Source organism: Falco punctatus (genome assembly GCF_963210335.1).
Source record: "Falco punctatus genome assembly, chromosome: 4".
In the NCBI taxonomy this organism is placed as follows: domain Eukaryota; kingdom Metazoa; phylum Chordata; class Aves; order Falconiformes; family Falconidae; genus Falco; species Falco punctatus.
In genome coordinates this window covers 18473239-18757249 of record NC_137583.1, presented here as the reverse complement: position 1 = coordinate 18757249, position 284011 = coordinate 18473239, and the positions used below count along the sequence as shown (strand labels likewise).

General features: G+C 43.3%; 7 protein-coding genes across 26 annotated transcripts in view; 6 read left to right on the top strand and 1 right to left on the bottom strand.

Moving 5' to 3' along the window:
- The window catches only part of FRMD4B (FERM domain containing 4B), a 139889-nt gene extending 46856 nt beyond the window's left edge, over positions 1-93033 (top strand). For 4 of the 6 annotated variants that reach the window (XM_080385326.1, XM_080385325.1, XM_080385323.1 and 1 more), the window contains 22 exons: positions 27263-27328; positions 28082-28176; positions 30401-30493; positions 35050-35134; positions 47688-47744; positions 48734-48756; positions 62672-62755; positions 63965-64030; positions 65086-65143; positions 66077-66163; positions 76622-76698; positions 77742-77880; positions 78391-78532; positions 79360-79493; positions 79584-79703; positions 80955-81183; positions 84399-84455; positions 85811-85958; positions 87183-87308; positions 88438-89243; positions 89806-89938; positions 91397-93033. In XM_080385326.1, coding sequence (XP_080241452.1) covers positions 27263-27328; positions 28082-28176; positions 30401-30493; positions 35050-35134; positions 47688-47744; positions 48734-48756; positions 62672-62755; positions 63965-64030; positions 65086-65143; positions 66077-66163; positions 76622-76698; positions 77742-77880; positions 78391-78532; positions 79360-79493; positions 79584-79703; positions 80955-81183; positions 84399-84455; positions 85811-85958; positions 87183-87308; positions 88438-89243; positions 89806-89938; positions 91397-91517 — 2946 coding nt within the window. In that variant the 3' untranslated portion in view covers positions 91518-93033. Of the gene's footprint in view, positions 5757-12144; positions 16004-27262; positions 27329-28081; positions 28177-30400; positions 30494-35049; positions 35135-47687; positions 47745-48733; positions 48757-62671; positions 62756-63964; positions 64031-65085; positions 65144-66076; positions 66164-76621; positions 76699-77741; positions 77881-78390; positions 78533-79359; positions 79494-79583; positions 79704-80954; positions 81184-84398; positions 84456-85810; positions 85959-87182; positions 87309-88437; positions 89244-89805; positions 89939-91396 lie in introns of those variants that run through there. The other 2 variants (XM_080385322.1, XM_080385327.1) reach the window with 2 other exon arrangements.
- A 207-nt stretch (positions 93034-93240) lies between these two features.
- LMOD3 (leiomodin 3) lies at positions 93241-109984 on the top strand. The gene is made up of 3 exons (XM_080385328.1): positions 93241-103823; positions 105647-107005; positions 109462-109984. The coding sequence occupies exons 1-3, from the start codon at positions 103533-103535 to the stop codon at positions 109486-109488; spliced, it is 1677 nt and encodes a 558-aa protein (XP_080241454.1). The 5' UTR covers positions 93241-103532; the 3' UTR covers positions 109489-109984.
- Positions 109985-111892: 1908 nt separating this feature from the next.
- On the bottom strand, positions 111893-122010 carry ARL6IP5 (ARF like GTPase 6 interacting protein 5). The gene is made up of 3 exons (XM_080385329.1): positions 121782-122010; positions 113974-114191; positions 111893-113635 (listed from the first exon to the last, which is right to left on the bottom strand). Exons 1-3 carry the CDS (start codon positions 121955-121957, stop codon positions 113463-113465), a joined length of 567 nt encoding a protein of 188 aa, XP_080241455.1. The 5' UTR covers positions 121958-122010; the 3' UTR covers positions 111893-113462.
- Positions 122011-123559: 1549 nt separating this feature from the next.
- Positions 123560-139255, top strand: UBA3 (ubiquitin like modifier activating enzyme 3). 4 transcript variants are annotated; one of them, XM_080383087.1, is made up of 18 exons: positions 123560-123623; positions 123760-123801; positions 126708-126828; positions 127823-127903; positions 130897-130979; positions 131558-131638; positions 132274-132317; positions 132606-132670; positions 133517-133672; positions 133796-133898; positions 134397-134510; positions 135972-136025; positions 136453-136489; positions 136569-136650; positions 137560-137660; positions 137791-137854; positions 137974-138028; positions 138469-139255. In XM_080383087.1, exons 1-18 carry the CDS (start codon positions 123604-123606, stop codon positions 138555-138557), a joined length of 1392 nt encoding a protein of 463 aa, XP_080239213.1. In that variant the 5' UTR covers positions 123560-123603; the 3' UTR covers positions 138558-139255. The 4 variants fall into 4 exon arrangements, with proteins under 4 accessions (XP_080239213.1, XP_080239214.1, XP_080239215.1 ...); XM_080383089.1 differs by having other exon boundaries at positions 123575-123634; XM_080383088.1 differs by lacking the exon at positions 123760-123801 and having other exon boundaries at positions 123569-123623.
- A 526-nt stretch (positions 139256-139781) lies between these two features.
- TMF1 (TATA element modulatory factor 1) lies at positions 139782-157100 on the top strand. 2 transcript variants are annotated; one of them, XM_080383085.1, is made up of 17 exons: positions 139782-140059; positions 142686-143758; positions 145436-145539; positions 146406-146532; positions 147478-147583; positions 147860-148002; positions 148594-148760; positions 148973-149129; positions 149623-149715; positions 150351-150507; positions 151220-151412; positions 151753-151822; positions 151903-151995; positions 153052-153162; positions 153802-153948; positions 154405-154530; positions 155380-157100. In XM_080383085.1, the coding sequence occupies exons 1-17, from the start codon at positions 139918-139920 to the stop codon at positions 155521-155523; spliced, it is 3153 nt and encodes a 1050-aa protein (XP_080239211.1). In that variant the 5' UTR covers positions 139782-139917; the 3' UTR covers positions 155524-157100. The 2 variants fall into 2 exon arrangements, with proteins under 2 accessions (XP_080239211.1, XP_080239210.1); XM_080383084.1 differs by having other exon boundaries at positions 142518-143758.
- Positions 157101-158942: 1842 nt separating this feature from the next.
- EOGT (EGF domain specific O-linked N-acetylglucosamine transferase) lies at positions 158943-182079 on the top strand. 2 transcript variants are annotated; one of them, XR_013927488.1, is made up of 18 exons: positions 158943-159668; positions 160132-160178; positions 160974-161198; positions 162033-162133; positions 162704-162812; positions 162904-162998; positions 164157-164261; positions 165406-165512; positions 167095-167198; positions 169743-169835; positions 170594-170665; positions 171204-171290; positions 172443-172511; positions 173814-173875; positions 175619-175738; positions 176714-176816; positions 177197-178600; positions 180702-182079. XR_013927488.1 is itself a non-coding variant. In XM_080383086.1 (17 exons), the coding sequence occupies exons 3-17, from the start codon at positions 160989-160991 to the stop codon at positions 177341-177343; spliced, it is 1584 nt and encodes a 527-aa protein (XP_080239212.1). In that variant the 5' UTR covers positions 158943-159668; positions 160132-160178; positions 160974-160988; the 3' UTR covers positions 177344-180411. The 2 variants fall into 2 exon arrangements, 1 of the variants encoding a protein (XP_080239212.1); XM_080383086.1 differs by lacking the exon at positions 180702-182079 and having other exon boundaries at positions 177197-180411.
- A 7243-nt stretch (positions 182080-189322) lies between these two features.
- TAFA4 (TAFA chemokine like family member 4) lies at positions 189323-282811 on the top strand. Of its 10 annotated transcripts, none has more exons than XM_080383095.1 (7): positions 189323-198630; positions 214356-214465; positions 226815-226950; positions 230045-230160; positions 266798-266953; positions 276352-276435; positions 280910-282811. In XM_080383095.1, the coding sequence occupies exons 3-7, from the start codon at positions 226871-226873 to the stop codon at positions 281029-281031; spliced, it is 558 nt and encodes a 185-aa protein (XP_080239221.1). In that variant the 5' UTR covers positions 189323-198630; positions 214356-214465; positions 226815-226870; the 3' UTR covers positions 281032-282811. The 10 variants fall into 10 exon arrangements, with proteins under 10 accessions (XP_080239221.1, XP_080239223.1, XP_080239225.1 ...); XM_080383096.1 differs by lacking the exon at positions 189323-198630 and adding an exon at positions 199751-200293; XM_080383093.1 differs by lacking the exon at positions 189323-198630 and adding an exon at positions 200310-202076.
- Positions 282812-284011: the final 1200 nt, after the last annotated feature.

Below are 284011 nucleotides of genomic sequence, written 5' to 3'. Positions count from 1 at the left end.
ACTTGTGAAACTGGAGCATATGCTACTTGTTTTGAACCTGACCTGATTTTGGAGTTCTAGGTACAGCAGGTATGAAAATGTGCCATTTGAGGAATCAGACTGCAAGCTGTTTAATCATTTATAGAGTTAAAAGGCAGTGGCACTTGGTTTCTGATGTGACGTGCTAATTAGCTTTACTATGGGATACAGACTGCCAGAAACTCATGTTCTGGCACTGTGGCTCTTGAGCTTTAAAAATGTGTTTACTTGTCACAGTGTTATGTTTATATCATTAGTGTGGAGCAATATATGTACAGCCCAAGCTCTCTTGAGAGGAGGAAAAAAAGTCAGGACCTCATTTAGGAGAATGTAAAGCTGCTGTTAAACAAGCTTATTAGAGGCTGTGCCTCATCCAGAGAGGAGAGCACTAGGTACCAGAGCTTCCCTCTCAGATGCGGATCATCTTGGGTGTAGTTGTGGCTTTCAGCTACATCACTCACTTGCCTTAGGTGCAGTTCAGTGGGCAAAACTGGGAATCGAAATTCCTGGTGTAGCAACTGGGGAGGGGTCCAAATACCTGCGCAGGATGCTGTTATTAGCCTTAAAGGAAAGTGGGATGGCCCTTTCATGCAGATTTAATGTGCTTTCTAAATGAAAGTTTGATAATGCGAATGGTAGTAGATAAATTTTTGTGGAAGTGTAGGCTTTTCTGAGAGGTTCCCCAAATTTGTGCTAATATAAAGGATTAAAGTAGGGTAGTTAAGATTATCTTGTGATTCTGCCCCCTCCAATAATCTCAAAGAACCAAACTGGTTTGCAAATGCCTTTTACTAGAAGTTGAATCTTGCTTCAAAAGCTCTCAATCAGGGCAGGCTGGATTACAGACATCCTATGCACCAGTGCTGCTTTTTAAGCATCTTAGGTACTGAGAGGTTGCAACATCAAAGAGAGGGTGCCTGATGACTGTATTTCATTTTATCTTTAAGTTGGTAATTAAGAGCCAGAATGTAGCAAAAATTATTTTTGAAAAGTCGCTTCATCTTTATTTGGGGTTAATTGCATTAATGTTCACAGCTTCACAGGCTTGTTTCATGACAGGAATTAAAGTGCTGGGGGATATGCAGCTTCAGCATTGTCTGAGAAAGTCCTGATTCCCAAGTAATCCAGTTGTTAATGCTCATGAAAACTCTTACAAATCAGCACCTTTGGGCATTTTTTTAAACGTGTTTTTTTAAAAGCAGTGTAACCATACACTGTTGGCTTGTGGCTGGAGCAAAATCAGAAAATTCTGATGCACAAATCTGTGAGCAGATCTTCAGAAAGGAGAAACACATCTGGGGGTGGCAGGATGAGGTGGGACTGCAGTTGGTTTCTGGTGGGAATTCAGTGGTGCCACAGCTTTTTGGGTCTTAGCAAGGACCTCAACAATTGTTAGCATTGGCCTGAGACCATCGCAGGGTATGGGGGCTTGGGGGTCTGAACCTTTGGAGTTGAGCTAACAGCAGGTTTTAAATGGTGATGTGTGCCAGGAAACAGAACTGTTCCTCAGCCTTGTGAGGGCTGTCACAGTGTTCTTGGTCTGTGCTGAACTTTGCTGCTTGCTCTATGGAATATTATGAATATTGGTTGCAATCATGCATAGTCAATGTATGGGGACAAATTACGGATTGGAGTGTGTTTTAAAGCACTGGTTAAGACAGACATCTGCTAGCCCGTGTAATTAAGGCATTTTGAGCACATGCACCATAACTTACCTTTTACTGTTAAAGGTTCAGAGACCAAAAATGATCAAAGCTTTAATTTCGTTATCTGCCACTGGGGACACTGTGTGTGTGTCTGTCCTTTTTCCTGTATGTCTAATCAAAAGTTGTATCTAGGGGCTAATACTGCTTTGTAGATGTAAGGGAAGATTGATGCTCTTGTCCAATGTCTCACCAGTAGATGAATTCTCTATTCATGTGAACTTCGTATGAGCTACTTTGAAAAGAAAAGCAGCAGTTCAGCTAAGCGTCCTTCCATTCATTTGGGCACAGAAGATAACATGCAAGGAAGCCTGAGAATCCACTTGGGATCATCTTTTCCTGTTACGTTGGTAGCAAACCCTTGTTCTCTTTTTTTTTTAATACTCATTATTCCGGAACCACGATCAGTAATATAAGGAAAAGCGTACATCTGCCACACATCAAGTTTTCTGTCTTCTCTTTTCAAGTGATGTTCTCCTTAGACTCCTGTTGTGTGTAGGCTTATTCCTTACCAGAAATGAATGCCCTGTGGTTCATATGACTGTACATCAAATAGATTTGCAGTAGCTGTCTGCAGTGTTCCCTTGGAAGTGGTACATACCTCTACAGGCTTTTCCAGAGATATCTATCTTCCCTACCCCCCTTCCTTATAGAATAGAATAGAGATCTGGATACTACAGCCTTTGGAAACTGTCTGGATGTCCTACTGACTTTCCCTTGCTGAATGTTGTGACCTCTGTCCTGACTCTTAGGGAGCCCAGGTGTTATTTCAAATGAACCCACTTACAATCAGGTTCTGAAAATGGAAGTCAAGAAAAGTCTAAGATTAATTTGAATGGTTAATTTGTCAGCTGCATATGAAAACACCAAAATCCTTCAAAATTTAATTTAGCTGCTCTTTGCATCATCAGCTTGCTTTGCTCTTTTTTGTTCTGTGGGAGTTCAAGAGGCAGCACACCACGGTGTGACTGTGGCCACATGTACTCAGGTGGGTGAGGAAGGTGAAGTCCAGATGGCACTTGCTTGTTTCTGTTACCTACTTCATCCAGAAGCATGACAAGATGTGTGTGAAGCCCCTACTCATAAGAGTGGACTTCAAATCCCATGTACCCTAAGTAAGGGTGGGGAAAAGGTTCTTGCCTTGCTTTAGCCTACACGTGGAGCTATAATTTTACTATAGGATCATAATGCCTGTATAAGATAATGGAGATATTGATGGGTAAAGCCGTTGGGAGTACTGAGGAGGGAGGGTCTAAGTACATGTGGCTCTACCTTCTGAGACGGGGCCATTGCTCAGGCACATGGTAATTTATGAAGCATAAAGAGTAACTGTGCAGAACATGTAAGTTCAATTTAAAGATACCATGGAACATAGACCAACCTAAAAAAAAAACCACCAAAAAACAACAACAAAAAACCAAACAACTAAATCTCTTGTGCTGTGCTAAAGGAGACAACGCTCATCATCCTTAATTTTTCAGTCTGGTTAGGTAATAGGGAAAACAAAAAAGCACTGAGAACAGCAGGCACAGAGCAGAAGCTTTCCAACTTTTCATAGTGGGTTGGTTGGATTTTCCTGGCGCAGGACAGGGCTGTTGCCTGCACTATTTCTTGAACTACAAAGCTCCTTTTCTTTTAGAAATGGAACTTGAAAATTGGATTTTCTTTTATTTCTGTGTTTAAATTTGGATATGACTTGACCATAATACACAGATGCTATTTGAGTTTTTCCTGCCTCATTCCTCTCCAAAACAGTGTTATCTGAGGGAATGGCAACTACCCGCTGCCAAGCCTAGTGGTGGTTCTGGCTTAGGCTATTGGAATAACTAACTCTGTGGATATTTATCTCTCCCCGTGGACGATGGAAACTTCTCCCATTTTGTATGTTTTTGTTGATGTTAAAGTTCTCTAAACACAAAATGGTGATGGGCAGCACTGGAGGAGGAGGAAGAAGACTTCCTTGCGGCCACAAGCTCTAAGACAGCATTCAAAAGGGTGATAAAACTCTTGGGGTGGGTGTATGGCTGTTGGATTTCGCTGCAGAGCCCAAGTCTTTACTTGCTTCTTGTTGTATCAAGCTGTATCTCTCTCTGCACGAGCTCACTTTGTAATAGCTTCTAATACATTTGCAATATAGTTGTTGTTTTCCCAAATGAAAGCAAGGTTTGGAGAGATGTAAACTCCCTGGCAGTAACATAGCCAATAGGTACCAGCACCAAGAGGAGCCAGGGCTGCTTTTGCTTTGTTATATGTAAAAGGAAAAAGTGTGATGTCTGGAGAAACACAGGTCCAAAGCTTGTCTAAAACAGGCAGTCATCTGTCTACAGAATTACATCATCTCAGCTATGACACGGGGCAGGGGGGTGTGTGTGTCCCTGTGCATGAGCACAGGCTTTTGCAATACAATGAAGGCTGATTTAATATGGAACGAAATTAGTTTTGTGAACACTTGCCCTGTGCTATGGGCATGCAGGGTGTCTTCCATGAAGAGCATTTGGGACAGGGCTGCTGTGTAGAGGCTGTTTGCTGGCAGTGCACTTGGGCAAGCAGTACCAGCAATGCCATGGGATTTAGCTCTCCCATGCAGCCCTTATGCAAGCTGTTCCTGCCCCCCTTTGATTCAGTTCATTACACAAGAGAGATTACTTTTACAGGTCGGTCTTGCTGATGGTTTTAGGAAAAAAATCTGCTCTTTGAGCAGTTTCTCCAGCAAGGTGCTGGTGGTGGCATGTGGTGCTCCCTGCAACTTCCATCCTGAAAAGCTTAGGAATTGTAAAATCTTCTGTGGGGGTCTTAAAAAAAATTAATTACTTTTTGACTTCCACCTTCCCTTAGCTTTTAATAGGAAAGAGCCCACAAATGAGAGGTGTGGCTGGGTGGCATCAGCAGTTTAAGCCCCAGAAGGGCAAGGTGCTGCCTAATTTTAAACCAGCTATCAAGGCAAAGCTGGAGTCTCTTGTGGACTATTATTTCAGTGTTTATTTGCTGTGGGCTGTTTGTGAATTGCTCACCTAGCATGAGCAGCGTTGTTTTTCTCATGCAGCAAGTGTTGCATTCATGGAGTTAGTTTAAGGGTAGAGCAAAATCACCTCTTCAGCAGGTGTTGAGTTTAACCGGGACCGTGCAACAGCCAAGGGGGAGGTGTGGAGCAGAGAGGTGGCTCCATGCTGTGGGCATCTGCTGTGATCTGAGCTGGAAGAGAAGTTAGTGTGTGTATTTTGCAGGAGTATTCTGATCCTTTCCCCTCCCTCCCCTTTCCTCCACTTGCTGGCTCCCGGAGGTGCTCTTTTAAAATAGGATTTCTAGTGTACAATTTGAGCATGGGATCAGCCGGGAGAGAACGATAACAGCTTTGTTCCACGTATGGCAGATAACAAAGCGTCGGAGGCAGATCTCGGCGTTAGGTGGACGTGGTGATGAAGTGCCTGCCCAGCTTACGAGGTGCAGCGGAGATTAACGCTGTCGAGCGGTTCCCTTCTCTTGGAGTGTCTAAATGGGGTTGTCGTCAGGGCATATGGCAAAAGGGTTAAAATTTAATTAGAAAACATAGTGGTAGCTACTGGAGCTTAACAGAGCTTTATATAAGCCGCTAAGAAGGACAAGGCTGCTGTGTGAGCTGCTGGTAGGGCTGAGCTACTGCAGCCGCTGGCTCGGCTTTAGGCACGGCCGGCCAGGGCATGCCTGGGAATCTGCCCAGGAAGCGCCGTGAAAGAAGAGTTTGTTTTAAGGCTTGACCCTGGCTCTGCGCGACACCCCTGCCCTCCGCCCGCCGTATAAAGCCAGGCTGCCGTCATGCCAGGCGTCTGAGCGGGGGAGCGAGAGCCAGCGGCAGCCAGCCGGGACGGGGATTTTGTTTTGCCAAGGGAGCAGGTCATGGCTTCGGTGTTCATGTGCGGGGTGGAGGATCTGCTCTTCAGCGGGAGCCGTTTCGTCTGGACGGTGACGGTGGCAGCGCTGAGGAGGTGGTACGCTGCCCAGCTGCGGGCATGCCGGCAAGCCCTGCGAGCGTGGTGTGGCCTCCGGGATGTCTACCAGGTAAACCTCCCAGCTCCCCCCTGGTAACTACCCTGGGTTTTGGTGTTTGTGTGGTTTTTTTTGTTTGTGTTTTGGTTTGGTTTTTTTTTTTTTTTTTTTTTTTAAAAAGAGCCTCGTGCCACCTGATGGACACGTGCTGGCTCACCTGCCTGACTCCCCAGCACGCAGCTGGTGAGGCTGGGACCGTGCGAGGTGCAGCACATGGAGCCAGAGCTGCAGCTCCCCAGCAGATCTGTCATCGGTGCTGAGCTGGGGTCCGGCACGGCTTCCAAACAGCCAGCACTGTGCGCCTGGTTTGAATTCAGGTTTCGGGGAGGTGTTCTAAATGTTCAATGTGTTTTATCAGCCAGTTTATCCCAAAGCGTTTCAGCAGCTGACAGCCCCTCAGTCTCTTTCGTGCCATCACTATCCTTGCGCTTGGGATCTGGGGGACGGAGTTCAGCTCCCCCCGCCTGCGCTGCTGGCACTCGGAGCGCGATGCTGCCGTAGGAGAGACTGGCTGGAGCTTTTTCTGCTATTTGTGTGGCTGAACAGCAGCAGACTGTAAAATGATAGTGTTTGACATTACAAAGGCATTGCTATTTGGGGGGGGCTGTGATGAGTCCTGCAACAACTGGGGGAGGCTCCCCTTCCCGCCGGCAAAAAACACAGCACGGAGCTGGCATTTACTGTGGCATCCAGTTGCAGTTAGGGTGGTGCCACTCTTTGGGCTCTGTTTTTGCTGGCAGTTATTTATTTTTGTGTGCGTCTCTTTTTGTCTCACGTGTAAACTGGTGATGTGTGCCTGGTCACAGTGTCAGTGTGCGTGTTTGCTAGATTATGTTGAATGTTTCAAAGCTGCTTCTCCCTTCTTCCTGGTGTGTTGCAACACAGAGAATGACACAGCTCATAGCAAACAGCTCTCTAGAACTGTCAGGATGTTATTTCCATGGGAAAGTCATGCTAAAAAGACGTCTGTGTCTGTTTAATCCCAAAGGGATCTGTTGCTATTTAGCTTTCAGGTATGCCCAGGAGTGGTAGAACAGCTTTACAGTGATAGAAGTGCTTCCAAGTACTCTAATGCATCTTGTACAGGTGATGGATGCAAATACTCATGGTATGTGTGACAACGTGTGTCACTTGGGGAATATGGCCCAAGTGCAGTTAGGGATTGCAGGAGTACGGGCATCATTGCTCCCCATCTGCCTGCCTTTACTGACCTGAAGAAATGTGGGATGCAGCCTTGGCTCCCTTCTTTCTCTATACATAAAATCCAGCTACACCTGTACTGTGTGGGTGTTATTTTTGTAGTCCGTTCATGTCGAGAGTGTGGAGCTTGGACTGCCTTTGCTCCCTGCTGCCTCCCCATGGAGGCAAACCCAATCCCTCCAGGGCTGGAATCATGGCTCAGTAAGGACCAGCTCTGACAACAGCTGTATTCAGCCTGTTCAGCTGCCATTCTCCAATGGTTGGCTTGAAGTGAAAAGAGATTTCCCCCCCCCCTCCCCAAAACAAAGCGTGGCTGTATCTCTACTCAAACTTGCTGTGTCCTAGTGGCTGTTGGTGGATTGATCTGTTTTGCCATCTTTGAGGAGCATCTCTGACTCTTGTGCCTGTGTCCTAAAGCGGGGATGTGAAAATGGGTAAAAAAGAGATTGGTCCTTCTGTCATCCTTCCAGGGGGCCCTTGAGCCAAAGGTGGATGGGGAATGCCCCTTTCCCACTCCCCTCTGCCCACACTTTGTCACAACGATAAGGAAAGTGTCGCTGGATTGCTGTGGATGTGCAGTGACATGTTGCTCCAAGGGCCATCCCTCAGAGATGAAACCAGGTAGGAACAAGGTGACTCTCACGTTTTAATGTCAGGAATTTCCTAGTGGTAATTTGGGGTGTATTAAGGACACATGGCTAAGGGACTGCCCTGCAGCTCTTCCTTGTTGGGCTGTGTAACACACAGCTTTTTGTGCTGAAGTCCTGGGCTTTTTGCTCTTAAAACCACTGGTGGTAGTGTGGCTGAGCCCGGTGGGTGCAGGACTGAGCACGCAGCATTAAATGTCAGTGGTCTATTTAGATATCGGAGCCCTAGAAAGAGGTTGAATCAATTATTATTTTTCTTTTCCATTTTCTTTAAACACTTCAAGCTACGGGAATATCTACCGACTTGAGCTGGATGACCCCTGCATGCAGAGACGTGCTCCGAGCCGTGCTGGGCTACACTTGTTCACCTTGGGTGCAGTGGAGCAATACAGGAGCAGAAGTTGCCGTGCAGAATTCTGCATGGCATTGTTTCTCAAGGAGGTGGATGTCCCAGTGGCTATGGGACTAGGCTCTGATCTTGGACATAAGATTGTGTGTCCCATCATTACCATAGATCCTGCATTATCTTGGGCAAATTGTCTTCTTTCTGTATGCCCCTGTTCTTTGTCCGTGAAATGGATATAACAACAGTCTCCTACCTGCCAGGGATGCCATTTGACGCCTTAATTTTTTGCTAGAAGCCCTGTAGTTAGGGGGCTACGTGGTTTTGCCTTGTGTTCTTATTAATATTGGCACCTGGACAGGTGCTTAACAAAGTCCTTTCCCACCTTGACTTCAAGAGTGTTTGTATTTCTGTAACTCCTTCACATTCATAGTCCAGGTGTGAAAAATACCACCGGTTGTCTAGAATAGCTCTTCTGACTAAACTTAAGCTTCTGCCCTCTCTTGAGGACTCCCTGGGCTGTGCATGGTGTAACAAACCAGGAAAAAGTTGGAACTTTGTCCCTGAGCTACACGCAGGGGATGTGCAGGGAAGGGTGAGGTGACAGGCACTTGTGCTGCTGGTCAGCCCTGGAGGCTTCAGTTTGCTCTGATCCGTGTTTGGGATTCACATTGCTTTGTGGGTCAGTGGCTATTTTTGGGTGAGCTGGACATTGCTAAGGCCTCTCTAATCATCAGTACGTTACTGTGGTGAAAAGAAAGCCAGCAGGATTTCTTCTCCCTGGGCTGCTATGTTTTTTATTGTGGTGGTGGTGGGGTTTGGGTCAGTTTTTCTTCAAATATAAAATGCTTGCTAGCCTCATGGGAGACTCGAGCTTGAGTCCCAGAACAGAGAAGCCACTAACACCTTCATGCTTCTACACAGGGCTCTCACTTGTGTCCTTTGAAGCCGGCAGGTGCAGCGGTGGCCACGTGGGCAGAGCCATCAGCCAGGGCAGGCTGAAATCCTCTCTGCTACCATAAAGCCTTTACCTGTCTTAGCAGCTTTATGCACAAACCCCCCAACCCAACAGGAACAAACCAGCCTTTGTCAGTCATCTTCTCTTCAGCCTTCTTGTTTCTAGCACGTGTCTGCAGGAAACACCTTCCAAGGTCTTACCGGCTGTGGTGTCACCAGGACACCGGTGCAAGGATTCCAGCCCAGCAAGCCAAGCTCAGGTGCTTCCCCGAGCTGGTCTCTGCTCCAGGGTGCTTGCCGTCATCTGTCTCATCTGCCAAAAGAGAAGGGATGTCCTATTTGCCCAGAGCCTGTTCATCTGGAGGAGTTTGTGAGCCAAAGTGCTGACGGGGTGTCCCCTTTCAGTCTGAAATAACCTCTGAACCCACGCGAGGGGAGCAGGGCTGTGCAGTGTGTGAATTTAGCTCCTGTGAGCACTTGGGTGGTGTGCCAGGGAACATTGCCTTGTTCGTGGCAGGGAGTATCTGAAAGCCTGTCCTCAAAAAAACAGAGACTTGCAGAGGCAGCTGATGGAAGATCTGGCACAGATCTTCCTTCTGACTGCAGCAAGTCAATATAAGTTATTTGGGCTATTAGGGCTTGGAAAAAATTCTAGGTGAGAATTCAGCATAGAAGCCTTCATGCAAGGGTACCCATTTCCTATGAGGGAGAGGAGCGAGGGCTGTGGTCTGTTGTGGATGTCCGGCACGTAGTGCTCTGGCCTGCCAGCTCTGACCCCCCTGGGCTTTGAGGGGGTCTTCCCAGAGCCCCTCCTAATGCCCACAGCAGGACAGTGCTGTGCTTCTGGGTGTCCGGATACTCTTCCAAAACAAAGCTTTTGGCAGGGCTCTCTGCATACTGGTTTTATAGGCCACCTGTCTCGGATTTAAATATAGAGCAATAAAGCAGAAAGTGAAATTTTTATATAAATTAGGTTAATAAGCAGCGGCAAAGCAAAGTTTTCAGGATCAACATCTATCCTGTGTTTAGCTACTTAGGTTACCACTGGCCTGACTTCCATTGGGATATCGACACTACCATATTCCAGCGCATGTCTTCCCCTGCAGTATGACTGCCAATTTTCACCCGTATGTCCCACGGCACAGTCACTCCTCATTAGCCCCTGTGCTTTAAGCATGAAAGAAACATTGCATCAAAGTCTATTTGGTAATGCAACTAACTTATAAATTAAAATCTGGTCAAGTGAATGCTTTAGTGTCAGGGTTAAAATGCATGTCAGTCAGTCAGTTTGATGCAAAGCAGAGAAGAGAAACCAGGCAAACTGTCCCCAAACTCCTGCTGAATACAGTGACATGCTGTGATCAATATCTGCTGGACAGGAAAGCAGGTATAGGAGCATCTCTGTGATTAAGCTATTTGGTTACACTGGTAATTTGGCTAACAATCTTCAGTGGGAAAGTGTAAATTGAATTAATGTGAGTTTTTTGGACAAATGCTTTTTAACTTCTGAAAGGTCATTTCCTTTGTGTGAAGGGGAAAAAAAGATTTTGCTGATGAAGCACAATGAGTCAGCTTTGTTTGTGCATCTGTCCCATACGTACCTGGGGTGGAGGAGCGAGAGAGGAAGCAGTAGACTTCTGTTTCCTATGGTGCTTATGTAGTTGGTTTGGATAGTGAGGACCATGTTTCCTCTGCTAGCCCACACCTTAACTTTTCATTATAAAATATGCTGACAAATTGGAGATGTTGTCTTTTTCCCCTCCCCCACCCCCTTTTCACAGCAATGGAAAGTGTGGTGCTGGAGCAGTGAGGGTGAGCACGAAGGGGGAGCTCTGTGTTGCCAGGGCAGAGCTTTCCTTCCTCCACACCAGTGGAGATGATGCTCAGAGGAAGCATCACGGGTTTCCTTCTGGGTTAGGCCTTTCCACAAGGGAACTTGAAGACCTTTTTGGAGGACGCTGAATATGTGCCCCTTCAAAGACTTAAGCTTGGGCGCTGGGGATTACTGGCTGCTCTGGAAAAGCTTTGCTGCGATGGCTTTCATCCAGCTGTTTTCTTTGTTCACAAAGATCTGATCTAACGCTGTGACACTGCTCATACATCACCTGCAGAGCTTTGGCTCTACTTGAAACTCCTGTCACATCCAAACACGGCACGTGGAGGCTTCCCTGCGGCTGGGGCTTTGGGGGAGCCTCTTGCAGAGCTCGGAACAGGACTGGCTCTGGGCACTGCCTCCCGAGAGCTTAAACTTGGCTTTACACGCTTCCAACAGCAGCTTTCCAAAGCGCTCTGCCAGACATATTTCCATCGGACCTCATGATATAGCGTTTTCTGTTTGAGAGTTTATTGAAACAAAAATATGATTTTTTTTGTACAGCTCCTCCCTCTTCCCTAGCAGACAAACTTCACAACCAGACTGTGAACTTCATCTCATTTCCTTCAGGGTGTCACAGTGCCAGTTTCAAACAGTGCCTTCTATTCACTAACTGCTTTGGCCCGTATAAATATTTTTTTTTCTTCGATCTGACGCAGTTTGCAAAATAAGTTAGATTTCAAATGTTACTGGCGCCACTTTTCAGAAGCAGACTCCTATACAAAGGTATCACTGTATGAACTTGCCTGGATAAATCTCGTCTTTGGTCTGGTGCAGAGAGGCTGGCCAGCTTGCTCTGACTGGACAAGAGGCTTATGAAAAGGTGAATTAGACGTGTTTCAGGCACGTGCTGATTTTCCATACTTCATTTTTTTGTCTGCGTGCTTAGCTTTCCTTCCTTCTGCTAGTGTTGTCACTGCAGTGCTCTGTAATCTTGGTTGGACTGTCCATGTCCTTAAAATAACACTGTGCTATCTTTGTCTCCTCATTTTCTAAAAATCAGGCCACTCTTGTACAGTCTGCGTTGCTCTTAAAACCTCTGAGTCATAATTAGTGATTGGTAATTCTACTAATCTTCTGTACAGATGGAGGCCAGTTCATTCTAAGAGACTGAAAAGAGGATAAAGCTATCAGCACTGGAATATATTAGCTTAAATACCCTCCCACACACTAATACACTTCTCCCCGCTAGCTGGTCTGTCATTCATATAAACATGCATCTACTCTGCCTGTTGGGGAAGGAGAGCTGGGGTTATCAAAAGGTTGAGAATAGCCTGGTTTTAGCCATTAAAAGCCATCATTGACAGTACAAGCAACATGAGTTTTAAGACTGTACTGTTTCCGTGGTTGCTTTTGCAGCTTATGTAGAACAGGGGGTGTCCCAGTGTTCAGCTTGCTATTGGGCGCAAATGTGCAGTGCCAGCAGAGCTGGGAGGTGGTGATGGAGAAGTTCCTATGCAGAGCACTTGCACCATTAGGCCATTGCGAAGGATGTGTTTTTTTCTGAGTGTCCTGGTTTTACCTTTCGTTGGGCTAGCAGCTTGTAGACAGGGTGATGTGGGCTGGGCAGAGGGTGTATGGTACGGAGAGGGCTGTGCTTGTTCGTATCTCTTGCAGGCAGGCTACTGGCTTGTGCAAGTGCGAGGGAGGCAAAGGACTGAAGGATGGGAGTGAAGAAGCTGGAAGAGCAGGAGAGTAGCACAAGAATTACATAGCACAAAAAGTACAGGCTGTGTAAGCAAGGAAAGGGATGGGAGGGACCAGGGAATAAAAAGAATAATCATTCTGACCCCTTTCAGGTGTATGTCGAACCCCCCAGTACTCCAGACTGAGCACAAATTTGCAAGAAAGTTGTGGGGTGGGGAGAAACAACAAAAACAGGTAGGGGAAAAAAAGGCAGCAGAAGTGCAACAGGAGAGGAAAACTGAGGTTGTAAGAGAGACAAGAAAAAAATAAGAGGGAAACAGTTTCTCCAGGAAGGTGGCTGTCCTAGGCGAAGAGGTCCCTGCCATACTGAGTGTAGAGTTGTTTGGCTCATGCCAGACTGAACGTGTTTGGTAGCCACAGTTGTTTTGGGAGAGCAAATATGCTGGTGTAGATGAAGGCCGTCAGGAATCTGGTTGGGCTGGTGCACTTAGCTGGTGTGCAAGTTGCTGTTTGCTAAGCCATAGCGAAAGTGGGAGAAATTCCTCTCTAATACCAAGCACATGGCATCAGTTTACCTTGTTCAGAGAGGCTGGGGTGCACTGCCTTTGCTGTAGGGTTACGTACCCTTTGGCAAGGAGTTGTGATGCAGCCATCCCCAAAGCCCAGCTTGGGGCTCTTCTGGTGGCCTCAGAGTTACAGAGACTTCACCCTGCCCAACTCTTGCTGCTCCAACAGCTTCCCACTACTAGAACCTCTTACAGGTATGCTACATTTCGTTTAAACTCTAATTTTTCTTGTTTAGAAAAATTACCTGTGGCCTAGAGCACAGCTGAATTATAGCCCAGATCTGTAGTTGTTTGGAAGCCCTGGATCCTCTGAGGAGCTGTGCTCTTCCCTTCCTCCAGCTATTCCTGTCCCTGTGGCTGTCCCAGCAGGGCAGAAGTTGGCACCACCCAGGTAACCTTCACGTCATTTCTTGAAGGAAAAATGAGTCACTGTCTATTTTCCGTCTTATTTTAGGGCTTTGGAGCCTGTGTTTTGGAGACAAATGCAAGTTTGTTTTTCTGAAACGCTCTCCCAAAACTGTCCCAGCTGCCATCCCTTAGGCTGTTGGTGCAGTGTGGACCCAGCTGGCTGGACCTGACCTGGCACCCTCCTGCCTGGTGTGGGACCAGCTTATGTTTTGGTTTTTTTTTTTATGAAACCTGTGATATTGAGCATTGTGTGGAGAGCTTCTGTAGTCTCCTGGCTATGAGAATGTTAGCTTTTACAAAGTAACTTGGGGAAAAAAACCCCACCTCTTGGTCTGCAGCTATTTAAAAGGCGGGTATTTGATCAAAGCTAGTTTCTCTGCATTAAACAAGGAGGGCGAGACACCTCTGGCACCTCCCTGCATCCCAGGTGTCTGGGGTAGCTGGGGTGAGTTGGCCTCTGGAGGTGTCTGGGTTGATGATAACTTACAGAGGCAACCTCAGGCCAGGGGAGCAGGGCTGACTCACGCTGTGGGATCGTGTAGACCAAGCAGCTCTGCTTCCCTTCCCAGCAGCATCAGTAAGGCTCCGGCTTCACACAGGGCTCCGCAGCCTGGTGGAGCCCTGTGTTGGCCTCAGATGCTCAGTACTCAGAGCCTCCTGTTCAGGGGAGTTTAGCTGCACCAAGAGGGCTTGGTGTCTCTGGCACGTGGGAGCCACATCTCCCTGAGGTGTTGCTTTTAAAAGTTTGACAGACCCTGATGATCTTGCTTCCCATCCTGATATAAGCAAGTTAGTTTGTTCCAGGTGTTGAACTTAATTTTTTCCTATTAAAATAGATCCATGGATTATAAAAGTTAGGGTGGAAAGGTCCTTGTAGTTTGGTCCTCTCTGTGCATGGTGACTGCTCGGTTGGGAGCATAAATAACTGAAGAGGAGCATCTAGTTAAAGGGAAGAGGTTGTTCTTGCTCCCAGGTGAAGTGTCTTGGTGTGTGTCCAGAGCTCCTCCCTGCTCTGCTAGCATTTGGTGGTGTTCCCCCAGCCTGTGTCCTCCAGCCCACATTGGATGCTGTGGTCCTGGGCTGTGCTGTTTCCTTGGATTCAGTTTTCCTGCCATAATTTATGTGGCCGGAGGATGTGAATCAGTGTTGTGATTCAAAAACTTGGGGTACCCATACTCACATCACAGAAAAAGAAAATAATAATGCTAAGGCTGTGTTTGTGAAGGAGGAACAAGCTTGTATTGCAGACTTTGAAACTTGTACATTTGAGAACTTGTGTCTTTTGTTTACCTGCCTGGAGGTCAGGCTGCAGCTCTGGAGGTTACAACCTCCTGGATTTGGGTGTGCAGTTCTTCAGTTTTCTGTTTTGTTCACCCACCCACCCCCCACCCACCCCCCTCCCTTTTCAGTAAAAGTGATGCTATACAGGCATTTGGCATTGCTTTTGGAGACCTCGGGTTTTGAGCCTTGGTGTGATACCTGTGCTCTGCCTGATGCTGTTACACAGGCAGTGGGGCTGTGTCAGAGCTCAGCAGTGTGTGAAGCCTCGCAGGTTGATGTACCAGAGGGGAAGACATCAGGAGATGAACTACAAGTTTTGCACATAGAGAACAGTCCTACAAAGGAAGCAGCAGATCAGCAGGTAGGTGGTTTACTCCTGTGCCTCTGCCAGCAGCAAACTGCACTCCTGGAGACCAGCCCTGACCCCAGAACAAATTCAGATTGATGGCCAAGGGTGTGAACTGTGTCTGCATGCCTAGTTCTCTCCCTGGCGTGTGGTAGCCCACATCAGAGGCAGCAGACCTGTGCTTTGGAAAGGAGTTTTGGAAATCCAGCGAAACGCTGTGCCGGGGGGTGTCTGCTGCAGCGAGGGACTATGGAGATGTGTGTACGGAATGAGGGTAGGTGTGCTGAGAAGACCAGGTCTAGTTACCTTCGTTTACCTGTATACCTTCAGGTCAGTAGATGAGCCTCCCTGCTGCCATGGGGCTAAGCCCCCTGCCCCAGGGGTTGGAAGTGGAGGCAGCTTGAAGTTTTAGTGCTGTGCCAGGTTTTGTTGTAAAGGCCCTTTCTGTCCCCTGGATGGGGATGCGTGGGGTGTAAGAGCCAGAGGGGTGATGGCAGCTCCCAACAAGCACAGAGCTGCTGGCGTGGGGTCCTCAGCTGGCTGCTGTGGGGCTGGCAGGGACCCGGGGTCCCACAGCAAGGTGTCTTGCTGCCCCAGGGCTGGCACCTCGTGCTGTGCCTTTGGTCAGTAACTGCTGTTTTTTTATTTAGTTTTGCTTCGTAATAAAGGGGTTAATATTACAAAGGAAAAAAAAATGAAAATAATTGTAATGCTTTCCCAGCTCACCTCCCGTTTTTAACAAGCACATTTCAATCTCTTGTGTCCCCTGACTCACGCTGGAAGGGCTTTTGTTTCTGAATCTGTAATCAAAGCAACAAATGCGAAGGTCACTTCCTTGAGATTATATGGCAACGGAAGAAGTCCGGGATCTGTCTCCCTTCTTCCCCCAGCTCAAATGTACAGAAAACCTGAAGGCTTAGTACATGCACACTGTTGAGTACTTCTTGGGTTTCTCCAGTCCTTTTAAACCAGCAGGGCGCGTGATTTGGAGGTAAGAGGCTATATTTTAATTGCTGATGCTTAGCAGCAACAGATAATGTTACTTAGTGCTGTTACCTGGTGCCCCAACTCAAACACCGTGCGGGAGAGGAGGCAGTCAGAGCGCAGCACACAGCCAAGCAGGATTGCTTTGGGGTGCTTGGGTAGCGCAGGCTGAAAACTTTTTGCTTGCTCTTTTCTTTGCCCTGCGAAAGATCAATCCATAAAAATTTCTTTGTATCTGTTGCACTCCATTGTGGAGATAAGGGGTTGTTTGTTTACTCCCAGTGTTTACAGCTGCTTTTTCCTGCCTTTGTTGTAAGTGCTGCCTTGACTGCTTTAGGAAAGTGCTAAATCCAAGCTTGGTTCTGCTAATTTTGTCGCAGCTGGAGGTCTGTTAACTCCTGATTATAGAGAGAACCCGTTTTCTGAGGTTACCCTTATAGGCTGCTCTGAGATGTGATTTAAACTGAACAAAGCCCAGATTCATAAGTCCTGAGCAACGGCAGTCAGTGCCTGGTACAGTAGCTCCTTTCAGCATGTAACTATTAAATGTCTCATCAATAAGGTCCCCACCCCTCCTGCCCAAAAAAAACCCTCACGAAGAGGCTGGGCGCTGGAGATGCAGCAGTGCACGCGGAGCTCAGTAACGGCTGTTGAGAAAGAGCCTTTGATCCCAAGTGCTTGTTTTGCTTTAAAAGTGGAGTGTGGAGCAGTCCAAACCTGCGAAAGCCTCTGAGTGCCTGGCAAGGCGCTGGCAGCTGGGCAGGCTGGCCCCTCGCCGCCGGCACTGCCAAGGAACACTGCTCAACGCCTGCTGTGGCCAGTATCCACTATTAGATTTCTTCCTGAGAGCTTAAGATTTCAGGCTTTTCTGGGGTTGTTTGCTTGCTCTTTGCTTTTTTTTTTTTTTTTTTTTTTTTGGAAAGTTACAGATTTAAAGGCAATTTGGTGATATAGCCTTTTTCAAAATGAATTATTTTTCATTGCCTGCTTACCTAATGTCTCTTCAAGGCTGGCGTCTGGGTTTCCTGAGGGGCTGCTGTCAAGCATGAGAGCAGCTGGAAAAGTCCAGGGGAAGGATGGGGACAGGATTGGGGGATGAGCTGGGTACAAGACTCTGATGGGGCCGGAGGGGAGGAGGTGCTAGATGCTCTCAGAGGGCATGGTGCTGCCTGGCAAGAATGGCAGATACTTGGTCAAGGCTCGCTCTACCGAAGTCTCCTGCCTCAGGAACCTTCCCACAAAAACCCAACCCAGGGGTGAGCAGGGGGTGGTGGAGAAGCAATGCAGTGGGGAACAGAGCAGCAGCCTGTGAGAAGCCATCAAAGAGACAGGGCAGAGGCAAAGATACATTAAGGGCAGAGTGTGGGTCTCTGGGGATGAAACTTCTCTAAGGGGAATTTTTTAGTCTTCTGTAACTGTGGCTGTTACAGGGAAAGCTGAGTTTCTGTTTCAGGTGGGTCAGGGATGGGTGGGGTGAAACGCAGAAGTTACCAGCTCTGCACAGAATATCTCCGGAGCTTCATGTTGTAGAGACTTAAGCAAAGAAGCACGAGCTTAACTGATTTGCCTGCAACCTCCTGGCTGAGGAGCGAGGGTCGCAGGAAGGCAGGAGACCAGCCGTGCCCCGTGGTGGGTACTGCTCATTCAAGGGCAGAGGATGCTGCTGCCTCCACACAGTGCCCTTTCAGGGCCAACACTGCATTTGCTCCATCGGGTAGTGTCAGGAAAGCTCTTTGATCCCCCAGGATCACCACCAAGTTCCCAGGAGATTGCACTGGAACAAAACATCACCATGGGCTTGTGTGCAGTAATGACCAGACTACAGTGTCTCAGCACTGGCGGTGATAAGCACGTCTCCACCAGACACTAATTTATGGGCTGTGTTCCGCCAAGGAAAGCAGATGTTGGATGAAGTATTTCACTGACTTGATATTTGTGGTAGATTTGCACTGATTGTTTCCTATTAATTTTCCTGATTTTTAGGATTAGCTGTAGAGTTGCCTGCCTACAATTTTCTTGCTGTTATTTTAAATACTCTGCAAAGTAGTAGGAATGGTAACATCAGCACTTGTGGAATGACATGAACTGTTTGAGAAACATTTCAATTGAGAGTATGAGACCTTTATTTAATATAAGGAGAATCCCAATGCAGCAACGAGGCTCTTCCTTCCAGAAGATGGCTAACTAACCTCTCCCTGTCAGAGGGACTCGGCATCTACTGATAACACAGCCTGCCGTATCCTGTGGCCTTTGGCAGTATTGGGAGAGGCAAAATGCTGTCTGAAAGCTGCTTGTCAACTCGAAAGTATGGGGCCAGCAGGGCCAGTGAAGGCTCTTCTGCAGCAGTTTGTCCCTCTGCCTCGTGCAGTGGCTCGTGACGTGCTCATCTGTGTGCTGGTGCACAGGTCGTGGGCGAGCAACCCCTCACCCCTGCATGGGGGGAGCAGCACCCACTACATCATCCGTAGCATCAGGAGAGGCAGCCATGCTGCAAAATTTCCTTGCGGGGAGGAGAGGGGTTAGTTTTTCACATTGCACACTCCTGGTAGAGATCAAGAAGCAGCAGCTCTCCTGTTTAGATTTTGCACTTGGCAAAGGGCTTTATCTCGTGGCTGGGACACCATATTTACCATTTTGAGGAAGACTGAATTCATTTGTTCCCTGGATTTTCATTTGCCACTGTTCTTTGGGGTTTGTGCATGTGTGTTGTTTGTGTTTTTTCATTTTATTAATTGCAGTATGCTCATCATTCTCTCTGAGCACTGCATTTGAGCATTTTGGGAGAGGAGGAGATTTATGAGCCCCCACGACTTGCTCCAAAGAGGGTGATCTTGCTCATGACCACAAGAGGCTGTGCCTGTTGTCCTGTACAAATTGGCAAACTGTCTATAAAGGGAGTGAAAGAGCTCTTAGATTTGCCATCCCCTGCAACGAGAAATAGTAGAATAATAGGGGAGAAGGAGAATTGTATGGAAAGTGTGCTGGCACTTAGCCCTGAAAAGCCATGATGCCTGTGGTGAGCGAGAGCACTTGGGCTGTTACGTTGCCAGATTTTTTTACTGGCTCAGCTGGTGGGACTTACATGAAAGTCAGTTGATGCTCTGCAGGAGCCAGGTTTTTTTCACTGTATCTTCAGTTCACGCGGTTATTTTAGGAAGGTGCCATGCAACCCAGAGAGCTTCTCGGCCCCCTGTGTTTTATCTCTAACTCTTTGCCAAACTTCAGCAGAGCCAACATTTCCATGGAAAGCATCATCAAAGGGGCATTTGTACCAGCTTGCACTTAAGATGAGACATGCTGGAGAAAACTTATTTAAAACATAATTTCTGTGCATGGTGTATTCAGTCAGGTCTTCAAGTGTCTGTCCCTGCCTGGCTGGTCCCGAGACAAGAAGCACAGGGACACCCTGAGGTGGGGAATGACTCTGTAAGGTCCTTGCAGTTGCTGTGGGTGAGCACCCCGTGAGTGTGGGGACGGGAGCGTGCGGCGCCAGTGTGGGCTCTGCAGCCCTTGGGAAGGACAGAGGTGGCACTTGGAGTCACCCTGGTGAGGTGGGATGGGTCTTAAAGAGTGGTTTGCCATAGCACGAAGGGTGAAAGATGTAGCCAGCCACTTCAGTGCATCACTGGCTATTTAATATTAAGCAGATGCTGGCTTCTGTTAAGGTTAATAGCAAGATAACGATTTAAGGCAAAATCCTGGCCCTATTAAAGTTAACGGCAAAATTCATTGACTACATTGGAGTCAGGACTTCAGCCAAAGGTTTCTTTATGACTTGATGATTAGGAAGGAGAGTCAGTATGTCTGGAGACGTGCTCTGCCCCCTGTAATGCTGGTGGAAGCTCTTGCCAGTTGCCTTCAAAGGGATCACATCTGCGTGGGCCAGGCTGCAGTGCCACAGCAGGGAACCCACCAGCTGCCCCGGCTGCTGTGTGCACAGACCGGGGGGAAACTGAGTGTTTTAGACCCAGAGCCAACTCTTTTATAGGGGATATCGGTGAGTCCAAAAGACTTCGAGGGGAGGGCAGCTGTGCAGAGGAGGCATCACTTGGGATCCTCGCGCTGCACTCCTTGCTGGCAAAGGAGGTGATGGAAAGGCTGGAGAGGCACTGAAGTGGGCTGTGATGGGATGGGGTCATGTTTCCCTTCCCTGGATCCTTACCTGTGGGAGGGTGGAGCATTTCTAGCCCCCTCCCTGAGCACTTCCCACCACAGGGCACTGTGCTGGGCACCCACACTGGGTCAAGGAGGCCCCCAGGCTGCTAACAGGCTCACAAGAAGTGTGATCCTATGTGAATCCTTTAAAAAGTTTCCATAGAAATGCTGGTATAAAACTAAAGTCCTGTTTGTTATTTTTCTGCTTATTCCTTAAAGTTTTGAGCGAGACTGAGTGCTAGAACACCACGAGGCTTTGCTCTCCCAACAGACACACCAGGAAACTCTGAGGTCATTTAAACCATTATAACTTTTTCCTTCTTCCCCCCAGCTGCATGCAGGCCCCTTCCTTCCAGAAGGATAGGCAAAGGCTTTTATTTTCCTGAGATGTGCCTTGTTAGGGCAGCTTCATATTGCAATACATTCTTGCATCTTATTTCATATTTTTATCAGGCCGTACATGTTTATGGGCTAGATATAAGCCAGCCAGTTGAATCAAAGTCAATGAAACAATGCTGATCTAAGGCAGCTGAGGATCTGATCCTAAATGTTTTCAGGACCAAAGGAAAAAAAACAAAAAAACACAATACCCAAAAAACCCCTCCTAAATGCTGATGAAAATCCAAGGTCAGCATAGGAGCTTCAGTATTAAGCTTTGAAATCTCGTACAGGCTTATGAGTTATAGGTTTGTGGGGTGGGGGGAAACAAAACCCTCACAGGAAATTACTGGTGATGTTTTATAGCTGGTTAACTGCAGCTCAGGTAAGGATTTTGAGATGAAATTCAAAGGGCAAGGCTGGTTCTCTGGGCTCGTACACCTGCAAAGCAGCACTGCTGCCTCTGAGTCACTGATCAAAAGCAGGACGGCAGGATTTTGGGGCCCCTTTGTGGAGGCTGGATCAGTGTGGCAAATGGATTTCCAAATGCACCACATGCCTCTTGTGAGTGGGAATATTGCTCTTTTGTTTTTTGTTATCTGTATGATTTTCTTCAGTGCTCTGACTGCTTGAGCCACCGTGGAGTTATATGCCTGGTTCAGGAATAAATGAGCCAGTTTTTATTATCCATGTGCTAATGACGCACTGCGGTCCAATTTTTCGCTTTTAAAACTGCAGGTTGAAGGCTTTGTGTGCAGCCATTTAGTGAGAATGGTTCCCCTTTCCTCTCATCACTGGATGCATGAATGCAGGGTTGGTTTTAATTCTGCCTGTAAAATATCTTCTGGAGCTTACTCACCTGCCAGTGAAGTGTAATTTCATGTGGTTACCTTGCAAGGAGCTCATGGAAATAGTATCTGCAGTTCTGTGCAGCTGGGACTGAATCCCCGGAGTCACAAGGGGCTGGGGGTTGTTTGCAGGCAGAGCCCCTGTGGGAGCTCAGTAACACCCATGCCTGAACAAAAGGGTTTCTCTGGAGAGAAGAGTAAGAGAATGGGGGGGCAGAGGTTTGCTACTTGCAAAAGATTTCTCCTGGAGTTTGGGGTATTAAAAATATGAAGCCTTACTGGATGGGCAGGGTTGGTTTTAAAGCTTCCAGCGATGCATATTTATGTGGCTGCAGGAGCCCAGCACAGCCGTCCTGTCCCCGGGCACATCAGTTACCCATCGGTGTGACGCTGGTGTGCCAGAAGCGCGTGCACAGGGGCTGCTGGAGCCCGAGTCGTGGCACATCCCAAATAAGAGCAGCTGGGATGCAGGCGCAGACCTCTGAGTGTTTTGATGGTAGAAACAGTTACTAATTTTGTCTCAATTATGTGCAGTTTATGTATAATCCTCTCCCCTCCGGCCACAGAGTCGTTAGGGTTTGGAGGTTTCTTGGCTTTCCTTAGTAGTGAAGACTCTAGACTTTCTTAAAACAAGGCTTAAAAATAGGAGTCGGTGACACATCTGGCTGGCTACGCTGAGCGGTGCCTCTAATTTGCCCCATTCTGGGAGGTGAAATCTGGTTTGCGGGGAGTGCAACACCTTTGGGTTTGCTTCTGACCTGGATCCTTTAGGTTTTTCCCATTCCTAAGCTATACTTCAGGAGATAAGTTATTCTGTTGGCTTTTTTTGGGGGCTTAAGTTTTTTGAGGTTTCCTGTTTACACTTTGTCCAATTATTTTTTTCGTTTTCTTATTTTTTTCCTAACTGGATGACACACATGAGTGTCTAAAAATATTGCATGTAACAACCAGCTTCGAATAGGGAGGATGTTTCTGCTGAAGAGAAATAGCATAAATATCCTGTATATGTTTTTTCCCCCCCAAATAAACGTTCAGGCTCAGGATATCACAGGGAATTGGTTTAAGTAGCCAAGAAGCAGGTTTGGGTTCTTTTCCTGTTTGTTTTGTTGTTGTTTGGTTTTTTTTCTCCCATTATTTATTTTGGGGGGTGTGGTTTATTTTTTGTGGTTTTTGTGTTGTGTTCTTTTTGGGTTTTGTGTTTTGTGTTTTTTTTTTGTTGTTGTTGTTGTTGCTGCTGTTGTTTTTTGTTTTAAAGGACTGGTGTTTTGGAAAATCTGCCTTGATTTTTAGCTGGAGAATTTGTCTTATTTTTTGTGTTATGAGCGAGATGGAGGAAAAAATTTGGGTTTTTTTCCCCAGCTATATGAAACCTTTCCATGTTCACCAGCTATATGGAATCACAATATCTCTCCTATGCTTTAATTTCCACATATGAATATATTGAGAACTGTGTGTTTCTTCATTATTTGTCTCTCTCACTGAAGCTCTGGGTAAACCAGGTTCTTGCTGAAAGTCGCCTGCCTGTAAGTTAGGAGGGGCTGCAGGGTTTTGATATTACTGCATTTCTGCATCGGACAGTGTTTGTCTCCTTTTTCACTTCTCTCTATTTTTGAGGAGCTCTTGCTTTCTTGCGTGCAGAGCATATGAGTGATTTTGGGAAAAAATAAGAATCCAGCATCCCAGTATCTTGGTTTTGCCAAAAATGGGGCTGTGCGTTATGTTGCTCAGCTTATTTCCTATTGGGAATGAGATGAGATATAGGGATATTTCATGAATTTTATGCTGCTACTTCTTTCACTTTTAATAGCTGAAATATTAGCAGGCTTTTAAAAATAACTGCTCAAAAGACCAACTTGGGGGCATGTTACAAAAATATAACAAAATTGTTCATTTGTACAGACAATGCAAAATCAATGAGAATATGATGAAAACCCAGATGCATGTATATATATCTCAAACTGCTCATGCCACCTCATAACTGAGCCAGACAGCTGTGCTCATCTCATAATGGATGGGTCCAACTACATAGAAAATCAATTATATTGTTCAGATTAGCAAGGCGTACTGAATTAAAGATGAAAGAAGATGTATCTGCAAGGGGCTCCCAGGGTGTTGGGTCTCTGAGGAGCCCTGAGAGCCAGGGAGCCCGGTACAAGTCCCTTCCCTGAGCCCAAGGAAACAGGCCTGTGAGCGGATATACTGTGGGGAAATAAATCACGCCAGTATCCTTGGGGGATTTAAAAATGAGTCCTTTGCTTTGGCTCCAGGAGCTCAGTGCCTCAGCTGAGCTGGAGGCATTCTTCCATGGCCAAAATCCTTTCTGTATCTAGTGAAACTATAGTGGTGAAGTCCTCTTTATGAAGCTCTCCAGCTTTTCTTCAGGCAAGAGAAGACCAGAGCAGACAATTGATACCTGTGACTGTGCTGGAGCGTATGGCAATGTCACACCTCTGCGTCCCTGTGCTGAGACAATGTGGGGCTGCTGGAAGGTGACTGATGCTCCAAACCTGGTGAGATGGGCTGGTGGCTGCAGTAGCCTCTGAAGCTTCTGGTTCTGCCCCCTGTACAAATGAGGCTTGCAAAATGTGAGTATGGTCTCATATATAGGAGCCCTGTCTGCATGGGAGGGCAGCTTCGCGGGGTGAGAATAGTCTACTGGAGATGACCTCTCTGATGGGTGACATTCCTGATGCAGGATGGGCTTGGGTGGTTCTACAGTAGTAACTGGGAATGATTTGCTTCTGATTGTGTTTGTAAGTACAGAGCAAGCCAAGTGAAGTGCTCTCTGCCCCATCAGGAATGGGGTGGGGATACTTGGAGTGAGCTCTTGCACAGCTGCAGGAGCCAGGGTGCTGGTTGCTGCAGCCTTGGCTCTGCAAGAGGAGGATAAAGGCTGGTGTCCGGACTGCCCTGGTTAACACGGCTTTGGTAGGGACTGGAGCCTGCAAATGCAAAGCTGGTGGTCACTCCAGCAGAGCTGTGTTCCTCGACCGGGCTTGGGTACCACACAGTGAGTATCAATGCTGTGCCACTCAAGCCCAGGTGGAGAAGGCATCTTAGTAGGGATGTGGGCGTGTGGGCGGGGGGGCAGAGGGGTGCAAGCAGCAAACTAAGGGCTCCAGAGCCCCCCTTTTCCTTGACCTACAGCCAGCAGCAGGCATTTTCATGGCTGGGGATATTGCTGTTGTGTCCCACCATGCGACAGCTTTCCTGGGGTGACACACGTCCATGGCTGCATAGAACTCCAGGGATACAGGCTGGAGCTGTCAGGTTTGTCACAGGAATGGCATTTCACGGTGCTGTATCACCGAGCACCCCGGCATTTTCTGCAGCTTCTTGACTGAGCTTTCCAGTCCTCTGGGAAGCAGCTGTATGACTTGTTCAGAGATGAGATTCCTGGAGACTCAGATACTGAATATTATCTCTAAATCGGGCTTTTAAGCAGTGTCCAAGGTTTTTCATCAGTGAAGTTGGGGCTAATTGTGTCTTGCCTGTATTCAGGAGTGTCATGAGGCTTAATTGCTTTACTTTTAAGGTGCTTTGTAATTACCTTGGATAGCTGAATAGAAGCACAGATTGTGGTCGGTATTTTTTTTATATTTTAATCTTCCCAGCAACCTTCCTTTCTCCTTAGCACAAGGCTTTGTGGATGTGTTTGCTGTAATAGAAACCTTTTTTACTTAACAACAAACTGAGACAATTACAAGTCAGAAGTGATTAATGTGATTTCACTGGGTGAAAGCAAAAGCAGCTAGGAATTAAATACTGGCAACCCTTGTGCTATCTCAGAGCAACAGACGGGGAATGATTTAAAAACACTATTGGATCAGGTGCTTTGCAACAGGGGCAGATTGGTAACAGTATGTCAGAGCCAGAAATATGCACCGCCTTTGAAGGGTGGGCTGATGAAATGATTAATTGACGGTGACACCTAACTTAGTTATGAGTGTGCGATGGCAGACCTTCAGTTCTGGGGAATAAATGGACCTGTGATCAGATCATGCTGGATTTAAGGGCTCCAGGCAGTGTGTTTGGTGAGCGGATAAATCGCAGGGAGTGCGCTGGAAGCTGGAATTGGGGTGGTGCAGCTTTGCTTCCAAAACCCCAAGTATAAAGCACTGGAAGTGGTATCTTGCTGGGAGTGCAGGGCATGGGGCTGGAGCAGCTCTGGGATGATGCCTTTGCAGGGTGCAGCACCAAGGAGTGCAGCTGTGGTTTGCCTGGAGAACATCACTATCTCCTTGATGGTGCAGCCTTTGCTCTGCACCCCTGCACGCACAACAGGTTGTTCTTCATCTGCCACTTCTGTACAAATTCACATTCGTAGCAGTAGGAGAAATTAAAAGGAAGGGGTTTCTTTCAGCTAGACGTGCTTTGCAAATGGTCCTTTTACCACTATTGCTGTTTCAGTGGGTGGTGCGTTGATCCATGTTTAGCAGCGCCAGAGGTTGTCAGTCCCGGTGCCCCGCAGACGCTGCAGCCCCTTTTCCCGGCCACTAACCAGTTGTGCTTGCAGGCACTCATCTCTGACCTGTTTCCAGAGCTCCTCAGGAGAATCCCTCTCTGCTTTTGGTCAAAATGAGCTCAATTAGTTGAAACAATAAAGCTTTGTTAATTTGGCTTCTTAGGGCTGAAAGGGCTGAGTGGTGATGGAAGAGGCTGTGTCTCTGCAGCCCTGGCGTTGGAGCAGGGCAGTGCTGCTGGGAGGCAGCAGGTCTCTTTACAGTTTTACTGCAATCAGGTTTAAATTGTATTTATTTTTAACTTTTTATAAGGTTTGGATGTACAGCATCCAAGGATGGGAGGTGATGGGGGGATGCTGGTGGCAGTAAGCTGAGCCCTGTCCTTGTCCCCCATCCCTGCAGATCCAGAGGGATGTGAAAGGAGAAACCACTGTGTGTTGCCATTTAATCCCTCTGGGACCCCCTATCTAAGCAAACCACCCTCAGCCTCTGCTCACAGCTCAGAATTTATAGTCCGTGAGAAGCTTGTGCTGTCAGGGAAATGAGTCTTTCTGAGGCTGGGAGAATAAATAAAAAGGCGAGGTTTCCTTCCCCAGCTCCCGCCTGGGGAGTGTTGCGAAGCTGGTCCTTGCTGAGGCTGCTGAGAGGCCCAGAATTAGAGCAGATTTTAAATAATGTAAAAGCTTTCATGGAAATGTATTAAATTTCAAAGGGCAGATATTAAAAGGGCATAATGTGCAGCTATTTCTGTATTGCTTGCCTATTGAAGAGAGGAAGACTCTTTGTTTGCAGAGATAAATGTGATACGAAGTAGGTGGTCCGGATATAACACCAGAGGCTGCAAAGCTCACCCCGTTCTTAATCATCCAATTTGAGCACCTGTCTTGACGTGTGCGAGCACCTGTATAAAGAATCCTATGGAGGCAATGACTTCTCGTACTTGGGAGAAGTTAGCCAAGGGAGACGGCTAATGTGCTGGTGGAGACTCCACCGAGACTGGAGACCAGGTCCTCTGCCAACAGCCCAAACGTAGGCTGACCCATCTGCAGGGAGGGGTGGCTGGACGGGAGGGTTTCATGGGTCCTTGGTCACGAAAGGCCATTCCTGCCGCCTGTGGCTATAGTACTAGCCAGGCTGGTTCATTCTCAGATTAAATTCTTGCATCATTTATGTTGTTATCTGATCCTGAGCGCTGCTAAGCACCCTTAATTCCAGCTCAAAGCTGATGGGAGCTGGGGGAGCTCCCCAGACTGAGTCCTTGGAGAAGGACACTCAGCTCAGTACGGAGTCGATTCACTTATCGGTGCAGATTAGATGCTTGCTGCAGGCTGCCCTTGCCCCTGAGCCACATATGGTTGGGTGCAAGGCAGGAAAGCCGTGGATCCTGCCCTTCCTCAGGGGGCTGTTTTGCTGTCTTTGCAGATGACAGAGGGCCGGCACTGCCAGGTGCATCTCCTCGATGACAGGAACTTGGAGCTGCTGGTTCAGGTGAGGACCCCTCTCTCTTGAGCGCTAGTCACACAGTGCCAGATTGCTGCTTTTCTTCAGAAGTGCTGCCTGGGGGCTGATGCATAAGTGGTGGTTGAAGAAAAGTTGTATCTTTTATTGGAGCAACTCACAGAAGCGGAGTGAACAGCCGTGCTTTCAGGCATGCGTGCCCTTCCTCAGACTTGAATTAGCAGGAGGGTTTCCCTTGGACACTGGTGCGTGGTGGGCAAAATATCTGCTGTCAGTTCTACATTCAATTTTTCATCTGCTCTGCTTTCACCAAAATTCATGAAGTTTTAAAATACACCTCTTGTGGGTAGTGGTTTATTGTAATTTAGAAGGGAAGAAAAGTTTTTTGAAATATATTTTATTCCCACAACAGAAGCCAAAGCACAAGACCCTCTAGTACACAGTATTTTCTTAATTGACAATTTTCTCCTGCTGTAATTGCAGGAAAGCCCGAGCTGCTGCCTTTCTGCCCCAGAAAGCAGCGGTCAGGCCAGGCACTTCGATGTCTTGGATTAAGTATGCGATTGCCTCCCCGTGCTCCGCATGTCCCACACAGCTCCGTGGTGACACTAAATCCGGCTGCCCGGAGACTGATGGAGCCACTTCTGCACTGAGTTGTACTACAGGGTTTTAACTCAGCCATGCAGCCATGTGTACTTAAAGTCAGTATTTGCAGAAATTTTTTTTACTCTGTATGAAAAGCCTGGACTGAAATGAATTAAATTGTTCTTATTCTTTCAATAGCCCAAACTTTTATCTCGGGAATTACTGGATCTGGTGGCCTCACACTTCAACCTGAAAGAAAAGGAGTATTTTGGGATAACATTTATAGATGATACGTAAGTATGTTAATTTATTTTTAAACAGCTGTGTGATTATTGCAATGTGAAACCTATCCCCGACACTGTGGCAGCTCAGCATGATGGAAAATTGAGTTTTTCTTTTGAAGAAGAAAGATTTTCCTACCTTGCACTTGTGCTGCTTGGCTGGGGAAAGGGGAAGGCACAAACCAGAAAATAATTGGAAAATATCTTCCGGGCACAAACCAGTTGTAAAATACCTTCCTCCTGATGCTTTTACTCTTCGTGTTTGTCTCACAGGGTGAAAAAATAGGTTCAGCGATAATTTCCCATGTGAACACCCATGTGAGCTCTCCTACTCTGCACTTTTAGTAACAACAAAAAGGTTTTCATTTATTTTCAAAAAGAATTGCTCCTACTGCTTTGCATTTTAATCTTAAATGTATTATTGAGTCTTTCAAACCTGAACTTCCCTAGCAGCAGTGGAATATGAGGTTAGTCCTTGCCATAAGCAGCTTTCCTCTAGATTCCCTATTGCTTTCGGGTATCCAAGCTATTCTGCAGACTCCCAAAAAGAGCTGCAAAAGCAAAACACGCTCAAAATGCACAACCCTCCCTCCCCAGCAGCTGGAATATTGCAAGCACGTGGCGATGTTGGGTGCAGTTTGTCATCACCACTGATGCCAGCGGGGCATTCCCTGCCACCCTTCGCCAGCAGCTGCCGTGGGCTGGGTGGGCTGCTACAGCTGGGCTCTGGAGTGTCGTGGGATATCTGCTTCCATGGCATGAACCCGGAGCCAGCTGGGTTAATGGAAATCTCAGCTGGTGTTTAGACTCATCTGTCAGCATTGCACTGAAATGCTTCCCCACGTCTGCTGGGCGCAGGACCGAAACCCTCAGGCAGGACTCTGCTCTCCAGGACCAGGGTCTCCAGAAGTTACCTTCAGCCACCCAAAAAGAGCTGGAGCAGAGCCGCTTAGGGCAGTAGAGAAATGGAGCTGTGCACTAATACAGCCCCTAAATAAACCTCTTCTTGTCTAACGGGAATAGTCCCCGCTGCTCTCTATTGCTGTTTTTTATGGCATCCTGGATTGGAAGCTTTCGCCTACATGCCAAGTCAGAGCAGTGTTTGGGGCCACCCTGCTGAGGCAGTCCCTGTCCCCAGGTGTGGGGCTGGTGTCACCGAGCTGGTTGGAGCCGCTCGCTCTGCAGCCCTGACAGCACCAGGGGGTTATTTTTACCAGCCACTCTCATCTTGGGCCCTCCCTAGAATATTTTTGCCACATTCTTGTCCTTTCAAACATTGGAAAATACTTTCTTCCAGCTCTTCTGTAAATCCCTTGAGGATGCTGTTTGCACTTGGCTTACGTTTTTCCCCCAGAAAAGCTGCCATGAAATTCTTCTTGGAGGTTTTTGATGGCTGGCGCTTCCTCGCAGTGAGCTTTAAAGTGTTGCCAGGGGATTACCCAAAAGCTGTTGTCTTCCCCAGCAGCACCAGTGGGACTCCAGAGGCTGCCTTGGGTGTACAGCACTGGGCTGGGTGCTTGGAAGGGAGCGCGTGGCCTCTGGAGGGCACCCATGCCCCAGCCTTTCGGGCCAGCCGCAGGGTCTGCACTGCCCCTTGGCCCCAGGGTCCTCAGGGAGGTTATTGGGGTCGGGGGGAGTTTTGTTTTCTTTCTGGCTTCCTTCCCATTTCAGCCAGAGAAGCTGCTGCAGAGCACTGTGGTTTAGACACCTGGCTCATGGAAGGAGCGTGCCTGGGTGAGCCCTCTGCTCGGAACGGGGTTTATGTCACGCTGGGGTGGTGCGGAGCGGGGCTGGGGGTACAGCGGCACAGCCGTGCGGCCCCTGTACAGCAAAAGAGATAGACCCATTGCTGCTGCAGGCAAACATCCAGACCCTGCCATGGATCACCCCCCCCCCCCCCGCTAGATATAAGAAGTCAACAGAAGCATCCCCAGCTATAGCAAAGGGGGGTATTTCAATAATATTTAGTTTTTCTGGGTGTCGTGCTATGATTTTGGGGCTGCAGCTGAACATACAACTGCAAAGAGTATTCTCTAATGTCCTCCACCAGTGAATTACATCAAAATCTGAAAGTTTAGGAAAAAAGGAAATAATTTGGTAAGATGAGGATTTGCCTGCCTCAGAACAAAATCACATGCTTTAAAGTGACACTTGGAGCCAACACGAGCCCTGAGAAGACCCAGTTTCCCTGTTTCTCACCCCAGTTTCTAACTGCCTCCCCAACCTGTTTCCACAGAGGTCAGAGCGTCTGGCTGCAGCTGGATCACAGAGTCCTGGACCATGACTTGCCCAAGAAACCAGGCCCAGCAACTTTGTACTTTGCTGTTAGGTGAGTAATTGTTTCCACAAAGAAAACATTACCACTTGGGTTTATTATTTATCACCAGGGTTTTTTGTTTAAAAGAACTGATTACGGATTTGATAAAGGAAATAAATGTCAAAGTGATATACTATTTTTAGAGGGAGATTATGTCCTGGACAAGTCCTGTTCTCTTTTGTATTTAAGTACAAAATAAAGTGCTTTGGAACCTACTTCTTTTTAAACTGTTACTAGGACATTGTTCCTAGGTTTGTGTTTGGTTTTCTTTGTTTAAAACCCCGTATGTTAAATATCTTCTTTGCCTGGCTTATCTTTAGTAGTGCTAAATTTTAATACAGTTTGTTTAAACTTTTTTCTTTTCGTGTTTACTTAAGGGTTGTCTGTACTTGAAAGGGATTGCTGATGGCTTCTTTGCTCGTGCAGCTTAAGCCAGTCCCCAGGAGAGAATAAAATCCCTGGCAAAGTGATGATTTTGGCCAATGTAATTGCATTACTCTAGGGCTTTTGCTGGCAAAGCTCTGCTGGTTAAGGGCCTGAAAAAAACACTCATGTCCTACGAGACAGAGCTGTGCTGGCAGAAAAGACCAAGCATCATATTCTTAATATTGTTGGAGTTTTTGTTTTCCTTGCAGTCTGAGGAAAATGAGAGCAGACTGACCTCATTTGCTTTTCATATCTCAGTAAATTTATGCCTTGTGTGCTTAATTATTTGAAGCACTTCCAAGGCAGAGCCTCTTGTGTAGTTGGGTCGCCTCGCCATGTCCTCTGCTCCCTGGTCATTGAGGGAACGGTTCAAACAAGTGGCACTTTGTTTCGGCTGAATATGTGCTTATTTGTGATGGAGTTCAGAGCTTCTCTTCCCTTCCCCACTTTTAAAAGAAATCTAAAAATCCATTTTAAAAGGGATGATAGGTTCTTCAGCATATTAGCTGTGTTTGAGGACCTGGGAGACTAAAACCTCTAGCTGCCTGAGAAAGCTGTGATGGCAATCATAAAACTTGAGCGTTTCTTTGGTTGGGGTTAATGCTGGTGGCTTGTGATGTTCGGTTTGGCCCTCTCTGTTGCAAGGTGGTCATCTCCAGGGTGGGGTGTGCGGAAACATGGGCAAGAGTTAATGTGTGAGGGGTGGGCTTGGAAAAGATCGATTTCTAGAAGCTAGTTTTAAAGCCTGACTACTGTGGGGTTGTGAGATCCAAAACAAGCACTTAGGAGCCAAGGAGGTGGGCAGTGAATGGGGAGCAGAGCAGGAGGAGGATGATGATGATGCAGAAATAATTGGCAATATAAAAACTGTCTGATCTGTAGAAAATAGATATTCCAGCAGAAAAGCCACTTAAACCTGCAGCTCTCTACTTCGTTACAACTTTCTGGATAAGTAAGCGATTCTAGGCCTTTGCTCCATGGTGTATGCCTTGGGTGGTTAGTTCACTTACCTCATGTGAACTCCTCTGCCTTGTGACAGCCTATTCCTTAATCAAACCCCCAGGAGAGCAGCACAAATACACGGCTGTGGCTGTGCGTGCCCATGGCTGGAATGGAAAAGCATAGCTGGGAATGGGGCGAGTGGCACGGCGGGGACGGGCAGAGAGCCCCAGCGCCTGGCTCTCAATCCCCTGGGCTGGATCGTCTCCAGCCGCACGTGGTGTGACAGCGGTGGCCCTGCTGCAGGGATAGGGGGTCCCTGGGGCTAGGCGAGCCCTCTGAGTGTTTGCAGCGGGTTCAGCCACAAATGCCATAACTACTGCTTCAGTGTGACTTTGGTTTGAGATACAATTAGAACGAGGCAGGGCACTGAGCTGCTCTTGTCATAACAAGTGGCAAATGTGCAACAGCATCAGTTCTTAGTGTCTTTCAGTGCTGCACTGGACAGTTTCCAGTAGTCATACTGGAAATGGGCTGGGATCACCAGATATCTAGTTGTGACCTCCTTTTCTTGATAACTCCTTGGCCCTGAGCTTTTGCTGTTCAGTAATGAAAAAGATGATAATCCTTTCAGATTTTAATTATTCTTCTTCAGATGGCCTAAACTCAATCCAGTCACATAAGTTTTCATATGGTACACACAGCTGGTGAAGGGCTCTTTAATGCAGATTTAGGACTTGATAAAAGCGTCATTCTAGTTTCAAGGATGCCGACAACATCAGAAATAAAAGCAGAACATACACTTTATGGTGTTCCCAAATATGCCTGGTGTTCCCTGTGCATCTTTGTCGCCGGGACTCCACCCTGGAGAGGACCACCTTGCAACAGAGAGGGCCAAACCGAACATCACAAGCCACCAGCATTAACCCCAACCAAAGAAACACTCAAGTTTTATGATTGCCATCACAGCTTTCTCAGGCAGCTAGAGGTTTTAGCCTCCCAGGTCCTCAAACACAGCTAATATGCTGAAGAATATGCCATTTGTAGTGCGGCAATAAGAGCATACAGCTTGTTGCGTGGAAGGAACAGAGCGCACGAACCTGGCTGGGGCAGGGGTAACGCTCCCCAGTGCTCTGCCTAACTCCATGGACCCTGCAGTCTCCTGTTCTGTGCCAGCAGTGACTGGGAGCTCCCTCTGTTCAGAGCCAGGGGTACTCTCCTGCTTCTGAAGGATGTCAGCCAGGTCTGGCTCTTAGTTGAAAGGAATTGCAAATGAGGTCATTAGTTGAGGACAGTTGCCTTTGTGGTGCGGAGGAGGAGGAAGGCCTTAGCAGGCTGAGGAAGGAGCATGGCTGCGAAGGGCTGGTCTGGCAGCAGGTAGGGGAAGGATGAAGAGTGAGGCTCCTGCCCTCTGATGCTCTGCCTTTCTGGAGAGAAACACACAAGCGCATGTAAACTGAAGTTTAGTAAAGCTGCTGGGAGAGGAAAAAAAAAATATCCAGTGTGATCAAGAAAGGGTGGAAGTACCTGTGGCTCCTACAGTTCTCAGTGGAGGGTGAGTCATGGAAATATCAAATAGCCTTTCAAATGTCTGGGGCAGCCTGCTGAGCTTGCGTCTGCCCCTTGGGCGGGCTGCATGCCTGTAAAATGGGTAAATTACCTCCTTATCCTGCAGAGGCTTTCTGAGGAGTGCTTTAAAATTAATTTGATGGAACATGCTGCAGGAATGCGAAATATTAAAACAATTACTGTTTAATGTATTGCCTCCACTTACAGCATAAATACTGCATATGTTCCTAACAAGTGCAGCAGGTGCTAGATTTACTGCTTCCTAATATGTGCTCCGTGCTTCTGCTGTGGACTTAGTCCAGTATCTTGCAAATCACCTACACCAAGAAATCAGTGGCCGGAGCTTGAGACTGTGAGGAGCCTTAGGAGCACCATGGGGGCTGCAGGAGGCATCGGTCTAGCTCCGATAAACATCGTGGGCTGCGTGCCCTGTGTTGGCCATTCAGCCCTCCTGCTATTAAAAGAAAGACACTGAGAAGCCCTGGTGTGGTTTGCTGGGACAGTGGTGTTGGTGGTCCAAGTCTTTGCTTGGCTGGAAAAAATGCACTTTCTGTCTAGTATTGGATGGGAGAGTCTGGACCCAATTCATTTATCCTCCATAAGGAGCTGAAGAACAAGTATCCTGCTTTCAGATCCAGCTAAAGGAGGATTGACAGGACCATGTTCGCACAAATTTGTCTCTCTTTAAACTGACTTGGCAGTTCCACACTCCTCAAATTATAGACGTGTTTTCTCCACAACATTTAATGCATCTCAGAGCTGTTTGGTTTGATGCCCCGAGTGACTCAGAGAAGCGCACAGACAGGTTGCGTGTGATTTTCTGCAGGGTGCCCGTGGCATACGTGATGTTTGGTGTAGCTCTGTAACATACTGGGACCCATCTGCCAACCTTGACCAGGTCAGAGTAACCAGTGATGGGATTGCTTCAGTTTGTGCGTGCCTCTGATGCACCCGTGACCCTGGGAAGCAGAAGCCAGGGAAGGGGAGGAAGGCGACGAGCACTGTACAGAGTGGTGTCTGTAAGGCTGAGCCAGTTTGCAGCCCTTCCATGTAAAAAGCTGGGTTTGGGGCTCCCGTTGCTACTAGGATGTGCCTGATGGGATGGAGCTGATCCCAAAGTGTTCCTCACGTAGTCTTTTTTTGCTTGTCCCTGTTTGCTAGGAGCAAAGTTAATGGGTCTCAGCGTGTGGCTGCTCTTTTCTCCTGGGGAAGAGGAGGTCATGCAGGGCTGCTGCCAGCTTCTCTCCTCCAGCAAAGTGTCAGGCCAGCTTCCCAATCTGCGTTGGCATTAATTACTTTTTCCACTTTAGCTTTTCCACTGCGCTTTAGGCTTTATTTGCATAGGCAGGATGGGCTTTGCGCCTTTGGTGTTTGACAGGGTTTTCAAATGAGATGAAGTGTCATCAGATATCTACGATCTATTGAACAAGGAATGTGTTGTTCCCCATGTGCTGCTGGCCGGTGATTTGCTACTTGTTCTCTCCTAATAGGCAGGAAATTAAGTGCAGTAGCTCATAGTTCCTCCGTGCCATTTTATTGCTAGAGAACAAAACGTTGAGGAAATAAAATTATTTGGGAGGAAGATGAAACCTATTCAAGAAAGTAACAATTCTTTTTTTTATTATTATTTTCAGGTTCTACATCGAAAGTATTTCCTTTCTCAAGGACAAAACCACAGTAGAGCTGTTCTTTCTGAATGCTAAGTCCTGTGTACACCAGGTAAGGCTCTGTCCTTCGGAGCTCCTTGATGTCCATCCCCCTTTTATTGCTCCTCCACCACCTACATAGTCCTGCAAAATTGCTAAGAGTTGCATCTGATTTCTAGATCTTATTGAAGTGTTAAGATCTCAGCGTGCTTATTCTACTCTTTCACTTAAATGATGATACCACTGGCAAATGGGTAAGGATGATGATGGTTTCCTGGTGCTGTTTCTGCAGCCCCGCTGTGTGTTCACCACGCTAGGATAAGCCTTAAGTACTCAAAAGCTTTTAAGTTGTTTGAAATCTGGGTTGTAACTTTGCAGGCAGGCTCTGTCTCAGTGGTGTACCCTTCTATACACTGCTTAGTGAACACTCAAGGCGAGTATCTCTTTACTAATCTCGAGTCAAATTTGTCTCAAGACAAATTTTCTCCATGAGGAAGGTCCTGTGCTGTGAACTTGCTTCTTGTTTCCCTGATTTCCTGCCTTCATTCAGTGTAGTAGTAAAGTAATAAATTCTATAAAATAGCATTAAAAGCTAGATATTAAAATACTTTCTGCATTTACTCTCTGCTTAAGAAGATTCCACTGTTTTCTTAAAAAATGTCTAGATTGGTAAAAATATATATTTTACCAATTTACTTCATGATATGGTGGCCAAAATCTCAAAAAAAAATAAGGTTGATCTGCTGCAGATACATCTTGGTCTGAAAAAAGTGGTGTGGCAGCTGCTTGTGCCATGCCCCTAATAACGGGTGGTACGGTAGCAGCTGCAGTTCAGTGAACTCCACTCTAGCAATGCTGATGTTTCTGGGATTTTCCAGTTAATATCAAACTTGGGCATCTGGGGGGGGTTGGGGTTTTGGTTTTTTGTTTGTTTGTTTTTTTCACTCATGATTCAGTTGGTCTAAGAGGGTCATGCAGTTCTTACAACCTTTTCTTGGAAAACAGTGCTGTATCATGAGCTGCTGGTGGAGCTTGGTATAGCCGGCCAAAGTTTTCACCTTTAATATGCTTCATATTTTACAGGATTCTCATTCAGTATTTGTTATTTTATGGTGGGATTAGAAACCTGACGTGAAAGTGGTTAATGGCAAAGTTGTGACTGTGCTTTGTACAGGAATTGCTTTCTGGAGGAGTGGAGGAAATTGGTGCATTTTTACAACATGCTAAAGTTTTAAAGATGCTTGAGGAACTTGGGGCCTCACTAGTTAAGATGAATAAAAAGCTGATCTCCATTTGACATGTCTGCCACTGTAAGTGAAAGGTCTTGGCAATGCACAGTCATCCTTTTGGGGAAAACTGGAGCAGTTTAGCTAGACAGACAGAACAAATAATTTTGGAACTGGAAAATGGATCTGGTTTTAGGATGGAATGTGGAAATGCCACTGCTATCGAAACAAATGCTGATCAACATAAACACCCAAATGTTTTAATTTGTAGAATCATAGAATCATTTAGGTTGGAAAAGACCTTTGAGATCATTGAGTCTAACCGTTAACCCAGTGCTGCCAAGCTCACTGCTAACCCATGTTCCCAGCTGCCACATCTATATTTCTTTTAAACACCCCCCGGGTGGTGACTCACCACCTCCCCGGGCAGCCTGTTCCAGTGCTTGACCACCCTTTCCATGAAGAATTTTTTCCTGATACCCAACTTAAGCCTCCCCTGGCACCACCTGAGGCCATTTTCCCTTGTCCTGTGGCTTGTCTGGGCGAAGACGCAACCCCCACCCGCACCCCCCAGCCTACCCCCCTTTCAGGCATCTGCAGAGAGCGATCAGCCCCCCCAGCCCCTCCTCTCCAGGCTGACCCCCCCCCAGCTCCCCCCACCCCCCCTCAGCCTTGTGCCCCAGCCCCTGCCCGGCTCTGGACACGCTCCAGCCCCTCAGGGTCTGGCTGGGGCTGAGGGGCCCAAACCTGAGCCCCGGCTCCGAGGGGCGGCCGCACCAGCGCCCAGCGCAGGGGGACGGGCGCTGCCCTCTCCTGCTGGCCACGCTGCTTCGGACACCAGCCAGGTGCCGCTGGCCGCCTTGGCCACCCGGGCACACTGCCGGCTCACGGTCAGCCGGCCGCCCACCAGCTCCCCCAGGCCCTTTTCCACCAGACAGGTCTGCGTCTGCACAAAGCAAAGAAGAGAAGCATAAAGCTGCCCTGACTGATCATAGACATGCATGTCATCAAACCAATAAGGAATCATCTCTGGCTGGATAAATATTATTATTCAAGCAACATAACTTCATATTACCGGACTGAAGTGCTGATAGCATGTGAAGTGTTGATGATGCACAGAGTGCCACAATAAGCAGACTGTGCATCACCCGTTTGAGTTCAGGGCTTCAGGACCCGGGGGAGGCTTGAAGGAAGGCTGGCTCGGATTTTCCTCCCATGGCTTTGCGAGGTCTGTGCTCTAAATGGTAGCAACCCAATGTGCCGGCTTCCCTGTTCCTGCAAGCAAAACTGCCAGAAGTGGAGAAGGTTTCCTGTCGCGTCCAGTTTCTGTGGGCAGTGGAGGGATGAGGAGCATCGCTTCCTCCTGAGAGAAGGATCTCTGCGAGCAGCACCGGGTGATACAGCACGTAACAAAATCAAGAGGCCCTGCTCTGCCTGCAGCACTCTGTGCTGGGCAGCTTTGCAGCCCTGCTTCGGCAGAAGCCACTTCATTTACTTTCAAGATACATTTGGCTTTTAACATTCAATTGAAGTATTTAAAAAATATTTTATCCTGCTTGGTAAACTAATTGTTGGTCTCTAGGTTTCAAGTAGTGCATGAAGGGCATGCAAGACCAGTTCTCATACTTAAGCTCACGGGATGTGGACAAGAGGATGCACAAAGGCACCTGGTATGTGCTCACACAGCATGTCCGCTCCCGCCGTGCTGCCAGGCTCTGTTGTGCTGCGGGGAAGGAGGCACAGGCTGCAGGATGAGTGCGGTCAGCTTCTGCATATGAGCAGTTCCCCAGTTCTGGTGAAGCAAGTGAAGGCTGATGCTCATTGATGACAGCCAGGAATGTTCCCTGGCATTTCTCAGTCATTAATCCAGCTCTGGGAGATCAGACCTGTCTCAGTTTAGCTTTTCTTTTTCTTTTTTCTTTTTTTAAATGCCTTTCTACTTTCTTTTTCTTGCTGTGTTCATGGAGCAAGGAAACCCCAGCATCTTAAAGCAGCAGCCTGCCCCCAGCCCACACCCCTCAATGCACAGGGTGTGCCAGAGAGTGCCTTGCTGGGGCAGTATCCTAACCTGGATCTTTTCATGAAGCTTCTTCTCTGTGTGGGCCAGGAATGTGGCTCAGAGGACAAATGCTGCAATACCTGGCGTGTGGGAAGACTTGCATGGATAAGATTGCTTAAAAGCCAGCCATGTTTTTTTGCTTTCATAAAGCTGTTTCCAAGGTTTTCACAGCACCTTGTTCCCCAGAGAGCACAGTGTGTGAAAAGCCCATACCCAGGGTGGTGCAAAGGCCTGATGCTTGGAGGAGTTTGTGTGTGTGCTCTTTTGACATTCCTAAGCACTGACACGTGTTGACAGCCCAGCAGTTTGTAGGTACTCGTGCTTATATGGCTTGTGTGCTTTAAATGAGAATGATGCTTCCCTGAGCAGAGGGTGAGACAGTGATCTTGCTCTGCATGCGAGATGGTGCATGTCGGGGCTCCCGCCAGCACGTAGGATGCATCACGAGAGCCAACTGAAGGCTTGGGTGAATACAGCCAGTGCGTTGGCAAAGAGTCATGCCATTCCCTCCTCTGGAGGGGATTTATTTGTTACTTAAGAGGTTCAGAGGCTGCATCAGGAATGGTTTTTACAGTATTCTCCGAGGGATCTGTGGGCTATCTTATGTGTGAAATCCTGGAAGTGGCTCTATCTAATCAAAGAGAAAGGTGTATCTCTGATGGAGTTTGCTATCTCTGAGTTTAGGCTGGAGCTGCTGGGCAGTGTGTGTTGGCTGTCTTGCCCCAGATGACTCGAGAGAGGCTTTGCTCCCAGCCGAATAAAAGTTCAGAATAAATAATATAGCATATTAAATACTTTTATTAATTATAATCTTTCTTTTGTAATATATTATATGAACAGTATATAGTGGAATAAACACCTGCATAACCGTTCTGAAAATGGTTCACCTCACCCTGAAAAGGGTGAGGGCTGGCTTGGTGCTCTGTAGTGCATAGCCCTGCTGGTTTTGCTCACCTTTCAACTGCATGTTCCTTCCTGCAAATCTCTCTGCTCCTTTCTGTAAATCACCACTTTTTGCTGCTAGGGGTTGGAGGAATCTGGGGCTTGTGCATTTTTCAATTTCTGTAGACATTTTGGCAAGGCAGGGACACAAGAGAGATAGTAAAATCACTGCTGCCAAAAATGCATTTCTTTCTACTTCCCACCCACTCCCCTATCTCCATGCACTTCTATACAGCCAAAGCTCCTTTGTGCCTCTGCGGCCTTTACTGCCTCTCACCACAGTTGTGCATCCCCTATGACCTGTGCTGTTCTCTGCACAGCCCCCTCTCTACCTTGCCCTCAATCCCTACAAGCAGCTAGGGAGCTGGGAGAGACCTCTTTATCCAAAGCACAACAGGACTGAGACCTCATTTTTACTTTTGTGAATCGTGTTTTAGCAGTGTTGCAATTCTGCATCGGAAGCAAAGGGTCACTGAGCACTGAGTGCAGGGCATCCATGGCTGCTCCTTTCTACCTCACCCCTATCTTAACCCACTACCCCATCAGCACCACCATCTTCCTTCTGCACAGTGCACCTTGACCAGTGCTTTATATGCCTGAAGAATAAACTTCCTCTGCTGGATGTGCCAACATGACCCACGCAGCATTTCCTGGCCTTGCCCTCCCCACACCTCCTTGCATGTGAACTGAACGCAACATTTGCTGCCGCGCTTGTAAAAGCACCCGGTGTTTCCTCACCGCTGGTGTGTTTATAAACCTTGACTGCCAGCCAATATAACAAATGCTGCCAGTCCTCTTGCCCTACCCTCCTTTCATGTCAAGCTGCCTATTTTTTTATTCCTGGTCTGATGCTGCTGTCCCCAGGCCCTCTCAGCCCTATGTGGTCCAGCCAGCTGCCTGGCTGCTGCTCTCCAACATCCCTGCTCTTTGGGTTGGAGCTTGGAGAAGCCGTATCTGCTGCCAGGAACAGCCTGGGCCACCAAGCAGGAGGTGGGAGCTGGCAAAACTTAGATCTCCAGGTCTGTGGAAGGGCCTCCCAGTGACTTAGTTAAAAGCTCGTTTATCCATGTGTGTTTTGGGAGGATGCAAAGGCTAGAAGGATGCTTTGTGTATGGCTGGGCTCTGTTTCCTTATGTACCTCTCTTTCAAGGTTTTGAGAACTGCTGCATGAAAACCCTCAGTGGTGACAACTTCAGTTTAAAAGCTTTTTCTCCTGTCATTGAGTTCTAAGAAGCCGGCTTTAGATTTATAGCTATCTCTGAAATCTACTGTACAGCTGGAATTTAAACTAGTGAAAGCCTAGCACTTGGTTTCAGGTGAAATGGGCATCTCTGAGCTGGTGTGTTTGCACAGCGATAGGGGAGCTGTGTAACATGTTCAGCGTGCTACCGCACAGCCCGTGACCGTAGCTGGGATACTTTTAAGGCAGTGGGTCGGAACTGGTCACGCATATGTTGATGATAAATTTGGAAAGATAAATTACTCTTTTTTCTTCTTTCAAAACAGCCAAGTTTGGAAAAATAACACCCTACATGGCTAGCAAAGCACTGTCAAGTTTATTATGCATTAGAGCTAACCTCCATATAGTTCTGCAGCCATACAGTTGACTCTTTGCCAGTTCTTAAAATATGTTCTGTAAACTCAGATCTTGGTCAAGTTGGCTGTGTTCCCCTTTTCCCCTCTCTATTTGAGCGTTGGGGGGTTGGTTTATTTAATTTCCCGTTTGTTTCAAGGGCTTATAAGAGTTGCTTTTAAAAAAGCAAAAGAAAAAAGTTAAAGGAAGTAGAAGTTTTCAGAGGAGTCTGTACCACGATAGCTTCGTGAACAGCGATGCTTGTAAGCACTTGGCAGCTTGAAGACCAGTGCTCACCAAGAAGAGCTGTTGAAACAGACCCCTGGTGCGAGCATAAAGTCTGGCTGGCTTCCAGCTTGTGGAGAGCAAAGTAGTCATATATCAGAGAGCTCTCGAAAGTTTTATAACAGATATTTCCTAATTCTCCCCCATCTCAAGGGAGAGGGGAGCGTTCCCATGCAGCCTTGTAACACAGTGTAATGTGCTCCTAGCCAAGGCTGTTAAAATGTGCTGTGTCCATTGCCTGTGTTAGCTGTTCTGCTCACAAAGATGAAAGATGGTCCACGTAAAGCCCTGGAGGAGGATCAGCGAGACCCGTTGGCCTTTTGCACCTTCAGGGCTGTTATCTTCCATGAGTGTTGGCAGTCACCTCCATGAACCAAACCCCCTAGCAGCATGTCAACAGATGAGAAGGATGGAGCACGGTTGTGCCTGTGACCAAAATGTGAGAGGAGGAGGCAGGATGCCCATGCTGATGTAAGCCGGCAGGTCTCCTTGAGGCCCTCCTACTTTTTACCCCATGAACGTCCCACGGGGCTGCACTGGTGGCTTGAGGGGGACTTGGCCATGCTGTGGGCATAGTCAAGGAGCTCCACTAAGCGCCTCCAAGAGTGGTTGAGGTTGGTCCAAGGCTGCCTGCTGTAAAGGGAGGGGGTGCCCTGGGGACCTCTTGGGCTCTTGTTAGGGGAGGTGTATGTTGTCCTAGCTGGGCTTGGCCCATTACATATGAAGATTCAGTTGGTTTGCAGCCAGAGTTTCATGCCTTGCATCTCCTGATGTAGTTATCTCCTCGGTCTAACTACCAGTGTTAATTGTGAGGGAGTTTTGCACTCTGATCTCCTAGCCATAGGGTAAAAATGCTGCAACAGCTCAGCCTGGTCTGTTGTTGGTGTGTGTTGGGTATCTCACCATGGTGCTGGGGTAGGAAAGCAAAAGGCTGTGATTACAAGCCTAATGATGCTTGTCATATAGCCTGGCTTGCAAACAGGGAAGTCTTTATGTCCTTCCTCCATTCTCTGCTTTTACTCTTGTATTAATGTAACAACAACAACAACAAAAAGGCAGCACCTTGTGCTCCTGTTGCACTGAACTGTGTAGGCAAGTCTCAGAGTAGCTGCTGCTGTCCCTGGAGTTTCATCGAAGTGTTGGCTGAGGCACAAAATGCAAACAAGGGAGATGGATGAGAGTGGCTGGCAGAGGCAGCAAAATAAAGGGTGTGACAGAGAAACCTGAAGCTGTTGCTCACCACGAGGCACTACCAGCTTTTTTTTGGCTGGGTGGCCCTGAGCTGCTGAGGTGGGAAGCAGCAGGTCCTGCCAGGAGGGAGCTATGGTGGCCGCTGCCCACGCACTGAGCTGCGTTCAGTCTCAGGCTGCACTCCCATGTTGGGTAGGAAGGGCTCGGTGGATGAAATTAAAGACATCTTGGGCCATCTCAACGCTGTGAAGCAGCTGTGAGGCCACCTGAGCCATCCAGGCTGCGGTCCCCCATGGGGTATATGCAGCACGAGTAGAAAATTGAAGTGCTTTTTTGACGAGGGTCAGAAGGACCAGCCTTTAATTCGCTTCTGTATTCTGCATCTCCTGTTGGCTTAGTGCTTTGCTTTACCTCCCTAGTGTGTTGGAGGCAGATGCTTGCTTTGCTGTGCTTTTTCTCAGCTCAGAGTTTCTGCCCTTAGGAAACTGGCCTTAGCTGAGATGCTCAGCCAAGTCTGGATCTTCCGATGCAGAAGGGAATGGGATGGGGTGCCTGGTGTATTGCAGGGCAGCGTGAACAGCACCAGGATTGAGATATAGAAGCAAATGCCCGCAATCAGGACGGGTGCTTTAAAGTTGGAGGGTTACTTGTTTGCTGCCGTTGTTTGTCTCCTCGGTGTAATTACCCGGCAGAGCCACACCGACAGAGCCAATTGCTGAATTTGTCTGACCTAGTTCCTCCTGCGCTGCTCAACTTGTGCCGGGTCTGTGGCCAACAGCCCCTCCCGAGCTCAGCCCGCCTTGCTGCAGCCTCTGCTGCCAAAGGCGACTTAAATGCTGCAAAGCTGTGAAGCTTTGTGCTGCAGGGTCCTGCCTTCACATCCCCTGGCCATCAGGACGCATCGCAGGGGTACGGGATCCCTTGTGGAAAATTGCAGCGGTGCTGGGTAAGGGCACAGGCGCTGGCATCGCTTTGTTCACTTGTGCTGGGCTCACACCCAGCTAATTGCCTCCCTCGGCTTCAACAGCTTGTTGTAGGCATTTGGGTCCTTTCTTTCCCTCTGATTGCATCCTTCTTTCTCTCAGCTTTTTGTAATCACAGGTAATTATTCAATATTGTGGCTGTCTTGAGGCTATTTGATCGTAGTGTGTGTATTTGGGGGTGTCTTTGTTTAATACAAATTCTTGAAGGGGTTGGTTTGAGGGAAGAGATGTGTTGGTATCTCAAGTCTCAAATCTTCAGGTGAAACATTGCTCAGTCTTTAACCTCTGGAGGTTACATGTGGTTTGAACAAACCATATCCACTTTCATTTCTTGCTCTGGCTCTAAAAAATTAAAGGTGACAGTTCCTGGCTGTTGCTTTTTTTTTTTTTTTGGATCTGCTTTAATCTGAGTTTACAGTCTAAAGATTTGCTTAGCACAGTTAACGCTCATCTGACTATCGTCATTCTTGATCTGTGTTTTCATCAGATTCCAGACTTGTATCTCTATGACAGTAAATTCTAGTGTTGTTGCTGTGTCTGATGAGGGTTCACTGCTCTGTTCATGACTGGGCTTGTGATTTTTATCACAGAAGTCCATGTTTGTGCAGCAAAAGACTTGAGCTCTTATCTGAATCGGGGGCAAAGTCTGTGTCCATGGGCACTGAAGGCAGGAGTTGGTCTTCACTAGCTGCTGAGATAGCAACCTATTCCTGCTCTGCAGTAATTGCCACCCCATTTGGACATCTGCTACAAGCTTTTATTTTTCTGATGTTTGTCAGTGTGACAAAAGCCACCATTTGAATCTGCTGGACCAAATGCAGTGTTTTGATAAACCAGTGGCCTGTCAGAGAGCTGCAGAAGGGGCTGAATCTGTCTTGCTGGTTAAAATGACTGGTCCGTGCACAAACTCTAATTGAAAAATATCAGTTTCATCCCCTCCCTGGAGCTGCAGCCACTAGTCTTTTAAACTTATTTACATCTAAAATGTAGAAGACTCAAATTCCATTATCTGAATTACATCCATCTACTTAACCTCGCGCTAGTGACCTTGCTCCCACTTGGGATAGGTCTAGGAAAACCTTCCATCTTCAGCTATGAGAGCGCTCACTGCCCTGGTTCCCAGAACCCCCCCGCCTGCTCGCTGAAGTCTCTGCTTAAATTACGCTGGCAACTGCAGGCATTGCAAATTAATCTTCTTGCAGCCATTTTCCCCCTCTATTTTTGAAATTTGACCTTGCTGTTAAAGCAGTGCTAAAACAGACATCCCTGTCCGCCAGCCTTAGGGCTGAAGGATGGTCATAAAATCCAAAGTATTGCCTGAGTAGGGAGAGCCATGGCTCGGCACTCCGGAGTGATGTGTATTGCTGCATGGATCTGTGTCAAGCCAAGGGCTGCCCAAACTCCTTGACAGCCCAGGGCAGGGCTGGATTGCATTATAGCAATGGCCAACTGGGGAACCAGGTGGCAAATAATTTTATACTATGATGGAAAATAATTCCAGGCTCAGGCTCCAAGAGACTTGTCACTTGTATAGCATTAGTCTGTTAGGCAAAGGCTGAGCTGGGCTTTAGGATCCCTTTCTTCAAATCCTTGCTCTGCTACTCAGCTACTGCATGACCTCAGGGCAGTCCTTTGGTCTCCCTGCATCTCATTTCTTTGCTTTTGGGCCCCTTTAAAGGGTAGGCAGTTCTTTCTCTGATGGCTCTTTGGGGGGGTGTTTTTTGGTGCAGAGCCTCCCTCAGAATGGCCCCAGTCTCCTGCCACTGTTATTGTATAATGTGTATAAATAATATTATCACGGTATGTGATAGTAATTAGGGCTGGTCCACCCTGACCTGAGGCTTGCAACAGCTGGAGAGCTGTGATGGCAGCCCTGCACCTGCGGTGTCCTGTTTGTCCCCTTTGCTCCGGTCAAGACGCCTTCAGCACCTTGTTTGAGAGAAGTCAGGTCAGGGAGAATCTCCTTACCCGTTTGCTCCTCAATACAGCTTCGAAGCGAATGCATTTGAAATGGAAGACATTGGCACAGCAAAACCCTTGCTGTGAAAGCAAAGACTGAAACTTTGTTGCCTGAGGAAGGCAGTCCCCTTTCAGCATGTTTGGTTTCCAAAAACCCTCCATGCAGTGGTGTGTGCGATCACTTTTAATGTTTGTGGCAATGCCATAGCAGCCTAGTAAAGTAACCGGAGTTTCTTAACACTCATTTTTTAGCAACAAGTAAATAAACACAGAAGGGCAGCCTTGTAATTGCTATTGCTAATTAGTTAATGGTTGTGAGGTGCTTTGAAGATGAAAAGTGAAGAGGTACTTGGTTATTAAGTTCCAAACATCCCTGTAATGCCAACAGCAGCTATTGCTATGGGTCAGCAGAGACTTGCTGGCTGCAGTAGCTCACAGAGTGCTGCAAAGTTTTTCTTGGGGCCAGCAGCAAAGAGACGAGGGCCTTTGGACAGTTAAATCTTGATAACTTTTCTGGTACTGGTTCTGCCTTGGGGTGGGGAATGGTCTTGATGAGCTTTAAGGTCCCTTCTGCCCCTGTTTTCCCTGATTTTGTGGTCCAAGGACAGCTTTGCTGACTAGAGCCTGTCTTTCCTGCTGAGCAGGGGTTCCTTGCAGTGGCACTTTCTCACGCTTGGGTTCCCCGCCTGCCTGTGCAGGAGAGCATGGTGCTGGGATGACCTGATCTCCCGTAATCCTGCTGTCACAGTTGGACTCAGAGGCTGTTTGAGCAGATGCAATTTAGGCTTAAAAAAAGGCAGCTCAGATGCATGACAAAGACTAACCTGATACAGACCTGGAAGTAACAAAGTGCCTTAAAGTTGCACCTATGTGAAGAGTTTCTGGGCTGCAATCCTTGCCCTTTTTCTTAAGCATCAACATGAAAGAGATCTGAAGGAAGGATGAACTCAAAGCTTTTTTTGTTTTTCCCCTCCTAACTTGTGATGTGCCTCTCCTCTTCTAATAAAATATGTCTGGGAATGCTTTGGAGGCTACTTCTGCATAGCTGTTGCCACACCTGTTGGGAAGGGGAAATTCCTCTTGGTCTGCCGCTGCAGAGCAGCCTGGGGGAGTGCTGCTGCTGCCGGAACGTTTTATTGACAAAGCTGGCAAAAAACCTTCCTTTCCAAGAAAATTGAATTATTTGTTTGTTCACTTTTGAATTTAGTCTCTGTGGGCCAGACCTGCAGCTGTGGTAAATTAGCTCAGCTCCAGATGTGCTCTATATATTTTGAGATGTCATTTCCCTGTATCTGTATGTAATTCTGTAGATCTTCCTGCTGCCCTGGTTTTGGCACTATTTCAGCCAAAGTTTCCAAACTTTGTCTGCTTTGTCCCCTCATTCAGCTGACAGGTCTTGGGGACAGAGGATGTGTTGGGATCTTAGAGGCAGGAGACAGGCATCATGTCCACCACCTTCACTTGCAAAAGGTCAATAAGAGAAAAAATAATCTCTGTATTCATGTGCTGGCTCATGGGCTCGGTTTTGTCCTTTATACACAGTTTGCAAGATGCAGTAGGTATAAGGGGTAGCTTTGATAACCCAAGAGCCCAAGTGTAACTGCATCTTCTACTCTTCCAGTGTTACTGCTGGTCCCAGTATAGAACCAATACCAGGTTTTTTTTGCTGGTAAGAAGCTAACTTTGAAAGATTGCGCTTAAGCTCGCAAGCAGGGGAAAAAAAAAGGATTTTTGTGTAGTTTCAATGTTTTGACGTTTATCAGCTGGACACCTCTGAGGCCAGCGTGGGCATAGCGCTGCTGGGACAGGACAGGTTTTGCAGTGGTGTCAAGGCGTGGGGCTCCATGTGGTTTTTCTGGGTGCAGCACCACAGCTCTGAGGTACTTGCGAGCCCTGGAGCCTGCAAGATCCGGACTGCACGGGCGAAGGGAGCTGAGTTATGCTATCCTTGTGACTGATAAGCACTACTTATCTAGCATCAGGGGTGTGCGTACCACCTCGCAGCAAAGAACCCAGATCCCTGCCCTGAGGAGCTGGTGCGCTTCAAGCCGTAAAAATACCCTTCTCCCACCCAGCCCTGCCTCCCTGCCCCACGGCAAGTGCGTCGTGTGTTTGCGGGGTGCAGGATCAGGCCCCGAGGAGGCACGCACAGCCAGATGCGGTACCGTCCAGTGCAGTGCAATAACCAGCAGCTTTGCAAAGCAAACAGCGAGGGCGAGAGAGGCGCTGGGGGGAGGAGGAGAGGCGCTGCCATGCTGACAGCGGGTGGGGGGGGGCAGCCCAGGGGCCGCGGGGAGGGGCTCCAGCCCTGCGGGGGCGGGACGCACCGTGTCTGAGCGGTGCGGAACGCCGCGGGGCGGTGCGGAGCGCTGCGGGCACGGCTCATGCTCTGCTCTTTCCCTGCACAGGGGCAGATCGAGGTGGACAGCGAGACCGTCTTCAAGTTGGCAGCCCTGGTTCTGCAGGTAAGTGCCTGGTCCGGCTGCCGGGGACCCGCTGGGTGCTGCGCCCCCCGCACAACCAGCCCGCTGCAGCATCCCTCGGGCGGGGGGGATGGAAAGCTGGGAAACCTGGGGAGGGGGCTCGCCTTATAGGTGAGAGGGGGAAAAAGTTACGTGCAAAGCTTGAAATTGAAAAAGGGAGGGAAAGAGGAAGAACTCATCAAGGGAAGGCATTTATTTGGGTAGGCTTCCATCCACTTGTCACCTGTTCTAATTTAAATACTTTCGGGAGATCTGGGAAGAAACAAGTACAATATTGTAGCTAAATTTACTGTTATGCCTGTGAGTCTTAGAGCATACGTTTTTGATATGTCTGTTATGTTGAAATATGCCATGTCAGTTTTTCCTTTATCAAGTTTTGTTGTACTCAAGAGTTAAACGCTTATTTTAATTTTTTTAAACAAAAATACAGATTTTGATATTAACGTTAAAACAAGGGGGTTATTTACTGCTTTTTAAGAAATAAAATTTGACCTTTAAACCACCAGGATTTTTCCTTGTTGCACTGTTGGTGACAAAATGTCACCAACACTGACACTACAGCAAAGCTGCAGTGGCTCAAGCTGCCCCAACTGTTTTCATCTCAAGCGAGCGGCATTCGCTCAGCTACCGACCCCCCTGCAAAGCCAGCCTGTCCCTGGCCACGGCCAGCTGGAGAGAGCGCTGTATTTTGCTGCTTGTACAGTAAAAGTGATAACGGATTTGCAATATGAATTTCATCCCTGTTTTGGTTGCTGTTTTACTTTACGGTGTAGTTGGATTATCTGTAGCTGGAAGTGTAAAGGGCCAAGTTCTGTGCCTGCTTGCAGGCAGCCTCCGTGCTCTGCGCCGAGTGTAACTGGGGTCAGGATGCGGCTGCAGAGCTGTGGGAGTGGGGAAGTGAACAATGCTGGGAAAAGCGAGGACTTTTGAAGAGATCATGTTTTAATTCTGTCACTGTTTTTCAATTGTAGGAAGCTAAAGGGGACTATTCCAGGTAATAACATTTTTCCTTTCTAATACTGGTGTGCTTGATGGATGTGTTTTTCTGTGTTGGCATTGTATTGCAAACAATCAAAAATGGGGGTAAAGTCCAGCGGCCAGCAGTGGCTGAAGAAAGTGAAATGCGCTGCTGGGCTGGATAACATCTGAGTCTGCAGGGTGAGTAATCCCTTTTGTGAGCAGGCTCTGAGTCAAAACGCTTTTTCAGGCTGTCCTGCTTTGCTCCCCTCCCCGAACGCGGGTGCCGAAGCGGAATGGCGAGGAAGTTCCCCCTCTTTCCTACCCCAGAAAGGCTGTGCTTTGCACTGTGGCTTGTGCCCGTGCGGGCAGCCCTGCCCGTAGCGCCGCAGCACGTGCAGGGACGTGGAGCCCGTCAGCTGCCGGTGCCGGAGGTCAATGAGCCGCTTGCTTCGGCAGCTGCCCCTCGGAGCCTCTCCCTGCCCGTGCCTGACCCCACAGTTGTGTTGTAGCTGGTGTGCAACCCGGTTGCTGAGCTTTAGCTGTCCAAAGCTGTATCATCAGCTTGGGCTTGCCCTTGGAGATGGCTTTCTACCACACACTGGTTATGCTAACTGACTGCGGGGAGGGGGTGGGGTCGCACCCCGACCTGTTAGAGCCAGGGGAAAAGACCTTCTATTAGGAACAGCTCACTAAGCAAATAAAAAATCAGAGGGTTGGCTCTGGTCAGGTTAATGTTTGACTACTTGCTGAGTTTCCATATGGGAAGAGAGGTGTGTTTTGTGCTTTAGCTACAATGGCTTTCAAGAACCATGCTTTGAAACGGCTCGGTGAAGAGCTATCTGCCCAAACACGGGGAGCAAGTCACATCTGACTGCCAAAGTGACGTGACTCTCTTTTCCTTCAGTGTGCAGTTGTCAAGTGAGTGCCAGTCCTCCTGCCTGAGACCCTTTCTTCTCTAGGTGCCAGTCCTTCTCCGCTGATGGACATGCTCTGTGAAGTCCATCACAACCTCCTCCTTTTTGTTGGCATGCTGTCATGCCTGCAGGGAGGAAAAGATGTCCTTGTGAATGAGATCAACCGGATGGGCTGGCTACAGAGACAATTTCTGTTTGTGTTCACATGTAGACCTGCTTTGTGACCCACAGTATATTGCTTATAGCTGCAGCATGCTGTATTTTTCTCCAGAAAAACTGCTCATCTTGCCTGATCTCACAGGGACACCCTATGATGCCCCAAGCTTAACTCAGTTTAGGCACAGATCACCAGACAACTGCTGTTCACTTACAACAACAAACTTGTTAAGCTGTAGCAGCTGGTGGCACATGCTGTCAATTCTCAAGAAAAGGGGTTAAGGTTAAAAACTCTCTTTGTGGTGAAAACCTCCCTTACGCGGCTTAAACTTAACACTGACTCCTTATCATTTGCCATAAATAGGTTTGTAAGCATTGCTTCACATGCCCAAGATCTGGGTCTGTGGTTATTTTCCGTGCCTTTGCGGACACATTGCAAGGAGTGGATTGCCCATGGTTACCTTCAGAAGTATTTAAAGAAAACTGGAGGCAGGAATACTCTGCCCACAAGTGTGATTTTCAAGCGTAGCTCTTCCCCTAACAGTTGCATGAAAATAGCCGCAGCAATTGTTTCCTCTGTTAAACAAAACATATGTTATGCCTCCGTAGCAAATGAGCACAGCCAGCTGTCCCAGGGCTAGCGAGCACACCAGGAGTGAAGGAATTTCATTTTATGCATCACAAGTGGTCCTTTGGGCTACTGCTGATAAAGCACTAGCTTAATTACCAGCATATCTTAACAAAGATACTGCAGGACTGGCCTCCCCTGCCACGCTTGCTGTGATAGAAGGCACAGGTTCTTGCAGCAGTGCCACTTGTGCGCGTGGTCGCCTCCGTTTGCTGTGGCCGGGGTTGGTGCATGCGTTGTTCGCTGTTGTCTGGCCATTCCGCCTTGAATCACTTTTCGGAATGTGGCTCTTGCACCATTTCTGCTTACGTGAGTTCCTTTTTTGTTTTATATCGGATTAGTGCGGAGTGAATGCAGGTAAATACAGGAATTGCCTGAAGTCCTAGAGATTAGCTTTCTGGAAGTGAAAAAATGGGCCAGTCCGGACAACGCTGGTGATCTCTGCTTGGCTGATTTTTCACACATCCCACAGGGAGCTTTTCCATGGGGACACGTCCAGTAGTGGGGTCACAGTGTGGCATGCCCACTGGCTTTAACTGGGAACAGGCAGGTCGGTATCAGGGTCCAAACACTTCAAACTCCTGCGGCTCTGCAGTAACCCCTTTCCCAATCCGCTGCTCAAATTCTCAGATAAAGTCTTGATGGCAGAGAGCAGCAATCTCCTGAGAAACACCCTCCCCTGTGCCATGCTGAGTGGGTGAGCACATTCTTTTGAAATCTGTTTATTTTCAGTGAGCAAACCTCATGCATGGGCAATCGGAGAAAGTAAAACCTTTTGATTTCTGCACCACAAAGGTCACTCTGGAGGGACTTCACACCAGCAGCACGAAAATATCAGGGTCTTTGGGGTTTGGCTCTTGCAGGTGGTTTACAGTAGGACCCTGGGGTCCTGAGCTGGGCTGTTAAGAGAAGAGTATGCACCTTATCGTTTGGAGAGAGGCTTTATGCAAGGTAAACCACCCAAGTCCTGCTTTGAGAGGACCCTGGCTTTTAAGACATCTTGATAAAACTGAAGTATGTGCTTCAGAATTGTACCCACAGCATATCCATTGCACATGTGCCTGGTCTGGACAGCTCTGGTTTCCCAAAGGCAGTCTGAAATGACTGTGGACTGCAGGAGGAATGATTAATGAAGGTGGTGGTGGATCATGGTTGGTATAGCTCACCGCACGCCCGGTTTCTTTTCCTGTTTACTGAACTGGCAATCCCAGGCAAAGTAATTACCCCCTGTATGTGATGAAGAACACGTTGCAGGGGCACTTGGGGCAGCATTCCTTTGCCCCTTGCATGGGACAGTGTTGGGGCTGCCATGGGCAGAGCAGTTCCTCCCGAGAGTCTTGCAGCTCTGGTGTTCCTGGCAAGCCTGGGATGCTCCAAGTCTGTGGCTCTCGTGCCCAGTGCTTGCACAGGAAGGCAGTTTTGCTCGAGAGGAGGGATGTAACGCTTTGCTCATGTTTGTTTTTCACAACTCGTGTATGGCTTCTAGCTGGCTGCTTCTCTGTTTAAATGAATTCCCATCAGTTCTTCTCTAGCTCCTGTAATAAGATCCTCAAGCAAAGTATTAGTCATTAAAAGCAGTTTTGAAACTCTGCATTAGTTAATTGTGCTCCTCTGCTTGTATTTGCAAATGAAACAGAAAAAGCTGCAAGCCTGGTTTTACAAAATCATGATTTTTAAACTATGCAAGAGTTCTAGAAGGAGAAATTGATTCAAGTTGCAGCTTCTGGCATGGCTCAATTTTTTTGGGAAAAAGGTCCATATTCTATCAATTTTTGAAATTTTATTTAAATTTTAAAGAAAGCTAATCTCTTGGCAGGCAAGCGAAACAATAGATCAGTCTGGTAATTATTCATTGTGTAAATATGCAACATAGAGTTCCTGCCTCCTTGGGAAACAAATGATTTAGCTGTATTTAGTTTACAGACGAAGTATCTGCCCTCGAATATGCTGTACAATAACAGTATATAGTATCATTTTTCTTTGTGGTTTGATGAAAGAGACAGTTTATAACTGAGACTTCCTAAATACTGTCCTTCTAGCATTAGAAAAATGTTTATTAAAGTCAGAGTAGCTACAGGGACTGTGTAAGGGAAGTAACTTTTTAAAAGTTTTTCTGACTGATAATCCTGGATCGTATTTTCTCCAGTAACATTTCCAGGACTGAAACCTAGCCGTGCTCCCTGAAAGTTAATTAAATTGCTGGAGGAGGGCTTCCATTTTCTTTAAATAGCTGACACATTCAATTTTGATTCTGGCCTGTGGGCTGCAAAGATAACTCCCGACTGGTATAACATAACACAGACTAAATAATGAATTCCTGATAGCTGACATGTGCGAGGCACCGGGTTTATCATTATGTGGGTGATAAATGCCATTTGTAAAAGGAAAAGGTTTGTGTGAAAGATACCTCTGCAAACTGCAGCTATGGAGCAATTGGTTCAGAGACTCCTGAATTTAAAAACTTTACTGAGGAAAAAATGAAGTGCCTGGTCTTGGTGCAGAAAACTGGTATTAACAGCTTGCTCCTAATTAAGAGTGTATCTCACTATTAGATTTTTGAGTAGCATTTACTGGGGAAGATGACTGTTTTGCCAAACAATTTGGAAAACCTTTTGGTAGGAAAGAATGTGTAAATGGTAACGCGGGCAGTGCTGGCAAATAGCTGCTTGAAAGAAGTTAATAATTCTCTGATAACAAAGCACCTGTTCGCTATACTGCTTACCCCAAGATTAAGGTAGCTTCAGATGCAGGAGACACCTGAGATTTTCTAGCGGTGGCTTGTCCAGCCTGTTTTTGGAAATCTCACCAGGTCCATATGACCAGAACTCCATGTGTGGCCATGTCCAGGGCTGGGGTCGGAGCAGAAAGACAAATTTGGACCAAAGCTCCCAGTTGTTCCTACTCCCCTCTCTCCGGTTTGCATCCTGGAGAGGTCTCAGAGGGCTCAAGGTGGGTCCGTGTGGCATGGATGGAGCCCACCTAGTGTGTCCAAGCACTAAGAGGTGCTCAGGTGATGGGGCCAGGCTAGAGCTGACCTAAAGAAAGCCCTGAAATGGGTACAGTGTGGGTGTCTGGTCCCCTTTTGCTCCACAGACCTGCTCCCCTTCGGCTGCCCTGTTGGGGAAGGAGACCAGTTGTGAGCCGTTCACTGGAAGCTCTTTTCCAGAGCCACTGCGTTTGGGGATGACTTACAAGGAGATGCCTGTGCTGGCCTGACGCAGGGAGGCTGAAGACCTGAGCATGGTCTAGGTGCCTCTCTCAGCTGCCAAGGATTTCCTTCCACATGTAACAGTGGGTGATAGAAAAGAGGTGTTGGCTCACCATAGGGTTCGCTCTTAGGGCATCCATCTGGTGCCTGTTATAAGTAGCACTGTGGTTTAGGTTTTGATTTTCTTTTCCATGCACTGATATTTACAGAGGCTTTCTCTAGTGTAAGCCACAGCTCCCCGTGGGCTGTGTCTGCCTTGCTGTAAATCAGTGCTCGGCACTGGTGCTGGGGTTGTGCTCCTGGTGCGCCACGGCTGCTTGTTTGCCAAGTGAGTCATGGTGTGTTTTGCCTTTCAGCTTTGACTCTGCACGCTTTTTCTTTAAAAATCTTTGCCAGGTGCTTGCTCCATGAACCATTAACTCTGTCTCCGTCAAACCCAGCTGCGCGCTTTCCTGAGCTCACACTTTTGCAATAAACAACTAATTTGAAAGAAGATGAGCGAAGATTTATTAACTTGGGGCCTGTTTGCTGAGGGGGGTGATTATTTATTTCACTTCATTTGGGAAGGTCTAATGAACCAAGGTAGTAAATTAGCAAGTTTAAGGAAAGTTATGTTTGCTATTTATTTCATACAATGATGACAAATCCGCTACTTGACAGATATCAGATACCCACTTCCCCAAAGAGCGCTCTGCTTAACTGAATTTTATATCCTCTTCAAAGAAAGCTGCCTGAAACTAGTAATTTTTCTCTAGCAGTGTGCAAATCTTGCTTTTCTTCTCAAGTCACTGCAGTTTGGTTTTTGGGTACCATGAGGAATGGGTGGCTGAGGCAAGGCAGCGGGCAAAGGGCAGGGTGGGAAGGAGCTGCTGAACATCATCCCTGAGCATTTAGGCAGCAGTTATGAGGTGAAAATGTTCTCTCGTGGTGTGTTACTTTTCAATAAAAAGTGGAAGTTCACTGTGTAAACTAGGTGTAATTGTGAAAAAAAATATGGAGTTAAGACCCTAATTTTCTGCTAGATTTTTTAACAGCAAGAGGTGTTTTTTTCTACTGGTGCGACTTGTAGATTCAGTTCAGGACAGACCAAAGCATATATAGTCATTGCAATTATGTTATTTTAATGGGATTTTTTACCATTTCCTATTTTACAGCAGTTCTGTAAGGACTGTCGAGGAATTGCTTCTCATATAGCAGATGAATTAGGTGGAAGCACTGTGGGTGAAATGAGCAAAAAGAATTAGATGAAGCAGGGAAAAAAGGATGTTTTCAGTAACTTAATAATCTGATCTCATGGGATTTACTGCTTGTGTATGGCAGTGTAACTTTTAATATCAATACATAATGATGGTGATTTGGTAAGGTACATGCACTTACAGATTTCATATGTGTGACATTCATACAGTTTCTTGAGGGGCAGCAAAGAGGTGGTTGTGTTTTGTCCTCTTTAATTGTCCCTCCACAGTCTTTTCTTTATTTTCTGTTAAGGCACTTTTAACTCAGAGAGGCAGTGCTGTAGTGGGTACAACCCAGCCACCTAGAGAGGGCTTCTGCGTGTGCTCTGCATCCCAAGCAGGTAGGAGACAAGGCAAGCACGGTGCCAGAAAAATTCATTATCCCCTAAGCTGCGTCCTGTGCAGGGGACAATGTTGCTGTCGTAGTTGTTAGCCTTGGAGTAGCGTCATGGCATCCGCAGCCTTAGGTGAAACATGCTGTCCTCCTTGTCCCTAAACATTCCCTCAAACACAGGTTCAGCATTAAAACACATTGCTTTTTCCTGTTGTAAAATTAAATTTCATGGCTTTTGCATTATAAGGTATTCAACTCCTTTCTGTTGAAAATCAGGAAAACTTTGGTCTACTGAGAGCTTTTCCAGTCTTGCACCATCAGCTGCGAGCAGGAGTTTGGGCTCTGGTCTGACTCCAAACAACATCCTTGCTTTAAAAACGCAAAAATAAATATCTCTTGCTTTTCCTTCCCATGGTGGTTGGGATGTATCACGTGGGGTGTAATTTGTGCTTTGAGGAAATGGAACGACAACTTTTCAGTCTCAGCTTTTTTGCTTTTGCAGATTTGTGAGGCCTTTATCATTATTTGGATACGTTATTTTTCTTGTGGTTCCATGTATCTCTGTATCAGCATGCAGGGCTGTGATAACAAGCTTTACACTGTGCTGCTGTAGTCAGACATGCGAAAACCCCACCGCTAATATGGCTAAGCTGACTTTTGTGTGAACAGGAAGAAAGCCTGAACATTAGAAATAACAGTCTGTTGTTGTGAGGAAGGGTTTGGGATCCTTCAAGCGTTGTATCAACCGGGAATAGTCATCTTTGGCTCTGCAGTAAATCCCCAGGTAAAGCAGAGCTGTTCTGCTTCCCGTCTGGTCTGAGAGCAGCACTGCCAGCACGTGCCGTTGGTACGGCTGAGCAGCTCTGGGAACGTGGATGTACTGCGCCAGATCCATGGGACTGCGGGCCATCACTGGTGGGAGCTGTGGTGTGCAAGGACCAGAGGGTTTTATCCTCAGAATATTCATATTTCACAGCAAGAGCTGTAAAAGAAGACTTGAGAATTTAGGGCAGATTCAGGTCACAGGTTTTCTGTAGCTTCTTTCTTGAACCTTCTTCTAGTTCAAGGAGAACTGCTTCCTTGGAACCCCATTCCTCAACTGCAAAGTGTATATATGAATTTCCCAGAGCCACGGTGGCTCTGGGAGCAGGTCATGTTCGCATTTGTCCAGTCCCCATGACCCAGGCAGAGAGGTGCATGCATACAGCTGATCTGAGAAATGTTGCTTTTTCCTTGGTGCTTTTGATCCATCTTCCAAAAGCCAATGAGCAGGGTCACCAGACCCCCGTGAGAACAGTAGGCACTGCTGCTGCCTTCTGAGTTGGACAGGGCTCAGGAAGCAGAAAAATTATCCTAAAGGAGCAGGGCTGGAGCTGGAGGTCAGGTCCGGAGGTCCAAGGCTATGGTCCAGCCTGTGCCGAGTGTGGGAGAGGGATGCCCAGCCCCAGCCACGCTGTGTGTTTGTTGCGCGTCCCTCTGGAGCTGTGAAAGTAAAGCTGTTGGTGCAGCACAGCATGGGAACCCACAGCATGGCTGCGGCATAGATGCATGACAAACCTGGCATTGAAAAAGCCATCTGCACTGCTTATCGTGTTCCTTTTCACATATGGGGTTTGGAAGGCTCTTAAAAATGCTCCTTCAAATACCTCTGTGAGCAGGCAGTCCCTATCTGGTGTTCAAGTGGCAGACTTTGCAGCCCTGCCCCAGCAAAGCTCCCCACTGGCTGGGGGGGCAACGTTTGGCTCCGGCTGTCCCATGCCAATGGGAGCCCCTTGTTCGTGGTCTTTCTAGATCCTGGTCTTCCTTCAATAGAAAAATAACTTTCTTGAGTGTGCCAGCAGACCATAAACTGAAAGGTTGGGAAATGATGGGAAACGTCTGGCATTTGTCACAAAAGAGGATTTGTCAGAGAGCCTGTTTTCAAAATCCTGCTGCCAAGTTCCTGCTGCTCCAACATACTCAAAAGCTGCTAAATCCATCGGCTCTCCTCATACCCTCCCTGCTCTCTCTTCCACCCCCAGTCTTTTTTTCTCTTGCATTTTTAACCCTGTGCATTTTTCCCCCCACTCCACTGCCTTGCTGCTTCCTCCTCCCACCTGTTCCTCTTGGTACCCTGAAAGGCAGTCCAGCCTCCATGGGAGTGTGAGGTTGCCACGCTCTGCCCTTCCATTTATTTTAAAACAAAACAACAGCCTACAGGGAAGTCACCTGTTGCTGGAGCAGTCCAGCTGCAGAGTGATGGCCCGTGTTGCCCTCTCTCATCTGTAAACATATGGAATGGGAGCACCTTGGAGGCTTTGGTGATGCTATCCTAAGCCTGGTCGCTTTAGAAAGTCACTTTAGGACCGGGCTGGGGTATGGGCAGCAACATGGGATGTTCTTGTACCGTTACAGCATTGCTTGTAATCAGATAGCAGAGGAATTCAGTGGTTATCCTGGAGAAATAGGGCCATTACTAACATCATCTGAGTAACCTGACCAGCCCTCTGAAAACTTAAGATTGTCAAGCTTTCAAGTGTCTAGTCTAATTGTGTGCTGTTTCTGTGTATTTATTTCGCTAGCTCTAAATATAACAAAAAGATTTTGAAGCATCTTGATGATGCAGGGTAATATTGTATTGTCCTTTAGCTGTGAAGCTCCACATTTCCTTGTATCTCTCATGCAATTCTCAGAAGCATTTGCTGATTTGTAGGTGTCCATGAAATAACTTTCAGGTTAACTTAGGAGGTTGGTCGATAACTTTTAAAAACAAGGCTACTCTAAGTTCTGTCTATGGTGTGCTTAAAATTAATTTTAAGAATTAAACGAACATAAAATTGTGACATTTAGAAAGACTCAGGAGTGAGTTATTCTAACGATCACATAGCAACACAAGAGTAAGTATTTGTGTGAGGTCAGGAGGCTTCGAGAGTAGAGCACAATCACTATGCAGTGAGTGCACTTTCCCCAGTGATAAATTCCTACCTTATAAAGTGTTATGACCTCGATTTAGCAGAGGCAGACACACCTGTCATCACTTCAGTCAGTTAAAAGTTGTCTGAAGTCCTATCCTTATCAAGTTGTTAATATTTATAAAGATGATATGGGCTGATAAGCTTTTATGTTGTAGTCCAGTATATTGCTTTTGCTGCTCTGGGTGTGTCTGTTGCTCTTCACGTTTTAAGCTAATCTCATTAACCACAGTTTATTACATCGAAGCTCTTCCCTGCGTTAGCAACAGGCATAAGCTGGTTTTGACAGTGGGCGCAGGGGGGAGAGCCTGGGCAACCACTGAGGAGTGGTCCCAGTTGGCACAGTTCTGTGAATCATTGCCTGGCAGGGAGTGTGGAATTGCTTGATTATAAGCTGTGAACGTGCACTTTCGCGAACCATAAATATATACGTCTTTTTTGATTCTCAGTAACGTGTTTTAGGCAGAGTGTGCCACGATAGTCTGGCTTGGTTCCTTCCCATATTTCTGGTGGAGTTTTAGCAAAATGCCTAAAATTTCACTGTGAAGCCAGTGGGTTGTAGGAAGCATGTGGGTTTGGTCTTGGTTTGCTGCTAGAGATAGTAGTTTGAATGTGAGAACTCCTATTAGAAGTACGGTATGTGGTTAAATATTGCTGTGGGTTATTTTGGAGACAAGCTGCCCTCCCGTCTCCAGAGAGCTGGCACTGCTGAGCAGGGCGTGCTGCTGGGGATAGTGTCCTGCCCAGCGTTCGTTCCTGTTGGGACAGAAAATGAAATGTGGTCAGCACCAAGAAGAATGCAAGCTGAGGTTTGGCGCGAGGAGGATCTGATGTCATTTTTCATTTACATCACCCAGGTCAATTCAAGTTCTGCTCGATATCTGTTGGAGGGAAAACTTCCCTTTAGAGGGTGGAATAGGAAGGAAAGGGTCTGTCTGCTGGTTTTCTTTAGTTCTTCTCCATAATGGAAAAATACTTGAGATGAGTTTCCTATATTCTCCTCCTGGGGAATAAACAAACCTTTTGCCAAAAAAATGTTAGTCCTCTTGACTCTGGGCAGTTTATGTATTGAAACCATGCCAAGAACCACCAGTCAAGAAGCCCCCTCCGTAGCAGAGGTCAGATGAAATACAAGTGAGCCTCTCCATCCTGCCGGCCGAGTCGTCCCACCCTGATGCGAGCGTCCCGTGGACATGCCAGATACAACATTGGTGTGTTGGGCTGGTAGATAGCACAGACGGTTGGATATCTGGAGCTGGGGCTGTCTGCCCTGTGATTTCTGCATCGTCTTGTGGCCGCTGTGAAACCAAACAGGAACAGGTAATAATTCAAACCGTCGCTCCTGCTATCTGGAGTCGTCACCTCTGGGGAACGGCTGGGTCTCGGAGGGCTTGGGAAAGTGATCCTGAAGGTCAAGGGGAGACGTGCTTGGGCTTCTCAGTGCAGATGAAGTGATAATGAACTCTGTGGAAGGAGGGGGAGGACCTTTTGAGGCTTTTATTATCCCTGAAGCCGTGAATCATCCCAAATGCTAATCCTCAGGCGCGCAGTCAGCAGATCGGGGTTGCTGCGTGCCAGCCTGCGCTGTCTGAAGGCGTCCAGCATGCAAGGAGCTCTGCCCTGTTTCTCCCAGGTCTTTTACATTTTTCTAGGATGGTTTCATCCTTTATCTTACAATTACGCAGGGGAAAAAAAATCTTCATATAGCCTCTCGGAGACTTTCAGGCCTCATAAGTCCATTTTGATGGACTGCCTCCAGCTGCAGATGGATGGGACAGTGCGTCTGAACCTCAGGGTATGAGGATGAGTTCCTTCAGGAAGGCAGGTCCCAAGGGCCAACCTTGCCCTGTAAAAGAAGTGTTTTCTCTGCTATTGCAAGAAGTTGGATGGGTTTGTAGTTTGGCAGAAGAACAGAGAAGGTCCAGCTCTGCTGTGAGTTGTCACAGCTCTGTGGCCTCTGCCTGCTGACAGAGCCTGTGGTTCTGGGTCAGCGCTGGAGGGATGTGCCCCATGTCGTTGCAGCCCTTTAGTCACATAAGTCCCAGCTCAGAGCCCACAAACCTTGTCAGGGAGGTGGGTGTGCTGGCTGGCGCTTGGCTGAAATTCAGTGGTAGACATCTCCATATTGATGAGCTGCTGCTCATTACTCAAGCTTAAATAGTGCCCTTGCTTTGGTGTTTGAGGATCAAGTAAATTGCTACTCAACCAGGTCTAGAGGCAAGGGACCTGAAAACCAACTGGGAAGGCGAGTAGCCCTGCTGGAGGCCACCAATTGTGCAAAAGGTGGCACCTCAGCGTGTGGTAGGGTGCACCTGCCAGGATTCGTGATGTTTCTGCAGAGTCTTGGTGCCTGCGGGGTAGCTGGCCCTGTAATGGCTGGCGAAGGAGAGCTTGGCACGTTTTCCCCTCAGCTGTAGTGGTGACAGCTGGGGAGTCACCTGTCCCCCCTGCCCAGCTGCCTCTGCCAAAGCTCAGCTCCTGCCTCCAGCATCAGCTGTGGTGCTTCAGCCCTTGCTTGGGCGGTTTGTTGTTCGTTGGCAAGGAAGTTTCTAACTAGGGGTTTAGAGACCAACCATTAAACCTCTGATTATGAATATTGTGGATTAAGAATCTATATTTAGAGGAACAGCCCTTTTGTTTGGTAAAAATGAGCTATTTCATTATTGCTTCCTTCCAGAGTCTCTCCTGCTTCACTGTATTTCCCTGCCAGCCCTGACTGCTGCAGCAGCCATTGCAGTTACAAGTCGGGCTTAAAAATAGGAGGAAATTTTTATTTCAGTAATCAGTTAGTTTGTGAGTCTGATGGAAGTTGGAAGTGACCTCAGGAGGTCATCTGGCCAAACCTCCTGCTCGAGAGGAGTCAGCTGTGAGATCAGGCCAGGTTGCTTAGGGCTTGGGTTTTGGGATGAGGGGTTTTTTTTAATTTTTTTTCTCTCTCTGGTATCTGGAGGCCTCAGGATAGTGTGCTCTGTCTGCATCTTCATGTGTCCCTACAAAACCCTGGTAATCTACCTTCTCAGCAGCAAGCTGAGATGTCCAGCAGCCTTTTGAGCCACTCAAAATGGGCTTTTAAAGGGTGAATAAAATGCTCTCAGCTTTTGTGAGCATTGGCTGTGTTTGAAGGGTTGGGAGGAGAGATCCCGATTTTCCACCCAGCTGTCCCCGTTTGTGGCATTTGGGTGCTGGCCAGCTTGCAAAGAAAAGTGCATATTCCTGGCAGAAGAGTGCCGGCCCGGCAAAGCTCGGCAACAACAGCTTCTCAGCGCTAATTGACCCCCTTCTTGGCAACTTCATCAAAGACGTTGAAGAATAAATAGGCTGTTGATTGAACTGTTTCCTTGTCCCCAGAGGTGGTCCCTCCTAGTCAGGGTTGAGGCACATTGTCAGGGCTGGGGAAGAAGCTTGCAGAGCGATTAGCCCCTGCTCGCCAAGGAACAAAAAGCTTTAATTTACTGCGTCTTCCATGTGACATCTGCTGTGTGAGAGGGAATGTGGTAGGGGTTTGCTGCAGAGGTCGAGCTGCGGTGCCCGTGGAACAGATTTCTGTGCTCTGGTCCATTCTACTGATGCGCAGTGTGCTGGTTTTGAGGGAAGAGGGAGAACATAGCTCAGATGAAATCTCTTCATAGCGCAATCTGATGAAAACAGAGGTTGGGAGCAGGAAAGCACCTTCAAGGAAAGCCTGGGTGCAGGAGTCGAGGTGGATGCTGATGGACATGACTGATGCATTCTTTACATAGAAAAGTCATGTTCGTGCTTGTTGGCACTGCTGGGAAGGCACGCAGAAATCCTGCAGAAATGAGGCGTGCAGCTTTCAGCTGATTAATTAAGGGAGCACACAAGAAGAAAATATTAACCATTTTACTGATGACTGTAAAGAGATATTTAAATACTTTGCTGGGGTTTTTTTGTGACAAATTGCATTCAAATACTTCAACACAATTTATTTTGTTCCATGTTAAGCCTGGAGTCCAAACTATTTGAACTTTTTATGGAATAAGCAGTCCAAGAATGCTGTTTTCAGTGAAAATATTTTAAAGTATATGAACTGAAACCTTCTGTTTTGAATGAGATCAGTGTTAAATTCTGAGATTTGACAAATACCAGGCTGCTTCATAAAATATATTGGCTAGAGGTAGGATTTTAGTGAAAAGCAGAGCAAAAATTGGCACTACCACCTTTGCTTTGGGGCAGAGGCTTTCCTCCTGCAGCTGTTTGAGTGCTCTTTCTGCACTCAGCAGGTAGAGTGAGTGTGTGCAAAATAAATATTGATAGGGTGCTCCCGCCGCAGTGGCCCCAGCGTCACGTGTCTGTGTAATGAGTTACAGCATGAGTCTGCATGACACCATATACATCACTGTCATGTGAGAGGGCCTATAGAGTTATGTTGCTATGACAGCCTGATATGGGGCAACGCGATGTTCTTGGGCAGCAAATACAGCCCTTTCCTTCTGCTGAAACGAATGATTGCATTGATGATTCACTAGCAGTGACTCTGTGCCATTTTTGTGGGGTTTTTTTAGTGATGAAAACACTAGAAAAGACTTGAAGACGCTGCCTGTCTTTCCTACCAAGACACTGCAGGAGCATCCATCACTCGCTTACTGGTGAGCTATTTAATTTAAAATGTAAATCATTGCTATGAATGGTAATGACAAGATGACTATTAAACAGTTTTGCAAACTCCTTTAAAAGTTTTCAGCCTGTATGATATAGGACTCGGAGTTAATTGCTCATGTTCAAGCATTTCCAGTTTCTAGAAGTTTATAAATTATGCAAGATCAGATGCAAATCCCTCATTGAAAGTTTGCTCAAATGAAATTCCTGGATCAGACTATGTGGGGACCATGCAGTAGAATGAGCTGACATCTGAACTCCAGCCAAGCCTGGGTTTGCAAAGAGCACCTTGCTCTTCAACTGTCGCACAGTAGAGCCTCTGTGGTGGGCTGACCTTGGCTGGCTGCCAGATGCCCACCCAGCTGCTCTCCTTAAGAGGATGGGGAGAAAATAAGCTAGAAAAGCTGGAGACAGAAAGGCAGGTCCAATTATGTGGCTTGAATCTGCTCTAAAGGATTTGGAATGAATCAATAATATTGTTTCCTTGCAATTGATTCCCTTTGTGCAAGTTTGACTCCCTCATTTGTTTCATTTTTTTCAGGCTTGATGCCTATCTGATGGATTTTCAAGTATACCAGGACATGCTTATGATTTTTTTTTTTTTTTTTTCAGAATGAATGGTGCTGGGTTTTCCTTTGCTTCCAAGTGTCTGACACTTAAACGCTTATTTTATTAAGCATTCCACTAAAACAAAATGTTCAAGTACATAACAGGAAAAATGCAAAAAGGTCATTGCTGACAAATCTTTTTCTTTTTTTTTTTTTTTTTTTTTTTTAACCTATGAAAGTTCAGGGGGAAAAATACACCGGAATGAAAAAGTTTCTGGTTTAACTTCTTCTGTCTTACATATGGAGCAGTAACCATCCTTTGAAGTTTTGGTCCTTTGGAATGTGAAAATGAATTTATACAATTAGCACCATTATTCTGCAGCAGCATCTGCAGCAGAACAGGCTGATCCGAAACGATTCGTTAATTAGTCTGGAACGCGGTATGCGATGGCGGGGATCAGGCAGGCAGCTCCATGCTGCCTAATGAAGGGTGGGAAAGAAATCAGTAAGAAACAGAATGTAAACCAGAGTGAGAAATGTACAGAAGGACGCTTCTCTGCATGCTGAGCAGGCGTCTGAATTTCGACAGATGCTGTCACACATGAACAAAGTCACTGAGCCTCTAAATTGGGTTTTGTGCTTGGTTTGCAGTGAGGACAGAGTAATTGAGCATTATACACAAATTAAAGGTCTGACCAGAGGACAAGCCATTGTTCAGTGAGTATGACACTTGTTAATTTGTGAAGATGATATTTTTACTTTTCTTCTGTTCTTCTTTGTTGAGAAGTGGTAATGCAGGCTGTTTTGGTCATTCGCTTCCAAACTTTACAATTATTATCTGTCAGAGTCTTTTTTTTTAATTGAGTTATATTTTAAAGTTAAATTATTTGAAGTTTCAGATTTCACAGGCTTGCAGTTAAGGTTGTGTGTCTTCGTTCATATGCCCCAAATATAAAATTTTTTTTGGACTTTATTGAAAGACTCTTCTCCATACCCTGCTTGCTGTCAATTAGTTTTCAAACCAAACTTTTAAGGGCAAGTATTACCTGAGGTCGTATAAAAAACCCAAATGCGTGTTTGTTGAAATTTTCAGAATTTGGCTTTCAAACGAACAAGGTCTTCCAAGATGCATACAGAGCTTGTGGAATTTTATTTTTAATTTACTGTTAATATTACTGAATGTACTTACATATAAATGCAGCGGGATGTGTTACGAGCCAAGAAGTTGGACTGCTACAGTTGCATGATGTAGACAACTTGCAGTTTTTCTCACGTACCTCGATGCCTGTAACTGTCTCAATAATTCAGGAGCTCCTTTCAATAGGAACAAGGGAGAAAATTGTCTGTTCAGTGCTTGTCTGAATTGCCTCATGAAACAGTCGTACAACTGCCTGAACACTTCTGGAGCCTATCCATTGTAACCAGAGCACCACAATGGAATCATTATAGACAGGTCTTTACCACCAGCATTTCCCAAAAGGCACACGTGTTCAGCTCAGAATTTTTACTTTCAGTTCTTCAGCCTTCTGATAAAAGATGGAATGTTCTGTTGTATGAGAGATTTTCCATTTTCCATAGCTGGGCTGAAGTATCACATCCTTCCCAAGCCAGGATGCTAAGTTTTTTTTGGAAAATGTGGGCCTTCAATTATTAAGACCTGCAAAATATGCAAATGGTAAATGACATGTCCCAAATGTACGTGTGAAAAAAATGTTAATAGATATTATTCCCTCCAGAGAAAAACATCTGATATGCTATAAATCTGTCTACAGGTACATGAAAGTGGTAGAAGCTTTGCCAACATATGGAGTTCATTACTATGGAGTAAAGGTTAGTAAATGCCCGTGGATAATGTGATTGCTTAGCTTATTACATGTGATTACATTCCTATAGGAGTAGTTTGATGATTCAGTACACTTCTATCAGTATTAGACCCTGCATTTTTCAACCTCTTTAATTTTTCCCACTTCAGTATTCTTAAAAAATTGTTTCCAGACAGGAGCAAAGCATTACGTGCTACAGAAGACAGAAAGAAATCTTTGTAAAACCTTCTGTAATCCTATCAGGAGCTAAATTCATATCATCTTAATTAAACTGGTTATCACTTCTAGATCCAAAGCAGTTAATAGTTTCCCCAGAGATGTTTCTAATTAGGAAAAAAATGCAATGTAAGAAAGACTACTTTTAAGTGGCAGGTGATTAGTGGGTGCGTACCTGGAGCAGAGAAATGCTAAGAAATATTTTTGGTGATGGCAATACAGCATTTATTCCCATTGTAGAGCAGAGCCTGGGCCAAAAGCATTTTGTGCAGAAGAGCTCAGCAGAGATGATGTCTCCTTACTTAGTCATGGCCATGGCACTGGTACCTGAGGAGCTGATGCTTTGCTCTCTTCTCTCCTCCTGTGGCTGTCTGTGCCTGAATTTCCTGGATGCACTCACTCACCACAATTTTTCTGTCCCATATCCTTCCCCCCTCACAGCCGCTCCTGCAACAAGTGACACCCCATCATTTCAGCAGCACCGTTGCTTTTTTTGCCCACTTTGCACAACCACCACCCAGTTTCTTGCCTCTGTCTGGAAAAGCAGGGGAAGAAAATTTCAACACTCACTTCAGCAATCCACTTCACATCAATGTCTTTGCAAAAAAAAAAAATATCTTTGTTCAGTACCTACTCATACTTGTCACAGAATTAAATGGGCTCTAGTCTTGGAATTGTGTATTTCTTAAGTAGCTCTCGGTTCATGTAGGTGTCCATTTTTCAGGATAAACAAGGAATCCCGTGGTGGCTTGGCATAAGTTACAAAGGAATAGGCCAGTACGACTTACAAGACAAAGTTAAACCCAGAAAAGTAAGTTTTTTGTGTCTGAACTTTTTTTTTTTTTTTTTTTTTGGGCGGGGGGAGGTGGAATATTGCATGTTAGAGTATACTTTATCAAGTTGTTGCTTGTTAAACTACTGAGCAAAAGACAAAGGGTTGGAGGCAGAAGGCGAATTCTGCTGGCACTCAGGCAGTCGAACTCTCCCTCACACAGATCATAGACATTCCCTTTGGGAACTTTGGCTCCTGTGTTGTCCAGAGTTTGGTGGTCTCGGGACAGGAATTTTGGCAGCCTCCAGGGATAACTACAGAACTATGAAGCAAATGGGTTTCTGCAAGTCCCGGACTAAAGGCCTTGTACTCGAGCAATGTATCCACTTGGCTTTCGTAGGTGTGTGTTGTGTGTGAATGGATAAAAGGCTCCACTGATACCTGCGAAATACAAGGGAACTGCATGGAACTGCAGGCCTGTTTGGGCAGCCCTATGTTTCCATGATGCAATGAATTGTAAGAGGAGGCTGAGAGTAAATGCCAAATGCTGGAGGTCGTCCTTCTGTTTTTCCACCCCTCTGCTCCCCCGTGTGTCTCCTGCAGAGCGAACTCTGCCAGCAAACCTCCCACGTTGTTTGAACAGGGCAGAGGGTCCCGTGTGGTGCTGGTGGCCCCCCCGGACCCCCCGCCGGCTAGCCCCAACAGGCTCCGCTGCCGGCAGCCTTGGAAAGCCCATTGTGAGCCCAGCACACTGGGAGCTCACCCGGTCCTGTAGCCACAGGCATCTCCCCACGACAGCGCTGAGCCCTGGAAGCCTTTGAAGGGTGATTTAACCCGCCTGGCTGTTAAAACCGCTGGGGCTGCACGTGCAGGAGCCGTGTGGTTGGGCTGGGGGTGTGTGGTTTCTTTCTGGTTGTGTCTTCGTTGAAGTATCTGAGCCGTGAGGAGATAGGGACCTGGAGTTTTGCTGTTCTTCTTCCCCGGGAATGATCTGGGCAGGAGTTCACATGAAGCGTGTGCTTCCTGCCAGGGAATTTTATATTTGCAAAATGATATTGTTTAGTGTATCTGTGCCAAAAAACGCAGATTAACAAAACTTCCTTGTTAAGAGTAATTGCCCTTCAAGCTCCCAACTTGATCTTCTCTTTTTCCAGAGCAGGCTATGACTTGGTTTCTTTTGGTGTATTTATATACCTGTGTGTCCAAGGCTGATCTTGTATCTCCTTCCTTTGTTTAGTAAAGCACATAGTTTCATCCCAGGTCTCTCTTACCGTACCTCTTCTAAATGACAGTGACACAAGAGGAACCCTAGAAAGTCAAGTCAGTGTTAGTGCAGCTGTCAATTGTCAAAGGAGAGCATCAAGGAGCTCCTCTTGCTCATGAACACTTCCCTGGTTTTAGGCAACATCTACAAGATTTTTTCCGGTCAGGTCAAACACGGATCACTCTCTAGCCCAGATGTCCAGCTGTGACCAGCAATGCTTTCCAAGAAAATGCAGCCTGCCTGGCTAGAAACATTGCTTCGCCAAGCAGTTTTTATGCTTGTGGGATTTCAGTTTGCAACATCAACCAGGCAGATTAAGAAAAATTTTTAAGGTCAGCAGGGCCCAGATACCAAGTCACACCCTGCTACAGTTCGTTACAAGGCGTTGCCTCTGAATGCACCGGGAGCTGTGTTTAAGAAAAATAAAATAAAAACCAAAGTTCACCTCTGCAGTGGAAGTGTTACAATGGAAATGATACTAGTTGTCTGCTTTACTGTAGTTGTAATTATACAACAGAAGATAGAGATGAAAAGGGAAGGTGGGAAAGAGGAGTCTAAATGCAGAGGGGAGGTATAACGCTAATAAGCTGATTGAAAAAGTGGGGATGGATATGGCTGTAGTATCCTTATGGATTTGTGTCTGGTGTTAATAGGAAGGGACACAAATGACTGAAGCCACAGCTTGTCCTGACACATGACTGCTTTTAACCAATGTGGCTAAATATGCAAATGGTTTCTTTATACAAAAAGTGTCTGAGGGTTTGAAATATAAAGTGCACTTCTGATGTGATCCATGGAAGCACTTGGAATCAGATCACTTTTGGTGGGGGGAAGCAAACGCTGGATCCAGAGAGGCACCCGCTTCCAGACTTGGTTTTGGAGTTAAAATGTTGAGGTACTGCCGTTTATTTCAGCGTAGCAATAGCCTTGCTGCCTGTGGTGCAGCAGGCAGAAGTCTCCTTTTAACCAGTATTGTTGTTTGTTCATATTTATGAATGTATCAGAATATATTTCAGAGAGAAAAGAGTCTGTATAGCTTGCCTGAATCCCCAAGGAATCAGCAAGCACAGTCCTTTCAGAAGCAGCAGGCAGGAGGGGAGTAGGCATGGTTTACATGCCTGTCTTTTGGAGCAGAGGTGTTGGTTTTGCTGGATTTAGCAGAATTTTCTTGCTTTCCTTTGCGGGATGGAGCCAAAGTCAAGTGCCATGTGCTGGTGTTATCCTGCTGTTTATACTGTGGATCAAAAGTGCTGTTGTGTTTATCCCTAGCCATCTGGGAAAGAGCATCCTTATTGTGTTCCACTTGTCCAGTTAGCAATGTTTAAATATACATGAAGCTGATTATCTCAATAAAAGGGAGGGGCTGAGTCCAAGTCTTACAAAGACCAAGCTGATCTTTGCTAATTTTACAGATACAAGTGATCTATGGGTGTGCAAACCTCTCTGACCCTGGCTGCCGTGGGAAAGCTGCTGGGTTTCAGGTGGGAGGCTTTGGGCAGGAATTGGTGCCTGTGCTCCAGCTGAGTTTACACCAGGGGGTTTTATTCTGCTCCCCCATGTCTTTTCTGCAGTGCTAGTGGCTGCTGTCAGATATAGCTGCATTTGCTTAATGTGTTCATCATAGGCATCTGGTAAGAGTCCACATTCAGAATATAATTTTAAATAATAATTATGATAAAAAATATGTATGTAACTAACTGCACCCATTAATGAAGCATCAATCAAATCCCAGCAAATATAACCGTACTCCTCAAAAAGTGAAATCTTTTGGCTTTATCAAAGCAGGTCTCTAGGCAAAGAGACATAAATATGAGCCTTGAAGCACAGTGGTTATCCCAAGACTTCGCTGTTGGCTCAACACTGTTGTGTGAATTCAAAGGCTGAGAACTCTGCACAGGAGACAACTTGCACGATGGACCTGGATGAAGCAACCTCCAGATCCTTATCTTGATCCAGCCTTGCCAAGGCCTGTGCACGTACTGTCAATCATCTGTGAGGGAAGCATGTGTTGCGGGAGAGGATGGTGCGTGACTCAGGGCTGGACCAGGAGAACCTGCTGTGTGTGTCTGGGTGTAAAGCTGGCTGGGGAGGTTGGAGTCCGGCTATTAATATTCTGCTGCTTGACCTGAGATGGTTTGGAGAAAGGAGTTTTGTTGCTGTAAGTTACTCCTGAAAGCTTGTATTGCTTTGGAACTGGTTTCCGGCAAAGTGAGCCCCTGTTTTACCCCTCACTGACAGCTGCAAACTGATGGGCACGGAGGAGAGTGCTGTGCTCCAGCTCTGTAATAGACTGAAAATGGAGAGTTATTTTTGCGTCACTTAGGAAAATTGTCCTTTTCTTTGTATAGTGGCTCCACACTGGCTGGAGGTTACGCTGAGCTCTGTTGATTATAATCCTGAAGTCTCACAGGGCATAAAAAAAGACTGGCTTTTGCAACCCTTGTTCCGATTTCAGCTCAGACCTGGGATTAACTCTGCAGTCCTGCTGCTTTGCAAACATATTCTCCCTTTGGCTGCAGTTAATACCAAGAGATGCCTCCTGCCTGGAGAGATGCCTCCTGCTTGCTATGGGGTGGCATGCCAAGATCCTGCCCCAGTCTCCTCTGAATCAATTAGGGAAAGCATAAAACGGGTCCCAGGAATTTGTTTGCTGTTTCAAAACAGAATAGATCTCCCTTGTGTGTCTACCCCTATCCTCCCTGATGAGATAAACAGTGCGTCCTCTTGTTTATGGAATGTGTGTTAGGGTATGAGTTGAGTTTATTCTGCCTTCAGCCAGTATGTGGTGAGCCTCTGAGGGATGGGAATTTGGGAAGGCAGCTTGCTGGCTTTTTGACTTGTTGTCCCACTTCGTTGTGTTTCTGTGGTGACTCCCTGGTGATAAAATGAACTATAGTGTCTGAAGAGAAGAACTAATCTTGCTATGGTATTGTTTCAAATCTACAAGAATTTCAACTCTACTGCAGATTGTTGTGAATGCATTATGTTCTTAGAAGTGGTTTTGTTAGAGTTTACTCATTTTGAAATGGGTAATATTTATCACAGAATCCTAGAATGGTTTGGGTTGGAAGGGACTTTTAAAGACCATCTGGTTCCAAAGGGACAGCTCCTACTAGCCCAGGTAAATGACATCAGTTGCTCTTCCCTTATCCACCAACACTGTAACCCTGTTGTAGAAGGCCACCAGGTCTCTCAGGTGCAGTTTGCCCTTTAGTGGATCTGTTCTGGCTGTCACCAGTGATCTCCTTATTTCGCATGTGCCCTAACATCATTTCCAGGAGGATCTGCTCCATGATCTTGCTGGGTACAGTGGTGAGACCAACTGGCCTGGGTCTTCCTTTTTCCATTTTTAAAAATGGGGGTTATGTTTCTCCTTTTTCAATCGGTGGACTGCTACGACTTCTCAAGTACAATTGATAGTGGCTTAGCCACTTGATCTGCCAGTACCCCAAGGACCTGTGGATGCACCTCATCAGGTCCCATGGACTTGTGCCCCTTCAGGTTCCTTAGATGGTCTTGAACGTGATCCCCTACAGTGGGAAGTTCTTCATTCTCCTGGTCCTTGCCTTTGCCTTCTGTGAGCTGGGCGGTGTGGCTGGAGCACATGCCCGTGAAGACTGAGGAAAAAAAGTTGTCTGCCTCAGGCTTCTCCATGTTCTGGATAACCAGGTCTCTGTTTAATTCCAGTGAGGGCCCACATTTTCCCTAGTCTTCCTTTTATCACCAACCTATAGAAGAAGCTTTTCTTGTTGCCGTTGACACCCCTGGCCAGGCTTAATCCTGTCAGGGCTTTACCTTTTCTGACCTGATCCCTGGCTGCTTGGACAGTTTCTCTGTATTTCTTCCCAGGCTCCCTGTCCTTGCTTCCTTTCTGTGTGTGTTTTTGTCCACAAGCTGCATGTTCATCCATGCAGCCTCCTGGTGGTTTTGCCTGACTCCCTCTTTGTTGGGGTGCATCACTCCTGAGCTTGGAGGAGGGACATGTTTTGATATTTTTCTTTTAACTCAACATACACTGAGAGCTGATGCTGAAAGTTTTCCCTTGTGGAACATTTACTTAATGTAAATTTGCTGTCCTGCTTTGCGGAGTGGTTCAGAAGACAATGGCATTTGTACGGGCTTCTCAGCAGGCGGATCTAATTAGGGAGAGATTTCTTTTACGGTGTTTATTTCTCACTGAGTAGAAGCCATTGATTTAGGCGTAAGAGGCTAAGCTCGCATGATGATTTAAAATAAACACAGAGCTGTGATGAGACCACTCTGAAATTCAGTTCCTTCCAGATGTGCAGAAAGTTGCTTGAGCATCGCCTGCCCCAAAACACACGCATTTGGTGTTGAGGCATCTCTCATTCTTACTAATGCCAATGCTAGTGAGAGCTGGGAAAGGTCAGATCATCACGTGTTAGAAAAAATGTGACTGAAGAGGTTTTTATAGGACTGGCTTAATATGTACGAGATGAAGGATGCCTTCACGTGAGCTCTGCCAATTTATGCTGGCACAGGTGGGAGCAGTCTGCTGCCTCCTCTCAGAAGCTGCTGCAGGTGGAGTAGCTTGGCTCTCCTGCCATCTCCTCAAATGCTTCCCTCCCTGGCCAGGAAAAGCAATTTAAAACAAAAAGATTTCAGTTGAGGGTAGTATGCCAGACAGCAAACTGCAACAGAGGGGCTGAAACGCAGCCCTTCTTCCAGCACTGCCGGCAGGGTGGTAATTTCCTTCACCGGGGTGGGGTGCATTCCTGTGGGCAGAAATCTTTTTATGTTTCCATGGTCTGAATTGCCAGATTTGTCTGGAGATTGCTGTTCCCAGCCAGTTCCTGGGATGCTGGTTGCTGAACCTCCTTACAGGCTCTGCACGTACCACCAGTTGCTTTGAAAGCGCTTCCCGAGGGAAAGGCTGCTGCTAACACTGTAGTGTGGTTTGCACTTCCATGCTCGATGATCCCTTGGGTGGAAATTCAGAAATTCAGAGGTCTGGATAATTTAGCTTGTGGTCAGGATTTGCCATCAAATTCAGTCGGAAACATCCTGGCTGCAAAGCCAGCATATGCTGTGCCCAGGGCTGGCGCAGCAGCGCTTGGCTGCACTACCCCTGCAGCCAGCTTCTCTCCTGGTTTTCACCCCCTTGCAAAAAAAAAAAAAAAAAAAAAAAAAGTAAACAAAATGCATCAGGCTATAGGAATATTAAGCAAAGGGCCCCTGAGCAGCTCTCTGGTGGGTCTCAAGGTGGGGGCCCTGCCAGTTCCTGCTTGTGATCCTGATGGGGCCGTTTTTCTGAGCCAGTGAGCTCCTGCTGTCAGGCCCAGACAAACTTGCATTTTATTCAAAACTGGATGTAAAATCAGCCAGGTAGGGGGGGTGGGGGGTGGGGAAAAAGTTGCTTCTTTTATTAAGATGTCTCCCTACTTAAGCAGTCTGTGTCTGCTCTGTGTCTTGTTAGACTACAATTACAGCTCCTTTTGCATGGAAAGGAAGGTTAGAAAGGTGACACCTTTTTGTTGGATGTTCTGCAGTATCGGGAAGAGGATCGCAGCAGAAATGCAGGAAGCTTAAACTCATGGGCTGGCAAAAGCAGCAGCTGGGTGGCAGGAACCTGGCTGGTGCATGGAGGGGACTGAGTAAGGAGGTGCAATCAGGGAGCTTCGCCCCTCCACCTTCTCCAGAAAGACCCAGAAAACCAACCTCAGCCAGGCTACATTCAGCCCGTAGTCGGATAGGGCTGTATGGTCAGGCAGCCCTTGCCATACTCCCTGCAATTTTCAGGAGCCTTTAAGGATCAGGCAATCTAAATGGATGGGAAGGCTATTAGGAAAACATTCATTAGCTCAGGTGGACCTAATCGTCTGGTTAAAGAGAACATGCATTGCAAAACTTCCACAAAAACATTTTAATTATTCCTAATTGTTCTTCCAGCCCTCAAAAACCAGTTTGATTTCCAGATTATTATTATTTTTTTTACAACTCTTTTGTCTTTTAATATGCATGTTGTTTAGGTAGGATTGAAATTAGGAATGATTTAGAAACATGTCTCTACAGAGTTAGGGAGTATTTGAAGAGCAGGAAAACTCTAGTGCAGTGACGGTTTCCTGAGTATTGCCTTTTGACCACAATTTAGAAAAGTTTTATTTGAAGTTTATAGAATTTCATTCGGTGTACTATAGTTTATTTTTATTCCTTTTTTTCCCCCCCTTCGTTGTATTGAGACCTTTTTTCCTTCTTTTTGTCCTCATGAATCCAGCCATGATTATTTTTAAGTGCACCTATATAAATATTATTAGTCTACAACTTATTCTGGAGCTACTCATACAATCACTGGCCTTTTGTTTAAGGACCTGACTGCAGGAGGGTTTGTTGGAGGAGCTGATTGCTAAGGAGCTCATGTTGTTCTGAAGTGAGATGGCTGAACAGGGCGCTTCTCAGTCCAGAGGAGCACAAATGCACCCTGCGTGCGGAATTTTGAACCCGGCTTGCCCCGGTGGAGCAGCAGAGGGACAGCCGTGGGTGCCACAGCCCCGTGGAGGCGAGTGTCTGCGCTGAATGTGCCGGCGCATCGGGCGCCCAGCAGCTCCCGCTTGGGCTGGGATGGATCGCACAGGGTGGGGAGGAAGTGGAGCACAGCTCTACCCACACCCTGAGGCAATACCACGCAGGTTTTTTTAAAAAGGCAAAGACTTTTTTTTTTCTTTTTTTTTCTTTTTTTTGTGTTTCTTCTTTTTCCCTGCTCTCCTGCCTCAGCACCAAAGGTGATCAGGGGTACATCTCACCCAAGGTTGGTGTTGGATTTGCACTTGACAGATTTGCTCCTCACAGAGGGTCCCCCCAGCCCCTCGGAGTGCTGGTGTCCCTCTGCCCGGGCAGGAGCCTGCTCAAGGCCATGAGGCAGCTGCACGCTGTCCCCCTGCCAGACGTGACCCTTGTCACCCCTGCTGCCCCACAGGCAGGCAACCCCTTCTCCCGCAGCCCTCGGGAATGCCGAGTGCGTCCGGTGGTGGAAAACCCAGAGGAAGTGATAAAGGGGACAAGGGGATGGGGAGTCAACACCTGCAACCGATAAGAGGCAGCAAGGCGGTTTTTCCCAGAGGTCAGGGTCAAAGCCCGCCCATCGTTGTTACGAGCGTGGGAGCAGGGCACCACGCTTCTGGTCCAACCTGTTGCCTCTCGGGCATGAGTCAATGCCAGCAGGGCTGGGGCTCAGCCACCATGGGGGCTTGGGGGGCTGCTGCAGCCCCTCACCATGCCAGGTCCCACCACAGCCCCCCGCTGAGAGCTCAGCATGCACTGAAGGGGCACAGCCCCTCGGTGGAAACCTCCTTCTCTTCCCTCCTCGGTTGGGTTTTCCCTTTATCTGGGAGGAAGGGTGGGTCAGGAGGCGTCGCTGCCGCGGGGAGCGGCGGTGATGTCAGGCGTGTGTCAGCAGTGGGAGGCGAAGCCGGTGGAGCACCGGCGGGGAGGGATGGCACCGTGGCCGCCTCTTGCTCCGCACTTCCCATGTCACCCCTGAATATCCCTGATGCTTCCCAGAGTGGCCGGTGGTGCCAGGGAGAAGGGGCCGGTGCTGCAGGGAGGTGAGTGCCGGGGGCGGCTGTGAGGGGAGGTGGGCGGCCGGGGTCCTGCTGGGGATCCCTGCGCGCTGCAGCACCCACAGGTGCTGTTGCTCAACATCCTGACGCACTGCGTGAGCTGTTGGAGCTTTTGAAAAATGTATTTATTTAACAGTTCAATGCCAACTTATAAAGAGGGCTTTTCTGAAAGCACCATGGATTGGACGGGGTGCTTTTAATACAAAGATAAACTTATTTAAGCATCAGGGTAAAACTTCCACAGTCTTCTGGGAAATGACTGATTAGTTTAAGTAAATGACATTTCCCCTTGCTGCATTTTTCACATAGCAGGGTCTAATGATAAATTGTAGTACTAGAAAGGAAAGCTTTAACTAAACAGAGGGAAAGGTCACTGAGAGCGCCAGCGTTTTCCCCGCAAGTGCATGCCCTGGGTTTTGTTTCATTTACGATCCGTGTTAAGAATATCTCAAGTGCAGTGTGGTGTAACTAGTAATTTTTTTCTGTAACTCAAAGTTCTTCCGTAGTCGGAGCATGGCGTGCCGGGTTGTGGCAGAGGCCAGCGGGAACGTCGCGTGTCCAGGGGACTGCCAGTGGGGTGGCTGCACCCTCGGAGGCTTTGGAAATCTCCTGTGGGGAAGGAGGGGGTCGCTGGAATGGCACAGGTGCCTCGGCTGGATCGTGCAGGTTGCCAGCTGATCTCCCTCTGGACGCTGGCCCTGCCTGGGTGGAAGTACCTCGGCTGCCTCCGCCTGGGCTGTAGCTCTGGAAAGCAGCCGGCTGTAAACTACAGCACGTGTGTGCCGCACCTGTGCACCCTGTCATCTTCAGGTGATGTCCCTGGGGACACCTGTGTGGCTTTCCGTGTGCACCCACGCACCCTGGCACTGCTGGGGGGAGCAGAAGTTGGAGCTGCAGAAACCTGCGCTGAGGGGCCAGGGAACAGCTCGGCCAAATGCAGCCCCTGATGGATCCCGCCCGGAGGGTGGCTAATGCTGGTGCAAAGGGAGAGCGGATTCGTATGAAATTCTGATCCCACGGGTGCAGCTGCCAAGCCCTGGTTGACTTTGATCTCTTCTCTCAGCTGGCACTTTGCAGGAAATCTGTGGTTTCCTTACAGGAGTATGTGTTGTGGGGTGCCTTCCTCCTGCAGCTGCTCTTTCTCTGCATGTGTTGTACCCCTGCTCCAAAATGTCATGCTGAACCTCTCACCCAGTGTCTTCAGAGGAGAAAAGTCTTGGTTTGCCCTGAGCTGCTGCCATTCCCTGGGGATGTTCTGAGTGAGGGAAGAGACTGTAGGTGTCTGTGCAATGACTTTGTATAGAGATTTTTGCTTTTAATCAGAGAGAAGGCAGCTTTAGCTGCCCTCCCAAGTTCTTTGTGAACCTCTAGCAGTGAAATTAAATGTGCTGTTAATGGAAACAGATATTGTCACAGGCAAAATCCTCAATCTGCAATGCATTGTCTGTAAGAGTGTGAAATCACTTGAGAGGCATCCTATATGTTTGTATCTATGTACTTATTTTAGTTGATGTTATGAATGTTGTTGTTGTTGAGCCCATGCATAGCTGAGGATACACAGGAATTGTAATTTGCAGAAATTGCATAACCCTGGGGGCAGGAGCCTGGTGATTCTTGTAGTGACGGTGTTCTGCTTCTCTCTTGCAATTCTCCTAGCTATTTCAATGGAAACAGCTGGAAAATCTCTATTTCCGTGAAAAGAAGTTTGCTGTGGAAGTACATGATCCCCGCAGGTAAGGCTGGGGGAAGCGGTTGCAGCAGTGGGATGAGTCGTTACCCAACCTGGGGATTCGTCATCATCTGTTAGCAGATGGGGATGGGAGGGTGCCTCCAAGTTTAACACGGAGCTGAGTTTACTGTGGGCTTTGTGACACTGAGCCTGATCCTGCACTTGGCAGGGTGGCTGGGCTGGATGCAGCCTGTGGGTGATGGACACGCGGTGCTGTGATGTTGAAGAGGTACAGGCACGGTGTGCAACCTGGAGTGACTGTTCCTGTGTTACAGCTCTGGGTGTTCTTCTCTCAGATGTGTCCCCCAGGGGAGCTCCTGGAGCAGAGGGAGGGCTATCTGTCACGGCCACATTTGCTCACTGTATAAAACCCTTCCCCGAAAGGCCACTGTAACGTGCCTGTGCAGCAGGAGACCCGGGAATGCAGCCTGCAGGACCCAGACATGCCTTTCTTGCTCACCTTCTTCCCTCCCCTGCCTTGGCAGCAATACTCCCTCCTTGGAGCTTGAGCCTCCAGCGGCCCAGAGGAGCCCTGCCAGTCTGGGTGGGAGCTCGCCCGCGGGCTCTTTTCCTTGTGCTAAGAAGAAAGAGCCTTTGCCCAGGGTGAATTTCTGACTCCACTTTCCTTCCTGCTTCTCCTGCTGCCATCCTTTCTATTTCTGGTGGAGGACCACTGTGCCTCTCAGTTGGGCCCGGGGGAGTGACGAGATGCTCTGCTGATCCCCCCAGATCCCCTATCCTGCCTGGTCACTCCTTTTGGGATCCTGTGGCAGTATGCTTGCCCTTTCTGCATTTATAGTGTACCCAACTATTGGTCTCATTAGCCACAATTATGCTGCTGAGCTAAAAGGCACAGCAGTTGTTACTGCTGCCCGTTGCAAAGGTTGACCAGGAGGGACTTCAACCTTGTAAAAGTAAGAGAAGGTTAGGAGGGAGGAAAGGCAGCAGTGTCGGGTGGTGGGGAGAAGGAAATCTGGAGAGAGGGGCATGTGGGACTTGAAACCTCAAGGACTTGTCTTGAAATTGCGTTTATCTTTGCCGCTTCAGAATTTCAGTGTCAAGAAGGACCTTTGGTCAGAGTGGATTGGTAGTGCAAACCTGGTATGCAAATACTTCCCTGATCAAGTCCATCTGGGTGATGGCCATCAGTCAACATCAGTTTTACTTGGACAGAAAGCAAAGCAAAGTAAGTTATACTGTGGGCATAAGTTTCAACACCTTTCCGGAATACCCTTCACTGTATGTTTTTTTTAGCTTGAACTACTCTCCAGAGTAAAAGTACACATTGTTTTTGTCAGCTTTTTGAGCAGTCTATTAGCAACAGTATTGTTATTTGATCCATCTTAGCCTGTGTGCAATTAAGGGCTATGGAACTGTAATCACTGAAGAGGGAATTCCCACATCTCAGTGTTTAACCTGCTTTTTCTTTTGTCTCCTTCTCCTGTTCACTTTGAACATGGTGAAAACAGCAAAGAGATTTGGAACTGGGAGATGGTTCAGGCTTTGGGGGCAGAAGGGAGAGGAATGCCAGCACACTGAGCTCCCTGATGCTGTTGCTTTAGCCTTTAATCTTGTGGGAGATGAGATGTGAAACATCATCTTCTGTGACCCCCTGGTTCTGAAGTTAATTAGAGGTAACTTGATGAGGCTGCATTTTCTTTTTTTTTTTTTTTTTTTTTTTTTTTAACTCCTTCAGGCAAAAATTCCTTCAGCCAGAAGTTTGGATGATATCGCCATGGATCTTACGGAGATGGGAACACCAAAAGTTTCAAAACTAGTGACTTTGGAGGCAAAGAACCAACTTATTATGGCCAGCAACGGCAGTTTGATCTCATCAGGTAATACTTCATGTAAATGCAACATAGTGAAGTACAGTGGGGCTTGTGTATGTGAAGAGGGAAAGCAAGGCTAGCTGGCCATAAATACGGTGACACATGTGAAGGCATGTATTAGTTATGTATCTGAAACAGTAGTATCGATGGTATGATCTGCTGTTTCCCCTCCATAACTAAATAGGAAATAAAAATCTGCTAGATGGATAAGCACCCGTGTACTCTTGGTCCATGAATAACTTGATATCAGTTTACCAGTCAGTCCTTGCATGAGTGTAAGTCTCAAAGTCCAGGGGAAATTGAATCCAGGCTGCCCTGAAGCACCTGTTCTGGGAGCTGAATTGCCCTGAACTTCCTCAAACGTGAGCAGAGAAGATAAATGCTTCCCAATAAAGCTCAGCCCTGGAGTGGACTTCAGGTCTCTCCCTTGGCTGTGGAGGAGGGGCAGAAGCGGGAGGTAGAAGCCTGGCTGCTGCACCTCGATGCCTCGAGGTGAAGCCCAAGCAAGGACCCTCGGTGTCTGTCTCAAAAGCAAAGCCAAAGCCAAAATGTCAACTATATTGTAGATCTTGTTAGTGTAATGATTTATATTTTGGGTGGTGGGGTTTTGGGCTGTATACTTGGGACTTGCCATGCAAATATATACGTTGGGGGGTTGAAAAAGCTAATTTCCTGAAAGCCTGCTTGCTGGAGGACAGGAGGGCTGGATGTTGCACTTAAAATAACGTGTCGTTTTGCTGGGCTGGACTGCTTTGGGTAGATCTCAGCTTACTCAACCAGATAGAAAAGGCTTTTAAATGCAAAACCTGTGATATAGAAAGTGTATTTTTCAGGCTCTCAGGATTCAGAGGTCAGTGAAGAACAGAAGAAGGAGAAAATTATGGAACTAAAGAAGAAAGAGAAACTCCTTCAGGAAAAACTGCTGCAGAAAGTTGAGGAGCTGAAGAAAATCTGCCTGCGGGAGGCGGTGAGAACTGCACCTTGTGCTGGGGTCGGGGTGGGTGAGAGCCCTTCTGTCCCTCTGGGACCTTCACGTGGAGCCCCTTCTGTTCCCCAGGAGCTGACGGGTAAGATGCCCAAGGAGTACCCTCTGAGCGCCGGGGAGGATCCTCCCCAGGTCAGGAGACGTGTTGGCACAGCGTTCAAGCTGGATGACAACCTGCTCCCCAGCGAAGAGGTGAGTGCTGCAGTTTGTTTTCACAGCAGAGGTGGGGTGGCCAGACCGGTGGCCAAAGCCACTTGTAAATAATCCAGTTCTTCCCTGATTATTTATGAGGAGGCAGCTGGGACAGCCACTTGCATAGGCTGGGGCATTTAGGAGGGCGCTGCCCCCATTTCAGCCATGCTGCCTTCGAAACGACCAGGAAATTGGGTGTTTCAAGACCTTAAAATTTCCTAACCTGAACCCCTGATTTGGGCATGCTGCTTGAATTCTAATGGGCATTTTGCTGCTAATTAGAGAAGAGTGGGTGCATAACACCATTTGGCAACCCATGGCTATGAGCTTTTCTCGAGCGTTGATTTGTGTCACGTTCAGATTGTGTTCGAACTCCCAACATGGCAGAGGTGTGCGCTGTCCCTCTTGCAAAATCATCTCTCCATGAGCATAGCTGTGTGACAGGTGACAGAGATTTATCTCTTGCTGAATGCAAGTTCCACCTAAATAAAAGCTCTCTCTATTGCTCAAGAAGCTAATACGAACTTTGCTGGCAGAGACTGACTCAGGAGATACGATAATTCAATATCGAGTTTCTAGACATGTATCATTCCCCTCAGCCCTTGTGAGGTTTGTTAACAAGCTGTATCGTCCAACTAGTAAGTAGGCGTTTGGGCACTTTGCATCTGTCTTTCACCAAAAACTCACTGCCTTGGCTCACAGGACTGGTGTAATCCATGTCTGCAGCAAACTGATTTTATGTGGACTGCTCAAATGCTATTAAAACAAAATTCTGCTGACTGGATTTAGTAATGTGTTGCTTAGCGCTTCTGCAGTGCCTTTCGCCTGAGCTTCTCAAAGCTGTTTACAAACAATTCATTAAAGCCTCCAACTCCCTGTTATGTAGGTATGGCGATGTTAATTCCCAGTTTTATTTTCGCCAAAGTAGAGAGAGATTTTGAACAGACATTTTCAGGCTTGAACTCGGGGCAGGAGGTTTAGTGATCTAAACCTGAGTTTAGGTGTCTGTTTTGTCACCCAGGCTGGAGAACTTTGGACCTTTCTTAAGAGATCTCATAATCTTACACTAGTCTTAGAAGTAAGATCTAAGAGTTTCATATACTAGCATTCTTGTGTATAAACTTTGGTATTTCTCTGTTTTGCACCCAAGATTTCACTTCCTTAGCACAAAAATTGATCTTCTGTTCAATAACCTTCATTGATAATTTCTACCCAGAGTACAAGCAAATAACTGATCTCACAAATTTGCAGGATCCTGCTTTGCAGGACTTGGAGAGCAATTTTATCATACAGCAAAAGCTGGTGGAAGCTGCAAAGAAACTTGCTAGTGAGCCTGACCTCTGCAAAAACGTGAAGAAGAAAAGAAAGCAGGAGTATGCTGATGCTGTGAAAAAGCTGCAAGAGATAGAAAATTCCATAAATGAATATAGAATCAAGTGTGGCAAAAAACCAACCCAGAAATCAAGTCTTACTCTACCAGGTAAGCGAGAGAATTCCCTGTGTTCAGATGAACACAGGGCACAAAAAAGTTATTTGGATCACTTACGAGTTTTGTTTACATCTTTTCTATATGGTTTTTATCTTCTCCAAGGTAGCTAACTAAGAAAAATGAGGTGAAATTGCTGCATCTGATACGCTAGATGCAGTGCTTATAGGCTCAGGGCAGAACAGGCTGCAGTTTTAGGAACAAGTGCAGGCAGGTTCCAGCACCAGGCACAGACTGAAGGTGCTGGCAGGAGCATCTCAGCCACAACTGGTGTGAATTCACAGTGCATGGCGTGCAGTTGTCTGTCTAACCTGCCACGTGTGAGATCTCTCTCCCTTCTGCAGTGCTGCTGCTCCAGCAAAAATAGAGCCTGGCAGTTCTTCTACAGGATCAAAGACTTTGTTACCTGATTAAAACCTACTGATCTCCAGGAAGGCATAAGTGAAGTTCAAGAGTTTATGGATGCAAATAGATATTTAACTAAATCCATTTGCCGCCAATGAGCACAGTGAAAGCAGATACCCTTGGCCCCCTCCATTCTGAAAGTGCGATTTTTGCTAAGGGAGGTGAGATCCTTGCTTCTTCTTAGGATAAAGCATGGAAACTTGCTAATATCCGAACCAACTGAAGGCGTTTGGGAGTAGTAAAAGCTCATAGGTATTGCAGGCTCCTCTAGTTTCTACAGTGGTTAACAGTTTCAGGACATGTTTTACCTCTCCCCTCCATGGAAAATATCTATGGATAATTGTTAATGTTTAGCTGATTTCTTTTTTTCCCTCTTTGTCCCAGAGGAAATATTGTTTTGTGAGGTTAGTGGGGTTTTTTCCTGGGAATTACAAGGTGGGAAAGAAAATGCAAAATTTTTCTGTTGTTAATATTGATACACTCTTACTGACCCTTGAGATGAGAGATTTTGCCAACGTTATGTTTTCCCTGAAGGAGACCTTTCTCCCTTGCACTGCCAGGTTTCTGTTGGGGAAAGCTTTGCCATGTCCCATTCCTGTTGAGAGCTTGATTTGGCTCCCTACCCAGCACCAACTGTGGCAGCGCTGGGCTATCCATCATCACAAAGTGCTTACTCTAAAAGGTTGATGATTGCTATATAATGTGGCCCAGCTAGTTCCTGATTGACAGAGATGAGGAAAACATCTGTTTTTCCAGTCTCTTGCTCACCAATCTGGATACTAATCATGGGAGGCCCTGTATTACCTGGGACACGTGGTGTGTAGGAACAACCAGGGAGCTGCTGAAGGCTAGTGAGCAGCGAGAGCCCCATGAGGCAGCATCCATGCACAGTCACTGTTTGTTGTTGCAGGCAGGTTTTTGTCCTGTTGTGCAAACAAGCAACTTAGGAGTCAGTCCTTAAATGTTTAGCCCATCATTTTGCAACATTCGGTACACGGCATCCTTGTTTGCTGCCTGAGAAGGTGGACGTAGCCAGGAGGAACTAGACTCTGTGTCTTGGAGGGTTTCCCTGCAGGTAGGGACTGCAAGACAGTGAGTGCTTAGCCAGCAGTAAGTTAACTGCATTCCCTTCCAGATCCTGACGCTTGCACTGTAGCGTGTATTTGTTTACCTGAAGCAGAACTGTCATCTGCTTCAATAACTGATTTTATGTGTAAGCTTTTCACCATCACTGACGGTACTCTCTGGCTCAGGGTACAGGGTTTCAGAAGGCTAAGCAGTGATGAGTCATTTGTGTCCTGTGAATTTGGGGAATGACTCGTTGGAAATAACATGTTAAATAGCAACATTGATTTATTGAATCAAACTGTAGCTATTTTCATCCCAGCCCCTAAGGGATGGGAGATGAAGGACATACTGGACTGTCTCCTGTTCCCCGTGTTCTGCTCACCCTTTCCTTTGCTTCCTCTCTAGCCCAGAGTTTTGTTCCCTTTTGCAGGGATTTTCACAGACTGGGGATTTAAATTCAGAGCTCGCCCATATGTTGTCAGCATTTGCAGACCCCACAGGCATTCAGCAGTGCAGCTTTTGGCTGGCTTTTTTTCCCCTCTTTTCCTTTTCTTCCCCCCAGGTAATTTTTTTTTGCCTCCTTGCACTGGGCCCAGTTCCTTGTTTCACCACCATATGGTCAAATTCATGTGAATAATCCCCCCCTGCAGCTTTTTCCCAGTGTCCGGTTGCAGGTGGAGCTGTAGCGCATCCTCGGTGGTCTGACAAGTCCCTTCAGGGCAGGGGCCAGCCCTGATGTTTGGCTGCTCTTGAAGAGAACTCAATTCTTGTAACCAGACCTTTTCTCCCAGCAAAGCACAACAGCAAGGGAGCAACGTAGGGTGCATGTGTTCATGATGACTGATGGAAGAAGCAGGTGTCACACAAAAAGTGGCTGCCACTGTGGACTGTTGTTGCTTCCTTTCCCTTGTGCATGGAGGTTCACACAGACCTTTTATCCGCCAGCGCTGTCTTGCCCAAAACAGCCTAGGAACAGATTTTTCTCTGGGTTAATTGTCTCTATTGTTGCTTTTTATCACCAGCCTAATTTCTTTGCTACTGCTGATCCGTTCTTAACCTTAGCAAGGAAAAGATGTTTCTGAGCAAGTGCTAGTATTGAGTAGTATCAAGGTAGGTGCAGTAAAGCACTTAGAATAAATAACAGAATACAAAGGAAACAGAAACAATTTGAACATCCTTACAACAGTTACTGCTCCCTGTGCTGTCGGAATTTGCAATACCTTGATTGAAATCAGTGGAATTATTCTAGATTGACATTAATGTAACTGAAACAGAATTTGTATGCTGATGAAACATTCAAAAGTGAATGCCAAATTTCAAAAGGCATTTTGTACCTACGTGGTAGGATTTCAGGCATACCTGGAGGAGATTAGATGCTAGCAGCCAAGATCTACATGTCTGTAGGCTCCTGACTCCTATTGAAACACCAAAACACCCTGTGAGATCTGTTGGAAGTTGAGGGGAAAACACTTTTGTAAATCTTGGCCTGATTCCAGCAGCAGCTGAACAAAATCTCCTTTGATAATTACCCAGGTAGCTTGCGGAATTGCAGTGAACATAACAAGTCATGCTGTATTCCAAAGCACGGCTGTCTTCAGGCTGTGGAGGGCTAAAGTATACGGATTGCAGCGGTACAAGTAGCATCTGGCTCTGAAGCTGTAGAAAATAAACCATATGTGATAGTTGGAAATGGATGTTGGGTCTCCTATGCTTAAAGTGCTTGTCTTCATCCACAGATGACATAATTCCATCTGAGAGCAGCTCCCTGTCCGATACAACCACCTACGATGATGGTATGTTGCTTATCCTTTTCTTCCTACGAAGTGTGCCCGTTCAGAGACATTCCTTTGGCTTGCCATGTCCCTTAGCGTACTGTCTTGGTGGCTTTCGATGACAAATTACTTTACAGCAGAGGAAAAAAGAGCTTAATGAGGAATGTCTTTCCTCATCATGGGTTAGTTGTTATTCAAAGTTTCTGCCCTGAAAGCTGAACCCAGTTGCCTTTAGAGAAGGTGATTGGTTTGTTGGTTTTGAGGTGACCAGCCTGCAGGCTGAGGGCACTATGGATGTCAAATCCTTCATCCCTTGGAAGTGGCCAGAGATGGATGAGCAGCTGGAGGACTTAATGAGCTGGGAGGATTTGCCCTGCCCTTCTGTCCTCATAGCTACTATAAAACTTACAAAAAAGCAGAATAGTCACAGATATTAACGATCTGTTTACGTTTGTCTGTTACCTAGTAAGCTTGCATCTCACATGGGTACGGTGTTTGTTCAGCTTACTCATTTTACACACACGTCCACAGACACACACATTCACACCCTGTTCCACAAGGTGGAAAGGACTTGGTTTGCCTCTCCCTTAAACCGGGTAATCATTATTTGGGGACAAACATTATCTAAATTATTGCTCACTTTTCACTTAGGGCCTGATTCCCATCCCACTTTGTCCCAGTTTTAGACTGATATAACCCATCTGTTGCTTTAAAATGGAGTTACAACTGATTCCTGCTTCTACAAGTAGAAGTAGAGCCAGGGCTTTGGCTAGTGAGCGCGTTCTCTGTGATGCTCGTCCTGCATTTATATGTGTGTGTTGGAGTTTCCTGTTGGCTCTGATGGGACCTGGGTTGTGCCCTGAGCAAAATGAGAACAAGGATCAAACCAGCGCCTTCCCAATTGCCTTCAGCCAAATGTGTCTCTCCGTTGTCTTTGCTCATTCGGTCGCTTTTGAAGTCAGTCCCTTTTAGTTTGTGTTTCAAAACTAATTCTTAAAACGTCATTTTCAAGTAAAGAGCTGGAAGGTGAAGGAGAGGAACTGGCCTTTGCAGAGGCTGAGCTTGCCTGCTGGGCTCTGGGAAGGATTGTGTGCAAACAGGTGTTTTCCCAAGGAAGTTCCACTCTGTGATCTGGCACAGCCCCAAGCTGGGTGTAATCTCCATGGGAGCCAGGGCTGCTGAGATCTGGAGGAGCCTCTGCAGTGTCCTGTCAGCCTGGAGGAGAGCTGGGTGCAGGCAGGAGAGCCTTTCTACATTCACAGCTTCTCTTGTGGTCTCTGTAGTGCAAAGTTTTTTTGATGTAGGGGCCACAGATTTGCATACAGACCAAAAATATCAAGGATTTTGCTAACGAAAGACTGATTTCTTTCCGACAGTCAGTGAATCGCTTCCTGTGGCAGCACAGAGACCCAGCTCTGCGCAGCTTTCTCCAAGGCTCCCTCCACCAAAGTCCCTCGGGGTGGAGAGAATTCATCTCAGAAAGTCGTCTATCAACGAGCAGCTCTTGGAAACCAGACACTCCAGGTAGGGCATGTCTTGCTGCCGCCGTGCTCACCGCCTTGCTGGCAGGAGCTCCGTCTTGCCCCTGCCACGGTGCCTGTGACTACGGGCACTCTGGTGGAGCCTGGTGCCTCCACTCCTCTGCTGTTACAAGGTTCAGTGATGGGAGCTACATTTCCCCCTTAGTAACCAAAGTGTCTGTAAGTGTGTATAAATAGTTGTCACAGTCTCGGAAATTGTCAGGTGGTGTAGTCTTTGTGAAGAGATTTGAGACGGGTGAGAAATTGAATAGCAAGGGCTGCATTTAAGGAATTGCTCGTGCCCACCAATACTGTCATCCTTTGTTTCTTTCTGTGGTTTGTCTTCAGTATTAGTTAAACAACTTGTAGTTTTCCTGATGACTGTGCTTAGTGGCTTCAGGTAACACCAAACCATACCCATTCCTCCCGATGGTATCAGTATTTCAGCAGGTATGCTGTCAAAGCATACAGAATTCGCATTAAGTCCTGATGAGCAATTCCCTGTGTAAGAACGGAGTTACTGGGATTCAGCCAGCTATCGTCAATAGTGCCAGCTGCAGTGACTGACTGAGGTTCCTGGATGTATCTGTGGAATTTAAGCACTTCTGAGCTAAAACAACAGTTCTGTGGAGCGCGTGGGCAGCAGTAGCTCTGCTGATGGTTGTGTGATCACATTGTATGGGTCTGATCTGGTGCTAGTTGTTCTCAGTGTAAGGTTTCCCACTGATCTTGATACTTCTTGGACTGTGCCTTGCATGAGCAGGCTGTCGAAGGCATGCTTTAAAAATGTGTTAAAGTTTTGGGCAATGTCATGTCTTTGTGTTTTTCTTGCCTGTCGCTCAAGATAAGCAGAATGCTTCTCTGCACGAAGTTCAGAAGCTGAATTACAGCTATACGTAACCATTTAGCTGTGATGTGCTCTAATTTAAAACCTGATTCCTTTGCTTCTCTGTTACCTGCTCTGTCTCTTCTGCTCCGTACTTCTGTCCTTGGGCAGCAGCTTTCCCTGCTGGGCATCCTGTGAAGACCTCTCCTGAACCACAAGAAAGGGTTGGATTTTTCTTCCAGTTTAACAGTTCTGTAGTTATAGGGGGAAGCACATGCAGTTATGCCCTTACCTGGGGTCTGTGCCCTTCGTTTTATGTCTTCAAGGCTTATGGTCCATCTATTCCACATGCTGTGACTTGCATGGGGTTTAACCTAACTGAGATTGTCTCCTTCGTTACAGGGACCTGCTTTCGACTCACAGCAGTCCTTACCGAACCCTGGACCGGCCACCCCAGCCCCATGGGGGGAGAAGCATGCCTACAACCCCCGTGCTCACACGCAATGCTTACAGTAGCAGCCACTTACAGTAAGTAAGGGAGCTTTGTGTTAGGCAGCAGCAGAATAAAAGCAAATGGTGTTAAGAGGGCAAAGGGTCCTTGGCCATACAGCTTTCCCCACAGCAGGGTCAGGTTCTTAAAATGTCATTGCTGGGTATTGGAGGCACAAGGTTAGTATCAGCCACCATCTGCTGGCACGGTCCTGCACCAGCTTTGTGACACACGAGCGAGGATGTTCATGTGAGCACAAACCCTGTCTGGGCAAACAGCAGCATGCACAAATGGGTGTCCACAAAATCAGGAGTGAGATGGAACCTGGCACACAAATATTGCTTATCTGATCATTAAAGACTATAGGAGAAGAAAGGTCATTTCCAGATAGGCCCCATAGGGACTTTTAACAAATAATGAGTGTTCAAAAGGTTTCTGTAAAATACTCATAAGATAGCCAGAATTTTTTTACAAATCCTTTGTGGCCTCGTTTTCTAACAAAGTGAGGCTTATGAAATTGTATTGTGTGTCAGCTAGTGATCTCCCCACAAAAACTTGTTCACAAGCTGACAGTTGTCTGCTGTGGATTATGTTCCTATAAGCTTCCTGAAAAAGCATCCAGATAGAGGAGAGAGCACCCAGTTAGTGCCCTTACTATGGGAAGAGAGCTGCAATGTGAGCTCACCTGTATTATTAGTCACCTGAGAATCCGTGCTGGGGAAGGGGACATGCTATAAGTCTGATAATGTTATGAAGAGCTCATGGTTTATTTGGCTGGGGTGATGCAGCCTGGAGAGACAGAGCCATGGGAAACCCATCTTCCCGTGTTCTGCTCCCAGCTCGGTTATTTGCACACACTTTACCTATGTAAAAATTGAGAACACCTTCCTGTAAGTCATTACAGAATGTGAGTTTGTGAGCTTTGCTGTATGTATGCCTGTCACAGATTAACCTTACTCAGCATGATAGATTTTTATGAGAGATCTCCTACTGATGCAGCAAATCTAAAATTCAGCCAAGCTGAATTTCTTGTGATGCAGATATTCTGTGTGGAACCGTAAGACTGGGTTTGTGGCATGCCTGACTTGCCTGTGCGTGCTCCCTCCAGTTCTGTGTGTACATTTGCGTGTGACTGCCTTTAACCAGCTGACATCTGTGTTGTTTCAGGCCAGATGTTTCCCCGCACCATTGCCGGCAGCGCAGTGGAAGTCTGGAATCCCAAACCCACCTGCTGTCCGAGGCTCCTGCTGAAAAGGCAGCCTTCACCCTCTCAAAGTCCCAGCGGAGCAGCAGCACAGAGATCCTCGATGATGGATCATCCTACACTAGCCAGTCAAGTGCAGAGTATTACTGCGTGACACCTACTCCCAATCCGTATTATACTACTCAGACGCTCGACAACAGGACCAGGGGTCGAAGACGGTCAAAGAAACAAAACATTTCTGCTGCAAATTCAGGAAGTATGCCAAATCTTGCCCAGAAGGATGTCCGCAATGGTGTCTACCACAAAAGTCAGGAACAGCCTTCCTCTAGTTACTATATTTCTGGATATTCCCCATACACCGAATCCGACGTTTATTACAATGGAGGATATGTTTATGAGAGTGATACAGAGGGACAGTACAGCGTCAATCCTTCCTATCGCTCATCAGCACATTACGGATATGACCGTTACAGGGAATTCAGGTCTTACCATGAGGATGAGGTGGACAGAGTACCGCACAACCCATATGCAACCCTAAGGCTTCCACGGAAGCAAGTTGCTAAAACGGAGCACATAACCAAAAACATTCACAAGGCCTTAGTAGCAGAGCATCTCCGTGGCTGGTACCAACGTGCCTCCAGTCAAAAGGAACAGGGTCACAGCCTGCAGGCAGGCTTTGAGTCTGACAGAGGATCTCAAAGGAGTTTGGGCTTTGCTGGTCTGCAGGTGCCGTGCTCTCCTAGCAGTCGGGTGTCATCTTTCTCTTCGGGTAATGTCCTGTTTCTTCTCTGCTGAGTGCTATTTCTAAGCCCCTGCTACACATCAAATTCTGCCCCTCTCCGCTGCCTTGATGAAGTCAGCAGAGTCAAAGCAAGGGTAGAGCTTTGTCCTGAAAGGTAGATGAGGAACCAAACAGGAGCTCAGTGTTCCATGCTTGGGAAGACTCGCTTCTTCTGTGGGTAAACCCACCTTTTGCTCTTTGCAAGTGCAGTAGTCCGAAGGAGCATAAAGAGCTGTACAGGTTTTAAACAAGTGTATTTACCAACTAAAGCTATGTGCAAAACTTCATGCCATCTAAATGCAGTTGCCGTGATGGCTTCCAAAATACCGTACAATGAGCATCGAGTGGGTCATGAAGTTTTTTTGAAGAGATTCCCTAGCTCCAAAATACTACTTGAACAGTGCTTTCCTCCCTTACAGGGCTTGCAAATCATGTTTTGTGTTTGCATTGTCTGCATAGATGCTGCTCATGAGAATTGCCTCACTTGTCTCAGCTGATTTTGCTGGAGAAAGATCTAATGTGCTGTAATTTATTATTTTTTTAATTCCAGCATCTTCTGCAAACACTGCTGGGAACTGGCGAAACCCACTTGCACTGGGACTTTCAGACTATGATACGCTGTCCCATTCCTCTTATGCCAGCTGTTACGCGAATGTTTATGGCAACCTTCCTTTGCAGAGCAGGTAAGTAGAGTATATGGAGATTTCCTGCCCTTCTGTCTGTGTTCCACAGGCTGTTGAAACTTCTGAGAAAATCAGCTTGATTCTAAAGGGCCAGGATGAAGAGTAATTATAAGATTGACTTTGTGGGAGCGAGTTGTCTTTGTGTGGAGTAGATCAGTTGTACCACCACTAACTGTACTGCTGATATTCAAGGGAGGGGGAAACAGTCAAATGAATGAATGAATTCATTGGTTGCACAGCAGTTTCCTCTGGCTGGTGCTGGACCATCGAAGATCTTGCATCCCTGGCAGCTGCAATGCTCGGAGCAGCGCTGTGAACAGAGCACCCGCTAAACCCAGTCCCTCTCACCCCCGGTGGCAGGAGGTCTCTCCTGTGCCCCATCAGCAGTCCAGCAGGACACAGTCCTGTTGTGGTTCTGAAGCTGTAGTGCCTGTGCTGATAAACTTTAGGAAAAAAGCAAGGAAAAGAAGCACCTCTTTTCAACCTCGTGTCTGAGCGCTGGTGTTTAAAGGTGATACCACATTACCAGCGCATCTCGCTTGGCAGAGCTTAACCCGGGCACCAGGCGGATTGTGCAGCTGCTTGCAGAGCCACCCTGCTCGTGGGGGCTCACCCGAAGGCTGCAGGGAGCCCAGGGTCCACACTGGCCTTGCAGAAATTCCTGCAAGTCTCTCGCTACTTCTACTTGATGTTTTAGGTTTCTTCCCCCTGCTATCATTGGCTGGCTGTTAGCAGTGAGGACAGTGACCTCCTGCCCAGGGGAATGGCTCTGCCCCACAAATGCCGTCACGTTTCAGTACGTTTATGCTAATGTAGCCAGCCGTAGTAAGTACCCCACATGTGTGCCTCCTGCTTTGTGGGTTGCAGTTTGCACTTGCTGCCAGGCTGACGTGTGAAATTACTGAATTTTTTATTTTGTTTGTTTTAAAATAAATGGAAGTGTAAGAAAATATATACAAGCTTCTGCTAGATCCTTGTTTCTAAGCTTAACGGCATGGGCTTTTCTATTGCAGTGATTTAAAAGCTCTACAGTAACAGCATTTAAAAATACAGTTTCTACTAATTTCTTAATTTCCTATAATTGAGCTTTGAAACTCTGCTTATTTTGGCAGCTTTATCTAAATTAGGTTTATTAGCTATTAATTTTCCATATTCTGGATCGCTTGTCTGATCATTCATCTCTTTTATTTTCTATTTTAATGTGATTATGGCAAACGAGCAGTCAATATGCCCTACAGTCTTTGACAATTTATAGCAGCTGAGTTCCTGTTGCGCACAATTTTACTAATTACAGCACAAAAAGTGGGTTTGTGTTTGCATCCAGATCGCGCTGGGGTGAACTCACAGTAGCCAGCGTTACTGCAAGCCCGAGGGAGCTGTGTGAGTTGGTGGAGCACTTGGGGGCCTGGGGAAGACCCTCTGCTCCCGCGGAGCCCTGATGCCCTGTCTCTCTTACAGAGTGTACGCGGAGCCAAGCCAACTGGGTGGCGATGAGGAGAGCCGGCTGGAAGATGACTTGCACAACAACGAGCAGAGGTTATTCTGGCACGAGGATTCAAAGCCCGGGACGCTCGTGTAGACCGCCTGCAGCCCCCCATTCGTACCCTTGTGTGCCTTGCACAAAGTGCTGTGAGTCCCAGGCAGGTCTCGGGTGGAACTTCCAAACCAAACAAGAAGAGGAAGCAGGCTGTTTTGCTGGGAAAGATGAAATTCAGCATGAAGAGGGACTGTAGCAAAAAATGACAAAGTCTTACCATGACCGGCATTTCTTTCTGAATCCAGATAGCCTCCACGAGGAAGGGCAAGCCACAGTCGAATCGATGACTAGATGCAGCACTTGGTTGAAGTATTTATATTTAGCAAGCACTTTTTGGGAAGATTGGAAGGTATTGAAGGCAAACCTCAGAGGAAGAAAAAAAAAAAAAAAAGGCAAAAAGGAGACTCTTATGGAAAAACCAGGAATTCTAGGAGCACAATTCTGATGTCTGAAAGAAGAAATGAAAATTTATTCTGCCATGGCTTATGATGACCTGGAAGGACTTTTCGTAAGCTTATGAAGGATAGATACTGTGTGTGTGGGTGAGGCAAAGGATGACTTAATCAGTATTGGAACATTACTTGAAGGAAGGCTGGATTATTATTTTTTTTTTATTATGGAGGTTTGAATGAGTTTATCCTTTTTTTTGGGGTGTTGTTAAGAGTGTTTGTTAGCACCACAAGTTTGTTCTGGAAAGAAAAGAATTTGCTGACACATGTTGTGTAGAGCTAAAAGGTGGTTGTGGAGTTTGGAAACAGAAGCAGTAAACTTTGAACTCTCTTTTCCATGATAAAGTGTAATTAATAACCTCCCATTTAATGACCTTTCCGTGGTACAACTTCATTGTGTGGAGGAGCAGGCAAATGTTCACGGTGGCTGCACGGTGACCCCTGTTCATCGGGTGACGATTCCGTTTTGCTCTGCCATAGTCAACCGAGGGTCCGCAGTGGGGAGCTCCAGTGATCACACAGCAAACAACTCGAGTGTAACGGCCAGTATTTTCAGGTGGATGCAAACACAAACAGCCAAGCGGGTGCCTTAAAATGAGGGGCATTAGGATTGTACCGCAAGTCCATCTGAACTGCCAGGTGCATTGCGAAGTCACTAAGTGACAGAACAGCATTTTCCTGAAACCATTTGTGTAGGGGAAAAAAAAAAAAATGCGACTGCAGTCTTGATCTAAGAGGGATAAACCTACCTCACGTCACCCATCTGTAGGAACACATTGGCATGGGTTATCTTGCGTGATTTCCGACGACTCGTTTGCGTACAGTAAAATCTCTCTTGTTTCTCAGCTGTACTGTGCTTCAGGATTCCATAAATGGTGCTCTTTTTTTTTCTTTTATACAAAGGATTAGTTACTCCTTGTTCATATTGTGAATAGAGAAGTTTCTGAAACTTTTTTGACATTTTTTACCAATATTCGAGAGCATGTAATATATACAGAAGGACACACTTGTTAAGCTGGTACTTAGTCGTTTGTATTATTAGGGTCGCGATTTGGAATTAAACAAACAAAACCAAAATAAAAAATAACTTATTTCCTTGTTTTTGCATATTTGTATAGCCTTCTAGAAATGCGAAAGCTCTTTTTGCTTATTCTTTTACTACTTCTGAATTTTTTAGACCTATTATTTTGTATAGGTCAATAAACTAAAAAGTGTGTTACCAAAACCACTTCAGCATTCCTTCTATTTCTACTCGAGTGCTTGGAAAAGTGCAGTGTGTGTTATTTCAGAGCTTTAAAATGAGAGACTAAATCACCCTGGTGTGGTTGCTTTTGGCCTGGGGTGTTAGGTTGGGTGCTGGGGGTCAGTGGCCTTGGCTGGGGGAAGCTTGGCCCAAGGCAGATCAGACCCTCCCAAAACATATGTCTGTAAGCCTGGATTTCTGATGGTGCAAGCGGAGAGAGAGAGGTGGACTCGGTGCCTTTGAGGGGCCTGTCTGGCACTGCTGTCCTGAGGGAGCCGAGCTGGGCTTATTGAGCATCCCTGGAGGGCCACTGTCCCTGGACCTGCTGCCCAGCCTCAGCCCAGCAGCGATACACAGAGGTGGCCTTGTGTTTCTGGAAATACTTCTTGCTCATCTCTCCTTGCACCTAAAAATTGCTGCAGCCTTTCCGATTTGGAGTGTGGCTGTTGGGGTTTGTGTTGCTCATCTGGTGGGTCCTCTTCTGAGTTTCTGTCCTCTGAGATGCCCACCTTTCTGGAAGAGTGACTTGGCTTCTGGATGTACAACTGCTTTTGTACCCTGGGCACCAAGTAGTGGAGGTAATTCAGTCTCACTCTCCTCTCTGAAGAGCGCTTTGTCATTTCCTACTTTTTGTGGCATCCATAAGCTTCACCACCCCCACTGAATTTCATGCTTCTTTCCAGGTTCCTGGTAAAAATAGGTATTAACACAAAGTTGCAGACATGCCTACTAAAAATACCCCCACGTTGTCATACTTTGCTATCTCTCCAAGTAGTTTTCGAGGTTTGTTTGCAAGTTCTTCATTCATTGAATCACGCTTGCTGCTGTTACAAAACATTGGTGTTTTGAGCAAGAAGCCAATTGGTACAAAGTCCAATACCTTACCCAGGACGAATGGTATCAGCACAGGCTGGTGGTTATTTATCAGCGCTGAAAGCTTTTCATTTAAGAAAGGAAATGAAGTGTGGGGGGTGGGAAAAAAAAAAGTTTGTGCCCCATTTGAAGCGTTGTTTGCATTCCTTTATTTTAATGCTGTAGCCATTGAGTTCTGTATTGGCTTTTCTGTTTGCGTTCAGGATTTAGCTACCACATCCGTGTTGGCACACCGCTGGCACTCAGCCTGGCCTCCTGGCTTGCTTGGACAGGACCAGCACGGGTGATGTTGTTGAGAAGATGAGGATTTGAGATGGGTTTGGGATAATCTATTTGGGGATATTGGGTATGAGATCTCTAGTGCCGGAGTTCAGAGCCTGGCTGCAGCTCCCAGGAGGTCAGAGCTTGGCACGGCTGCAGGTGCAGCGCTCGTCACCCCTCTGGGCATCCTCCGCATGCCTGGCCCTGCAAGAGGGGCACTCTTAGAAATGCCTGTGAAGGGCGGGAGTGCAGAGCCAAGGAAGGAGGCCCAGAAGAGGAGAGAATGAGATCCAGCTTCTCTTCCTCAGCTGTTGCCTGGGGCAGGTAGCAGAGGGCTGGACTCAGCTATGGGTGGCACTAGGGAAGGAGAGGGAGGGCACAGCGTCCCCTGGGACCTCTGCCCATGGCCAGCAAGGGAGTTGGCGATGCTGTGCAGCTTGTGCAAACCTGCTTTTTGCGAGTTGTTCCCCAGGACCCTTAACTTTGCCTTTTGCAGACCTCCAGCTTGCTTTGTTGCACTGTGTTTTCGGAGCGATGCTTTGACACGTATGTACGCCTGCTCAGAGACCGGGCCTGTATAATGCAGCTGAAGAGGTAAAACAGATGTACTTGTAATTGATGCATTTGTTCACAGCTGAAATACAAATTCCCTGTTCTTGCTTTGAATTCCTACCTGTCTGGTGTTTCTGCTGTTTACCCGCAGCTCTTCCTCAGCAGGATTACTGAGGACATCTAGTGCCTGAGCAGCCGTAGTGAAGAGGAGAGCATCCCAGCCTCCGGAATCCGCCCTGCCCCTTCCAGTTTGAAGAAGTATTTAGAAACTCTCATTAAGTATGATCCAGAACAAAGACAAGAGGTGACCAATGTGAAATACCAGTGCAAATCACCCACAGCGTTCAATTTCAGCATCACAAACATCTCTCTTCAGAAGGTAGAAGCTGCTGCTGCTGAGATGAGTGTGCAGATGGGAAATGAAAACCCCCATGAAGCTGTACGTAATGGAGCATTTCTGGGTGCTTTTTAGTTGATGCGTGAAGAGGAAAAAGCTGTTCTTGTCAGGAATCCTTAAAAACACATTAGGACACTGTGCTAAAATAAGCTGTGCTTGATGTTTTTAGTTACTGTCTGCTTTTTCTCCGCTGTTTTGAACACAAATGCTCTGAGATGTGGGAAGACGAATGCTGCAAGCCCTGCTGGAATCTAACACTCCTCTGGCACCGGGACTGGGGAGGGACAGGGCTCAGGCCAGGAGCCCCCTGCCCAAGAGCAGGTAAACGTTTAAAGATCAAAAATCTTTAAAATTCACCTGAGCATACTTAAGCGAAACTTGTTGGCCAAAATGACTTAATACATAACGTGACTCCTGCAGGTTTCTGCTGACTTTTCATTTATGATGTTGGACTTCTTCAGCTTAAACGTGAGCAATATTTGCAGCGATGTTTTGTACGCAGCGAGGCTGCTTGGCTCTTGGGGGTGGGGTGTGGGGTGAGAAGCCTTCACCATGGCCTGGCCAGTCCCCAGATGTTGGTTGGAAATCCTACAAGGGCTGAAGGTTTGCTCCATCTCCTGGGTTATGAGGATTAATGCAGGAGAGCTGCTCCTACAGGAGCTTCTGAGCCTGGGGAGAAGCACCCTGTCACTGCACTTCCGTGGCACTTTCTGGATGAGTTAACACCTCTGCTAGGAAGAGTTCTGCTTTTTACACTATTTTTTTATCTCCTTTGTGCTTTTTTTATCATATTTAATGCATTTCTAAGAAAGAAAGCTAAGAGCTTTAGCTGTAGCAGAACCTCACACGAATATTGAAATTGATCAAGTTAAACCAAATAGAAGCAAACTTTTAATTGTGCTTATTTCATTTAAGTAAAATTATCTGTTTTCCATGGATTATTTTTTTCCCTAGGGAACTTGTGTTTGGGGAATAACTCTGTGTCATTGGGAGTGTTTTATCTTGTTGGTAATAGAAACTTTCTACGGTAGTTTTCAGATTATTTTTGCAGCTGTTTGAGATAAATATGGTGGGGGAAAAAATATTTTGCAAATGTGTGAAGACATAAACAGTTCTGCATGCTTTTTCTCATTGCACTGTGCTGGGCATCGTCTCTCTTCCTGCCACGTCCCCTGCTCTTGGCCTTGTTCTTCTCATGTTGAAGGCCAGGCTGCTGGCACTGACTGCCCAGAGAACCCAGTGTCATTCCTTGGATCGGTTAGGGATGATATGGCTTTTCAATCAAGCGAAATAATGAATGTGGTGTCCGTGTAGAGCAGGGGAAGGGGACCTACAGCTCTAATGTGGGGGAAGCCCGCATTAAAATCAGTTACCATTTGGATTTATGTAGCTTGGGTAACTCTGCACATATGGATGTTTGCTGTTTCACCAAGCAGTGAGAAAATGGACCTTCACCCTGGCGTAGATGGTGTTGCTGGGGGAAGGGACGTATGCGTGGTGTCCATCTGTGTTTTCAGGTGTGAGCTTTGTATGATGGATTTTGTTGTGGCTGCTGGTTCCAGTAGTGTCCCTTGCCCACATTGATGCATGGTTGGGACTTTGGAAATCCTGGTTGCTCTCTGACACCAGTGTTGGGATCTACAGGGTGATCCCACCGTAGACCTGGATAGAGGAAAAAGGCAATTTTACATTTGTTGTATTGTCATCCACCCTCTTTCCCCCCTGTTTAGCTCTCTCCTCCACCTGCCCTGTCCTGTCACAAACTGGCCAAGCGCCCTTGAGTGCCAGGACGGTATGTCTGCAATGCCTGGCTGAGCTTTCCAAAGCAGACGCTTTCTCCTGTTCCCGGTGTTGCTGTGATGCCCACACTGCCAGCGGGTGAGGCTGGTGGCACCCTGTCTTGATGCACAACCCCCTGCCTTGCTTGGTAGGACCTTCCCCTTCCCCTCACAGCTGTTAAACACAGATTCAGGACCACATGGATCATCTCCTGCAGCAGGATTTATCATCAAAGGCAATTACTGCAGGCTCTGACGCAGCAAGTCAAAACTGATGTGACGTTTGCCCCTCGGAGGAAGGGCTGGTGTGAGCTGTGATCAGTGCTGTAGCCTGGGAGGAGACAGGACACAGATGTCAGGGCCTTCATGAAAGAGAAGCAAGACCTTTAAGAAGAAGCTCCTTGCCATCCATCCAACTTCATTATCCATGTCTGTCCCTTATGAAGGGAATCACCATAAATTCTTCAGCAAGTCCTTGACTGCAGAGAGATGTACTCTGTCTCCCAGGGCATCTCCTGCCTGTCTCAAGTGCAGCAGGCATGGGTCTCAATTTATATTTAATTGTTAGAGTGTCATTGAAGAGCTACAGATGAAGAAGAGTTTGCAGCCAGCCAGGGCTCAGCTGGAGTAACTCTAGAAGAAACCCTTCCACCTGTTCCTGGGCTGAGGTTAGGGAAGGACGTGCCCTGTGTGTGCACAACGAAATTGCCATGTGGCCTTGCTGGCATCATTGCCCGCGAGCACGTTTTAATGGCAGGATGATAGGAGGAATGGGGCTGCGATAGGTCTGGATGCTATAAAAGAAAGATACGCCCTGCCTTTAATGCGAAGGGTGATACTATTTCCTAGAATGACTCTGTTTCTTATCTCATCTGGCTTGTGCTGAATTCAGTGTTTCATACAAACCTGGAGGTGTTAGCTCGTTCAAAAGCTTATGCTGATGGCTGTCACTCCTTGAAGAGTCCTTGTGTTGTGTTGTTACAGTTCTGATTTAATAGTATTGCCATAGAACACTTGGAGGGAAACTATATAAATTTGGCTGAAAAAGGGAAAAGGCATTTTAAAGTTTAATTATAGTTACTGGTTTTAGTGCAAGGTATTTGTAACTCCTGAGGCTGCCGTGCAAACCCAGAGCATAGATAAATCATCAGAATAAAGGCAGAGTTAATAGTAAATGCTCAATTGTGTATGCTGCCACAGGTAGGTTCTTATGCAGACTGTGTGCAGAATGAGTATCTTCTCCAAAGGTCTGAGCTTGCATTTCTGATGCAAAGTATTGAACCTCTGAGCCTGTGCCTGTCTTGCACACAGATTTGGAATAATAAGCCCTTGGTGAATAATAGTAAATATTTGGGTAAATGCGCTGTGTGATGCCCATGGGTAGTGTGGGATTCAGCGCTGCCCGCCTGTGCTGCCCTGTGGTCTGGGCAAGCTGTGGTTGTCAGACAGGAGCCAGTGCTGCCCTGGGGCAGGGGGTCACTGGCACAGGGGGTCAGTGTCCCCCTCGAGTGGCTGTAACTAGCCTCAGCTCTGTCCCAAACCACATGAAGCTACGTTGGGGCAGCTCAGGGCACCTTTTGGTTTTGCCTGTTGGTGGAAAGTCCCCAGCAGAGCTGTAGCTTGGTCCCTGAAGTCGCAGTCAGACATTCAACATCCCCTCACGAGTCACCTGCTCCCCATAAAACAACAAAATCGCTCATGGTCTCTCACAGACCCGTTTTCATTCACCACAGGCTGGTTTACATTTGTTTGGCAGCTGTTAGTGCTCTGCTTTGGGAAGATGAGGCCACAAACCACCACCCAGGGATGAAAATATTCAGGTATTTGCAAGTGCTTTACCAAGGTCACGTAAATAACACAAGATGGGAAAGTAAAATACCAAGTTAGCAGGGATGCAACTAGTGCTGAACGTTTCGGCATTTTGCCTGTGACCGTGTGATGAATGATATCTGGGAGTAGAAGCTCCCTCCGTTGGCCCCAGCCCTGCTGCTTGTTGATGAGCATGGTGCAAAGAGGCGTTGTGTGTCCTCTGACTGTGCTGGGGCTGCTGCTCAAAGCACTTTTAAAACATGGTCAGTAAAAAAAAAAAAAAAAATAAAAAAAGCACATATGTATATTGGCAGGGAGGGTGACAGGTAAGGTGTAGTGTTGTTCTTTGGCAGGCAAACACTGAAACACGGGCTTCTAGGGTGAAAGTTGGAATGTGTTTTGGCTCTGAACAAGGCAGAGATTTGCCTTGATTCAGCCCAGACCCCCAGGACCAGCTCAGTTCTTCTCAGTGTCATCCACAGCCCCCCATCAGCAAAATGTCACTGTCAGCGTTCATATGTGGAGCTGTGCCCTGCCCTAAAATCATGGGGTTTGGGGTGTTCTTCTTAAAACAGTTTAAAACACTTGAAATGGTTTAGAAATCCACCAGCTAATTATTTAACTCTTCTTGATGCAAACGAAGGCACACACATCTGACTTACCTGTGCTTTTCCCTGCAGGATCATTTGGACCCTGCCCCAGTCTGAAATTTTGTTTCCTTAATTTCTGATGTGGCCAAAGTCCCCTCCATGCTCCCCCTTTTTCCCTAGGCATTTTAACATTTTCTTTTCCCTGTAATAAGGAATGTGGATGATGACAGAGGTGGTTTCCTACCATGCAGGGAGGACCCAGTGTAGCTGGTCTCAGACTTCTCTGAAAATAGAAACTGGGGAAAAAAATTTAAAATCACAATGTTCTTTTTTAGGGCCCAATTAGAGGCACTCAGGTCCCACTGAAACAGGAGATGCAGCTGTGCTTGCTCCTCTTGGAGCCGAAGGAAACTGCCAGGCTGCTTTGCAGTGAGATGCAGTGATTTGGTGGTGGCTGGGGCAGGGGCAAGGGGCTCACACCCCTGTCCCCGCCGCTCCATCCCGTCCCCAGGCCAGCCACCAACGTGCCTGCTCTTCACATGGGGGCTTGGCTTTGCAGCTCCCTATCAAGCAACTTGGGCAAATACTTTGAAAGTCAAATGTCCTTACTCTATTTAAGCAACAAACTTAATCTGATACGTTTATATCTGTCACAGTCTGGAGGTGTGGTGGGTTGGGCGTTTTTTTCCCCTCCAAGAAGACGATCCTTGGTGTTTTTCCCACAGGGTGTCTCTCTATGATTGCTTTCGTTACTTAGTAGTTGTTATTGTTGAGATCCATCATCTGACTCTCTATAATCCCATATTGCGTTACACTGCATTGCTGGACATGCTTGGTGTATGCTACTGTTTGTCAATTTTAGACTGCCCCATCAAGCCTATGCATTTCTTAAAGGCGATGCAAGGTTGGGTTACACAGGCACATTCTGCAGCTCGTTCCAGCTAATGCCTTGGCCCTTGGAAATGCCACGGATTCGTAATAGAGGGGAATAAACATGTGGGTTTTATAAGCAAAAACAATGGAAGCAAACATTATAGAAATTGCTCTCAAGGATTTGGCATCAGCATGTGTCCCATCGATTACCTTAAAAACAGAAGACATTTTAGGCACTTGAAGCATGGTTTGATGGCCTGCTTCATGTCAAATGGTGTCACAGGGGTCGGCCCCTCTTGATATTTGAGTTATAAACTTGTCAGTCCTTTTGCTTTCGAGAGACATAGGTTCCAAGTGTTGAAGGAAATGCACAAATAAGCAAAACCAACGGAATGAAAGAATCCTGCATGAGAGCCTGCTGGGTTTCACCCAAGAGTTCATCCACATGCGAGTACCTCCCTTAGAAACAGTAAGCAATAAGTAGGAATAGTTCATTACCAAGGGCCGACCTTTTCTTCTACCAGTTTGCTGATAAAGTGCTTTTATTTAACACTTGTTAGGTACCTACTTTGCATGAATTTTGAGCTGCTACCCATAGGAATTGCTTTGCAGGTACCTCTTGTCTTCTCTTTCTCCTTTGAGCGTGGCTGCTGGCACAGCTCTCTGCCTTTGCGTAACAGAGCACCTCCTGCAGCAGCTTATTAGCCCGAGATTCCTGAGCAAGTGTCAAATTGGTGTGAAAATAGCAAGTGCTACCGATGGAAGTGGCTTTCCTGTCTTAATGAAGGTTGAGGAACCAGCGATTATTTTACAGAACTCTGAGGGGAATACCCGCCAGTGTTATTCAGAAGAAGATGGGAGTTTTGCCTTGGAAAAGACTTCTAGATTTGGCCATGAGTGTGTCCCCAGCCTGGGGGGTGGTGTTTGTTGCCTTAACGTGCCGTTTCCAGCACACCGAAACACTAAGCAACGTATTAGAAAAGGAAGTGAATCCTGAACTCGAGGTAATTTATGGAGGAGACCTAAAGTAGGCAAAATGTGATACCCACCTTGGAAATCTGGGGGATTAGCACATGTGTCACCAGGAGAGGTGTCACCCAGGCAGCCTTTCGCTCTGCATCTGATGGAGAAGGCATTGCTCCCAGAAGTGTAGTGTTTCCTAATCATGGTATTGACAAGTGATATATTTCTACTTAGAAGAAAACTTGCTTTTCAAATACCTGATAGTGTTCTCAGTATCCCTGTTTTCCTTCTCGAGAGGACTTCATGGGTTTGACCCTACTTAACTTAGCAGATCTGATAAGACCATGGCCCAAGATGGCCTGGCTGAAGATCATGGAAATACAAGAAGGTGGCCAGGGGCTTTGCAGTCAAGAAATTAGCAAGCGATAAGTAACCACTGGATAGACAGTTTCTGTGACCCAAACAGCATCGTTTGGGAGAATAACATACCAGCTACAGAGAGCACTGATTTATTTGATAACATCAGGAAACCATTTATGGACTCTATTATGGGCAGCAATTGCTGGGGGTTAAACTGCTAGACCGGATAGATTGATGTGTGGGTCTGCTGTTGTGCTTGCTACTGCAAAATATAAAATCAGGCTGTTCCCTGACATACCAAATGGAGCTGTTACATTCTTGGCTTGGAGGTTTGTTGTTTTTTCCTTTACCACTTATTTCGTTCTTAAATTTTTGCTGCCTTCCCTGCTGCGTAACAGCATTAATTAAATGAGGACCTTTGGATAATGGCTTTTTAATAGAGGTTAACAGAGCTTTGAACACCATGTTTCTTGTTACAAAACACAGCAAAGAGAGAGCATTGTCATGCAGAGACTATTTTGTGGCTGGCAAACTCCAGCAGAGTGCAGTTGAGACTGTAACAAGAAATATGACTTAAAAATTGGTGAGGCTTAATTTCACAGCCTCTTGCCTGTGGTTTCTTTCCTAGGAAAGATGCAGTTGCAAGGTGAGGATTTGATTTGATACCCCCTGTGAAGAATATTTGAAACTGGGAGGTATTCTTCCTAATCCAATGAACAGCCCAGACTGCGGTGTACTGAAATTGCACCGTATTGGAGAAACTACCTGCCCATGCTACACTGCTTTTACAAAGCAGCCATGAGCACAGTGGTGTTGGAGACTGGTGTGCTGTGTAAATTGAGAAGCCTGTAAAATATTCTGAACAAAGAATGTGATGATACTTAGATGGAATGGTCACTTGCTGAAAAAAAAATATATTTTGGTTAATCTTCTATAGTTACATCAGTTCTATGAACATTAGCAAAGTAAATCTTTGACGCTGCTTATTAATTTTGTAAAAAAATGGTATAATCTAGGAAAAGGATGAATCAGAGTGAACCGTCAGCCAAGATCTGTTGACAGTGCAAATAACATCTGTGACAGAGGCAGACCAGTCAAGAAACAGGGCATGGGCACTGCCCCTGGGCTGGCTGGCTGGGAGCAGGGCATGGATGTGCTGTGGGAAATGTTCCCTTTGGGACCACTTGGGCTGGTTCAAAGGGCTGCTGCCCGTCCCCACATGGACCCCTGTCCATGTTGTACCGACTGTTCCCCTGCCTCTTTCCATCTTGGAGGATTGTATTTTAACCAGGATCTGGTGTTTGGGAGAGCTCATCAATGGCACAATGGCTGTGTCCGCACCAAACCCACCTGCAACGTCTGGGGTTTAGCCCTGGCTAAAGGTGGTGAAGGGCCTGCAGTCCCCAGCCCTTTTGAGTTGTCCGAGATGTTATGGACATGGAGACCTTGTGCCGATTCTTCCCACGGTGCAGGATTTCACCCACACACCTTGCAGGCACCGCTAGTGCCGCTCCACCCCGCTACGGCAGCTGGAGCGTGGGGTGAAGCGCCCAAAGGCGCAGGGCCCCGGGAATCCTCTAGAAAATGGCTGCCTCCCACCTTACTCAATGGGGGACACACCAGCTGCACTGAAATGTCAGAGGGGTTTGCACAGCTGACAAGTTGCTGAAAATGGAGCATGGCAGCATCGCCATAAATTCTCTTTATCCAGCCAAGTGCAGCTTAATATAGACTTAGCTGCGCGGTCTGCCTCCCGCACTGAGATCGAGAGCTGCCACAGCTCATGACCAAAACATGAACTCGTCCATTTAACCGATTGAACTACTGCTAGTGAGGGGTGGGAAAGAATTTTTTCCTCTAACATTGATCTTTCTCTTTAGGTTTAAAAAATAATAGAAGAAGAACGAACATGTCTGAAATCGGCCAAAACTCTGATGAAGAAGTGTGTCCTGAGGACATTGATGAAGATGAAATCCTGGCAAACCTGTCCCCTGAGGAGCTAAAGGAGCTGCAGAGTGAGATGGAAGTCATGGCCCCAGACCCTGAAGTCCCAACTGGGATGATACAGAGGGATCAGACGGAGAAACCCCCCACAGGAAGCTTCGACCACAGGTCCCTGGTTGACTACCTGTACTGGCAGAAGGCATCCAGACGCATGCTCGAGGATGAAAGAGTTCCCGTCACTCTCCTGCCCTCTGAGGTAACGAGCTAAAAATCACAAATATTTGTTATGCATCTGCTGTGGGATCTGCTTTAATACTTTAACCTGCCTCTGTTTTCATCCCTTACGTAAGGTACGGTACAAACAAATTCAAATCCATCCTAAAAGCCTCAGCAGTGGCAGGATGCAGCTTGGATTGATGTCAGAGTTAGCAATTTTTAAATGGCTTTGCCTAAATATTTACTTAACTTTTTAATATAAGAAAATCCTAAATCCGTTTCAGTGAAGCAAATCACTGAGAAATTGTCATAAAATCGGTTTGGAGGATGTAACTCAGATTTGTTTGACTATACGTATGGAAAACCACCATATTGCTTTTCCATAGAAGACTATGTTAATCATATGTATTAAACTAATTAATTGACAGAATTTAATGTCATGCTGGACAAAACCCCAAAACGCTGTGTTTTAACAATGTGAAACATTCACTAATGACCAAGCATGCAAACTCCACAAACTAGTGCAACCCTTTTCAATACAGGACTTAAATTTATTCTACTATCCCTATGACTTTGAAATAAAGTGAAGGTCATACTTAGATATTTTTCATGATGAAGGCCACACTTTAAAACAGGTTAATAAAATGGAAATATGGCCAGACAAAACACAGCCATACCTGAACCTAAGTGAATTTAAGATAACTGATTTTTTATATTTTTTTTAAAGACTAATGGTTTTGCTATTACGCAGCAGCACAGTTCATCACAGACTTCCCAGGGCAGATTTCATGGGCTGCCTCTGGGGAGGGGGAGAAATCTGTGGTTTTTTCCCTCCTGTGCAACACTTTTACCCTCAAAGAAACAAGTTTTTCTAACACTTCTGAGGTTAAACCTAGAATGTGAGCATAGAGCTGCCTGCTGCATTTGCAACTGGTCAAGCGATCGGGTGCTAAACCCAGCCACTACCACAGCAAACGGGAACCGCAGCCCCGAGGGCAGAAGTGACTGCCACAGTCTTATCTGACTGTAGGTGAACCACAAGTTATGACACTGCCTTGCCCGAACAAGTGCAAACCTTTTGGGAAAATTATTTATTAGTGCTTCATCCGTATTTCTCAGTGATGGAGGATCCACTTGCAAAAAAATGCTTGAAAAAAAAATCTCAGCTAGGAAGGTCTCTGGAGCTGGTGGGAGTTGGCAAATAATTTTATTTTGATGCTAGAAGCCCCGCTGCCTTGCAACAGCTGTGTTTAGAGTCCAGTTCCCTACCTCTGGACCCAAAATAAAACTGAGCTAATGTTTTGCTTTATCTTCACTGACATGCTTCTTTAGCTGTGATGCTCCAGCAGGTACCAGAGCCTTGTTGTCTCATGTGCTTGATGACTCCACTGTTGTTACAATGTGCCTCCTTCACTCCTCCTGGGGCTGAGCAAACAGCCAGCAGTTAGCACTGATTTGCAGTGGTTTGTAGCATAGGAAATAAACTTTCTCTTTTGTCGAGGAAACAATAAAAATTATGCAAAATCCAGAAAGACACTTCGGATCAGAGACTCTTAACTCCCAGAAGGGTTCAAGAACCACCTTAACATACCATTAAATATGTACAGGACTTAATTGTCAGGATTTAATTTTAAAGGCAAAGATGAGAAACTGGTTTGCAGCCGCTTTAAGAGCAATTGTCCCTGTGTTTCCAGGCAAGCCAGCACAGCCCTGGCTGACAGGCAATGACACTTTTGAGGGTTATTCTATAATGTATGGGCATAGAGGTATCTAAATCCAGCCGTTACATGCTTATTTGAGCAGAAAGTTAATGTAACAAAGCCATGTTCAATTATTTCAGCTGTGAGGTTTTGTCTTCCTCAGAGAAGCGCTGTGGAGGAGGCGGAAGGAAGGGCCGGCGGCAGCGGCGAGGTGGCCGGCGGGAGGGGGCCAGCAGCAGAGGGAAAAGAGAGACGGTACCAAAATGAGCACTTGTCCAACTCAGGAACACAGTTTGGAGGTGCAAAGAAAGATGGAAGTGATAAGGAGAGAGGGGAAGAGGAGGAAGAGGAAGAGGAGGAAGAAGAGGAGGAAAAGGAAGATGAGCCTGAATTGGAAACAAAGGAGACTTGCACCGATGAGAACCGTCACAGTGATCAGATAAGTAAGAAACCAGGTACAGAATCAGGAGAAATCACACAAAAGCCAAATGAAAATGAAAAGAAAATATCAAAATTAAACATCCCCCAAAAGTTAGCATTGGATACCAGCTTCATGAAGCTAAGTGCCAGGCCTTCAGGAAATCAAACCAATTTAGAAGAGAGTTTGGAGAAAGTCCGAAAAAACAACCCAGACATGAAAGAGCTCAACCTGAACAACATAGAAAACATCCCCAAAGAAATGCTGATAGACTTTGTCAATGCTATGAAAAAGAATAAAAACATAAAAACGTTCAGCTTGGCCAATGTAGGGGCTGATGACAACGTGGCGTTTGCGCTGGCCAACATGCTGCGGGAGAACAGGAGCATCACCACGCTGAACATCGATTCCAACTTCATCTCTGGCAAAGGGATCGTTGCTATCATGAGATGCCTGCAGTACAACGAGACGCTGACGGAGCTCCGCTTTCACAACCAGCGGAGCATGCTGGGCCACCAGGCAGAAATGGAGATCGCCAGGCTGCTGAAAGCCAACGCCACCCTCCTTAAAATGGGCTATCACTTTGAATTGCCGGGGCCCAGGATGGTGGTGACCAACCTGCTCAGCAGAAACCTGGACAAGCAGAGGCAAAAGAGGCAAGAGGAGCAACGGCAGCAGCAAATGAAAGAGCAGAGAGAGTTGATAGCGATGCTGGAAAATGGACTTGGGTTGCCTCCAGGGATGTGGGAAATGCTAGGGGGACCACTGCCCCAGCTGGGGATGCACGAACCCCCACAAGCCCCCAAACCCCCCGTCCCCACAGCTGTGTCTCTGAGCAAAAGGCAGGAGAGCGCGAGGCAGCCGGCCCCCGAGCAGCCGTGCACAGAGAAGCCCGTCAGCTTCAAAGTGGTCAAGCTGAAGAAGATTCAGCGCAAACCTGCTGTGCCGGAGTACGTTGAACCTGCTGAGAAAACCAACCTCAGAGATGTCATCAAAACACTTAAACCCGTTCCCAGGAGAAGGCCACCTCCCCTGGTTGAAATAACCCCAAGAGATCAGCTACTAAATGACATTCGTCAGAGTAACGTCGCTTATCTTAAACCGGTGAGTGCTCGGCAGCGGTGCTGAGGGGTGGGAATCGCGCTTGCCCAGTGCGCCCCCGACCTGGCGTTTGTTATGTCGACTGTTCAGGGGGGCTTGCACCCGCACCCGATGTGCCTTGTCATCATTTTGCATCAGGCTGCCATCCCTGGGATGCAGGTGGTGGTTCCCCCGGGCAAAACTAGGGTACAGCTGGCACCCAGAAATGGCAGCAAGGGCCTCGCGCATCCTTGTCGACATCCGTAAAAGTGAAAGAAAGGAAATTTACTTGGGAGATAAACCACAGAAACTCAAGGTTAGCTACTAATAATAGCCTGTTAGTTATGACAGGCAAGTGCCATTATAAGATGTTTGTTTCAGGAGAGTAACAGGTATTATTTTTCACATTAGTCTGTTCTCAGTCCCCCATAAAACCCATGTTTCTTTTTTCAGTAGCTGTGTTTTTCTTCAGCTCTCACAAGCAGGAAAGCACCATCACTTAGCCCATTTCATATATGATAAACCCAAACACTGGCAGCAACGTAGCTTAACCCCTAAGTCACCTAAGAACCTGCACAAAGGCAGGAGCTGGGTTTCCAGCATCATGCTGGAGCTGCCAGGCTCCTTCAGCGCTGCCGCCCACCCGCCGGGGCAAGGCTCTGCGGTTCAGTCGTGGTCCGGGACCGCTTTTGGTGGTTGGGCTGCTTTACATGAAATTAAAAGCTTTAGTGTGAGGGGAAATTTAGTATATTTCTTTAAGATTTATTTTCTTTCTATAGAGTTACTATCTGTAATGGTGATACTGCCAAAAACCCTTGCTATAATATTTTTCTGTGTGTTTGAGCCTTACATTTTGACTTGTAACAACAGGATGAGTACAAGATGCTTTTTCTCGGCTGCCTGAAGACGTAACGCATTTTTACAGTTGCCTAAAAACATTTCAGATAAAATAGTTGGTCCTCTGAAATACTTCTTGGTGGCAAAAGGCCCAAACTGTGTTCTTTTTTTTATTTTTAAAAATACCAGGTTGAAAAAATTGTCGATAAGCTGATAAAAAGCAGGGAGGATCGGAGCTAAATTTACCTGGGGCACACAGATATACCCACCCTGAAATGTAGCCTAGTGCTAACAGGAAAAAAATTAGATCCATTAGTGGTGAAGGTGGAGTGAGTGGAGCGAGGTTATAAGAAGAAAGTAGTTATACCACACCATTTTTTAATATTTGTTTTCAAGTAAATCTTTGCCACTGAAAGTGCTCAGTGGTCACAACTCCAGTGTAAATGTGAGCTCAACATCACTGTGGTTTTGAGAATCCAAGTCCCAAACTGCAATAACTGCCTGGCTCTTACTTGGGTACCAAATTCATGGGCCACTTCTCAAAATGCTGGCCACCAGATTTAACCGTTTGTTTTCCTGAAGTGTTATAGTTCCTTGCATTGTACCATCATTCAAGAAATACTAAAAGCTGACAGATCTATTCGTAGCTAGTGCAGTTGATGCATGTGTTTGTGTTGCTAACACTAGAGGGACAGGGCAGAAAATCCTTTGCAATTAAAAATGGTCAAGTAGTATTTTGTAATTCATATTTTGTTTAATATTTTAACAGTGGGCCACATTTTGCTTTCATTTATACCTACACAGAAATAATTATTCCCTCAGTAATTCCAGAGAGAGTAGTTTGTCCTGAAATGTTGGCAGGGGCAGGTTCTGCAGTGCCTTCTGACCCTGGTCCACCCTTAACATGACCATTCCGCCCCTAAACCAAGTTTTGGGGTTGTGGTGCTCTGCTGGGCACAGCCTTCATTTTGCACAGCAAACGATTAGGAAATCTAGGTGCTGCCAGGGAGCAGTAGTGAACCCCAGCCATTCCCCCCCAAAACCATGGGAGGCTTTTATAAACGAGGGCTGTGGGGTTTGGGGCAGAGGGATCAATTCATGGCCCATCCTAAATGGGCTAGATAACAATGCTATCACAGCCCACAAAGAGATGAAGCAATGGACACATAGTGGGGTTTGGGGGTTGGTTTTTGGTTGCTGGGGTTTTTTTTTTTTGGTTTTGGGCTTTTTTGGGGCTTTTTTTGTCCTCTGTCATCAGGCTACGTGGCTTGGATTTGGGGCATTACAGTGCTACTCCCGCCTGCCTGCAGTAACTCCCCCTTATGTGGTAACTCCTTATTTCCCTCGATATCCTCAGCTTCATCTCTAAAATGGGGTTTTACTGCTCGAGCCATGCTGGGCATTTATTCGCTCTGTGGCAGGACTTGCTGCTTGAAAACTGATTTACTGGGCATTAAGCATCACAAACAGCAAATGGGGAACTAAACCCAAAATAAATTCCCAAACAGACGCAGCCCTTTGGAGCTCCCAGCTGTTATACTGTTGATATTTTTACAGTTTCTGAAGGTTTATATTAAACTAAATTGGCTTGGGAAATAAGACTGAGAAATTTCCTCCTCCTAATACTTACTGTCCTTGTCCAGGTGCCATTGCCAAAGCAGCTGGAGTGAGAGACCAGACTGACCCGGATAAAACAACTTGGAATAAAGACTATTCAAGTTTTGCTTACAACTGTTTCAGCAGATGTTTTCTGCAGAACCCAGGTGGTATATACAACTCTTTGGGAACAAAGCTTGCAATACACACTTTTGTAAGTGTGGTGAAAATGGCTGGCATGGGAAAAGTCAGTGCTAAGTGTTTCCATCAGGTATCAAACAGTCCCGCTGCCATCTGTCTGCCAAGTGGATTTGAGGCTCCAGTTTGTTGTGGGAGTATTTTCTCAGAGGCATCAATAACCTTGTCTTTCTAGTTTGTCAGCAAACTGTTCTGCTTCCACGTTGTCCTTCTGCTGCCAGATTCTGCAGGAACATGCTGTGCTTTATCTTTCTTTTCACACACATGCTCCCTTATTCTTCTCTTGTCCATGAGAAATGTATTTGGTTTCCATGTACACAGCTTCATTTTTTAGGCTAAGGAAACAGAAATAAAATAAAGCTCTCTCGTTAAGTTGTGTGCAGCACTTCCATGGCTAACAAGATGCTCACCAAACAGAACAGCTGCTCTGGTACATCAAACGCCTTGGCTTGATGGTTTCAAACTACCTCTGTTTCAGAACATAGTCAAGTTGGTATTGTACCTGATCAGCATATAAATGATATCTTTCCCCAAGATTCATCTCTCTCCATGATGTATTCCTTAATTAGTGACCCTGGAGCTCACTGAAATGTTGTTTCGGGTCTCTCTCCACACTGTTCATGTGGCAGGAGGATAAGCCTTCCCCCTCTCTCTGCCAGAGGTTTAAGAAACACATCATTCATCCTAGTACGGGGTGTGAAGAACATGTCTCACCTCTAAAAGGGCTGGGTGGGGTTAAACCTGCATATACACAACTTCAGTTCTTCCTTGATTTTTGTGAAATTGTTTTCCTTCCCTTTTAATCACATCAGATATTTTGCTGCAAACTTTTTTTATAAAGCAGCTACAGGTAAGTCACCCTCTTGTGGAACACATCCATGAGAGACCACTTTGTTTTGGGGTTTTGTTTGGTTTTTACAGCTAAAGGCACAGGGAAAGAACAAAGCCTTTCTCTTTGCTAACATGCAGCTGCCCTGCCTTCCAGTGGTTGATACACGTGCTCAAAAGGCACATCTTTGCAGCTCCCAGCAGGATTTCTTTCAGGTGAGTTGCTCCTGCCTGTAACTCTTAGCAGCCTTCCCCTGGCAGCTAAATCCCAGTCCTACCCTGCTCCCCCATCCCATGTTTATTATAATAGTCCTGTAGTATCAGCAATGTCTGGGACCTCTTTGAATGCAAGGTGGACTCCACTATCATTAGTTCAAATTTTCATTTGTCCTTGCCCTTTCTGTGTCTATTACCTGGTTTCTTTCAAATCTCCCACCTTCCAAACTTGTAAAGCTCCTTCTCGGCTCTGCTTGTCTGCAGCTGTAACATCGCAACTGTAACAACCTGGGAAACCTGGTTGATGTATTGTCTAACACATAGCAAGTTTTTCAGTATCACATAAGGGGGAGGGGATAGTCATTAAAAGGGAAGTAACATTTCCATTGCACCTGTTTCATACAGCCCTGTCTCTTTGTAAAGGATAAACGCAGGAAAGAGAAGGAACTTGGTACTTCCATCCAAGCCCTCGCATGGAGAACAGCAGCAAATGACAAGTGCAATGAGCAACTCTCCTCTCCCCGAGAGCTCTTTGAGCACACTGCTCTCTACACTGGGTTCAAGGCCAGGCTAGTGCAGCTGGGACACGGAAGGACAAAGGAAAGTATAATACAGTGCTTTATAATCTCCAACTCAAGCTGCCAGGCGCAAACTACCGCTACAGCAGAAGCAGCCAAAGCAGCAGTGCTGCCGCAGCTGCCAGGTACTCCCAGGGAATATACAGCAGGACCTGTGAAGCCCTGCTCTGATCCGCGTGCTCCCACCCAGCAGCCTCTTGAGCCATCGCAGGAGGAGGGAGGCAGCTCAGTAAGAGATCACACCAGTAGTTTGACTGCAGCAGAGCTGCCTTCCTAGTACTGCTCAAGGTACAGCTCCCAGTAATCCTAGAAGCAGAAATCCCTCTCAGGTAATTAAAAGAAATGAAAAATCCCTGTTAAGTAAAGTAAAGTTATATAAGAGACTGAAAGAGCATGAGCAAATGCCTTAAGTACTACTCCTCTGTAAGGAGCAAGAGCAAGGCTGTAATATTCCTGCAGCTCAGAGGTCCCTCGTGCCTCAACAAAGTCAATTCAGACACTTCAGCGTTCAAAGCGAGCAGCTTAATCTCAAGCATGGGCTTGCAGCAGGGTGACAACAGGTCTCCCACCGCCACTCCAGGGAGTTCCACCAACCATACAAACAGAGACCAGCTCAAGCTTCCAACCCCTTTCCCCAACCTGAAATAAATGCGCTCAGTAATCACCATTAGAATTTATTTTTAACTGTGCAGTTTTTAAAATTCTACAGTAATGATGAAGTCATAAGCTACTACGTTCTTTAAGTGTGGAAACAGTTTTCAAAAAAGACCATGCGCTACAAGTGAGGAACAGCCCATTGACTCTTCAGCTGGAATATACAGACATTTTCAATAAATACTGATCACTTTAACACTTAATGGAATGACATGTTCAGATTTCTACAGAGTTCACTATGGAAACAGCATGGTAAGTTACATAAAAGCTTCAACTTTAAGGATCCTTGCCTTTTTGTTAAACTAATTACTTTGTTAGAAAAGAGAAATGCAAGAACATTTGAAATGGAGTGTCACCTGGACAACTTTTTCCCTCCCTGTTGTTGGTAAGCTCCTGTTATCAAGATTATTCCATCAGAGCCAGCAGTTAAGTTAAAATATATATATATAAAAGAATCCCCCACACCACTTTTGGTTGTTACAGGCAAATATCTTCATGAATTTGAAATGGATTTTCAAGAACTGCATCTTGACATTTATTGCTTTTACTTGTAAACCTGAAATCCAGTTTATTCCTTTGAAGGGTGTCAGAAGTACAGAGTCAGTGAGATGCATGTTTTACTTATACCTTTGCATTCTGGTTCAGAAGAAAGAAAAAGATAACCCACGCTCAAGAACACACATACACCTCCATCTACAAAACAGCCTATACAGACTAAAGCAGAACAAGGTAAGTCCTAAAGTAGCAGTATTCAAAAACATCAATAGGGTAGAAATCTAGATCATCCAACATATCTGAAAACTTTTTATTTCTCCCATGCTTGGCCACAGTACACTAGTATGCAGGAAGTTTGACTCCCGCAGAGAGGAGCGGTTCCTCTATATCAAGATTTTAAAGAGACCAAAGGTGCTTTTTACTGGAACTGACAGAGGCACAGTGCCAGCTATATTCTTCATGCTTAGATCTATTTAGACTGTTTCCCGACTGCTTAAAGGAGGAATGTGAGGCGAGGACAGGAACCCATATTTGTTACAAGTATTGCACAGTTTTACTGCTTGCCAGTTAAGCTATCAAACGTGGTCTCAATACAGACCACTTGAGTGAGGGATGTGGAGGATGCAAGAGATACCTACTTTTGATACATTCCAGCTCACCTTGAATGATGCCAGCCTGAGGGTGCTACCCAGCATAAACTGCTAAACTGCCACCTTGTAGAGCTGAGATGAAACGTGTGTTACTTTTAATAGACAAATTTGCTACAAGACAGTTTAAGAGATTGCATTCCAAAGGTTTCCATCTCTTCCTCCTCTACCCCCCAGAAGAAGAGACAAGCAAACACGTTTAAGTTAGTATGTATTTGTGTAAACACCAGAACATTTTGCTATACAATAGAAAAAGTTGCTGCTCTTATGTTCTCAGAGGAGCCCTGAAGATGCTTGGAATACCTGTATCCTGCAACTATTAATCTGTACCACGTGCATTTCCTGTTTTGTACACAAACTGAAAGCAAGCTTGAACAATAGTAAATAGCAACTACACTCCTGCAACAGGTAAAAATGCTGTGTTGCAGCTGCTTACTCCTTCACTTTAGATATGTAGTCAGCCAGTTTGTTGATACTATCCTCTTGCTGTTCTAGAGCATCCAGTATGATGCCCATTGGGGTCTTCTTCAAGCCTATTCCTTCCATTTTGTTCTCCAGCTTGTTCTTTATGTTTCGGAGTCTCAGAGAAGCATGGACAAACATCACTGCATGACAGAAACACACTTATTAATTGTTAATGCCCAAAGAATGCATAGTTTTTGCAGCATTCATCTTAAGATACACTCTAATGCCATGACATCACTGGAAGAAGTCTTAATGACTGCCTAAGTAACCACAGGTACCCATTTAATAATAACGTTAAAGAGGGCTTGTGCTGTTTTGTGCCCCCTTCCCCACAGTTTTGTTTTGGGATCATTTAAATAGATAGTAAAGGCAACCACCAGTTCAGACTCTGCAGACTTATCTGTCTACAGGTCTTACAAGTCTACAGACTTACAAGTCACATGGCCCTAGCCTCCCAGAGGAGAGGAAAAATACTTACGGAGGAGAGGAAGTGTGATCCCAAACATGAACACCATGACATCTCCCAGATAGGAAATCAGGAAGTAGCTAGACAGCATGATGACCACTACAAATGTGGTTGGGTACTGCTTCTTCAGTCTGCGGAGTATATCCTTGTTGTGTGATACCCACACAAACCCCATGAACACCAGCACCACCACAGTACCGCCAATAAGCATATTCAGGGGACTCAGAAATCTGGAGAGAAGAGGGGAGAGAAAAAAAAAGTGCACCCCATTTGAGAGCCTTCATGATTTGTGTCCATATAGCAAACATCTAGCTCACTGGTAACTCATTACTAGGAAGGTAAGGCATTAAAAACTCAGTTGTTGCTGTCAAGACCTTTATCAACCTCAGATTTTTAGGCAGAAGCTAAATAAAGCAGCAAGTACAACTGAACAAGCCTTAGCAGTGAATTCAGGTAATCATTGTCTTTACATTCTCTTCCTGAGCATAGCTTGGGATAATGAGAATTCCTGCAGCACCTCATCAACAGAAGTACTTATCACTAGGACCCTTACCTGTACTTTCAGTCGATATCAGACCCAGAGTTAGAAAATCCCAAGAGCAGATGGAGGTAACTAGTTGCTTAAGGGATTGCTCTTTTCCCTACGCACGACCAAAACCAGGCTCAGTCTAGGCCTTCAGATGAACTAGCTTTTCTTATTATCTTGTCTAGGTTTGCAAAATGGGTAAGGTAGGAAAACCTTGAGTAAAGCAAGTTATTTCACTATTTCTTATTTAACTTTTCTATTGGTTTACACCCAAATATAATAATTTTATGTACCTGCAGAAGGAGCTTACCACCATCAGCACAACAGATGGAAGCCCAGGCTCAAGGAAGCATGCCTTGAGAGTCAGAAGGAACCGGAGTATGGGATAAAGGTCTTGTAGGAAGAAGAGCCAGGCCTGGCAAGAGTCACTGCTGAGGTTTGTGTTCTATTACTGTTATCAGAGTTACCAAGCAAACCAAGCCATCAAGTGGATCAGCTTTGGACTATAAACAGTAAGTCCCTTTTTTGGACCAGGGCAAGAACATCACCTGCTCAAAACCACCTTCCAAAGTATTTAGAGCTTGTTTAGAGTCAGACTTTCAGCAATAAAATTTGCTTGGTTTGTTTCTGTACATGCACAAAGTCCAGGCTCTCTTATATTTCACTTGTATAGCAATAAGTTATGTCACTTCATGTACATTCTGATTTACTTGCTTGTACGTGCACTGATCTAATTACAGCAGCTGAGGGCTCTGAGCTGTTACAACCAACAGCAGCATAACTGCCATGATAAAGCCAGAGGTAGTCAAGATTTCTTCTCGTAGGCTTTGCAGTCAGTCTTACTGTTCCAAAGCTAACAGGCACAATGACTCACCACTCCACCCCACTGCTGAGGAGGATGCTATGGTTTGTGGTCTGTGCTTCACATCCGGCACAGGCAGAAGAAATTTGTTGCTGGACTGGTATGCCAACACTCTACCTGTAGTGCCAGAGAGTATTTTCCTAGAGCAGGAAGAACCCCCAAGAATTACTTCAGAGCAGACACTGGCTCTTGACTCTTTCAAGTCAGTTGTGCCAACAAGAGATGGGACAACTGGATGAAAAGAGATTAAAATTCAGACCAGTTCCCCACCTGCTTCTGCTACTCATGCTGAAAAGCCAACAGGGCTTTTTGGAAGTGGTGATAGGGCAGACTTGCTTGTTGCATCTGAGTCACTCCCTGTAGCCAGCCAGAATATATTTAGCTCTGAATTGTCAATCTAAAGTTTCCAGGCTGGAAAATGTGAACAGCATTGCTCTGGAAGGAAATCAGTTTAATTTGTGCTCCTTTGCAGCAGGAGAAGGGTGACTGGACTGCACTAGTGACTGGCTTGCATAGGAACTACTGAACACAGGAGATTCTTAAAAGTAGAAGTTACCTCCACATCACACCTATCTTACAGCAGAAATGACCAAACTTACTCAGACAACTCAGAGCAACCAATTTTTTGTCACCACAAATCTATGGACACGACACTCCTGCAAGTAACAAAGGGCTAGGCAGAGCTTTGCTCTACATTTTTCATGTGTCTAATAAATACTCTCAAAGCTTTATCTTCCCTACCCTTCCCTCTACTTTCATTACAACCTCAGAAACTGGTACAGAAGAGCAGTGCCTCCATATTTATGAGGAAAAGACCAAAGACTTCTCTGCTCTATAACACTTTCTGGTATTACACAGGTTCTGTGTAACTGACTAGCTGTAAGGGATATGAAGGGGCGGGGGGGGGGGGGGGGGGGGGGGGGGGGAGGAGCAGAAAAGCATTCAAAAGATCCCACTTCCCTGGGGAAAGTTATTTGAATTACATGTTTTCTGAAGTGGGCTGCATTCCAACGCGTACAAGGAAACAGTGAACATAAGTATCACATGAAGTCACTCAAAGCCACATGAAAACAGATGGGGATAGCAGTTGCTACTAAAAACTGGTATTCAAATTATCAGCCATGTGTCCACAGACTTCAGTACTCTTGATTACAGTACTGGATAGGGTGTCATATGCCAAGCTCCCCTTTATTGCTTGACTCGCCCACAGCACTATCTAAAGACTCTCTGAGAAATCTGTACATAGAAGCTTCTTTTCCAGCCAAGCCATTTTTCAGGAAGGCAGACCTCCATTATCCAGTTTTGCTCAGATCTGTTGGCACACTGCTCTCGCTAACACAATAGCTAAAGACTAAAAAGGAAAAAACACAGACATGTTATTTTAGAACACTAGTGTTTGGGAAAAAAAAAAAAAAAAAAGGGCTGTATGACAGCCCTAGAAGTTACGTTATAGTTGGAACCACTAACATTGATATTGATCTTATTTACATAAAGATCAGAACACAGTATGCCAAATTCATGCTCAGGCTGGAAATCTTTCAAAGCTGCGGAGACAAGGTAAGTGACCAGCCATTAAGTATGTTACAAGATACCTTCTAAATATAATTCCCTTTATATGAGGGATTTATGAGACTTCTCAAATACCTAAAAATGTAATGCACAGAACTATTAGCATGGCAGCAGTGAGGTAACTTGAGTTTACACTGCTCAGATGACTTAGGGGAAGAAAAACTCTTTTGGGGTTGGAGAAGAAAACCACTGACTTTCGCAACCCTGAAAGGAGTCAGTACAGCAGGACTACATAGCACTTTGGGAGTGCTAGTCACCCAGAGCACCTTAACCAGATTATGTCCTTCATTGCTGTCTGTGATGAACAAGGTATAACCCTGGTAGGATGCTGCGACCTTCACTACAGCTGGGACAAACTGGCAAGAAAAAGCTGTCACCTCGATTCAGTTCCAGCAGTGTTGTAGGCTGACATGCAATCACACTCCTACCACCCTTCAGACACCACGTTTCCTTCAACATCTGCTTTGATACAAAGTAAAGAGATGGGAAAAATAAAGAACATTAAACATCCTGCCTTGCTGCAGGACACAGGCATTGTCCTGTGCCACATGTCCCCACTGGACACTATCTGTGGAAGTAGTATCAGAATACAGCTGAGATGCCAGCAGCTGGGGGTGCAGTTGTGTGGGAAGTAGTACTGGCAGCTACCTCTGGGCAGAAAAAGCAGAATATGGGGTTTTATATATATATATATATATATATATATATTTACCAGATTAACATTTCTTTGGTATAAAAATGACATTTCTTTTTCATGCATCACAAGAAAGGAAAGCCCAAAGAGCTCTGCTTCCAGTGACTTACTACATCACCTCTTCTTGTCAGGTTATTTCCTATCTGCAGTTGTGCGCAGCCTTATAGCAGAAGTGAGCGGTTACTGAGAGAATATACAGCTAAAGCGTAAGGGAAAAAAAAAGGGCAAGATGCATCCTTTGTGTGAGACAAGAAGCTTCTAGCAGCATGAGCCCAGAAATAGGATAGCCACATAAAAAGCAAAAGCAAGCTAGCTTCATCCTTAAGTCATCTCCATTTTAGATGACTGTCTCAGAGTGATTATTCAGCAGTTGCTGTCACATCTGTTTCTTCTGCACGTGACCAGGCAAGCCTGAACAAAGGCACTAAGCATCAGACTTGCAGTCATTGAGAACATTTTTTTACTTGAAGCAGCTCAGTTAGGCCATTACATACAATAAGCATGAAAATTCCCTTTTAGAAGACCTTTTGCTCCATCATGTTCCAAGTGGTGGGCAGGTTAGAACTTTTAAATGCTTCCTTCCTCATTTGTATTGATTTAAATAAGTTCAAAGTTCTGAGTCTCCTCTTCCCATACTTCCAGCTTCACTGAGTTTATACAGATGTAGCTAGAAGCAGCACTTAAAAACTATATATGGCATGTCGTCCCAGGTGACAGCCCTCAGCATCCACAGATTTAATGATGCTTCTTTACTTACTATTGCTCACTTACATTGCTTTGAGAACAGGAAACAGATTCATTTCTTCAGAATTGCCAGACCTTTATGAAGCTATGTATTAACATTATGATGCAACATATGTTTTAAAGCAATGTGTTTTGCATGCTCGTGCTTAATCTTTCATTAGGCATTAGAGAAACTAAGCATTTTGCTGCTCTGAAGTCTTCATGTTGGCAAGGCAATCACTGCAAGCACGTCAGCTAGGGTAGTGATCGGGGGGCGGGGGGAGAAAGAAAACTCAAAACAACCACACACATTGATTGCTGGGGTTGTGCAGATGGGCAGTTGGTGTTTTAAATAAGAAGTGATAAAGGAAAGAGACATCAAAGCTCAAGCTGCAGGGAAGACATTATGCCCAAAGAGGCTGAAGACTCTCCTAGACGTGGCACTCTGAAATCCAGTACAGCTTATAATACTGTTAGATTTAGAAACCAATTTTTAGCAAGCACATGGCAACAAAGGCCTAGAAGAAATTAGTTCAGTTTAAGTAGTTAAGTTTGAACTGCAAGACAGAGAAGCCTTGTTGGAGTAGGTGAAAATACAGACAAATTCCACTTATTAAACAAACATGATTGTTTGAGGGGAGTTGCAAGCTGTTGTGGGAGGCACTGATTTTAATAATAAATATCTGTACAGCACTCAACGGCAGGACCTTGGCTCAGAGTAAGAACAGGCAGTCCAGTTCCTATACAACTGGGAGAAAGGGCACAATTTCATTTAGTGAAGATCTTCGTTTTCATCAGCAGTCTACTGCAACACACTGGGGGGGAGGCAGCAGGGCTGGGCAAGCACACTAGTCCAGATTAATTCTTAAAGGAATTTGCAGAGCAGGGAGAAGGAATTTGCAGAGCAGGGAGGGTGGAAGATACAAGGCTGCTACCACCTGCCTGCATTAGAAGAGCAGCACTAACTCAGTAGTTTTAGTTTCTTGTTCACTGATTTATTATCTTCTATCTAGTCCCATAGGCTGAAAGTAAAACCTACTTTATTGCAAAGCAGAGATCATTTACATGTAACAGTAGCTATCAGAGAAGGCAAATGGAAGAAGAAAGGCGAGGAAATGATGATGTAGAGACCATTACAATTCCACTACGTTCACAGTAATATTATTCCAGTACCTTGTAGTGAGATGGTAAAAGACTGGAGAGGTCAACCTTGTTGAACAAGAGCCAGTAAACTGAAGCCATGGCAATAAGCACTGTACTTCCTGTATCAAGAAAGCTCTAGGCTACAATTTCCATGTCAGCCCAGCACCACCACAGCTACCAGGTATTACAGTAGCTGAAAATACATCTCTGCATTACAAGTCTGTCTATATAATTAGATGGTTTAACAACAGGTAGAGTTGGTCATGGGCTAAGTTTAGTTTTGATCACAGGAAGACCACTACATTAGCAGTTTCAATAATCCTGCCCTTAGGCCTGTATACAGCCCTGGAGTTCCTAAAAAGCCATGATTCATCACTTATCACTCAGGCATTCCTGCCCATGGCAGAATGGAGCATAAGACAACAACTTAGTCATCAATTTAAATTTATCAGGAGAACTTTCTATAACTTTCTCATAAAACCACAGTCTGGCCAGGCAAAAAAATCTTTTTAATGAAAGAAATTGATAGTTTTTCCTCTATTGAAGTGTTCTCCTGTTTCCTTTAGAGTTCTTCTCCTGTCCTCTTTTACTTCAGTGTTAGAAGAATCAGATTCATCATATACCAAAGGCTTTAAGACATGCAATAAAAGAATATTTGAGAGCAAGATCCCACTCTAGATGTGCCTCATTCATAAGTTTTCAACTCACAGGGTTACCAGTTAGTGTTAAGATATTAGAATTGCAGTTCTGATAGTAATCTTCATCTCCTGTGGCCCTCCTTCTCCACCTCCCACCCCAGCAAAATACTGGGAAATAAGTGGGATATATACCAGCCTTGATCTGAAGAAAAAAAGATCAGCGTTCAAAAGACATAATTTAGGAGACTTAGTAAAAGGTGCTACCATCCCAGCTTTCCAGCCAGAGATATCAAAACTGTTGACATTTTCTTCCCCACCTTTTCGGGGAGAAGCGCTGTCCCACTGCTCTCCAGGGCCACTAAGATCTACCTACTCATTGATAGCTAGCTACAGCATCCCACTGCTAAACAAGGACAGATGAACACAGAAGTTTAGACCAAGGTGGTAATCTCATTTTACCAGTCTAGTAGTCTATTTAGCTGACTGCAACCTATCCCGACCTAAATTAAGAAAGCCTATGCCGCTATGCCAAACCTCTAACCATCATATACATCAGGAAGAAAAAGCAGGGTTCTCAGCCTATACTTTCACAGAGCACAGGCCAAAGATCTCTGCAACACTGAGAATCTTCACCAACTTAGATGCTGGGTCAACAGGTTTAGAAGCCCTAACAATGCAGACTGCTTAATAAAAAAAAAAATAAATATATATATATATTTAAGGGAAGAATTTTAAATCTCTGCATCATACAAGATAAGATGCGCTTCAGCCCAAACCACTCTGGCCTGGTGGCTGGGCAATTCTCCAATTTAAGCATTTGCGCATTGTTTGTTGTGAAGGTGGAGTATTCCAGTTTCCACATTAAAAGCTTAACCGCTAGCCTCTGCTGCGTGTCTTGCTTAAGAGCTTTCTGACCAAAGACCCTAAAGCAAAACTTGAAGAAGAGTCACACAGGCACTGATTCAAAACATGATTATAAGGTTATTTCCTAATTCTCTTCAGGAAAGCTGAGCCTGACAGAACATCATCCCAGCAGATGGTATTGCCTCGAAGGTCTCAATCCTGCCCACCAAGATGAAATGAATGGGTGCCTTATTTATTTTATATTAAAGGTTTTCAACATGCTGTAGCTCAGAAAAAAAAAAAAAGGCTTGCTCTGTCCCCTGGCCATAAGCTTAGAACTGTAATACAGAGCCAAATTAATCTTTTTTTTCTTTTTTTTTTTTTTAATTAAAAGTGAAGCTTATCTCAGCTTGAGCACTCACACTGGCCAGACTGCGCAGGAAGCACACATCACCGCACAGGATGCCGCTCGGTTTTTCAGAGCGGTGACACCTGCCACACAGCCCCGCGACAAGCTGGGTGCCTGCAGCCCCCTCCCCTGGGCCAGGGGGCTTGCCATGGGGGGGCACGGGGGAGTCCTCAGGTGGCTCAGACCCCCAACAAACGAATCCTAAACCCTACCCCGAACCTAACAAGCCCCCCCTTCCACAAGGGAGGTGTAACTAGGCCTTTTTTAAGCGGCACCCGGTGAATCGGAGGTCTGAGAAGAGGCAGAGGAAGGCATCACCCCCAGCACCCCACCCGAGGCGCAGCACCACCCGCCCGAGCCTCGCCGCCCCCCGGGCCCTCCCCGGCCAGTAGCGGCGAGGCCCACGCACTGACCCCACGATGGAGACGACAGCGGCCGCCACCATCAGGTAGTTGGTCTGGTAGTAGAGCAGGTTGCTGACCACCCGGTTGTTCCATTTCGAGATGTCCTTGAAGTCGGGCCGGGCGAAGCGGTCCGAGCCGGGGAAAAAATCGTCCCAGGCCCTCAGCGGCGCCACCTGCACCTCCATGGCTGCCGCCGCCCCGCCGCCGCGCAGGCCCAGCAGCTCCGCGGCACCGCCCCGGGGCGGCTCCCGGCCCCGGCCCCGCCGCCAGCACGGCCCCGCCGCCAGCCCGTCACAGGCCTGGCAGGGGGGCGCGGCGCGGCTGCCCGCGGGCGGTGCGCAGCCCTTATTTCCTCCCTGTTCCCTCAGCGAAGGATGCCGGCCGTGTAATACCGCATGGCGGACGCGGCTTGCGTCAGCTGTGAGACGGGCAGTCGGGGTGCGAGCGCGGCGGGGCCCGCGGAGCGGCTGCCCCGGCCGAGGGGGCGCTGGGGGTGCCGAGCCATGGCGGGGAGGCCCTGCCCGAGGGGCAGCCCCCGGCCCGGGGGGCGGCCGGTGCCAGCAGCCCCGGCGGCGGGGCGAGCTCCCGCAGCCCAGGCGAGGGCAGCTGCTCTCGGTGCTTTGTTCCCCACGGCTCCGGTACACGCTGTCCACGCGTGCACGGCACGAGGTCCCAGCCTCACCGGACCGCCGTGGCGGGCAACAAAGCCCTTCTCAAAATGGAGGCCAGCAGCAAGCCACGCATCACCGCAACAGCAGAGGTTGGCAGCTGCTTCTCACAGCTCAAGTGGGAAAGATTTGGATTCCTATAGTTTAGGAGCCTGACGCACAGCCTTTGCAGCCCTGCTCCTCTGCCTCCCGCCCTGCGCTTAGACACCATTCCTCTCATCAGCTCTAGAGCAGAGGCTCCGGCAGGTAGAGGCTGGCCTGTGTGTGCTCTCAGGGCGGCCTGTGAGGCTGGGCTCTGCCCAGGGCACGCTGAGAACACAAAAAACAACCGAAAACACAGCTCAGGCGGAGAAGGCAGTGTGCTGGTGGGCAGCGCGCAGCCTGAGGCTTGCCCCCCCCTCCACGTTTGGCCTCTAGCCTTCCCTTTACATGTGCTTAACAAAAACTCAAGAGCCTGTGGAAAATATAAAACAAAAAATTAATACACTAAATAGGAGAAAGCACAATTTGTCCTTTGCTTCATAACCCTTATAAACATGTTACCATACATTTTCAGTGCCTAGTAAGTTTCACATAAAACAACCTAGATCAATAAAACAGTTTGTGCTTGCAGGAGTAATTACATATCGGACTTTAATCAGCTGTTGAGTTAATGCAGTTCCTATATACCAATTTACAGAAAAGTAAGACCTCTGTAGGTATCAGTATTCTCTTTATACTCATTTTAACCATAAAAAAAAAAGGCCCACCCTTATAATTATTCGGTTTAAGGAGTTAATGCCCCAGCCCGCCGCGATGGCCACAGCCTGTGCCCCTGAGGCTCCCGGGAAGCATCAGGGAAGTGGGCACAGGGAGAACCTGCGGCCGGGCGCTCCAGGCCGAGGGAGGGAGGTGGCCAGGTCCCCTCCGCGGGCTGGGGCTGCCCCTTGGGGCTCCATGAAGGCTTTCTGGCCCAGGCGAGGCCGCGGCCATCGGGGCTCAGGGGGAGCGGTGGGGTCCGAGAGGGGTGGTAGTGTCGCCTCCCTGTTGCCATGGTGATGAGCGCCCCTGGCGGACGCTCTATCCCGCCTTCCCCAACTCTATAGGCCTGCAACAGTGGCGGCGCTCTGGGAAAGCACCGCCCATAGAGGCGCTGCGGGGCATCGTGGGAAGCAGAGGGAAATATGGCGGATGGTGAGGAACCGTAAGTGCCCTGTATGTGTGTGCTCGGCCGTCCCTTCCCTTGCTTCCCGGGGACGGGTGGGCCCCGGGGTTCCTTCTCCCTCCTCCCCGGTCTCTGTAGCGCGATACTGACCCTTCTTTTATTCTCTCTCTTTTAGGGAGAAGAAAAGAAGGAGGCTAGAGGAGCTGCTGGCGGATGGGTTAGTGCGGGGCTGCGGGCGAGCGGGCTCCTGGCCCGGGGCAGGGGCAGGCAGCGCTTGCTGAGGGGCGGCTGGTAGGTCAGGGCGAGCCGCAGCCCCGCAGAAAAGGTGTGGGCTGGGAGGAGGCTGCGGGTTAGCTCAGGGCTGCGGGGCCCGCTGGCAGGGGCGACCGTGCATGGCCGGCCCGGGGCCTGGCAGGCGGAGAGGGGCGAGGGTGGCGCAGGCCAGGGCCCGGGCGGGGACCGGGAGCCGGAGGAAAGGTGTTAGGTCGGTCAGTGTGAGGAGGGGGCACGCGAAAGGGTGCTTGATCAGCAAGGACTGGGGAAGAGGAATCTCCTGGGGAGAGGACCAAGGGGCTCACCCGGAGCGGGGATGGGAGTTGCGGGCTTGGAGCTTCGCATGAGTAAAGGCTGGTGTGCTGAAGAGCTTTGTGACAGGAGTGGAAAAAGCTGCATTGCCGGTCAGGGACCTGGGGAGGGCCTTTAGGCTAGAAGCAGGTGACTAAATTTTGGCTGAAAATTAAAAATTCAGGCTACAGAACTGTTGCCTCTGCTTATTAAAAACCCTAAATTCTACACATCTGTCTTAATGGCCTTGAAAACTAATGCTTGGAAATCTTTAACCTCATCTGCTTCCATCCCTTAATTACTCCCATCTGCTTGTGTCCCTCTTCCGAAAGATCGCAAATCAGACCTGCCTGCACGAGCGGTGGACTCGCAGGCAGTGCATGTGTGTGTCGGGGTGAGGGTCACAAAAGTCCTTGGGCATGTTGGATGGGGAGGGTGCATGCGAAGTCCCTCAAAAGCATGAAGCTTTGGACATGGGGAGGTGGCAGGGAAAAGTCTGGGCCTAAAGCAACATAAGGACTGTGCTGCTCGGATATTTTAAACAAAATTTAAAACTAATTTGATGGAATAAATAAGAATTTTGTTAAACTCTCATAATACCGATACCTGGTAATGCTGTAGCAACGCAAAAATAAATACTTTAAAAAAACCTGTATCTGAAGTTAAACAGAAAATCTTAGGTTGAGTTATTGATTTTTTTTCAGATCTCCACAATGTCCAACCCAGTAGAAACCAAAACGTAGTATAATGTCAAAAGTGAAACTAGATGTTACATTTTATCACATATAAAGAAAAATACATATCTAAACAGAAAAGGATTACTGCTGCTTAGTGGCTGTTTATATGGACTATATAAAAGGGTTTAAAAAGTTGTTCTTAATGTCACCAAGCATAGTTTCTGTACATACTTCCAGAAAAGTTAAAATTCCTAGTGTTATCCATGAAGTAATCATTGGGATGTATGTTGACCTATTTTATTTGCTTAAGTTAGTGCTTAATGCACATCCTGAAAACTGGTATATAACAGATGAGCCCAGGGTTCAGCAGAGGGAGTGTTGTATTTCTTCATGCTGTTTCCCAAAATAATGTGTTTTCAAATTACTGTGAAAACTGGGGGAGGTACAAAAGTGCAAGTCAAAGGTCAAAAGACTTATGAATTCAAATAAATCTTGTAGATTTTACTTAACTGCTAATACAGTAACTTACCTAAAGTCAACACTTAACCAGGAATGAGTTCAAGCTGCAGCCAAAATATAGGCAAATTATGATGTGTTTATTCCTGTAGTTCAGTGTTTTCCTTGTTACTGAAAATCTTTTGCAAAATTAATTGCCTGCAAGTTAAAGTTACTACAGATGTACTGTGTTGTCCATCTTCTGAATTATGTGAGGATAAAAGCATTTGCTGTCTAGGCGTTTTCACTACATTTTCCTTTTATTTTGAGATGAATCACCAGGTAGTAATAATAAAATCTGAACATTACCCAATGGTTATTGATACAGGCGTTCTTCATATTACATCATAGGAGGAAGCTAATAATGCTTCTTATTAATGATGACACAACCTTTCATACACAGGAGTGGCAGAGCTCTTTCATAACAAGCTTAGTTTTGTATTAATGTAGAGCACAATCGTTCATAATATATATTGAGCGGAGCTCCTATTTAAAAAGGGGAAGTGCGCTCAGTTGCAGAAGGGCTTTTTCTGTGTAGCTGATGAGCTTACATTAGAAAATTACTTGAAAGCTGATTTTGAACTATTCCAGTAAGTCTCTTAACAGGTTAAATTTATAGTTATGTACTACTAAAAGTGACCTGCAAAAGCAGAAAAAGGGTAGTGGAGTCTTTGATATAAAATTCTGTCTTGAAAATTTAAAAGAGATAATTGCAAACATTGTTTTCTCCAAGTGAGACTGCTACCACTGACAAGCTCAGGAGGGGACTGAAAAATGGGGATGTTCTACATTGTATTACTTCCAGTTGAGGGTGAAGAGCATTCAGGATTTGTATTTTTTTTTACTCTTGTTTAAATAAATTACTATGAAGATTCAGAGGACAATGTTGGGGCATGTTACTGTTACTTATTCAGTGCCTTGCAACTGCAGTTGCATACTGATAATTCTGAATACAATTTATGAACTTAAAAAGTTTGCCAAAAAAAGGATACAATACTTGACTGATGAAAAAACCATCACCCTCAAAATCTAAAGGGATAACCTCTGTCTTGAAATAGGAGGGAAATAAAAGCAAAAAGGCTAGACCCTTTTTTAACTTCAGGTCAACTTTTACTAGTAACAGAGCTAAATCAGTGGGATTTATTGAAATGCCTGGGGTTTTCCCCTTCTATGCATATTTGTATTATTGCTTTCTAGTTCCACAAATAAAACCCACTCATGCAAATGTTCATGCATGTAACTTAAATGCATAAAGAATATGCCAATGCATTTGTATGAATGGTCAATAATTTAGGTATATTTAAGATATATAAGGAAAAAAAAAACATTTTGGAGGTGTGCCTTTTTTTCTATGATTTTGCAGCTGAATTTACTGTGTTCTGTGCAGAATGGCTGTTGATGGTGGGTGTGGGGACACTGGAGACTGGGAAGGTCGCTGGAACCATGTAAGGAAGTTCCTCGAGCGATCTGGACCATTCACACATCCTGATTTCGAGCCAGGCACTCAAGTGAGAAATGCTTACTTTAAATAAAAAATCTGTAGCGTGTGTTGCAAACTAATGTAAACAGTTTCATGAATTGACCACCAGCAGTGTATGAATACTAAAACTGCATGAAAAGCTTTTATTTTAATCAATTGAATATTGTGATTCTAGAAGGGCATACTGTATTCTTATTTATAAACTTGTATTTCTACACTGTCAACTACAAGTTTGCTGTCATCGTATATATGAATATACAACAACATATGAATTATGCTGCCTTTTGAGTTCCACATGAAAAATAGCAGCATTTGTCTCTCTGTTTTTAAATAATGAGATAGAGTAAGGAATTTCTTGTACTTAAAGAAGGGATTGAGGTTAATATGAGTACTAGGAGAATTGGGAAAGATGTTTAGTAGGGAAAAGCAAAATTTAGACTCCATTAATTATTCTGCTTTCCTTTTTTGGTACATTTTGTTTCAGACCTTACAGTTGAATTCTGTACAAACAGTTTACTGTTACCTTTTTAATGTACTGTTCTGTTATTTACTAGTTTGAGGCTGGGGTCTAGTAAAACAGTTCACAGAAAGCAGTTAATATAGTTAAAAATCTGGGTTCTTTTTGGCCAGCAATGTTGTCTGCCTGTTTAGATTTATTTTTTATTATGTATCGGTAAAATATTTGGAGGAAGAAAACATTAACTCCTTAAACCGAATAATTATAAGGGTGGGCCTTTTTTTTTTATGGTTAAAATGAGTTTAAAGAGAATACTGATACCTACAGAGATCTTACTTTTCTGTAAATTGGTATATAGGAACTGCATTAACTCAACAGCTGGTTAAAGTCCGATATGTAATTACTCCTGCAAGCACAAACTGTTTTATTGATCTAGGTTGTTTTATGTGAAACTTACTAGGCACTGAAAATGTATGGTAACATATTTATAAGGGTTATGAAGCAAAGGACAAATTGTGCTTTCTCCTATTTAGTGTATTAATTTTTTGTTTTATATTTTCCACAGGCTCTTGAGTTTTTGTTAAGCACATGTAAAGTACTAGTTATTGGAGCAGGAGGATTAGGATGCGAACTCCTGAAAAACCTGGTAATTACTCAGTTTTCACCCTTGATTCCTAGAGTCGTCTTCTTTTCCTTGAGGAAATTATCTTTTTTACTTTGCTAATTTGGCATTTTTGATTGTATATAGCTACTAAATTTCTAAGTTCTCCTGAAAATGTATAAAATACATGACGATACAGACAATATACTTGAAGAATACACTTTGTTAATAAGCTTGACAGGTGGTAGTCTAATACCTTATGTATTATTTATTTATTTAGCTATCTCAAAGTTTGTCATGAGGGATGACATGGTGCTGTTTATAAAGTGCAATCAAAAATTCACTTGCAGCGTATGGTCTAATGTTAGTAATTTCCCCTGATTACCAGATCTAGGGAAATGAGGGAAACCATGAACAAGTCATGCTCATAATGATACAAGGAAGTATTGTTTGGAATACAGTGGCTAAAATGTATCTTTTCAGATGCAAAGCAATACTTTAAACTGCCCTAAGTAGCTAGTGCAAAGTTCAGTATTAAGAATCAAAGCTGAATTTAATTTCAGTTTATGTTACATCTTTGGATTAATTTGAAATGAGGTTAGAATTGCTGGAATTGTTTTTGTTCTTTCATAGTGAAATTAGTAGAGCCAGACTTACGGTTGTCTATGGTGACTTCAATGTCTGTTTGGCCTTCACAAGTAGTGGCTCTTAGATTTTCTGGTTACTCAAAATCAGTAAATTGGAGCTTGTTTGCAGAGTCTGAACACTCAAGAGTTGGATCTGTATTCCTGAGTTCAACCTGTATAATGGCAGCTTTACTGAGTCAGGCCAGTTCACGCTGTTCTGTATTGAAATGGCTAAGGAGGAATAGGCAATAGTGTAAGAACAGGGAAGGAATATTACAGTACTTCTCTGGTGTACAGATTACCAGAAGGTATTCTGTAGTTTTCTTGTAGCTTATAATGGATTCTCTCAAGTATGTGTTCTGAAAAGCAATTTTAAAGTGTTTAAAATGCATGGGATCGTTTGCTATCAGACCTTTACCCAATAAATGTGTATGAATGTAATTATCCTATTAATGTGGTTTTTATCCTCACAGATGCTCGTATTTATCACAATGTATCACTGTTGCCATCCTATTTGGGTTTGGTAGCTTAGACTAATACATTACTTTTCCATGCTTCTTTTTAATAAGAAGAATTTCTGTCCTTAGGGATTCCCTGGAAAATGTGTGGATTAATATAATAACTTATTATGAAATAACATTTTCTTTCTTTTATACCAACGCTTACGCATAAGTGTTATTTTACTATAGAATTTATGTAGTGCTGTTTCAGTATTTCCACAGATTACCTCCAAGCTTGAGATGCTTGATAAATCAGTAGCCCCATTTAAAGCCACGCATTCCAGATCTTAGGAACTTAGTTCCAGCACTTGTGTATACTCTTGTTCTGGTTGCTGGTTTGTTACTGCAGTGCTTAAGCAGGATTTTACTTGAAGAGACTATGACAGCTCCAAGGCAATTTTCTTTATTTGGGAATTTAGTGCTGGTGAATTTAACCTCAGCCCAGAGCTACTGTTTTATGGGTTTATTGGGACATAACAAATTCAGTCTGTTGATAGCTCCTTGAGAAGGAGGATTTGTATGGAATAAGGGGCTTCATAAGTCTGCTGTGTGTGCTCAGTTCCCATCCCTTAAAAAAAGTTTTAAGTTATCATGATTTATTTTTATCATTTTCAGAAAGGTAAGTTCATAAGTAAATCTAGATTCTCTTCACATGGATTCATGTCTTTGGGACAACAAATATAAATTTGATAAAGACTTCAATCTGTATGTTCATGATGTCCCAGGCTTGCTCTTCTCTTTAGCAGGCTCTCCCAGTCAGCTGTGATAATATTGAGCAAAAGCTGAACATCTATCAATGAAACAAAACGTTTGTTCAGCACCAGGGGTATCCAAGATGACATACAGAAATTCTTCCTGCTTTTCTTAGAGAAATTCATTCATATTGTGGGATACTTTAGTCCTGTTGTTCATTTGTTTAATCAGTTTCCCGATACAGCATTTTTAGTACTTGCTATGAATGGGATGGCTCTGTTTATTCAGAAAATGTAAAATGAAAAGTTTGAAAGTCTTTACATATATATATATATGTGTCAAGATTCAGTCTTAAAAGAAAAAAACTTGGGGTACAGGACTCAAATTTGTTTGGAGTCACTTCAGAACATTGTAACACATTTCCTTTTTCTAATCTCAGTGTTTTACAACATTTATTTCCCTTTAAACACAATTCACATTGGTTTTTTGTGTGTGACAGATGCTATTACTTTTATCAGATCAGACCCACAGTACAGTTTTAAAACAATTCTCCTTTAAAGTTATTTGCCAAATGTAGCGATCTCCTGCATACAGAGATCAGGTGGAACTCCTGCAAGAGGTTTAGCATGTTCTTAGATAGTGAGGTGACTTTTTGTGTTTGCATTCTGTTCCAGCATTGAATATGGTGAAGAATGCTGGCTTATTTTGAACTGTGATTTGAGGGTGAATAGACCAGACTCATTTAGGCCAACTATGAAAAATGGTGAATGTTCAAATACTTAATTTTGTAGAGGAATTAAACTTCTGTTTTTCTATTCCTGGCAAGCAAAGAAGTGCTTATGGTATTTATTCAAATTCTGCATTTTTTTCCTCCCAATGAATGCTTTCGATTTATTCCAGTTGTGAGGGAGTATTGAAAGTTCCCCTAATGGGTCAGTCTACTGTTGGCTTCCCTGTGTTATGCTTAGGTAGGCTAAAGCAATATTGCATTCAGTAGAACATTTTCTTTGACTGTTGAAATACTAGTGTTTCCATCTGTTAGCAGCCCAGCAAAGACCATTCTTTTAACAAAGAATGCCAATATACTTGTCTGCACAGGGAATGAAAAGCAAATACCTTTGTTCCTCCAAAGGCTGCTTTTTTGGCATGTGGAATGAGTTCTGGAGCACTGTAAGGATTTAATTTCCTATTAAATGAAGTTGGCTATCTCTTTTCACAGGCATTGTCTGGCTTTAGACAGATCCATGTTATTGACATGGATACTATAGATGTTTCTAATCTTAACCGACAGTTTCTGTTTCGGTAAGTGGTATTTTCACAATTCGGCTTTCACTTTTTTTTTTTTTTTATATGTGCCTAAAAAAATATGTGAATATGATCATTGTTTTGGTTGAACAAGTTGTCGCTAAAGGTGACTGAACTTTCAGATCACAGCAGTACTCATAATTAACTAAATGTTGCCTGTGGTTCCCTCTGGTTTTGAGATCTGTGCTGTCATAGTTTGAGCATGAAGAAAATTAACATATATTCCATAGCATTCAAATACAGCTAATGACTATGGAAAATGTGGCACCAAAGAATAATGGACACAGATTGAGATATCAATTTTTCTGATACCCTTTTCTCCCAAGCAAAATGATAACTTGTTGGATTTTTTAATTATTCTTTTTGGCGCTGGTAACTGTAGTTACAAGGACATATTTAGATAACTCTGGGGCTCTCGTATCTGATGCTTCACAGGGATGCCTTAATACTATCCATATCAATAAATTGTCCTACGATAACAATTAGTCACTTAATTCAGTATTGCAATGCATAGAGTCTGGAAAGATTCAATCTACTAAAATAATGCCTTTCAAATTACTTCGGTTTTTTCCCAGACCAAAGGATGTGGGGCGACCAAAAGCAGAAGTTGCAGCAGAATTCCTGAACAGCCGCATTCCCAACTGTGCTGTTGTAGCGTATCCTTTTATAGAGAAGTAGTAGCCCTGAAGGCTTCCAAAAACCTACAAAACTCTGTAGGTGGTAAGACTATCTAAAGTATTTTGCTGCCATCCTATGTTTTTCGTGCAATAAAGAACAGATTCATTCAGCTGGTGATTAAGAATTCTTTCTTAGTGACATTAACATACAGGAAATATGCACGGGGAAAGAAGATTAAGCTTTAAGAAAGTTTTTTGTACGTTTCCACTGAGTCTTTTTATTCAAACGCAATATTCAAATTTTCACTTATATGTTAGAATTACAGATGTATTCACCAGAGTGTTTTGAGTATGTACTGGTAGGAGACGTTAGTTTATAAACATAGGACAACACTTAGTGATGGAGGACTTTGTGAGACCATATATTTGAGTGCCTAAATAGTTTGCCTGCTGAGCCTTCTTACGTGTATGACTATTAATTATGTCCCTTATTTGTTTGGTCAGATGCTACAGCTATGGGAATTTCAAATCCTTCAATCACTTAGTTTTTTCAAAAAGTGTCACATAAAATTATAGTAATAAATTAGATAATGTTTTGGCTTTTATGTTTGCAAATAGAAGACAGTAAACTTAACTACTTTATAAATATCTTCCTTTACTGGGCTTACACTCAGATATTTTAAAAGGATTCAAGACATGGATGAAAGCTTCTATCGACGTAAGTGGTATTTTTTTGCCTGCCAAATGCCCACTGGTGCTTTAGGGGAACCTTGCAGTTGTTGCTCCTCACTGCTTTTCCTGGTAGTGAGATTGCTAATTTAGTCTTCTACAGCGTACTGGAAATAGAAGTAACAAATAGACAAAATTGAAATGCGTCTGTCATATAGGTAATCTAGGGGAGATAGTTAGACTAGTCAGCTCCTCTGGACTGTTATGGACAGAATACTTTGTCTTAAGAAGTATGCATTAGTATAGACTTCAAATACTGTTTTTTTCCCCCCTCTAGAGTTTCATATTATTGTTTGTGGGCTGGACTCTATAATTGCAAGAAGATGGATAAATGGCATGCTGGTAAAGTCTTTGGTCTCTTTAAAACCTGGTTATTCCTTGAGTATAGATAACTAAAATTGAACAGATTTGTGCAGAATGCGTCATTAAAATGAAATCAGGGCTGTTTAAACTCACAGCTTTCTGTGTCTATTTCTGTTTTCTTTCCTCTTTTTGTGAACAGGATAAAATGCATGCTCTCTTACCGGCCTTTTTCTTGAGGAGTGTTAGCCAACATTTGTGCAGTGCCCTGCAGGGGTAATTTCAAAGTGAGATTACGTTGTTTGTGGCCTTGTGCAGTCAGCTTTTGAAAATACAAGAAGGGAAGTTCCACAGCCTGTCTGGATGCTCCCATTGTGAATGTTTTTTCTCATTATCCAAAACAGTACTTACCCTGCTGCAACTTGTAAATGACATCTTTTGGAATCCCGCTGCTACAAAGTAGCAGAAAGCTGGTCCTTGAACTAGGTGGTTTTATCACTGCAAAGTTGTTTATAAAATAATGATCTTGAGTATTTACCAGTATTTAAAAACAAAAAAACCCAAAACAACAAGCCAAGGATCAAACCCCCAAATTGCCAAACCAACCAACCATTTGTTCTGGTGTACTATGAGGAAATAATAGCATTTATCACAGGGGAAGGGGAGGAGGAGTTGGAGGATGAAGGTGGTAGATGAAGTCCTGTGCGCTGACACATTAGTGGTTTATACACTATGTGCCTTTCAAATAAACTGTATATTAAGCATTTACTCTTGTGTACCATTAAGAATAAAAAACCTTAGGATTGTTTATTCTTCCTGCAACTTGTTGAAAAAAAGAATATTTCATAAAACAGAAACCAACACACCCTCCCCCCCTTTATTTGTTAGATGTCATTTTTACATTACGAAGATGGTGTACTGGATCCAAGCTCCATCATACCTTTAATAGATGGAGGGACTGAAGGTTTTAAAGGAAACGTTCGTGTGATTATTCCTGGTATGACAGCATGTGTTGAATGCACACTTGAGCTTTATCCACCACAGGTAATTGCAACCAGTAATATTTCATGGGTTTTTTTACTCCTCTGATTTGCTTGTTTCTTTTCCTAGTACTATATATAATGTATTACATGCTTTCTCCTGGTTTTCTTCCCCTGCCTGCACCAGGTCAATTTTCCCATGTGTACTATTGCATCTATGCCCAGACTACCAGAGCATTGTATTGAGTATGTCAGGATATTGCAGTGGCCAAAGGAGCAACCTTTTGGAGGTAATTAGTATATTGCACTGGTGCTAAATGGACATTTCTCCTTTTAATTCATTTGTTTTGAGTTAGGTATGCACAGCTACTTTTAACAAAACAATCCTACTTTTTAACATATGTGGCTCTTTGTTGTGTTGATTCTAAGCCTCCTTTAAGCTGATGATGGATTTTTCTCTTCAGCTCACTCTTCAGTTCCATATTTGTTAGTGTGTTTTGCTCCCTCATACCTCACAGTGTCTTTCCTGACTTAAAATGTAACCTGTAACAGCTCTATAAATCTGTGAAGTTAAGGTAGTTTGTATATAGAATGTGTTAAAATTTACAATGTTTGTAGAATTTATATTTTGATTATTTAAACAGTCACATTTTAATAGCTTAATGGGGTATTCATTTTAACCAAAGTTAAAGCAAAGGATTTTTTTTTTTTTTAGACAAAAAGAACGCTACATTTCTGAAGAATTCTTATAGCTGTAACTTACCTGTAAATTCTTAACTTTGTTGTAGAAGGTGTTGCGCTGGATGGAGATGATCCTGAACATATACAGTGGATTTACCAGAAGTCTTTAGAGAGAGCATCGCAATTTAATATTAAAGGTGTTACATACAGACTCACCCAAGGTAAGGGTATGGCATTTCACTGAGTTTGTGGCATTTGTAATTAGGCTGGATTGGCATTCTTTGTATTTGTTATGACTAAGCTAGCAGCTCTGCTGAGGAAGAAATAGTTCTTTCCTCCCTTAACACCTTAAAACAGAAACAAGCAGCTTGCTTCCTGTGCCAGCACAAATATTTTGATGATGAATCAGAAGTTTAGGCATTCATGATGAATCAGAGGAACTTATCTGGGACAAAACTGAACATTCTTTTTGCCGTTTTATTTTTAACCTGGAGCAGCTCCACAATTTGTATTACACTGTGACCACTTTTTCTGGGTCAAAGAGCAGGAACAAAAGAACATGATTGCCTCTTTTAGCAACAGCAGCACTTTATGCCAGTTCAGGCTGGTTAAGGCTGTAGCATCTGTTCTTCACTTCTGTGTATGCCTCTTCAAATGCAAGTGCAGAAAGCTGCCACTCAAACACTAAGTAAATAAAAAAGAAGTGGAGAATCTCATACAGAATATCCAGAATTTGTGTAACTTCTCTTTTTGACTTGCAGTACTGATAATGCTTTTGAAATGCTGACGTGAAATGCCTCACTTGGACCTCAGTGTGTGCCTTTCTGTCAAAAAAGGGTGAACTGATTCTTTCTGTATCTTCATTAGATTTCATCTAGTGTATTGCAGATAGTCTTTTTTCTTTGCAGCAGTTCATACTAGCTTCTTTAGTAGGTTTTTGGGTTTTTTTGGTTAAGGTAAATGTGAACTCCAATTCCAAAATATAATTATGTACATGCAAATGGCTGCACAGTTTTCAGCATTAGAAGATGGCTTCATTATAAAGTACATAGGCAGAAGGCAAAGATAAAAGTTCTGTGCATGTTTTCTCAGGTATGGAGGGATACAAGCCAATAGTAAGAAGCCAGAGGAACTTCAGACTACTTAATGAACTTGCTGTCTTTTTGGCAGGCCTGAAAAGAGAGTGAACCTCCTTGTTCCCAATATACATACTTCTATGTGTAGGAAATCTTCCTGTATATCATTGTATGTGCTATGCTGTTTTAACTGGATGGGCTCATAAGAAGAGTTGGATGAAGTTCCCAGTACAGTTTGGCAAGCCTGTTCTTGTAGACCAAACCCAACCATCTTTCCTTTATGAATTTCTCCAGTTGAACAGGAGGAATAGAACTGAGTTTTAAATTAATACTCAGTGCTAAATACAGAATACATGTTTTTAGAATTTGTTCACTAGTTCTCTTCATGTGATACCTTCTTTTTCTTAACGTGCTTGATCCATTTTTAAAATAAAGTGCCGAAGTACTTGAGCAGCACGAACAGCAGGCCATTTATCTTATTGTTACAGAAATTCCTGGAAAGTTTAAAGTACCTTTTGGTACACCCTTCTGTAATTATTCTGGCTAAAAGTTGTGTCTCAGTATAGTTTCTTGGAAAAGACTAAGTTGTGTCATTTGTTTTTGCAGGGGTGGTTAAACGCATTATTCCAGCAGTAGCTTCTACAAATGCAGTAATTGCAGGTACGCTGAAAGAATTTATCTCACTTCTGCTTTATGGACTTTAGAGTTTTGTAAGGCAACAGTCATTTTTAAAGGGGTCTGACTGATTCTTACAGTGTCATTTCTGTTTTCCATAGAGAAACTGGATGCGACTCTATAAATTTTAAGCTTAGGTATGACTGTGGGAGGGAGTAGAAGAGACTGAGGAAAAAAAATAGTTGGAAAACACAGTATATAAGCTTAATGTAGTCTCAGATTTGTGTGGAATCTATGGTGTTAATGCATAGAACTGCCAGCTCCCTTCAGATCTTTCTTTTTCTCTTTAAAAATTGTTATACTTGATTTTTTTTTTCTTTTGTCACTTCTTTGGTACAACTCTGTGCAATAATGTCTGTATGTTCTGAGGTAGAGCTAGAAAGTGAAGAAATTTTTTTTTTTCTCATTCCAGCTGTTTGTGCCACTGAAGTTTTTAAAATAGCCACAAGGTATTTCATTTCTTATTAATAACATACATGATTTGTGACATAATTGCATGTATTAACACTAACATATTTGTCATTACAGTGCTTACATTCCTCTTAACAACTATTTGGTGTTCAATGATGTGGATGGATTATACACATACACATTTGAAGCTGAAAGAAAGGTTAGTGCCATTAAAGGCGTGCAGGGTTGTTTCCTTGATTTTTCTTGAATTTACGGAGTTTGTGTGTATTTTTGAAACCCAGTATTGAATCTCTGAGCCCCTAGCCCTGAATAATAATATTTCTGAAGTTTTAAAAGCAGAAACTATGATTTTACTAGTCTGCTACTTCTCTGGAATATTGTTTTTAGCATGTAAGAGTTTTGGGGGTGTGTGTGGGGGTTTTTTTAGCTTCTGTAGTTCTGGAGTCTAATAGAGATGACAGTGTCAGACTGTCCACGTAGAGTAGCAGGACCATTAATCTCCAGATCAACAGATGCTGTATTTTATGTCCTAGTAGTGAAACCTTTTCTTCTACCCGTTGGTTTACCAAAAATTATTGCATAGTATATGTAATAGCATATTTTTTTAAGTTTTGCTTCTTTAGCCAAGTTTTCTTAGTATTTGGAAGAGTAGCTTCTGGTATAGGGAGGTCCTTCAGACAGCTGCTTCTGTGGTGTCTGCTGGTGCCACATTGGTATCTCAACTGTTTTGCTATGCTACCCACAGAGGAAAACAGTACTTTTTTAAAAGTGAGTCGTGAAGATTTCCCCTGTAATATGGGAAATGTTTTTTACAAAATAAGGGACTCATAACCTCTTTTTGAAAGATACACTTATGACAAAATTGATTTGAAAGTTTGTAGTATTAAATTTTGTTAGATTAAATCTGTAGTTCATAAACACTTTGCTGCTTTGAACAGTGACAGACTTCACGAAGAGTTGGGTTTTGTAATTAATATTTGCAACAGTATTGATATTTCTAGAGCTAAAACTTTTAAAAAAGCAAACACAAATAGTTTTGAGACTTTATTAGCAGCATTTTAAGATTCACATTTAACATAACATGTATTCATGTGCTACTTTGTTGTAGGAGAACTGTCCAGCCTGCAGCCAACTTCCCCAAAACATAGAGATTTCCCCATCAGCTAAACTGCAGGAGATCTTGGATTACTTGACAAATAACGCTTCATTGTAAGTGTGCAGCTATTCTGACTGACTTGATAATTTTTGATAGTTCAGTATTTAAAATAGGTAATCTCCAAATGTATTTTTACCTGATTCTCTGGTTGTTGTTTTGTTTGTTTGTTTTTTTTAAATATAGGCAAATGAAATCTCCTGCAATTACAGCAACTATGTATGGGGGAAATAAAACACTTTATTTACAGGTAATCTGAACATACATAATTGTCTTTAATAATCTTAATTTATTTAAATTTACTTTCCTGAATTTGAAAGGAAATGCTGTGGCCTTTTTTTTTTTTCTTTTCTTTTTTTTTTTTTTCAGACAGTAGCTTCAATTGAAGAACGAACAAGGCCAAATCTTTCCAAGACACTAAAAGGTACCACACAGTTGTCACATGTAGATTTTCAAGATACTGTTCTAAACAGAAAGCCAGTTTCATCCCTCTGTATTGCATATTTAGCTTTATTTTGGACTATGTAGTAGAATGTGCTTCATTGTCCTTTTATGTGCAATACACCTTTGTCAGGTGTGTCAGGGATGAGTTTTGAATTGCTTAAATGTGAAGTGTTGGCAGATGCAGAGAAAGGCATTGCAACAAGCAAGGTGGTAACTGATGTAGATTAAACATACTTGTTCTATGTATTTCTTGACAAGGTCTGTTAGTTTCCTGGTTGAATTAGATGAGTATTAGATTACCTAGTGAGCTGTTTGCAGCTTTATTTCATTGTATTTATGGTTTGTGGCTTTTTTTTTTATTTATATAAAAAAGACAAACCACGTCGTTTTGCTGTACTTAAACTTTTATTTCTGTTTCAGAATTGGGGCTTGTGGATGGACAAGAACTTGCAGTTGCTGATGTTACTACACCACAAACTATGTTATTCAAGCTGCATTTCACCACTTAAATTTATTCATAAGTAAACCGCACATACAGCGAGAGAAATCTCTACCCACTTCATAAAACAAACGTCCTCTGTGGGTGTTAAATAGCCTGAAATGTTCACGTTAGTACTAGCATTGTTGAAGGTTAGGTAATCCAAATGAATCACCATATCTCAGATTTGTATGTAGAAGCCAATATTTGGTGGATTATATTTGTATAAATGCTTATCAATGTACAGAACTCTGATGTATAGGAGTACACTTTTCCCCCCCAGTTTTTGTTGTCAAAATGTTAATGCTAATATACTTGCAGACACATGGAAGCTCCAAGGTGGCCATAAGTCTTGTTTTCAACATGTGTGCACATATTTTTACGCAAAGAGCAGACTCTTTAAAAAAGGAACCACAGTGATCTGGTTTGCAATTGCAGCACTCCTGTACACTTGCTGAGTCACCTTTAAAAACAAGAGGGCTGTAGATTAAAATGAGCGTTTTCCTGTTATTTGGTAGTGATTGGGTTAATTTTATGAAAGGTGTTAAATATGGAAGAGATTACTTTGTTTACAAGGAAACACAAAAGGACAAAACGTTCAACTGTACATGAAAACACGGACACGTCTACTCCCTGTCCACGAGCAGCTGCTGTGCGCAGCATTGCAGGATTATGTTCAAGGATCATTGGTGCTGTTAAGGTATTTATTAATAAAAAGTCATAAAGGCACCTTCGTTTGTGGCTTGTCAGTCGGCATTCTGAGTGTTTATAACCTCGATTAAAAAATGTAGGGCATCGTTTGGTTGCTTTAGTCAGAGGCCTTTCTGTATGCCAAGCTGGATAGCTCGCTGGCAGTCAAGGTTTTACTTGAGGGGTGTCAATTGTGTGTAAACCTCGTGTCTTTTAAATTACCAAGTGCAATTAAAGTTCCCATCTTCCAGCCTTGCGCTGGAACTCCGCAGCGAAGGGGGGGGCTTCGCTGCAGTTTTTAATGGGGTAGTGTTTAACCACCCCGTGTTTGGAAGCGCTAAAAGGCCCCATGCAAGCGGGGGGGGGGGGGGGGGGGGGGCGGGGAGCGGCACAGCGGCGGGCCGGAGGTCGCTGCTGGCGCTTGGAGGCCGAGGGAGGCCGAGAGGGGCGGCCGTGCTCGCCACCCCGCCGTGCCGCCCCTTCCTGGCCCCGCCTCCTCAGCGCCGCCGGCGGGCGGCTGCGCGTGGCCCCGCTTGCGACGTGGAGCCCGGCCGTGCGCAGGCGCGGGGCCGCCCTGCCCCCCCTCCCCTCCCCGCCGAGCGCCGCCGGGCCCCGGGCTCTGAGGGCAGCTGGGCTTCCCGCCCGCCTCCGCTGCTTGTGCCCGGTGCCGCTGCCTCCGCACGGGCCCGGGGACGCGGAGGATGAGCTGGTTCAACGCTTCGCAGCTGTCCAGCTTCGCCAAGCAGGCGCTGTCGCAGGCCCAGAAGTCCATCGACCGGGTGCTGGACATCCAGGCCGAGGAGAGCCCCTGGCCCGACGCCGTCATCCCCAACTACGGTGACGGTGAGTGCGGGCGGCGTCGGGCCGCCCCCCCACCCCGTGCCGCCGGCCGCGGGGCGGGCTGAGCCGCCCTGGCCTCCCTCCGGCCCGGCCCGGCCCTTGCCGCGGGGCGGAGCGTCCCCCCCGCCCGGTCTGTCCCCCTCACCCGGGCGGGGGGTGACCCCCGGGGAGACGGGGCCGTCCCCCCGCCCCAAGCCCGGCCTGCGCGGCCTGCGCGGCGCCTCACGGCCCTGGCAGGCGGGGGGGGACCGCCGGGCAGCCTCGGCAGAGGGTGGTACTGCGCCCCTTACCCGTGCTGCTCACGGCGTCATTGTTTTGCCGAGACGGTAATAGATGACAAAACCTCTCAGGTAGTCAAAAGGGGGGAGTTATGTTATCTTTGAGGCACGCGTGGGTTCTCCCTTTGCCCCAGAGTTGCGGAGGAGCAGCTGAAGCCTGCCCCACGCAAAGCACGGAGTGCCCGCTGGCTGCGGCGCCAAGTTATCATCTCCCGGCGCCTGTCGGAGGGAATGTGGCCGTGGCAGGGCTGTCCCGGCTCGGTTATGGGGAAGTGGCTCCGCTGTGCGTGGCCTGACATAGGACCTGAGAGCCACTAGGCCCGAGCTGCTGTTTGGAAAGGAAAGAGCAAAAAGGAGCCCTGCTTAGAAACCCGTTTCCCCCTAAAGAATGCCTTACAGGTAGAAATGGATAAAGAAAAGGGTCGGAAACAACTCATCGGGAAACAGTGTCCTGCTACAGTGTGCAGTGCAGCATATCTAGAAGACATGTAGTTGTAGGAGGAGGTTGTTTCGGGCTATACACACAGCAGAACTGGATTTCTGAGAATCAAAATCTGCAACTATTGAAAGAGTTTCTAGGCTGGTTGTTCAGCAAAGTGTAAGGTCAGTTTTGCGTGTCTTTCTCATTTGTAGCAGCAAGGGCTTGGCAGTCGCTCAAGTAGTCCAGTGTCACCTTAAACGATACTAATTGTTCGTAGAAGATTGATTGCATCGTGCTTATGAAAACTTCAGACTTGCCCAAAGAATTTAAAAATTTATTTTATATCTTAGTATTTATAGTAGTTCTGTAATTCATCAGGAAAGCAGCAAAGATCAGCCTGCAGATGTTTTTCGAGGAAAATGTGGTTGTTTTTAAAATAAGTCAAAATATTTTCTGAATGTTACAGTTCACTGGCAGAGCTTTTTCTGAAGCTATTGAATCATGGACAGGGCAGTAATAAATCAGATGTTTGTTGTATTTTTGGCAATGAGAGCAGTAATTATCTGAATTTGACATCTTGAGGCCAGCAGCTATGAACAGTTTCTAAAAGTGGTAGTTTGCTTTAAATATTATAACTTAGCGTTTTTTAACAGATGCTGCTTTATCAAGTGAGTTTGCTTTTAAGTAGCCTGAAATAGTTATGTTATCCAGATTATGTTTGTAGGTCTAAAATCAACTTTAATACTATTTTTTTGATTTATCTTTCTTACTTGGGATGCTGAAATTTGATGCTGAAACTCTTATTATTCTTTCTGTTGACAAGTCCTGGAAAACCTGCAAGAAATACAATAATAGGAACTGTTGATGTTGTTTTAGGGCAGCTTCAGAACTAATCAATTCAGTATTTCACCACAGGAGAAGAAAACTATGATCTTGTGTGTGCTGCTGACAATGTGTGTTGTCAGCTTCATGCTGTTGTTTGGTTTCTGAGGGAAAATTGAAATTGCAAATTACACAAATTGAAAGGGCAAGAACCCTTCTTACAGTGTACATGCTACAAATATTAAAAGCTTGTTCCCTCAGTTTTTTGCAATGGTGCATGCAGTGTTTGTGTGCTACTTGGCAGATGGCTTTTAAGACCTAGTAATTGTTTCATCCTTTTGTAATCTGTTTAATTCTCTGCTTTTAAACTACAGTTTTTCAGATTGTTTTGCTTAGCCTTCTGTAACTATACAAAGCAGACAGCGATATTCCCCTTTGCTTGCTCCCTTTTCAAAGGAAATGGTTGCTTTTTGTGCCCAAACAGGCTTCACGCTTGCCTTTACAGCTTTTAGAATGTTGTGTGAGCTTGTGTCCCCTTCCCAGACACTTCCTTCTATCTCCTTTCTGAAATTCTCTCTTGGATTAGTGGTGTAAGTTGGGTGTGGTTTCTTGCTGCCTTTGCTGAAGTTACTGTTAAACAGGGAGGGAGCAAGTTGTTTCCATTCAGGTGCTCCTACTTTCTAGAGGTGTCTGTGTCCACCTTAAGTCTTACTTGAGAATTACTTCATGTCTTCCTTAAGCTTCTTTTGCTTTGTCTAAAAATCGGTTCCAAGCTTTGTAAGGAAGTAGTAATGAAAGTGGTGATGTTTGTAATCATGTATAATATTCACTTTGTTACATGATACTGAAAACATATTTTCTGAACTGTTGCATCTAAAAAGACAAATACTGAAAAAGAATACATTTGAAGTATTCTTGCCTCTCTTTTTTATTGTTTTAGGAACAAATTCTCTCATAAGTGGAGGATGGGATACATCTTCCTGGGGCTTAAGTTCAAATACAGAACCACAGAATCAGCCAATATCGCCAACAGCAATCACTAAGCCGGTGAGGAGGACGGTAGTAGATGAATCTGAAAACTTCTTCAGTGCCTTTCTCTCTCCAACAGACGTTCAGAGTATACAGAAAAATCCAGTGGTATCCAAACCTCCAACCAAATCACAGAGACCCAAAGAGGAGGTTAAAAGCACTTTAAAGGAATCTCAACACCCCAGTCAGCTGGAAGTACCAGTGCCTACAGAGGCAGAGGTAAAGGATTGCTCTGTAGCTGGCCTAGTGGACTTAAAAAACCTTGATGTTCCCAAGGGGAAAACAGAAGAGAATTCTGTGCTTAAATCTAATGCCAAGCATGAAGAAAGCACAAATGAAGTCACTGACAAAAAGGTGTCTGCTCTAAATTTGGAAGTACCTGAAGACGCTGTTAATGAAAAATCGAGTGTAGGAGGGAATGGAAGGGGAGGTGCACTGGATAACACTTCACAGTCTCTTAATGCAGGTGCAAAAGATGTGGGTTTGGAAACTAAGGAGAGAAAGACTGAGGACAGGCAAAGCAATACTCCATCACCTCCAATTAGCACTTTCTCCTCGGGGACATCCACAACTAGTGATATTGAAGTTCTGGACCATGAAAGTGTAATAAGTGAGAGCTCAGTGAGTTCAAGACAAGAAGCTGCAGATTCAAAATCCAGTCTTCATCTAATGCAGACGTCATTTCAGCTCTTATCTACATCTGCCTGTGCAGATTATAATCGTTTAGATGACTTCCAAAAACTGACCGAGAGCTGCTGCTCCTCTGATGCTTTTGAAAGAATTGATTCATTCAGTGTACAGTCTTTAGATAGTAGAAGTGTAAGTGAAATAAATTCAGATGATGAGTTATCAGGCAGGGCTTCTGCTTCAGCATCTGTTGCTGTCAGTCCTTCTGCGCCAAAGACAGAAACGGTTGATGCCCTGAAAAATAAATCTGAAAACTTGAATGACGCTCCTGTTTTACATGCTGAGGAAGCTGAGATGGAAGAGAGTGGGAGAAGTGCAACTCCTGTTAATTCTGAGCAGCCAGATGTTTTGGTTGCTGCCGTGCAAACTGCTGAAGAACAGATTGTGAGAGAGGAGACTGAGGCGCAGCAGGATGCCGTTGGAAAAATGTTAGAAGAGGACACTGAAAAACAAGAGCTTAAAAAGGTAATTGCAAAATGTGTTTTGTAAACACACCCTTTAGTTACAAATGAAACTCCTGTCATCGCCTTATATAGGTATTAGATTCACCTTATTTGATTGAATTAATTGATGCTGAACTACCTTACCTTGTAGAAAACTGTTCTTGATATTTTGCAGTGGAATAATCCTGGTGAAATCTCAGGTCAAATAGTTTTGGGTTTCACCTAATCCACCTAGTTAGCATTACTGTGAAGTGTGAGTAGTGCTAGCAAATGGGAAGCCGTGATAGGTCAAATGTGCTACTTTTAATTCTTTGGTGGGCCCCCCAGCCCCATGAAAGGTGGAAGAGATTTCCTGAAGTATTTTGGTTTGAATTATGAAACTACAAGCTGTTAATATTTGAGCAATAATCAAGATAATAATTTGCAAGTGTTTTTTTTCTACAGACTTATAAAATGTCAAAATTTTATTATATTCCAGGAGCATTATGCATGTTCTTGGAGGATAGCAGTAGCTAGTGTAAATAAATCCTTTTTACTAGATAAATTAATGTTTGGTTTTAACAGAAATTATCTTTACTTTTAAAAAGAAGGTGTGCTAGGCTTTATAATGAAAAAGATAAGCATAGTTATGGATAGTGAATATATTAAAAGAATTTTGTGTGGCTAGTTTAGATAGGTAGAATGGCTGGAGATATGACAAAGTAGGATACTCGAGTATATGGAAGGCTGAGCTGGAGCTCTGAAGCAGTATGTTTTGTCCAGTTCTGCCAGTGTGTTGTATGAACTATCTTTTTTCCATTTCCTTTGCCAACTTAATGTCCCTTTACTATCGTTTTTAATTTCCAAGCCCCTTTGACATGGGTTTTGCTCTGCTCACAGTCCATGTGCCAAACGTAGATGGCCTTGCCCTGTAGGCATGTTTGCAATACTGATGCTGTTTCTGTTAGTAATATGGGAAAAGCAGTACTTATTATGGAAGTTCTTAAAACCCCAGTGTAATCTGTGTTTTAAGGAAAGCATTTTTTTGTGTAAATTTTACAGAATGTCGGTGTAAATTCCATAGAGAACTCCAAAGCTGTGGACTGTTATCCATAAGTTTTCCTAACTTAAATGTTTATACGTTGTGGGTAATAGTGTAATGGACCACAGCAAATTTTGTCTTTCATTGGCTGTGTTGAATTACACTTATAGAATATGTTTCATTTGTTTATATTTGCATGTATGTTTGTGTTATTTCACTACATTTACCTTTCTGAAATCTGGTATTACAAAAATATTTTGATGATGTGAGCTAAGAGATTTTGACCCTGCCTGAAGGTTTTCTTCCCTTATCTGATGCTGTTTTGCTGCTTTGTGCTAACGTTTCACAGAAGAGACCTATCAGCTCCGTTTAAAAACTTAATTTATAATCAAATTTAACTATAGATGGTTTTGTCGAGGAACTTAGCTAGGCAACATGTGCTTACTTAGTAGGATTTCCACACCTGTAGAAAACTGGTTTAAATATTGCCTAGTTCTAAATTAATGTGGCAGAAACACGATAATTTTCACTGACTTTTACCTCAAATTCCTAAAAACATTGAGAAGTTCAGCTTTAAATAGTGTTGGGAGGGAATGGTGGGGGGAAAGGGGAAGCCTGCCCCTCCTGTGTTTTAATTGTCCCATTCATCTGATCTTTATCTGTAAAAACATTGTCCAGATGATTGATTCATTAACTGAGAAACTGGAGAAGAGGGAAATACAGTTATTAAGTACTAGTAAAGAAAAGGCGCGCCTGGAAGAAGCTTATGATAACCTAAAAGAGTAAGTATGAAAATATACACAGTAGTGGGTGTAACTGTAACTTTACTGTAATACAATCAGTAGACAATATTGTAAAACAAGTAGCTTTATAACTAGAACAAAGGTTGCAAGGGATGTGCACTGTTTGGGAAAGGTGGAAATAATGATTGCATGTGCTGTGATGGTATTATTTTAAAGACACATTATTTCTGGGGCCAAATCTCTTTTGGGAAGAGGCTAGTGAAAGATTTTTCAGTAAGCAAGCAGTAGGAATGACAAACGTAGTGTAGAGTCAGACTTGGCTGTTAATAAAGGTCTTTGTTAGAAGACTGGATTCACCTATTAAGGGAGACTGGCTTTGCTGATACAGATGGGTGAACCTGACTAAGTTACTTGCTGACTGAAATGTAGGCTGTGAAAGTGTGGTAAAAGGTCTGGTTATAGGAAAAACCTGAATTCATTATTTAATTCAGTTTAAAGAAAAAAAAAAAGAAAAGTTGGATTTACCAGTTTACTGATCAAATATCAAGTTTAAAAAATTTACAGATAATATGTGAAGGTATTATTTAGTAACTAAATTGGTCTTAAAAATACATTTAATCAATTTTCCTTGACAAAAAGAACTTGATTAAAAAGGGCAAAACATTTAGGGTAAATCTGCATTTCATGGTTTTCATGGGTAAATTACTGAATTAATAAAGACCTTTGATTAGTACTTCTAATATAGATGTGGGTTTTTTGCCTTCTGGATAATGTGAAGTAAAATAAAAAAAAAAAAGCAACACCCCCCCCCCCCCCCTTTAAAAGCATTTAAAACAACCTGTTGCAAACTGCTTGGAATGTCACATAACTATGCAATTGTTCTGAAATGTTAATTTTAAATGTAGTGAAATGTTTAGAATGAAAGAAGAGAGCAGTAGCCTTTCATCTCTTAAAGAGGAGTTTGCTCAGCGAATTGCGGATGCCGAAAAGAAGCTCCAGCTAGCCTGCAAAGAAAGAGACGCAGCTAAAAAGGTAATCTGGCTTTTTAGTGAAATTAATGTTTATTGGTTTAGAACACAATTAAATTTCTTGGGGTAGATTCATAAAAATTAAGCTAAGAAAAATTGTGAGACTGACAGGTGCTACCTCATGGTATTAGTAACTAGAATAAGATGATTCAAGCCTCCCAGGCTGCTTGGTGTTGACCCATGTATTTTTGCAGCTGTGTTGTGAACCAAGTTAGGGAACTCATTTAAGTTAAAGTTAGTCTGGGGATAAAAAGGTTTAACTTCTCCTGTCATTTACCTTGTACCCATATATGCATTTGCATTGGTGTGAGGGAAAAGAATGGACTAGAGAAGTGGCAAAGAATGGGAATGGCTTCATTAGAGTTTTAACTGGTAGGAAAGTTAAGGACTGATGACAGATTAGTTTGGAATGAGCAAAGAAGTCTGCAGAGCAAAGTTTATGGAGTTTAAATGTTCTTGACCTGGTATCGCAGTTACATTTCCCTAGCTTATTACTAGTTTGTGAAAAGTAAACTCAAATCTGTAACTAGAAAAAAAATACTCTTCACAGTTACTTTGTCACTGTGCATGTCACAGCATTGGCCCAGTAGTAATTCAAAATATAAAAACTATTGGATACCGGTGTGGAATACAACGGTTTATTTTTATTACATTGCAAAAGTTTAAAGTATAGAAAATTAAATGGAAGGAGGAGTTGGAAGAAATTGTACAGAGAATTTATGGAGTCTCCATCCTTTGAGGTTTTTAAAGCTTGATGGAATAAGGCTTTGAGCAATCTGATTTGATCAGATAATCTCCAGAGTTCCCTTCCAACCTAAATTGTTTTCAAAGAAAAGCCTTTTGAGAGGAAGGGAGGGGAAAAGAAAAAGGTGATCAGTGTAACTTACTGTGTGTTTTTCCCAACTATGTTTTAATAAATAGTCCCTAAGTATTTTATCCTTTTATTTAGGAAGTAAAGACTGTTAAAGAAGAATTGGCTACTCGACTTAATACCAATGAAACCGCTGAATTATTGAAAGAAAAAGAAGAGCAAATCAAAGGATTAATGGAGGAAGGTGAGAATTAATTTTTTTTTAATAGTGAAAATTTGTAGAATAATTTGAAACATACTGCCTTCACATAGAGCCTTCTTTATGTGGGGAAAAAATACAACATTAGAAGCATGTTCAATGTTTCTGAGCAATTGAACCATTTAGCTAATAGCAAAGAGCAACAGGAGGGATCAGTCAAATACAGGTGGCTAGCGGGGTACTTTCTGCAGCATGCATTGAAAGGTGCTGTGAGGTAAAAGCAACATGCAGAACCATGCGTTATGTTCCTTTTCTTCACAGGAGAAAAGCTTTCCAAACAGCAGCTGCACAATTCCAACATTATTAAGAAATTAAGAGCCAAAGAGAAAGAGAGAGAAAATACTAACACAAAACAGAATAAAAAGATCAAGGAATTGGAAGAGGAGTTACAGCATTTAAAGCAGGTGAGATGTTTGGAATTTTTTTTTACGCTTTTTACATTAGCTGCAGAGTAGCCTTTTAGAGAGGCTCTAGATAATCTGGGTTTTTTTTCTTTTCTGGGACATTTCTCTATTTCATGTTTTTGGAATACTGAGGTGTGATTTCTGTGTGTGTTCTCAGAACAGTTTAAAATTATGGTCAGGTATCTTTCCAGCTGCTTATTTGCACCTGCACTGCTGGTTGTCAGATGGGCTGACAAAATTCAGTGCACTACATTTATAGCTGGGAAAACCTATAGCAGCAAAATTTGGGCTTTTTTTTCCTTTTTTTTTTTCCTTTTTTTTTTTTTCCCCCCTTGGTTAGTGATTGAATCAAGATCTTAGAAGCAGCAGACCCAGTATGAGGAAGTATGTGAAACTGTGATGATGACCTCCTCCGCCTCCCCTGGGAAAGATGGGGGAGCAAAACCTTTCTCTTTGGCGAAGTGTTAGATCAGTTTAGTCGTTTGTGTAACTTCATCCTAACTAGTTGCCGGAGTTGTCATTGTCCTCGGATGGCATTGTCTACCAAGTGTGCTGGGATTAGTCTCATGCTTCTTGTTTGTGCTCTGATAGGTGCTTGATGGCAAGGAAGACCTTGAGAAGCAACATCGAGACAGCATTAAACAACTGAACAGTGTTGTAGAGCGACAAGAAAAGGATCTTGCTAAACTTCAGGCAGAAGTGGAAGACCTTGAAGAACGGAACAGAAGTGTTCAGGCAGCACTTGACAGTGCATACAAGTAAGCAGATAACCTGTGTGCCTGTACTCAACCATACATTCAGCTTCTGTGACTATTTCTTGTGCAATGCTTGTGAAATGTTAATATGTAACAAAAGTTATTTGCAAAGTTTCTGTTACCATTGTAGTAACTGTAAATGAACTACTTTTTTTTTTTTTTTTTTCCTCTCTCCTCTCCCCCCCCCCCCCCCCCCCCCCCCCTTCCTCCTCTAGGGAACTTGCAGATCTTCATAAAGCTAATGCTACAAAGGACAGTGAGGCACAAGAAGCAGCCCTAAGTCGGGAAATGAAGGCAAAGGAAGAGCTTGGGTTAGCTCTGGAGAAAGCGCAGGATGAGGCTCGGCAGCAACAAGAAGCTTTGGCAATTCAGGTGGGTCTTAGATGAGGTGGAAAAAAACCCTTTTTAATTAAACAAATAAACGTACTCAGGTGGTGTGTGCATCTGACATAATGAACCAGCTGCAATATAAGTTGGAACTCATTTTGGTGTACTTAGCAAATACCCAATGGATTTCTTTTCTGTCAACTTGTTCAGTCTTTAGTGGTAGTTGTGCTAAGCTTTAAAGTCCCAATTTTGTTTTATAATACTTCAAATTTTATTTATTTAAATGAAATTACTTTTGACAGGTTCTGTGTTGTTTGTAGCGCTCTTAGCATAAAGCAAAGTTCAAGGAATATAGTTGGACAGAATTTTTAGTGATAGATAGATCAGTGTAACTATTTGTGTGCATGCAGAACTTAAGCCTGTAACTTGTAAACAGACATAGCCTCTCCAACAGTGTTTAAAAATGGTGTAGGACTGTAACAATTAATAAGGTGGTACTGTTAACTGGACAGGAGATTAGTGATGATGTCTTGTTTAGGTGGCGGACCTGAGGCTAGCACTGCAACGTGCAGAACAGCAGGCAGCAAGAAAAGAAGACTATTTACGCCAGGAAATTGGTGAACTACAACAGGTACTGCAGCAAATAGATGATGCCAACTTGTATGTGCCAGAGGGCTTTTAAAAACTGAAAGTAAAATGCTATCATGACATTAATAGCCTGAAAGAAAGGCTTTGTTTCCTGGTTACCTGTGGTACTTGTCCTGTGTAGAACAGCAATAAAAATATTAAAGGAAGTGGGTTTTTTCAATCACATATTGAAAACAAAATCACATTTTTTTTATGGTGCCTTGTAATTGGAATACTGTCCTTTTAGTATAAGACAAAGTACAGCCATTAAGTTTGTGATAGTCCTGTAAAATTGCTAGCAAATACATTCAAATGGCTCTTTAGCTGCTTCTTGAGAATATTTTTATTGTTCTTAAGGTCCAGAAGATAGATTGTTGCCAGAATGGTTCAGGTGATGTCCAGAGGGCTGGACAATTCTGGGCAGTTCCTCTATCACGTATCTAAAAATGTTAGGCTTCTGTTTTGGAATTTCACACTTTACTGTGACTTTGAACACATGAATTTTAGGATGTAAACCAACAGTAATGCAGTAACTTTAGAATGTAAGCCAACTGCTATGTGTTTAGCTGAATTCTATATTAATCTTTCAATCCATTATATGATTTGTAAAGCCTAATTGTATTTAATATGTGATCTTAGAGACTCCAAGAAGCAGAGAGCCGGAATCAAGAACTAAGTCAAAGCGTTACATCTGCTACACGGCCACTTCTCCGACAGATAGAAAATCTGCAAGCCACACTGGGAGCACAGACCTCTGCATGGGAAAAACTGGAAAAGAACCTTTCTGACAGACTTGGTAAGAGGGTTTCTAGCTTTTACTGAACTGTGAGGCTCTTGATGAAGATGTGAGATGGCTGAAGGTAAATGAACAGGGTTTGATACTTGCTCAGAGCATAGATGGTGGATCAGGAGATGTAAGCACAAAATGCTTTCCTGTAAGGAAATGAAATGGTGTGGGGAGTATTCAGCTGACGTTCTTGGACAGATAATTCACTGACACCCCCGAAAATGCCATGTAACATGAGATTGCACAGTGGAGGTGTTAAGGTATACATGTGCTTACAGCATCTAAAGGAAGGATGCCTGCTGAGACACTGAAAGTATATGAGCATTTTCAGTTGTCAAGCCTCGTGCTTATGTGCTATATTGTAAAGGTTGGAGTCATTTACTTAGTGCATAGATAATGAGGCATACATTTGTTGATACAGTAGTAATATATTACTCTAAATGAAAAATGCATAAAATGTCCAAAGACGGACCCAGAGAATTTGCTTCCTTTCTGGAGAAGTGAATATGAAGTCTCCTTGTTCTGCATTGCTTTGATCCTCTAACTGTATGGTAGAAAATAATTTCTGTTTAAATAGAAACCAGCTGTATTTTTAAAAAGAAAAATTAGCTGTATATTTTAAAAAATCTCAAATTATATTTTGATGCATAAATAAATGGCCTGTCTTATAGATGCTTGACAAAACAAGTTAAATTCTATGGTTTTCTTTACTTAATGTTAGGTGAGTCTCAAACTCTTCTAGCAGCAGCTGCTGAGAGAGAACGGGCTGCTACAGAAGAACTTCTTTCTAATAAAATTCAGATGTCTTCTACTGAGTCTCAGAATAGTCTTTTAAGGCAAGAAAATACATGTCTTCAGGCTCAGCTAGAAGTGGAGAGAAACAGGTTGAAGAAAATGGAAAATGAAAACAGTAGGTGAGTTGCATTTTGGTTAACAGTATCTCTTTAAAATTGTAGAAAGCGGGTAAGCTGTCTCTTAACATAACAATCTGCAGCAGATCTTTGTGCAAGCGGGAAGACTTGTTTCTTTTGAGTGTTGAGGAGCAAAATGTTGACAAAATGTTGCAAATGTTGACAGGAATTGATAAGGTTGCCCAGCTTGTAAAGGATGCTTTGTTTCCTTCTAAAGATTGAAGCTGTTACTTTCATAATGTTCTAAAGCCTTTGAAGCTATGTTTGTTTTAAAAGCATATGAATCCAATGTAAACACGGGGTACTTAGTGACTTTCCCTACCTCTTTCTTTTCTCAATGTAGGTATGAGATTGAACTAGAAGGGCTCAAAGATGAATATGCAAAAACCTTGGAAGATGCAAAGAAAGAAAAGGTATTGCCTACTTCAGCTTTAATCAATGTTATTATCGAAGTCTGAGCTGTCAGATTAACAACCTGTATTTATTTTTGTAGACACTGCTAGCTACACAGTTAGAAATGGAGAAGATGAAAGTTGAACAGGAAAGAAAGAAGGCAATTTTTGTGCAAGAAGCAGCAAAGGAGAAGGTACTGAACCCTAATATTTCTGTTCAGTCTTAATGATGCTATAATTACTTTAGTAGATATCTAGAATCTGAAACTGTCGTAAGCAACAAAGTGGACTTAGAGCCATACAGTATATACTGTCAGCCCAGGCATTAGAGACTTGGCTTTTTCTGTATTGTGACTGCCTTTTACTTCCAGTGAAAGAAGTGTTTGTGTTACACTCGCTGAAATGAGTCTTGAGTAATAGTCTATTTAACCTGAGAAGGGATAAAATATGCATAATGATTGTTATAATCTTCTGACGTTTTTGAATGCTCTTGGATTCTTTTTCTTCTGGATCTACTTGTTTTCTTTGCTTAGGCTACTAGCATTGCTTCCACTGAATTCCTGTTTTGCATTTCATGTGACCACATGCTTTCCAGCTTAAGTCACAAGTCACAGAATGGTCCCTAATAGTCAGTAGCTTTGTTACTTCTAATTAGCAGTTAACATTTAAGTAGAACTGTTTCTATTACTGCTTTCTTACCACTTCCAGTTCTAAAATCCAAGTGCTTTATTGTTCAGAGGCTAGCATACTTTCAGATGCTGCCTGTACAAAGAGGTCAGCCTGTTTGGAAGGTACATCATTAAAGTATCAGCATGTGGAAAATGAAAAAGATTTATTTTTTTTTAATTTATTAACATGCATCTAAAAAGAGACATACTTTTAGATTTAGGATATTCTTGCTGTGATACATTTGGGCACACAAAACTGCCTCTGATTCTCCTTTGGCTACTTGAAAGAAACATTCCTTTGGTGTAACTTGCAACTTCTGTCTTTGTTTCGTGAAAAGTTTTGAGAACTTGAAGATAGGCCATAAGTGTTAGTAGCACAGAAATTCTTTATTGTTGGAATTTCATATGTTTTAGTGGTGAGGGAGAGGGGAAGAGTTATCTGTCACACTGTTCTATGGTTGGTGGTGGAAAAGGGCAGTTTGTTCTTTACAGAATCTGTCATTTGCCACCTGGTAAACTTTTTTCTTTATCTGACTGGTGATGATGTATGGATTTTTTTATTATTATTATTTTTATTTTAAGGACCGGAAGTCATTTACAGCTGAAACTGTTTCAAGTACTCCAACTATGTCACGCTCTAGTTCCCTAAGTGGAGTTGACATGGCAGGTCTTCAGACATCTTTCCTCTCGCAGGTATCGTAGATCAGTTATACTGGCCTTTTTGTTTTGACAGACTGCTTGCTTTCTTTCTTCTTCAAGAAGTTTTATTAATGTAGGAAATTGCTCTTCAAGAATATATTGGCATTAGACAAGGTAATTCCTGTGCAGAAATGTCTGAAACCTGTTTACAAGATGTCTTATGATTGTAAAACAACTGTGAAAGACAATGTGAAACTACAGCTTTTATTGCGGAGTAATTATGCATGTGTTGGTGCTGAGTTCACAGGTCTAATTTCATCTAGAAGAGTTGAATAACACTAGTTATTTAGGATTTATTTTTACTAACCATCATGGTTTAGGGCACAACCCTGCTCCCTAGGCAGTATTACTGACTGTTGTGGTCTGTTATGGTTATTGATGTCCAAGCTAGATGGCAGTTGTATAGGTGACATAAGAACTTGCCAGTATGGAGCTATCTCAAACTGTATTCACCTGAAGCTTTTGTTTTTATGTTAAATGTTAATGTTAAAGTTAAAAAACTTTAAGCATTGAAGTGTTTGCCTGATAACTATATTTTTAAACCTTAAATGATGTAATACTTCAGGAGAGTGAAGACTGTAAAGTATGCATGTTTTTGTCTTGTTTTAAGCTTCTCTAACCTTTTCTTTGTAGGATGATCCTCATGATCACTCAGTTGGGCCAACAGCTACTAGTGGGAGCAATCTTTATGATGCTATAAGGATGGGAGCAGGTTCAAGTATAATTGAAAATCTTCAATCACAGCTAAAATTAAAAGAAGGAGAGATTTCACATCTACAGGTACTGTAGTTACTCTTATGTAACCAAACACAGCATTTGTAAGTATAAATGCTAATGCAATCAATATTATATTAGTGGGTTTATATTCAAAAAGCTTGGTCCCTCTCCTCACAGCAGAGTGCGTTCACTCTTCCCCTTTCATGACAGTTCTGTTAACCAGAAAAGCCCCTGGAGGTACGTGTAGAGATGAGCAAGAGAAGGATTTGTTGCTGCCTTTCTTGTTTTGGCAAGGACCTATCCAGGCAACTGCAGTTGTCTATCTGAAAAAGAAAAAAAACCCAAAGCCAAACCACTGATTAGATTTGTGAAGAAAATGAGGGTGCATCTGAGGTGTGCTGTTTCATAGTCTGGCTTTAGAAAAAGCTTTAATTACTATATCAGAGTGTTTTAATATGGTGTTTTATAAATACACCAAATTCTTTCCTCCTCCTAATTGTTAAAAGTGTTTACCTTTAGCTGGAAATTGGAAACCTTGAGAAAACTCGATCAATAATGGCAGAAGAACTGGTTAAATTAACAAATCAAAATGATGAACTTGAAGAAAAAGTGAAGGAAATACCAAAATTACGTATACAGTTAAAGGTAAGTGTATTTCTGTTGCAACTGGTGTAAAATTGACATATTTGCGGTTTTTTAGGAATATGCCTATCAATTTAGGATTATGTTTGAATCTGTCCCTAATCATAAATGACCAAAGAGCCTGTGATGTTTATATAAAGTAGAATATGAAAATGCCTACTCCATAACTAGGTAGTGACTTCAAAATGCAGTTGTTAGAAATGTGTGGTGCATAAGATTGCATGCTAAATCAGGGAAAGAACATTTTTTTTGTTTGTCTCATTCAAGATGCTTGTCTGGAAGTAGTCTTTAGTAAAGGAGGTGTTTTGATACATAGCATGGATTTATGGGAGTCTAATGCAGAAGCTGAATGAGTGTGCAGTAGTGATACAAGTAATGGGACAACTATTTTAATCCTCTGAATGTTTAAGAAAGTAAATTGAAATATTCAAATAGTTTGGGAATAATTTTGGAAATTATTGTTCTGTAAATACAGGCTGTTAAATTTCGCAATGAAACATTAAACTGTGGTCATTCCTGCAGTGAAACTTAGTGCAGTTTGCTAATTGATGCTTGTAGCAGTTAACTTCAAGGTGCTTCAGTACGTCCTCTGAAGCCAGCATCAATTCTCTGTAGTCAAGGATCTGTGTCTTAGGAACATCTTCCTTTTCTATCTAGAGTATAAATCTGACCATATTCAGGAAGTCAAAGCATGAGATATTTTTGAAATCTGCTATGTGCTTCACTGTAAAGTAATTATACTTTGATAAGATAATGCTACACTCATTTTCCCTAGCACTGTAAAACACTATCCTAGTAGCAGCTTTTTTTAAGTTGAAAACCAGTCAGGTAACAAACCATGTGTCCTTACAGGATTTGGATCAAAGATACAATACAATTCTTCAGATGTATGGAGAGAAAGCAGAGGAAGCGGAAGAGCTCCGACTAGATCTTGAAGATGTGAAAAACATGTACAAGACTCAGATAGATGAACTTTTAAAACAAAGGCAAAATTAATTCCTGCTGGAACTCTTTAACATTATATGATAACAGATTGTAAAGATAATGGTTTATGTAAATGCTGAATTTAAATGTCTTGTAAAAATAACTGTATTATAGAAAATGTGACTATATAATAGAGTTCATATGTTGACAAAAAAATCAATGCTTTAAGTGTCTTGTACTGTCTGCAGTTAAGTTATTTGTGCAATATTTAATTTTTTTTTCAGTCATCCCTTTATTTAAGTTTTTGCTAAATGATGGACCATTTTACTTGTAAACAGTAGCAGAAGTGATGATTGTACCTTGTGAGACAGCACTGGAAGGCATGAGTTTTACTAAAGCAGCCCTTGATTCATAAACTCTGTATGCCTATGAAAATGACATTAGACATCTTTCTTAAGTGTTCTTAATATGAGCTTTTCTAAAATCTCATCAGTTCGTTAATTTTTAATAACAATAGCAGTGTCTTGTTTTCTGAGGCATAGTTAGATATTTTTATGATGGGAAAATGGTATTTGTACTTGCAACTTCTGAATCTGTTAGGATGATAATTCTCTATTCTTACAAATCAGATTAGTCTGACTATTTTACACTAAGTCTTCTAAAGCCGAGTGTGAGACTCAGATGAACGGCTTCATCTTGTGTACTGCTTGCGTTCTCATGAGCTGTCTGGAGACAGCAGCTCTGCTCATAATTCTAAATGTCTTTAACTTTTAACACCAGAAATCTGAACTATTCAATATTTGTTCTAGATTTGGATACTGATCTTTAATAGTAGCTAAAACAGTTCAGAAGAATGCTGGAAATTGATTTTTTTATTTTATTTTATTTTAAATAAATTGCTGCTGCTCTCATGGTTCCTTGTATATAAGTAGCAAGGGTTAGACTTTTTGCAGAATTGTACTGTGACTTAATATAGTTTTCAAGCAATTCTCCAGTGGCTGCAGAGTATTTCTCATGTCATTCCTTAAGCAAGGTATTGGTCAAATAGCATCCACATGGCTTGAAGTTTAGCTGTATTTTTGGTAATGTCAGAGGAAATGTTTGAATTGGACCCTTGGGAATGCTGAGAATCGGGGGAAGAAGCTTGCGTCTTCCTCTCTGCATTCCAGACAGCAGATATTTTTGCTACATCTCAGAACTGTAGCTGTGATAGTTATTCATGTGGAATACTCGGCAGTTGAATTTCTTTGCTTGTGATACCATTGCCTCTATTGAGAGAGGGTTTTTTCACATCTTCGCATGTTGTCGTTTGTGTTAGAGAGCTCAATTCCTGCTTGTGTATTCAGTGGCCTGAGAGAGAGAAATGATGTGAATGATGAGAACTTGCTTCTGGAGAAAAGCCTTTCAGTAATATGACTTCTCTGTGGGTGTTAGAGATGTATTCCTCATTGGGAGAACAGTTAGTCACTGAAGTTACACAGGCAAGAGTATGTTCATGGAAAAGCCTAGTTCAGTTTGAGATTCGAGCAGTTACTCTGAGGATTTCAATAAAGCCTCAGAGCAAGAACACTAGAATTTGTCTTAAATCCCCATCTGTCATCGAAACTCTAATTGCTTTAATAAAATAAAAGACTTTCTTTTCTTTTTTTTTCTTTCTTTTTTTCATGGGGAGAGGGGAAAGAAGTGCCCTGTTACTGTCTTCATTTTAGTTTTGGGAACCAAGGTGAAATATTTTTTTCTTTTTTTCTTCTAAAACCTGAATTTAACACTTTGCCTTGATATTGAAGCATGTTTGGTTGGTCTAAGTTTCAACCCCACCCTACCACAACCCAACAAAACCCGATGCAAAAACCCAAATAGAAACTGTGTAAAAGTACTTGTTGGAACTTACTGGAATTGCTGTAAGTTAAAATGATGATGTGCAAATGTTAGAAGTTCAGCCTTTTCTAAATAAAACCAAATTTGTAATGAGGGTCTGGCATTAGAGATTCTAGTCAGCTTCTATCTATTGCACTGAATCAATGAATTTCTGATTTTCACCATTTTTTAATAGTTTTGGTAGACACATGCAGCATTTTCTTAAAAAATCCTTTGAACTTTTATTTGGACCTATTTCTGCCAATGCTTCTGAAGGCAACACTTGCTGTCTAATGTGTGAGTAGATGCTCCTGAAGGGCTGAGACAGGTGCAGTTTTGAGTATGTCACAGACTCTTGGGTTTTCTGGAAGAGCTTAGGTAAATGGGAAATGTTAACATGCCAGCATTAACTGTTTTAGATATAAAAGCATTTGTCAAAGAGTATTAGATTTTTAAATTTTACGAAAGTGGATGTAAATATTTGTATTGACTATTTTTGGATTCTTTATTCCTGTTTAGTGCAACCTTTTACTATTGCATGAGAATTGGATGGCCTACCGTGTCTTAATCATCAAAGCCTTAGAAAACAAAGTGGCTGTTAGAAGGTAACAGGCTTTATTCTGGTATGGTCATCCTTGGTATAAATCTTGTATGTTTGTTTTGAAGAAACATCAATGTCTGCTCAGACACCGTAAGTCCATTGCTATTACTGAGGTTGCCTAGAAGAGTAACATGCAAAATGAAAGGACCTGGAATACTAACGTCCGCTTCTGTTTATTATTTGTGGATATTCCCTCTGAAAGCAACTAGCATACCTCATTTCCACTGCATATGCAGGTATGCAGAAATGCTCTTTAAAGGCTTACTCCAAGCATACTGCACAGAGGGGGCTCATTTCCTAGTCTGTGGGAGGTGACCAGAGTCTCTGCGGGTGGGTTGGGATGAGGGGCTGTTTGAGCTGGCGCTCGCTTCCCCCCTTGCATCCTTCACCAGTGCAGGATCCTGGGTGTCCATTTAGTTAAGGTTAGTTCTGTCAATTCTTCTTGTCTTGCTACACGTCTGTTGAAATTTACGCATCTGTTTTATTAAGGGCTATCATGATCCTGAATATGAAAGGGAATGGGTTGTTGCAGGGTGGAACTGGAACCCTTGGGTTTTAGCTGTAAAATGTGTATAAACTGTAAAAAGCCTGGGTCAGGGTGAAATAAAATTTTGTGCTAAGAGCATGCTCTGGTTCTCTTTGAGAAAATACTTAAAAATAGTTTTGTGGTGGGTGGGTGTGTGCGAACCACTTGGTATGAAAGGGAAATATTGCTGAAGTTTAAGTACATCAGCTGTAGTTTGCATTTAGAGCTACGGGTGCCAGCTGAAGTCCTACGCCGTGGTGGGCACCGAGGCGCGGGAGCCTGGCTCCCGGTGGATGCGCTGCAGCAGTGGGATTACAGATAACGCGGAACTGGGATGAATTCCTTTTGCCGGGGCAGGCGAGGCGGGGGGCGCCGGCAGAGCTGTCCGTCCCGTTCCCCCCCGCCCCCGGCACCTGCGGTGGGAGGGCGCCGTGCCCGGGGCGGGTCGTGCCCGGGCGGCAGAGCGGGGACCGGGCACAGGCGGCCGTGCCACCCCGGGCGAGGATCGCTTCTGACGGCGGCGGGGCTGTCGCTCGCCGTTTGACAGCCGGGCTCCGCGGGGCCGCCTCAGGCAGGGGGCTCCTGCTGAGCGGCGGCAGGAAAAGGCCGTTTCCCTCCGCGCCCGGGACCGCTCCCGGTGCGGCGGCAGCGCTTTGTTTCCGGCAGCGGGAGGAAGGCGCCCCGCTGCCCCAGTGCCCCCCCCGGGCCTGCGGGCCGCGCCCGGACAGGTGCCGCACGGCCCGGCCGCGGCGAGGCTGGCGGCCCCCCCCGGCGCCAGCTGATGGCTGCCGGGCCGAGGCGCTGAGCAGCGGAGGCCGGCCCGCGCCCTCCGCCCGGTTTCCGGCGAGCGGCGCCGCCGGCCCGGCCCGGCCGGGCTCCTCCCTCCTTCCCCGGCGGCTCGGCGCTCCCGCCGCCTCCAGGTGGGGCGGGCCCCGGCGCGGCAGCCCTCAGGCCGCGGTCGCTCCCCGCGGCGGGGGCCGGGACGGGGTGTGGCGGTGCCGCCCGCCCCGCTCCGCTCCCCGCGGGTGTGAAGGAGGGGCGCAGCCCTCCCCTGGCGGCCGCCTTTCCCCCGCGGAGCCTGGTGGGGCCGGGCCGTGCGCGCTGCCCCCGCCCCGCACAGCCGCCAGCCGCCGCGGCGGCATGAGGATTAAGGCCGTCGGCGAGCGCGTAACGGGAGAAGCGGCCGGTCCCATGGGCCGCGGGGCTCCCCGGGGCCGGCGGCTCTGAGCTGAGGTGAGGCGCCCGCCGCGGCTTCAGGGCGGGGGGTCGGACGGGGGGCGCTGCGGGCCTGGCGCCGGGTCCCGGCGGCCGGGTCCAGTCCGGAGGGGGCTGGGTGCCGGGCGCCTTCCCGAGGGGACAGCGCCGGATGGGGAGCCGGCCGCCGCAGCGCTGCCGTGGGTTTGAGCTGGGCTGCGGGGCGGTGGGATCCGCCCGAGATCCCCCGAGACCCCGCGGTGCGGTCCCCCCGGGACCCCCCGTCCCTACGGTAGGATCCCCCCGTCCCCGCGGGTTGTGCTACTGGGAACGGGGAGCGCTTCCGTGCGGGGATCCCCGCATCCCGGCGGGGCCGAGGCGCTCCCGGGCAGCCGGAGGGAGGCTGCTCCCCTCGCCGGGCGGTTCTCGGGAAGCAGGGCTGCTGCGAGGAGCCGCCCTCGGCAGGATGTGTTTAACTCTGCTTTCCTTCCCCCCCCCCCAGGTTTCTGCACTTGGGAAATCTGAAGCAGTTCTCCTCAAACCAAACAGGTAAAACGACTTGTGTCGTAGGAATATTGCTAAGGGCTTCGGTTTGCAAGCAAGCATGCAAATTCTGGCAAATTATAACGCCAAAAAAGGTCTTTTAGATACAGGCCATCCCTTTTTTTTTTTTTTTTTTTTTCTCACGAAGTTTAATGGTTCAAAGCAGGGGTGCCTGGCGAGGGGGCTGTGTTACCAGAAAGGTATCTAGTCTGCTTTAGAGCATGTAGGTGTGTGGGGGCCCATAATTAAGTATATAACTCAGTATTCAAAGTTTCCTTATCGTGGTGCTAACTACTAAAAACAAGAAGCCTTGAAACCAACTGGAGTTTGACCATTTATCTGTGACCGCATAGCTAATGATTAGTTTCTCCCAAAGTGGAGAATGTATTATACTTACTTTTAAACTAAAATTCCTCTTCTTCTCACCCCTCCCCCCCAACACTTCTACATTTTCTTCCTGCTGACTGCATGTTATATGCTCTATACTTAGTTTCCACATCTGAACTCTCAGGATCTCTTGGGATTTAGCTAAAGTAAACACACCCGTTTTAGTTTGACTGTGAGTTGGTGGTTCATAATAACCGTCAATGACTAATGATTCAAAGATAATCTTGAGGCTGTACAGTCTAGTCTTTTAGTGAAAGTTTACTTTTCATGGGAAAAAGAAACCACCCCAGAAATAAAAGTACATATTCTTTTGAGTACGTGACTCACTTTGGCTGAATGATGTCTTATATGCTTGAAATGTGCTATGCTGCAAATACGTTGTGTCTTTTTTTTTTTTTTTTTTAATAAATCCAGAACTCATAGGTTGCCATGTTCATGTTGCTTGTATTTGGATTGCTACTGGGAGAAATTCTGGCTAATTCCCAAGCTGAAAACGTTACTGAACTCAAAAGTATTCGAGAAGAGCCATTATATAGCTACAAAGCTATCAATTTACCAGATGAGCATATTCCGTATTTTCTACACAATAATCAGCATATTGCTGGCATCTGTAAGCAGGACTCTCATTGCCCATATAAAGTAAGTTTGCTTTTTTTTTTTCAGTTTGTTTCTTCAAATGTGATGTTGGGGTGGTTTGTTCTTGGAGTCATAGCAGTTAAAGGTGGTGATGAATTGGTCTCTTTACCAATTAATTAGTCAGTTCCACTGGGAATTGGAATTGTTGCTTTTGAAGCAGTTGTACAGGCCTCCTCCTGGATCTGATGTCGTCACAGGACTGGATTTTTAACATACTGTTTTGCAAGATTTTTATCCCCTCTCTTCTAGTTATTACAGACTTGAAATGATGATCTTAATCTGAATGACTTGCACACATGAAAGGCGTTTGAACGAAGTGCAGTTAGGCCTGTGATTTTTAGCATGCTGTAGTACTTTTGTTGAAGTGTCAAGAGTATAGGCAAATCAATGAAAAACTGATTTAATCTTATCCTGTGGTTGCACTTAATTCACTCACCCGAAGCAGGGACGTGCTGCATGTGGCTGGGGAGCAATTCTACGGTCTTCGGCTGGAGCTGCTTTGTAGAGCTGGGGGTGGGAGCTATGCTCCCCTTCTCTGGCTTTCTGCAACACTGCAGAAGCCAGTGCTTCTAAAGTCTGCGTGGGAGCAGTGGTACACTCGGCCTGGATCAGATGTGTTAAAGACAAAGATAATGTTGCTGTGCATGTGTGTCCTCTTTGAAGCCTCCGTTGTGCATGAAGAATCTGGGTGTTGTTTCTGAAACTCTTATTTGAAAACAGATCAGACCAAAAGCCTTTTGTGCAAGATTCATTAGCAAGAGGTAGTTTATGAGCTCACAACTAACTTGTCTCCCATTTTGCTGTTGCATAACTTGATTCAGTTATTCTGTGTTGCAGAAATACTTGAAGAAGCTAAAATCCTGCTGGGGTTATGAGAAATCTTGCAAATCAGATTACAGGTTCAGTTACCCAGTGTGTGATTATGTTGAAACTGGATGGTAAGTTTCATTGTATAGATTAAAGTATGTTAAAAGTATACTGCTCACTTTCATATTAGCTGTGAATTTAACATTATTGTGATATCTCGAGTTTAAAGGATGATTCTTTGTGGTTATATGTGCATATATTTATATGTATGTGATGGAGATACATGTGTGTATTTATACATAACATACATCTTCCAACATGATTTTAAAAATTTAACTTTTTAAGGAAGAAAACACAGTTTGAAATCCTTCCTGCCATAATGTTTTCATTATTCTGATTTAGCCTTGAATTCAGATTCCTAAAATAACTGGATTTCCTTTCTTAGCTTTAAAAACAGAAGAAAAAAAAGTTTTTTAAAAATAATACCCTTTCACAGTAGAATAGCTTTAATTTTTCATTGATGTTTTCACTTAACATGTAGCTGATAAGTTGCTTCCTGTTTTTCATCTTAAATGTCAATAAAAAACTGTCTGGCTCTTCTGTTCCACTTTCAGTGGGAAAAATGTTATCCGTTAAAAGTTTTTACTAGAATTGAGCAACGGACCTTGATATTTTTTTCCCCTCTCTCCTGCATACATCAGGGCAAGTGACATTGAGACAGCCCAACAGATATTCTGGAAACAAGCTGACTTCGGTTACATTCAAGAGAGGCTCAATGAAATGAAAACCCATTGTAAGCCTGCAGCAAGAGTAGGTATTTCTGATAAATACAATACTTTTCACTTGTTTTTAAATGTGATTTTTCTTATTGATGAAGTCTTATTTGTTCTTTTCTTAACAGGGAGATTCATCTCTGACCTGTTCTCAGTATCTTCAGCATTGCAGAGCAACAAACTTGTACATTGACTTACGAACTGTAAAGAGAAACCATGACAGGTCTCTGATTTGCTTGTGTTATAGTAAAACCAAAGGATAGCGGGGAAAAGGACTTCAGAGTTTGTTTTACAAAGCTGGTGTGCTTGTTGCCATGGGCTTTACTGTTGACCAGAGACATGTTGCTGAAGTCCTGTTGAGATCTACACCTGTTGATTACTCTCTGCCGCTGCTGTCAGCTGTACAGGTTATTTAAAAACAGAAGCTCTTGGTTTTATGAAATGATGATGGGTGATTGAAATCCTCCCTTCTGATGAAAGAGAGGAAGACTTTTCTGTGTCATCAGTCTCATCCTTTCTGTGCCTTCAGTCACATCCTTCCTTGATCAGATGATGTGCAAAGCAGAATTGGTTTTGTATGAGGCACGGAGAAGACCTTTCCTATTCTAGGTGCCTTTATATCAGAACCAGGAATTGCATTTTTAGATAGTGAGACTGAAGAGAGATCTGATCCGGGATCTTCTATACCCCAAATTAAAATGCTACATAGTGGAAAACTGGGTAAAAAAACTTGTACCACTGATGGTGGCATCACTCGTTTTTCATTCTGCCTTCTCTTTCAAGTTAGTGTCTTGGGCACATGGCCTGATAAAAGCTGGTTCATGACTGTGATGCTGACACCCTTCAGAATGGGTTTTGTCATCTTTTCAGTCTGTCCTAAGAGCTAATTTAGACAGTGCTTTTAGTTGGTAATTTGATTTCATGAAACCTGTTCTTGCACTTCATGCTTCGCATGTCATATAAAATTATTGTATTACTAACTGGGTTGTGGAATCTGAGGTGGATTTTGGTGAGAATTGTTGTTAGAACCAAACAAACAAAAAAACCCCAACCACCAACTAATGATGCTCCTGTAAGTAATTGTGTAGCAAAATCTAACCAAATTACTCATTTGGGTGTGTGAAAATGATTCCTAATAACATTCTGTGTGGATTACTGCTGTTTTCTAAATTGATGTGTAGAACTCCAAGGACACCGCTGTATTTGGGAATTGTGGGAAATGCTTGATTTATACTAAAGAAAATACTTAGGTTTTAAATATGTACAAAGTACATTGCTGCATTGAGACTAACCAGCACTAGCTCAAGTATGTAATTGAAATTGCAAAGCATTTGTAGCACAGTTGCACAAAAGCTGATAGACTTTTACTAATTTGCATTAGGTTCAAAGAAGACTTTTTCCAGAAGGGGGAAATTGGAGGTCATTGCACCCTCGATGTTCAAGGATTTTTGGCTGAAGGTCAGCGCAAGAGCCCGCTGCAGTCTTGGTAAGAATCACTTGTCAAGGCTGCTTCCAAGTTCACTTACTGATTGTTTTTTATTTTTTTCTTTGGCATTAGCAGCTTTGTGTAGGGGATTTCATACTGAGGAGATAGTTGCTCCTTGCTGAGGTCAATTTGAGAGTTCATAGTAGATACTTCAGGTAATTATGTCTATGCAGAATGTTCTGAACTATGCTGTCTGTAGTAGCTGTCCTGCCTAATTTAGAGCAGCAAAAGATCTGAAATGTCTTGTGAAGTTCTAACCCTTAGATGTTTTGTGGACAAGGTGCTGGTTCTACACCTAGTCTGCCTGTAGGAGGAGACAGTTGTTTTGTTGTGAAATGCCTTGGAGTTTGCACTTGTCTGCTAGTTGACACAGTCCTTGGTGATGCTGGGGCCAGTGCAGCACCTGAACTGGATACACTCACGTGGTGTTCCCAGGGAGCCTGTGTTTGGAACGTGGAATGGGCAACAGTCTACAGGCTGAGTAGGCAGTGCAGAGGGTGGTTTATGGTAGCTGGTTAAGTATCACGGGTTACATGTTGGCACTTCAAAGCTGCATTGCCATTAATTGATGAAACTTGAAGGATTTGGAGCCATTAAGGTCCATATTAAAAATTAAGTTTTGTGCATTTCTCACATCTTCATTTCCGCCCCCCCTCATTTTGCATTGATGGTCAATTTCAGTTAAGAATACCTGCAGAGGAGAAAAATACTTTTCTTCTTTACCTGCTATTGTCATCTCAACTGCTTATCCTTGTTTAGATCAGGAGTAATAAATACTGCATCTACTTTCATTCTGACCAAAGCAATGGAGATATTGCTGAAGTGTCTTTGGCAATGCAGATCAAGTTGGATAGACCCACAGATCTAGGCTCTAAGGCTCTTTGTTACATCTCCTCTGCCTTGATTTGTAGATCAAAGATGCTGTTTGCTCCTGAGATCAAAGGTGGTGTTTAACCTCTTGAAGCTCATAACCTGAAGAATCTTCCATTACAATTTCAAATCATTGCCAAGACTCTGCCAGCTTTCAGCAGTGCTGTTGAATCAAATGGACTGAGTGAACACTTACTAAATTTAAACAAATGTACTTCATACATCTAAAGTGTGATAATGACAAACCATGTTTTGTGTGATGGAATCTTTATAGGTTTGCAGAACTCCAGACATTTACTGCATTAGACTTCAAGCCCCTAGAAGAAGAGAAGTGTGATGTTGTTGTTGAAAAGCCAACATACTTCATGAAATTAGATGCAGGTAATTGTTATCTTTAGTTTTTTTCATCCTGCAGTACTGCAGTAAAAAAAGCCTGCATCCAACTTGCCCATCTGCGTTATGCCTTTGTGATTGTCAAGTTCACCTGTAGAAATAATGATTTTTTTAAAAAAAGGGTATGACTTTTTAATTCCTTTTTTCCCTATAGTTCCATTGATGAACTTGGAAACTTAAATTTAAAACTCTTACATTTTCCCACAGATGATTAAAAAAAAAAAAATCAGAAAAAATTTCCTGCCACTTGTCGTGCACATTCATTCTCTTGACTGTGTTTTTCCAGTCTTTGACTTTGTGCCAAAGACACTTCTGTACAGTGTGTTTGATTTTGGCTGTGTTTCTAGATGTCCGGTTTCATACCATGAAACACAAGGTATGGGTGTCTTGTAGTAAGTGCTCAGTAGTTGAGGGCTCATTGTGTATTGAAGAAATGGTGTTCAAAGAGGGGCAGCACCAAGCATCTTTAGAAATCAGCCAGTGGTATCTGCCCTTTTTGAAGTTCATCAGCCTTTTTGTTCATGCAGCATATTTTGCAGACAAATGTTAATGAAGGAGGGTGTTCAGGATGTAGACATACAAACAAGCCGCTGCACGGGAAGCTGTGGTTTAAACTGGATAGTTGTCTGCAGCATTCTGACCCTGTGATACTGCAACTGTAAACTGGATTACCCCTCTTCCCCTGCAGGCTAGTAGCTTGTATTTTAAGCAGAGTTGTTGCAGGCCCCTGAACAGTTATTGTGGGAGAGTTGCTGTGCTGTCAACTTGTACCTTTTGAGCAGGGTGGTCTAGTGGCTCAGGAGGTGATTTTTGTGCGGCTCCTTTGTTTTAGGGGAGGTGTGGGAAAATTGCTGTTTTAGCAGTACAGGAAGCCTGGCAGCTTGTTCCTGTCGTGACAGCTCTTTTTGGTCAGAAGCTTTGAAACAGGGGCTGTGTGCACATGGTTCAAAAATTTGAATCTGGTCCTCACTAGCATGAAAACTGGACTACGTTCCTTCCTTTGTTTCATGGAAATTTTTTATGCACCATGGTCTTAAGGTATTAGCTTAAGGAACCAAGAATGAACAAGAACACTCTGAGAAAAAACCTAAGGAATTGCTTGGGCTTTGGCTCATGTGCAAGTACAAGTTCTGTCTTGCAGTCCTGCAGACAGAGCTTCCCTTAACCCAAATAAAGCAGAACTAAGATCAGTGCCCAAGGCCTGTTTTTAGTGTTTCCTGTATGTCTAGCTATTGTTAAAGTGGTAGTTGCTTTCATATGCGTCAGGAAGCAGCTGCAGACTGTAAAGAGAAATAGCATGTGAAGCTTATTTTTATTTTTTTTCTTGCACTGTCTTTTTGGCTGCTCTTCTAATTTCTTTGAACTTTTAAAAAACATGTTTTACTTCAGATTTCTTACCTTGATTCCTTCCCTTTAAAGGTTTGCTTTTTTTAGGGTGTATAAGAAGCATTCAGTCAGAAGCAGGGAAAAACTAATATAAAAGCAGGATATTACTAAGGAAAAAATGCACAAACCAATAAAAAGTGCGGAGAGTAATTTGGTGTTTTGCTAACTATTCTTTCTTTCTCAGGTGTTAATATGTACCATCACTTCTGTGATTTCGTCAATCTTTATATTACACAGCACATCAATAATTCCTTCAGTACTGATGTCAACATAGTCATGTGGGACACTGTAAGTCTGCTTTTAACATATTCATAATTAGTTGTGTTTCTTCTTTGTAGAGACTCTGAAGTGTTTAGTAGCCAATCCTTAGCTTTCTTGTGGGCTTAGCCGTGTGGAACTGGTAAGTTTTTGGATCCTGTTAATACAGACGTGCGAACAATAGTTAGGGAACAGGTTTTCTACAACAAACCATGTGCTGTTTGAATACTACTCCCATAGCTCATCTTTGTTAGTACATAATTATGTCTTTTTTTGGTGTGATATCAAAAAAATCATGATCTGTATTTCTAATATTTAGCATTTCAACATGTTATGCTGTTTTCTGTAGTCTTTTTTTTCTCTGAGAATATGAAAGGAGATTTACTCAAAACTGTTTCTTCTGTATTTAAAAGGAAATGCAGCCTTGCATCTTTCTAAATCAGCAATGTGCTACATGAAATCCTTAAATGTATCTGTCAAAAGTGGGTCTAATACTTAATTCCTTTAAATAGCCTTCTTGCAGTTCCTTCTCTCAATCACCTCTTAGAATGCTGTGACGCGTGCAAAACATCTTTTTAAGTTGAGCTCTTTCTGCTGTACTGCTGAGTTGAAACCATGACTGTGTTTAAGTGTAATAATTAGTTTTACTGGCCAGTGTTTAAGTTGTGTAGGAGAGCCTTAAACTAAATAATGAAAACCTAAGCAATTTGTAGTATGCCAGATAACATATAATCAAGTCCAGAAATAACACAGTTCTTGACTATGACATTGTCACACTCCTATCTTGTTCTCATACAATTCTGAGTTTTCTAGGACAACTAATGTTCAATAGAGAACTGCAAATATCCCCTGCTTGCTATTTAATGAGAAGCCTCTTTGGCTATTTTTTTTTTTAGTTCTTTTACACTTTGAAAGCTAAAATAAATGCACCTGCCACATAAGCAAGCTCTCTAGATGCTATACAGGGACCTGTTAATCCAGCTCTGATGGTTTCCTGAAAAGATCAGTTGTCAGACAGCATTGGAAATTACTTTGAAAAGCAACTCTTTGTCTTCTATCGCATTGTTGAATCAAATAATTCGTTCAAATGTACCATTCAAAGTAAGTACTGTCACAGTACGGTCGTTCTAAATGAACCTGAACTGCTCGGACAGCTTGAGTTCATGACCATGTACAACCAGGTGATGGCACCAACTAACTGCTGATGAGCTCTGTGCTGATCGAAAGATGGACGTGAGCTCATCCCTCTTCCTTGATGTAATTAATTTGGCCATACTTTCTAGCTACTGTAGAATCAGTGCACTGTTCTTATTAAACAGTAATGCCCTTAGATGTAGGTTAAGCAAAGCAGAAGATGAGCAGGGAATCCACTGGGTGTTAATTTGCAGACTGTCTCTGCAAATGGAGGAGAGCAATGTTTATAAAGCGCTTTCAAGGAAAGCAGATAGGGTTACAAAATAGTACTTTCAGCTTTGAAGATCAATTCTCTGCTCCTGACCTGGAAGTGCAGTTCTTGTAATACAGATGGCCAGAAAGTAGAATGGATTGTAAAATTCCTGAAAACTTAACGGCAAAGGACAGGGAAGGAAGTGCCTCTTCAGTTGAAGGAAATCTGGTGCGCTTTAGCTTCTTTTACACTTCACTAGATATCTGCTGGTTTCTGTGGTCGTTTGTAGTCTTATTCCCAAATTTCTTGTTGAGAATGTTTCCACATAACTTTCCAAGCAGCCTGAACCAGCCCCAGAGTTGAAAGGAAGCTTTAATTGAGAATTGGCACCAGGGCTACTGAGGTCATGTTTAATGACATTCAGAGAGCAAGAGCTCTTTGCCCTCTGTGTAGGAAATGTTACAAATTTGAAGGCAAGAGCCCCTGCTGCTAGGCCAGTGTTGTAGGGAGTACATGGTTCTTCAAGCATTCCACGGAGTTTTGTTGCGAAGGGGCAAGTTTTATGCTGCCTTGTAGAGAAACTTATTGGTAGCTTGTCGGAGTAATGCAAAACATAGTTTCCTGGCTGTTTCTTCCATCAAATTGGATTATTGCCTTCAGTTTGTGATACATGTGCAATATGCCAGTGACTATCCCAAAACAGAGGCAAATGTGAAACAGGCTTGTTGTGGCTTTTTACTTCAAACATTACTGCTGCACTTGAATTCCCAGGTGGCTTTTTTAGTCTCGGGAGTAGAGGCTCATGCCTTCTGCCACCCCTGTGTTTCTGTTACTTCGAATTTAACTTGTGTTCTGTTGTCTCTGGCAGAAGTAGAAGGTAGTCTTTTCTCCTAATTCAGAAATTCTAATCTACTGCTGAAGAACTTGTCTAGATTGCTAATTTATAGAACTGTGTTTTTGAAAATTAACTACCTGACAGATACATTGAGTTGACTGTCATTGTAAACGCAGGGTTAGGTGTTCTGTAATGTCTGTGTTCTGTGCGAGGCTGTCTTAGGTCCTGTGGTGGTGATGCACATAAAAATTGTGTATTAAAACTTGTATACAGCACTTGTAAAGCATGAAAAGAGTTTTTGTATGCGTTTATGTAATCATTATGCCCTTGTGTTTTTTTCCTTTCCTCCTAGAGCTCATATGGCTACGGTGACCTGTTCAGTGAGACGTGGAAGGCATTTACTGACTATGAAATAATACACTTGAAAACCTTTGACTCCAAAAGGGTATGGAATTTTATATTTTGTTTTTAATTTATAGTTACTAGGTAGTGAGTATGACAGCTTCTCAAGCTGCTTGTGGGTATGGGTGTTTCAGAGGAAAGCATGTTTAATTTGCGTAATAAGAATTTTCTGCCTTACAAACGAGACAGAGCTGTAACCAAATTCTGTGGCATGTCTATGGTTTATATAGATTGACCTAACTCTTTTTGTCTTCTGAGTGGTGGTATTTATGTATTGGTTTCACTTCTGCAGGACCCATTACTGAAGTTAAGGGTTTTCAAATGATACTGTCTTTCTAAATCTTCTGATTCCTACTGAAGTGCTCATCTTCCCCTGCAACTGTTAGTATACCTGCTGCTTGTTATTAAAAGAATTTTTACTCCAACCCATAAATGTAACCTTTCATTTAGAGCTCATTTTAGTTTCTTAAATCCCTTTAAAGTCTGTCTTAAACTCTCTACTCTCTAACTGATTTTCCTCTTATTTAGTTCATGTTTGTTCTGTTTTTGTTTTTGTTTTGTTTTGGTTTTTTTTTACCTCTTCCTACACTTGTGTCTGTAGCATCCTAAGTGAGAGCTTTTTTGGGATCAGGATTGTCTTTGTTCTGTTCATTTGCACAGTCAAGGAACTGAGGATGCTCTTGGCAAGAGCGTGTAATCGCTAGCTCATTATAAGCAGATCCCACTGAATGAGCAGGGGATGTGTCAGCTGTCAGTGGAAGGTAGCAGCACAGTGTAACTTCTTGTGATCTTTCTTTACAGGTATGCTTTAAAGAAGCAGTCTTCTCATTACTGCCTCGAATGCGATATGGCTTGTTTTATAACACACCGTTGGTGAGTCCTTTTTTTCCATCCACTGTGTTAACTACATACATGTGTGACAGTATAAAACCTGAGGTAATGAATCTTTCAAGTATCTAGCTGAGTTATCATGAAATGTACTGCGTTGAAGGTCTGTGCAATCCCGAATGAAATGATCTTCCATAAAGATCAGGATTTTGAAGTTATTTTAGGTGTTGATAGTAACTGATTATGTGCAATCTCCTATGTCACAGCTCATGAGATGCATATTATTCCTCTTTAATGGGTGGGCACTGTGAACTTACCGATATTTTTGCAGAGCACAAGAGCTCGTACACTGACAGACTTTCCCGAGGGTATTAGCTCATGCATTCAGGCTGTAACACTTTAGAGAGAGTTATATTTCTTTCTAAATGAAAGTGCCACTTGTGTCACAGTGAATAGCGACATGCTTAGCACAATGCATGATACTAGGCTTTTTTTCCACAAGAATGGCAAAAGACTGATCACAAAGAGAGGTTTTCGAGCAAAATAACTTTGTATTAACAGCTGCTTTTTTTTCTAATTTCAGATATCTGGCTGTCATGGTACGGGGCTATTTAGAGCATTTTCTCAGCATGTGTTACACAGGTTAAATATCTCACAAGAAGGACCCAAGGTATGATAACTAAACAAAATTGTAATACTGAACTGATGGCTCTTATCAGAGAAACAGCATTAGCAAGCTGGACCCAGTGGGGAATAAGAGCATATCATGCGCTTTTTGTCCTTGCCTGTGATGCTTGGGATTGTTTTTCCAGTAAGTCAGCCTGTTCTATAAAAGGTCTTCAGCAAATATTTGTGTATGTTTGTGAAAGATACCCTCATGTCTTATTTCCATAGGACAGACTTTAGAGCATCCTCCTTCCAACCCTAGGATCTCTTCCCTGTCTCCATTCTCTGTGCTCCAGGCCTTTGTGTCCTTCCTAGTTAAGCAAGGTACATGGCACGTGGTCCCTTCTGGAGCACGCTGAAAAGGTGCTGTCCTTGGGCCCAGCAGAGGGGATCCCACAGAGCAATGCAGTGGGCTTGTTCTTTATCAGTCCTCTTGGGTACCGTTGAGCCCAGATCAGAGAAGGAAATGGTTGAGCCTGGTCCTTCCGACCCTTGCCCGGTACTGTCTGTCTGGCCCTGGGCTTCTCTCTTGTACACACTGGTAGTTTTTGCAAATTGTTGCAGAGGCTGCATTGATGGATAAGGCAGTTCTGGGCTTCTTGAAGTATTTGCTAGAGAGTAGCCTACATATTATCGCTGAGGGGCACACATCCAAAGCACTGCACAGGCATTTAGTTACGCTTCTCCTGCTGACACTAATGGGAGTCATGCAGTTAAATCTCTTTATTTCACTTGGAACACTTACCCCTGTGAGTACAATTAATTTAAAGAGGTAAAAGGAGGAGCTGTTATAGAAGTAAAATATTTTTTTCCAAGGATCTTGTGCACAAGGCATCCTGAAAGCTGCCTTCCTACATTCAAAACCTGCAAATAATGTGTAATACAAAGGCTTTTTTTTTGTACTGAACAACATAAATCTTTCAGAAAATGTTTTATTCTTTGTTAATAGTCAGACCTTCACAAAGTTTTTGACACTTAATCTCTTGGGAAATATGATGTGAATTTTAAGGTGGTTACATCATCTATTACATGGGGAAGAAATATATTTAGTTGCTCAGATAATTGCCAAAGTAAATATGGAAGTGTTTGGTGTTTTTTTTTTTTTTTTTGTGAGATCTGCCTCATAGCTAATACACTGGTGCTTTTTTCTTTTCAGGATGGGAAAATTCGAGTCACAATACTTGCACGCAGTACAGATTACCGGAAAATATTAAACCAGAATGAGGTGTGGCCCTTTCTGTTTTCAGAACAAATTTATCAGAAGTTAAATTTTGCTTGTGGAATTGATTCTTTGCTTTTTCCAGCTACAGCCAAGACATCTATCTGCTGGCAAATCTTGGGCAAATATGTTTAATGCTAATATTAATTTCTTCTAATATGTCTTCTACCCAGTTTTCATTTCTGTCCACCAGACACTGAACCTTGCTGCCCTTTTTAAATATCCAGCAGAAGACTACAGATGTAATACTAAAAGTATTTCCTCTTAACAGGCACTGCAGAGCTTCTGATAAAATTAGGGTTTTTTGCTTTCAGATGATCTATTTTATTTATAGTATCCCCAGCACTGAAGCCTCTAACAAAAACCTGTTATGCTTGCAGATTAAAATGCATAAGCTATTGTATCTGAGTATGTGTCTTCAAAACTTCATGAATTTTCATATTCAGTCACATTTTCAAATTGTGCAACTTGGTGGACTTGCAGTGTAGCTTCTCTTGTGGTAAAACGATAATATCTAGTGTTTTCAAACCTGTCTTCATTCATAGCTCATAGTGCCTGACAAAAATGAATTGGTGTTACCATCCCCACCTTATGTAGGGAGAAACTGGGGCTGCTTTGGTGCAATAGCTCAGTGGCAGAATAGAGAGAGCGCAGGTGGCTAGATTTGTGCCTTATCTGCTAGGCTGTCCACAGTGCATGCCTACACACCGCTACATGTAGTGTGTTTTCTGATAATGAGTATACGGCAGAAAGGGAAAAGTTAATCTTATCTTTACTGCTCTTTTGTAAAAGAAAATACATAGCTTCTCCCTCTACTGTTGGCTTATGGATTGGAGACTTACAAAAAGCCCATTTAGGTGAGAAGCCCAGGCTCTAACCTGGTTCTCATGTGAGTAGGAGTCTGACCTTCTAAGGAATTCTTGAAAATCCTTCTTGCTACCAATTTGTTTTTTTAGGTATTGGAATATCTTTTGGAAATCCAACCACATTTTTTTCTCTATTCCTGGCAAAACTACTAGTTTAAGTGGTTTAGGATTGGGTCCTGGCACATTTAAAGGTCAACAGTAGCCTCTGAGAGTGAAGGCGAATCTCCTCTCTAGGGGTGCTCTGCCAGGAATGACGTATGTATCTCATGTGGGAAGGCACAAAAGGAGGGGAACTGCTCCTTTGTGTGGCAGCGACAGCATGTTCTGTCTACTCGTCGTAATTCCTGGTGGGGAGGAGGAGTGTGTAAAGTGGTCAGGAGAGCGAGGGAGGAATTAATGGAAGGAGGACACCAAGTCATTGTCTTTTTATATTTCTCCTTAGCTTGTGAATGCTTTGAAAACAGTATCGACATTGGAGGTCAGAGTGGTAGACTACAAATACAAGTACGTAAGTTGATAGAAGAAACTAGTGTGATCTTACGCTGCCTGTTGCTGGTGAAAGCCGTTTGCAGGCAATGCTGTGTATGACTTGATGTGTAACCTTTGCAAAATCCAAGAACTGTTAAGAAAGGAAGGATGTTACTGAGGGAGTGGTGGTGAGCTAGTTAAGCACTCCCATCCTATGATGCGTTACTTAGGAATGAATCTCTAGAGTTAGTAGGCTCAGGTGAAAGCTAATGTATGATGAACAAGTTTTGAAATCACTTTTCTTTTTGTTTTGTCCTCTCTCCCAAAAACAGCTGTGTTTCCATCACACTTTTGGTTTTGCTAATGCTCTGCACTAACTGTGGGTCAACAGGGATTTCTCTTGTATGATGCTAGTGTCTTATTTTATATGACCCTTAGTTTAATAGTGAATAATAGCTTATTTACTGCTCTGGTGGCCCCCGAAGACTCCACTGGAAGTCAATTTGTGGTGCCCAGATGTACTAAGCACTGTGCCAGTAAGACACAGCTTGAAGAAAAGAAGTTTCCAAGTGGTGTATGCCTGTGCCAAATGGTAACAGCTCCCATCTACTCAGTGTTACTGTCATGGATCATGCAGGAAGAGTGAGAAACTGAAGCAGCAGCAAGAGATCGGTGTTTTGACCAAAGCAGAGACAGCATGAGGAAGTTAAGAGTTGCTTCAGATTCCCTTGTTGGTGAAAGCACTTGAGCAGTCTAATAACAGAAAAGGGAGTGGATACTGAAAGCTTGACCAAGCGGTACTTGCACAATTCCTGTGCTTGTCAACTGTTTGCAGTACCATCCAGCATTACAGATTTCCAAAGCTATCCTGCAGCGTTGCTGTTGTCATAGGCAGAAGAGTTTCCCTGGTGTCTGCCCTTGTAGCAGTTCAAGCACTTTAAACTTTCTTATTGCAGTTTAAGCCAGTTTCTTTCTGCTCTGTTCCAAATAGTCTGAGAGGACGTTTTTCTTTTCTTTTTCAATGTATGAACTGTTCATACGCAAATGAAACCTGCTGTTACTTTCCCTTTCCAGTTGTCTGTCTTCTCTTACATTTAAGTGTCTTTAGTCCATTCTTCCCTTTTGTGCTCGGGGAACACCTGATTATTTAAAGAGAATACTTTTATTTGGAGCTTACAGTCAGAGGATAGAAGAGAGTGACAGTTCCAGGAGCTGAAAAAAAGTCTGCTCTCCTTATTTCTGCTTGATGCTCTATGCATAAGTTCAGGTTGGATATCTCCATCTTTAGGCAGGAATTGTATACTTCTACATTATGTAAAGAACAGTAGAACAGTTTAGGTGTTTTATGTTGGTGGTTGGGTTGTGGGTTTTTTTTTTTTTTAATGACGATTTTTTTAAAAGGGGATTTGTGTTGTTTTGTTTGGCCTTTTTTTTTAAAAGGCAAGTTACCCCCCCCCCCCCCCCCCCCCAAACAAAACAAAACAAAACCAACCCCAAAAAACCCCAAACCAGAAACACCCAAAAATTTAACTGGGGAAAAAAAATATGAATTTTTTGGATCAGACTCTTGTGAAGTTTTGAAACCTGCCTGCATTTCTTTTAATTCCATGCTGAGTTATTGTTGGCTGCAGCATTTGTGATTCTTAGTATTGTTCCCTGAAAAAATCAATTCTCCCTTTCAGTGTTCCCTTAAGTTAATTTTGTGCTTTTCTACATGTAGCTGATTCTTGCTGAGATGGATAGGCATGCCAGATCACCATTTTGTTGTGTTGTCTGTAGGGAACTTGAATTTTCAGAGCAATTGAGAATCACCCACAATTCTGATATATTCATTGGGATGCATGGAGCTGGACTTACCCATCTGCTCTTTCTACCAGACTGGGCTGTTGTTTTTGAACTGTAAGTCTGTTTCTCTTTTCCCTCTATTATACTCACAACTGCTCACATCTGTTCTTACGGGTTAATGAAGCACTCACCCTTGCTAGTGTTTGACTATGAACGTTTGTCTTGCATCCTCATCTAGACCTCATTTTTGGTAGCCTTCTCTTCTGGGAATCAAAAATGAGGAAGCTTTCTTTATAAAGTACAGTGTCACTACATCATACAAGTTTAGCCTGTGATTTCTTAAGATGCTGTGGTACAAATAAAACGCAGCCTCAGCAACAATTGCTTGGGGGAAATGGCAAAAACCCAAGAAAGCCTCATTGGTCAGATTCTGCCTGGTGAGTGAGATCTAACAGTATTTTGGCAATCCAAGGGAATTGATTAGATAAAGTGTGTGCCCAGGGTGTTTAAGATCCCCCTGAAGGTTTTTGTACTCCTTTCTGTGCTTAGGATATGAGCACCAGCTTGCTGGCCAAGCTCAGCTATGTGTCATTCTGTTTTACCTGAAGTTCTGTAGCAGCTTCCTTTTAAACACCAAGTATGGTTGTTAACAGACACTCCTATAGAACTAAACAAAAATGCAGAATGCTTGTCAGGAGAGCGCTGAATTCTCCATCCTGGGAAATTCTGCTTAAAGCCCTTGCTGTGGGAAGGCTAGGGAGCTGGTGCCTTGCAGCAGAATCTTGGCTTGAAAGTGTTTTGTCCAGTCTCCAAATAAGTTCAGAAACCTGGGGGTTTCTTACATGTCCAAGAGCTGCTGCAGCTGGACAGGGTTATGTCTGATGTGCAGATGTGCCTCAAACTGCCTCCCAGGGCACGTGTTAAGAACAGACAGTTGCCCTTGTTGTTTTCATTGGAGCAGAATTTGTCCATGGTTTCAGTGCCTCAGGACTGGACAGCAAACGTTTTGGCTTGCAGGTTTTTCCTGCTTCACTGGTAAACTTCAGTACAATCTCTGTAGGTAAATATGATTTTTGTGCCTGACCCTAGGTACAATTGTGAAGATGAACGTTGTTATCTGGATTTGGCAAGGCTGAGAGGCATTCACTACATCACTTGGCGAAAAAGGAATAAAGTATTCCCTCAGGATCAGGTAAAAATGGCCACTGCTGGAAAGGTGGGGTGCTCTAACTTGAAGCATTTAACAGTTAGTTTGCTTTACCTATCTATGTTCTGATATTTGAAATATGATTTTCATTCTTCAGACCAAATTAACTTCCCTGTTGTGATTAAGAAATCATTTGATATTAATGGCTGAGGGAAGACGAGAAATGAAATTAATTGGCCATTAATCCAAGCCATCTATAGCCCTGCTGTTACGTGGTTACTTTTCTAACTCTTTTGCCTCAGAGCAGATCGGTGGATCAGATATAATGAACTAAAATGGCAGATGCTCATTTTTTTTCTTGCTTTTTGAATGGAAGATGGTTTGAAATTTTTTTCTGTCTAAAAGGCCTTATTTCATTCTTCTAGGGACACCACCCAACACTTGGAGAACATCCAAAATTTACAAACTACTCCTTTGATGTGGAAGAATTTATGTACTTGGTGCTTCTGGCTGCAAATCATGTTTCACAGCATTCCAAGTGGCCATTTAGGGTAAAACATGATGAATTCTGAATTAGACTTCTGACTGAAATATTATTTTTAAATAATGCTCCATAAAAATATTGTAACAACATAAAGCAAAATGCTGGTGTGAGATGTGTAAACCTCTACGAGGGAAATAACCCATTATTAATTTGTCAAATCACTTCTTAGCACCATACCTTATCTTTATAATCCCTCTTTAATTCTGGGAGTTTTTGATATGTAAAAGCTATTTTTCAGAACTCTCTTTGGGTTTTGCGCTGTATTTTTTTGCATTACAAATTCTGAAATACTTGTCTTCATGCAAAGATATGTCCATGCATTTCACGTAAGATTTTTCTGGGGTAGATACTAATCTTGTAATAATTTATGCCTATTGTTATGTGAGGAAATGCTGGAGGATGGACAGTGTTACAGCCTCATTTCTCAGTATAGTCTTTCTGGGAATGAAATGGGTGTATCAGAGCTCCTCAGTTCCTCTTTTTAAGAAGCTAGATGCTTTTGTACTATAGTCCTGTACCTGTCAGTAAAAGTCTGAATAGGAATTACCTTCCTATTGTAAGACACTGCCCAGTATGTCACTGCAACATGATGCAGTGGTTCCAGGGTGGCTTGTTAGTTCCTTTCCGCCACCACCCGTGTCATTGCTGTGCTTGTCCCTGTGTTGTTTCTGTTTGAAGATCTTCCTTTGTAAAATAGTGGTTGTAAGAACAAAGTGGTTAAACAAGCTTTAACTTTTGTTGTTTGATTCAACAGACACTGCAAACTTGTATTTCAAGTTTTGAAAGTTTTCAAGTTAGAGAGCAGTGTCTTAACATTTTTGCATTTAAATACAAACTTTGACTCTTCTCCGTGTCATTTTAAATTCTAATATATACCAGGTCTTCTCAGTAGGTTGGGTCATTCTTCTATCTCAAGGCAGGTAAATACTAGTGAATACTAAAAAACTCATGTAATCTGGGTGTTTCCTACTTTTCCACATAAATCAGCACTCTGCAATGGAAAACGTGAGCAAATTGGAATAAAACGAGTCTTTTTGAGGATGCTAAAGGGAACAGACTTCCAGATTTTTGTGGCAAATGATAAGATGTACAGGGTGTCTTTCAGCTGCAGCTGAAAGGAAATGGAGTTGTGAGAAACCTTTTTCTTGGAGTTATTAAAAGCCTAATCTGTTAATATTCTTGTTTTCTCAAAATATTGAAGAGTCAATCTAGAAAACTTTTGAAAATCCTTCCAAAGCCGGTAGCATAATTCACTGTTTTCAGTGAAGGAAATACTAAGCCAAAGGTGAGTTCTTTATGAAATTCCTCCTGGAGCTGACACGTTGGTGCTAGTGGGGAGGGGGGGGAAGGGAGCAGTTCTGTTGTCTTAAGTGGTGCAGGAGGATGTGTGGAAGAGTCAAGTTCAGTGAGATAAAAAAACAGAGTTCTGTGTTAAATTATGGATTTTTTTCAGAATGTATTCCCATGATAGGCTTTCAGTATAATCATACAGTCTCAGTGGCTTGAAGCAGAACATACATTTGTATGCAAAAGCTGGACAGTTACAGTAAATGTAAACATTTCACTGGTATAATTGTAGATATTATTGACTTCCGTTCTCCAGCAGTCATAGGCAATTTCACAGAGTGTAGGTACATTTACTGACCTGCCTATACTGGTGAAGATGAGTTACTGTAAGCATAATTTTCATACAGATCTCTCATAACCTTAAGCAGTGTATAGGAAAAGCTAGATAGAGCTGATACATTAAGGTATCTGGTGCAATTCCTGGTGTAGTGTATTGGTTTTACTGATGGATAAAACTGTTTAAAGAACCATACAAGCAAAATTGCACTTCTTGACAAAGGGGGGGAAAAAACCCTCCAGAAATACAGTTTCCTGTTTTTTGTGTCTGTGTGTGTGTCGGGTTTTTTTTACCTTGCAGGATTTTTTAAGAAAAAAAAACCTATAAAACTTAAGTCAATACAATGTCTGAGTTTGAATGAAACCAGCTCAAAATAAAGAAGACATTTAACTATGAACTGTGCTCAGATATTTGATAATGTTTTTAATAAAGTGTTAAATTTTTGGTCATAGTTTGCCAGGTTTTAGAGGCAAATTGATTTACTCTATTAACTGCATAGCATCATGCGTCTTTGCTTTTTCCTGCCACGACAACCTGAAGTTCTGAGGTCCAAAATGATACTCTAATTTACTTATCTGGGAATCATTCAGAGACAATCTTGCACTGATGGCTTTGTTGCCAGGCATTTTAAGGCTGGTTTGTGAAAACATTTGTGTATGTTTAATTTTGTGCGCTGCAGAGGATGCTGTTGAAGCCAGTGTGCAAATGCAGGCATGTGCTTGAATCTGTACAGAAGGACCTAATGAGGAGCTTCTCTTTCAAGCTGTGTTAGGACTCATTAAAACAAGTGGTCGAACATACGCCTGAATGTGTGGAGGAGAGGCTGTGGGGACTTAATCCAAGGGCAAAATATCCTGCCAACATTCACCAGTTTCAGCACATTTGAGTGCCGTGTCAACAGTTGATAGCCAACGCGTTCTTCAGCATTTATGGCTTAATGTAACTGGCATGAAGACACTGTTTTGGTTGATTAGCTTTACAAACAGTTGCAAAATCATCTTGGCAGCAGAAGGAGGTTCAGTTGGATTAATGGGATTTTGCCAATAAATCCTGAGAGAGAGTTTGGACAACAGCAAAGATTTGGCTCCTGACTTTCTTAAAGAGAGGATCTGGGCCATCTCTTTCTGCTCGGAGATGGGAATTTGAAGGAATCAGTGAGACTTTTGGGCTACTTGTTCTTTAGGCAGAGTATTGCTCTGGATTATATTGTCCTAGCAGGCTACAGCAATACTGTTCCTTGCTACTTCTGTGTGGTTTTTTGTTTTTGTTTTTAGTTTTGTTTTGTTTTTTTTTTTTTTTTTAATGGGTCTCTCCGGTTTACTTGTGTTTAACTGGCATGTTGGTGTCAGTGTGATGAATTTAGTTTTTGGATGTAATGGACGTTGCCAATCCTGAATGCTTACAGGATTGTCTGTGTTTCATGTACAATGTAAACTGAGAGCTGGATTTGAAATAAATAATTTATGGATGTACATGGTGTCTTTCCTTTTTACTTCAGAAGTCTTCAAAGATGTATTTCCAATTTTTTTCTTTGTGAACTTTCGTGGAAGTTGGGTAAGTGTGAGAAATGGTTTGTAATGGTGGTGGAAACCAGGACTATTAATCTTAAGAGGACAATTATAAATATTAAGGCAATACATTTTTGAAAGCAATTAAATAATAATGGAATTGCTTAATTTTTGCTGTTACTCTTACCAGTTGTACCATTAATGAGATAATTCGGGGTTTAGAATGTCTCTTAATCTTTTTTTTTTTTAAGCAGGAGAGAAACTGAAGGAAATGTTCTCCTTGAGAGCTTTTTATCTGTTCAGAAGTGTGAAATGTGAGTGGATAATTTTCTTTGATTTCAACATTGAATAATTGTTTCAATTTGCAGTGTTTGCCTTGAAGTTGAGCTCTTACTTCCACACCTGAGCACACATTCCTCATGGATTGGGCTTTCTATCTGAAGTAAAAGCACTGCTTTTAAATACTCTTCTGGCTCTGGCCCTGAAATGGCTAAAGTAGTCTGGATCTTCATTATTCATTCATGGATTCTGATCATCCTTCTTGCATTTTGGTGTCTCCCCTCACAGTGTGGGTGTGAGGGTGCAAAGCCTGCAGCTACTGAAGCTACGGACCTAATATGAACGGGAGCTGCTCCTCCCACCTACGGACTCTGTCCGTCGGCTTGTGTGAGGGCTCTCGAACTCCTTTCAGCCAAGGTCAGCTGCCTTAGCAAAAGCCCACGGGGTTAAACTGTTTGCCACAGGCTTGTTCTTGCAGTGGTGTAAGGGATGGCTACGTGAGCCGCTCATCTGGTGCAGCAGTACCTCGAAGCAGGTAGATGGGTCTTGGTTGTAGTTGGGTTAACCTAGAAAAAACTAGAGCTGGAAGAAAATGACCAAGCCAATCTCTGCGAGCTCAGGACTGAAGTTTTAGTAACTCTTGTTGGTGGCATTGAGCAGTTTATGGTAGGAGTATCTCAAATAGTGCAGCTGATAAAAGCATTTGGTGGAGGTGGGGAGGGAGATGCGCGGGGGGAATGAGAGGGATAAGGAGGAAAGGGTAAGTGTAAAGGTTGCAGATGGGTGAAACGGGCAGAGTCATTCCCAAGCCTGAGGCTCCAAAGACCTCTGTGATGGTGAGTCAAGTGAAGTGTGCGGAAACACTATGGGGACAGAGCCAAAACTGAGGGCAGTGAAAATGTTACTGTCATAAACTGCAAGGTGGTGCAGGAGAGAGAAGTGGAAGGATGTGAATTCCCCCCGACCCCTGAGCTGGGCACGGAGGGGAGCGGCATCCCTGGCCGGGGGGGCTCTCGGGGCTGAAAAACCGGGTGGCAACTTGGAAGCTGTGCTAGAGAGACAAACTGGGAAGGGCAGTGGAGCTTGATGGGGATTTTTGGCAAGTTTGATGGATCTGACAGCATGTTCTCAAATGTATTTTTTTATAGGCTGATGTCCACTCTCAGAAAAGTGAAATACATTTGTAATATATAATATGGATAAATGAAATATAAAATAACGTTTGTATATAGAAAGATATAATGAATAGGCTAATATATAAATGTATATTTAATATAAATTTATTTCTGTTATTACTGTTGTCTTTTGGATAAGGGAATAAACCCCCAAAATAAAAAGCAGACTGTATATCTTTCTTTCATTTATGTTTTTTTGGCTTTCCTTCCCCTTCCTATCTTTCCATGGCACATCAAAAAGAAGGAGAGGTAGCAAAAAAGAAAGATGACGCTAGTACTGAGAATAAAAATACTTGAATTTACTTCGAAAGTGTGTAACTTCTAAAGCAGCATTGGTTTTTGACTGGGATTTTTTTTTAAAAAATCAGGTCTGGTTTTTGCCACTAGAAAGGTATTTGAAAAAATATAGTACATGAAACGTATACAGCTTTTGAGTGGAGAGTGAGACGTCGATTGTCTGGAGCTTAGCTACCCCATCACTTAGAAGCGGGTCTGTTGCTTGCTTGCTGAATATTAGCAGTTCGGAACTTGCAGCCCGCGTTGCCTGGCCGGCGTTGGGCGGCGGAGCTGTGTCGGGGCCTGGGAGCATCCCGGGGCCTCGGAGCTCCCCCGGAGAGCTCGCACCCAGCGCAGCGCCGGGCATCCCGGCTCCGCCGAGCGCCTGCTGCTCCTCCCGGTGCTCCCGGGGGCTGCGGCTGGGGCTCGAGTGGCCACCGGTGGCCCGGTAAGGCGAGCAGCACTCGCTGCCCGTTTCAGCAGAGCGCAGTAGGTGGCACCAGAGCCCTTCCAGCGTTGCCTGGGCTGGTCAACGGGAATCTCCTTTCCAATGCAGGGTCAGCTCACCCAGGGGGACACTAAAGCAACAGCTCCTGCAGGTTATGATTTTTGGTTTTCCCCTTTTCCTGTTTGTAAAAGGAAATGTCTGGAAAATACTAATCCAGGCAGATTTTAGGTTTTAGTGTAGGATTATTCAGATGCTACGGTATCAGACTATTGTTCTTCATTTTTTCTTTAAGCAAAAAGGAGCTTGGTGTTAGAAAACAATTTGCAGTCAATCTTTTGTAGCAAAATGCTGGTTTGCATTTTTTTGGTAAAAACATTGTGCTAAACTGTTACATTTTAGCAGTTAATTCGATTCCTGTTCTGCTGCGAAGTCTTGATTTTCACTTATGTGACGTGTTAACCCATTCTTGCAATATATTGTGCACCTTTCACTGCCTAATTCTCTCATGCAATGTGTGTGCATGTGCATATGCGTCTGGTGTCGTCGAAAATGTAGACCACTGACACTCAGAATATAGTAAAAATATACTAGAAACTGGTGGAGTTGTTCTTCTGTTAAAAAAAAAATTACCATAAGGACAATTGCTTTTAAAGAAAAATATTTGAGTTTTGCAGGTTACTTCTTTTCCAAACTTTATTCTACAGCTGGCCGTTAAAAATTGAATCAATTGACTTTTCTTTGCAGCTTTGAAAACCTTTGAGCTGAGGCAAGCCTCAGCTTGTTGGTTAAAGCTGGTGGCTTTGATTTCTCTGTCTGCAGTCTGACCTGTGGCTTTTAACAGCTTGGCAAAACAAGCTTTAAAAGTGAGTACAGGGTAGTAATTGTTTGAATTATTGCAAGAATGATGGAAAGCGGGTGAGTTTTGTAATATGATGGAAGCGTTGAAAGAAGGCAGACACTCTCCCTTGCCGTGACGCAAGGGCAATACATCAATACATCCATCGTTAACTTTGGTGTTTGAGTTGGGGCTCTCTGGAGACCCTGTATGGGCAGATGTGATGGAACCTGGGAGCTATAGCTTTCCTTGCATGGGTGTGGTGATGCTGTGAGAAGAGGAAGGCTGCCACAGGCAGTGAAGGTCAATAACCGGCCACTACAAGCTGGCATCTGATCACTGTCATCCACGGGTCTGTGCTGAGTGAGGAACGTGGGCTGATCCCAACCACGCAGTGTAGCGTGTGTGTAGCTCTGGTGGAGGCTGCAGGAGGGGTTATCTTTGTTTGGCATTTAATTTTTTTGCATCTTGCGGATAATTAAAATCCTCATCACGGTCATGTGTCAGGTGTGGCAACCTTGGCCCGTGGGATGTGCAGGAGGTGCTGAGGGTCCATGTCCGTGGCGGGGAGGGGTGCTTGTGCTGGTCAGGGCTTTGCGGGGATGCTGGCTAAGAGGGTGCGAGCATGGCGGTGACCGAACCCCATCAAGGACTCAGCACATCAGTCAGTGAAAAGGCGTGTGTATTCAGCTGACAGCTCTGAATTGTTTCTTCACCAATTACCACGCCAAAGCCTTGATAGCATAATGAAATGTGCCTCCTACCCATCACTTCATCTTTGTCAAACTGACTGGGTGTTCTTAGTTTTTTATGACTGGGAGAACTTCAGCAGCATCAGAAAAATAAGCAAGCTTATCTCTGATGTAAACGGCTCAAAGGCAGAATGGAAGCTGTTAAATAAAGACACCTCAGACTGAATGAAAATGTACATGGAACAAAACATCATGGACCAGCTGAGCCTTCAGCTCTGTCTTCATTTGTGACCCAGTCGGGGATGAGAAGTGTAGGTACTTTTCTTTTGCTAGACATCTTTATACTTAGTATTCAGCCTTTTTTATAATTTATTCATTGTGGTCTAGCATAGTCTAAAATATCAGACCTTCCCTCTCTGTCCTTTTACATATGTGTTCTTTGATGCCTCTTAATTCATTATTTAAGCAGCCTGCATTCTGCTTTACAAAACGTCCTCCTACCCGGTAGCTTAATGTTATCAGTTATTTGTGTGTCTGTGTTAGCGGCTTTTCAGCGGGCAGGGAGGGATGCTCTGGTCCCTCTGCCCTTGCCTCCTGCGCCCGCATCATCTCTCCCGCTCAGCGAGGAGCAGAGGGCATGGCCCGAGAGGTGCTGGGCAGCCAGGGCTCGAGTGCTGCAGCTCCAGCAAAGCACTTGAGTACGTGCTGAAGTGATGCTTGAGCATGGGCTGCTCTGCAGCCTGGGAGCTCTTCTGAGTGAAAGCGTGGCTCAGTGGCACTTCAGGTAGGGTGGGGGGCACGGGGCATGGCGGCTCTTGGTACCCAGACAGCCGGGGAAAACCTCGCTCCTGCTGGGACCTGGAGCCCCGGCACATCCCGTCCTGCAGCAGCGGCTGTGTGAGCGTTGCTGAAATGCAGGGGATTCCTTTGATAGATGTGCGCTCAGAGTGCAAAGTATTCCCTGCCTTATCATCAATTACCAAGTTAGATAACTGTCAACAGGAACAATTGCAGCTGAAAAATGCATCTGTATGTTTTGAAGTCTGAGTGATGCTTTGATTTGAATTCTTGCAAGCAATCTGTTTGCTCCCTGGGTAGGGTGTTGAATCCCTGCCAAACGTGCCGTTCTCCCCCCCTCAGTTTCTGTGTGTAACGTCTGCAAGGCGGGTCTGCATCCAGGAATGGTGAGTCTGTCTGTAGCACCGCTTTTCCCTAGCAAAACAAAGCTAGCTAGGTAGTTCAACACAGAATATTAAAACACTTCATCTAAAAAAAAAAAAAAAAAAAAAAAAGTTAAGGAAGTTCAGAGGAACACATACTCCAAACCTCCTTCTAATGCCCTTGGTTGCAAAACTGCCCTAGATATTATCTATTCAGTGTTTTTAACATTCCATACAAAGAAAAAGTTGGGATTGTTTGACCTTTTAATGCATGCTTGAAAGGAAACATTTCCGAATGGTATGTAATAAATCAATCTTTACTTACTTAATAACCATAATGTTTTCCTTTGGAGTCAGTAACTCATCAGAAAGTCTAGGATTAAAAAACAAAATTGACAGATTTCTGGCCATTTAATGTAAATTGTATTTTATTGATCAGATTTGAAAACATTTAATATTAGCTTCCTGCAGTTACATCAATCGAGGATGCTGTCACTTTGGAGACAATAGGAGAAAGTAAAAACCCTGGCTGCGTGGCAGAGGCTTGATCTCCGCAGAAGGGACTTGGCTGAGGATACCCCAGATGCCACTGGCTTGGTACTCAGCTAAAAATTTTTGCCTTAAGTCCTGCAAATAATAAACAATTTTGCTTATTTCTAAGGCTTTCTGGGGTTTGCCCCCTCCTGATAAACCCGTGTTTGCTTGTTCTCATATTTACTTTCTAACAACTCTTTGATATCATATTTACACAGTTGATACTCTTCTGCTGGCAGATTATTTTTAATAGAGAGTTTTATTAGAGCATCTTTCTTGAGGATATATGCATTGCAATGCTGCGTCAGGGCACTACTGTGGGAGGAGGTTTTCTCCTGAATGCAGGACCACAGTGACTTGCTTATCAAATTTTGTGCTTGGGACATTTAAATGAAGAAGGATAAAAAGGAATGCAACTGTGGATCCTGTGTAGATCCTTGTGCCAATCCTGCTGTGGGTGAAATCTTGCAGATATCGACATGTTGTAAGTACAGCACGTTCCTTGCAGCTTTTTTGTCCATCACTACTTACATTCCCATCATCCAAGTTCTTTCTTTAAGTCTGTTTTTCTTTCTTTTCTTTTTCTTTGCTAAGAAGTGATGCCCAAGTTTCTCTCCCTTGGGGCAGGTGTCAATTTACCTCCAGTATACTCTGTTACTGCTCTCCTCTTGCAGTCAACCAGACCTGGACTGCTGCTTTGTGGTGTTTTTTTGTTTCACTTTGGACTTTTGCCATCCCTCTGAGATGGAGGGTGGAGGCTGGCACTGCTCGCACTGAAACCCACAGCTCGGCCCCACCTGGCACCTCTGCAGCACTGAGATTGCATCGGAGGTGGGGGCTGATGTCATTTTATGTGGTGACACTTCCCCTGCCAGCCGCTCTCCCAGCTAGCACTTCACAGAGAAAAGTTTTGGCAGGGCTGTTGTAGGCAGCTCCATTTCATTTTGTTCTTTTTCACTATTAATTATTATTGGAAGCAGTTTCCAGTGAACTAAAAGACTCATGTTTACTGAGGAGCAGGGCTGCATTGCACTCTGGGTGTTTCTTTATTTTTCTGTATGTCTGTTCACGCGGATTTCCTGAACACCTGGAGTTTTTCTAGCTTCTCTCTAGTATTTGACATTTATTCTTTGTGTGCTTTTCTAGCTCATTAATTTATTAAACAGCAGTGGTGATGCAGGTCTTTGATCCTCTTAAAACTTAACCAGCTATGGCTGTCTGTTAACTGGTTTTTGAGCCATGGCAATACTTTTCTCCTGTATACTTCAGTTCATCAACAGACCCTTGCTAATGCATTTACCCAAGATATTTCCAAGGATCATATGATTTATAGGTGAGTTTCCCTTACTATTTTGCAGATTAGCTTCTGGAAAGGTGCTGTTCTCCTCTACAGAAATGTATCGTTCATCTAGGTGTGTGTAACTTTTGATGGCTTCTCAAAATAATCAACTTTTGTGTAAGGAAAAAAAAAAAACCACAGACAGAAAGTCATGGCTGGGAAATGGATTTGTCTTGAGCATTTTTCAAAAAAGAGGGACACTGGTGGTTAATGAGAAGGGATCTCCGTGCTAGCGGCTCATTTGTTCTTTCCTTGTAGAGCTTTTGGGTGAAGCCATCTGGCCCTGATAATCTGCGCTTTCCCCTGCACTGCTGGCTTGGGTGATGCTGCACCCCTCTTCTGCCAGAAACGCCTGGGCATCCCCGATGCCAAATCCATGATTTGAATATCCTCATTTACAGAACTGCTTGATTCTTGTCCATGTTCCCATTATTATTTTTTTTTATTGTGATCTGTTCCTATGGGAGGTAAATTACATCCCTACAATGTACTGCAGCCCCTAAAACTTAATGGTCCAGGCAGAGTTTACTGCTAATCTTTGGTCCCTAGGAGACGGGAGCTTTTCTCCCTGGAAGGAGCCCTTCCAAAGGCCGCCTCCAAGTTGCTAAAAAACAGCTTGTCACTGTGGTATGGGCTGTAATCAGTTGTATGCAGGTAATTAGAAGTCACTACTGCTTTATTATTGTTTGTTGATTTTTTTTTTAAAAAAATAATTTTCCTCTCTGTCCCCAGAGCAAACACTCCTGGTACATCTGCATCAATTATGCATCGTCCGTGTGATTTTTCTTCCTTGGGAAACTTGGCTTCCAGAGGCTTTTTCTGGTGCTCTAACCATGACCTAACCCGCCTTTGCTGAATAATTCCTACCGAGACAACACAGTTTCCCCACTGTGTTTTCCATGCTGCCGTGTTTCAGCAAGGCAAATAAATCAGGCTTTCTCCCGTCACCGGGCAGCCTTGTTTGCTCTATTTTGCAGTTCCATTTCTGGCTTTATTGAATAAGCATGTATTTATGTACCTCGTGTCCTTTTTCTGCCTGCCCATTTTTATTGAACTTCTCTATTGGCCGCACAGTTGGGTTTTCCTGACAGGGTTTTGGATCTTAAAATGCTATTTCTTCAGACCAGCTGTCACTTCTGTCCTAACCTCGTCCCACGAGATCTCTGTGCATCGCTTACGCGTCTAGCTCTGCCTGCCTCATCTCACTGCCCCCTCGCCTTCTCCTCAGCTTTTTTAGTTTTAATACCTTCGTGCACCGAATCCCACTGGGATTTTCCCCCTTCTCTCCAGATAAGGTGACCTTCTGCTTTTTGGCACTCTCCAAAACACAGCACCCACCCGGTAAGATTCCCTCACAGCCTCGTGCCTGAGCTCCTCTTTGTGCCGGTGCTTTACGCAGGCAGCGCCGAGCCAACGTCTGTCCCAAGCAGGGACAATGCTACACCAGCCCTGGTCTCAAATCTTTTTCCCAGTAACAGGAACGTGGTCTCCAGCCCCAGACCTACGGGTTTATTTTAGCAGAATTCAGTAGCGACGTAGAGTGCTGCTCCCAGGGCAGGGAGCCGTGGGCAGCTCATGGCTGGGCAATTTGGAGGGAGCCTCGTGCTGCGCTTTGCTGGAGCGAGCACCCAGCAGCAGCGTGGGGAGGGATGTGATGTGTGTGCTACCTGGCCGTGGGGATCTGCTCTGGGCTGATGTGATCCCCCACCTGACGAGTTCAATGTTTAGGACCGGTGACGAAGGTTTTTCTGCCGATTCACTAGTTTGGGAACAGGCCACTCGGTGGGATTTTCCCACCAGCCCAGCTCCCCATTTCTCTCTGGAGAGCACTGTGGAGCCTTTGGGATGCACGAAAGCAGAAAATCTTTTCCCTAATGGCTCGTGTTGCTGTTTAGTGCCTGCCTGCCAAATTCGATGTCGGGAAATGCTGAGATCTGGTAGGGCTGAACGTTGGTGTCTAATGAAGGAACGTCAGGATGCGAATGAGGTTTCTTGTCCTGTGCAGCCGAACGCGGGGGTGTTATTTATAGCTGCTCACTGGCACCATAAGCACCTGTAGAGACCTGATTTCCTCAGCCCCTCAGTGGAATCACAAATGACAGAAAGAACCGAAGATGTAATGACCCTTGAGGTAGGAGAAATTATTTACCAAACCATAGATAAGACGACTGTTATCTCCTGTACTGTGTTTAGGGCACCCAATCTATTGCAGATGTTACCATAGTCATGCTGTTTAATTTAAAATTGTCCTGTGTTCCTTATGTCTCAAATTCTTTTCTTGGGAAACTAAATCCTTTCATAACCTAAGTGCAGCAGAGGAGATGAAAACGGCTGGTTTGTGGATGTATATGGCCATTCCAAGGGAGCTTTATGTAATTGTTTTTTAAATAGAAATGCTTGCTCTATTTTTTTGGTCCGGTTCATCCTGGTTTTGTTGTTTGCCATATGTTTTCTGACATATGCTCCTTGTCTAGCAATAAAAAGCTACCAAGACTAAGAAGCCTTTGCTAAATTGTAACAGGAATAGTAAGAGCTCTTCTCATTTTACTGACTTTGCAAACTCAGGGCAGATATGATATAAATCAGAGATGATAACAGAATTCATACCATTGGTTTCCTGGAATTATTTTCTTTGTGAATGGGTCAAAAGGGTAAGGATTAACAGAACTATTAGGTATTGGAGATGGTAGCCCTGCCTTTTTGCCTTTGTCTTTTAAAATCTGACTCTGGTGCAAGAAGAGCTGCCTGTCTCAAATTGAACGTGGTCCCCACTCCCCAAAAACTTATTCGCTTTGGACAAATCTCTCTCCACCAAACACCCACTGGGTCTTTCTCCACTGAAATCAGTCAAGGGTCCCAGCTTCATCTGTGTGTGTGGAAGCTGGTTTAAACTTGCAAGACATTATACATTTGGTTGCATTTTTTCACTTACATTCAGCTGCAATGCTGAGCAGCGAGTTGTGCATGCCTCTCCAGTGTGAGCTTTATTTATTGCTCACCAATCACATGTGAACCTTCACTTTAACTTTCCTTCTTCTGAGACGAGGTTTTGGAAGCACTTAAAGGATGTCAAATGCATGCAGCTGGAGATAGCCCTGGGGATTAATTTCACCCACAGCTTTGTCAGTCCTCTGGTGAGACCCACAATACAAGATGAGGGGCCGTTTACCCACAGATCCTCAATTATTCTTCCTGTGACCAGGCGGTGCCACACAAATTAGGACATTTTCCATAAAATGATAGTGTGCGGTGATAATCAGTCACACGCTAATGGAGTGGCAATCAAAGCTGTCAAGGAAAATGATCTACATGCAATAGCTTGATTATATTTGTCCTGAGATACTTTTATGCTAAAGGATTTTCAAGTTTTAATCAGTCTGCATTAACTGTGATGCTCCTGTAGTTGATCGTGGAAAGACAGCAACTGTTGATTGTACTAAAAGCATTAAGTGACCTCTGCTAATTAAAAGATAATGTCAGTGCAACTGAGTGGAGTGCCTGGGTCTTTAGCCTTTTAGACAGACATTAAATGAAAACCAAAGAGTTTGTAGGAAATAAATGTGGGAAAGGTAGGAGACTTTTTTTTTTTTTGTGGAAATAGCAGGTCGTGTTTCAGTAAAAGTTGTTTGATCCATTGATGATACCTGATATGCCATATCAACAGCGATTTGCTGAAAAGAACCAGTTTCCTCACCAGTTGTGAGATGTCTTCACTTAGTCTACCTTGACTAGAGCATTTCACTTGGGAAAGTCCATGATACAGTGAATCCAATGTGTCTCTCTGTTCTCCATAAATAAGCTAAATGCGTTTTCTCACAAGTGCCCGTCACCTTTTAAATGACCCAGACATTCAGTGTTAAGTTCTGCATTCAGTAATAATGTAGTCAGTGTCTACAAATGCAGACTTCCTTGCCTTTCTTCATTAATCTCTGTGTCTGGGAGAAAAAACAAAACAGGTGGAATAACTATGTACAAGCACAACCCTTACTCCTTGGAGACTACAAAAGGTAAACAGCCTCCTTGCTTTCAACGTTTATATAGCTGCAGAATGAAATCCCTTTGGACAGAGAAGCAATGGCACAAATTCTGTGTGAAATCGCCTGAAGATGCTGCCGACTGTTGTCCTCCAGGGAGCTGTGGTGGCCCGAGAGCTCTTGGAGGAGTTGCCAAAGCACTCAGTAAAAGTTTGGTATCGTTTTTCAGGTTTGTGCCTCGCTCTTTGACTCCTTCCTCTGTGAGAAGAAACAGAAGGAAGGACAATTAAAGTATTTTTTTTTCCATGTGGAAGAAGTTAAATCACATGTGGGGATATAGAGAGTAGCGTAATGGTTCAGATTCAGTGCTTGAGAACGAGGTTGGCTCCATGCATAAAGCAGAGGCTTCACGGGGAGGAGAGGGGTGGTGTCAGCTTCTCTTCAAATTAAAAGAAATGTTCTTGAAACTGCAGGTTATCTCTTCCCTGGCAGTTTGTAACAGAGCTTTACAGCTGCCAAATTGTATCCGATCACATTCAGCATCTCCAGCTGAGGAGGTTGCAGGGTGAGGAGCAGCCACGTCACCGGGGTGTGAAGGCATCCGAGCCGGCCCTGGCTTTGGACTCTGTCAGAGGCTCCATCCAAAGGGTATTTCCAGCCAGAAGATGCTTGCTTGCCCCGAAACCTGCTGAGGAGGTGGGCTGAGCCCCCGTGGTGCCGCTGACCTTTTGGCCAGGAACCCAATGCTGTGACGAGCTCGTGAACTACAGAGCCACCTATTACTGCTGATGACAACTGTAGTGCCTGTGCCTTTCATCCCATCGCACCGTGGGTAAAAGACCCCCTCCGCTGGCACGTGGTCCCTGCTGCCCTCTGTGCCAAGGGCACGAGGCTGGCTGGCTGCTGGGGTGGTCCCTTGCGCATCCCCGTGGGAGAACCACCGTGGAGGAGGCAGCTCTGACGGCCGGCACAGCCTGGGCTGCCCCGTGCCAGCCCGCCAGGAGCAGGGTGCCGTGCAGCTCGCTGCTTGGCTGTGCTGCAGCAAGGCGCCGGCAGAGGCTGGGTGCAGCGGGGAGCTCAGCACCACCAGCGCTGTGCCCAGCACCCTGCCTGCCAGCCCAGAGCAGCATTTCGGGGCCAGGGGTATCCCGTCAGCCAAAGTAAGTAACAAGATGAAGGAGAGATTTTAAGAAAAAAAACAACCCATAGTGATTTTCCTCAGTGCCAACCATACACCTTACAAAAAATATTGCCCATCTGGAAGGAAGTCTAAAAGGGAGGTTTTGACACAAATACCCCCTTTATAGAAGCTCCCCCCCACCCCAGCCTTCTTAGCAGAAGAAAGTTACATCTACTTATGCGAAGGCCCAAGAACTTTCACTTGAAAACTTCAAACCTTGAAAAAAAATGCCCTTTCTGTTCACCCTAAGCACTGAATTTTGTGGAATCCATCCCTTTGCGGTGCTGTGGTCACAGGCCACTGCTGATGGGCAGACCCCTGGTCTCAGCAGTGCCTGATGTCTCACTTGTTTTTCTAGGGTTTTACAGTAAGTTCTTATTTTCAGTGTCTTTTTAAGTAAGTATCTACACCTGAAGAAGCTTTGAAGAGAAGCTATTTAGAAGATTATAAAAAATAAAATAAATACTTGGCATGGAGATTCTTGGAGAGCATGATGAATATTTTAATAGTTAAAATTCTAGCCAGAGAGAAATGAAATGATTTAGTGCTCTAAATAAATCTCTTTGTGGGTTTTAATGTGCAAAAATGGACAATGGCTTTAAAACCTCTCCACAGATACTTACATCTATACCCTGGTATGCTTCGTATACATTATATTCATAGCCAGTAATGGTCTGTTATATTTTTTAGATGCTGAAGGAAGGTATTACACAGATTTTTCTCCTCTAGGACTTTGCATAATAACCTTTAGGTTTTGAACAGAGAGTTTAGAGCTGTTGTTGTTAAGCTCATCCTCAGCACCTTCTTTCTCAGAGTTCTCGTGTCTTGTGTTGGAAAGTGGAAACCAGAGAGAGGAAAGTCCTGGGGAGGCTGGGAAGGGAAGGGAGATAGGGAAGATCCGTATGGGATCGTTCCCATGTGGAGTGGCTCAGGATGCATAAATTGTGGAGAGCTCTGTGCTCACTGAACTTGTGACTGTAGCAAGTTTCAGACCAAAATGGGTAATATTTGATTGTGTCACTGCTAACGCTTCCGTTTCTTTCTCACATGCATCCCCCCACATCTGGAAAAAAGAAGCTTTTTGTAACAGCAGCTATGACAGAGATTGAGCGTTGCTTGAGACGTTATTTGTGTAATTGATCGATGTACTGGCTAAAAAAGCCTTTAATTTTTTTTAATTAACAAAATGTATTAGAGTTCATGAAACGTGTATCCCTGAGCTATTATTTCTGTAAAATGATGTCTTTCACCTGAGCAAGAGTCCTTCAGTCCCACTGTAAGGCTGCCTTTCTGGCAAACCTTCCTGCTAATCGAATCTTCTGTATTTTCTTCCTTGCTTTTATAGTAGCTCCTGTTGCTAAATGTAGCGAATGCTATTGCTAAAATGATGGTGCCAGTATAAATTATTAAAATTACATAGAGTAATAAATGTGTTGTGTATAAAAAGATACAGAAAAAGGCAGTAGGACTCAAGCTTTTAAGTTACTTCAGAAAATTCTCTAGTATCTACAATGTGGATAAGCTATACTTTAAATGCTGTTGGGTTTTGTCTTTATGTGTTTTCTAAAGCAGAATATTTGGGAGCCATGCTTTTTAGGCTTCCAGCTTCCCTTGAAGAAAACGAGATGGTGAGAGGTCTGCTCACAGTTTTTTTGAGAATTTTGGAAAGCATCTTGGGCTGGATGCTTAAAAACATAGTGTCCAAAATCCTAAGTCACTTCTGAAAATGTACGTGGGATGTTTATAACAAGGAGCACTGAAAAAAATTAACTGTATGAAGTCTGCTCTGTATCTAATATAAAATTCATTAATTTACTGCATAATGTCTGTTTTATTTTCATTGAAATAGAAAAGGTCTTGAGAATCAATGAAATATATAGAGCCTTTTTCATCTACTGGCCCCTTGAACTCATAGTAATAATAGGACAGTTTGAGGTTTTTGTTTCTTGTAGCAGGCACTCGGAGACTGGATACGGGAAGTGTTACAGAAAGTTGGAAAGGGACACTAAACAGCACAGATGAAAGGTTAGTGTAATAAAAAAAAATAAAAAAAGAGTACAGTGCATAATCTCAGCCCTTGATGGAGAAGATATGGTGAAATGTTGACTTTAATTGCCATGGGACATAGATTAGCAGATGGTCCCATGGATAGACTGCTCTCCATGTCTATAAATAGCATAAGTTAATTTATGCAAGATCTTTTTTTCTTTTATAGCTATCTCCCAATGTGTCAATATCTTTCTGGCAAGGAAGTATCCAGTACTGGAGCTAGAATATAGGTCCTGTTAAAAGTGCCGGTATCATGTGATTATGTTACAGCAAAAAACGCATCTGATCAAGCAACTCATGATTGAAAAGACAGGCTGTGACAGCCTGATCTGAATGCACCTTCATTTCAAAAATAACTATCGGGTATCTGCAAGTCAGCTGGAATAATAGCTGTAAGGGGGGAGAAGGCAGCATGGCTCTGCACAGGGTCAGGGAGCTTCGTGCAGTTTCCCGTCTCGGGCTGGCTGGCTGGCATTTTACTTTGCAGATCTCATCTACCTTCAGCTTCCACCTCCCCACTGCTGGATGAATTTCTCTGCTTGCAGAAAAATCTCATTGCCACAACCTATTGTTTGTAGCCACTCTTTCTAGCAGGTCCTGCACAGCTTTGCTTGATTGCCTCCTTCCTCCTGCACTGCCAGGATGCTCGCGTGCTGGGGCTGGTCCCCGCGAAGCTGCAGTGCCAGGGGATGCTTGCCTAGTCTAGGGAAGCCACGTTAACCTAACCCTGCTGGGGTCCCTCTGCTCCTGCTCAGCAGGACTAGCACCTGCTTTCTGCCATCCCACGGGTGGGCTCTTGACTTCCAGTCGCATGGTGGGACCAGCCGCCTTTGGAAGGGGTGAGCGGTCCTGCTGAAGCGGGTGGAAAACCTCACATCTCCAAGTACCCTGCTTTGCTCAGGCCGAGCAGCAGAAGTGCTCATGGGTACGTTGTTGAAAGGCTCTGGGGTGGTAGGTACAGGAGATGCTGTTCCCCTGCGAAGGGACATGCCACCCCCACTCTGGGTCAGCTGCGCTGTCCCTGTGTGCTGCAGCAGCCAGCCCACGCTCTCCATCCCTTTGTACCTTGGGTTGTGCCTCCCTGGGGTGTAGGCCCCAGGCGCTCCAGCTGCCTCTCTGCTCCTGACCACAGGAGCTCGTTTCCCTCCTTACTGGGCTGTCCCAGGCCTCCCACGCGGTGTCTCCCTGTCGATTGCGTCTGTAACAGAAACCTCACTTCTTGCTTCATAGCTTTGGCTTCCCTGTCATTCAGCAAACCTCATGTCAGCAGGCTTAGCTGTGGCTGTTACCTAGCAATCGGGTACCGGATTCCCACTGATATTTATGCTTTGGGTTTTTTGTGCCGTTTGTGCCTCGTCCAAAGAACTCTTAGAAAACCCTGCTTTGAAGCAAAGGCATCCATCGTTGTGCAGTATCCAGCATTATAAATCAGCTGAATCCAAGAAATCTTTATGTCCAGTTCTCCCTTGCTGTTACATTGAATTAAAGAGGTACTAGTAAGTAAGAAATAAGCGAAGAATTTGCTAAGCTGCATGTGTAAGTAAGCAGGGAATATTTTAAGACAGAGCACTTTCTTTTCCCAAGAGCAGCACAGTATCTCCCGGCCCTGCAGGAAGGCTGAGCCACCCCTTGGCTCATCACCTGGGCAGGTAAATGAAAATGTAACAGAGGGTGTGCAGAGCGACTGACTCGGTGCCACCTCGAGCCTGATGCCAATCAAAACCAGCCACCAGAAACATGTATCGAAGGATCAAGGTCCAGATCCAGCTCCACGATAAATCTAAACCCCCTTTGGTTCAGCAGGGATGTTCTGGATTTACCTACATGTAATTTAGAACAGATTTTGGACCCTGCTCATGAGCATTATGCCTTCCCCTACAGGAAGGAAGATTGTTTCTGACCTGACTTAAACTAAGCAGCTTTAATCGTTCAGTATGGTAACACCAAGACTGGGCTGGGGGCTGGGGACACAGACATGGGAATCCTATAATCTTTGGTTAAGTTGTAATGAAATTGTCTAGGATGAGAAGGAAACAGATGGATTCTGATTAATTTCTCACAAGTGTAGACCTCAGCATCCGATGTAACATATGTGGTGAGCAAATGTCACTCATGCCTCCAAAGTGCAGAAAAAATCACTATTGTCAGGATATATTCATTGGCATATTGGCTGCTGAACTCCCAAGGGTATAAGGATGCTGTGCATTACATTTACTCCTGAATTAAATATTCAGAGGCAGAGATACCTAACCCTTTCCTGTATGCCTCACTGGTTATCGCAGTTGAACTTAATGAATTGAAAGAGGGACGGGAAGGGAGGATTTCCCCCCCTCCTTTGTAAATCGTTATTTACTGTGGAAGGAATATCAAGATAGCTTGATATTTCTCCTTTACAGAGTTCAGCTGGGTAGCAATACAGCCTGAGTTAGGGAAAATAACACAGCTTTGAGCTGTAAATGAGCAGCTACACTACTTTGATCTCATACTGATAGAAATCAGAGCCCAGCTCTGTGTTCATGGAGTTGTTCTGGGTTTTGTCACTTCTACAATCTATTTAATGTGATTGCATATAAAAAAAAAAAAGTAGTTCGTTTATTGACTGCCATTATATTGGTTAAGGCAGGTAAGATAAGAGGCCAGAGCTACTTGCTCTTGTGTCCATGTAGTCTTAGGAAGTGGAGGAAGCTATGCACATGAGTAAAGTGAGGCCCCATCTGCATGGAGGAAAGAGATTCATTACAGCTGACTTGTCCTGTTAGAATTACTGCCCCAGACTGTTTCTCAGAAAAGGATGTCACTAAGAAATCTATTAGAGTCTTTCACCACCAAACTTGGGAAACGAGTACGGAGCAGTGGGGCTCCTGTGCAGCTCAGGCTCTGCCCCATCTAGTCTCCCTCCTTTCAGTCAATCCCTCTGCAAAATCAAGCAACATGTATGTTAGTTTCTTCTCTTCTAAAAATGAATTCCTCATTAGAAAAACATAGATATTTTTCTCTCTGCTTCATTGTATGTTGAAATTATGCCTGTCTTAATTTGAGCATTTCCCTCTCCCCCATCGGCAAACAGGGCTCCAGCTCACATTACGGGCTGGTTTGTTTGTCTTAATGATCTCCTTTTTAACAAGTGGAGGTACATCTTCTTTTGGGCAAGCTGAATCACCTCAAAAGGAGCTTTATTTCTGATTGAGGAAGATGTAGCTGATAGGTCCGGGGAAAGCTGGAGACATCCACATTAACTGCTGTCATAAGCTGGCTGAAGTACGCTCCCTCGCTCTTTCTCACAAAGCGTTTTGTTCTGTTCTAAATTGAAGATGCAGAAAATCTCAGTAATAGCTGAGACTATAGTAAATGGCATCCATCTGCTAAAGTCATAACCTTCATTTTAATTAAGACTCCCAGTTTTGGAAAAATTGACCTGAGATTCTTGTTTTCCTTTTTTACCATTTAATGTTGCGACCTGTGCTGGCCCACAGGCTCCTCTCAGCTTGTGAAGCACAGCAGTATTGTGTTTGACTTCACTCATTAAAGAAAATAGTAGTCTGTATGCTTAAACCTTTAAAAATTCTAATAAGATGTTCAGAGTCTGATCCTCAGGAAGATGTTATGCAATTGCATGTTTATTTTGCTGAAATTCCTGATTTTTTTGCTGAACTTAGTTGTTTCTGACAGTTTTCACCTGTTGTTGCCTTAATTACGTGCCAGAATGGACGTAACAACTTGTGCATGTGCAAACTTTGAACAACAGTGCTGACCATCGTCAGCTGGAAACTTCTGTTCACTTTTCCTGTTTTTTCTGTGCTTCTTGGCAACGTGTTACTTGTAGTTCCCTCCCTGAAGCTGTTACCAGTGCCCACAGGACTAGGTTTGATGGGTGCTTATAGCAAAAAGACTGCACAAGGCAAAATCACGTAAATCCTCCGTTGATCTCCCAAATCACTGAACAAGATCAGACTAGCTCTTTTTTCCTTGTTTTATCATGTGGCACTGGAAATTCCTTGAAGTCTGCGGTGCCCTCCTTTACCATCCTGGAGACCAGAAGCTGTGCTGGGACTCCTTGGCCCATAAGAGTGGTGACAGTGCAAAGCTACGTCAGGATTTTTTGACCCAGCTTATGTTGCATGAAAACTTTGGAGGCTCGTGCCATTCCAGGTAAATACAGGGTTTGCGGAATGAACCTACCCACTGCTTTGCTTGGCGGAGGTTTTTGCGAGTAACCAGGAAAGCCTGAAGACACAAGAAGAGGTAAAGCCAAGGAGAGGGGTGGGAGATGGATTTATAGGGAAGATAAAATGGTGGGTGTGGAGATATGTATTAATTAATTGCAAAGATACTGAGAAAAGGAATATGCAACCAATATGTTGTGACTAAAAATAGTTCCCTAAATCAGATAGCTGAGAATATACTCAGCCAAGTGAAGCCGTTTTCAAGGTGCGGCGTGATGAGAACGGGACCTGAGTGCACGTTGCCTTTGTCTCTTCAGCTGAGGCATCGCCCATGAAAGTCCCAGTTGCTGCTTCCTGTGTACAGCAGACCAGTACAGATATTAAATTGGGGCATAATGATGAATGAAACTGTGGGATGTGTCTTGATTATCCCGGGTTTCTAATGTATAATTGAATTATTTTGGTAAGTATATTTCAAGCCCTTTGATTTCTGGCCTCTGTTTTTAATTACTCAGCCCCCTCTTGCCCTTGTGTGTTATTATGCTACTCATTAGCATTCAGTGAGACTACAGAAGTTTGACTTCTGAATAAAGTAGCGTACAAAAGAGAAGGGATGCTTTTTATCTTGCCACTTAATAATTTAAATGGAACCCTTTTCTTTAATCAATGTTTAATAGTACAATAGTTGTTTATTTAAACTGCACATTGTCTAATTTTGCAAACAAAAAAGAGAGGAAGGATAAACACTTTTAGAAATAATGAGCTTTGTAACCATTGTAATCTTCAAAAGATTTAAAATATCTACAGCACTTATAGTGTTGGTTCATCTCAATGAGACAGTGACACGGGCCTTGAATGTATCTGTACCATTTATGCAGTGTTAAGTAGTACAAGCCTATTTTTTATTTGAGGGAAGCAGAAAACCTTGCTAATTGCAAAACTGAAAGCTACTCAGCAGCGTTAATATTGTTGGCATGACCGCCAGCTGTGATGATTAGGATGTGTGACAGAGGGAGAGATAATTTGATCACAGGCCTGGGGACTAGAAGCTCCTGTGTCCTGCTCCTTCCCAGCACACCTACAAAGGCAAGGGAAATGCAGGGGGAGATGTAGTTCAGCCCTGCAATGCCCACACTTTTGGGAGGGGTGTGTGTGTGTGGTGTCCTTCAGGGTGCAGCAGCTGCCAGAAACAGGTGTGTAGCACCAGGTTGTGGGAAGGAATGGGACCTCAAACCTGGGCATTAACTTGTCAAAGGAAACAGCTTTATAGGCAGTTAATCAGATGTGGAGGCACCGCAGTGTGATGCTTGTCCTACGTGGCTTCGGATGTGACTCAGTCGCTGTGGGCCAGCGTTGAGCCATGGCAAGGTCAAGGGGACCCACAGAACCCGACATGAAAGACCTGGACTAAAGCATCCGTCCCTCTGCTCGGCTTCCTCATCTGTAAAACAGGAATTGATCAGGGATATCTTGAGGATTTAGAGATATCTGGAGACCGCTTTGGAGGCATTAAAACCAGTGAGCATAATATCTGCATTTCAAAGTACTCTTTGGACATCACTTAATTCATTTTGACAGCAACCCTGTGCGAGAAATGTGGCTGTCTCCATTGTCTGGATGGGAAAACGGAGTCTAAGAGATGGCCCGAGACAGAGGTGTTGGGGGGGGAAATGTGAGCGCAGGATGGCACCAGGCCGGGGGAGCTGTGAGCTCCCGTCTCCCATGACTCTGCAGCCCAGCAGGTAAACTGCTCCCTGCACACGTACCGGGGGTGTTGCTCCTACGTAATCCCTGCCTGGTGTCCTGGCTAGCCTGCTTTCAATAGATTGTTCCCCAGGCAGCAAGGCAAGACCCTTTTCCTGGTGATTTGTGTCTCTTGTCCTCTAAATCTTTCCCTTTCCCACCAGTAGATCCAGTTCTCTCCCTTTTCCCCAGATCCACTTCTCACAATCCTTTGTGCAAGTTTGGAGCTCCTCTCCTTCTCTGCCTTTTCTCTGCCCCCTTTTCTAGGCTCGCTGGAGGTCTGGAGGGGTGTGAAGTGTTGAGAGGCAAGAATGTGGTAGCTCCAGGTATAAGGAGTGAGATGGAGAAATGTGATCTGATGCCGTAGGCTTGTCCCCTCCTATTTTAACTGTATTGTAGCTCCTGTGATTAGAAGAGCATAGCTGAGTTATGCTAATGTGAGGTGAGGGAGAGCTAAGGCTGGGGATTTGGACCCTTTCTTTCAGGCTAAATGAATTTATCCAAGATGTGAGAGTCTGCTACTGTATTATTAATTTACGAGGCATTGTGGTGTGAAGGCTACTGACATTTTTGCTGGTTTTCACATGTGTACTGGCAAAGTTGCAGATGGATAACTAGAAAGGTAGTATGCAATGCTGGATCAGTAGCTGATGAGTGATTTCCTGTGACAGAAGTAGCCTGCCCTGTTTCAGAAGGCGTGTTTTTGGTGGCTCTTCCAATGTAAGGGAAGTTTGTCCAGGATAATTTGCACCACAACAGCATTCAGGGAATGTAGCCAAGATCAGCCGACCATTGCGCTGAGCTCTACGGTCACTTACGGTGGGGCACTGCCTGCTCACAGAAATGGGACTAACATCTACAGATAATTAACTGCCTGACTCCCACTGAAGCACATGCTGGGACGTCACTGTGTAAGCAAGCTCCAGAGCTACAGAGAACCTGAAGGTGTAAAGTGAGGCGGTAAAGGCTGTGCAGGAAGGCAGTGGCAAAGCAAGAATCAGAATCCGTTTCCCAGCGGCTGCTGGCAAGCCTGCCCAAAAGTGACCCCGGCTTTGTAGCTGGTGAGAGACCATCTTTCACTTTTTCCATTTAAACTAATTTTTTGAAGGTGCTAATGTATTGATAACCGGCAGGGCTGTGGTGCCGGGGGCAGCGGGGCTCAGCCGTGCGGGGGTAGCCTGTGGCCCTGACCCTCTGCACCCCCCTCGAGTCGCTCCTGTCTCCTGAAGCTGCTGCCAACTCCGGCCGGGCTGCGAGCTGAAGAAACATCTCCCTTCCCTTCCCTCGGCTGAGCGGCGGCCACCCGGGTGCCCAGACCGGGCCAGGGCTGTGCCAGGCGGCTGGAAGCCCGGGCTGAGCCGGGCGAGGCGTGCAGCTCTGCCCCCCCGCAGCGCAGCCCCCCCCCCGCAGCATCCCCGCCGCCCGGGCGGAGGGAGGGGAGGGCGCTTGGTCCAAACAGCCGGAGCCGCGTAACCTGCGCGGGGGAGTCGTGGGCTGGGGAGGGGGGTGGGTGAAGGGAGGGAGCGGGGAGCCCCGCGGAGGGGGGAGAGAGAGCGAAGCCGTAACACTGTGCTTCCTCCCCCCGTCTCCGAAGAGGAGGAGCGGGAGGGGAGCTCCGGAGCCACTTCGGGCGCTGCGCCGCTGCGTGCGGGAGCCGGTGCGGAGCATCCCCGGGCAGGCTGGGGCCGGCTGCCCGCCGATGGGCCGCCCCCTTCCCCGCACGCTTGCTCCTGCCTCCGTGGCGCTTCAGCGCAGCCGCTCCTCGGGCGAGCCGGCGGCCAGGTAAGGGGTACCGGGGAGCAGAGCTGGTGCCCGGCTGCCCCCCGGGGGGTCCCCGGGCCGGTGCTCGGCGCTGCGCGGGGGGCGAGCGGCTGCGCCGGGAGGGGCATCGCTTCCCCTGCCCGCGAACTTGGATTTAGGAGTGTAATTAGCAGCAGCGCAGTGGGTAACAGCGACTTCTCTCTTCCCGAAGTGGCCCCCCGGGTCCGGCAGGTTGCCCCAGCCGGGGAGCGGGGGGTGCTGGCCCCGCAGCTCGGCACCGGCAGAGCCCCCCTTGCCGGCAGGTGCCTGGGATATTTGCGCTCCTCGGTGCGTCCGTGGGGAAGCTGACGGGCTGGGCAGGCTGGGGGAGTGCGGCTGGTGGTCCCCAACACCCCAGGTGTTCCTGGTACAGTTAAATGTCTCGGTGCACTGGTCTGTGTGGCTGTGTGTGTGTAATTCATCTACTGCCGTAGTTGTTCCAGTGAAGAGGGTGCCACTAGCAAACGGACAAGCTTGCCTTGTAGGTATCACTCTTACTTCCAATTTTTTTTTTAATTTTTAAAAATGTTTTTAATTTCAGCTCCAGATCTTATAGCTCCTGAAATACTTTTTTCCCCCAGATCAGCTAGTTTCTCACCACTGGTACTTTAACCTTTTTGAGTGGGAGATCTGGAAGATTTACTTTCTTGAAAATCGAGCTGTAACAATACCCACTCCTTTCAGAGAGGCATGTGCCATTTCCTGACCCCAGCAACTTCACGTTGACAAAAAAAAGCTGGAAATAATCACTGAAGAGACACGACTTTCCCTGTTTCAACAAGTTGCTTTATTCTCTGCTCCAGTAATTTCCTCTAAGACTGGCATTCATTGTCGTTATGTAGATGATGTGGTGATATGCATGATGTTAAACCTGCAGTCACTGGGGATTAATGCACGGGCATGACATCATCGACAGCCAATGAGGTGATGGTTTTGGACACTACTGACCCAAACTGTCTTCCAAACTGATGTGGTGATCCTGCTGAGCTCCTAAGAAATAACACAAGTTTGGGCAAACGGGGTGGTTTCCTAGCACGGTTTCATTGTGTTGCTGTTGCGTGCCCTGCTCCAAGATAGGCATGGCTCGGTAAATAGCCACACGTGTGTGGTTTGTCTGGGTGGTCAAAGGTTTCACTTCTTGTGAAGAGATCCTTGAAAACAGACATACTAGTTCCCTGCTGTAGAAAGAAATGATGTGATTGAGTCGGTTGCTGGCAGAATATAAACAGCTGGAGAGTTCTCAGCACTTGTGGCAGGAAAGCTGCCTGAACAGTGTGTTTGAGCACACAGTGGATTTACCTGTAGTAAAGTGCTTCCTTTGCTTTATGGCTTGGAGTAGAGCTGCTCATGTGGAGGTAGGCACAGGGTCCGTGTCAGGGGAGTGAGGAGGAAAATGGTGCAGCCAGGTGGATGCTGCTGTAGCTGGTGAGGCAGGAAAGTGTGTGTTCCCCCGCTGTGCTAATGGCTCCTGCTGCGCTCTTGCCTTCACCCCAGGACCCTGGTGCCTCCGTGCTGCCGAGGTCTAGCAGGTTGGAAGCCCTGGGCCTCAGTTCCTGTTACATTGCTGTAGGGTTACTCAAAAACTCGGCTGTCTTGGGTAGCTTTTACAGAATCACAACAGATGTTGCCAAGCACAGTCTGGCTCCTGAAATGTCTGTTTGTGAGTTCAGGCTGCCTCTTCTGTCTAATGTTTCCTTAACCTTCATCATTTTGCAGCAGATTCATTCAAGTCCCCTGCAAGTCAGTTGGGGGCTTCCCTGCAGGCTGTGTGAGACCCTCTGTGTCACCGTCACAAATATTTGCACGCAAATCACTTGTATTAGCTTAAATATTTTCTGTTTGCTAGAGTTCTTAGTGTGGAACATAATTTTTTGGGTCCAGAGTTCATCCCTGAAGTAATTTAATATTTTTGTTTATAATTTATGTGTACGCACACATATGCACTTCCTTATCAGTTCCATTGCATCAGTAGTTATTTACATTGAGGGAACCGTATAGAACATAAGCAGTATGACTGACATGCCTCAGAGGTGCGTATGATTCTTACGCCATCGATGCCAATAAGATGTGACAGGATACATCTAATGAATTACCTTTAAATTAGAAAGCAGTAAACAAGCCATTATTGGATTAGAGGAATATTAAAATTAGAAGAACGTTACCATCTTTTGATATCCTGTGGCACATTTTTACTAGCTAGAAAATGACACGGGTTAGTGCAGAGAGAGAGAGGGTCTCTAGAGAACTGTAATGATTTTCATCTGTGTGAAATAGATTTTTTTTTTAATGCTATTACTTAGTATCTTGTGTTTAGATGATGCTGTAGCAGTTTTTTTTTTTTTTGCCTTCTAGTTTCACATTGATGTTTGCTATCATTTTTCTGAGTGACTTCAGTGCTTGTGAAAGGTACAGGTCTGATGTTCTCTGATAGCTAAAAGCTCCTAATTATTGAAGAAAAACACAGGCAAAATGATACAAAAGGCTTGGTGATAGATTTCAGTCTAATACTGAAGAGCTTTCTGTCTTGCTGGGGTGCAGAGACAATCTGGGTCCATGCCACTTATTTCATGGCACCTTTCCTTGGCTGTCTTGAAGGCTGCTCCAGCTCTGGTAATTCTGGGATACTATTTAAATTGCCTAAAAAGATTCCCACAACCTTCACATATAAATTCTTAGGAACTAGATTAAATTCACCAGTTCTCCTGACCATACATGTCACACCATGCAGGTGTTACCTCATACTGCCTTCCAGATGTGGCTGCTCTGGATTAGATCTGAATTGGCCAGCGACTGATGGGACTTGTGCGGAGCAGCTCCAGATCTCCCCAGGCCAATCTTGTATTAATCTAAGGCCAACACCTGCTGTCCTCTCACAGGCAAGCTGCCCAGTTAAGGACTGGGCTTTGGGTGAAAAGGGGCAGAATTTGGCAGGTACTCCTTAAGTGTTAGAAAAAATGTACATTTAAGAGGTAAACAGCAAAATATTTGATGGAAAGCAGTTACTTCTCAGGCTTACGTAAAATAAGTTTCTTGTACAATCTTGAAATTACTGTATTCTTACAAAGCCACCTAGCTATTTTGGGCAATGAAAGATTAAGCTCTTAATCTAGAACTAAACTTGAATTTGTGGGTGCAAACAATTGTTTTGTTTGGAATATCAATCTTTAATAACACTCTCAGGCAAATATTTATTCTTTTAAACTCGCTATCAATATGAATATGGAGCAACAAGATAGCTTGGAGTGCTAAGCCTCATTCTAGTCTCCCGAGGAAAGTCTTGAGGATAATGTTTTGCCCTGGATGTTGGAAGCATATTCAGAACAAAGAGCTGTCATATATGTGTATATATATATATATATCTGTATATATATATTTTTTTTTTTTATCCAAGGCATTGGATTTTCCTTGTCTCACTCTCACAGTTTATGGCCCTGGGACTCCTTGCCCCCTCTCAAGGTCTAGGAGAACTCCCTTAGCATCTCTTTTTCCCTTTGAAAAAGTTGATAACCATCATGCAAGCGGTTGTTTTGAAGCTGGTGCCAACCCTGCAGATCAGAAGATCACAGCACACTTTCACCTGAGGTTAGGCGGTGTGATCTGAGCTGCTTTGCAGTGGCAAAGCATCCTGAACACTTGCAAGCTGTGGGGATTGCTATTGGTCTGTGTCACTGAAGCCTTTTTGCTATTCTAAAGAGGCTTATAAGGAGGAACAAAAGACTGCAGATTTCACCAATTTTGCTTTATTTTACATTTCCTAGCAATTATTTTTGAAAGGCTGTGAGCTGAAAGGCTGATTTTTCTTGGACTTGATACAGCTATGCCAGAGTAAAGCTCAAATGAAGGAAAGTAGTATCAGGTATCTCAGTGACTCAGAAGGTGACCTGTTGTTTTTATTGCCCCTGCTGTTGTGTTTCAATTTCAGTTACATTTTACAGGGAACATCTATGGAATAAAAACTCTGGTGGGGTCAGGCCTTTCTCCTCAGAGGAAATTTCCCTCTGCGCAGCATCAGTACAAGTTTTCTCCCTCCCTTTTTTAAAAGAACAGTTGTGTTACAAGTGCTGTGAGATCTAACAAGCAAGGATAAATATATGAAGGAGCAGCAATCCCAGCCTCAGTGTTACGTGATGGTAAAAGTCTGGTTAAAGAACTTAGTCCCCAACACTGGATGCAGAGCTCTTGCCCCTTTCTGCTCCTCAATCAGCCGCTTGCAAAGCATGACTCAGTTGTGCATTACATCCTTCTGAACTGAAGGGCACGGTGTAACTGTGATCAGCCTGGACTTGCTGGTTCTGGAAGCAACTAACCCCTTAAAAGGAGAGAGCAGAACTCCGGTGCTTTAGCTCTTAAAGCATTTCTGCAGGCTTTTTTTCTAGTTTGCAAGAAACTGCTAATTAAGCCAGAAGCATTTGAATAATGCCTGGACATGGGCAAACCAGTCAACGTGAGTTCTTTTAGCTTTTTAAAACAAATTGCAAATCTCAGCTTCATTTCTGCATAATTCAGGTTATTAATTCATGTGTTTGCATTTCCTAAACTGTGTACCGAATTCCCATTTGGAGCAAGTTTTAAAGTGTTAATCTCAGTGTAAAGAGGAAAAGGAGAAGATTTAGTTGTTGCAGGAAGCTTTGAATGGTTAATGATTTGTCTTTTGAACAAAATTAAATTAGCTGCTTTGTTTTCTGCGTAATTTCAGTGTTACCTGAGGTATTCAGTGAAAAATCTGGAAATTCTTAATTGATAGGGTACCCAGTCTTTTGTATGTGCATCTCTGGGACGTATATATTGCAAGTTAATAAAGCTTCCAGCGTACAGTCTGGGCATGTGTAATTAAGGAGTGACTATACTTCGATGTCATTTGCTCTGTTATCTAGGTTCCAGTCATGGGGATGATAGTATTTTATGTTGTCATGTACAAGCAGGAACATCCGTGCATGAGTGAATCTGTTTGAAGGACCAAGCTGTGGCTGTTTTAGTTTAGAGAATGTAGTTACCCTCGGATTTCTTTGCTGCTTCCATTATTCAATGAGAATTATGTATGTTTATGATAGTCCGATCAGCAAATAGAAGTGCATTGCAGATGTAGATATATTGTGAAGTACAGCGGTTTACATTAATAGGAAGGATTTATCTTGTTGCGGTATTGAATTTATGATGCTAAGCTGTGATATTTTCCTGTTTCAAAAATGTTATATTGCAGTGAGCTGATATCAGGGTGATAAAATAAATGTTTCTTTTTTAATTTAAGCCACTGTAACATGCTAATAATGTTGGAGACAGGAAGAGAAATGCCTTATTTCACAAATGAATATAATGCATCCATATTACAATTTCCTAGCAAAAATTGTTTAACTTAGACTCCTAAATGAATCTTCTTGTTTGTTTTAAACTATTAAACAGTTGTGGTTGAGGTCTTTAATGGAAGTATGCTTTTGGACACAAGTAGCGGGGTTAATATGCCTTGTTTTAAATTATTTTCAGGACTCTTTTTTTCCCCCCTATAATTCTGAAAAGGAAATGGAGAAGCTGTAGTTGCTGGTGATGGTCCCTTTGCTGGGCATTCAGGCAGCCCACCCTCTTGCTCATTTCCTTCCAATATCCTGGAAAATGCTCAGCACATAGGGTTACTAGGAAGGAAGAAGGGGTCATCTCTTCCCCTTTGCTGTTGTCCTCACTTCTGCCCATTGCCAGGGGCCGTGGCAATGCCAGGGCTGTGTTCAGGATATTTGTTTGCCCTGTTCCTAGAAAATGTAATGGAGCACAAAGGAAATCTTTGTGATGCCCCACAACCCTCTGCCGCTGCCACCTGTGCACTACGTGCATCAGCTCCGAGGGGAAGGGGATGAGCCTTCCCCCATCCTGCTCAGGTATGCTCCAGGGATTGTGCCTTGTTGAGCACTCAGGGAAGGGAATCTTGTCAGCCAGACTCGCACGGCTGAGAAGAAGGAAGGCAGGAAGGCTGTTGTGGCTGGTCTGCTCTGAAACCAGCTCTGGGCCATGGCACTGCTGCCTCCCCAAGGAAAACTGGGATGCAGTGAGCCAGTGAACTTAATGTTGGCCAGCTGGCATGGTTAGGAGGCTAAACCTTTTCTTCTTTGTATATATGCAGCTGTGCCTCACTCCCTGAGTGTTTTACTGATTTCGCTGGAATTGGCCCAGCATGAATGCAGGTAGCTGTAAAAAGACTGATTCGGGCTGTCTGGTGGGCTCGTATCGATGGCATTACTGTTTGTACTAAGCACTGTCAGTTTAATGACTGTGAATCACCACGGTTAGAAGTCAAGTGCTATAAAATTTTCCCTAAACACACATCTGCAGCAGTGAGTGGACTTGCACGTAAAATAGGCCATTGAATCTGAAAAAAGGATTAGTAATTTTCTGGAATATAGAAAGATTGTCATATGTGTGTATTCCAGTTACATTACTCCCTCAAACAATGTCTCTGAACCCTTGACTTAATATCCATTATTTGGAAGAATATCAGCCAATTAACATTGGCTTGTTTAGCTGAAAGGTACTACTGGAGTAATAGTTTAACTGTGGAAATACCAGTTATAGGGTGTATAGGCTTAACTGGGGCTGAAGGGGGAAAAAGCATAATTATTATTTTAGTACTGAATTATCCCCATATTCTTGGCACGCTGCTAAGATGATTCATTCTGCTTTTGTTTAACGATAGATCTGTTTTTGTTCAGAGAACATTAAAAGAACAAAACGTAGTTAAAAAAAATTACTTCTAAAAACCTGCACTGATTCTCTTAATTTAAGAGTACTGGGTAAAAGGGATTGTCCCTCCTTTTCTACACCAAATTGACACAGAGGGATGGATCTGAGGTAAAGCAGCACAATTTCTGGCAGAATTAGTGTAACCTTGCACCTGAGAAATGAATAGGTTCATTTGGTTCGTTAAGTGCTAGATATTAATTGGTATTGAGCTTATCCACATACTTAATAGCATTTCCCTCCAGAACATTTCCTTCCTGTAGATGTTTTGTGATACATATTTCAGTTTAACAATAAAATAGACATAGAAGCCCTAAACCTTTAAGAACAATTACTGTTTATAACTCTGAAAAAGGTGCAGCAACTTTAAATACAATTACTTACCTGGCCAACACGCATCGTTCACCTGTGACATGCTCCAGGTTATGCTTGCTCGCTAGTTGCACACCAGACCGAGATGAGTTGTGTGGCCGAGTGGATGAACAGGTAGCTGCGTTCACCCAGCGTCTTTGCAGAAGTCTGTAGGAAAGAGAAGGAAAACAGGTATTTTCAGCAAAACTCTTGTTTTTTGCCAGTGTTACACATTCTTCTTGAACAGAATCTTCAGCAATGAATAAACTATTACTGTTAAGTCTTGCTTGGAAATGTAGTGGGGACTGGCAGCTATTTGTAATCAGTATATTTGGGACATACATAATTGTACTATGGCTGAAAACTTCATACACATTCTGTTTTCCTTGTCTAAGAGGAAAACAGAGACTGGATAAAGCCAAACTGGTCTTACGTTAAGTGCTTTTTTCTACAGAAGTAACATCTTCTGTCACAGTTAATGAGCATAGTTGTCTTTTGTTTAAATTCTTTGTTACAGAGGCTTAGAGAAAGAGAGGTTTAACAATAAAAAGGCCGCCTTCTCTGGAATGTCTGTTTGGTAATAGCATGTAAGATTTAACAATAATACTATAAAATAATTGGTTTTCTAATGAATGATTTTGTATAACTAATTGGAGGGCAAATGGAAAATCTGCATCCTCCAAACAAATGTAATGTGTCTCTTTAAACAACCAAACCACTTTTCCTTCTATTTGTCCACCCTCACGATGAAAATAATACCAAATCTTGTTCAGATTGTACTTAAATATGACCAAACTGATAATTACATTATTATAGAGAAGGGCAGGATAGCTGGAGGATATGTACAAGGTGCATTAGTACCACAAATAGAAGCTGATTTACTTATTGATAGTAGAGACACGTTTTAGTCACTTTATAGAATTAACAATTGATCAGCTTGTTAGGTTCTAGTTCTTCATAAGCACAGCATGTTTATTCATTATTGTCATTACATGGTGCAAGCAGCTGAGGTCATGATTAGTAAGGCAAATTCTAAAAATATTTACATTTGCTTAAATACAACTTTTGCAACAGGCAGTTTTTGAGCAATGCACCGATTCTGACTTTTCAGAAAAGAAATATAACGTATACCTGCCTGGTTAATTTGCATTTCATTTACATTTTTCAGAACCATCAGATCTATTTGTTTCCCAAACGCCAGTGATTCAGGCTTGTGAAAGTGTAATAAGATGGGCAACATAAAAGCATTACTTTCAAATTGCCTTGGTCACTGTAAATATACACCGATATATAGTATTGCAAAGGAGAAACTAAACACGCTGCTGAGGAGAATGGAAAGATGTTATTCCAATAAATATATTCATGATTGTTTGTTACTGAGCATAAGTTGTATTTTCTAAATCAGCATTGACTTAAGCTTGAGCAAACTCGATAGCAAAAATTCCCACAGAGGCTTCTCCTGCTACATATAACTAATATATTAAAGAAGATAAATAGTCATTTTTAAAACTTATTACACAGTAGGATTGAACACAAGAGGAAACCATTTTGCAAATCTGAAAGTTAAGGTCACCCTGAGAAGAAAAGGACACTTAAGATGACTAGAAAAAGTCTGTTTCCTCAAGAAATGCAGATTCAAAGTTTACTCTTTTCATGGTGTCTTTTATAAAGCTTTAGAATCCCAAGTGTAAAACCAGACTGTGTTTTGATGTGCAAATATTTCAAAACTGTATAGTGGACGGGCATTTAGACACTCTAACCCGTGCTACGGATTAGCTTCCAGTCTCTTCGTTCATCACAGAGTATGAAGCTTTTTGATAGTGATTTTTATCATATAATTCAGTATTAAGGATGAACTTTCTGAAACATTTCATTGGACTCTTTTAATATCTTTATCCCTTTCCTTTTTGTATTTGTAATTTTTTTTTTAAAGTCCATTATGTGTATTTTAGTCATACTGAACACCATTAAGCTTTTGCCTCATAATTCAGACTTCTAAGAGTATGAAAACATGCTCAATAGCATTTTCTTAGGGCTTGTTAATAAAATTAATGAATTATTTTTCTATCAGTCTGCCTCAGATAATACTGCTCTCTTTGAGCTGTAGCAAATCAGGATAACATTGATTTTCTTTAAGAGACGAATAATGAAAGATCTACATTCTTAAATATGTAGATAAAGATAAGTAACTTAATTAAAAAATTATCAGTGGAAGGTAGTAAGATGAATTAGCTGTTTTAATTTCTTGTATATGTCAATATGCTGTAACATAACCTGGAGTATTATGTAAAATCCATTTACGATATCCTTGTCTTTAATTTTCAGTGTGGTTTCATAGTGTCTTCAGTTGCTTATTCTTTTGAAAATTGTTCATGTATTGGGAATGTGACATGCTTGGAACTATCTGCCCCAGCTTCAGCTAACATAGGCCTTGACTCTGCAGATGTTTGATGTCTAGTGCAATGCAGCCTGATGAAAACAGTTCCACTCTAATCAACAGTAATGTTTACGGGCTTTGTCTTCGGTGGTGGAAGTCAGGTTATGAGCCTGATTGTTTTTCCAGTGACTGGCAAATTCTGCTCTTTGATCACATGTGCTATGAATATCAGAGCTGGCAAAATTCCAGGCTAAATTGCTTGCTATTTCTTGACTAGCTTTACAAATTATACAAGATGAAAAAGCGACATCTTGGGGCCTCTGTCTTTCATCCAATGTTGCTTTTGATATTGTGTAGATCTCATCAGGGTACACAGTACAGAGGAGGAGCTGTGAGGAGGAGCTCCTCTATTAAGACATATTAGTTGATCATAGTAAAGAAGGAGATAAACAGCCTTTTTCTGGAAGGGCTGCTCTGCGTCACAAATTCTTTTGCGTTTTTTTGGGTCTCATGTAATAGAGCAAGCACCCACACAAGTTCCACTGGTGTATTCCCTGGTGGGAATAATTAGGTGTGTAGTACTGTGCCTTGAATAGGACTTTCACAATTCTCATGCTTAAATTCAAAGTGACTCCTAAGTCATGCTGGTTTTCAAGCTTGAATCTCAAATCTCAGTGCAGCTACAAATACACCATTTGACAAGCATGGCTGAGCTTCTGCTTCGGCTCCTCGGGTCACCGCCTTTCTGTTGCAAATGCATTGTCCAGTGGTTTTTTTGAAGGTTGGTTATTCCTCTTTTCTAGACATCTCCATTAGCTTTCTGGGGCAAGACTGCAGCTAGCTGGTTCATGTTTTCAGGTTTTGCCTTCTCTTAATGCTAGACTCACGGCTGTTCTGCTTGAAGTAGTTCAGTTGTGTGATAAGAAAGAGGGGTATGTTGTAGGCAGGCCATACGTACCGTGGGAAGGAGCTGGATCTCTCCGGGCTTTATAAAATCTCTGGGTAAGGTATTGGTTGGTAGATAGGACATGAGCTGAGAAGTCTCTCTAGATATCTCTGTAGTGCTTCCGTGGAACCGTTTGACAATACAGCGTGTGATTTGGGCAGACAAATGTTGTTCTTTGAGATTCTACCCAGCAACACCCTGCCAAACTGCGAAGCATTGAGAATAGACTGGTTCTTCAGGCTTTACCTTGTTTTATCTTGTTTTATTCATTTTGCCTTGCTTCAGCTTTTGATTAAACATAATACTTGTGTCGATGAAATGAGTAGCAAACACCTGCCAGGCTATGGATTTTGCTATGTTAGGAGTAACGAATGGGAGCCAGCGTTTTTTGTTCAGAAGAGGAAGACTGCCGGAATCAAAGATGTAAATAAGAGCCAAGAAAAATTAGTTGCAAAGCTCTCAAGTCTGGTTTGTCTTCATTTTTATTACGTGCTCAGCAGATCTTAGAGATGTTTTAAGAAAGAAAAATCCTGCTCCTTGTGTGAATTCAGCTGAAACTTACCCATTCACAGTGGAGATACTGATACTGGTCTGCTGTGCCAGGGGAGCAACCTCAGGATTTTTGCTTTAGCTCTGAAACATATTCAGACAGAATATGGCCGTGGTTCTGTGCTTTGGGACGGGTGGGCAACCTGGTCTGGTGGAAGGTGTCCCTGCCCATGGCACAGGGGTTGGAACTAGATGATCTTTAAGGACCCTTCCAATCCACACCCTTCTAGGATTCTCTAACCTACAGCTGTGTCTAGACTGTTGCAATGGAGCTTAAGCCAGGCTTGAGCACCATATTCAGAGAGCTCTGCTGACTTTGCTTACTTAGATCCTGGCACAGAGCAACAATGACAATGCCTGCTGCCTCCTCAGTGCAACACTCCTGCTTCTAGCCTGGATGCTGACACATGGCACGTGGGTCTTGGCTCTGCACATGAGAGTCAGCCTGCTCTTGATCTCTCCCCACACTTCTGGGGCTCTGCTGGAAGAGGACGCACTGTCATTGAATGATCTATTTGACCCTAAATCCTCTTGAGGGGAGAACAGGAACCTTCAAAAAGTAATACCTTCCTATTAGGGTGACTATCATGGGAATATTCTATTACTAAATTAGAAATTGTTCATATTCTTGAAGACTAGATATTGAGACCTTCAGGTAAAAGAGGCAATAGATTATTTATGCAATACTGCTATTCTTGGGTAATAAGTTGGATAGTACTATTGCAAAAAGAAATATTTAGGAAATCTTGTACAACTGAGTGGTCAAAAAGGACAAAACCATGGTTTAAGAAACCAGCTGTGTTTGGCTGGAGTGCAAAAATAATTTAAAATTATAAACCACACCCTCCTCCAGCCATTTGTTCTGTTTTATGCAGCGGTGTCCGTACACCAAGTGAGTTATACTGTCTTTCTGACATACAGATGCTACAAGAAACATCATACTCACAAATACCTCCTCAAAATTGTACAATCTGAATGAAGCTGAACAGATAAATTCCCAAGTATTCATTCTGTTTACTCAAAGCCATCAACTCAGAAAAAGAGAAAGGACAAACAGGGTAAAATAAGGGTGGTTGCACTCTCTAGAAAATGTCCTTTGGGTGCTTACTGAACAGCATCCGTGAGCAGAGAAGGGAATTTTGGCAGTGTCTGTGAATTTTGGGGGAGGATAAAGGTGGGCAGGACTTCATCCCTGGTGGAAATCCAAGGTATTTGACTAAATTGGCAGTAGATAGCTATGTGAAAACAAGGGGGGTTTACCTAGTGCAAGGTGCAGCTCTAAATTAAAAGTCTGTATCTTTCTTTTTGGATGCAGTGGTACCCTCTGGTGAGTGAAGGTTTGGTTACCTGCAGCCTCTCTTGCTAATCTTGGCTTGTCATTTGCGAGGAAGGGGATTCACTTGGAGAGGGGAAAATATAAATCCAGTAAGTGATTTTTTCCATATCCATTTTTTTATAAGCATTGCTGCTTTACATTTAATTAGTGATCAGTATTAAAGTAAAAGACCTAATAAATTCCTGCTATAGTCCCTAAGATGTAGTACATATTTAACAATAGCAGTTTTTACTCTAAACCAGTTCTGTGACTATCTTTGCTAATGGCCTTCTTTCAGTTTGTGTGGTTGTCTTGCCTATGGCCAGGCTATGGAAATGCTTTGTGCAGCAACCCTAAAATTCGAAAAAATGATGCAATCACTCCATAGGCCTCTTTAAAAAGGTATCTCGCAGTGCAGGAAATTCAGATGGGAACAGTTAAAGTGAGAGAGTTTCACTTCTGTGTTCTAGTTTATGAATCTTTAAAGAGACACTAGTAGGTGAAATGGGTCTAACAGTGATCAATTTACAAGAAGAATCCCTTTTTAAAGTAAATCACAATTCATCTCCAATGGGCAATTGAAAAAAAATAAAATAAAAAGATACAGCACTGGGGTCCTGGTAAGGGAGTACGTAATTAGCTCAGCCCCTTACATAGTCTTTAGGTAGTCGTCCCTTAGAATCCATAACCCAGTCTGTTCTGTTTTTTACAGTCCATTAAACATTCATTCAGTTAGCTCTTACTGGATCTGAGAACATGTATCTGACTGATGCCTACCACCAAGAAGGGCATCCTTTCTTGGCTTTGAGGACAGGTTCCCTGCAATGCTGTAACAAAAAAGCATGCCTGTCCCCCAGTCTCTTACTAAAGGCTGCTTGCTGCTTAACTGCTCCTACCGCAGAAGCACACACAGGACATTGCCTGGTCTCCACCCTGAAAGGCAAATATCTGTGGAGTAGCAGTTCAACAACAGGAGCACGACAGCAGCTGGGACCTAGCGAAGGGCTCATGATTATCTTGCTTCCCGGCAAGGAGGGTGCATTGGAGTTACAACCAGCTTACTGGTAAAGGTGTGTGTGGCAATAGGGTGGAGGTGAATGAGGCATATTGAGGGTATACTTTCATGGGATTACTGGTGGGAAAAACTTCTGGAAATTATATGTGAGATGGAGGGTCTCTGTTTAGTTGTCTATCTGAAATAACGGAAAGGTAGTATCTGCTGTTGCTAATTCTAGTCTGACTGAAATTTGGAGGCTGCTCTCGTTATTATACTTAAGCTAGAGTACTGTTACCTCCAGGACAGTGTTCACTGCTCATTTACTAAAAAATGGAAAAAAATGTATTGTGGGGATCTGAAAGACAAGATTCTGTGAACAGTCAGAGATCAGAAAAATGGAAGACTCCTGCAATTTGTTTCCTTAAAAAAAATCTATAATTCAGCAGGAATAACTGAGTGTCCACCCCATGTGGCTGAAGATGTTGGTTCTTACTCAGATGCCAATATCCGTAACATCATACAGGCTTAGGAAGCACAACCCAGAGAAGGAGAAAGGGCAGTTATTTTCTTTAGCTCTGCTGTTGTGAGCATGACCGCAGACAAATTATACTTGGTGGAGGTGAGGGGAAACAGCTGCCAATATGGGACTAAACCTGGAGTATGTGTTAAAAGGACAGTGCTCTGGGAAACAGAAGGTGGAGAAAACCTTCGGAGAAAGATTTGGAAGGGGGCAAGCAGGGCAGTGGTGGCTGTGACAAGGTGTATGAATCAGCACTCAGATTGATGGGTGACTATCTGCGGCAGCCTTTGTAGAAAAATGTGAAGTACGGTTCAGTTTTTCATGTCTTGTTTCCCCACCTCTCTGGCAAACAGTATCTTATTGTTAGAATGAACTAAATGTGCCACCAAGTTAACTTTTTTTGTGAAGCTTAAGATTATTTTTTCCCATAAAGTCCCAGTTTCCTCGATGAAAATAATTGGAGGACATTTTTCTTTTCTGTTTTCTAATTATTTTTAAGAGAGTTAATAGCTCTCTAGTGGTGATGGAAGCTGATTAAAAGCTGATTGTTGTCTACCCTGAAAATAAACAATCATCAATTTATTACTTTCAACAGATCTCGCATCTTGAAGGCAATTATGATTGCCTTAAAGTGAGGCAGGGAAAGTGGTGAGAATCTCATATTTCATTTCCAACCCTGAGCATTTCAAAGCACAACCAAAATTATGCCACTTACCTCCCCCCAGCTCCTCCCATCAATCACGCACATGGTTATGTGATCATGAAGTGGCTTGTTCATGAATGAAGGGACAATAGAAAACCAAAAATCCATCCTAGGCAGATCGGGAACTGAAAGCCTGAAGTTCAGCCTTCTTTGTGAAAAATATATTGTTATTTTTTTTTAAACAAATAGTTTCTAGCTTTAGCCATGAAGAGGTCATGCTGTTACTCGTTCAAAGTCTGGATGTAGTGTTACTTTAGACTAACTGATTGAGCCTCTTGTATGGAAATTTGTTACTACTTCAGCTGTGACAGGTGCTGGAAGGAGGACCCTCTGACAATTCAGGTGCTTGAGAGGGAAATACGGTGCTGACACCTTCTCTTACTGTTTCTGAAGAGCATTTATTAGCTTGCTGTGGCTGCTGCTGTCCTGCCTTGGCAGTGCAGGGACAGGAAAGTGTCTAGCTACGACTATTCTCTTTACCAATCCCTCAGCACCTTTTGAGGTTTGCTCCTTTTTTCATTGCAACAGTATCCAAAGCTCCACCTGGCTTCCTCATGCCTGTGAAGGGATGAAAACAGCATCCAGTAGATTACTAGATTATTAATCCACTTTAAATGGCGAGACCTTTTCTCACCGTTGATTAATATGTAACTCAGGTGGGGTCTCTTTCCCTGCCTGCCAGCCATTCTCTTGATGCTCACACATATGCTGCTGCCAGGCAGATGAACTTCCCAGAGGAGATGCAGTGCAAACAAGAAACAGAGAGGGCTGAGAAGGAACAGGGAAGAAGGCTTGAAGGATTAGGCTGAAAGAGGAAAGGATGAAGGAAATCCATTCTGGAGGTGAGGAGGCAAAATGTAATTTATAGGACTTCTGAAATTCTATCACATTGGGGCATGCAGTAGCTAGTGCTGCTGGAAATGAAAGTATCTGAGAGTGTTACCTTATTAAGCAGTCATATTGGATTCTGGAATTCTTCTGGTTACAAAGAGAAAGACACGGGCCTACAGGAGAGAGACAGAGTCACTCCATGTACATATTAGTGGTCTGCTGGGGCAGCCAAACCAGCTAGGGCATCGTGCTACGCATCACACATGATACATCTTTCTGAGATCTGTCCAGTTTTTAAATTCACTTTTTCTTCTGGCAATGTAATATTGATTCCAGGGCCGCAGGACCAATGGCTCAGGAGATAATTAACAGATCTATCTATCTGATATTCTTCTTCTTCTTGACTCAGTAGTAGGCTGCTGTCAGGAATTAGAAAACCTTATATGACTCCTGGTACCTGAAGAGCACAATACAAACAGTGTATAGCTACAGCCTCACTCAGGTCTCAAACTCAAACCCAGCTGTGCCATGCCTGTACTGTGGTGCCCCAGTTAGCTCCAAACAAGCAGATGCTGCTCCATGGTACAATGTTGAGCAGAGATGCTCAACATCATCATGCTGGGGTAGGAATTAAGTTATGCCTAGTTCAGACAGTGCTGTGTACAGCGCAGATGCACTGTGTGATGGTCAGTACCTCTGCCCAGCATGATGTTGCCAAACCATAGAAAAGCAAATACCACTCTGAGACTGGTTCTGAATATGCTTTTGTTCATTTAACTAGAATCAAGACTGAACAAGATTGGGTTCTCCTTTAAAGTGCAATTGTTTATTGACCCAGCTCCAAGTCTTCGTGCCGTACAAATGCCTTGCTAGTTTATTAGCAGTATTTTGCCTCTGTCATTTGGTTACAGAAAATAAGGAATGATTTTTACACTTTTTTTCTTTTTAGTAGTAGTTCCTGAACTGATAGGTCAGGAATTTGGTTCTGGAATTTTCTTATTCAGTAGAGCAATGATTTTCTAAAATAACTTGAGAAGTCTCCGATAAGCAAACAATGTTCTCTAACATTGAGTAAAAAGCTTGTCCCATAGCAGCAAAGTGAACTGACAAAACAAGGTCGAGAAGTTGGGTTATAGCACTTTGGTCTGTGCCTCTCTCCTCCTCTGCAAGTTTGTGCTTCACTATTGCCACCAGAGGTTCTATATGCTAGGGATAGAATTTTCAACCAATCCAAGCTGACTGTGTTATCTTTGTACAAAAATGGGAATATCAAAAATGTAACCTTTCAATTTGCTAGTAATTATCCTACATGCTACCCTGAGACCGACAGAGAGAACAGAGATAGCACACCACAAGATATTTTGCTATTGGCTTACGTAGTTGATAACACAGGTGATAAAGATGTGCATTCAGCCTGTAATTACACTTCTGGAAATTTAGTGCTCTATTTATGAAATACTTTTCCTTAGAATCTTTTAACAATTAGCTAACGAGTCCCAAGTGGAACAATTATCCCATATACCCAGACAGTTGGGATTCTTCATCAGCTAATGTGCACCCACTCCTCATAAAGCATGTCTGTGTTCTAAAAGCAAAACCAGCCATTCTGTGCTTTCTTCTTGGAGTGTTTCATGACTTGAAACAAAAGCAGAGACCAGATTACACAGAAATGGGCAGCCCCTGTTGCAGTCAGGTCCTAATATGGTTTGGAGAAGGATGAGTGGACACGCTCTATTTACTGTGAATAAGGTGTTTGGGGGAATAACGAGAGAATGTAGTATTCTAATGCAGTAGAATCAGAAAGAACCAAATTTGATTGCATAGGGACCCTGAGAACCACCAGAAAGATTTCTAAATATAATACGAGCTGACCCTGTCTGCTTGAAAAAAAATCAATATGTGCAGGAGCTATTTTCAGTTTCTTTTTTGCCACAATTTTCCTCCACTAACCTCTGTCTTGATGACTGTCTGTGGTCAGGGTTTTGAGGATGACACTGTGAACAGTGACTATTTACCTCACATTTATATTCCAGTGCTTTTTTGCTCCAAGGTATAAAGGAGATGTAGTCCTGTTACAGACCCTGAGCAAACATCTAATCCAGCCCTATGGATGGAGAAGGGAGCCCATCCCATATGTGTTCAGCCAATTAAAAAAACAAACACTCCCACTGAAGCAGGCTCCATGAGTTTTTTGAGCTGCTTGTGCCACTATTTTCCCATACTTAGATACAGAAACTTTCTCTTCATGCACACACTAAATTATCTTTGCAGGCACTTTATTTTTATGCTTTCTGCAGTAGCTACAGAGAACCACTTCTTTAAATCATGCCCTTCTTTAAAGCAAGACTCTTCAAGGAGACAGCATGTCTCCTATAAACTCTTTTCTTGACTAAACAAACAGCTATTTCAACCTTTCTACTGCTGGCTCTTGCTGAATCTCCTGATTTTCATGTTATTTCCTTGGGATTCCCTCTTGTTCTTAATTTGAATGGTCACCCATAGTAAGTGGTCATCTGCTTCTTGCACGTGAGCCCTGGGCTCGCCACCAGGCACCTGGTACAGGCCTGGGACTTCCCAGGGCTTTATCCAGAGGCACAAACTGATGAGGTCCCCTTCTCCATCCCTTCCCACATTTCATGAACCACGAGAGCAATCTTGCAAAATAACCTGCCAGCTCACCTGGGTCCCTGGTGAGTGTGAAGGAAAGTGATTGACCTGCTCTATAGCAGGTCTGTTATCTCTTCCTTCCATGGGAGAAAGGAAATTCCTCCGGCAATCCAGGATATAGAAAACACTGTCTTGCTCAAGATAATCTATGCAACAACTTTAATGCTCTGCTACCTGTCAGGCAAAGTTTACAGCAAGAGAAAACACGTTTGCTGTGTCTGAAACATCCTGCTGAAGAGATTTCCTTCTAAGACCTTTCTCTCCACTTTTGGTGTGCTGCATGCTTTACGTGAGTACTGCTCTGCTCCTGGGAGCTCAGCTGGGAGTGGAGCAGGGCACTGTCTCTGCTCTGCCTCCTCTTTGAACAGGGTTGAAACAATTCCTGCGCTGCCTTGAACACAGTGCTTAAGTCTGCCCATCTCTTAAGCAGGCCATAGGCCACGGGGTGGGGAAGATGTTGAGCTGTAGCGAGGGACTGAAAGAACCTGGATAATCGCAATGAAGAATTCTCTCTGGTAAATGCAGTTGAAAGAATTGAAATGCTGGGCTGTAATGAGGACATAACCTGTGTTGTCTGTCCAAGTTGGGAAGTCTGCAGCCTTGAAAATGAAACTGTGATGGCAACACATAGCTCTTCAGGAGTTTAATCCGGCAGAAGGGTTCTTTGTGGGGTGGTGATGAATAATAAAAAATGCTGTATGGAGAAAAGGGTCTGTTTTGCCCCTACTTTACAGCTAGAATAGCTGTACTCTCTGAGCAGTCCTGTTGGTCTTGGTGGACTTTTTCCTGGAGGGAAGATGAGAGCTCACTTTGAGCGGAGAGAACAGATTCCAAGACGTTTTCTTTAAGATTCCATTTCTAAAAGATTCCATTTCATTTAGATGGTAGTCTCATCCACAGACATTATACTTTTGGACTGCAAGTGATCAGTTATTTGTGCCAGCTTAACTCACATGCTTCATTTACAAGACTACTTCTTACCACGTAAATACACTTGAAAGCTGGTCCCCAGAATGTGTGCTGGAGTTAGTGTGTATGAGGAAGCTACTGTTCCCTTGCCTCAGGGGGACCTGAACTAGCCCCCTGTAGTATGCGTTCTGTCAGGTTCTGAGTAGACACCTGACTTGTTCTGTCTCAGCAGAGGAGGAAACAGCTTTGATTTCGAACTCCTTCTTACACTCTCTGAACTTGGGGTCTTGCAGTCCTCTAGTTCTCACCTTCAGTCCTTTGCTTGAATTTGTTTTTTGATTCTGTGCACTGCTGTTACTGCATCTGTGTGACCTGAGCTCCATTGGATTAAACTTGGAGGCCACAAACTCTCACTTAAAACAAGTCCAACTGAAAAAGGCTTTCCAACAGAGCATCCACTCAACTCGGCATTCTCACTGTGGCACAATTAACTGAGGAAGGCTACAGTGACTGGGGAGAAAATTAGGGTGGCTCAGGCATATTTTACAGTCCTCCCAGCACATGCTCTTAATGGGCCCACAACAAAGGTAAGGTTTCCTCTCATCTTTAAAGGAGACAGTGAAGATAGATATGCCTTAGAGAGCTCCAAATGCTGGTGAAGACAGACACATTTCCCCCTAACACACGGCACATAGGATGTCTATCTGTGTGTGCATGGTTTGGCTGCTGGCATGGTCGATACCTCATGCTATGTGGATATAGTTAAGAGTTCAGTTCTTCCTTCTTAGGAGGCTGTGGGTTTTATTTACTTTAGCTCTCACCGGCATTGTTTTCTTTTCCTCCCCAGCTCCCCCGGTTGCTGTTAAGTGAGGTTTTGCAATATTCCTGTGGAAAGAGCTGACGAGTGGTGACAGACTGAGCTGCCGCCAGCCGTGCTGCTGTCGTAAATGGGATGTGATGTCGTAAAAAAGCACTTCAAATATTGTGGGTCAAGTGTGTTGGGGTCTGAGAAGTGCTGGAGGGAGGGCTGCTGCTATTGCCCCATGGCTTTTAGGGTACATTCCTGGCTTGCTTAAAGTGAGGAAGCCGCTTATAGTTTGCTGCCTCCTCGTTTAGTTCATTTTCTCGCCATCTGAAGAGCCCTTTTGCTTCAGTTTGTCCCGTGGAGCTTGTGGCTGGAGCTCCCTCCACGATACCTGTGGGGCAGCAGACGCAGCAGAAAACTTGACGTAGACTTTGGAAGTAAAAAGTAGAGGAGGTGTGCCTGAGAGAGGTTTTGCTTTCTTGCACCATGAGGTTAGTCTTCTGTTACTACGCCCATAACTCTGTGTCCTTCTTGTAGTCCCTTTTGCCTGGCGTACATGTTGATTGGTGTGAGTAGAGTAATGACGGGCAGAATTAAGGCCTCTAAAGACCCGGCACGTCCCTGTGTGATGTGCCAGCCGGGAGAACAAGCAGAATATATCAGGCTGTACAAGCTGGAGGGTGCGGCGTGCAAAGTGAGGTTAATTAACTGTTGGAGTAACTTAGCTGTGGTGAATTTACTGCCCCTTGAAGGCTTGAGATCCAGCTTGGGTTGCCTGACCTGATGCAGAGGTCTCTGGGTGAGGGCCCAAGGGCTAAATCCAGAAGGAATTCCCGTTATTTCCCTGCGGCCCAGCCCGTCTGGGGGGCTCGGGGGACCCCGGGGAGCAGGCCTGGGCTGTGGGGCGGCGTGGGAGGCCTCCAGGCCCCCTGCCCCCCCTCTGAGGGGAGGGTGAGTGGAGGAATCCTGTGACAGCAACGTGTTAATATGATTAATGACAAAGCTTAATTTGCACAGACAGTTCATTTTCGCGCAAAGGAGCACTTGCAAATTAGAGGCTTTGCGGCAGGCGGGGGGCCTGGGGGGGGCTCTCTCTGAGGGCCAGGATGGCTCCGGCTGGTAACAATGAGCGGGGTTCGGTGGAGCCATTTGCGCCCGTTGTACGGATGGGATTTAATGAGATTTCCGAGTAATGACAAAAGTTGGAAGTGTTTAATAGCTGACCGCTGAATTATGCATGCGGGCTGGCCCGGGGACAGCTGCGGCGGGCGGCCGCTAGGGGGCAGCAGCGCCACGCCGCAGGGCTGGAGGCCGCCAGTGGGGAGCGGGGCCCTCCCCCCCGCGGCTCCATGTCGCCCCTCAGTCCGCTTCAGCGCCACCAAAAGCAGCGCTGTCTCGCAGCGACAGGGCCGTTGCCCCCCAAGGCAGCCTGGGGGGCCCAGGCCGGGCCGAGGAGCTGCCACTTTTCGGGGTCTCCTTGCCCCGAGGGGCTGCAACTGCTCCCCAGCCTGCGGGCCTGGGGGCGCGCTGCCTCGGTGGGACGGGGGCCTTTGGAGGGGCATGGCGAAATGTATGGTGAGATGTATGGCGTGTTTATAGCCCTTTGGCCCTGCGACGGGCGGGCGGTGTGGGTTAGCCGCTGTGTAACAGGTGCAGCTGGCCAAGCCCTGGCTCTTTTCTTGATTTTTGTCTCCGTTTCCCCTCAAACAGCGGCACGTTTTGAGCACACGCAGTGACCGGAGCAGGTCCCGTGTCATCCCCACCACCCACCCCTAAGAAATTCCAGCCGTTGCCCTGTTTTCCCTTGGTTCGTTATTCTGCAGTAATCAGAGTTTTGCAGGGCTGACGGGGGGTTAAACCCTCAGCTGGCAAATCACCCTGTAAATCACGAGGCACCGAACTCGCTTCTTCCTTACCAGTCGCTTTACTGAAGAGGAGCCCTTTAAGGGATACCCTGTATTTTAAGTGAGGAATTGTTGAGAATAGGGAAATTAAGGCCTTTTAAATATTTAATGGACAGAGTTTTTCTCAATTATTTAATAGCTTATTATAAAAGATGGCGTAAAATGGGTTAGTAATTTATTCGTTACAGAAAGTAGCCGTAAGAAGTATTTTACAACATGTAAATATTGGTAGGAAAAGTACCTAATTTAAAATGCTATCTTATTCCATCTGTCAAATGAGTTATGCAGCGCCCATACAATTTTCAAATAACTTTAGACTTTTATTGACCTTTATTGTTTCTGCTCTTGAAATGCTCCTGTGGCGTAGGGAAATGCTGTTGATACGTGTTTTCCTGGAGTGTGGAGGCACAGAGGACATACTGTGCTGTGACTGAGCTGCAACAGGCCCGACCGCTGCCGTTCCCTTCGGATACCAGAACCCACAGCCTTAGTTTGGGCTCATGGATGCCCTAAATACTGACACAGGAGAGTGGTGTAGCCTCTGGGACAGCTAATGTGCAAAGCAGGAGTTGTTCATGGCCAGCCCATGCATAAATACTGAGAGCAGAGCCCTTCCCCTCTTCCTCCCTTCTTTTTTTTTTTTTTTTTTCTCCTATAGCTTTGCTCAGAGATGGAGGTGGGGTTTCGGTTGCCTCCTGGCTAGAGCTTATTGTATAAAAATGACCCTTTCTTTATAAGACTGCTTTCCTTGGGTAACTTCTGTTCGAATCCCTCTTGTGTAAATTAACCCTGCTGTACTGAACTCAAAGACTCCATCCACAAAACTCCAGTTGTCAGACATACTGGCACTTCTTGCCAAGGTGATGCTGATTTTTATTCCATTTAAAGCAGCACTCAGTTTGCTTGCAGGTGGCCAGTGGGGAGGGCTGGTGCCTTCTCATGGGAGCAGCTGCCCTCACTGGCCCCGCTGCCCCAGTACAGCTCCCGGCACAGAAGGTCAGGAGTGGTTTGTTTGTACAGCCTGCAAATAAGTAGTTCTGCTTTCCAAAGTAACGCTGCTCCCTGTGACAAGGCAGGGACCAGCAGTAAAACCACCAATGGCAAAATAAGCACAAACCATGGTTTCACTATGAGAATCCTGGAATTCCTTTTACTGTTATTAACCAAGTGGGCCTCTTACTTCTGTTCTGAACTGCCTTCTTTATTGACAAAAACCAGCTGAACCTCAGACTTAAGATGGCACTGTAGGAGTTTGCTTTATATTTCCCTTAAACAACCCTATTTTCTTAAGAAATATTGCTGCCTGGAAGGCATCAGAAAGCCCCAAGATACGCTGGTGGCTGTATCATCTGCCACTTTTGCTGTATCCATTTAATTAGAATGAGTTAGCATAATCAATACTTGTCTTTTACTGTTTTTTAACATGTGTTTACAGAACAGGTTACTCTAAAGTCAGTACTTACCTGTAGATGCATCTACCCAAATTTTTTTTCCTCTCTAATAAAAATTATGGAACATATAAGCACTAAAACCTGAGTTATTGTATTGCAATATTGATTTCTACAACAGCATTGTAAGAATATATTTACCTATCTATCCTTATATGAAATGAGTAAAAATGTACCACACAACCATTTCAGTCATTCATTTCAGTCATTCAATACTATATTGAAAAGCCTGTTTGTTTGCTTTTTCTCAATAGGCCTTTTGAGGCACACTGATTTTTTTATTAATTTTTTTTTTTAAATGTGTGTTTGTGCAAGAAAGGAGTAATGCAGGATGGTAGTGCTTTGTCTTAAGCCATCTCTTTGCCCTCATTTTGTTTTAATTAGAACTGCTGCGTGGTGATTTTGGCTCACTCTGAAACTCTCCACATTGCAAAGCGAAGACAGAGTAAAATATGGTTACTTATAGATTACTGGCCTGATACCTCTTTAATTTCAGCAATTACTCTATCTTCTCATGGTGTCCTAAAGAGAAAGGAGCTGTTACAGCCAGGCTGGATGGAGCTTTGAGCAACCTCATCTAGTGTAAGGTGTCCCTATCCATGGTGGGAGGGTTGGAACTAGATGATCTTTAAAGTCCCTTCCCATGCAAACCATTCTATGATTCTTTCAGTGTATTGAGCCAGGGGCTTTCCTGTCCTAAGCTTCTGTAAGGTGTCTGCCTATGGGCTTTTATGACCCCAGAGATGCTTGCCCTCTGATGTGATAGTGTAGTTTTGTGTTTCTTAAAAGCAAATTTCTAATTGATCAAAAGAAGATTGAAATGAAAAGAGCGGTGGGGAAGATGACAAGAGGTTATTGTGATCACTCCGTAGGTGAAGACTGTGTTGTTATTACTCTCACAAGTTGCGCTGTGTTGTGTTTTCAATAGCAGAAGATCAAGTTGAGCCCAGGGATAGAAGTGAGAGAACAAATAAAAACAATAAAAGCAAAGAGACTCAAATGTCTATGAAATAGAGTGTTTGAGCTCGTTATTCTGTGGAACATGTGCCACTACTGCTGCAAAGGGGTCTCCGTACAGTGATTTCAAAGTGTAACTTCTGGGTATAGGTGGGCTGGGTGTGAGATGTGATGCTGGAAGTAAGTAGAGCCAAAAGTGTCAGCGGGTGCTATAATGTGTTGATTACACAGAAACGATCCTATGGATGTGACCCTACAGATCCTCTGCTCCTGGGGCAGCCAGACTCCAAGGGGTTTGGCCAAATCTTTATGAAAGATTTTCCCTTGTCTGTGATAGTCTCTGGTGCAAACTATTGGAGGTTTCACGTAATCATATGGAAATCTGTTTGCACTATGGTGGGGTCTTAAACCTTATAGCTTTCACAGGGGCTGGGTGGCGAGAGCGCACGTGGTTATAAGGACACTAAGCTGCGCACATTATGTTTGTAATTTCTAGTATAGTGAACTCTGCCTTTGGTTAACATAATGATATTTCAGAGCTGCCTTATCACAGTTTCTCTGTGTTCTTGGAAACAAGTGAAAAGAGCAATATGACTGCTGCCTTTTGCCTTGGATTGCACTGTAGATGGCACTGTGAAACAATGATTTTGCTAACAAAGCTCTATTTCACAGCTCCATTCCAGACATTAATTGCAGTGTAATATGGCTTTCTTTCTAGGTCCCCAAAGCGAAGGAAAAATTCTGAAATGCAGAAAGGCTTATTTGCTGCCGCAAATGGGAGTCTGGAATAACTATGAAAAACACACTGAAATAATTGTGTTTGACTGGAACAAAATTCTTGCAAAGTCCCCAAGGTAAGAGCACTTTTTATCTTTCAAATGACACTGAAGATTTGCTGTGCTGGTTAGCAACAATATCCACTTGAATCCAACAGAGAATGAAGGCTTGACATTTCTGAAAGCGGCAGCCCACTGACGCTGAAGGGCTAAGCACCCCTTGCTGCATCTGTCTGCCAAATTTCATTTTTTCCCTGACTTTTTAAAGATCCTCTTGTATTTCTTTATATTAGCGGGCTGGAGACTTGTGTCCTGTCTACTTGCAAGGCAGACTAAAGTCTGCAGATGTTGTATCGTTTTAATGGTACTGGATGCTTTTAGCAGCCTTTCAGTTTGGATATTACCGAGTTGATGCTTTGTAGTGATACACTTATTCCTGGGCTTGAATATACTTACAAAGGGCTAAGGTTATCCTTGTTAACCTGATGAAACCTGGTTTTGCAATCCTTGTCTAATATCAGGGCCGTGGCTTCAAAAAAGAGTCAAATTCAAATCTGGGAAAGCTTTTGAGGTCAGCGCACAATCATTTCCACCAAGACCAGCTTTGCTCCTGTACTGGGAATGGTGGGAACACCTAGGTTCACTTAGATGCTGAAATTGCAGCTGTTGAGGATGTGGTGCTTGATTTGAGACTATTCATTCGTCAATTCATACCAGAAATGGCATGTTCAAAATGTCCGATCAGTGGTATTTAATTCCAAGGGTTAAATCCTGCTTTCAGTCTTACTTCAGGAAACCTGAAGGAAGGTCCCTGTCATGGTACTACAGCATGGCACTAGAACTGAGGTCTCCGCTGGTACTTGGGTCAGATTCCTGTGTTCATTTAGAGCAACAGAGGGATGGTAAAGTGAGATGAGCAGATGGTGACTTCCTGTTTAGCAGTAACTGGTGCACGAGGTGTAAGCTGTGTGTTTCTCATGGAGAGAGAAAGAAAGCTAAGGTTAAATATTCAGGTCTCTCCTCAAGAAAATTATGTTCAGTTACCTGGGGAAGATTTGGGTCCCTAAAATCTGAAGTGTCACGTTGATTTCAAAGCTTACTGGGCAGTTTCCTTAGGCTAATACTGGATCAACAACAACAATAACATTTATGCTGGTTTCACAGTGACTCAATCCCATTAGCTGCAGTAGCATGATGTGTTTCAGCTGGGTGCAAGAGGTGAATTAGGTCCATGCTTATCAGCTGAAGTATAGTGTTCTGAATTAGCCTTAGAGTGCTCCATAAGGGGGTGCATGTAGGGTAGTCAAGGACCAGTGATGTCTTTATCTTCTGGACTTGATTCATGCTCGCAGAAGACTTCTATATTATGCTGCAAAAGAGCCTTAGTGTGTTTCTTCCAGTACTGGTTCGTTTGCTTTCAGGGTGGCAACATGTTGCACTTCAGACACAGCACCTTCGTAAAGCAATGAAAGGTACCTTTTTGCCAAATCAATCCTTAAATTGTGCCTTCTTTACATGTAACTTTTTTTTCTTAACTCTGTAGGCATGGTGAGTTATTTTTTAGCAATATTTGTGTAGCTTTTGTAAAAAAGTTTGTAGGATGGAGTAAAGTCTACAAGGGCGGTTGAAGGTGCTGGGTATTTTCACCAATGTATTTTTTTCTCAAGTGTAAAGTAGTGTTTTTACTAAACTAGATGTACATTCAACAGGCTTTTGGTCTCTTAACTTTTTATATTAATATTTATATTAATAAATGCATTTGTGATTTGTTTGGGCTTTACAAACATTCCCATTCATACATAATGAGAGAACAACACTGTTTTGTGATGTGTGAAAGGGAAAATTATGCAAGCTCTTTTAAATGAGAAAACATGGCATCTGTTTTGGTTTCATTTGTAGATCGTTATCAAATTTAATACAAGATCCAAGTGCTTCACCTGGCTTTGACAGCAGAGCTGTCAAAGGCATGAGTTGTTTTGTTTTTAAACTCTCAGGGTATTCAGGGTAACTTGAATATTGGGTTAGCTGAATAGTCTCAGGTATTTTAAAGATACACAGATAAACAAATTATTTACGAAATACTTGGAAGAATCAGAACTGGAATCTGCAGGGGAAAGAAGTTCTCAAAGGACTTCTTGGTGCGTGTAAGCACGCTTATGATAGTCTTGCCCAAATCCCAGCGTGCTGATTAACTTCAGACTAACATCACTGCTATGAAAGCAGTATTTAGTTCAATTTATGCAAATCTATAAATTGCCTTTAATTAATTTGATGTATTCCTGCTTACAGCATTTGCTGAAAGTGTTGAACATTGTATCTAAGGGTTCAACTGCATAATGCCCATTTATGTGTCGCATGAGTAATAAATCATCATAACTGAGTTTAAGAAAATTATTAGATTACCTTTCTATATGATGAATGGCATAACATAAGCTATTGAGGGATTTAATTGTACATATTTGCAGCAAAATTACTGAGGATTTGTGGTCTTAGTTCTAACAGTAACATGAGTAAGGCTAACAATATCCGCTTCCTTTAAAGCAAATGTTTTCTGAAATGCAGTTTCTAACACCCTGGTAGAGCAGTGAGCCCTCCCCTGTTTGACTGAGGTGCTGGCTTCACGAGTGTTTAACCTGCAACAAACACTGATCTCCAGGAAAGCCAGCAGATGTTGTGTGCTTGGGAGATCCAGCCAATTCACATCATGGCTACGTGGGAGCTGGTAGCTTTAGCGAATGTGTCCTGAGAAGTATTAAGTAAAAGGGACATTTTTTGGTGATGTTTCTATACTTTTAAGGCAAGTGTAGTTTAAAAATTGTAGCACAACTTATGTGTATTTAAATTTGAGCGTGATTGGATCTTAATCCAAAAAAAAAAAAAAATCCCCACCTCGTATCTCAGATACATAGAGATGTATTGCATTCATAATGTGCTGTTATAAATAGGTGTTTGTGGGTAATATGACGTGTGGTAGCCATTGCATTGCTTCTAATTATAAAACATGCTTAACAAAGAATTGATCCCATGAATATGATTTTGCCAGTGTTGTCTTGTAATAAGCCATATTAGTTATTCTTCATCACTTTTTCAGCTTTTCCTTCCCCACATAATTTTTATGTTTTTCCCTACTCACATTGTTCTTTCACTCAACTGCCTCCTTTTCTGCCTCCAGGATGAGATTCTGTGCCAAATCAATGCTTCTATCTGACTGGCTCTTTCTGGTCTATGTGTTAATGGTCTGCTGTAAATTGTTGTCCGCCTCTAGCCACCATCCCCGGGGGCACACAGGTAGGAACTTTTAAACTCATTACGTGCTACTGAGACCAATGAATACTACTTGCAGAATGTTAGACCCCACTTTTTAGCAATGGATAATTGATGAGGTTGTTGACAGCATATCATAATCAGTGCAATGGCTTAAAAATTCAACAACAACAAGAAAAAAAATGAGTTATTGTAAATATTCATGGTATTTATCTAATAATTTTAAGTACTGAAGCTTACGGTACAGTTTTTGCAGTGACTTCATGACTGCTAGGACTTTGGGATTTGTTTGTGTCATTTTGCTTTATCCTTATCCAAAGATATTCTGAAATGTATCTTTATCTTCTCCCTCTTAATCCAGTTGTTATCAAGAGACTTTACGACGGTATCATTTGCTTTGGTGGGCAATAGATCAAAGCTCTCAGACTTGTGTTAGCCAATTCTTACACTAAGTGACACAAATACTGAACTGTGGTTTAGTTCATTTTCTTCTTTTCCCAACTTGCATAGTGAGGCAAACAAAGACTCTGCATTTAAGAGGTTGCACTATTGTAGTAGGGTATATCTACCAGGCACAATGTAGTATCTTATTAGAAATGACAGAAGTATCTCAGAACAAGCTGGAGTGGCTTCATGAAGAGATACCAGACTGGATCTTTGAAGCAACATCTCTGTTAGGATCATACAGGCACATCAGCTTGAAAGCAGAAAGAAATACAGATGTACTAATGCTAATGCAAAGATATCAGTGCAAGTCCTAAAAGTGGCTAGCTAAATTAGCCCTATGTCACCTTGGATCCCAGAAGAGAGAGGTAAGTTAACAAAATACCACCTGTGAGCTCTGCTTTTTAGGATAGGTAGCCTGGCTGCAGCAATGATGAGATGACTGCATTCTCAGTACCATAGTTAGCTTCATTCTGGCTTGGGGATTTCTGCAAGTGTTGCTATTTGTGATGTAGTGTCAGAATTAAATTAATTGTGATGCCTTAAATACAGATGTAATGTTCTTAGCTCTGAGCTAGACTGTTAGCATCCACTTCAGCTCAGCACTAGGAAGCGGGGATGTGTTTGTTCAAGGCTCCATCCTCCAGATGAGACAACCTATTGATCTCTTTCCTGGCTGCTTCTGGTGACTGTCTAGGTAGGAGCTGAAGGTTCCGCATGTGCTTGCCAGAATCTCTTCCATCCTGGCAAGCAGGACTGACTGTGACCTGCATGTAGCTGCTGTGTCTCTCTACATGCTACTAGCACATCAGCAGTGTGCGTATCTTAAGAGCTACACAAACCACCTCCTTGCCTTACCCCATCACCATCTCTGTGTTCCCTGGTGCTGTGCAGCACTCGTATGCGTTTGCCATAAAACTTTGCAGGTAGCTGTTAAGGAAACTAGTTGAATCCCTTTAATGAGGAAGGGGATCTATGCATGGTGACAAGTTAATTAAGCCCTCTTGACCTTTCCTGTAAACAAATGGTGCTTAGCAGAGTGTTTCAGAGCTGACTATGCAACAAAACCTGGAGAACAACCTTCTGCAGCTTTTGTAATTCAGGGAAGAGTCTTGTAAAAAGAAATGTTATTTTTGTTTTTTAAAGATGCGCTTTGCATCTATACCTAAGGGAAATACCTGTAATAAGACAGTAGTGATTCTGTATTGTGGGCTTGTATGATGAACGCTTATTATGTGTTATGTAAATTATGACAATCTTTTTAACATAACGTTTCAGAATGCTTGACTGCATGCTTTTAATTGATAACAAGAGTTCTTTCCCTGGTATCAAAGAGGTCCTGTAAAACACAATAAGGCTGCTCGACTGTTCAGCAGATTTATGCACCGGGCTTTCTCTGGTAGGCTAAAGAAAGGTTCTGCTCTTCATGGATAGTTTGGTCAAATTATGGAGCTCTTTTTCAAATAAAGACCCTTGAAGCTGGAGCCTTCATGCAACTTTTTAGACTATGGTGTCATATTCTTCCCCAGACGTGTTTCTCTTAAGTGTATACTGAAGTGATCCCCATCCCGCTCCATGTAGCAGATGAAACAGTCACCCCATTTTTTATTCTTCAGTTCCCTGTGTCTGACACATAGCACCATGGAGCATTTAGATGGCTTGGTGGGCTCTCCTCAAGAGGCCTACATCTCCTAGCCTCATCTTAACTTTGCTGTTTGATACAGTGCCTAGATTAATCTTCTAACATATAATCAGATCTGATATGATGGAATATGATATGTGAACAAGGCAATGCCTTGTTCATCAGGAAAGCAAATAATTTAGCGCTTTTAGTGTAGCCTGTTTTGTGGAAAACAAATAATTAGCCTCATTTGTTTAATCCAAATTAGCGTGTTCTTGGATGGCAATTGAGATAAAATTTTTGCAGTCAATAGACAACATTAACGTTTTTCAAAGTAAAATGTTCTGAAGCACATTAGAGAGTTGAATTCAAGCTTTGGGTTTGGCAAAGGCTTTGTCTGGTGTCCATTAGGTTGAGCAGCTGTAACTTGACAGTGTACTATGGTGGGAAATACGTGCTGTTGGTGAGACATGAGGTGCCTAGCCTGGGATGCTTTAGGAGGAGCTGCTTTTCAATAACATGTTGCATCTGGTCCCGAAAATCGGCATGTTTCAAGCTACGTACTTGACACCTCTAGTTGCTTTGAAAAAATGCTTGCTCATTAAAGCTAACAAAGTTTATTAACCAAGAGCAGACAATAGAATTTAAGATGAAAAGTGGGAATCGACTTTTGTCTTTTCAAAATACTGCCATTTTTAAGGAGCCTAATTCAGGAAAAGACAATTATTGACTTTGGTCATGTTAGATGATGCCTGAAAGAATGACGTTCGACAGCTGTCTCTGCAGTATTCAGACAGGAACAGAGACTAGATCATTAAGGACCCAATAACAGTCCTGTTTCTGAAAAGTGGGGGAGAATGCCATTGAGCAGTCTCTGTGACAGGAAGGGCCTCTTCACTGTAAGAAATTGTAAGACAGACCTGGTTCTTTCTTTTGTTCTGCAAAATATTTACCAGCATCAAATAACTCTTGGTGGAGAAAGAGACTGTTCAATCTAGCGAGCCAATCCTGCCATTGCTTTGAAGCAGTTTGGATCTTCAGTCCAGCTCGGAGGCTGCAGCCTATTTTTCATTTCAACACTGTAATTGCTTTGACTGCCAGAGTTAACTAGGCAAAAGGTAGAGGAGAACTGTTCCTTCTCATTACCATTAGATCACTGAAGATGCTGCTTATGCAGATTATTTCAGCAGGTTCCCTGTAATCTATGTAGAGAAGACACATCACAATATTCATCTGACTTCATTGCTCTGAATTACCCTTCTGAAGAGTTTGTCTTTTGCACTGACAATAGCTGAGGGAATCATAAACACCAAACTTACTATAGCTATTTAAAATTGGGCAGTATTTCAAGCTCCTAGAGTACCTAACTGATACTGATATAACTATCAATTCCATGCTGTGCTCATGAAGTAGATACATTTAGTACCAGAAAAGATTTGTTTCCACCTCACTGCTATAAGTCAGGATCCACAAATGATCAAACATTGAAAAGACATTTCCTCAGGTCACCTCATGTAGGGGCTGGACTTGCAGACCATTAATTGGTAAAGCCAGCTGTGCAGTTTCTGTCATGAATTACCAGTGCAGCTTGGCTTTTTTGAGACTGCTGTGTTTTATTTTTATATGATGATGCTCACCTAAAGTGCTTCTGGCCTCCTTCTGTGTGCTGAAGGGCCTAGATTTTCGGAAACTCCGTTATTATTAATATGTCCGGAATCCATGTTTAATGAATATCTGTAGCTTAAAGCGAGGCCAAATTTGTCTCTAAATTGTCTTACTCGTTCACATTTTCTCTTTTCTTTGTGATTTCAAGTGAAGGCTTCAATGGTAGCCCTAATGGTTTGCTTGCTTACCACACCTGTGGGATGATGCAGATCGTAGGGATACATCACTGTCTGTGTGCGCAATGGGACATCTTTGTCTTCTAGCCAACTGGAGGAATAAGTAGCAACTTCTTTTCATGGAGTTTACTCCTTGTTGCACTGCAGATGGTTTTATTTACAGGGTTGTCAGAGGTTAAATGAGAGAAGTAGTCTTAAAAATGACGGTGGCAAGCAAATATGCATGACTGGTAGAGGCTGCGAAATGGGTTCAGGAGGGAATTACCACCAGCCTGAGCTCTTGTAAACTCTACATCTTTGCTTAGTGAAATCCAGCTGAAAATTTGTAAGCTGCTGCCTAGCATCTTAGATGTGATCTACAGCAACCAGAATGCTGTCCTAGCTGGTTTTCAGAGGACCAGTGATTTCCATCACAAGTGAAAGACAAACTTCTTTTGTAGACTCTGCTGAGCAGGGCCTGAACTGGGCAGGACTTGAGATAATTTTCTGGGATTCCACAAGTGTTCTCTGTTTTCTTCTGACTGATGTTTGAAGAGGGAGAGACATGTATGGAAAGGCTTGGTTTGTGTAGGAGCAGTCTGAGTGAGTAATACAGCAGTATGCTTGATGCAGAAGACAAAGGCTCTCCTCATTGCTGTTCCATTTCTGCCCTTGCTGTGGGTCACGGAAAGCTGTCTTTTTCCGAATGTGTCTGTCTCTTCTTTTTTTTTTTGTTCGTCTTTGGTTGCTCTTGGAAGATGTGCTGGTCTAACCTATCAGTGGGATGGTCAAAGTCACTTGTTTATTACAGAAACAGACCTCCTGTCATTTGGTATTATATGTACGTGGACATGATGCAAAGATCAGCCCTTGATGGACAGACCTGCTGAAGGCAATACAGAGGGTATATGTTGGACTAGGTGCTGAATAATTCTTTTCTGTGTCCCAAACAGCAAAGTGAAGTCAGTACCTTGGAGGAGTGGACAAATCCTCCTTCAAAACCTAGCGACCACTCTAGCGCACTGGGAGAGTGCACACTTCATTACCCTCTATTAGGCAGCAAGGGAGGAAGAGCAGCCTGCCATAGGTAAAGCCATTGTGAGTTGTCAGCGTGGGGTGTGTTATCAGTAAAGCAGGCATCAGGTGAAGAAGAAATGAACATTAGTGTTCATCTGAAGGATGAATAAAGGATTTGGTGATGCTGTTGTGTTGGATTTAGGGGCTGAGTGGCAAGAAGGCATAAATGATACTGGGGAGATCCCAGCAGAAGGTTGCTCCTTTATGCGTGAAATAGCAATTTGTGTGTTGAGGCATGTATCACACATTGTTTTGGTCTGCAGGACCCTCTAAGCCTGCTTTTTAAAAAACTCTGTGGAATTTCACCGTCAGCTGGAATTCAGACCTGTTAATAAAAGACTCTTGATGATGCTTTTGGTTTCAGACAGTCTGGTAGCAGACTGGATTGTTCCACATAGATTGCAGGTTTTCACAACTTCAAGGTCTTTGTGGACAGAATCCTGTCCCCATTGGACTCAGAGGAAAAATTCCTCCCTGGCACAGGCTCCAGGACTTAAGTCTACATCTGCTTAAGTGAAGGCTGCATGTCTGAAAAGCGCAGCTTTGTATTAGAAATATTGCTGCTTTCAAGGAAAGAGGGAACACCCACGCTTCTTATTCTCCCCTTATTTTTGGGTCTGAGCATCGTTCTTCTGCAGTGCTGTTGGGTTGCCACGGGCACAGTTCCCAGTTCCACGAGAGGGCCCTGCAAGGCAGCGAAAGGCTCTCTAGTGCACAGCAGTAGGCAGGCACCATGCTTGCTTTCTTGTGATTTAAATCCTAACTGTGCATTTTACTAATTAGAATTACGAGTCCTTTGTATTTCAGTGGGTCAGACATGGTTAGTGCACAATAAGCTTTAGCCCTTTGTTCTATTTAACTCCTTTTACGTCTTAATGTTTTATTCAGTGTGCTATTTATGTGTTTTATTATCCAGCTTCTAAATATAGGGTAGCTACAATATACATCCCTGGCTGTAATCTCTTGAAGTAATAAGGTAGGGAAAGCAATTCAGTTGAGCAATAGGTTCCCTTTAAGACAAAAAGGAGCAGAGTTCACTGTGTGAAGTTGGCTGGTATATTTATTTTTGAGAATAAAATAGAGGAAGAAGCACTTATTTTCTCACAAACCACTCCCTCCCTTCCCACCCACACCCCCCGGCAATGTGAACTTTTAATATATATGACAGATTTTGACAACTATTTTGATTTGGATGCATAGCTATGTTACCACTAAGGAGCTGTTCAGTGTTAATTTAGTCTTTTATAAGGTAAAATGTAACTCCTGGTATTGTTTTCCATGAATGCATGCTTTAACTACATGGAATGTGATTATATATGAAAAGATTTGCGTATTTGGGGAGTCAAGGAGGGAATAATACAGACAAACTGGTAAATGTATGGGTTTTGCGTATCATATTTAATTGTATTTTAAAAGGCCGGGGTGGGGGGTGGGGGTGGGGGTGAAGTTCTGTAACAAAAAACCCACAAAGTCTCATCTAACACACAAATGCCAAGTCCAGTGTATCAATCTGTATGGCAGGAGGCTGAAACCAAGCTCTTCCCTGCAACATCAAAGTGACTTTATTTTAAAGCCATTGGGGAAACCTTGTGAAAATACTGTCTTTATTTTATTCATTTTACATTGACAGCATCATTTTTTATATAGCTACAGTCTGCATAACTGATAATCTTCATATTGCATTGACCAAAACTCTAACCAAGAAAGCTTTCTTTGTTCTTTGTCTTTTTTTAAGCTACTTCTCTGAAACTTAGAACTTATAAATTATTATAGTGCAAATGGGCAGGCTTGTGCTAATTTGAGGAGGAGGAAATGCTTGGATAAGTGAGAATCTACAAATCGGGTGGAAAGCATCTTGTCCTCAGTGTTCATTTGGGTGAGGTAATGCAACAGAAAGTGGAACACATTCTACTCAGGAGCTCTGCTCTGGGTTTACATGGAGGTCAACACACTGAGTCCTTGGGAGGATGGATGTTTGAGTGATGAAGGCAATAGATTGAAATGTAAAGGACTTGCATTGAATTCCTTGCTCTGAAATGATTAAAAGACCTGCCTAAGATGAAGTCCTGACCCCACCGAAGTGGGAGTTTGCGATTCTTCTGTGATTTAGTTTCCAGCCTGCTCCGGATACGTCATACGGTTTTTGGTCCCAGCAGGAAAGTTAGACTTCATAGTTATGATTTTATTAACGCTTAAGCCAGTCATTCTTACAGAATTCATCATTCAGTGTTTTGCAAATCACTGCCATTTTCAGGGATGGAAATTGCTTTAGGGCCTGTTCTGCTATCGATTGACTTGTCTGTGTTTACTGCATGGGCTGCATTGCCACAGCCTTAAAATTACATTAATTGTGATAGCAGCACAGAGCCTGTCCCAAACTTAAATTCCAGTTTTAATGTAATTGTAAGGCCTTGTGCTACTGGAGAGTTTCATCCCAAATGGGTGACTGCACAGGCTTGAGTGAAAATCCCTGGAAATGGACAGCTGCTTCTGTTGATTTGGTGATTTAGACTTAGTGTCTATTTTTGTCTGTGCTACCAGGTGAAGGGAGATTCAGAAGCAGGCTAGGACATGCTGACCCTCTATGCTGGCTTCCATTTGCCCATGGTTTTGGCAGTAGGTGGGTACAAAATATTCACCCTGTATTTAAGAACAGGAAATTGGTTGTCATACCTGGCTGTAGCGTCAAACATGCCTCATCCACTCAGACTGCATGAATAAGTGCTCAGCTCTGCTTTCATGCCAAGCATGGTATTTTCCTCTGCTAGAGTGCTGCCCCTCACTGTTTGTTTGAAAGTTTATGGTGTTGATGCGTCTGGTTTCAAGGGCATGCTTGAGCAAGCGTTTCTTCTTGGAAACTAGAAAATGTTTAATTAATGATGGAAAAGAACCTGGAGACAGATTACTATTATTTTTTTTTTAACTACCATTTCAGTGTTTCGTTGGCAGAGCACCTCCAGATTGCTGCTGATAGCCCTTTGCTGCAGCTGTTTGTTTTTCAGTGTTTGGCAGCATTCTTGCATTCATTCCTTCAGGAGAGTGACAACTGGTAGAGGACAATGGATTCTAAATCTGGAGATTAAAGATGTCTTGTAGGGTTCAGCAGGGTAATCTCTCCTCATCAGACCGGAGATGCTATCCATCAGCACAAGAGTGGAGGCTACATCTGACATTCATTATCTTCCAGGGTAGCAATCTTTAATAATACCCTCCAAATGACAGAAGTTATGAGTGGAAAATTCTAGGATCAACAATTCTATTGCTCAGTGTTTGACCTGCCTTTATTTTTTTTCCCTTTCTTTATTTCCACTTTTGTTTCCCTGATGGACATCATCCATATGCCTTGCGGTCCAGTGATGGTCACTATTCTTTTGATTTATGTTGTTGTTTTAAGAAATAATAACCAGGTAAGTGTGATGCAGGATATCTCTTAGCATTATTTACTGCTTGCATCTTCCTGATATCAGTTCTTCCATTATTTTTACACCGGTGTCTCCTTAAAGTAGCATCCTAAGCTAATATTTTTGAATGAGCAGATTTCTTCTACTGTCTTTTTTGCACAGAGACAAATTATTGCAAATTAGCTTGGTGTGCTATACCTCTGGGGTGGAATGGCAGGATCGATGTGTAACAGATCATGATTGTGTTAGCAGGTATTTGCAGGGTGTTGCATGTAGCTGATTTTAGCTTCGTGTTGGCTTTTGATGCCTGATAGCAAAAATGAAATTGTAAGCAATTGTAAAGCAAAAAGTTAAATGTGTCAGAGTAGTCTTTCCTATGCATCTTATTTTCAGGTTGGGTGAAAAAGCTTAGAGCATCTATCTCATATGCTCTGTATATCCTTTCTTGTATAGCTCCCTTTTCCCTTAGGAGATTTCCTTCTACATAGCAGGGAATAAAAGTTGATAGAGAGCATGCTGAGCTTCCTTTGTGCTGTGCCTGGGTTGCCACTGGACAGGACATGAAGATGAGGGGGTTCAAGGGCTCTAAGGTGGCATTAGCTTGCTTGCTTAGAGCACAAGGGTCTTTCAGAACAAACAGTGCAAAAGGGGAGAGAGGAACAGCATACGAGTCCCTCATTCATAGCTACAACCTTTGTAAGGTACAAATTGGACCCAGTGCTCTTCCTAATCCAGTGCACAGCACAGTGAAAGACACAATCTCTTTAAAAAGAGCATGGAAGTATCTGTTTTTCCTATAAATATGTATTTATATCTCTTTTATACTATCCTACGCACCATACAATTTGAAAGTACTAGGGCTTTCTGACACATTCCCTCACTCCATCCCTATGATGTCATTTGCACAGCCTGGTGATATAATAAAAAGTATACTGAGGCACAGGAAGTTATGGAACCAGGTTATTGAATTTCATGAATAAGCTATAATTGTGCAAACACCCTGCACCCCTCCCCCTACCCCTTCTTTTTTTTTAATTTTTAAATGAGGCCCAACAAATAACTGGTCACCCAAAGGAATGGTGCCTGTTCTCTTATGACTGACGATTTTGAGGAGGAGATCAGACAGGAAGATCTTAGACTGTATATTGTCACTGATGTTTGTTGCTACTCCTAAGTTTTCTTAGATTGTCTTTAGAAAATATAATTTATTGAAAGTATAGAAATAAAGTCAGAGTATAATTTGAAAAAAGTGCAAATTATGTCAACTGGCATAAATAACCCTGGCAACATGAGTGTCTGGCCCGAATTGTGGCTATGCTAATGATGTCTGTCTATTGAGCCCTTTCAGCAGATGCTGGTATTCCTCCAACTGAAAAAGCCAAACCAAAACAAAAAAACCCACCAAACTAAATCAACTGAAATTTCTTACGTAAAACAGTCTAAATGTGGAAGGAGGTCCCAACTGTTCTCTCAGTGCACCCTGTTGGAGTCAGCACTGTTGGGTCACTGAGGAATTACTATGTTACTAATATTTTTATTTTTAGTGTTTGTTTCCAAATGCATCTTGCTTAAAAAGAAAAAAGTAGCCTGATTGCACTGGAATTTGCCTTTTAGGACTGTCACTTGCTTGAATGTGTGCCCAGATGAGATTTCTGGTTTTGGGAGTGCCCGTTCATAATAGTTTCATAATTTACTTGCATTGACTTAATTTTTCTGTTTTTTTTTTTTCTACTTCCAAGGTTTCAGAAATAGGGAGGGAACAACAGTGGATTTTAGTATCAGACCTATGCTCAGTTTTTTTTTGTTGTTTGAACTACATAGGAAAAAGCACTAGTTTAACATTTCATTTGGAATTACTGTGGCAGCTGTGCTGTTTTTCTCCCCCCACCACACGCTTTCTACTAGAAATACAAAACCCCACAACTTTATGTCGACATTCTTTAGAAATGGAGTAAAATTGCTGCCCTCAGCAAAATGCTATTTACTGCAAGGGATGCCACAGTCCCCAGACAAGGAGCAGAGATAATTAGTCTACAACTGACAAATAAGTCTGCTATGCTAATGTAAAGAAATGTCCCTTTATCAGACAGTATCACATGGTAGTTTGTGCCAAGGTAGAGAGAAAAGAGTTTACTCTGAAAACATGTCTTCTTCTGAGGAAGCAAATCTAATCCAACAGTGACTGTGGAAAGCATTTTCCTGACCCTTCCCCAGTATCAAGGGATTTGGATCCACCGAATCCTGGATCAAAACCAAGGACTGAGTAGGTTTTTTTGCAAAATCATTGCTGTTTTTCTTTCAGCTGTAATAAGAACGGCATCAAAACAGCATTAAAAATAACTATGGTTGCAGAATGACCAGTTTACCAGCGGGATAAAGGTGATGTAGCATTCTCTCTGTATTGCCTCTCAACAAAAGAGAAGGGTCTTTGCCCCAAGTGCTTTGGTCTAAATAGACAGCGATATACTGGAGTAACTCTGCTCTGGCAACCGGACTCGGTGAAATCAAAGCAGCACAAGGTGTTTGTCAGTAGAAGTGCTTTACAAATGAAGTGTGATTATTCTCATTTAACAGATGGGGGGCTGAAACACACATGTGTGCATGCTGAATGCTTCCAGGTCTTGGGAACAAATTGGATTCAGTTGCAGAACAGTGCCAGAGGTCATATTTAGATTGCCTTGCCTGGGACTTGGTGGCTGGGCTACTATTTATGCAAATAACACAGAGCACTACTTAAATACTGAATATCATCATTGCACTGTTCTGGCCAGCTACGGTGAAGGTACACGTCTATCAAAGCTGACAACTAACTGGTAAGGTCCTTCCAAATTTATTTCCAATATTCCCTAGTTCAGAGTCCAATAGCTGAGGTGGTCAAAAGGCCATGTTAAGAAATAGCATTCTTAAATTATTATTAACATTTTGCATGGAATGCTTAGTACTTTATTCTTACTGTATATAAGTTTTGCTAGCTGTATTTTTTTTAATGGACTATGACATAGGCTTTCAGCCTGAGATCTGTTGATAAAAAACAGTATTAGCAAGGTCATGCCTTAACCAAGGAAAAACTGCATGTTGTGAAGTGATAAATTCAGCCGGGGACAAGCAGTGGAAAGATGTCTGTTTTGTAGCAGCCTTGGCAGATGGCTGTAAGGAGACAATGGATGTTGCTAATTGCCACTGCTCTTACATTAGCATGTTCCACAAAGAACTGGTTTGCCACTTGCCTGTGGGGATGGGGAAGAGAAGAAGTGGGGTTCTTCTGTCTCAGGTGAGCGAGGTGGCAATACAGCCATTGCATACCAATTGACTGATACTCATTTCACTCAGAAGTCAGTGTGAAGCACAGGTAACACTAGGGTAACTGGAATTGAGAGGCAGTATTGACCTCTGGCAGAGAGGAGGTTGACCACCCCTTCACTGTCGTGACCACTGCTTGCTAAATCACAGACTATGCCAGCTGAGGAGGAGGAGGGGGGAGGAAGCATTGTTATGCCCTGCTTAGTTCCCTGTGAGAGTTGCAGTGACTGTGACGCTTAGGTGACCAGGTTGTCTCTCTGTTCACTATGTAGAAAGCCAACAGCACTCTGGCACTGCCCCATTGAAATGGCTGGTTGATAGCATCACTCTTCAGGGCGTGCAGACCCCTGAGCTTTGCCAGGGACAAGGGCAGTACCGTTCCTTTCCACCGTTTGGCTAACCACAGATGTAGAAACTTAAAAAAAACCCAATAAAGTCCTAAGACAGAACCAAGATGTGCAACATTTACAATAAGCAGTTTTCAGTGAAACACCATTCTTTCCCTGTGAAGTTGGAGTGACGGCTTAGTTGAAGAATGAGATTACAGGCTTAAATGAAAGCAAGGGTACTTTTGATCCTTAGTGGAGGTGCCACACAGGGCGAGAAGCATGAAAGGAAGATGCTGATGACTGGAGTTATCTGTGTGCTGTGGTGTATTGAGAGGTCTGTGTTTTAACAGATGAGTGACGTGAGCATGTGAATATGTATTTCACATGTCCCATTTTGTGTTAATGGATTCCTTAAATACCCTTGTCTTTCCATTTCCTCTTTGTCTTTTTTCTATACATTTGAAAATCAATAAGTAGTATTTTTTTTAAAAGGTCATTGATATTATACTGTAAATAAAGCATTAAGCAAAGAATTGATGAATATAAAAAGAAGGCATGAAATACACAAAGATAAACACTGCACTTCAATAGGAGTGTGTATAAAGAACAACAACCAATTGCAAAGTGCTCTCTGGGGCAATGAGAGCTACTTGTTGTTTTTTGCATAAATCTGATGACTTAAGCTATCTGCTCTGTGAAAGAAAGATAATGTCAGACTGATTGATGGAGTGAACAGGACATGACAGTTTTCAAGGAAGAAGAAAGGTAGAAATCACTTTCGGTGGAGAGAGGATCTCATGATGTCGTTGAGCACTTGATAAGCCAATTGAAATTCAAAAATCACATTTAAATTACTGAATGATGAAACGAGAGGAAGATAAATAGGTCTGCACTAATGATTACATACCCTCTTGACTAGAATCAGAGATTAAATAATATACTGTACATTTTCAGTTAATTCTGCTGCTCTGTATCTAAACAAGTGCTAAAGTTTAAGCCATGGTTAAGTAGTAGCCTGGTAAAAATGTTCAAAGGTTGAGGTTATTCTTCATGCTGTGTTCTGTGAGAGTCTTTTCTATGCACTGTTTGTATGGGTATGTGTGAATTACTGGGGGTTTAATGCTGCAGTTAATTATCTTAAAAGGTAAATGGGCTTTTTGTATTTTGTGTAGAGGCAAATCAAGGACATCTGTTTACTGACAAAATGTAGCTATCTTAAATTAATCCTTCTGAAATTAAGCACTGAGAGGGTCTTGGGCTTGACATCTTGCTCAGACAGAGCTGAACTGACCATATGGCAGAGAATAAGGGCAGATATACTTGCAGATTCTCTGTAGAAAACTGACTTAGTGCCTGATGCATTGTATAACAAGTAATCACACGGCAGCTCTAAGTTTTGCCTGAGTCCAGTGGAATATTATTTGCAGCACTCAGGACTTACTGGAGAGTAGAAAGTTTTTGCATCCATGCTTTTCAGGAAGGTGAACTGTACAAGTAAGACAACATGTGTCAGTATTTCTAACAGCTATACAAATCCCAAGATAATCAAAGAGTTAGGCTGATGTGAGTATGTCTTCAGTAGTCAAAAGGGTTGAAATGTGAATTATGATTATTCTATTCTGCTGATGGTATAGGTGAATGTCTGGACTGGTAAATGATGTTTATTGGGCCCCAGTTCACCTACTTCCTCCCATATATCAAGAAGAAAGCATCATCCCCTTGGTTGACTGCTGCACCACTACTGCTGTTTAGGACAGCTCTGTGTAGTGGGATTTGATGCTGTGGATTAAATGATAATTTCATGTTGCTTGTAGTAATTTTACAGGAAATATTATGAAGGTATGAAAAATACAGACAGAGAAAGAAGACTCAGTCTCAGCAGCATCTTGGTCTCACAAAGCAGAGTGCTGGTTGTGCAGCTAGACTTGAGGAAGTATTTGCCTTTTCGTCTCTCCTGATCCCAAGTCAGTCCACTTCCCCCTGCTTCCCTCCCATTCTCCTTGATTTGCTGGAGGAATTCTTGCCTATTGATATCTTGCTGTAGAGTCCTATTAGCATCAGAAATTTATCTTCCTCATAAATTGCCCTGTAGACTGTACCCTGACAATTTGAGTTGGCTTTAAATTGTTGTCACTGCCTCTGCTTCATCATCCACAAGTAATGATGTGGATAATGAAAATGTTATGCTATCATTTACGAATTCTGAGGCCCTCTGTTATCTAGGAGGGGATGCTAAGTAGACAGCAGAGTATCAGAGTCTCATTTTGCTCTATACATCTATATTCTGAGCTCCCAAGTACTCAAACAAGGCAGATATGGGCTTTTAAAGCCAGATTTAACAAGATATTTAGATACTGATCACTGCAGATCAGCAGCCAGTAGGATTTTTCAAATGTCTGTGTGCAAGGTAGTTGCTGAACTTCCATTTTCACTGCAATTAAATTTGTAGATTTGAAGATCTGAAATTTGTGAAGGTATAAGCTGAGATCCTGCATGTTACAAAGCTTTGTGTAACCATTCCTCCATCAGCTTCAGCATCTTAAAACAGCTAAACAGCTGCAGGATTGAAGTGGATCAAGTCCATAGAATGATTTCACAGGCAGCACCGGGAATGAGCTGGAGCAGCAGAGTGCCTTTTTCGTCCTTGTGCATAAGGAGCAGGCTGTTACAATGGTTTCTTATTCAGCACCACTTTTATTTTACTTTGAAAACTTTTGTCTTGGATGGCATTGGCAACAAGGTGCAGAATAAGCATCAGTGTGACAGTGACTCAGACTCAGCCCTTGTTAGCCATCGATCTTTACTCAAGTGCTTTCTACTCAACCTCCCCATTGGATGGCAGCAGTAGAACACATCCATAGATTCCTTTTTTTGTCTGAGTTAAGCAGTGGGACTGTCCAGTATTCTCCCAGCTTTCATGTGACTTTCTCCCTACTTAATCTTCTGTTACTCACCTCTGTGTATCCAGGAAAGGCACATGCTGATCTTCAGTTTCCTCTTCTTACAGCATCCAAGAATGTGTATTGCTTTACTAGATCTTGAAAAAGCCAGGGGGCTGAGTCAGCCAGCAAGTAGGTGGTATGTCTGTGTGCCTGGTGTGGGTCAGACTGCAGCGACCACCAGCTCGGCTCACTGAATATCAGGTAGAACACCCGGAAAGGGAACTGAAACTGGCTATGGAGGTTTTCTTTCTGATTTTTATTAGTCTATGTCAACAGTGATTAAAACAGGTAGGTATTGACTGCCAGATAGCATGGACAAATAATTTAATTTCCCACTGCTTAAAAAATGATCCTCATCTTAGCAGGCTTTGTAATTAGACTTGACCTTGAGCAATCCCACATTCCTTGTTACTTGAAGCAGTATCTGAATTTTTGAGTCTATTTAAGATGTAAATTATGTTACCTAAAATTTGTAACATCTTGCGTAGCATTGTACCTTTAAAACATAACATGTTTCTTAACTAATTGTCGTCATTTTATGCTGAGTGTCTACAATACTTTGTATGTGTGCCAGCATTTAAATGGGATCCAGCTCACCTCCGAGGCTAACCATCCGTTAGGATGAAAGTGTGGGCAGTTTACCTCAGTGTCAGTGCTATATTTTTCAGCTATTTGTGTGCTGAATCTGTACAGTAAGAGAAAAGATTTGTTCAGTTAAGATGCTCTCTGCAGTATGAGACAGTGCCACAAAAATTAAAGTTCTAATGGTGGTAATAACATTTTTGGGTTATCTAGGTAGTAACTGAACTTCAATCAACAGAACGAGCTTTTTTATTTTTTGACTTGTGGTCTCTTGCAACTAAATGTTGATATATTTTATTTATTTATTTTTAATTGTCCTTGAGTATTAGTAAATACTGTAGCCGAAATGACAGCAAGGTATATTTTGGAAAATACCCCAACTGCTTTCTTTGGAGGTGCTTCTAAGTTTAAGAGGAAACACTTCTATTTACTAGGGGGTGAACATGGTATTAAGTGGGTAGAATAAAGATGGTGCTGTTTGTTGCAAGCTGGAAATGAGATCAAAACACAGACTGTTTCCCCAGAGCAGCTGGGGCTGTCTAAGTGCTGTAGCAGTGACACCCAGTGACTGGATTGTTAACAGTAATTCCCCAGTAGGTCCTTTTGGATATATAGAAGAGAATCCCAACCTCAGGTTCTAGTGACGGTGCTAGGCAAGACTGTGGAGATAACAAAGTAAAGAAAATTATTATGTGGGGGAAAATGCAGACTTGGAGCTGGTACATGCTTGACCTCTGTTATGGCCCCTAATCTTGGAATGAAACAAGATTTTGGCAATTTGTTCACCTCCTCATGAACTTGCTTGCACATATAGTGACGCAAACCTGTTTGAAACTTATCAACACAAACCATGTGCGCTGGCTGAATGTACTACCTGATGCTGCACTATGGAAATTGGGGCTGTTTGATTTATGGAGCTGTCCCAGCTGTTGAATTTATCTGGTTGGCTTAAAAGTCTAAAGGAAAAAATCACTTTGAAGGAGGATTTTTTTGCCAGTAAAGAGATCTCTTAATTAGGTTTAATTGTGTCATTCAGAAAAGGTAACTGGTTAGCATCATTAATCTAGCTCTGTGATTGACCCTTTGGGAGTGGTGCAGTGTATGCCCCAGGTGACAGATGATGGAAGATCCTTGGAGAGGACAGAACATCTCTAGCTGGCAGACACATGACATGATCCTAAGAAATTGGGGAGTTTAAGGGGAATTTGGGAGTTTAAAGGGCACAGTGTAGATGTGTACTGGGATTGTCTCCTGTACATTTATTAGGAAATGATACAGTATAGTCGAGAGATTATTTATTATTTATGTAGGTGTAATAGTTGTATAAAAAGGCTGCTGTTAAGTAGATCTCTATGTGGTGTCTTGTTCTGAGTATTGGGATTAGCTACAGGTGGCAAGAGCAATGCTTTGGGTTTTGTCCTGAGTAAGTTGTTTCTTCTTTTTCTTCAGTTATTCTGTTCCATTTCAGTTTGCTCTTGTGTATTGTGATACCTGCCAGTCCAGTAGTCCAGCATGTTCTGAATTAATTACAAAATGCTTCAGAGTTAATGGAACTGGCGCTGTTGCAGAGAACAAGAGATGGCTGAGTCTTACTGTGTCTAGTGAGACTGTTTAATTCACAGTGCTTTTCAAAAGGGAACCATATGTACATCTTGCATTTCAAACACACCTTAATCCTGAAGGAGCAGGACATATGTAATTTTATAGTCCCTCTTACTGTCACTGACTCCCCAACAATTTTGTGGAACTGCTGGGCCAAACATAACCAAATGAAGATCTGTAGTGTGGTAGGTTTTTGAGGAATGTGAAGAAAACCAACAGTGAGGTACATTGTTGCCCCCACTAAGAAAAAGCTGTAGTGTAATTGTGAGGGTTACTTGCCCTGTGTCCTGGCAGCTTGCTGACTAATGCACCTTTGTGCTGGAACCAGCACTTGAGTTGTTGTAGTTGAGAGGCACAGAAGATGCCTGAGCCCTGTGAAGTGGATGAGAATGGAAGGCATGGCAGTAATGTAAAATGGGAAAGAAACCAGACATGTTGTCAGGGATGCAACTTAGTGGAGCAGCACAATCAATGAGACATTATTTCTTATAGTCACCTCAAGAAGCGATGGCTGCCTCTGAAATGGGATTTGGTTTGTTTAATGTCAGAAAAACTGGTATCTTCTGATGGGAGAAGATGGTGATGGTTTGAATGCTGGTTTTCATGGCATTGCCACTGTGGCCAGATACAAGACTGCCTGTGGGGCAATTCCATCTAGCCTGTGGCGATAGAGGAGCAGTTGCAGATATTGCACTAGCCTGAAAAATCCAGTAAATGCCTACATGGGCAGCTGCTTCTGGCTGTGACCTGTAGCTGTTGTGTCAGGGTGAGCTGTGATCCTGACACTGGGGGCTGTCTCTTCCAGCACTACCACTGTCATTCTCACATGTGAGCGCCCAACTCACACTTGATTTCTGTTCCATTAGATTTTGATTATTAGATATCATCCATTTGACTTGGTAGCAACAAATGCTGAGCAGGAAAGGTCATTGTTTTCAACGGTCCTGGGTCAGCTTTTAGACACTTCTAAAAATCCTATCTGCAAAGTCTAACTCTTATTAGCCATATTTATTATATGAACAATGTCACTCCTCATCCTGAAATGACAGGGAAACACCAATGGCAGTTTGCCTTATGCTTCTCTTTAATCTTGTTTCGTGTTCAGTGCTGAAGTTATAAAATATATTTAGCAGAAAGAATCCCATAAATAATTGCAAGCTGAGAATGGAATAATGATGGAGAATAACTGTTTAGTTAGATCATATAACTGCAACGCTATGGGTTTCCAGAAAGGGCTTACTCCAGGTTGCTTGCAGAGTTGCTGTTTTGAACCTCCTTGAAACCTGGAGGAAATCTAATTTGAGAAATTTTATGGATTTCTTTATGTAATAGTTCTAAGAAGCCTTGCCCCCAGTGACCTAATTATGTCACCTGCGTGCTGCATAACTTTGTACTCAAGCAAGACTGCCACAAGCCATGTGAGCTTTGTAGTGATTTTTTTTTTGTAAATTGGATTTCATCTTTTCTTTCCACCCTTCCCAGTAGAAGCTGCTGACTTCAACATTTTACCTGAGGTTGGAAGCTCCGCTGATTTTTTTTTTTTCCTTTTTTTTTTTTCAAAAAGGCCAAGGATGCAATGATAAAACTCATTTGTCTTTTTAATCTTTACCTTGTAATTAGAGCTAAGAGAGGCTGGAAAGAGATGCCAGGCAAGTAAGCTCTTTTCCTTTAAAAGCTCTCCGGGCACATAACTCAGTCTTGGGAGAGCTTTAAAAGTAAGCAGTAATGAAAATCCTGCAGAAAAGGAAAAATAAGCCAACAATATTAAGACTTAAGTGTGCTATTTTTATTCAGGACTGGGGGTAGAAAAGTCTCTGGTACCTCCTGGGTTCATTCTCAGATAAAACATTTGAATCACTAATTATTTTTAAATATGCTTTTTGTACAGATGAGCTTCTGTCTTTGTTTCTGCCCCACTGATGATTGAAGATGATGTTGATCTTACTTGGAGGTTTTGGAATCATTTTACCTCATCTTTTTTTTGAAAATCAAGTTGTTTTTACTGTGAGATCAGTAATTTTCCTGAAGTTCCGTTTTTCTAGAAGGCAAACCCCCCAAACACAACTTATTTAAATGCTGGAAATCAAATCACTGTGGAATTTAGGTACCTGGATCTCAGAAAGTATTTAAAAATGGCACACCTTTCACTCAGGCAGAGCACTGAGTTAGAAATAAAGCACAGTGGCGGTCATCCCTGTTTATAACAGCAAAGAAGGTGGTGGTGGTGGTGAGAGAATGAATGGCAAAGGGTTGAGGTGCCAGTGCTGGTCTCTTGAGAAGCCGAAGTAATGGTGTTTATTGTGCCTTTGGGTAGGATTCTGCAGTTCTAAGTCACTAGATCTCCAACAGTAGAGCACTGCAAAACTGCATTTGTGCATGGATCTGCTGATAGTATTGCTCTAGCACAGCAGATTCTTTATTTCTAGGAAACACATATGCAAAATTTCAATTATTTTTTCCCTTCTGAATGCATATAACACCATCAGTGCAGTGAACTCCAAAGCTTTCCTTTTGCCAACGCATCCTCTAGGAGTCCCATGACTTCTACTCAGTGGCTTTTTCCTTAGTCTTTAACAACCTTTGTTGTCTAAACACTAGTTTGTAGAATCAGAATGATGACTCTGAGAATTACTCTGAAATAGTCAGAGATGTTGCAGAGTGAAACAGTGTGTTTTGTTGGCACATCATGCTGCGCATGAGACTTACGGTTTTTCATTCCATGTATGAGAAGGAACATAAGTCTCATCTTGTGCTTGCATTCCTGAAGATAAATGAAAACGATTGTTTTGGAACAAGATTTCTTTTGATAAACAAAATACCCAGTTAAAAATGAAACTAGAGCCTTTTTTTTTTTTTTTTTTTTTTTCCCTATACAAGACTAGCTTTTCATCTTTTTAAGGCAGAGATGTTCAGGTGAATACATGGGCCTTAGATAGTATTGCTTAAAACTGGATTGTTTGTCCCCTTTCCCAGTGGGGCCATGAATGGTTACCTTTCCTTGAATTCTCTCTTTTTGACTGTGGAAGATTGCAAAAGTGGTTTTCTCCTCCTGTTGTTTGATAACTATCCTTTGGATTGTTTTAAAGTGGTTTGGGTTTTTTCATTGTTTTCAGTGGCTTAGTGAAGGCTGCTTTCTCCACTATCTTAGCTGGAGGACAAGGCTGAATGTCAAATTGACATGTCATCCATGGTCTGAACAGACAGAGAAGGACAAATAGCAGTTATGATTTGTGAGCTGAATAGTAAACAATGGGGGTTTTTGTGTTTGTAAAACTAAATTTTGGAAGCTAGCAATATCCCCCAACATCAAGGGTATTCTTGACTATGTGCCTAACTTAAATGTATGAATTTTTCCAGTGATATCAACCAAGTCAATGGGCCTGACTTTTATATTACCTGTGCCTTCACGCAGTCAGTGCCCTGGTATAAACGCTGTCATTTGGACGTTAGCAAGCAGCTGTAAACCTCTATACCTTATTGGTCCCTTGTAACTCTGTGCTATGATGCAGCTCAGCATGCAGATTTTTGAGTAAGGAGAGGCAATAGTTTTCAACATAAACAAGTCCTCTGGGTCACATTAACCTCCTTCAGTCTCTGTGTTAAATAATTAAAATAAACTAGGTAGTGTTTAACTATATGTATTTACAGGCTTACTGGAGGAGCTTATTAGTTCAATATCCTCACACAGTGTCTTAAACCTTTCTGAGCTCCAGGATCCCTTATTAAATATTTAGCGCATATTGCTGAAAAAGTCAAGATTTGCTTTATTTTTTAGAGGCGATTTCTCTTCTCAAAATTCTTTTAGCCTTTAAAATACTGGCCATCTGTAAATTGTACATTTCTCAAGTTGCCAATTCTTGCCACCAAGGGGTATTTGTCATTTGTGCTGATCTTAATAGTACCTCAAGAAGGTTGTGCAGTGCATCCTCACTGGATTCTATAGAACCACCTCAAATATCTTTTTAAACAATTCATCTGACAGCAGCTCCCTTGGATAGAAAGAGGATGTCAGCTGCTGACTGTGGTTTGGAGACATCAATATTTCTCCTCTTCTGTTTCTGAGACAGTCAAAATGGAATTAGTTAATTGACAAGTATTTTTGTGTTGTTGCTGTGGGATAGTAATTATTGGTGACAAGGGCTGCTGGTGGATATGCATTAATACAGTACAGCAAACCCTAAAATTTGAAAATACAAGGCAATACCCTGCACTATTACGACTAGTCATTTTGCCGTAATCTGACTTGTTACAGATTGAAACTGGTGGTCTTGCCAGGAGAGAGGAGACTTTGTACACAGCAGAGTTTTATAAGACTTGCTATATAGCTGAGCAAAGGCAGCTTAGTGGATTAAAATAGCATCAGTGATATCTCTTGTCTCTAGGGCAATAAGTTATGAGCAAAGACCTCCAGAAAGGATTTTGTTTCTGTGGAGTCTCTATTAGATGATACTGTACAGTAAACAAATAACAAATGGTTTCACTGAGTCCATTCTCATTTTGCCTAATTGCCTGTCTTGGTTCAGTACTAGTGAAGATAAGACGTAAGCCACGTTGTATTTACTTTTATGCCCAAGGCCTGATTGCTTACTAAAAGAGGCTAGGCTATGTATGTTCTTTCTGCCTGTAGCTGGAAACTGGTCACTCCTTGCTACAGGCTCCTCTTTTAAAGATTTTAATTCATCACTTTCTGTGTTCCGTGGTCTGAGGTGGCAGCTGGGAGAAAGAGTCCCTGTTCCGTTGCAGTAAAAGCATCAACTTCATAGTGTGAAGGTACCTGGCCAAGCCATTTACAGAATCCTGCAAACAAAGATGTTTTCCACTTCTAACAGTAAGCCTCCATATATTGTCTACGCACTTTGACAAAGGATAATGTGCTGGACTGGCAACATGTTGAATCTCTAATATAGGATCTATTCACGCCAGTAATTGCCATCCACCTCCGACCTGAAACTCGCCTGTTCTTTAAGCAGTGAATCATGATCAGTCACAGTGCTATTCTTGCTAATATTAGGAAGAACATGTGAGAAATTCTTTTAAAGAATGTAGTCCCAATTTTGGCAAGACATTTCATGCATAAATATGCCTGTTTTTTCACTGAAATATTTTCAGTCTAGATTAATAGACTTCCTCTGTTGGAATTTTTACTGAAATTTGATGTACATGTGCAAATTTCATTTAAAAAAATCAGTCTGGTTTAAACTGCCAGGAACATTAAAAGAAATAGAAATCTAGTCTTTCTTACCCAATTTCAGTGTTTATTTAATAACAATATATTACCAAAATTCCAGATAAAATGTCAATGATTTTAAATTAAAAAAAAAAAGGAAAAATGAGTTATGATTTTCAAGAGACTGCACCTTTTAATTTCAGAGTGCAAAATGCATTCCTGCAGGGGATAAATGATGCTGGTTCTTTTAGTCCATTGGAAATAGCTGTCAAGTTTGTTGCCAAACAACATGTCTGATTTCATGTCTAATATTTAGCAAAATTTAATGAGTACAAACTGAAAAATGGAATAGTTCTCAGTAGGAGGGTAGCAGAGTTCTTCTTTTGACACACCCCATTGTTCACTTGGTTCTAAAGCATGCCTACAGGTGGCCATTCAGCACTCTCAGTGCCTCACCTGTATTAAAGAATAAAAGTGAAGCCAGGGGCACCTTGGAAACGAACCCACCCCAGCTCACAGTCTGAATAGCTTTCAAGAGGAAGCAAAAAGGGCAGCCTTTGTAGCTAACAAGACGGTGTTGGTGGTCTGGGATTTTTACTATTGATATTTAAGGTACTTGAACCTAAAGCTCAGGAAGGAAGTGGAATTTACACTAAATACAGTGATTCATCCTTCAGGCTACTGACTGTTGCAGTCAGTTTGGAAGCCATACTTGAAAACTTCTCCAGTTTTTTCTGCTGGGAATCATCTGCTGGCTGGGATCATCAAAACACAGTGGCCTGAGTGGGCTCTATGGGGAGGCAGCAGGGAAGACCTTGTCAGAACTATCACACTTTTCTTTGAGTGTCCCATCCACAACTAATGCAGAATGCGTGGCTCAGGGACTCTGTTGTGGGTGTTATCTTGGAGTTGTCATGGTACTTGGGAGAACTGCATTTGCCTACATCATTGTGATGGTGGAATTGTTCAGCACTTATTGCTAGGATGTGTTAAACTAGTCCCTGAGGAAAAAGTGATGCATTTAGCTATCCCACATGGAACTGTAGGTGCTAGGAATGGACATATGTTTGGGTGCTTCCCTGTGTTATTAGTGAACTTACAGGCAAACTTCCTTCAGTAAAGGTAAGATACTTAAAGTGAAGTGTCAGATGGTTTTAAAGGTCATATCTGAAGGTCTAAGTCTCGCAATGCTGAGCCTTTTAAACCAACACTTTCTGTAATTTGGAGTTAGGGATACTTTCTACATGGCCAGATCAAATTCTGAATATGTTGACTGTCAGCTCATTGGTTTGGCTTGCTTTGTAGTTTCAAGTTGTGATTAAAGATAGATCATTATTTTTCAGCTTCTCAGAGCAGAGGTTGCTTCGAACTCAGTAGGGGAAAACCTGCTTTCTTGTAAAAGTGAAGTCTTTGGGGATTATGTTGTTGAAGACTGACACCTTCTCAGCTGAGGTCATTTCTAAACTGTACATATTTATGACAACTTCAGGTCCTCTGCCACCAATTTCAGAATGAATAAAAATATTCATCCTAGATGCATCCTTCCTTGTGTGAATTCACAGCAGAATGTATCTTTTGTTGTACTTTATTGTTTTAAACTCAATAAGTATTTTACACTCATTCTAGAAACTTTTAAATCTTTCTCCTTTTTCGCCTCTCCCTTAAGCTTGCCCAAAAGTAAAAGGAGAATTTGCCTTAACTTCTGTACTGCCATTGTTACATTCTGAGAAGCAATTTTTTGGAGACCTCAGTTAAAATTTCCTCTTACATGATATGCAATACATGAATAAAACGTACAGGACTTGGTTAGAAGTATTTAAACAGGAAGCTTGCAGGCAATAATATATAAAGTGACAGAAAGGTTTTGAAAAGCCATTTCTTCATCAGCATTTTCATGCTGAATAATGCCATGCCTTTGCCTAACAATACAATTTTATAATATTTTTAAAGCAAAACTCAGATTTTTATTAATGCAGAAATGCAGATATTGTTACTTTACAAAATTCAGACTATTTAATTATAGAAGTTATGGTATGCCAGTCCAGGTGTATGAATTATTTCCCTTAAATGTTCTGTTTGCCAAGGTAGAATTAAACTGGACTAGCCAGGACTGTCAATGTGCTGACAATTGAAGTCTCTTCATGGTAGTGGTAGTGCAGAAATAAATACATTAATTATATTGCTTAATCTCAAATGGTCGGGTTTGCGTGCTCCAAAGGTCTATAGTCGCTATAAAGAAAGTCTTGTAATTTCTTGTGCTTGAAAGTGGCACTTGAAAATAATTACAAGATGCAATCACATGAGAACAGGAAGCCTCAATGGATGAGTAATTAGATGCAGAGCCTTTCACCTCAAGGTCCTTGTTTCTAATCCAGATCTGCTTGGTAGTGTTTGGAAGTGCCATCAGACAGGTGGTTAGTGTGAAATTAGTTGGAGATCTCGGGTTTGTTCGTAAGTACATTTCCGCCTAAGAAAAATTGCTGTGGCTGTGATTTTCATTCTGGCTGTCTTCTTCCCTCTTATCTAGATAGGAGACAAAATTTCTGTTCTTTTCTTGTATTGAGCTGACTGGGTAAGATTAATGTGATTCTGGCCAGTTTCACTGATGTTGGGAACTACCTGCTGGACAACGATGATGCTGTCAGAAATGAGTCCTCTGGTGTGGGCGCCGGAGGGACGTCAGCAGAGGGAGCCGGTAGAGTAGTTCATGTTTAAAGGGGTGGCTAGTCGAAGAGTAGTGTAAGAGAGGCACTCCCAACTACGCAGAGTGTCCTAGGAAGCTCTGAAAATAAAAGGAGTTGAACGGGTGTGGGTGGAAAAGTCTTTTTCCATGGCCTATCCAGCCAGTGCACAAGTGTGTTGTATAGACTATGAAGGACTTCATAGCTTCAGTGGCACTAATGCATTTGTCACTGTCTCCTGCTGTTGTGATTCACTACAGGTTAAACTGACCTTTCCTTAGGTTCTCATGACCTCCAAGCAAGGGGTCTTGCAGAGGAATCTGCCTTTATGAGGCTGCTACTGCTCTGTAGAACAGCTATCATGAGCAATGCCTGTTGGTCCTTCCCACCCGGTCCCTGGTGAGACACTGAGCTAAAGCAAGTACCAGAAGGACACTATATATATATATATATAATCCATCAATGTTCATGGATTTTCAAAGTTACTTATTGTTCTGACAAATTACCTTTCAAGTGAGGTGATGCATGTTTTGAGATTTAGAAAATCCAACCATGCTAGCAGAAGCTGTTTCGTAATGAGTTACTCAATACAGTTTTTAAAGGTAAGAAAAATAAGCAGTGTAACTGCTGATTTTACTTTTTTTGAGATTATGATCAGAAGACATGTTTAAAAAATTTCCTTTGTAATGTGCACACTGCAAGAGGAAAAACCCAACCATCTTAGAGTACCATCTTTGTGGAAAGATGCTGGAATTAATGACATGCCAGGTACCAGGTCACCTTTAATCTTATTCAGAGGGGAGATGGTGGAGCATTGCTGTTAAAGTCAATGGCTCTTGGGGGAGTCTAACACCGTCGTGTAAGTTAATGGCATGCCCTCTCCTGCCACCCATGGCTGCTCCATTACCCTTGAAAGCAGCCGTCAAATTTGCACAGCTTTAACAGGAACATCTGCTTCTCTCCCCTGGTTGTTTCCTTCACATCTGCAGCGATTGTGACAGGGTATGTGCTCTTCTTCATTCACCCTCGTAGCTCTAACCTTTCCTGTGGCTCATTTTTTATGCTCTGCCTCCTTAATGACTATTCTAATTCATCTCTGTGTTTGCTGGTAGTCTCATTAGGGCCAAGGGAAAATTCACCAGGTGAGGAAGCCCGTTGTTTTCTGGTAAGAATAAAAGTTTGTCAAGTCTGACAAGCTAGCTGGGATACTTTAGAAAGACAATTTCACTACCTTGGTTCTGCAATTTACCCAGTGGTGGCAAGTGTTCCTGCTAAGAAGGGCAGTGCCCCTCTTCTGCAGTGAATGATGTCCCCTTTTCTGGCTGACCTGGGTCTTTTTTTGGCCAAGATCTAGAAAGATGTACAAGTGTCTTCCTGCTATTTAAACATCTCTTTTCCATTGATTGATTTCAAATAGATTTCCTTGCCAACATAAGACCTGGACATCTAACAACTCTTGGGAATTTGAGATTTCCCATTCAATTCTATCTCCTTGGAGCCTCCAATCCAAATACACCTTGGCACGTGCCCTGGGACTAAGCCAGTGACTGTCTTGCTACATACAGGTGTAGGAAAGTGCTGTTATTGCAGCTGCTACACCACAAAACAAATGCACCCAGTTACCAGGGAGCAAATTTCCACCTCGTGGTAGAACCCCCCCTTCGAAATACAATAATTTGCAGGAATCAAGTCGTCTCTAGTCTTCTGAGTGATGACAGTGAAGCCTGAATATGGGCTAAGGATAAAACTGTTGAACCTTCTTCCAGAGTTGTAGTCTCTGTCAAAGCTAAGATATGGTGTGGAGGAAGGCTTTTGATGTTACTCTTCAGTTTGTTCCTGTTGTACAAGTTACAGCATAGAGCAGCATTTTAAAGTTATATTTTAAATTTTTACCTCAAGCTGAATGGCTTTATTATAATGGAAAATCTACCCAATCTTTGTCAAGGACTGTCCATTTTAATAAGAATGGGAGAAGAGTTGGGTTCTTGGGTGGTTGGAAGGGGATCTATGGAACTCTAAAAGGATGTCTTAACCTTCAGTTTGTTTCTGAGAAGGGTCTGTTAACACTCCGTTTTTACTGATTCATATAGCTTTGTCATAGAAACTCACATTTTAAGCCTGGGTGAAATATCTTTATTGTTGTTAGTTGCCAAATGAAAAATGCCAAATTTGGGTAAAACAAGCAGCATATTGACTGCAAAAAGGCCTTTTGCTACATAAGATCATAGGCTTAAAAATATGAATAGCATGGAGGAAGTAAGGTGAAAGATCAGCATAGAATGTGTGTTGTGGCAGCACCCATTTGTGCATGCACCTAGTTCAGATTTCTAGATTTGGCTTTCTGAACTGTACCTCTGAGATTACCTTGGGTTACAGCCTGCAACTGAAATGTCAAAATTTTAGGTTTGCACTTTTATTTTTATGTAAGAATATTTAAAAGTGAAAGTTGAAAGGCTCAAGTCATCTGCAGAACCTTGAAAAGAAAAAAAGTATTAATGTTGAAGCCTTGAAAAAGAATCATAAGTATGAAATAGGAAATGTACAGGCTCTCACAATTTCTGAATTCTGACCTTTTTAATTATTACTTGGTTGTTAGCATTGTAAGTCAGGGTAATGATTTATAATATGGGCCTATGGGAAATTGTTACCAGGTTCTGATTCTCATTTTATTTGATCATGATTATATTTTTTTATTGTCTTTTGTACTGTTACAGTGTAGCATAAAATATTGGGCACTCTTCCGCGTTAGTTTTTTCCATATAAGAAAAAAGAACATAATTCAATAATACTGACTAAAAAAAAGTCTGTTGGCATTCTGGAAAGCTCACTTATGCTTTGCATTTATGGATATAATAGTTAAAATAGCTTAAGTTCAATTAGCTGTTCAGCCAGGTTGGATACAGTCTTCGCATGCTGAAACCATTTACAAGTCCTCATACCACTCAGGATTAAAAATGCATTTGTGCAATTTAGTTTTATGACCTCTTATTGCTTAACTAGCAGCTGGATCTTATACTTGGACTGCTGCAATGCTTTTCTCATCCATTCCATCGGAATAAACCCAAAGTAACCATTACAGCTATGTAAAACCTGATATAAAATGATGCAAACTCTGAAAATAATTAATCAGTGGTGATCAAGACATAGGGGCTTTTCCAGGGATTAAAGACCAGCTGAGGAGCTGATGGCCTGGTGCCCAGTGCATTAACTGATCTGATTGCTTGTAACGTTCCTCGAAATTCCATTTGCCTGATTTGCCTATCGCATGAAAATTTCATCTCACTTCAGCAATGAAATGTATCATTCAAATTCACAGTCTTATCCACTGCTCCTGTTTTTTGCAAAAGATGATTCTTCTAGTGCAACAAATACTGTTTTAGGATTTTAATACACACAGAGCAATTAATGGAAAGGAGATTCACTGCCAAAGTCAGTCGTCTAAATTAAGACAGTCAAACAGGACAACCAGAAAAGCTTTCATAAACCATACCATTTAATGATAACAGTTATATCTGGATCTTTCTTGAGTGGATTCTCAAATGAGGGTTAACTAATGATTAATTATTCATTTGCCTACCTCTAACTGCCAAATTCAGGCACAGTGCTATTACTTTACAGTCCCATAGAAGTAATTTCATTTAAGGAGGGAAACACACCTTTGCATGTAAAAAACATAAAACAGAAAAGTGGAAGTTCTTTGTACCTTGTAAATTTTGAGTACTGAAACAGAACAGAGTACAAGTTTCCTTGGTTGCCCTCTGTTTTACCCATGATACTTGGGCATGAGAATAAAGATTCAATTTTCACTTGAAATGAAGAAAATGCTTCTTTCACAAACATCTACTTTATTTTCTGGCAACTGCTGTTTACTTAATCTGCAGAGTCTAATGACTTAGATGACAATTGCTGTTTTGTATTCTCTAAACAACTATCATTCTTGTCTGATGAATGACCTTGAACGGAGTTAAAAATACTTCTGGCATTTAGTGGATTACAAATATTTGTTTTACACAGCTAAACCCAAAATAGTCATTTGATATTTCAGGTAATGGAGGAATGCTCAGAAGGGCACAAGGCCTAATCCTCAACATTTATTTTGTTGCATATATGAGACAGACTTCAGAGTTTTTCTTTCATTTTTCTTTCTTAAAATTTATGATAATATTAAAGGAACTTCTGGCGTGCCATAGATGTGCAGTATGAAGTTGTACAAGGGCAGCGCTGAGTCTGGGCGTGCTGAGCAGCTGCCAATGGAAGCAGGCTGTGGGGGCCAGCAAGCTCACCTGCGCCCCGGTGCCTGAGGGCTGCATCAGTGATGGTTTGGTCAGGATGGCTTCTGCCATCGATGAAGAGCTAGTTAGGGATGTAGATGTGATAGTCCTCCTCCCCGGTTTGTGGTCTCAGGTATGCTCCTTTTTCTTTCTGATGGCAAGAGCAACGCTGTTATTAGATGCCATCAGCCCTCAATATTGGGGCAGAAAATTAAAATTTTGCTTAAAAAACGGTGGATAACTGTGAGTCTGGCCTATGCAGATATATGTGTACCTGCTTTCTTCAGGCTAGCAGAAATCTCTCCAGGGAACTACTTTCATTCTTTTTTCCCTTTCTCTCATGGTAAACTTGTGAAGGAAGGAACAAATGAGAGGAAAAGTGTGGTCCGCATGTAATAGTGAGAGTGAATGTTAATGGGTCATGTGGGAAATACTTCTGTATTACAGAGCACAATGTTGTGATGGAAAACCAAATCTTTTCCTTGTATTTTCTTCTCTGCCTCACCTAAAATAGCCACACAATAGAAAGTTTTCCATAGGAAATGATTAGCACTATTTTACTCCATGGTACTTCATGAAGTTTTATGCTTTTAGATTTCATTTGTACAGGTGATATGTGTACTTGAACCAGGATGAATATTTCTACCTGGCTGAAAGGCAGTCCTTATTGATTAACTTCAATGTAGCACCCCAGCAGGTAGACAGGCTTATGTTTTAATTTGTTTTTGCTTCCAGGTCACTCTTCATCCACCTTTCTTTTCATTTGCAGCAACCATTCCCCCCTTCCTCCCTCATTTACAGCACCTACATTGGTCTCAGCTGTTTTGATTTATTGACCACTCAGATTTAATGCTTCATTCCTTGGAGAAGTCTCAGTGCTTGTGTCTGATCTAAGGTCACCTATGCTACTTATTCCAGGGGACTTTAATCTCCATATGGATGTGACCTCTGACACTTGCCAAAGAATTCACTGTTACTTGATTCTGTCCAGCTGTGTCAGCATGTTCCTTCACCTGCACTGAAAGGTTATGCTTTTGATTTCATTAACTTTTTGGGTCTCATTATCAAGGTTTGAGGTCACTCACCTTTTTTCCAAATACACATCTAGATCTATTGTACCCCTAGGGTTCCTCTCAAATTGGTTGCTCATTTTGAGAGTTGCTGTTTTCTTTGAGTGTCGCTTCTTGCCCAAAACAAGTTAAAGTGGTTCAGTGCTGGTTCTCTGGTTATCCAGTAAAAATGCTGATTATGATTTTGCACATGCCATACTACTGGCTTCCACGACTGATGAAGAACAAATGTCTTGGGTGGAACAAAGGCTGTAACTTTATGGGCTGTTAGAAACTCTTTGGTTAGAAACCTGTAGATTGTGGAAGCAGCAATCTCAAATCCTTTATCTGGGAGATACTGTATCTTTGCTTGCTTGTTTTGTTACAGGTGTTAGCTCTAGTAATCAAAACACTGCTATGTATTTGAGGAACATGAGATTAATGGATAGCAAATAGGATTCCTTGCTCCCTTTTTTTTTCTCTTCCCTTTGGTGTGTGTGCTACATCATACTTTGCTTATTATCATGGTCAAGTGATTATGGAAAGATATTTCGTGTCTATTTATCTGGAGAGCAGTTGAACTGGTTGAACTGGTCTTTTGTGGCGGTTCTAGACCCTCTGAACAGTCCAGTCCCTAACTGCTAACAAGTAAAAAGGTAAAACTTTAAAAGTGAGACTGGACTGAATTGTATGTGCAGAGACAATTTATGACTTTTTTTTTCATATATATATATATATATATATAAAATATTGTATATCCGTGAGGAAGAAGAGCATCTAAGTCAGGACCTTGTGACATGAATGTGACATTATTATGAAAAAATCTAGTGGGTGATGGAATGGTAGTAGAGAAAAGCTCTGCTGAAGAGCCTAGAAGCCTAGAAGATGGTGTGTAAATTTTGCCTTTCAAGTGACTTTTAGCTTCTTTTGAGAAGAGCTGTCATCTTTCAAAACATCTCACCTTTCCTCCCCCAAAACATCCCATGAACTGGAGAGGTTCTCATAAATACGTATGGTAAAAAAATTGTGAAAAATAACATGTTATTTCCTTTAATACATGTGGTTTTTCTCTAAGAATATTTGCCTCTTGGTGTGTACTTCTGTGTGTTCATATATTTGTAAGCAAAAGCCAGCATTAAATGAAGGTGCAACATCAAGCTTTTTAGAGTGCTTTCCTCTTCCAGAAAACATCAGGGCTGACTTGTAAACTCACTTGTTTCTCTGACTGTTGTCTGCAATATTAGGTTCCATAGCCATTCATCTTCCTATTGACAGACATCCTCTTTGCCTTTTAAATAAATGATGCAGTTGATGTCATCCAGACCAAGCTTGCTGGTTTTGAGGCTTACTGAAGAATGTGCTGAGCTATGGTCATATTGTCCTACTGTCTAGATGTGCTGTTCTCCACAGTGCTAGTTGCTTTCTTTATTAAAGAGGGCAGCTTATGAAACAGAGATAAAAACTCCCTTTAAATGTGTCTTTTCCATATGTTTCTTGGTTAAGAAATTAGAAAAAGAGGAGATTATTCAGGATTTCAGATAAAGGCATGCTGCCTGCACGTATATTGCATTGAAAGAACACTCCTTGTGAGTGATTAGAATTAGTCACAGAGATGAAATGGATGTGGACAGAATTGGCTAGCAACCTTCTGAAAGCCTTCCTCTTTCTTTGATATTTTCCTTGTAGTTTTGAAGTACATCACTGTGATGTTTGATATTTTATTAACAATAATTGTATTTTCCTCTTTTCATTTGAGGATTTCAAAGAGTTTTAGAAGCATTAATTGCATATCTGCCCCCTGACTTCTATGAAGAAAGTGAAAATAAGGTCTTGTCAAATATGTTAGTTGAAAAAAATGTATTAAATTGAAAATAAACAGTTCAGTGGTGATTATTAAGTCAACTCTACTCACAACACTTGTGCTGGCTTGTAATGTGCAAGCCTAGTAACTTCCTAGCTTGTACTTTCTTGTTCTTCAGAGATGATGACTGCCTTCTCTGCAAACTGTGAAGCTCTACACAGGACCATATTCTGGGCTGGAAAGTCCACAGCTAACAAAGAAACGGTCACAGAGCCTTTGTTTGGCTAGTCCTTGAGATCGTTAAGATGCATCCTGGGCTTGGGCACCTGAGGGCTATTATTATCTGTAGGTATTTCATTATGGAAGGCAGCAAAATTCACAGCATGGAGTATCCTGGAGGTTGCTTCTGTTAGCGAGCCCTGTCCCATTATGTCTGTGCTCTGTATGGAGAGATAAGGAAAGTGTCCTTAGTGAACTTGAATAGCGTCGGTATTTCTAGGGAAGCTAAGCTGTAAAGGATTTGTGGTATGGAGAGTAACACATACGCCAGGCTCCTGATCAGAGGTAACCCAGAGGCCCCTAGTTTTCAACATTCATCCTCTGTCCTCCACAGTGCCTGGCTGGCAGACATTCCCTCTTCGGCATGCGGAAGGTGTTCTATGACAGGAACATTTCTTTGGTATTGTTGCTGATAAAATGTATCTCTCCTTGGAGAGTTTTCTTGTTTAAATGTGAAGATGTAACTGAATTTCAACTGCAAATATTGACAGCCCTTAAACTGCAGATCTGTATAGGTTTACGGGTGAAGAGCTATAAATTTATGGGCTTTTTCTAAGTGAGCCCAAAGGGGCTTGTCTCTCCACAGCCTGCTTTCTCCCTCTCTCTCAGTGCAGTTCTCCCTGAAATGGCTTTCCTGATGTGTCCGGTGTAGAATTCGCTTACTGTGATCTTCACACCTTAAAAATCGTTCAGTCCCAGCTTCTTTAATGCCTTGGCTTCCTGAGAATCCATTGATTATAAAATATTTTAAGGCTGTTCTTGGGTTTTTCTGTCATCATGCTCTCAGCTGTACCTTAAATGTACTTCAAACCCAAGATGAGGGTTTATCTAGTGCACGATGGAGGTTAAAATGTGCAGGAGAATAGTTTTATATTCTTCCTTTTTTGCTGCCTTTGGGCACCTGAATGCAGAATCAACAGGTTTCAGTAGATCTAGGCAGAGAATAGACTGAGTTGATGGTTAGTTGTCAAGACACTGATAGTTTTCTTAAATCTGAAAGCCACTCTGCAAACTGAGTGCTTGTCCTCTAGATTGCTAACACTGACAGAAATGGGACAGAAAGCCAGTACGTTAACACTTAGCATTTGTTCAGCACCTGTTCACAGATGCATCTGAATATTAAGGAGAAATGCATATGGTGCTCAACAGAATAAAAAGTTTTAAGATGCATGTGAACAAGCAGGAGGAAATATAGATGTGAACATGTAGGAGGGGAAAGACTATTACAAGGCAATCCAATTAATGCAAATGATGCATGCAGATGTCTTTGGCTTTTTAGTACCTTTCACTGTTATACTCCATAAGAGCTACGCACTAGGGACAAGAGAGCGCTGTCTTCCTTTGTGTGGCAGCAGTACTTTCAAACCTTAGCATCCTACCCTTGCCAGCAGATGAGCAGGGGACACCTCTTACGTGCTTGTTTAGCTATGAAGCATGAATAAGTGTACAGTAAAACAGCTACTAAACCAAAAGATGCATTCATGAGGTAACTTAATTTTGCCTTCTGCAAACACCTGTGTGCCTGTTGACTCCTGGCACTTCAGGGGAGCACTGTCACTGCTTTAAAATTCAAACAAGATAATTGAAAGCGAGCCCTGGGTTTCTTGGGCTGTGTGCTCAGGGCCAACTGGTTTGATTTATTTTGGTATTGACTTAACAGGACTGTTCACCTAAAGGAAGCAGGATTTGAGCTTGAAAGCAGACATTCTTTCAGCTATATATTGATCGTTAGAGCTGGATCAAGTCCATCCTTATGATGTACCTTCTAAAAAAATGGCTTCTACTATTATCTTGGCATCTGATGTCTGGTGAATAATGACTTTAATTAAAAAGAAGACCTGGCTGCTTGGTCTTTCAGATGAGAAACATGGCAAACTCAAGTATGTGGCATAAGCAGTTCCAAATTTTCCCTTTTTCTCTTCTCCCTTATAAAACTTCCTTCTCATGAGACAGTCCAGACTGTGACCTTGCTCTTCTGAAGTCAATAGAAATTTTTTCATTGACTCCAGTGAGTGCGGGATCACCACTGTAAGCACGATAGGAACCAATGGGATTTTCCCTTGTTTACTCCAAAGAGTTTTGACTCAGGCTGTAAGTCTAATACATAAATAAATACACTCTCTTAAATCAGCAACTTCATTTTACGTAATCTTTTCTGTCAGAACCCCTGGCCACCTGCTTATTATCTCCAAATATTGTTGTGTGAGGTGTTTTGTAGAACAATATTTTGGAATGAAGTGTCATTGCCAATTGGATTTCCCTGTTTGTATACTTATTTTCCATATTGACTTGCATAGAAGCTTCTGTCCTACAAGCTGGTAGCTGTTTTCATTTTTTCCCCATCTTTATTATGGTATGTATATTAGGTACTTGCATGAAAATTCAGTCTGCCAATAAACTTGTTACAAGAGCTATGTAAGGTACTTTTATGCTGTCTTCAACATTTTTTCAACTTGCTGTAAAATACCTTATGCATTTTTCTGCTGTAGCATATTTTGCTTAAAAGTACAGTGTACTCTTTTCCTCAGAAAAAAGTATCTGTGTGTGTGTATATATATATTTATTTAACATGTTTTAAATTTGCTTTTCAGGATTGCATGTATGAAGTTTCTTGCCCATTGAGGTTGCTGTGAATACAAATTTGGCAACAAGTCATGCAGTCCTTTAGCTGTGCTTGAAATACTTGTGAAACCAAAGCACGTGTATTGGAACATTGCCAAGACAACCTTTTAAAAAGTTTTATATATATTTGAATACTCCCCTTTCTTGGGGAAACCCCCTTAGAAGCCTAAATCACATTTCTAACTTTTGCGAAGGTTAAGATTTCCCACTTAATCAACGCATAAAAGTTTCTACCCCAAAAGTACGGTGATCTTTATCGCTCAGTAAGATGTCATCCATAAGGATGTAAGCCTAGTCACAACTGCAGCAGGCCAAGGTGTTCTCTGTCTCAAAATCCTGTGTCTGGTATTCATTAGCAAGAGATACTGTAAACAACCAACCAACCAAACAAAAAAAACCCAAACCCAAAACAGGGCAAGCATGGAGTGAGTAGGAAACAGGTTGATCCTCCAGGCTTGCCAGTTGGAGGATTGCCTGTTTCTTTTACCTTCCTTTCTTTAGTCTGCTGTGCCTTTGATAATGCCCACACCTACACCAATATCTGCACTGTTGTTTCTTGTTGAATAAGGAGCCCGTACTGCTTTGATGGTGAATATTTTTATTATTCTCATCATTGTCTCTCTGCCTAGCTCGCTTATTAAAAAACTCACCCTGTTCTGTAGTGCTGTTAATTTACAAGGTGCTTTACAAACATAGATAAGAGCCATCCAAGGCTCTACTCTAAATAAGACGAGACAAATGCAAGATTAAGCACTTGAAGGCTGTTCAGGAAAGTGAGGACATGGAAATGACTTATGCAAAGAGGAGAGAGGTTTTGTGAAGTGGGGTTTCTGAGAAAGGGGTTTGGGCAGGGTGGAGAGTAAGTATGGCAGTGGAGGAAAATGGTCGGGCGCAAGGAGCAGCGGAGCTAAGATGTGAAGGCAGGAGTAAGGAGAGGAGGTGGAAAAATTAATTCGGAGAATTAGGGAACAGTGAATTGTGAGGAAAGGCACTTGAGAGGAAAGCAATAGGATAGAGTATCCCAGTTTTCTTCAAAATGGTCTGGGAGAAAACTTGAGAAATCCATATAGTTTGGGGATTATTTTTTTTTCTTGGTTTGTTGTTGTGTTGTGTTTTTTTTTTTTTTTTTTGACAAAACTTGACTGTGGCAGCTTGTCAGCCTACCTTGTTCTTAGCTTACCTCCAATAATAGGCATAGCAAGCAGTGCTTACCTGTTGTCATGTTAGAAAGTTTCCTTACTGTTTAAGATGTGTTCCTTGTGTTAAATATTATCCTGCCCATTGTATCCATTTATGAAATGATATAATGAAATATAAATCCTAATGCAAGACAGGAAGCCAAATGAAGGAGGACTGTGCTTTCTCTCTGCATGTTGTCTTGTCTAGTCTATCTGATTGACTACTCCAGTCTCCTTTTCTCCATATGGATTTGTAAGGGCCAGAGAAGAAAGACTGAAAAATTGACTTCTTATGATGAACTAATCTTTATTAGTAAGAAAAGGATAAACTTGGGGAATAAGCCAGATCCTACAAGATGCTTTGCCCCTTTGTCTTCCTGGGATTTAAACTGGCATTTGAGAGATTCAGTATCTTGTAGGACTGTATGAACTAGCTTTTTCTTTATGCACTGATGTTTTGTTTTGCTCTCCATCACCTATCTCTGCAATTATTAGGCCAGCACCAAGTCAAGCAAGGGACATGTGAAGTTGTGGCAGTGCATCGTTGCTGCAATAAGAACCGGATTGAAGAACGATCACAAACAGTCAAGTGTTCTTGCTTCCCAGGACAGGTGGCTGGTACGACAAAGGCTCAGCCCTCGTGCGTGGAAGGTAAGCAGCCTCCCGCTCACTCATGGTTCATTAAGGTTGTTTGAGAAGTTTAGTCTCCTTGATTGTTTGACTTCCCACTGCCTCAAAAGCATAATCCTTCCTTTTGTTAATTTTGGAAACATCTCTGTACGTTGATGATAATGAGTCTGTGCATAAATCTGGGTGTAATTAATCCTCTTAATATATGTACTTGTCCATTTCATGTCTGTGCCAATAAAACTTCTTAATTTTTTTCACACAAGAATTCTCCTTTATTACTAGTCTGAAAACAGCATAAGCCAAGAAATTCAAGCTTATGACACTAACTCTTCCAGCTGTTTTTAGACTTAGTAACTTGGCTAAAAATTCCCTGGATAATAAATGCAGCCCTAAAACTGGGTATGCAGATAGTACTGGAACATCTGATTTTGAAAGCTGTTCTCCAGATGACTGTTTCACCATATTATGTTCCTAATGGGCCCTTATGCTGGACACCTGCGTTACAATGATGCCCCATGTCTGTTCAGTTTTGTGTATTGTAACCACAAATAGGTTGGAGTTTAGAGAAAAGAGCAAGCATGCTGCTGTACAGGACCCAGTGTCTGAGCTAGGACACTTACCTGATGAAGGAAAAATGTGGTACAGTTGCTTTATTCAATCACCTTCCTGGGCAGACGTTGAAATCCTTGCAGAGCTCAATATTGCCATCCTTATGCTTTTAGCATTGTAACTCACTTGAAATTAAATTCATTATATATACTAAAGCTAAAATCTTACCTTGATTGTAATGTTGATCAGGTATTCTGAGGCTTATAAAACTCTCCTTCCTGAGGCTTGCTCTGTACCTCACCCCCGCCGTTTTCCTCTCTGGCTTACCAGCAGTTCAGAAACTATGGGTTACCCTTCTTCCTTTTCCACCAGCAGGGTCTATTCCCCGGAGAGGCTGCTGCTGCTCTTAACTTAGTAATCAGCTACTCCAAGACAGACTTTCTTTGTTTTTATTTTAGAAAAAGTCTAAAAGTTACCAGATCCCCCATTTCATTGGTTCATAAGCAAGACTCTTTTGTCTTCATTCTTTTTCACACAAAATTGCAACCATTTCAAATTAAATATAAAACAGAAGATTCAAAATCCAATTTTTAATGTATCATTGGGAGATCCTTAGTTCTAAACAGAAAACTCTAAATACATGTGATATCTGATTTTTTAAAATCTATTATCTGTTTTGAGAACCTCTTATTTAAGAAAGTAGATGTTGGGGTTTTTTTTAAGATGCTTAGTCTTTTCATGCCTTGTAATTCAGGAACATAATCAACTTTAACTGTGCAATTTGTTAAGTAGTTTTCTTGTCACATCAGAAGTACCTCCTGTATTTTTAGGTGACACATCAAACAGCAGAAATACTTTTACGTACAGCAGATAATAAAAGTCAGGCATTGTTTAAAACTCACTTAAGGATTGCAAAGGTGACACTGTTGTTCTATGATAGAAAGATTTAAATGTACAATACCACAGAAGCTTAATTCAGTCAATGCAAATTGTTGCTGACAGAATTTAGTGACTGTTTTTTCTTCAAGTATAGTTAAAATTAAATATGACAAAACATTATGAATGTAAGAATTTGGTTTCTACAGTGGAAGCCTTTGATTCCCCCTCACCCCTTAGGGCAATGTTTTAGCATGCTTCGCTTATTTTTGCAAGCATTGGGGACCAGTCAGTTGCCATAGCACAGAAACTGTAACTGTCTTTCCTTAGCCTCTGGATTAGATGTTTTCTCCCACTCTATACATACCTTTTGGTAGGCTTCTATGCTGTGGAAACCAGAAACAGTTTGTGTCTTGAATTTGCATATTTCAGTCTGATACAGACATTTTCTTTTCCAACACTACCTTACTGAATGCAGGGCTGTGTAATTTGCCTATATTTTGCCCTGAGCTTAAAAGGAAGGACATGCTGAAAAAAGTTACTTTTCTAACTAAAGAAAAGATTTCATAGAGCAATTGGCTTGTAGTAGTCTTTAAAAATATTTTCTTTGAACTTCAGACCTTATCCAGTAGTGGTTTTCATTTACGTTAGGGCAGCAGTTGTCTCTGTGCTGGTGCTCATGCATGGCATGCATACGGTGGTTGGTACTTGTAGTTCCTACCTCACATCACAGTCACAGAATACCTCAAGCTGGAAGGAACCCATGAGGACCATCAAATCCAACTACCTGCTCCGTGCAGGGCAACCTAAAACTGAATTGTATGACAAGAGCATTGTCCAGATGCTTCTTGAACTCTGACAGGCTTGGTACCATGACCGTGTCCCTGGGGAGACTGATCCAATGACTGACCACCCTCAAATTACTTATGTGCTAAACTGTGTTTGGACAACATAAGAAAACAGTGTAGTTCATGTTCATTGAGAGTGTGTCCAAAAAGTACCTGTAGTGTCAGACTACACGATTTTTAGTCATACACAGAGAGATTCTTTTAACTATTGGAATTCTTAGTAAAAGTAGCTTAGTGCTTAGTAGTTTTTATAGCAGATATGATTTAAGTGTGATCTATTTGGATTTAGAAAATATGTTCTGTTTGGATTTTAGCCTCTTCACATGCACGCAAAAGAAAACCAACTATGTACAAGTCATGCTGGAAAACAATAGTAAATAGGATGAAATCAGTCTCTCTTAAGTTGATGTTGCCTGTGAACTTTCCAGGGTTTCCATATTTCACCTGTTCTTGGGCAGCACAAAAAGACTATTGAAGCAGAGTAAATGGAATTGTATTTCATGTTCTATGCAGAGTAACAGCCTTTATAAAGTTATTGGAATGTCATTATGTTTTCCTTTCTTGACCAAATGAATGAATGCTTATGTAATTAAATAATTACAATAAGTTTTGTTGAGATAATTTTGTTGCATGACAATTTTACAAAAGCCTGCTTTGTCATGGTATTTTTAAATGGAGATATGATTTCTCTTTTAGTGTTAACAACTCACGAAACAGTGAGTGGATTCTAGTTTTCCTTCAGGCCAGGCAAGTATATCACTGGTCATAGACTGTAGATAGTCGATGAGAAATTAAGACCACTGCAAGAAACAGATTCTAACAGAATACAGAAGACTGTAAAGGTCTGGGACTTCAGCAATGTCTAGACAAACTGTTTACCATTCTGTTCTGGATTTAAACTTGACATTTGAGCAGCTTTCTCCTATAACCTATTTGGATTTTGGTGGTTTTTTTTTGTTTGTTTGTTTTTTTTATTTAAAATAAGGCTTTCTCATTGGAAATGTGTACATATTTTTTTAGTATTTTATGGGGTTTTAATTTGGTTGGGTTTTTTTCCTTAGTTTTCTCAGTCTTGCAGCACATAGGTTTCCTGACCTAGATCCCACTGGGTATCAGTGACAGCTCGTTTGTTAATTTGGGCAGAGGTAGAGCCTAGTTCATCAGAGCTCCTTGTTGACAAGTATTTGGCATTGTGCCCATTTGTATATATAGTCCATGAAATAGGCTTATAAAGCCTGTTGTTGGGTTTTTCAGGATACAGTCATAGGCCAGCTGGATGTTTACATTTTGAAATAGGTTGACAGATGCTAAAGAATTTTGCACCAGGTCAGATTTAAAGCAGCAGTTTATTGGGGCAGCTAAGCTCTGCTTGAAGAGGTAGTGAATATGTGGACCAATATTCACAGCTACCAACATCTCAGGCGCCCTATTTGAGCAAAGTCAGAATAGATGTTTGCATAATTACATTCAGGCATACACCTATACATAGAAGTGACTCTTTTTATCATGATATGTGCTAAGGAGGAAACTAAGTAATTGTGCTACGGAAGAAATGATAGATATCCAGGTGAGTTCCAAGGAAAAGGTGTTGAAGTAGTGCAGAAAAGAAAGTAAAAGCTAGTTAAATCTTGCAAATGCATAAGGTGAAAGTCTTAAGTGCCTTGATTGATACAAATGGGTCCATGTTGTGGAGTAATACTGAATTGTCTGGCCTAACTGACATTTATAGTGCATTTTGCATTTCTACAGTGTCTTTCATCTCTGAAACTTTAAATATTGGTAGTAAGAGAAGTCAAAGTACTTAATTTAAAAAGGATATGAAGGTGAAAATCAGTGTTTTTTATAGACTGAGATCTTTGCATTTTTACAAGTAAAACCACTTGTCATAACTAGATGAGAGTACAGGGCAAGAACTCTTTGGGTCAGGATATTTTTTATTCTTTGCCCGTGATAGCACGCTTACTTAAGTAACTGCATTTTGGATGGATCCAACAAGAAACTCTTGTTATTTGTGTATTTGAACTTGTGAAAACTATTGACAAGCACTGACAAACACAAAAAAACCCAAGGCTAGTTCTTCTACACATGCACACCTCATTTTCCTGGGAGTTTGAGCTTCCAAGCACAGGCTCATATGATACTTTGGAAATGTTGTAGATAAATTGAGCCACTAAACTCAGAAAAAGACAGAGCATGTAAAAGGAAGTATTTAAATATGCAGAGAGGACATACCATGTAGTCTGTATACCGTGCCTTGAGCTGTAGCTATACTACTGGATTGCAGCTATAGAAAATTTTGCTTAGCAATGGTCAACCCATTTTTCTGTCAATGACTAAATTACATTTAAAGTAGTTATGAGATTTTGTTTATACCAGTTTTCTTCAAGGAAATAAACACCCTTGAATAAGTACTTCCAGCTTGTCTAACAGCTACTGCCAAGAAGATAAAACACTAATAACTCTTGTCTGTAGAGTAGCTATCTTAGCTAAGTGTGTTAAATGCCCCTAAGTAAATCATCACTAGCCAAATCATCTTCCATCTAGGCAATTCTATTAGTCCTAGAATTTATGAGGAAGAAACGTTCACATTGGAAGGAAAAGTGAATGGGACTAAAGAATTGTTGAAGAATTTTTCTGTAAGGCCAAAAAACCGCAATGAAGAAAAAGGACAATTTTGGCTGAAAGCCCATCTGGGTTACAGACTGAAGGGAAGAGGGCATATAGAAAGAAGAAAACAAAAAATCAATACGTAAGAAATAGATAAAAGAACAAAGAGCTGAGAAGATTTCCCTCCCACTGTTTTTGAATGGATTTCAGAATACTTGAGAATTCAAAAGGATCCTAATGCTTTGTCAGTATTCAAAGAGTAAAAGGAAATACGCAGTAGAATGAATAGTGTACAGAAAATTTACATGGGAGAAAGCATAATCCAGTGGAGTAGGAAATACATCTGTATTTGTCCAGACTAAGGACAATATGAATTTACTTGTTCAAGACGAACACACAGAAATCCTTGATAAAAATACTAGCTCATAATGCATGAAATATTGACATTGTTAATGCTGAGGCGGATCAGTGTCACAGTTCTGCTTTTGGGTAGGTAACAGGATGGGCAGGTACTTTCTAACTTGTTGGTGAGCGTCTTTTGTAGTCAACAATATCTACTAGGATTAAACTTTTTTTTTTCTTTCCTTTTTTAATTCTAATCCTGGGTAGTTTAGACTCCTAACAAGCTGGCTAATAGATCTCTGGTCCGTTGTAATTAAAAATGTGTTTCAGAATACTTGTGGTACTCTGGAAGAGCACTAGTATTGTGACAGCTTAGGGAGGGTAGGCACCGTGGTCTAGATACGCAAGGGCAGCTGAGGCTGATCTCTATCCTGTGTGAGTAACTGAGAAGCTGATCTGATATCCAATTAGCAAGGAATTCCTGGACTACAGATCACAAGAATTTATGTGGCTTTCTGAAAAAGAGATTTGCCAGACACAACTGATTTCATTTGCCGAGGAGTTTTCAAGACTAATAGAGATTCTTGGTTTAACACACATAAGCCCAGGTTTTCCAAGTTACCTTGGAAGACAATGTTTAATTTATTTAGCTAAAGATTTGGTTACTAAATACATTTGAGGATTTAAGTCTTATTTTTGTAAGCTATTTAATCTTGAACCATATGCCATTGTGTGCAGTGCTCAGTGTCAGTTACCTAGCATACCTCAAAAACACATCTCTCCCCAGTCAGCAGTAGGACGTGGTAGTCAAATGGCACGTATCTACCGGGATTTCACAGTGCTTAGCTCTACACCTGACACTCTGCAACGTTTTCAGCAGTGACCTGAAAGCAAATATAGAATCTCTCCTGACAAAAACGTGTATGGGTTTCATCTGGTGGGGCAAACAAGTAATTAATGATGAGCCCAAGGCAGTCACGTGGCGTAGTCCTGCTCACAGGAAGTGGAACCTGTTTGAAATAACTGTGTTAATAAAGACAAATGCATTGTGGTGCGAAACTGAAGAAGTTCAATCAGCTCAGTTTATCAGGCAGAAGATTGAAAAGTTACTGGGTTACAGCACATTTAATACCTTCACAGGGAGAAAATGATGATTGCTAACAGGTGCTGTAATGTAGGAGAAGAAAGCACAACAGAAGAAGTGGGAAGAGGAAGAAAACTAAGGCTGTGTGTTTCATGCTGAGATTATTTTACTGTCAGAAAAAAATGACAATGGTAGAAGTGTCTCTTCACCTTTCCCATGTTGGCTTGGAAAACACTGTGTAGCCCAACGCGACTGGGGGAACAACACAGTGAACTGCATGAGACAAGATGAGATGATGTATTGACACCTTCTGGCTTTACTCTTTGTGAACCTACTGTTTCCATGCAGTCACATTATCTAGGGAGCAATGTCGGCAGAAGATGTATTTCTGGCAGGGTTTCTGGCTGGTTTCCAGCAAATCATTTGGCTAATGTCAAACTAAAGCAGTCTCCTTTCCTTTCATGAGAGTGTTTGTGTATGAGAGTGATATAGCTGCTCTCATTTCTTAGAAAAGTCATCTGCTGAACCCGCTCCAAGAGTGCCTCAATCTGAAAAGAAGAGGAAGCCTTTATACCCTCCAGTGAGTCACACCATTTCAGGAATGATAGGTAAAGAGCTCTAGCTATGAAGATGACCCTAAGGCTCTGATGGAGAATTTTAATCGACTAATCTCGGGGGTGTGTCTGACACAAACAGCTACAGCTAGTTAGGACATATAGATCAGCAGAGTGGACATTACAACTACAGAGAAATTGGACATTAAATGGATGTAAGAGTTAGTGGATTGTTACAGCAACGAATTGAGGATTTGCTGGAAGCTAATGGAATGAGATCTGTATTAAGTGTTTCGAAGTGTTGCCATTACTCTGAGGAGAGATATCTGCACAGAATAGAAATCAGTCAACAGAAGGGTAGGAGTCACTTTCTATGAAAGTGTCTAAACAAGAGGTGAATAGAAGGTGAAATATGCAGTCTATTGTAGACCTTGTGGATCTTGTTTGAGTTACAGATTCATTCAGCGATGTTTCCCATTCACATCCGTGCTTGCTTGTTTTAATAGAAGATGGTACTGCTGGAGATGATGGGTCAGTTCCACATGTATCAGGAAGTTGCATGGACACAAGTGGTCAAGAATGTTGTGTGAACCCACACCTGTGCTGCACTTTTGGCCAGTCAACTAGTGCCTTTTTTTTTTTTTTTTTAATTAGTTATTAGAAGCAGTTTCATGCAGGTTGTATAGATAAATAAAAACTGCCATGTTTGGTGCATTTTCTGTGGTCTAAAAAATACTGCACCCAAACCAATATGAAAAAGGTTGGATCTAAATAGTTATCAGGGTAACCAAGGCACAAGGAATTCTAGGTGTCTTCAGGAGACAGGTGAGTGAGATGGTTTTCAAGGTCTGAAGTTGAACTTAGGGTTTTAGTGTAGCACTAAATGTAGGAAAGCATGTTCACATGTCAGAGTGCAGGCAAAGTTTCAGTATGTCACTGCATCCACACTCACGACAGGACTGTGCAGAGCTGTGGGGTGGTGTGCCAGGCCTCCCAGGAGGACTCGCTGACTTTGAAGCAGAGCTCTGAAGATACAGCTAGCTTGCTACCCGAACCTCCTGCTTGCTTAGGGACCTCTGTGCATGCCCTCAGTCTTCTTGAATCTGACTGTCTAGACTTACTTGTGTTTACCTGAAATAAATGTAGTATAGAAATTGAAACAAGTTTAGAAAACAGCAGAGAGAAAACAGATAAAATAGATGACTGGATGGTATGCCTGGTGTGGAAATGATCCCTAGCCTTCTAGGAAGTGCGGTCAAGTTTCACCCGTTTTTGTCAACAATCGATCAGCATCAATGCAAATGATCTAAGATCCAAATTACTGGTGAAAGGAATCTTGCATTTATTTTATAATGTTATGGGGCTGAAATAGTAGTTTATAAAAGACAAACTGGTGTTTTGAAAGTATATTTGTCAGAGTCTTTTCACGTAGGCTTAGAGTGTAAGTGCAAAACAAAAGTAATTGAATGAACATTTCAGCAATATCCTAATGTCAGCTTGCCTGCTTGTCACCCTAATTTGAGGGTTGCAGGAGTACGAATCTACCTTGAAATTAAAAAGAAAGTGCTTTACAAGAAGTAGACTAAATTATTTTTGTTTCTTTCTTTGGGATGTGGTATCTTTTAAAGCAAGCAATTTAATATTTTGTGCACACAGTAGCATAATACAGACTAACTAAATCAGTATTTTAAGCCATATTTTATTTTGAAATGCAATTTTGATCGTGTAAGATTGTGAACTGATATATTTCATAATAATTTTCTGGGATTTGATGAATCCCATGAACAATGCAAAACAGAAATGCAGGCAGATGATTGCAGCTGTTTGTGAGAAAGTGTATCTGTTGTTAACAGCAGCATTATAAAGTTACTACATTTGTAAAAATAACAAGCGTGATCTTGTTAATGGAAATTGGCTTGAGGGTAGACAATCAATAAATTTGCACAGTTAAGGTGTACTACTGTAGTCTTCCAATACATACTGCAAAACAGGCAGTGTAACTGCAAGTAGCTTTTTAGTTGTTAATCTAATGCTTTCCAGCGGTTTTCACATTCTTATCTGCATTATTTGCTGACAGATCTCACATGCTTACATCTCTGTGCAATTCTATTTTCTCACCCAGTGAAGGGAGAAACTGGCATTTCTTCGTCCAGTCTTGCATATGCATATCTAGGTTAAACAAGAAGCCTTCGTTTCCTTCTGCCTTATAGCAGGTACTTGACTGAAGCATGTAAATGAAGGAGGCAAGTCATCTTTTGTAGTCAGTGGAGACAGAAAGGCACTTCCAGAGGCCAATTCAAATGTTGGAGTCAGTCTCTGGTGGTGCTTGCCTGTCTTCACCATTTGCATATGACATTTACCCTTCTGTGTGCTGGTGAAGTTTTCTAGCCACGTTTTTAGCTCAAACACAGTGTGATTAGCCATTAAGCCAGTAGCTGTCAGTTCTGCCTTTTGATATCAAACAATTGAACATTGCACTGACAACCTCCCTATTAAACCAAACAGTAATAATAATAAAAAAGATTGAATTCCGTTTCTCTTTTCTGTTTCTTTTTGTAGCTTCCATTGTTCTACAGAAGTGGTGGTGTCATATGAACCCCTGTTTGGATGGAGAGGATTGTAAAGTACTACCAGACTATTCAGGTTGGTCTTGCAGCAGTGGAAATAAAGTCAAAACCACAAAGGCAAGTACAGAGATCACCTATATTTAAAGGTGGCAGTCTGCTGATAGCACTTGCTTATTATGTTGTGTCTGCGGGTGTGAGCACCAGTACTGGACTCCTTAATGTTTTGGAAAGCAGTGATTAGTGCAATTGTTCTCAGAGAGGGAAATGTTGGGCCAGAACTGCCCCTTCACTGCTGGCCTGGTTAAGTTATTGTGTGCTGAAGTTCAGACTGTAGAAGGCCCTGCTTCAGTCTTTCGTGAGCAAAGAAACTATTCCTTTGTAACCAGTGCTAGCTGGACAATCATGTTCCAGGATCAGTTCTTCAATTTTCAAGCTGAGTACATGGATCCAAGGTCTATCGGTGTCACCTAAAGTTCCTGTGCTACTGGAAAGCCCTTTCAGCTTTGGAAAGCAGTAGTCTGTCTTGGGAATTGTTGAGAATCTGCATTGACGTCAGTGGGAACTGTGGGACATAGCACCACTGGAAATCAGGCTGGTTCAGCTCATTTCTAATTACAGGCCATCCTGTAGATGGCCTATTTTTTTTTTTAAAAACTTTGCTATACCATCATATTTCTTAATTAATAGCCAGCAGAGAAAATACCATGTCCTCCGTCTGCTTAACAATCTAAATTGAGTTCAGTGCATTGAAGTTCAACAAGTCATGGCAAACTGCATATCTAAATATATCACAGAACAGAAGTCTTTGGCAGGCAATAGCAAGGAAAGACATATGCTTAGCTTTTCCCTTTACAGCCTCTTCTAGCTGTAAATGGATGTTGTTGATTAGGTTACAGTCTGAGTCAATACGCAAATACTGACACCAAATGTTTAATAATGGTTGTTCTAAGGAATGAAAACTGTGCCAATTTCTGGATGAGGGAGAAAAAATAGGATGGTTTGGGCAGCTGTGGTGTAATATTAGTAGTCTGAAGCCCAAATACAGACATTGCACGGTGGCAGGCTTGCTGGAAAAATCTGACCAAACCAATGAGTCTGAAAAACCCTATTTCTGTTTTTAAGATCAAAGGAATTGTTGCAAGTAGGTGTAATTTGTCAAGTGCTAAAGATGTAGTCTATAGTGTGCCTAGGTGCTGCTCTTCTCCTGTGATGGACATTACACCTGAAAGCTGACCTGCACACTCTAGAATCAATACGGGTAACTGGCAGTCAGTTATTGCAAGATATAGATTATACTCAGCCTTTAAATTTCTTCACAGGCACTGACTTTTAACTACGCGTATGTAGATAAGGAGTAGCACTGTAGCATTACACGGAAGGGTAGTAGGAGTTCTAGATATTGAATAAGACATCTTCATCTCTTTGCATACCAGAAGAGAGCTAGCAATTTATACCAAAAGAACCTTATTGGAAAAGAATAAGCCAGGGTTAAATATCGTTGATCCCTTCAATGGATACCACAGGGATGAAGGGTAGAAGAAAGAACTTTATGTTGGAATTGATGACTGAAAGCCTGAGGCATCAAGGCCTCATTCATGCAGGTGCCTCTTCTTTCGTATGAACAGTGGCTTTTTAGTTCATTGAAGTCAACTGATCACATCAGCCATATAGCTTGTGTGCATGACTTGCTCTTAAACAGTGAAAGGAGACAGCCTGAGTCAGTGGGAGTTTGCTAATAGATGGGCAAATTCGGCACGGATGATTTATTTTATCATCCATGACAAATATTGTAACCAGCAAACTACAGAATATGGTGATGCATTTTGATGAGTTTAGTGTTGTCTTTATAAAGCTAAGGTGGGACAAATCATCCTGCCTACATTTAGACCTGTGCAAATTCATCAACTCCAGTGAGTTTGTGTGTGTCTAACAGAAGGCAGGGTGTAGCAATGTGAGTGCAAATGTTGTTTCATTAAATTCTTCCACTGCTTTGCTGCAATGTGGACTAATGCATTTCACACTGGTTTTTGTCACCATAGTTTTCTTTGAGGGGCATTTAATTGAAAGGATAAGCAAACAACTGGCACTTGTGCTTATATGTGATTTGTTCTACTGTATTACTGACATGAGAACTGTTAATTTTCATTACATGATTTTGTTTCTGTTTTGCTGTGCTGTATTGTTTTAGATTTTTGATGCGAGCACCTTAAGGTAGGACTGTATTTTCTTGTGTATGTGGTCAGCAACAACATAAGGGAGATCCTGATTCTGATAGGGGTCTTGGGTACTGCAACAATATAAATTTATATATGAATAAAGAACTTAATGGTTAAACATTACATTGAAATGACACAAGAGAGTCCTAACCTTTAACTAGTGATTGGCCATGTTAAAGGAGGGAATAGGCAGACTTCAGTAAAGGACAGATCCCTTAAAAAGGTGTCTCAGTTCTTCCCCTTTTAATTATTCTTTGTTAGAAAGTCTTTAATTGTTTGCTATATGTGTTTTATCCATGCTTTTAAATGGAAGGGTGACCTGTGTGTCAGTAAGTGAACCCTGAAGTTGCTTTTGGAGGCTTACATTTAAGAGCTGTATCCTCAATAGTAGTAATGTTTCTAAAAGCTGAGGACCTGCCATGATATCACCAAGTTATTGTACTCCTGTAGTTAGCTTTTAGTATTGCGCCTCTTGAGAATTAGTCTAAAATCATGAAGTTTGTCTTCTTCATTGGTCCAAGTAGGAAAGGACATGATTTGTCCAACGTTTTGTGTGTGACATTCATTGTGCCCAGCTGCAGGCATGTTTCACCCCAAACTGAGCTATTTAGGATTCTCCAAAGTCACGTGGGGAGAAATGGCTGATCTCACAGCAAGGCTGTGCCCGTCCACAGGAAGGTTCCCACTTCTTTCCCTCTTCCATACCTTAAGGAAGCCCTGGATGACAAATCTACATGTAGGTGTCTGCTTGCTAGACAGCAAAAGCTGTGCCACAGAATCTGTCCTGGCATCCATATTCCCTCTGCAGGTATTTTGCCTGTCTTGTGTGTGGTTTTCTCTGTTTACCAAGACAGAGTTGTTGCACAAATATAATGAGTAATGGTAACTCCAGATTCTCCACAGAAGCTTGTGGCGCAGGCAATATTAATCCCGAAGGAAAATAGAATGGAGAGAAAATTTCCCATGTTAGAGGGAACTATGTATGAGATAACTTGTTTTGAAAATGAACTGAAGATTTGTACAAACTTGGCTCAATCAACAAGATATGCATTTAGTGTGTTATTAAAAGTTTACACAAAGAGGACTGTATGAACTGTCAGACCAGTAGTCCAAACGATACAGCAGCCTGTGTGCCTCAGTGCTGGGATACTTAAATCAGAAAGATACAGCAAAACCTCTGTGGACAATTATAGAAAATGTACGCATAAGTGATATTCTTCCAATTTAATAGTTGGCTTATGTCTAAAACATAAGAGTTGAGATCATTCCGTATTAACTTTTTTTCTGTTATGTACCAAAGACAACCTCACTACCATTTAAATTTCTAAATTAATTTTTAAAGCTTTCTAAGACCCTGGGATCAGTGCTAGTTGGGACAATGACTTCCACAGGTTAATCATACACTGAAAGAGGAAGTGCCTTTTAATCAGTTTTAAGTCCTCTATCTTTTCATTTTGTGAAACTATTAGAGTAACTTGAGGTATATGAAGCCCAGGAGACTTCTTATGCTACTTAGTGTTTAGATGAAAGGTTTGTAGCTGAGTGGGACAGTTAACAGTGAAAAGCTGGGGAGCTTGTACCTTACATCAGTTACTTCAGGGAAGGAAATAAAAACGTCTCTGTGCTGAGTGTCTGTTTAGTTTTGTAACACATCTAGACACCACAGAGCAGAGCTGACAAAGCTTTCCTCCTTGCAGGCTGCCTATTCTCATCCATTTCCAGGATGGGAAATCTGACCTGACTCCTCCTCACTGTGCAGCCAAAACCAGTGGGTTTTGTGCACTGTGTGCGCATTAAGGCTTGGGACGTATGTGCAATACATGAGTGTGCATGTGGTTTTAAGGGGAAGAGACTGTGGGGTCCTGTGAGAGAAGTGTCATCTGGGAGTGGCTTCTGCTGCAAGATGAATTCATCCTGTCTGCAGACCATGTTCTGTCTGATCCTAGTTCTCTCGCACAAGACAGATCGACGGGAATGGGTAGCATTAAGCACGAACAGTGTTTTGAGATGCAGGTCATACACTTGTGCTGTAGGCGTTGGTGTTGTAAACGATGCTAAGCAAAATAAAGTAGAAGGAGATTTCTATGGGATGTTGGTGGCAACTTTAATCATGAACAACCATTTTAAATCTGCAAATCTCCCTTATACTATTGAATAACAGTGTAATTAACATTTACATATGGATTTTGTTTCTCTGCAAGCTAAATAGGTATGGCTGGGGCAAGTTCATTCGTGATGTAGTCGTACAGTTTCTTTGCAGCAACAAAGCATGTGTTATTTATCATCCTTGTTTGATTGATTCTGTGTAGGTAACTCTCTCCTCTTCTTTTATAGGTAACACGGTAGCAACGAATAAACCTGTGGGTCACTACCGGAACAACGACACGTGCAACTGTTGCTTGGCTGTTACACAGAGACCCTTTTTTTGTCATGATGTTACTGACTTAATTCTTTGAACTTGCAAAATTAGTCAGCAAAAAGGACAATACTTCTCCTTTCAACTGTGGCTGCAGTTCCTGAACCTGAATTTTGCTATACAGAATGGTGCATTTTAATTTCACGAGAAAAAGGAAGGAGATGTGGTTCTACCTGAAATGCACCTTGGATTCCCAAAGATCTGTCACCTGGCAGAAATTTGTGCAAGCATATACCTGAACTTCTGCAGTGCATTAATGATAAGACTGTCTTAATGATACTAAGATATGTAAAGATGTTTTAAATGAGTTTAGATCATGAATGTAACCTAGGGGGTCATAGAAAGAAAATTAGAACCGATACAGATGATCTTAAAGGTCTTTTTGAACCTAAATGATTCTATAATTCTATGGATTTCTCTGAGGTACTTCTCACATACAGTACAGCATAAAAATACAAAGCTGATCCCAGTGCTAAGTGAGGTGACAGGACAGTGTTAGTAAATTATGTCTTAGTGTATTTTCAGCAGTGATTTAGTAACTATCAAGGCTGTATGAAGGTGAAAAGATGGAACTTATAAATCAGTAGCAATTATTGTAGGGCATACTTTGGTTGTAGCTGTGCAATTATATTTATTTCCTTAGATAGTTCTAGATAGTTTAACTTTTATGTTCATAAGTGATGGCAGGAAAGCATGAGGAAGAGACAAAATCTGAAAGTAGACATAGTTTTTCTTGTCCTAAAATAAATCCATTCTCTAGGGGAATAGCAAAGTATACATATTCCTTGCCTCTTTGAATCTAGATATGGAAAAGAATTTAGCCATTAGCTAGAAATACTCATTCAGATGCCTCAAAAAACGGAGAGCATGCTTGTACTGCATAAGGAAAGCTTACTGGAAGAAGAGTAATTTGTTTGGATTTTCATAGCCTTGGTTATATCCTAATAGGTAACATACTTAAAATTCATAAGAAAAATTCTAGATAAAAGTGAATCCTCAGTTGCAATTAGTTCTTGTTTAGAAAGATTATAATAATTAAATGTCCAGATCCTTGACAGTCTGAATTTCCAAGTGGTTACATTTTGTGACACATAATTGTTCCATATTATTGTAGATGCATTTCATACTGTTTTTCTTATTTGCCTGTTGCAGTTTTTTGTCATCAGTCTGCATAAATAGAACAGTAAGCAGAGGTGAAGCTGTAGCAAGTCTGTTCCCCATTACATCATTTTTTGACTTAAGATGCATTGAAGCAGACTAAAATGCAATGATGCAGATGGCTATCATACAGATGAACTGCTGCTGACCCAGCTACAGAATTCATTGTTATGCTTTATGTAAATATTAGGGTAACAATGTACATCTAATTTTTATAGAGACAGAAAAGGCCCCCCCCAAGGGAAAAAAAAAAAAAAAGTGTGTTGTACTCATTTAGGTCATTGCGCATAAGCTTTCTAGTTTGTGGGAAAGATACTGTCAGCAGTGTGAAGCTGTTCAGAGTAATAATTGTTAGTTTTCGGTTTGCTGGAGTGAGTGGGAGTATTCAGCCAGGTAATTCCATTGAAGTCAGTGGTGGGAAGATCTGGCCCTCTGTTTTTTGGTTTTGATTTCTCTGGTTTAGTTCACTTTCAATTATGTATTTGATTACAGCCAGGATCATAGTGGTCATTGTACTCGGTGATAAGTAAACTAGAGATTTTCTGCTCTGTGCTTGGACAGCTGAACAGTTAATAGACTCTGCTTGCCCTAATGAGCTCTACATTCCTAATACTTTTCCATTGTTTTGATTTTCTGATTAAATTTTAAAATTACCTTTACTATTTCTACTGTTTCTGTGCATATGTATTCAACAGTGTCATCAGTGAAGATCATTTTTATTTACTATTTGTAAAATGTTAACCCATAACTGGTATTTATTTATTTATCTATTTAGGTAAGTGCTCTACAAAGGCATAGTAAAAACCATTGCTGAAGATGTTTGAAGTGGACAAACAAGTTTAGAGAAAAAAACATTATTTTTGTCTTTTTTTGGAGATAAATACAAAGAAAATAAGTTACTTGCCAGTGGTCATACACTGGATTTGTGGTGGAATTGAGAACAGAACCAATACTACGTATGTCTAACTAAGCCTTTCTCATTTAAAGCATGTAACATACTCACCCAAAAGGGGTTCAGTGTGTTGCTTGTCTTGCAATAGCCACCTGGAAGGTGCTTTTGCTGCCACTGAGCAAGGGGGAAACTCCAACATAGATTTGCTAGCATGGGATTATGAAATACAGCCCAAATGAATGACTTGCCTTCCTAGATCCTCAGCCCATGACAGAGATTTTCCTAAAGCAGCTTTGTTCCAGAGGTTCTTGGGTTGATTTACAGGTTTTTTTCTGACTCATTGCACAAATGCTGTAATATATGCCTGTCTCTTTTTGGAGGATTGCTGCTTCTTCTAATGCAGTTGCCTGGCATCTGACACCAGCATTGCCCTTCTCTTGAGCGATAGCAAAATTAAAGTCTTTGCCAGCAGCTCTGTTGGTAGAAGAGATCAGTGTCCCAGACTCTCGTGTGTTCTCTATGTAAATGACTTAGTTCATGTTTATCTACTTGTTCTGAAAGAGCGGGTTGTGTAAGCAGCATACTTGCAATCATTTAGAAACCTCAGTTTGCATCCCACTGTTAAGCTTCTGTGGGACTAAAACCCATGGGTTATCATGTCCAGGCTTTTGTTTGGGCAGGCACTGTCTCCTAGTCTGGTGCAGAAAGTAATCATTTTAATCTTAAAGTGGTTATGTTTTCTCCTATGATTTCTTACAAAGATTTTTGCAGACAATCACTTCTCTGATAAAATATTATTCTAAAATCCAAGCCAAACCGATTAATGTCCTGATTATATCTATACCTTACCTAGCTGTATTCTTTTCTCCCCTCTGATGTATTTTCCTTTACCCAGGTGACATTTCAGTAGGCATAAAATAACGATGGCCTCTTCATATCTTTTTTTTTTTTTTCTCTGCCTATCTTTGTA

Bases quoted from the DNA above. Each gene is read 5' to 3' on its own strand.
- LMOD3 (XM_080385328.1), top strand. From the start codon at position 103,533: ATGTCTGAAATCGGCCAAAACTCTGATGAAGAAGTGTGTCCTGAGGAC. The intron at 103,824-105,646 runs GTAACGAGCTAA...TGTCTTCCTCAG, and splicing joins TCACTCTCCTGCCCTCTGAG to AGAAGCGCTGTGGAGGAGGC. The intron at 107,006-109,461 runs GTGAGTGCTCGG...GTCCTTGTCCAG, and splicing joins ACGTCGCTTATCTTAAACCG to GTGCCATTGCCAAAGCAGCT.
- ARL6IP5 (XM_080385329.1), bottom strand. From the start codon at position 121,957: ATGGAGGTGCAGGTGGCGCCGCTGAGGGCCTGGGACGATTTTTTCCCC. The intron at 114,192-121,781 runs GTCAGTGCGTGG...TCTTCTCTCCAG, and splicing joins GCTGTCGTCTCCATCGTGGG to ATTTCTGAGTCCCCTGAATA. The intron at 113,636-113,973 runs GTAAGTATTTTT...TCTGTCATGCAG, and splicing joins GATCACACTTCCTCTCCTCC to TGATGTTTGTCCATGCTTCT.
- UBA3 (XM_080383087.1), top strand. From the start codon at position 123,604: ATGGCGGATGGTGAGGAACC. The intron at 130,980-131,557 runs GTAAGTGGTATT...GTTTTTTCCCAG, and splicing joins AACCGACAGTTTCTGTTTCG to ACCAAAGGATGTGGGGCGAC. The intron at 131,639-132,273 runs GTATCCTTTTAT...GCTTACACTCAG, and splicing joins CCCAACTGTGCTGTTGTAGC to ATATTTTAAAAGGATTCAAG.
- TMF1 (XM_080383084.1), top strand. From the start codon at position 139,918: ATGAGCTGGTTCAACGCTTCGCAGCTGTCCAGCTTCGCCAAGCAGGCG. The intron at 143,759-145,435 runs GTAATTGCAAAA...AACATTGTCCAG, and splicing joins AAAAACAAGAGCTTAAAAAG to ATGATTGATTCATTAACTGA. The intron at 148,003-148,593 runs GTGAGATGTTTG...GTGCTCTGATAG, and splicing joins AGTTACAGCATTTAAAGCAG to GTGCTTGATGGCAAGGAAGA.
- EOGT (XM_080383086.1), top strand. From the start codon at position 160,989: ATGTTCATGTTGCTTGTATTTGGATTGCTACTGGGAGAAATTCTGGCT. The intron at 172,512-173,813 runs GTGTGGCCCTTT...ATTTCTCCTTAG, and splicing joins AAATATTAAACCAGAATGAG to CTTGTGAATGCTTTGAAAAC. The intron at 175,739-176,713 runs GTAAGTCTGTTT...GCCTGACCCTAG, and splicing joins TGGGCTGTTGTTTTTGAACT to GTACAATTGTGAAGATGAAC.
- TAFA4 (XM_080383097.1), top strand. From the start codon at position 226,871: ATGGGAGTCTGGAATAACTATGAAAAACACACTGAAATAATTGTGTTT. The intron at 230,161-266,797 runs GTAGGAACTTTT...TGCAATTATTAG, and splicing joins CCATCCCCGGGGGCACACAG to GCCAGCACCAAGTCAAGCAA. The intron at 266,954-276,351 runs GTAAGCAGCCTC...TTCTTTTTGTAG, and splicing joins TCAGCCCTCGTGCGTGGAAG to CTTCCATTGTTCTACAGAAG.